The sequence below is a fragment of the Barbus barbus genome (genome assembly GCF_936440315.1).
Source record: "Barbus barbus genome assembly, chromosome: 37".
Lineage (NCBI taxonomy): Eukaryota > Metazoa > Chordata > Actinopteri > Cypriniformes > Cyprinidae > Barbus > Barbus barbus.
In genome coordinates, this window is record NC_136715.1 from 9,831,646 (window position 1) to 10,120,003 (window position 288,358).

The following is a 288,358-nucleotide window of genomic DNA, read 5'->3' on the forward strand; positions in this document are numbered from 1 at the left end:
GCATGGCAGTTTAACCAAGAAAACATTTAACAGATGTCAGATATTTGAAGCAAGATGTATGGAATACAAATAGTTCAAGATGTTACTGAAAATTAACTTCATTATGCATAGCACATTGAAATAGCGCTGAGACAACAGAATGAAAAAAAAAATGACGATGTAAATGTCAAAAATACTGTATTTGAACGTGTAACTTGAACATAAAAGTTTCAAATCCAGTCCTGTGAAAGACAGAGCTCATGTACTGTAGGTAGGTAAGGTAGAAGATTAGATAGACACAAAGTTCTGTTTTAATCAAACACCATATCAACACAAACACCTGTGAAATGTCTGTTTAAAGTGCACCATTGATAAACAATACTAATTAAAAAAAATATTCAAGGACACATTTCACTACAGTAATTCAAATGAAAATGCTCCGTCACTATCTTTGGGGAGCGGGGGGGGGGGGGGGGGGGGGGGGGGGGGGTATGGGGGTTAGTGAGAAACTTCAGCTGTTAAGCAAAGTGCCTGTCGTGATAAATCAATGTGAATGAATAAAAATGGAATACTCCGAAGCAACTCTATGAAGGATGATAAATTGACCTCAAAGTCATGATATATTGCTCTGTTTGCATTGGTATTCAAATGCCTGGAATTCTTAATATAGCTATTTTGCATATTTTATACCCATCTCATTTCAATCTATATTAATAGAATTTAACGAAACAGTGGATAAAATAAATCTAAAGCGAACACTGAAAGCCTGAATGAAAATGTGCTGCATTTCATAGGCGTCTCCCACCTGACAGATCAATAACTGCATTACGTCTTTGAATCCCTTTTACCAGGTCCCGAGGCAATGCTTTTATCTCTTCAAAAACATGCCGTTAAACTGATTAAAATAAACCCGCTATGTTAAAAGAATCATGCGCACGTGCAAAAGTCATGTCGGGATGGAGATACAGACTTAACTCTCACAACCTTGTAAGCCATCGCTTGTGCTACAGGCAAAGTCACACTTATTCACCAGCTGGTGGGGTTTAGATCACAGAGGGAGACACGGTGAGGCCCTGGGGGCCTGAGTTGAAATTCATTATTCACAGGAAATCCAGCTCTTCAGGGATCTGGGCTCTAATGAACTCCTGCTAAAAAAACAGCACTATCTGATCCCAATGTGTGAGGTTTTGAATGTCAAGCTCATGGGAAGGGGAGAAACACTGTAAAGTGAGACAAATAGCCATCATGGGACGTGGATTTAATGGTCTCGCATGAAAAGTAACACAGGACCTGGTTAGGAAGCATCAGTAGTTGCTGATATGCTGTTGTATGTTTTAAATAGTGATGATTCAGTAACCTGCAGTATGAGACAGTGTGGAATATAGACCTAGTCTGCACTGAGAATTCATACCAGAAAACAATGTTCGGTAAAGAGAGGAAAAGAATTCAGAAACAATAAGTACTTTTGTTACAACCATAAAATGCACTCTGTACATTGTAACTATTAACACACCAATAATTCATTAAATAATCTCCATGAAATATAGAATTATTACACATTAAATATTTATACATTCTCTTGTGTATAAACTAAAGCTCTTACAATTCCACAGATTTTTTTTTTTTTGTCCCCCATCCCTAAGTTTCCATATACAAATACATAGATTCATATCATCGTCAATAAGATATATTCAACAGAAAACTGAATCCAGATGTAATGAACAAGAATACAAATTCTATCAAATGTGGATGCTTTAAAAAACAAATCTGAGACATAACTATTGCCATCTTCTGGCCAGAAGTGGCATTGTGTACCACTGTATGAACAATAGCATTCCATAGGTAGCCAGGAAGGAAAAGGAGAAACCGAGTACACTAGTGGCTACTTTCCTCCTCTAAAGAGCCGTTTCTTTCAAATCGTTGAGGTTCGGCATTCTTGCACGGGCGGCTCTGTTAAAGCCGATACCGTTCTGCCCACCTTTGTTTGCCATTTGGTCTGGGTACGGTGCACCCTCGGCCCGATTCAGCGCGGAAACATGCCAGCTGGACTCGATCTGCCCTGGCAGAGGATAGTTGTGGGGTTTGCGGCTCTTGGTATTAGGGGTAACGCTACCTGGTGGGAGCCCTCTGGCCTCGTTCAGGTTTCCTTTGGAAGGGGGGTTAGGGAGGGGCTGAAAGCGCAGTTCTGCCGAGCGATCGGGAGGAGGGGGCTGATTGGATGTAGCAGGAGAGGAGAGGTGTAGGAGCTTCCGCAGGGACTTCAGAGGCTGGTTCTGCAACAGGAAAGCAAGATTAATAATGCAAGACTGTGTGCAATCATAAAATAAACAGGATGTTGTTTTTTTTAAAGGAAAAATTCAACCAGGCTGCACTGAATGCTAATAATGAAATAAATGCTGTTTCTCTTTCAGAAAATATCACATCATGGTTTCCACACATATTAGGCAGCACAACTGTTTTTAACACTGATAATAATAATAAATGTTTTTTTTTGAGCAGCAAATCAGCATATTACAATGATTTCTGAAGATCATGTGACACTGAAGACTGATGAAAATTAGGCTTTGCATCACAGGAATAAATTGCATTTTCAAATAGATTAAAATAGACATCAGTTATTTAAAATTGTAACAATATTTCACAATTAGATTTACTGCATTTTTGATCAAATAAAGGCAGCCTTGGTGAGCATAAAAGCCCATTCGCACCAAAGATGCTAACTATAGTGATACGTTAACTATAAAGTTTTAATCGTCTTGATCCTGTGAAAATTGGTCCAGAGGAGTCACTTTCAAAACTATTTTTTCCATCATTGACAGCCAATCAGAATCCATTCTGCCTTAAAGAGCTCTGTATTTAAAGCAGCCAACAACAAAACTGCAGCAAGTGGTTAGAATAAACAGAACAGGTTTATTTTGTTGGCATTTTTGCCTTTTTTTATTAGGATAGGACAGTATTTTAGACGGGAATTGAAGTGGGAGAGAAAGGGGGATGGGACTCGAACTCGGGACGTCCAAAGTGAAATGGCGCAATATGTCAGCGTGCTACCCACAAGGCTATTGGCACTGACATAAACAGAACATTTTTGTGGATGCTCATGTAGTTATATTTATCTTCATATTTCTTTCCTTGGTGTGAACATAAAATACCTTCAAAATTAGGAGTATCAGTTCATCTGAAGGCTTTTTTTTTTTTTTTTACCTGAGGCTGCACATCTGTCTGCTTTTCAGGCGGCCAAGTGTTGTCCCTGTCACGATCGCGATCCCTCTCGCGGTTTCGATCCCGGTCACGCTCCCTGTCCCTTTCCTGGTCACGATCTCGGTTGCGGTGTCGACTGCTGTGATGAGACGAGGATTTGACTGGTCTTTGTATCACTAGCTGGTCTTGCTGGGCCTCACTCGGAACCTGACACAGATCAAACCACAGCACTAGTGAAACCACCTGAATACTGGGATTTATGTACAATAAATCTCCTCTCCAAACAAAAGTTCACCCATAATCCCGTGCATTAGGCCAGTAGACTGGAAACGTGCTGAAATATTGCCCTTTTAAGGAGTTCATGGCATGCACTTGTTTAAGATGGAAACCATTTAAGAATTTAAAAAAGGATTTCATTCAAATGACCAGCTTTCGCAACTGTATCCGGAGAGGATGAATTATCGATGATAGATAAAGAGCCTAGTGTTTCGGGACGTGCCCAGTTTCTGACCTTTTGTACCAAAAAATGTGAGTGTTTGTGAACAAAAGACATTTGTACATTTGGACCACTTCTCCTACTCTTTCCCAGGTTCGGAGAATGGTAAATGAGAAAACGTGCATCCTCTTTGAGCAGGTGCTGCTAAAGACGGTTATGGGGTCCATGCATCTAACAGAACACATGCTGATGCTTTTGCGATGCTAGCAGTAAACTAAGCAATGATGGAAATCATAAATCACACAGAACCAGATCTGTTACATCAGTATATATAAAAATACCTAATCTTGACCTAACGTTTCTGTTGTCTGTTCTACCAGCTATTGAGGTCATAAATAAAATGTGGTGTATTTAAAGACCAGTTTAAGAAGAGTTTTACTTTGACTGTAAATTAAATTTAACATTAATTTACACATCAACCCAATTAATGATCTAATAATATTTTTGATGTATAAAATGATTCATGCATTTTTTTTTTAGCAAATACGACATAATATAAATAAAAAAATTATAAGAACTAAAATACATTATATTTAGAAATATATATTAGATATACTGCAATAATATATTGTATTTCTATATTTCTGAGCAAATTAAATTAATTAAATTAATTTGACAAAATAATTAGCATACTGATTTGATTAAAATCTTTAAACATGCATCTGGACCTGGTGTTTTATTCGTTAAAAATGGCTCTGGTAAAAAAAAAAAAAATATATAATAACACTAACAACAACTATATACAAATGACAAAAAGACATCCAGTCATAGAACACCTACACATTTAGCATGACATGCAATGGAGATGTGTTTATTTGGTAAAGCGGCGTGGTTTTATATGAGCAATACCATGGGCTGCGGGACAACAGGGAGCACTTTGACAGAAGAGTTATGCTTTAAGCTATTCTTTGAGTTAAAGAGGGGGAAAAGGCTTTTCTTGATGCTCGGGTTCCTTCCCGCGTTGACGTCCGTCTGCAATATAAGACGCACAAAACCCCAGTGGCTCATTCTATTAACACCAAACATCTTTTGTTGTTGAATACAGCAGATGAACATACGGTCCTCTGGCTCAATATTTGTGGACAGAGCACAGTAGAGGCAGATTCTGCCACACACATGCTGCTCGGGTCTGTAATGGTCTCCATATGGCTATTATGGGGAAATGCTACTGAAGGCACTGAACTGCACTGTTCAATTCTGTCAGGCACTAATCAGACAAAAGTACAAATGGACTCCTTTTTGGGATGATACGCCCACTTCACTTGTCTTTTTGCACTGGTCACCTACATGCTGATTGCGATGACTGAATGGACACCATGAGGTGAAAGCTCGCCTATCAATTTTAGTGAAAAAGAGAGATAGTATTCTTCTATCCTAGACTACTGCCTTGTGTATAAATATATAATTTAAGTTCAATGACTAGCAGACAGACATACAAGAACAACACAGCAGCTAAGCAACACATATACATGTCAAATAATAATTAAACACACACAAACAGAGAAAAGGTCTCCTGGCTAAGGCATTGCTATATTCTTACTGCATTTTGATACCATTTTTGAGAGTAACGGGGAATGTAATGAGTAAATGAATGAATAGTAATGAACAGGACATTCTTACCGGCTGTGACTTCTTCTTTTTCTTCTTTATGGCTCTAAAGAAACCTTGTTTTTCTTTTTGTTTAGGGACCTCTGGTGGGTTCATGACCATGGCCTCTGAATTATTCCTACAAATGTAATTATTATAAGTTGAGTCTCACAAAAAAGCATTTTGGTCATAAAATAAAAAGATTGTATTTTAGCACATTTGCTGACTAAATTCTCATTTCTGTAATGCAAATAAAAAAAATGTCATTGTAATATAGTAATAATAATTCAAACAATTTTTTAAATTAAAGGTCAATATACATTTTTGATTAAAAATATATATATATTTCACCATTTTATTTTATATTGTACACTATATGCACAAAAGCAGGGGTGCCGAAATGGGGGGGGGGTGGTTAGGACGATTCCAAGGACCCGGTGAGGGAGAGGGGACCCGAATATGATTTCTACTGAGGGAGGCCGAGTATGCTGTTAAGGAGGCCTAGAAACCAGTACCCCTGGACAAAAGAATTGGAACAGCTTTGCAATTTTCCAGTTTGTGAAATTTCATCCCTATAGATATAGATAAGTCACAGAGCGGCGACACCGAGTGCTGAGGAGGATGGTACATTAAAGTGGCCAACACTCTGCTAATTCCATTGCTGAAGAACTCCAAACTACCATTGGCATTAATATCAGCACAAAAACTGTGCAGCGGGAGTTTCATGGCCAAGCAGCTGCATGTAAGCCTCACATCCAGTACAAAGCCAAACACAGGCTGGAGTGGTGTAAAGCATGCTGCCACTGGACTCTGGAGCAGTGGAAACACATTCTGTAGAGTGACAAATCACACTTCTTTCTTTTTTTGGGCAGTCTGATGGGTTTGGATTTAGCGGATACATGAGAACTAGGGCTGCAAAATGATTAATTGCGATTAATCGCATTCAAAATAAAAGTTTGTTTACATACTTCATGTATACTGTGTATATTTATTATGCACATATAAATACTCACACATACATGTATATATTAAGGAAAAATATGTTAGATTTATATATAATATAAATTATATACAAATATATATATATATATATATATATATATATATATATATATATATATATATATATATATATATATATATATATATATATATATATACACAAATATATATTTTTAAATATATACATATATGTGTGTCTTTATATATACATAAATATACACAGTAAACAGTACACACACATATAAGCATGTAAACATGAACTTATTTTGAATGCAATTAATTGTGATGAATTGTTTTGCAGCCCTAACATCACCTGCCTGACTGTAAAATTTGGTGGACAAGGAATAAGGTTACGGGGCTGTTTTTCAGGGTTTGGTCTGGACCTCTTCAGCATACCAGGACATTATGGGCAATTCTATGATCATAAGATCTATACCTCTACCCCATCAAACACCTTTGGGATAAAGTAGAACAGGGATTGCGAGCCAGGCCTTTTCATCCAACATCAGTGTCTGACCTCACAAATGCTCAACTGAACAAATGGGAAAAAATTCACACATAAACACTCTGAAATCTTGTGAGAATCTATTATAGCAGCAAAGCGGGGGAACAACTCCATATTAATGTCTATGTATTTAGATTGCAATGTCACTGGATAAGTCCCTGTTGGCGTAATGGTCAGGTGTCCCAATACTTTTGTCCATATAGTGCATGTTTGTGAAATATGACAGAACCTTTATTAAGATTCACCTTATTACATTAAACATAAACAGCTATATTATCAGAGAACTGGCTAATGAAAACAAAATCAATCAATCAATCAATCAATCAAAAAATATATATATATTTCTGCCTATCACCAGTGAATTTAGAGAGAATGTAAAGTTGGCATGCTTTATTAGTTTCTGCTCCCTCTGTTACCAGACATCTCAAAACCGTTGAGGACACTATTTATTTTTACCTTGATGTTCTAGTTTTTCATTTGAAGCCAAGTATTTACTGTTGTAACTTCCAGCTTAAAGCATATCATCTTACAGCCAGAGTATACGCACAGAATAATTTGTCTAGATCGAGGGGCCTTAACAAGCGTGTTCTCTCACCAGGGGTCAAAATTGGTCTGACGTTTGGGGTGGTTTGTCATGGCTGTGGTTTCCACCGCCACCGCTGGCACTCTACTCTGTCCAGCACTCTCATGGAACGAGTTGTCAGGTCGAGGAGAGGGGACTGCACAAAAGGACAGAACAAAAAAAAAAAGCTAGAATATCAAAGCATGAGTCAAACATTATTACAACATAAATACGTACTGTATTTACATATACTAGCGTTTAAAGGTTTAAAAATTCTTCTATTCAGGAAAGACAGAATATCAAAAATAAAGACATTTATAATGTTACAAGTGGTTTCTAGTTCAAATAATTGCTCTTTATTTTGAACTTATACGTGATCATGGTTTCCACAAAAATATCAAATGATTTGAAAACATCAATAATAACAAGAAATATTTCTTGAGCAGCAAATCAGCATAATAGAATCATTTCTGATCATGGATCATGTTATACACTGAAAACTGGAGTAATGGTCGCTGTGGAAATTCAGTGTTCTGCCATCACAGGAATAAATTACATTTTAGAATGTATTAAATAGAAAGGAATTATTTGAAATAATATTTCACAATATGCCTAGTACATTTGTTGGGTACCTCTGTAAAAACTTCCCACTCTGCGAGGCATCGAGTCACTGTAGATCATTCTGTTTTCCTTGGATGAGGTTCCATCCTCCATATGAGTGTCATGGTACATCCCAGCCTGAGTTACAAGAGGATGGTCACACTACAGGATAGCATATAAAACAGCAGTTCCTACAACATATTGCACAAACTGTCTTACTATAACTGAATATTTGCTTGGGGAGAAAGGAATGATTAAGGAAGAGAAGAATCAGTGAGAAAGAGAGGTTAAACACATGAAATTAAATTTGTGTCATCACTTATTCACCCTCATATCATTCTAAACCTGTGTGACTTCCTTCCTCCAATAGAACACAAAAGAAAATACTTTTGACTATGGATTTTTGGTTTGTTCTGCTATTGTGGATCAAGTTTTGTCTCTATTTTGAAGTTCATCCCTACATTGTAATTGCACATAAAAAAAAAAAAAAAAAATTGAATTCACTTAAAAAAGAAAGCTGAATTTAGAACAACATGATGGTGTGTAAATAACAGAAATGTCATTTTTGGGTAAACTGTCTTTTTAACTAAGAACCTAGATATTTAATGCTAAAGACATGAGCTAGCAGTTAATGTAATGACATGAACATTTACAAAACATCCATATCGATGAAAGCTAAAAGTGAATCGCTTTTATGATCAATGCATTCAAAAAACAAAGATAAGACGTTGCATGAAAAACAGTAGCAACTAGTGAGTGTGGACGCGTGGGTTCTGAGGGTCCTGTTGAGACCTCGGACCTCGTTTTTTGGGCGTTGTGAGTGGAAGGAAGCTGTGTTGTCCCTCGTAGAATCTTTAATCGGGGGTCGAGAATGAGGCTTCTCTTTGGGAGACTGGTCATTCTGCAGACATAAACACACAGCAAAATAAGCAGACACTGGGAGACGCTGGGAGTGTGCATGTAATAATCAGAGAGAACAAAACAAAATGCATGAATGCAGGATGCAATAGAGCCATATCATAAGTTAGATCACATACACACATGCAAACACATCACAAATTGAATCTCCTGAAATTATTACACTGAACAAGCACTATTTGTAATTCTCCTGTTTATGAATAGTAGAGAAGACTAGCAATATTCAGACAAAGACAAACAGATGAATAAGAGGGCATCCTTGCTTGGATAGAAATATTCAAATGCTGATCAGGGGAACCAACGGAGATGAGCGAGATTGGCGCCTACTCTAATATGCTACAGGACACGGAGATAAAACGAGAGCAGGTCACTGACCCTGCTCAGATCTTGCGTGAGTTCTTCTCTAGAGGAACTGGTGTTGAGGCGTGGGAGTGTGCGATGCTGGAGCTGCGGCGAGAGGAGTTGTAGGCTGCTGGCACGTGTTGGCACTCCCTGCCCGACCACCAAATTCGCCTCCTGGCCGTGTGGCCGGTGTCGCTCTCTCCGCACGTACATGGAGTGGCGATGAGGTCGCTGCTGCGAGGAAAACGGGCTGGTGTAGCCGAGACCGTAAGGATAGGACTCATGAGGAGAGGGCAAGTTGTGAGCATGGCCGCCCCCTGCTCCCGCGGCCCTGCTTGGGTCCAGCGTGTCTGTAGCCTTCAGTTCATCCGGCGCCTTTTTCCGACCCGAAGAACGTCGCGAGTCCAGAGTGCCCCCCTCTAGACGTGCGTTCCCCCGACTGCTGGGGCTGTGACCCTGGCGCTCCGTCCCAGCGTGCCGTTCACCTCTGGGGCTCCCAGGAGCCGCGTTTAGATCCAGACAGCTGGAAGGGAAGTAGCGGGAGCCTGAGCCTGATCCCACCATGGGATCGTCTAGGTGGAGTCGTGTCTCGGCCAGATTGCTCACGGACTTGGCATCATTCAGAGCTCCGTGGCTCTTGGACAAGCTGAGGAAGGACGAGGAGCTTTTGGAGGAGGATGTTGAAGGCATGGATCCGTGCGAGGACTCCATGTAGTTATGGCGACTGTGTTTGTCCCCAGACTGCAGCGTGCTGGTCTTCCCTTCCAGGAAGGACGAGTGGCGGCCTTGTTTGGATGACTTGAGGTACTTGCCGGTAGAGGTGTCTCCTCCCACAGTGACACCTCCAGCTTTAGGCCCCAGGTTGAAATCAAACTCGGTCTTTCCCTTTGCATCTTTGGGGCTGAGGAGGTGGGGAAGGTTGTTGTTGACCAGGTCTTTGCTGCTAGAGGCCGAGCGGCTCAGGGTCTGGGCCTGGTAGCTCTTGGGGTGTAGCGTGGGACTCAGGGTGGATGAGGTTGGCATGTTGTTGCCGTTCAGGAAGCTGTCGGTGCTCCGGTGGAGGTCCTCATGGCGTGGTAGAGATGAGCAGTCCTTGCTGTTAGCGCGCCGGTGACCTGAACTTTTACTGGCGTGGCTCCTGCATGGATAAACACAAAATGGTTATATTCTGGACATTTTTGAACCAGCTTCAAGAGGTGCAACTTGGGGTGATTTTTAAAAAAGCACTGAAGGAGCTCCCATGTATGCTGGACCCAAGTTTAGTACTATTCCTTTAAATAACATTGTAAATTTTCATTTTGTACAAAAATTCATGCAACTTCTGATCATTTTGGTTCCCATGATTTATTGGTTCACTGTTGTTACTGTTAACTAAACTATTCATTAAAACAAATCATTTGAATATGTCTGAAAAAAATGTAAAGATTAGAAAAAAAAAAAAAATCAAGCTTATAAAACTTAAAATCAGACATGTTTCTCTCGCAACTAACCTAACCAGACTAACATAAGTTTAATAATGAATACTAAAATTACTTAAACTTACTAAAAATATAAATTAAAGTTAAATACAAATACTACAAAAAAGAAGAAAACAGCGCAGCACAAAATTTCTAAAATTTAAACTACAATTTAAATGAAAACTAAACATATTAAAACAATAGCTATTTCAAAATATTAATAAATACTATAATAGTATATGAATACTAAAGTACTAAAATAACACTGGGTGCTTTTCTAATTATCTAAGTGATTTTTCAGGAATGTTTCAAAAACATATGTTTCATTTAAAACAACCTTTAGCTTGAAAAGAACATGAGAAACAAATTAAGTCAATACTTTCGACTGTATCCACATATACCTCTTAAAACAAATACATTTTACAAAATGCCAGGTGTTCTATTTATGATTCACACTGAAATGTGAAGGGTACTTTTGTTATAATGTTATAACATACTTTCTCACATTTCAGTGGCAGCGTAGGTTATTCAGGACAGGTTGACTTCCTGAAAAAGATTTCCTGTGGCACTTTTAAAACATTGCTCAACATCTCAGCTTCTGGCTCAACCAGTGGACTATGTGTTTATTTGAACAATGCTTATCCAGGTGCGAAGCAAACATGCAGTAGTGATTAAGAAACATGTCATTTTGGCTTGGAAATCACACATTAACCTAGTTCATAGAAGCAGCTATTACTGACCGGCTGGGTATGGTGTTGTCTCCATGGTATGGTTTTCTCTTTGAGGAGCGAGGTGGGGTGGGCGACGGGGCAGCTGGCCGCTCTGGCCCTCTAAGGCCTTGAAACACTGGGTGGTTCAGACACTGTTCTGTCAGAAAGCGTTCGGTGGGGTTCAGGCACAGCAGGTTCTGATACAGTGAAAAGAGAATGAGGAGAGTCACGCCACTCTAGAGCAATAAAACTAATTCACATTCGGTCTTTAATAACACTTTGCACTTGGGGGTGATATGACATCTGAAGTTTATTTTAAAATAAATCAACAGGAAATATATCACAACTACAAGGATTCGAAAGGGAATACTGTTCTCTAAAGAATGTTGCAGACCGTTTTACCTTCATTAAATCCAACATGAGTCCATTGATGATGCCCAGGTACCTTCGATCAAGCGTTTGAGGATGACTTACAGAAGGAAACTGCAACACAACACGCATATAATTAAAGAAAGAGGCAGGACTAAAGAATAAAGCGGAACAATCTCATAATTCATAACAAATATGGAATACTTGTGATTGATTAATTGCATTAAGATGCGAAAGCATTACAATAGGCTAAAGCATTAGAATTATTAAATAGAAATATATAAAAACTGAAACTGAAATAAAAACTCAGGTAAACCTAACTAGTACTATTTGAAAAAATGACAAAGCAAATAAAAAAAATTCATAATGCATTGCTATGGGTTGCATCTTGCTTTGGACTTGACTGATAGACGGGCATCTTGGCATTCGCGAACTTCATGCTTTCTAACCTTATCTCAACTTTTTTCCCTTTATATTGCAATTAATCTGCTTAACGTACATATAAAATACAAGACCACACAGTCTGTTTACAATGTCTATCATTGTAACACGTTTACATCTTCCAATGTCTTTATACAGTGTGTGTATATATAGAGAGATAGTGTGTATCTTATTATATAGTATACGGTATATATAGTAATTGTTATATTGGATATTAGTGATGACAGATGTCCCTTTTTTACATTTGAGCCCCTGCCCCTGAGAAAGTCTCTGCACATCCCCATATACGCTGGACTGATTTTAATAACTTCAATGTACTTGAAACGTGCACCAAGCCCTACGAAAATACAAGTATCGGATCGGAACTCTGTATTCAATAACTCGGATCGGGGGCACAAAAAACCTGATAGGGACATCACTAAAAACAAAGTAGCATTTAAAATGTGACTTTAGTGTCCAAAAGTGTCCAAATACTTTTTTTGCTATGTATGTGTCAGTGTATGTGCATGTGTGTGAATATTATGTACTGTGATCAGCCCTGTCAAGGCAAAGCCAGTTGTGTTTCACACTGGCACATAGCGATACATGAGTCATAGACAGCCACTTATTCAGAATACTGGGATCCGTGCCATAGGAAAGAAGAGCAGAGAAGAGGCAAGGAGAGGAAAGCACAGAACATAACAGGACAGAGAAGACAGGTCCTTACTCTTAGTCCAGCGAAACGAGGATTGTTGTAAAACAACTTCATCTGCTCTGGTGGTAAGGGGCCCAACACCTTCTGAATGGTGAAGAGCTGGTCGATTTCACTCTCGCCCGGAAACAGGGGCTGCCCATCACTCAGTTCTCCCAAAATACACCCCACCGACCACATGTCCACCGCCTTCCCATATGGAGCTCTGCGAGAGCCAAGCAAAAGACAAATATAAGTCAAGAATTGACCTTCATCTGAGTTCTCCATTTCTATAAAGATAATTAGCATTTCAAATACATGACGTTAAATACATGTTAAATGTGCATGCAGTTAAATTATAAACAGCTCAGTAAAATAGTAAATCCATGTTCTATTTTTCATCTAGTGAGTCTCCACATTGGACAGAAATGGAATCTCACAATCTCACTTTACTTCTTCCCTCATACATGTATTCGGACACAGCAAAAAAAACTACGAAAACAAACTAAAAACCCAATTGTAAGACATATGTTAAAGGTATGGTATGATGTGCAAAATTACTTAAAAGACTTGCATCCATTATCTCAATATAGTCCGATATGGGGGAATCAGTTTTTTTGTACCAGGAAGAGCGGATGCAATGTTCAAATTGTGGGAATCGAAGGGACTTAAAATAATTCAAGATCTTTATTTGAGAGACTCTGATATTATGATGTCTTTTGAGGAGTTGAGGCTTAAATTAAGCCTTAATAGGAAACATTTTTTCAAATACCTACAGCTGAGAAGCTTCATTAAAGCAAATCTAGATAATGCTCTTAATAGACCTTCACATTCATCTTTAGAAAAAATTATGATAACGGATAATCTGAGGAAGGGTATCATATCTGAATTTTACGAGTTGCTGACAACGAACTCATCGGAGAATTCACAGTATAAGTTGAATGCATGGAAGGAAGATTTGCAATCTGAATTTTCGGATGAGGATTGGAAAGAAGCTTGTACTAAAGTTCACACTATGTCAATAAATACACGGCTTAAACTTATACAGTATAAATGGTTAATGCGGACGTATGTAACACCGGTGGAATTAAATAGATATAATAAAAACATACCAGACATATGCACAAAATGTATGGAAGCTAGAGGAACTTTGTTTCACTGTATTTGGCAATGCAGAAAGATTAAATTATTTTGGGAAGATGTAAGAATCATAATTGAAAAGATAATTTCAAAACAAATTTTACTGGACCCCAAGCTTTTTCTGTTGGGCTTATACCCAGAGAAACAAAATTATAGTAGAAGTGAACAAACATTTATAGACCTCAGCTTGCTTTATGCCAAAAAACGTATAGCGCTGATGTGGACAAAGACACATAGACCAAGTACTACTCAATGGATAAGACAGATGTTGTCAAGCCTTCCATTAGAAAAGATAACCTACATATTAAAGGCTAAACAGTATGTATTTGAAAACATATGGAGTCCTTTCATTACTTATATTAAATATTTGGATTTGACAGAAGAAGAAGTGGATGACTAATCTTTGCAGTTCCGACCTTGTAGATTGATAAATTGTTCAACAAATATTTGCTTCATTTTGTATTCCGTATGATTATAAAAGTCAATTTTGAGTAGATTACCATGGGCTAAAACAAGAGGAGCATTCTTGTTCAGTGTTGTTTTTTTTTTCTTTTTGTTTTTGTTTGTTATGTTAATTTACCTTTGTAAAGTAAATGCAGCAATCTTACGGATGTATGGAATTTGGGAAAATGTGTACGATTGTAAAAAGCTGTGTTTCAAAGTGTTTAAAAAATGAAAATAAAATAAAAATATTGTGAAAAAAAAAAAAAAAAAAAAAAAAAAAGTAAATCCTCAGGTCGTCCCAAACTAGGGATGGGCGCTCTGGCAAAAATATCATATCGTGATTTTTTTTTTTAAATATCACGATTCACGGTTTTATCACGATACTTTGTCATGTTGGTTTGACTATTTTGTAAGTTGTCTGAGCATTACAGCCAAACTAATTTCACTGTTATAAAGACAAAGCCTTTCAAGGTAACAAAATATATATATAAAAAAGAATGGTCAATATTTAGGCCAAAGTGGGCCTAAATCTGTGTCATTATTTTATCTTTGTTATTCAAAAATAAGAACAAAGATACACATTACAAATACACATAATATACAAATAAAACAAACAGTGCTTTGTTTTCAGGTACAGTTGGCAGGTGCATTCAAGAAACTGAATGAACAAGTCTAAAAATAAAACACTATATGGTTTGATTCCTATTAAAGCAACTGTATTAAAGTTTTTCAGTCAAGAGTAATGAGTGATTTTTCTTGTTGTATTTTGTTGTTTTATTAATTAAAAGAATAGTTCACTCATCTGTCTGCTAGGTCTGTCAGTGTTTTATGTTTATACCATCATTTACTCAAGTCGTTTTAAACCTGTGGAAAACAAATAGCCATAGTAAGCTATATTTTCCTACTATCAAAGTCAGTGGAGACCAACAACTGTTTAGTTACCCACATTCTTAAAAATATCCTCTATTGCAGTGGTTCCCAAACTTTTTTCACTAAGTACCACCTCAGAAAATATTTGGCTTTCCAAGTACCACCATTATGATCGACATTAAAATACAGTATAGCACTATGCACAGTTAAAAAACAAACAAAAAAACAAGTCAGTTTTATTAAATGAAAATATATTGTACCTAAAAGTGAAATAAAAACTGTACTGTACGTCAATGTTAAAAAACTGTACTTAAAGATTAAATGAAAATGTACCAATACGGTAAGTACGGTAACTTACAGTTTTTATTTAACTTTTAAATAAAAAAAGTACTTGATTAAAAAAAATTAAAATAACAGGCTGTATGTGTAGCTGCAAGTAACCACAATTAGGCCATGTGTCCACCAAAGCCATCTGAAAACGCCCAGCTGTGAGCGCTTGAGAGGGCAGCATATTTATTTATTTTTCTTTTTTTTCTTTCAGTTGAGACGCTGTGGTTGCTATGATATGGAATATCCGCTGAAGTAATATGGCAGACGCATCACAAATGAAATGTTTCTCCAAGCATTATTTTTCATAACAATATTATGGTACTCCGGCAATTCCATCTGGTAAAAACAAATACTCGGAGACAAGCATTATTAACTTGTCCATTGTTGTTCAGTTGTAGTACAAGCAGGGTGTGATGGTATTAGTCCCGCCCCTCCTCCACTGTGATTGGTTAGCTGTGATGAGCGCTAAGTTTTACCCAAAGACGAACATTCTTCAACTCTCGACGCTGAGAAAAAATTTGCTAGCCTCGGGAAAAAAGCTTTGGTGGACACGCGGCCTAATTTATATTTAATTCAGAGATTCCTCTGCGTACCACTAGAGAAAGCTCACGTACCACTAATGGTAAGCGTACCACACTTTGAGAACCACTGCTCTATTGTGTTCAGCACAAGAAAGAAATTAATACTGGTTTGGGACAACGTAAGTGAGTAAATAATGAAAAATTTTATTTTAGGGTGAACTATACCTTTAATGACAGTGGGCAGAATGTTTAGTCCTGTCCCTTTAAGAGCTGCATGCATCTAATATACAGGCACGCATCCGTTTTTCTCTCAACTGTTTACTTTCATTTTAGGCATAACCAACTTAGTCTATTTGAAAACATTGTGTTTTGACAGTTTTAGCGCAAAAGATAACTTATTCCAGTTTTAAGGCGCTGTTGACAGGCTTTTTAGTGTGTGTGCACTTCGGGTCAGAACAGCATGTGAATGAAATGTTTAACCGACAAGGCTTTAAAGCAAATGCAAATAATGTACTTTTGTGATTGCGAATAAGTGCAGTGTCCCCTGAGTGTAACTCTACTGATGTATGTCACATTGTACAGTATATTGATACGGTGGCGCCAAAACTGCAGCTGATAGAATGTGCGCTGTAGCACGATATTTCTTCAAAAGCAGATTGTGGAGACATTTTAATCATCCACGATCAAAAATCATCATATCGCACCCCTATTCCAAACCTGTATGAGTTTCATGATCAATTTTTTTTCTCCATACTATGAAAGTCAATGGCTACTGTCACCTGTTTGGTTACCAGCATTCTTCAAAATATAACTTTTGTGCTCAACAGATAAATTGATACAGGTTGGGTGAGCAAATGATGACAATTTTCATTTTTGGGTGAACTATCCCTGTAAAATAAAAAATAAAAAAAAAGTTCTATTTCCTAAATGAAAATGACCATGGTTATTAAAAAAATAGATAGAAAATGATTCCAAGTTAGGATGTTTCTGTAGCCCTTAGTTCCCTAAATATAGCCCCTTCAAAGTAAGTCAAAGGATTTGTTCACTTGTTTGTTTTTATCATCTGAAAGACAGAAATCACAAGTCTGTTTGCTTAGAAAAGTAATAGAAAGACTTTTCAAAGCACCGTGATTTGAAGCGTCATTCATGTCTGTAGCACAAACAGTGCAGGACGAGTGAAATGCTTAGGGTTAAGGTTTTGTTCAAATCGCAACTGAGAACAATAGCACAATAGGGATGAGGAGAAATGCATGCAGAGACAGAGGCAGACAGATAGACATAACGCTGAGACACAAATCTTTGCACTAACACACAGCGAGAGGGAGGGAGAGAATATTTGTGTGGGTGGAATTTAAATGGTGAGAGTTTCAAAAAATGTTCCACCGCATTCATCTACTCTAGTGGCACACACTAGAAAATAACTCTTCAATGGCGACAAGGACAAATAATCATGCACCGCGCTCCTGATGTCACATCTAATGGCTATATCAAATCAACATTTTTAAAAAGGATGTGCCCTCAATGAATATTAGTGCTTCTATTTGAGGGGAGTATGATTTTTCATGATTTTTGGTTTCAGTGAGGAAGAGATTTTTTTGTCATGTCTCTGTAAACAAAGTATACTATAAATCACTGTGAAAAACAAAACAGGAAGTACAGATATGAGGACTTACCCAAGGAGCAGTTCAGGTGAGCGGTACCACCTGGTCGCCACATATTCTGTGTAGTTAGCATCGCTGCCTTCAGAGAGATTGCGTGCAAAGCCTGTGGGGTTGAACAGCCGGGATAGAAAGATTGTAGGGAGAAGAGCAAAGAGAAAGGGTATCGGGGATGAGCAAACTGTACATAACATTCAGAGATCTTAATTAATCTTGACATATTCTTCCCTCTAAAAATAAAAGTCTAGAGAGAAGCCTGTGGAGTGAGTCATGCTCAATTTCCGTGGCATTCAGTGTGGAGGCAAAATTTAACCCTGAGTGAATATATACATTTTATCAGGAGCAGAACCTTGAAGCTGGGAAGCAGAATATGTGATTTATCAGGTACTGAGACGATACAGAGCCTGTGTTTTGACTGTATCTTCCCGAGTCATGTTACTACCAGCCAGCATTGGGGAAGCTACTTTGAAACTAATTGTCAAGCTACAAGCTACTCAAAATTGACATTACAGTCAAGTTATTCTTTTGAAGAAAGTTACTATATTTATACTACTGGTCAATTTATTGGGCAAGGTTATTTAAGGGGGTATTATTCCTTTTCTGTGATATTTCCCCAGTCTTTCATTTGAGTCTATGAAATCATATATCTGGAATGACACAAAATCAACTCAAAATTTGCATTCCAGAGAATAAGCGCTGTCACTCAAACCTTTGCGTACTGTGTGATTTGGACAAAAAACGTTTAATTCCCTTCCACTCAAATCCAATTTCAGATCATTTTTTTGTTTTCAGACGTCACTGCGGGACTCATGACGCCTGGAAAGGACACCAAGCAGCATTCAGTTAGCGAGATCAGTGTGAATATGGGGGTGGAGGGTCCTGAATCAGACGAGTGAAAGCCTTTGCTCACCAAAATCACACAGCTTCAGGATATCATTGGCGCTGATGAGGAGATTTTCAGGCTTGATATCTGCAGATTAGATAAAAAGGATGGATATTTTCTTAGTGAGCTCTATTCATGTTGAAGACTCCATTTTGTACACAAATCAATAAATAAGATGTTGAAAAATGGCATAAATATAGATAACATACATCACAGATCTCATCAAATTTGATTCCTAATGACCGTTAAATCACAACTTCCTTAAATACTATCATATTGAGTTTTAAAAAGTTACAGAATTCAACTCAAATACAAAAACAAACATTAAATTACATAAATGAAGGCAATCTATAAAGAACACAGAGACTGTCATACCCCTGTGAACGATCTCATTTTTGTGGCACCAGTGAATAGCTTTGATCAGCTGAAAGATGTAGCTCCGTACTTTATCAGGTGGTGCACCATTAGGCAATTCCTCCAACAACTCCAGCATGTTCTGAAATATTGATAGTGTCTCAGATAGTGTTTTGCTGCATATGTCATCTGAACTATAGTTCAGACCACTACAAGTGAATAAGAAAATAAAGGAAGCGTTTTGTGCTGACCTTCTCCACATATTCGAACACTAGATAGAGTTTTCCCCGTCGACGGAAAGCCTCTTTCAGTTCTACGATGTTGTCTTGCTTCAGCGTACGGAGCATCTTGAGCTCTCGTAACGTTGTCTCTTTAACTTCCTCATTCTCTGCGGGAACACACAGGGGGTTAGGAAAGACTGAAAAGGGTCTTGTGTTTTCTTGAGCAAAACAAATGTGCTATGGAGCTCTCAAAGTAAAATGACATTAATAAAAGGCACTTCTCACAAACAAGGTACACTTTGGTGTGCCATTACCTTTTTAAAGTATTATGGATGCAGTAAATTGAATGGATGTATAAAACAAGCATTTGGTTGTAGCAGTCTTTTACCTTCGCTGTCCTTGAACTTCTTAATGGCCACAAGCTCTTTTGTATCCTGCAAAACAGATATGTAAATCAGCTTGAGCTCTTTCTCAAACACAAGCTTTATTAGCAAGCCGTTAATGGACTCAAGATGTAAAATAAACAAATGAGAGTCGCACAAAAGAACTGAACCTAGAACAACCACTTTCCGGCTGTATCAATGGGGTATTTTTCATGACAAAGCCCCTGACTATGCTTCTGCTAAAATGGAACAATGTGCCTGTTTTCAAAGAATAGATCATTTTATATTCGGATGTCTAATTATTAGGCGTAAGCATTGCATGCACATATTTAGCTGTGGGTTCACAAGCCCTTGCGGTGGAGAAATGTTCACCCACTGTCAGTCACGCAGAGTCCCTGTCATCTGTGCTGTTGGACGAAGCCTCTTTTGCCTATCTTTGTCATTCAGAGCTCTCAATTTGCACTACAGCACCCTTCACAGTGAAAGCATTAGCAGTATGACCACGCTAGTTGCTAAAACCCATCCATTTATCACAATTCTACACAGTAAACACTCGCTCCGGACAAATTCTAGCCAGTATTATAGACTATAGTGCCCAGATAAATGGATATTAAAACAGTTTTCTTTTGGATTCTATAGCATGTGTATTTCAAAGGCCGTCAGAAGCAAACAAGATATAAAGGGAAAATAAATCTAAATTGAGAGAATTATCTGGCATAGTTGCTGATAGACTCACTTGTGAAAAAGGTTTTACTACATTTTTTGCACATGTATCAAGGTAATACAACAGTATTCGCTGAAGTACCTTAGTGAACCATGTAAATACCATGGTATATGAATAACGTATTCTTCTGGTATTAGAGGTTTAGCCCTGTTTTTTTTCACATTTACCATGGTAATACTATGTACCCTGGAGTAACATAAAATCCAATGTTAATTCTTTCAGTACTCTCTCTCTACATATCCATATCCATAGCCAGTGCCCTCCTAAAGTATTGGAACAGTAAAGACAAAATTGCTCTGTTGGCTGTGGAGTCAAGACATTTACAAATATGATTAAAAGATGAATCTGAGACAAAACTACAGAATGTCATATTTTATTATTAGCCATTTCAACACACATGTTTTACCAGCGAAGAAGTTCAGCACTTTTAGAGTTTCATCCGTCTATCTGATGTGAGCATAAGTATTGGAACAGTTGCCTCACAGGTCTTTCTAAGTGATCAGCTGTGTCCTGTTGCATTAATTCTTCAGATATTAAAAGCAGGGAATGTGTCGTATCAGTTATATCCATTACTTCTGTATTCTGAATCTTGCATTCGATGATGACACACAAACCGGGATGAAGATGAGGGAGCTGACTTTGAGAGAAAAGCAAGTAATTTGATTGCTAAAAGAAAAGAGGAAGTCAATTAGAGCTATAGCAAAAACAAAGGGCATGGAGAAATCGAGTTTGGAAACCACCAGCAACCAACAACTACCTGATCGGCTGAGAAGACAACAGTAGTTGATGACAGATAAATCATAAAAGCTGTGAAAATTAACCATAAAAGACGTGTCTGTAAAATCACCAACAACTTCCAGAAAGCTGGCGTGATGCTCTGACAATCTACTGTCCTCAGGAGACTTTGACACAGAATTACAGATGCTACACAGCAAGATGCAAACCTCTGACCAGCACCAAAAATAGAAAGGCAAGATTAGAGTTTGCAAAAAAGCACAAAGGTGAGCCAGAATAGTTTTGGAACTGTGTTTATGAACTGATGAGACAAAGATGAACCTTTATCTAAGTGATGGGAAAGCAAAAGTGTGGAGAAAAAAAGGGAACTGCAAATGATCCCAAGCATACAGCCTCATCTGTAAAGCATGGTGGAGGTGGTGTCATGGCATGGGCATGCATGGCTGCCTCTGGAACAGGCCCTCTCAACATTACTGATGACTTAATGTATGATGACAGTAGCAGAATGAATTTGGAAGGGTACAAAACCATCTTGCCTACCAATATAGGCAAGATGGGTATAGATGGGTAAAACCATCTTGCCTACCAATGGCAAGTCGTGGCCTAATGGTTAGAGTCGGACTCGTAATCCAAAGGTTGTGAGTTCGGGTCTCGGGCCGGCAGGAATTGTAGGTGGAGGGAGTGAATGTCCAGCGCTCTCTCCACCCTCAATACCACGACTGAGGTGCCCTTGAGCAAGGCACCGAACCCACAACTGCTCCCCGGGCGCCGCAGCACAGCTGCCCACTGCTCTGGGTGTGTGTTCACTGCTGTGTGTGTGCACTTTGAATGGGTAAAGAGCACAGATCCCGAGTATGGGTCACCATACTTGGCTGTATGTCACTTCACTTTCACTTTCAATATTCAAGAAAATGCCACCAGATTCATTGGGAAGTGCTTCATATTGCATCAGAACAATGACCCAAAACACCCTGCCAGTTCAGTCAAGGAATTTATAAGGGCAAATAAATGGAAAGTCTTAGATTGCCCAAGTCAATCTCCAGATTTAAATCTGATTGGACATGAATTTCACCAGCTGAAGAGGAGAGTAAAGGCAGAAACTCCCCAAAACAAGCAACAATTGGAATTGGCGGCATTAAAGGCTGGGAAAAGTATTTCAAAGGATGAGAGCAAGAGTCTGGTGATGTCTATGGGTCACAGACTCACTGCTCTGATTGTGCGCAAGCGATCTGCAACTAAATAATAGCTTTTAATCTTTTATATCTACTTTATGTTCAACTGTCCCAATACTTATGCTCACATCAATGAGTGGGATGAACTCTAAAAGTGCTGAACTTCTTAGCTGGTAAAACATGTATGTGTTGAAATGGCTAATAATAAAATGTGACATTCTGTAGTTTTGTCTCATATTCATCTTTTAATCATATTTGCAAAGGTCTTGACTCCACAGCCAACAGAGCAATTTTGTCTTTACTGTTCCAATACTTAAGGTGGAAGTCGTGGCCTAATGGTTAGAGAGTCGGACTCGTAATCCAAAGGTTGCAAGTTCAAGTCTTGGGCCGGCAGGGATTGTAGGTGGGGGGAGTGAATGTTCAGCGCTCTCTCCACCCTCAATACCACGACTGAGGTGCCCTTGAGCAAGGCACCGAACCCCCAAGTGCTCCCTGGGCGCCACAGCATAAATGGCTGCCCACTGCTCCGGGTGTGTGTGTGTTCACTGCTGTGTGTGTGCACTTTGGATGGGTTAAATGTAGAGCACGAATTCAGAGTATGGGTCACCATACTTGGCTGTATGTCACTTCACTTTCACTTATGGAGGGCACTGTATATTGGATAATATTAGTGTTCAAAAGATTGGGGGTTGGGGTCAGTACGATGTTTTTAAAGAAATTAACATTTAATTTCTTAACAAATTAACACTGTGACTGTCCTTTTAAGCTTTCTATTCACCAATAAACTATCTCATGGTTTCCACAAAATATATAACATGTATAATATTCAGCTGCACAGCTGTTTTCAACATTTATAATAAGAAATTGAGCACCAATTTCTGACTTTTCTTTCTTATTACTGAGCAGCAAATCAGCATATTGGAATGATTTCTGAAGGATCTTGTGACACTGAAGACTGGAGTAATGATGCTGAAAATTCAGCTTTAAGCAGAAATTAATGACATTTTAAAATATACGAAAACAGAAGGCAGTCATTTTAAAATGTAATAATATTTTACAATATTAAAGTTTGTATTGTATTTTTGATCAAATAAATGCAGTCTTTGTGAGCATAAGAGACTTCTTTCAGAACCAAAAACAAACCAAAAACAAACCCTTACCAACCCCAAACTTTTGAACGGTAGTGTAATATATTTCAAAGTACCACACAATTTCCAACACTGTACCACCTCAGTACTTTTTATGATGTCAAAAATAAAAAACAATGCACCTTTTATAGCTTTAATTTTCTGTTTTCCGAAAATTCTCCAACTAAAAGACATGTTTGTCATCTCTTGGACAAAATCCATAAAATGCCCAAACCCTGAAGATTTCAGCATGCCTCTGAGGCCAGAATTTGAACCAGTTGCAATTAGACTGAAAGAAAATCCCAACTGAAACTCCCTCAACAAGGCTGGATCCAGCCGCTAGCTCTACCTGACGCCTCCGGTGCAGTAGCAAGTGCCTTGAAGGCTTCCTCATACTTCTCCTCCGCAGTGGAACTACAAGTCATTTTCACTTTAAGCACAGCTTGTCATGAACAGATATGATTCTTGATCAGAAATTATTAAGAGGCACAGCATGCATGTGGGGCTGGATAAGAGTGTAGAATTTCCATATTGAGTTACTCAGACCCCTGCATGGGCTACTTGCAGAAAGTCCTGGCTGCTACACTGCAAGGTCAGGCTTTTCTAGACTTTTAGTATAAGACTAGACTAGTCAGACCGTCGTTATATTGTCCTTTGATGTTAAAATTACTTTTGTTAGCCTAGTACAACAGCAATATATTCTGATATAGGGTTATTTTTTAGGTTGGCCCTGAGCAGGAAGTCTCCTCAGAACAATTCTGCAGGGTTTTTTGTGTCTCTGCTAGAAAGTATGCAAAAAGCAGTACTGGCTAAATGAGCATCTGTTGACATTCTGAAATCTGCACCCCGGGGATGTTAAAGGTAACAATACACAGTTCAAATCAAACATGGTAGAAATTTCTTCCTCAAATTAAAGGAGTAAACTGCACCCAAAAATGAAAATTGTTATTATTTATTCACCCCCATGTCATTAAAAATCTTCTTTAGAACACATATTGGATATACAATGAATGTCAAGGGGTCTAAGGCAGTATTATTTTTAGTATTACTTATGTATTATAGTTTTTAATTTAAATAAAAATTTGAGTAATTTTAATCATGCCCCCCCCCCACCAAAACATTATTTCAGTTTCTTTTTTATTCCAGTTTTAATACTTATTTCAAGCAATTTTAGCTCTTCAACTTTCAGTTAGTTTACAGGTCATACATCATTTCAGTTTTTTAGGTTTAAGTTCTCTCTAATTTTACATCAAATATTTATATTTTATTTCAGCTTCATCTGAATTACCAAAACGGTTTAAAAGTTTTAGCTATCAATATTAACCCTAGTTCAATATCAATTGGACTGTTTTCAAAACATCTCCTTTTGTGTTTCACAGGAGAAAGAAATGCATACAAGTTTGAAAGAACACAAGGCTGAGTAAATGACAATTTTCATTTCTTTGTGAAAAACATGAATTTGGATGCAGCCTCTAACGTTCAAGGTAAAGAAAATGCATTATAATCTGTAAAGGTTTACTTTAGCATTGTGTAACAAACTGGGAAAAAAACTTGGACATCATTTAGGAATCACATATTTTTAGCTTCCTCACTTACTTGACGAACCTGTCTGTCTCTCAGAGTATATATATAGGGGCTGAATGAGTCATGGACATTGTAGAAAGCGGAATGGTTGGGGAGATCTGAAAGGTGTTTATGGAGAAGCTGAGACTTTCACAGCTTCGAAACCCACCACACACAGCGTCTGTGTCTCATATTTCTAATAACCATGGAGACCAAGCCATAATTGTATTTACAAAACTGCATATGCACTAAAAGTATGCCTTTACCTTCCAGACATAATTCATGTGATAATACAGAGTGACAACAATGACATATATCTGATATTTGGTGACAGGTAATCCGATCTTTAGCTTGTTGTTTCCGTTTTGGATTACAGCATGTTAATGTATAGGTCAGGTGTACTTGTGAAAGACAGGCTGTTGACTTTGGTTTGTTGATGGGAACATAAAGGGGCTGATGGGGGTCCAAAGCACTCAGACCACTCAATATATCATTACTGTCACTCACAAGGGGGTCCATGAGAGCCTGTGCGTCTATAAATCTAGCATGGGCAGATAGTAGGATTACAAGTGGCAAGCTTGTTGTTTTAATTCGTTAGCTTTGTAGCTTTCATCACAGCCATTGTTGTGTTCAGAGGGTAGGAGGTCGGATCATTCGAGAGGGTATTTCTCTCAACATGAGTGCAAAAAGTCAATAGTTTAACTTTACAGAGACCTGTGTATAGACATGTTCCTACTAAATGCATTATGGTAACTTGTTTAGGAATAATTAGATGCAATTTTACAGACAAATACATCAGAACATGTAGTTTTTTCAACTTTTAGTATCACTTACGTTAATAATGATGTTGGCATTCGTTCTAACATCTGTACAGTTGATATAACTACGCTGTTGAAAAACAGCACGGATCTAATTTCATATTGCCAACAAAGCTGGTACAACCTTAATTGTCCTTGCTGCTAAGACAGGAAACAAAACATCTCCCATGCCAAGCTGGGTTCTTGGGCTGGCAAGGTATCGTGAACTCAAACCCCATTTGCCTCCAGGAGAAACAGAGTAGTTTCACAGCTACATTTGATATCTTCTCCATTCATGGGCTCTCTATTAAAGAGTTATCTGTATTGAATCCTCTTACTTTGTCAGCGCTTCTTTAAGGGAACTATCAGAGGGAGGTTTTTTTCTACTTAAATGGAGAAAAAATGTTAAAAGTAAAAAGTAAAAAAAGTGAATATTTTAATTCGATACCATTCAAAAGATTTTGAAAATAGCATCTTATGGACTTAATTTACTTGAAATATTATTACGCTTTAAAATACCTGCTTTCTGGTTTGATATATTTTAAAATGTAAATTATTCTTGCGATAGAAAAGCTGAATTTTCAGCAGCCATTACTACAGTCTTCAGAAATCATTCTAATATGCTGTTTTGATGCTCAAGAAACATTTCTTATTATCCATGTTGAAAACGGTTGTGCTGCTTCATATTTTTCAATATAAATATCTTTTCTTACATTATATATCTTTAATGTCATGTTTAATCAATTTAATGCATCCTTAATAACTACAAGTATTGATTAAAAATACTTAACTTACTGACTTTTGAACAGTAGTCTATTTCAGATACACTAAAAACTAAAATTAGTCATGTTAGATGCTACAAGTTTAATTAAATTAGTTGTGTTTCTAAAGATTAACTTTAGTCAGTGTTGAGTGATGGCAAAGATAATCTAAATGTAAATAATGAGAAATGAAAAAAAATTGTGAAAGAAAATATAAGAAGAAATGTAAAAGAAAACATGCACTAATGAATTATGCACAATAAAAGCAGGACCATAAATAAGGCAAATTCTGATTTCATATTAATGTAACATATCTAAAAACTTTGACAATTTCAACATGAAATTCATAGGAAAACAGTCTCCAGGCATAAAAGTAAATCTCAATGCGTTAAAAATAACATTAATCCAAAAACAAGTTGTTGACCAACTAATTCAGCTTTTTCCATTCCCAAAAACCTAAATTCTCAGGCAGTCCATCAGGGTTGTCTGAGCTCGGAGCAGTAGAGTATAGATTGAGCATCGCATGCTGTCTTCCATTAGATCCATACAATGGAATTAGAGTGTCCCACATATTGCTTGTGTTCCATCGACTACATAGCCGTTGTTCTATTAATACCACAGACATGTTTACATTAGACACATGGTGGGGCAGCTTAGCCTTGAGAACCACACAATGACACAGGCACGTGTAAGTGCTAAATAATATCCTGTAAACGCTGATTAGAATCCATTTTAAGCCTTCACAATGTTTTCAATTTATTACCATGCTGGCTGCTGGATTTAAAGCACCATTCCTGTTCATAAAATAATGCTCGGGTGAAAGAAACAAACAACTATTTCATTTATAACGTAGGCTCACTTGATGGTTGTAGATTAAGCCCAGCCAGCCAGCCAGACACTAAAATTAATCGCTGCTCACAATTTAATTTGTGTCTGCAAACCTAGTGCTTTAATACCCATGGCCTTTTTTAGAATTTTGATCGACAGATGTCTGCTTTAGAATGATCTTAAAATTATACAAATTTAGAAGAAGCTTACAGGCGCCAAAATAGCACGCCTAAAATTAAAATGATCAACAAAACAAAGTTCTCTTTCACTCACCAAGGCTGCATTTATTTCACCAAAATACAGTAAAAACAGCAATACTATGAAATATTATTACAATTTCAAATAACAGTTTTATCTATTTTAATGGCAAAACTGAATTTTCAGCATCATTACTCCAGTCTTCAGTGTCACATGATCCTTCTAGAAATAATTCATGCTGATTTGGTGCTCAAGAAACAATTATTATTATCAATTTTTAAAACAGTTGTGCTTAATATTTTTGTGAAAGAGGTGATCTTTTTTTTCAAAATGATTCAAAAAACAGCATTTATTTGATATATAAATGAAAAATATAAATTTGACAAATTTCTTTTGGTCACTTATGGTTTAATGTAATGCATCCTTGATGAATAAAATAACATTTCTGACCCAAAACTTAAGAACAGTAATGTACGTTAAGTGATTCTGGTTAAAATGACTGCAGACCTTTAATATTTTAAAATAATTTTTTTTTAAAAAACAAGCAAAATGTTTGAAGAATATAAATACAGTTCTGCCTTGAAAGAACTAATACAACTTCAATTACTTTGATCTTTGGTCATTCAAGAACAATTAAAAAAAAAACATGACAAATAAAAGCAGCATGTTTGAACATAATACCTCTTTATCCAGCTTCACATCCAAAATGCTATCTTTCCTAACGAAACAATATCTCTCTATCTTAGCATTTCTGTCACACACAATGTTCATCCACGGTGCCTTGCACAGTCATCTCAACACAGCCCTCCACAACCAGTGTTCCCACTCAAGGTGACCTATTTAATGCTAATGCACACTCACGTCCCCTCTTCCTCCTCTGCCCTCAATTCGACTGATACGCTATAAAAATAAATATTCTTCTCCAAGGGAACAAGCTTTTAAATTCAGATGATCCCTGTCACTCACAGGACCCCACAGGCCTCGCACGTCTACACACGTTTGAAGAGAGCATATAAAGCACCCTTATTGAGCTTCACATCAACCGCAAAATCAAACAGTCATTTAATAGATCTTAAAACATGAGATGCTCAAATGCTAATCAGTGTGGGTGTGATTGCACACTGCTGACAAATAAATAAATTGCTGCCTAGCTGCATGCTTTTGATGTTTTTTCACTCATTTTAATGAAGCAAAGAACTCTCAGACTGACAGACAAATACACAAGAACATTAACTGCTTTTCTGTATTTTCAAATGCAAAAACTAAAAAAGTACACAAGAATATCTCAACCAAAGACAAGAACAAACAGCAGTTCTTGTTGTGTTTGGTCACGCACAAAGGGCCTTTCACGGCCCCTATTCGCTGGGATAACATCACTTGGGTAGACTTGAGAGAAACAATAGAGAAGCCAAAGCCAGTAGTCAGAAACAAGAGTGTTTTCAGTGAGGAGTGAAGCGCTGAGCTTTTAAAAGGTTTGCTTGTAAAGTCTGCACCTCAAAATGCACTTCTAGGAATGTATACCATAGTACAATGAATATGTATTGCTTTACACACATTAATGATAATGTATTTGTTCCTTTAATCATGTGTACATGTTTTCCCTTAATGCACTACAACTTTTGCCTCAATAAACTCCTAATTTTCTGCTTATTAATAGTTACTAAGGTAGTTGTTAAGTTTAGGTATTAGTTAGGATTAGCACTAATAAACAGCCAATATGTTAATAATAGCCATGCAAATAAGCAACTAGTTAATAGTGAGAATGGGTCCCTATACTAAAGCGTTACCAAAAATCGCATATGCTTACAAAAGCTGAACTTACTTCAAAATAATTTTCACTTAGAAAATGCCATTAAATTCACAAAAAATGACAAAGTAATGGCAAACAACAGAAGTTATTTGAAGTAGAAAGACATAATGAAAATAAAAAGAAATATAATCCAATAATTTATATTTACAATATTTTTTACAGTGTGCATTTATTTGATAAAAAATGGTAATATTGCTAAATATTATTAAAGTTTTAAAGAACTGTTTTCTATTATAATAGATGTTCAAATCTATTTCTGCGATGGCAAAACTGAATTTCCTGCATAATTACTCACATCATCCTTCAGAAATCATTATTCATCATTTTAAAGATTCTTTGATGAATAGAATGTTGAAGGAATAGTTCTCCCAAAAATAAAAATTCTGTCATTAATAATTACTCACCCTCATGTCATTCCAAATGCCCATTTTCCACAAGTTGATATGATTAGGGTCTAAATGAAAAGTCTATAACATGCTTTGGTTAAAATTTCTCAATGGTAGTGCAAAAAAACACCCCTTTTACCCTGTCAAAATCAGCTCTGTTTTGAGCAAGCCGTTTTAGTCCATTTTGCTTTATGCTAATGCTATATGCGTTATGCTATATGCTAATTAGCTATATGCTCATCCCGCCCCTATCTTCCGTGGGGTGATGAGCAGACTGTAAACGTCAGCCGAGAAACTGGCTAACTAACACATATTAGGAAAGGCGATTTGCAAAGATTCATAAAAACCCTTATACTCACTTATTCTGTAGATGAAGCTGAATCACGAATGATTCATGCAAACAAACACATTTAAGCAGATCGGGGATTGGCGCATTCCCTTCAAAAACGAAAATAACATTAATCCTCTTTGTCTTCAGCGGCTCAGATGTCGGGAGTAAATGACGATGGCTTTGTTCATTATTACATCCAACAACAGAACACCTCAATCGCTTAATCGGAGACATTTTATCTTGCCCTGCACCGGAGTCGACACAACGGCGGAAAGCTCTCAGCTCACTCAGGGCGGGTCTAAGGTAAGACGCCCTTGTCAATCAACTATCGTGTGAGCGGCCTGTGCAGAACTACATCATTCTGACAGGAATCTCAGAACAGCCTGATTTTAGAAAGGGGATTTTAAAATAGGGATTTAAAAAAAACACTGGATGGATTATCATTATAGGGTGGATGTGTACACACACGTTCAAACAACATGTAAAGTGAATTTTGCATTCGATAACCCCTTTAAGACCTTCGTTCATCTTTGGAACACAAATTAAGATATTCTGATGAAATCCGAGAGCTTTCTGACCCTCCCATAGACAGCAAGGGTCTTACCATGATCAAGGTCCAGAAGGGTACCAAGACCATCGACAAAATAGTCCATGTGACATTAGTGGTTCAACCGTAATTGTACTTTTTATGGGCAAAAAACCCTAAAATAACAACTTTATTCAACAATCACTCTAGTTCCATTTTGGAGAGTATCAAGATGCGTGTTTGCTTTGATTTGAACGTAAACAATGCATGCGCATGGTGCTGCTGACGTGGAACACGCATGTGCTGCGTCTTGTTTTTTAGCACAACAAAAAGTTCTCTCCTAGCTTAAAAAAATTACGGTTGAACCACTGATGTCACATGGACTATTTTGTCTATGTTCTTGGTACCTTTCTGGACCTTAACGTGGTAGGAGGACCCTTGCTACCTATAGAGGGTCAGAAAGCTTCATTTCTGTTCCGAAGATAAACAGTCTTACGTTTTGGAACGACACGAGGGTGAGTAATTAATGAATTTTTAATTTTGGGTGAACTATCCCTTTAAAGAGAACAACATTCATTTAATATAAAAATATTTTGTGACAAATGCTTTACCGTAAATGTAACAATTTGTTACTAAAAAACAAACAATGTGAAACAAACAATACAAATTTCCTGTGCTGTTATAAAAAGTATGCCACTCGGAATAAAGCTTGTCCAATCAAATTAAATTACCAGAACTCTATTCTATCTTATTCTATTCTATAACATAAATATCCAAAGGCAAGCAGGAGCTCTACACAACACCAAAAGCCAACCAATTTTAATCTAGTCTCCTAATGAGGTCGAACAGTCTTATTTTCACAGACTCAAATCTATTGTTCTTAAACAGGTGTGTAGATAGGTGTGCAGGTCTGTAAATAGATTGCAGGCAATTGTGCATTGGAGAAAAATGATAGGTGAAAGAAAAACAAGACCAAATGCAACCAAAAAGAAACAGTCACTCTTGATTTCAGCTGCAATTTTGAATGCATTTAATGAAGGAGGGAAAGCGCTGACTGACCAATTACTAAAAGCACAAGCCTAGTTTTCTGTTTTGGCACAGGCTGAGAAGTATACTCGCTGCTGAATTTATCAGCCTCATTATCATAACAATGATGCATGGGAACTTGGAGTGGAACAATGTAATTATGCATAGAAATACAATTGTTTTTTTTTTCCTTTCCATAATCAATTCTCTGCCATTCAAATCCATGCTGATTATTTGACATAACTTACGTCAAAATCAACAAATATACTGGAGATATAGGCAACTAGGTCTCTGATTTAGCGACAGCTCCGTATGCAAACATTTAAACAAGCAAACTTCATGTTGACCTTTAAACTGCTTTCGAAAAGATATATGTAACTATATGAATCTGTACAGGTAAGAGCATGAATATTGTGCACAGTATCAGTATTAACTCCAGGGTGTGTGCGTCGAGGTCAGTGAAATCTAAAGTGTAATGAGCCCTAACAATTCTGTTGCACTGTACTGTCATTCATCATCTAGCCAGGGATCCAGCCACACTGCTGCTGTCTGCCCAGGCGTGAAGACACATCCTGGGCATGCAACCATGACTCAAATACCAACAGCATCGAGGACACACAGAAAGGGACTATGAAAATAACCTTAACAGACAGGTAGTTTTGATAATAAAAAATGTGGTTTTTAGATATCATTTGCTTATTATTTATTCAAAACTGAAAGACTCTGACACTACATCTGATATATGTATTTCAAACTCTGTGTCACTGGTTCAGTTCAGATGCAAGCTATTTTGTATACTGAACAACCACATTAATAGCAGTGTCATAGGCTAAATAGTATGCACTGAGCACCTAAAGCTTTAAAATGTGCAGAAATCACTGCATAATGGATACAAAAATGTCCCGCACCTCCCAACCGCACAGCAGCAATTTCAATAAAAGCAGTTCGTACTGGTTGAAAATATGCTTATATTTACCTTATTGTGAGTTAGTCCAGCAATGTTCGAATGTCTGAAAATGCCTCCCAAAAAATGAAGCAAATCTGCCAACTAGGCCACAAGCAATGCATTTGGAGAAGCCCACAATTTTAAAAGAACCAGTTGCTAGGGAACCATGCCATATTACAATTGAAAATATATTTCTAAAAGAAATCTCTCAACAAATGTACCATTTAAGGAGTTTAAATGTGTTGTGCAACTCTTCTGGGAAAGTTACAGTCACAAGGCCCATAAAGGTTAACTCTGTTAGGCAGTTTTATCTTAAGGGTAAAATGAGAAACTAGCATCACCTCTACAAATTACATTAACAAGGCGTGTGTGTGTGTGTGTGTGTTTTCTTTTTTTGCATAAGCAGTATAGGTCTATAAGTGATTGCTCGTATTGTTCAGGTGGTTATAAACTACATTACATTTTAAAACAGAATCAAAAATGCCCAAGTTTCCAGAATATATCTAATTTTCATGGATCAAATTCACTGTACAATATGGAGTTTCTGCAGTTCTACTTAGCATGCTGACCAGCAGGTTCCTGCATAAACATGTCTTACCTTGTGTCTGCATTTCAGGACCACCCCATAGGCTCCTTTGCAAAGAAAGAAAAATCATCATAAGCTTGATTTATACCAATTATGGCTTATATGCACAAACAGCTGTTTTATAAGCACTAAAATTAATGCTTTTTTCTCTTTATCGGACGATATTAAAAAAAGATGCACTCACCCTCTCCTACAATCCCAAGGACCTCAAATTTATTCATCACATTACCGATGTCAGGAATCTTCATAAAGTCAAAAGATGTCGAGGTGGTGCATGTCTGGGCTGTGAGGAGCGGAAGGCCAGAGGACGGGACAGAAATCGGTGCTTGAATGGGTCATTGCAGCAAAAATCTGCTCCCGGCTGGTCACAATGCTCTTCTCATAATCCACACACACCGACACACATTCCTGCAAACTAACACACTACGCATGCACACACACACTTACTCACCTGAAGAGAAAGAGTACAGAGGTTTTGCATAGAAGGGGTCAAACAGACTTATTCATGCATACTGTATCTTTATATTTCACATGCATCAAATCAGAGGTATATCCAATGTTTACACCTAATGCATATTTCACATGCATGAAATGACATTGATTGCAGTTCATATTCTCTCTCATTTCACTCAGACAGGATGTGTGTAGGATTGTCATGATTCGGTTTGTCTGAGGTGACAATAAACAAGTGCCACAGTTCTTCAAGACAGATCATCATGAATTTTCCAGCAGTTTTGGCAATGGCTAAGCAACATAGCTCTGAATGAGAATTACAGGTGGGTGAACAAGGACAGTCTGAGAAGCCTCTCTGCCAAACCAGAAGTCAGTGATGTAATGTGCTGAAACCCAGATGGACATCATCTCAATCACCTCAGATGTGCGACAGGTATCATCTGCGCTCGATTTGAGGGCAGTACGCGTTGCATTTACACTTAAATGCGTTTTCAGATGCGTTTCGCAGGTCACACCTACAGCTCTTGTATGTTTGTGCATAAACGTGGCGCACGTCTGCATCTGATGTGTTGTGCGGTATGCGCGCGCGCGTGCGTGCCTAAGTGTGTGTGCGCGCGCTGGAAATATTCGTAGGTGGATGAAAGTTCTATCATTATTTTAAGCATCTTATCCACCTGACAGTATAAAAAAAAATGACTGACAGCCCACACCACTCCCACCCATTCTTAAACGAACAGTAAAAAATACGGTGCGGTAAAAAAAAAAAATCACAACGATTAATAACAAGGTGTCCAGCCAACATAAAGATCATTTACATAACCAATACTGTCTTAAACGCGTGACATAATTGATAACAGGTGACTTCGGTCTCCTGGAGTGTGTGGGCAGGAGGTGCGCGTTTGCGTGAAACACCAACGATGTACCAGCCACAAACATCTAACATCCAGCGTAAAAAGCAAGCGCACTGTCAACATTGTACATATATGAAAAAAGCTCCGACCAGAATACTCACTTATGTCCAAGACAACGATGCGCACGCTGTCCCCTCGCGTCGCCAAGAAACGATGTTTTCATTTTCACCTGCAGTGGTAACCCATCATCACAGCTGCAACAGTATCCACCTTCATTCTGAGCCATTGACAACCTAACAATGCCAAATTACGGATCGCAGTATGACGAAGGCTCGCTTCATGAATATTAAGCACGCCGCGCTGACGTTCCCCGGGAACCTTGCGAGTGCGTCCGGTCACGTAATCTAAATAATAGTAATGAGCCAGGCCTTCGCTGTAGTAGGGTAAATTGGCGTTCAGGCGAAGCGGCACCAAACTGAGTGAGTGGCGGACTGCTCACACCAATAGCGTCCGAACAGAACCCGTCTGTGGCCAATCACAATGAAGGAAAGCTCAGAATGGTCCAGAAGCGATGGCTGGGTTCGGTTGAGCAATGATAATATGCATTCCTGCTCGGATGTGTTACATTTCATACATGCATACATCCAAATTGATGTGCTTTTTTGGCGAGGCAGTGCTTGGTGTGAGTGGGTTGAGCTGGAAGATCAATTTAGCAGACAGCTCTCTGCTGAGAAGAGGAAGAACAAGCCTTTATAAAAAAGAGCCCTTTGTAGTCCTAAATTATGACAGAAATATTATGAATTATTATTATTATATTATGTAAATCTATCTATCTATCTATCTATCTATCTATCTATCTATCTATCTATCTATCTATCTATCTATCTATCTATCTATCTATCTATCTATCTATCTATCTATCTATCTATCTATCTATCTATCTATCTATCTATCTATCTATCTATCCTTTTTGACGCTCTATTTAATCTCTGAACTATGCAATTATTATGTTTAATATTGCGATCGATCTTCAGTTTTGTAGCTTGATTTTTTTTAAATTTGTATTATTATCGTTATTATTATTATTTATTATTATTATTATTATTATTATTAGTGAGTATTATAGCATGTCAGATCGTAATAAACCTATTTTACATGCAAAAACGCCTATCCCCCCCCCCCCCCCCCCCCCCCCCCCCCCCCCCCGGTAGAAATCATTAAAAATAATTTAATTTTTCAAGAATTAATTTCCAATAGCTTATTGGAAAACTCAGGACATGCATGAAGTGATTCTTCGGGAAAAGCACATGGTGCCATCTAGCGATTATCCTGATTTAAAACACATGAAACTTACAAATAAATTAATAAATAATATTCCAACAAGACTAGACAACAGAAATATTATTGTCTATTATGGTTCTAACAGAAATATTATGGTTTTGTTGATAGCCTACGTGTTATTTACAGCAGCACACTCTTATATTTAATGTCATACTATTTCTATAAACAAAACCCCCTTTTTAAGTTGTCAATATATAATTTAAATAATTAAAAAATGATACGTGATGATAAATTTGCGATTTCAAACCAGATAATGGACAATGGATGCCCATAGTTATTATGAATGCTTAATTGCATTTTTGTTTAAACAACTTCCCATTTCTCGTATAGCTTAAATGTTTTTTTTTTCAACCCAATAACAATCTGTAAGCAATACATAGCACACATCCACTTGAATTTCATTCTACCGCTACTTTTAGATTCAATTCAGTTCAGATGGTTTCCGCTTTTAGCTAAACGTGCAATTGTAAAGGAATATTGGACGTTTGAAAATGACCTTCACCAATACAAAACGATCTGTAGTTCTTCAATGTTCCATTGATATAAATGTGAAGGCGCAGATGCTGCTGGACATGCGCGGAAGTGCGAAACATGGCGGTCTATTGACCCGATGGAAAGTAAAGCAGAACAGTAGCTATCCGACCTTACACGGTGAGCAAACATTAGTGCCATTTTTTTTCATATTTATTATAGTTAATCAATTGTGCTGTCATGTATTGTGCATCTAATGCGTTTGTTAAATTGCACAGTAATTCCACTGATGCGGAAGTTGAATGCGCGTTTATGAAGATGTTGTGTAACGCGTCCTGAACTAAAACAGCTCCCTGCTTCTCTCTAATTGGTAGGCTACACTGGTGCTGAGTGCACGCGGAAAACTATTTTCAGTGCATCGGAAAGTATGTCTGATATGTGTGTGTTATGTAGCCTATTACATGCATATATTTGCTTAATAAAACAATGAAAATAATTCTAGTAGTTTTTAAAACAGCCGTTTCAGACAGAAGCATCTGTTACATCACTGATAGAAGGACAATTGTCTGTTTAGCCGTGACACTCATTGTTTCAGTTGATTTGTCTTAGAAAAAGTTAATATAATTTACTCGTACGTCTTTTTTTTCATTTTAACATGCTCAACTTAATAGAATATTTCATTCAATTGAAGGATATTTTCAATGCATCATTCATTTGTTATTTTAGTAGGCTATCATTGAGATTGGTTTTTTATTAATATTTTGAAATAGATTTGATTTTATATTTATAAACACATTTATATATACTGTATATTGAGAATGAGAAATGTTGCCTTGGCAGATTTATTTTCTTTTCTTTTCTTTTAGATTGTATTTTATTTTATTTCAAGTAATAAACTTTTTTTAATGGTCTTAGTTGTAGTTACAGTTAACTAATTCAGATAAGTATTTTTACACATGAAATAGCATGCAAATTAATAAAAAAAAACATTAATGCTAATCCTGTAGCAATATAGAACTCTGCATAGCAATGTTTTTAAATGATAATCTGAGGGTTTTGCATTTATAATTTTAATGCTTTTTTGTTTGTTTTTAACCAGCACTGTCTGATGAAACCAGAACTTTTTAAAAGAATAAACAACCCATCACATCAATGCATGAGATTAATTACATCTAGGCATCTCTTGACATTCATTTCATCTGTGAATTCATAATATCCATTTTCACCCCCTCCCTGATTTAAAGCAACCATGTCTAAAGAGAAAGCTTCCTGTCTGGGGTTGTGGTGCAAGGGCCTTGAAAAGACAGACGGACAGAGAGAGAGAGAGAGAGAGAGAGAGAGAGAGCACAAAATGTAGACATCATCTGTTAATGGGAGGTGTTGGAATCCTTTTCATGTACTGCTGCAGACTCCCACAAATGCACACTGGCTAATGACCTTTTTTATGGTGGTTTGGAATCTTTATGACCACTCTCTGAATGGGATTCACAGCTTTGGGGAAGTCGTGGCCTAATGGTTAGAGAGTCGGACTTGTAATCCGAAGGTTGTGGGTTCGAGTCTCCGGCCGGCAGGAATTGTAGGTGGGGGGAGTGAATGTTCAGCGCTCTCTCCACCCTCAATACCACGACTGAGGTGCCCTTGAGCAAGACACCGAACCCCCAACTGCTCCCCGGGCGCCGCAGCATAAATGGCTGCCCACTGCTCCGGGTGTGTGTTCACGGTGTGTGTGTGCACGTTGGATGGGTTAAATGCAGAGCACGAATTCCGAGTATGGGTCACCATACTTGGCTGAATGTCACTTCACTTCACTTCACTTCACTTAAGACGGAAGAATGAGGTGGAGAAGAGGGGGAGAGAGAGATAGAGAGAGGTTGTTTGCTATCTAGACACAAGTGGCTAGTAGTTTCAGAGCAGAAACACTGGTGTGACATTGAAAGGACTGTATCTCTTTTTCCTTGCAAAAACGACTTGTATTTTGGGAATTTTTGATTTTAATGTCATCTGGAGTTTTCCCTGAATCTTTTGGCTGGATAAACAAGTAAGAAAAAAGTAGAAATGCATGTTTTTTTATCGCACATCTCTTGAAAAAACTTTTTTTTAAATGTACCTTGTAGTTCCGATATACTTATAATTGCCTTTATATTTCTAGCGATTTTTATTTTTAAATGTTTTATGGCAATATATTTTTAAATAATATATCTAAATTATCTGATAAAAAAAAAAAACAATTATGAAGTTATAAATATTATTGGAGTATATTTAACAAGAAAATGCTGTCTGGCTTTTTTTTTTCATAATTTCACATTTAATTCTTTGTAATTATTTGTGAAATTTATTAGCAATTTGTTTTTCAGTCACCATATTTTTCAGTGTGTAGTTGGACCTTAATAACCACCTGATATTTACATAGTCTTAAATGAATATTTATGGATGAAAGACGTAATAACAAAACTCATAAAAGACATACAAACACTTAATTGTACAAATTAGAGCAGATTAGATATACATCTTATCAGTTTACAAATATGAAATACTGAAGGCTCTATTATATTTGTTAATAATTTCACTTTTGCAAACTACAAAAAAAAGAGTATTTTCAAAAGATTAATTTTCTTGTTGATAGGACTAAAATGGTAGCCAAGACCCAGTTTTTCAGTCTGTATTTGTTTTTAATTGAACTTTGCTGAAGATCCCATTGAGAAACAGTAAGTGGACTAACAGAGGAATAAAAAGGAAGTTCCTCATCCTACTGTCAGTTCACACAGGACGTCAGCTGCAGCCAATTTTCTCCAAACTGAGATGTGACTTATCACTTGTTGAGCGAGCCGGGGCTTTGATCAGCGAGCACAGGGTCCCTCAGAAGCTGCAGTTACTTATTATGATGTCAAATAGAAGAAAAGCTTTTCTTAGTCGTGCTTTGATTCTCTAAAGGTATTTGTGATTTAGTGATGATCTTTTTTTTTTTCTTTGGACAGTGCAATGTTGGTGGAATAAATTGCTCTCAGATGCCAGTAGAGGGTATAAAGTATAATCCCTGTCTTCCATAATGCTGTAATATGGTTTCCGCAGTGGGTTCATGAACTCCAAAGCTGATCTCTCTTGTGATAAAAGAGATGATCTACTAAAACTGATTTGAAGTTTATATAGATTTTGTTGTTTTTAACAGAATTATGAAATGTTTGGACTTTATGAATAGTTTGATCTTTTTGTATGTGTATGAATATATTGTATTTATATTTACAATATACTGTTTAGTAGTTTGATGGGTTTTTTTTATGCTTTTGAAAGAGGAATCTTATGGATGCATTTGTTTGATTAAAAATACAGTAAAAACATTAATATTTTTAAATGTTATGAAACTTAAAATAATTGTTTCAAAAATTTCAAAATGTAATTTATACCTGTAATGGTTAAGCTGAATTTTCTCCAGTCTTCAGTGTCTTCTTCTGAAATCTTTCTGATTTGCTGATTTGGTGCTGAAGAAACATTTCTTATTATTATCAATCTGGAAAACTGACACTCTTTTTGTAACATTATAAATGTCTTACTGCTATTTTTTTAGCAGTAAGACATGCTAAATAAATTATTCCTTTCTTTCCAAATAAAAATGTGGGATGAAAAATAAATAAAAAAGAATTAAAGAAAAATAAAATGGAATGTTATTTTGTATTGATACAGTATTAATAAAACTTTCTTTCTTTCTTTCTTTCTTTCTTTCTTTCTTTCTTTCTTTCTTTCTTTCTTTCTTTCTTTCTTTCTTTCTTTCTTTCTTTCTTTCTTTCTTTCTTTCTTTCTGTTTAAGGTCTGTGCTGCTGTCCAGTTTCTGTCCACTTCATGTGGTGCTTCAGTTCACCATGGGCAAAACCCACCAGAAAGGTAAAAGCGCTACTTTGACATAAAAAAAAAAAACATATTTTTTCTTTTCATAATCAAGTAACTTTCTTGTTATTATTCTCAGAACTGTTTTGACATTTTTAATTGCAGACAAAAAATACAGTAATAGGGAGAAATCAGGGAGGAATAATGAGTATTCACGTCCTTCACAAAAGCTCATCGGTACCGCCTTCTCTTTCTTTATGACCCTGTAAAGAAACAAATACGTATACTGTGTACTTTATCTCATTCTTCCTGATGAACATTTCACTCCCTTGCTCATTCCTCAGAGCCGTTCAGCTGGGAAATGTACTTGAGAGAGACTTCATCCTGTCCTGCTTCCCCCAGCTGTTTCAGACAGGTAGAGCTCTTCAGTCTATTAATGACGCTGCTGCCTTTCTGCCCAAATAAAGGCTCATCCATAGTTGGTTGCGGCTTAATTTGTTTTAACCAATATATTTGTTATTCTTGGAACTCCTTCGGAGATGAAAAAGTCTGGAGATTAACAGTTGCAGTCAAAAGTAACAGTAACAAATTTACATTGTTACAAACGATGATAATAACCAATTTTTCTTGAGCCTATTGAAATGATCATGTGACTCTGACTGACTCCACAGACCCCAAAATAATGTGTGTAAAAATTTTTTTTTGGTTTTCCTAATTTAAATTACTCTCATGAATTGAAATTGTGGATAGTAGACTTAAGTTTTCCAACCTATGTCATTATTGCTATAATCTTCACACTATTTGATGTTTTTTCTTTCTCTCTCCAGTCCAGAGTCCCTCCCAGTAATGATTTTAAAGTGGGAATGAAAGTGGAGGCTTGTGACCCGAGGAATTCCACCTCAATTTGTATCGCCACAGTGATGGGATTATTGGGTGTGCGTCTGCGGCTCAGACTGGATGGCAGTGACAGCACCAATGATTTCTGGCGACTGGTTGACTCCTCTGACATTCAGCCTATCGGCACGTGTGAGAAGAGTGGAGACATGTTACAGCCACCACTGGGTAAAGTAGTTTTTCACAAAATTAATCAAATAAACTTCAAAGAAGGATTCAAACTAAAGGTCTAAATAAGTTTTTTTTTTTGTCATGTTAAAGTGATTTGCAAAGATCCCAAATAATGTTCATGTGGGTAGTTGTATCATTGTTAGAATAGCATCTAGCATTTGTTTTCCCTAAATGCAGCATAATAAGTGACCCCCCCCCCCCCGGCTATACATTTTTATAGCGATATACTTTTTTTCTTTTTGTTCATTAAACATTTGCTGTTGAATACAGTTGAAGTCAAAAGTTTACATACACCTTGCAGAATCTGCAAAATGTTAATTATTTTACCAAAATAAGAGGAGAACCAAAATAATTTGTGGGTCCTGAGGGATGTTTCTGAAGATCAGCAGGCAGTTTAACTGTTCAGGACAAACAAGGGACTCAAGAACAACTATCACTAAACAAACAAACAAACAAAAAACACAGCTGTGGATCATTCAGGTAACAACACAGTATTAAGAATTAAGGGGATGCAAACTTTTGAACAGGGACATTTTTATAAATTCAAATATTATTTTCTCTTCTGGACTATATGTAAACACCTTTTATGTGAATTACGTCTTATTCGGGTCAGTACCAAATAAACAATAACATGCATTTTGTATGATCCCTCTTATTTTGGTCAAATAATTAACATTTTGCACATTCTGCAAGGGTTATGTTAACTTTTGACTGTATTTATTTCCCATCATTAGGGTTCAGGATGAATGCCTCTTCATGGCCCATGTTCTTATTAAAAACATTAAGTGGGGCAGAGATGGCTCCATCTTCAGCCTTTAAAAAGGTAATTGTAACAATGTAATGACATGACAAAATACTAAATTCACAAAACTCTGTATGTATGTATACATGTATGTATATGTATGTATATATTTCTGTCATGACAATTCTCGGAGGGATTGGCGTGGTAATGTACATGACAATGATAATGTATTTGGTTGTGGCGGAATAGATTTGCTACGCTGCTGCTGTGGCAGAGCAAGTACCGAGACTTGCTACAGCCAATACATCCACAACATGCTGCTGTGAGCATGTAAGAAATACTGCTGCTGCGAATATAACATACATGAAATAACCCCCTATAGCATACATGAATCACCTCGTAGCAGATCTATACAGGTGGAGCTGGGGAAGGTGGAGGGTTTCTGCGAACTTCTACAACAAACACTAGTCATATATTTGAATGTTGAGCAGAGAGCTCACTGGCTACCGATACAGGAGAGAACCAAACAGCTGTGCCGTGTGATGATGTCATTAGGTCAGATTGAGTTAGACCTGTCAGACTGCAGCATCTAGAGTTTCATATACATATATTTATGTTTTTAAGATAAGTCTCTTATGCATACCAAGACTGCATTTATTTGATCGAAAACACAGTAAAACAGTAATATTGTGAAATAGTAATATTATTTAAAATAACTATAATAATTGTTTTCTATTATAATATATTTTGAAAATGAAATGTAATTTATTCCTGTGATGGCAAAGCTGATTTTTCTGAAATAATTGGAATGTGCTGATTTTGTGCTCAATTTTTATTAATTATTATTGGTACTCAATTATGAGATGGTTTGTTCCCTGTAAATGTCTCAGGAGCCGACTAAACCTACTCAGAACTTCTTTAAACCTGGTATGAAACTGGAAGCGGTGGACCGAAAGAATCCTTACCTCATCTGTCCCGCAACCATTGGAGAGGTGAGAGGGGACAAGATATTCATCATGTTTGATGGCTGGAGAGGAGCGTTCGATTACTGGTGTCAGTATGACTCCAGGGACATCTTCCCCGTGGGCTGGTGTCAACTGACCAACCACAATCTGCAGCCTCCCGGCAACTGCTGTGAGTACAGTCTCTGACCACTAGAGGTCACTACAGTTTTGTTTTTTCCTCAGTGTGTATAGTGAAAACCTTTGTTTGGGAACAGTTAAGAGTTGACCTGATTTATCGAGAGAGAGAGCAACTTTTATTTTCTCAGTAATTAGCATAAATCAGCTTTAATTAAGTCTGTACTCAAATATTTAGTGTCTTCAACTCCAAGTGAACAGTGACTTTGACTGGTCCAATTGCCACAATTCAGTTTCTTGCTTACTAGCATTCTCTATTCTTTTCGACTTTCCTTTTTATTTATTAAAAATAATTGACTCTCTACACTAGTGTTCTCTAGTCTTTTTCTATTCTTTTCGACTTTTCTTTATATATATATATATATATATATATATATATATATATATATATATATATATATATATATATATATATATAAATCCTGCTGAAAAAACAAAAAAAACAATAAACACCATCACAACATTTGTAATGGTTTTAATAGTTATAATGGGATTTGTATTGGTTTTAATGGAAACCGTAATGGACCCTGTGGGTCTCCTGGTAATTGGTCGCCTTCTATTAGTGGCTTGTTATAATCACTAAATCCTAATAGAATATGTCCTAAAACACACTACAGAAAAACATTTTTAATGGTTTTAATGATTAAAAGTTGATGGTTTGTAATATTTGTAATGGTATTTGTATAGCTGACTCTAAACTTTTGAGCTCTAAACTAGCGTTCTCTACATATGTTCTCTGCTTTTTAAAAGTGTCTGCTAAATGAATAATGTAAATGAAATCAGGTCTGATAATATCCATGATTTTAAAATCTGAGAACATGTTTTCCAAGGTAAAATCATTGTATTTTATTATTTAATTATTTTTTTTCATTGCAAGTTAATATTTTGTAAAAAGACTGTTAGTGTTACAATTATTTTAATATAAGACCATTGATGTCAAATATATTAGAACATTTGAAATATATGCAATAGATTTTTTTAATGAATTTTAAAGTTCTAGAATATATTAAGAATTTTAACACAATCATCTGTCATAACGTTTCCCTTCATAAATACTGACATTGCTGTTGTCTCTGCTACATAAAAAAAAACCTTATTACTCTTCATATTATGGAATGTGGCTTTGATTGACACTCTCTTTTGCATATTTATTGTTTCTTTTTTCATTTCAAAATCTCATTGTAAAATGTCCTAATTGTGCATGCAATTTTTGTTACATTGCTTTACCAATAGATTTTAATTATATTTTCAGTTTATTCATTTCAATGAAGTAAAATTGACCTAATTAATAGAGAATGCTTGTTTAGTTCATTCCTAAATCTGATATCATCTATACTCAAAAAATAATAATAATAATAATTAAATCAATACTATATTGCTCTTTATTTTAAATTAGTATCTCTCTCTTTTTTTCTAAGTGTGAGCAACACGCAGACACTGCAGACACTTATAATTTCTACTTGGCAGCTAAGTTTACTTTGCAGGACTACACATATCATTTCCTGATGTGCCGTAAATCTAGGATGTGAGGGTTTATCGCTGTCTGTTGGTGCTGTTCAAATGTTTAACCCATGGCTCTGGCAGAATAATTGATGTGAAGTGAATGAAAACTGAGTTCTTGATGGATGATGGTAGTTATGTGTATCCTATCAGTTCTTCCTCCTCTGAATACTTTCAAGGCATGTTTACTGCTCTCTTCCTGCTTTTACCAGAGCGGACACGACCAGACAGAAAGGATACTGTTGGGAGATGTTTACCATTTATCCTAGTCAGACACCAGGGCCTTCAAGTATGAAGCGTCAATGAGTACATATTAGCAATTAATTGCTCTATTATGGCATTAATGTTTGTTTGCTTGTTTGTTTGAAATGTATTTGGAAATAAAGAAGTGGCCAAAATGAAATGATTATGTCTTTGAGATTTAGAATTTTTTCGATTTTCTCCCGACCATCAGAGTTGGCTTCTCATTTGGAATCACTCTAAATTATTTACAGACTGATCACACTGCCCCGGTTTTAGTGAAAACACTTGGATCAATCCATGACTCAGCACTAGTTTATAGGCTGTATTGTTTAGAAGAGCTTTATTCAACAAATAACTCTATTGGGCTTTCAAATTGCTCATCTTTGACTGCACCAAATATTCTGAATTGATTTATATTATTCCTTTGAATATATGCTTTTTCAACACTTAATGCAGTTAATTTAAGTACTAAATTTAGTAAGGCCATAGGCACATTTAATATATAAACATGAAATACAAATGGTTCAAATAAATTCTGATGGTGTTTTAGTGAGCTTTGAATGGAGGCATGAGAGCAGGAACTGTGCATTTATCCCTTCCTTTGTGTGTGATTTGTCTTCATTTGCCTTGCATAGTAGTTTTAACTGATCATTAGTGAGTACCACCTTTCTAATGAGTGATGAAAAAAAATGTCCCTGTGGGTGTTTGAAGGATGTCTTTGTTTTTTCTGTTTTTCTAGCTGGCATAGAGCACATTGTGCACATGTGTATTAATAATGTAGCAAAGAACAACAGTAATGAGTGCTTAGGACAATAGAAAGGCAAGCTGTGGACACAAGACAAAGGATGAACATGTGGTTCAGCTCTTCAGTTGGCTTTTTTCTTTTTAATTAAAATATGTTTTCTCCTAAAAAGAAAAGTGTTTAGATTTCCTGTAATCTGGAGTTGTGTTGGTTTGTGTTAGAATATATTTCTTCTGAGAGTTTGTTTTTATTCAGATCAACTAATGTATGTTTCTCATGTGCTTATAAGAAAGAGCTTTAAGAGTCATTCTGCATACAGTAGGAAGCACATGTGTAACAGCATTTCCGGGAGAGTTAAAGCAAAAAAAAATGTTCCTTCCCATCTCAGATGAGAAATTGATACAATATTGTTTTAATTTTATTTTTTGATAGGCATTTTATGATTTTCTTTGGATCGAATAATTAATTTAATTTCATTATAAAGTCGTGACGTATTGTCAAGTATGGTGACCCATACTCAAAATTGGTGCTCTGCGTTTAACCCATCCAAGTGCACACACACAGCAGTGAGTAGTGAACAAATGCACACACACACACACACGCACACACACACACACACACACACAGAGGACTCGAACCCGCAACCTTTCGATTACGAGTCCGACTCTCTAACCATTAGGCCACGACTTCCCCAAGGGGAAGGGGGAAAGGGACGTTCTCTGCATTTAACCCATCCAGGTACACCTGGAGCAGCGGGCAGCCATCAATGCGGCGCCCGGGGAGCAGTTGAGGGGTTCGGTGCCTTGCTCAAGGGTCTCACCTCAGTCGTGGTATTGAGGGTGGAGAGAGTGTTGGTTATTCACTCCAACCACCTACAATCCCTGCCGGACCTGAGACTCGAACCCACGACCTTCGGGTTACAAGTCCAACTCTCTATCCATTAGGCCACGACTGCCCCCTAATGTTTCTTAATGATAATCATAAAATGCTTTTGTTTAGAGTCTAAAACAGTAATCCATAATGTGGTATGCTTTGCCTAAATGGTCTTCCTCATGCCTCATCTTGTTATTTTTAGAGCTGTTTATTAGCCCTAGGTAGGCTACGCTTATTAGTTCACCTCTGCTCCTGTTCTCACACCTAAAGTGAGAACAACAAGTTTTCTTGATAAGTGTTGGCGCTTTCACACATCTCACACACACTTAGGTGGCTTAAGGCATTTAGAATAAATGTGTGAGACAAAGCAGGCAAAACCAATTTGGCTGTCGCCTGTTTGTGTATTTGTAATAATCTTTGCTATACATTTGCATAATTTCACAGCAAATATCAAAGACTTGAGTTAGGGTTTTATTTGATTTTAGCAGGGAATTCTGAATGGGGTTTGGGATTACGACTAGTACCAGACTGAGGTGTGTGTAAGTGAATATACCCGCCGGGTGTGTAAGAAAGCACATAAATACCTTCAGCAGGAGCGTTATTCATGCCTCTCTGTACTCGTTTGCTTCAAACTGGGTGCTCTGACGCTGATCTCCATTAACCTTTTACCCCCTTCAGCCATAAAAGTCTGGGAGGAGCTTTGAAATGGCAAGAGACTTGAATTTTGTCAAATGTGAAAGTTTGTCAGTTACTAATAAAACTATAATAAATAAAATCAATTAATTAATCTAAATAATATTTTATAAAAATGTTCAAAGTGTTGTTCAAAGTTTACAAATGTCTTGTTTTTATTAATAAGTTATTTATTATTATGCATAATAATAATAATTTATATTTAATATTTAGATTTTCAAGGCAAAGTACATTTTAATTTAACATTCATAAATATTATTATTATTATCAATGAAATGTTATTATTCATAAATAATAATTAATAACTAAATTATACAGGACAGCGGCACTCCAGGACCGACGTTGCCTACCCCTTTTATGCCAAAAATCATTAAGATATTAAGTCAGGGGTGCCCAACCCTGTTCCTGGCGATGGACTGTCCTGCAAAGTTTAGCTCCAACTCTAATCAAACACACCTGCCTTTAATTTTCACGCGATCCTGAGGATCGTGTTTGATTAGAGCTGGAGCTAAACTTTGCAGGACACTCGATCGCCAGGAACAGGGCTGGGCACCCCTTTATTAAGTAAAGATCATGTTCCATGATACATACTGTATATATATTTTTTTTCCAAGAATATATTTTGTAAATTTCCTAAATATATCAAAACCTCATTTTTGATTAGTTATGTGAATGGCTAAGGACTTCATTTGGACAACTTTAAAGGCGATTTCCTCAATATTTAGATTTTTTTTGCACCCTCAAATTACAGACTAATGTTTCAAAAAATGGACCCTGATGACTGGTTTTGTGGTCCAGGGTTACATAATTATTATTTGTGAATGATAGGCTACATCACATGTAGACTAAATAATGATAAAAAAAAACCGTCATCTTAAAGATAAATGATATTTTTCTTTAGGATACAAATACATTTTTCTGTAATAAAAGATTTCATTGTATTTTAATATTGATCACATTTTATATTCAGCGCCTATTTAAGGACTAATCTGGTTGATAACATGAATACGACCCCCGATCTCCCTCCTCCTCCCCCGCCTCCATATTAATCAGATATTGCCCGATCAGGGCTCCACCGGCACGGGCTTTGTCATGCGCTTCTGCTGCTGTTCAAACCGGGCGCGAAAGTGAGCGCGAGCTCCAGTTGTTCTGTTGCTTTAAAAACAGTCATTCTCCACCGAGAGATAGATTTACAACGGATTCGTTAGAGCATAACGCGGATATAGTTGAAAGTTGGCGTTTTGGTGAGTTTCTCTAGTGTATTTCCGAGGCTTTTGTCTCTGCTGTCTGTTGCTTTGTTTTAGTGGCTCGTGCATTGAGGTCACATGAGTTTAATTTGAGTTTTTTTTTGTAAAGGGTTCATTTCTGTTGCTTTTATTTGCTTCGTGTTGTAGTGCATTAACACTCCACTTTTATTTCTCTATTTGTGAAAATCATTCATTGAGCTGAAAGACTATGGCAAGCCATTTTAATATTTATTCTTTTAAATCAATTCGTATCTGTATTTGTTACTAGTTGTTGTGCATTAGTGACTAATGTCTTTTTTTAATCACCAGTAATTGTTCATTGGATACTAGCACTTATTCCAGTAGCAATTAGTATCTATTTAATAGTCATTAGTATTTATTCTTTGCCTGCTATAATGCAGTGCTTGCACTACTTTATTTTTTTTAGTATGCAGTGACTAGTCAGAATGGCTAATGCGTGGTTCAGTTAAATATTATTGAATTACCAGCAACAATTGGAATACACACTATTCAGTTAATATCTGAACCACAGATCACCATTGAATTCAACAGAAATAAATGGAAGTGTTTTATATTAACAAAGGAATTGTTATTTTCACTATACCAGCAAGGGAATAAATGTTGGTGCTAAGCATCTATTTAACTGGTCACTAATACTTATTCACTGCATATTAAAATGTTAGTCACTCTTCCAAGTAATCGAAAATATAATAGTAGTAACAAAAATATATAGTATTAATTGTAAACATAGCTTGCCACATAAAGAGTCCTTAAAGTAAATTAGTAATTTTTATATATGGTCAGTCATAAAGTTATGTATTGTAAAAATTTTTTTTAAAAGTGCTATGCTGTATTCACTTCCGAAGTTTGTTTTAGCAAGAAAATAAATATGCATCAGGTACAGTAACTGATTTCAAGCTTTAACTCATTTCCATCTGAATGGAAAAATCTTGCTGATTAAAGTAAATGCTCATATTAATCTTTTTGTACAAAAGCCATGGAAATATTAAAAGCTTTTGTTGAACCGCTGTAGCTGTTTTGACTTTGACTCTTTAACAGATTGCATTGTTTCATTAAATTGCCTAGGGCTCAGGGAACCCTATATCCCCTTTTACCACACAAACGAATATGCATGGACACAGACACACACACACACTCGTTTTCGGCGTTACTCCCCCACAACATGTGGTTCTAGTTCCTGCTGAGTTGAAGATGCAGTCAGCCGTAGACAGATTGCCCTGGCGTTCGGGTCTGGTGTGGGGTGAAATGTAAATATTGTGGAAGGGATGAAGTAATTAGACTGGTTTTGCCCGGACACCTTCATTGCACATTGGCCGCAACCTCTCTCGTGACCAAACGCCCCTCAGGTCCTGCACTAAGCTGAAGGGTGTGTGTCTGTGCACTGGGAGTCAATCTAGGGGTCACCGGGTCACTGGATTGAGCCAGTGAGAAACTGCATAGAAATACGCTTCACCTTGCACACGGAGCGATTAGGGTGGATAAAGCTTGCTTGTACATTGTCCGTGACAGAGCTTCTGAAAATCTTTGCTTCTGTTTTGCATGCCCATTATGCCTATATGTGTGCTTGATTTCCAACGCGCCTGCTTGTATTCATTATTAGATATTTGAATGAGAATCAGCCACTCTTAAATGAAAGAAAACACTTGTCCATTCCTTGCGCGCTCTTTCTCCTCTCCTCATTAAACGTATGCATGTCAAGTGTAATATCTCTTGCCGTTCCCCTCTCAAGGCCAGGAGAGCAGCTGCATGTAGGACTCTGTGAAAGCTCCCAGATGTACTTAACAAAGCCTACTTCTGCTGACCGCCCGTCAGCCACCCTGCAATATGAGAAGTTTATCTGATCTTAGAGATGGCCTATGCAGAGGAAATAATAGGAGAATTTGGTGCTATTGGTCTGAAGGAGGTGTATGTGGATTGGAGGTTTCACATCATTGTTTGATACTCAGGATTATTGACTTGTGCTATTTCACACCTTCATTGATGGATTTGTTGATGCTGAACTGCAGATAATTGATATTGTAGGTTTTCAAGGAGAGGAAAGGGAAAAGGATTTGTGAATATTAAAAATATTTGTTTTGCAAAGCACATTGGAGATTTTTTTTTTTTTTATTTTTTTTTTATTAGCAAACTCGTATGGATGCATTTGATGAATTTACAATGACCTTATTAACTCAAAGCACTGTCTGTTGTCTATTTTTTTTTTTTTTTTCTTTATTTTTATTTTTTTTGCAGAGCTGTTTCTTGTACATCTGCTTGGTAAATCACAACCGCAAGGTGCTCTTTCAAATGAGACCATAAAGCAGGCACTGCATTTTGAACAGCAACAAAATGAATAATACATTAACTTGCCAGCTCAGTAATATTCACAGAAAATTGTTTGTCGTTCTGTGCATGATAAAATGATTTTGAAATAAACTGCGGAGATGCACTTCTAGCTGCAAACTCTCTTCATAGCTCTTATAATACCCATCACATCTTGTTCCACAGCTTGATAACACACTTATCTAAGTGGGGAAGGGGGTTAGTCTTTCTTCCTAATGAGGATTACCTGTTGGCCCCAGAAAAGAAGCCTTTGACCAGAGAGCCATTGGGGGGAGGTCTGCAAAACAGTAGGGTGCTGAAAAGCACATGCCTCCTGTGGGGCACAATGGCCAGCTGAAACAGTCTCGCCTCAGAGGATTTTGAAGAGGATCCCTAGATAACTCAATTTTTGCGCTGCCCATTTTTAAACCGCACTTTCAGGTTATGCTTCTAATATGCAAAACCTAAAATGGCCTTAGAGGAAGAGAGTTCAGCAGTATGAAGAGCCTTTGAGTGGTCAAATTCAAAGGGTAAAATATTAAAGTTTGTGGCTCGACTCTGTTTAATTCACTCATTCCACTCAACATAAGAACCAATTTGATCCAAACTGAAAGTGTCTTTTTGTTCTTTTACAATGTATACAAGTCACACGTGTGTGTTTTTTTTTTTTTTTTTAAATGTATAATTTTTTGTTATTGTTAGTTATTTAAATATGCATGGCTATTTGTGTTGAGTGGTGGGGGTTTATGTGATGTGCCAATGCGATTTGGTGTTTTGCAAGACCCAGATCTTGTAAGTTCTAATATATTGTAGTAGTAACAACTAGTGATGAATCACCAGTTGATTTAATATTATGAAACCAGACCCGTGTTCAAATGCTTTCTCCTCCAAAAATAGAAAAAGAATGCTGGGGCTATGGTGCAGTAATGGAATCCTAGTACTTTAATACAGTGGTGGCCAAAATTATTAGAACACTAGTATTTTCACCAGCTAAAAATAGTTTTAAGTCAGTTATTTCTATCTTTTGCTGTAGTGTGTCAGTAGGAAATATCAGTTTACATTTCCAAGCATTCATTTTGCCATTAATTGTAATAATCCAGTGAGATTTTTGTTTGCAAAAGGCAATAGTGTTTCTTGAAGCATCTTGGAGACGTTGCCACAGTTCTTCTGGATTTAGTCTGTCTCAGTTTCTTCGTGTCATTACAGACAGACTGGATGATGGTGAGATCAGATCTCTGAATGGAGCACTGGCTGCTGGCAGGCAAAAATCTCACTGGATTATTACAATTAATGGCAAAATTTTGACCACCACTGTATATACCATAGACCAGTATATCATATTCAAATACATTGATATTCACGTTATGCTCAAAAGCATTTCAATGGAACTACCATAATATATGCAGTAATACTATGGAACTTTTGTTTGTCATCAAGTGATTTATATAATTTTTACAGTTAAATAAGCTTAACATTTTTGTATACATAAAACATTTTAATGAATCTTTTTATTTTTTTTCAGTCACGTTTTCAAAGACTGTTACTCCGGCACTGGGCCAGTCCAGTCAGTCTTGCCACTCCATGCAGTCCCCGTACCGCCTGCCGCACCCCCTGCCCCCCCTGCCAGTGCGCAAGGGTGTACGAGGGAGGAGACCCAAGAGCCAGACCATCGCCATGCTAAAAGCAGCAGCCGAGGCGGCAGCAGCAGCTGCAGCCGGCACGTCACCGAATGGCCAAGCGCAGACCAGTGCAGCCAAGAATCCCATGAGCTCACCACTCGCACCCAAACCATATAAAAAGAGAGGACCAAAACCTGGCAGCAAGGTACATCTGCGTTTTTGTGGATGAATGGATCAGTTGAAAGGTTTTAATTTATTGTGATATTTACAGTTACGGTCTTCAAAGGATAGTTCAGCCAAAAATGTCGTCATTAACCAGTGTTGTTGTTGTTGTTTTTTTTGTTGTTGTTTAAGAGTAATTTTTTTTGGCATTTTTGCCTTTATTTGATAGGACAGTAGTTAGACAGGAAGCAAAGCTAGAGAGAGGAGGGACAGGATCGGGAAAGGTCCGCAAGCTGGGACTCGAACATGGGACACCCGAAGCGCAACGGCGCTACATTTAGACGTTCCATGAATATTGGATGATTAAAAAATGAAATGAAAATGTTGCCTCCGGAAGTAACTGAAATAATACAATTATTTAAAGTAGTAAAATTACCTTTACTATTACTAAAAGAAAAATAAATTAAAGCTAAATATAAATTAGTTTTAAAAGTGCATTACAAAATTATTACAATTCAAATAAAAGCTGCAAGTATAAATATAAAACCTTAAAAAATATTAATAAATACTATAATAGTGAGTAAATGGTACTATAATATCTGCCATGAACTCACACGCATGTCGTTTCAAACCTGTACGGTTTTCTCTTTTCTGAGCAACACAAAATAAGAAATTTTGACATTTATTTTTTACGTTTTTGATGTAATTTAATGTAATTGGTAGCCAACATAATGGGATTTTCTTTATGGTATAAAGAAATAAAGGGGTGGGGGGGTGTTGCCTCGGCAACTGATCATTATGCAGCTTTTGTTAGAATTTGGGCCGTATGTCATGAGCAATTATTCATATTAAACATTAACACTTCTAGTATAATTCTTCCCCATGAATGGGACAATAAACATGCTGTATTCACCTCGTTAGTCGGTCGCAATCAAGATAAGGCATTTGTAGTCTTCTACCATATTTTTGAGAAAAATAGTGGGGTTGTTTTGTGAGAGTGAGTATTGGTGTTTTATCTTTCGCTCTGTCTTCCACCTTTACAGAGGAAACAAAAGGTTCCTCATTCACTTTCAAGCCCCACGTTGTCATCCTCGGTGTCAGATGGGAGACTGTCTAGTCTGCAGACAACAAGAGAATCAGGAGTTGTGTCCACAGGTAGGCTTTTATCTTCCTGCCTTTTTCTTCTATACATAGGCCATGTACTCCTCAATATTCTGATGGCTTTGTAGTGTTGTATGCTTCACCTGACGATCCACTCCCTCCTCTTGTAGTTTGTGTGTATGTGAATAAACATGGAGACCCAGGGCCACACCTGGACCGTAAACAGTTATTGCAGCTGCCTGATCATTTCGGGCCGGGTCCCGTGAACACGGTCCTTCAGCATGCGGTCCAAGCCTGCGTGGACTGTGCGTTTCAGCCCAAAGCTCTGTTCAGCTTCCTGCAGTCTCAGTCTGATGGAGGGGAAATCATCCGAGGTTTGTTTGGACCCGCTTCAGAGTTTGATCTACTTTAGATTTGGGTTTGATTTAAGAGCAATTCTTTGATTAGGAGAACATTTCTGCCAGGAATGAAGAATGCTTAAAAAAAAAAAAATCATATTATATTATACATTGTATTATGTATTTATGCATTTTTTATTTATTGTTTTTTTTTTTACTTTTACTATTTTTGAGTTCTGTCATATACATGAGTGAGTGTGTGTGTGTGTGTGTGTGTGTATATATATATACCATTTTCTAAACTGTAGCAAATAAACTGTGATAATGTGAAACATGTTGAAGGTGTCTGAATACATTTTGGTTTGACTGTGTATATATAGGTAAGAGAAAAGAAGAAACAAAATTCAAAATATGGTTGTTAATTTTTTGCTCGTTAACTTGTTAGTTACTTTTGGATTCTCTGAAAACTTGAAAATGTAATGCAATTACTATCACTATATAATTACACGTGTGTGTGTGTGTGTGTATATATATATATATATATATATATATCCTCATCACACATTATATTACCAAAATGTACTTTAAGGTTGATCAAGGCCATGACATGGGATGCGTGTTTTGACAAATATGAAGCATTGTTTGAAGAAGTTCAGGGAGTCAAAAGTGCTTCTAAAGGAAGAATGATCCATAATCTAAAGTGTTTTGAGAGCTGAATGGCGTATTGCTGTAAGACTTGAGCTCCATTTGAATTAGTGTATTGGTATGTTATTTTAAGGCTGTCAGCATGTGTGTGCTTTGCAATAAAGGGAGAAATGAGAGCATGGGTGTGTGGTTGACCTGAAAAGAGAAGGGTGTGTATGTTTAAAGAGAAGCTTGTGTGTGCACAGCTAATGTCATCAGACTGCGAGTAATAAGGGATGACATCTGTGTGTAACCTGGTTTGGAGCATTTGATTGGGGTGTCCTCAGGGGAAGTGTGCTTATTTGTGTGTGTGCAGGGGGTGGGGCCCACGCTAGGACTGTGGGGCCATCTGCCGCAACGCTATGGCCCCTTAATCGGCACCCATTTAGTGCCAACAACACACCCCCCCCCCCCCCCCCAACAAACACACACAATATAAGTATTTTGAATGTTGGGACTTTTTTTTATTTTTTGTCATATATTCATGAAAATCATATTAAATTATACACTCATCCCAGTGTATAATTCCATGTGATGTTTAGGAGTAACCATTTATGTTTAATTTTGCTTTCATGCAGTTCGCTCAGAAGGAGGAATACACTATGTCAAGCTCCCCACTGCCTCCAGTGCGTCGTTCGTTCTGCGCTTTCTAGAAACTCTTTGTCACCACCTGCATTGTGATAACCTGTTCAGCAGCCAGCCGTTCAGTCCACTAACCACTAACACACACAAGCCATATGAAAGGAGTAAATCTGGTATGTGTGCATTTGTGTCAGTGTTGTTATTGTTAGCAGGAAATAAAACTTTTTTTGCAGTAATTAAAATACAATTTTATGAAAAATGTAAAAAAGTTTAAATTAGAAATGCAACTAAATGAATTTTTTTTAATCAGCTGAAGTGCTAAAATTACAGAAATTTAAAATATAAATAAATACTACACTAGAAGTTATTTATGGTTTGTTAGAGCTGCATACTTAAAATAATACTTAAAAAAAAAAATGTTTACTATTAAATGTGTAATAATTCAAATGTTGTTGTTATTCTTATAATACCAAAGTGCAATAGTAAATTAATTGAACTCTTTCATTCATTAAAGGAACACTCCACTTTTTTTTGGAAATAGGCTCATTTTACAATCCCCCTAGAGTTCAACAGTTGAGTTTTTGAATCCATTCAGCCGATCTCCGGGTCTGGCGGTAGCACTTTTAGCTTAGCTTAGCATAGATCATTGAATCGGATTAGACCATTAGCATTTGGTCATCAAAAAGGACCAAAGAGTTTTGATAATTTTCCTATTTAAAGCTTGACTCTTCTGTAGTTACATCATGTACTAAGACCGACGAAAAATGAAAAGTTGTGATTTTCTAGGCCAATATTCCAGAAGTGATCTATATCTGCTTTTTTTCTGCTGTTGCAGTGAAAGAGGAGACGTCAGAAGCTTTGTCTGTAGCACGAGGTACAAGACGTTTCAACAGAGATTCAGCAGCTTACACCACTGCCCTGTCACCAAAACTACAGAGAACAGAAGCTCTGCCCTCAGACGGTACGATCCGTTCAGATGCTCTGACTGTTTTTGCTTGATCGTGTTTGAGAGTGAATGATAGCGACGCCACAATAACTGCAGCAGATCCAAGCCTGTTCTGATTGGTCACACTGAAGGTGAATGGAGGACGGGGTTTTCTTTAGGTGGAGTTAGACGACTCTGTTCATTCTCTCATTAACTGCACATAATACAACTCTTACTGCAGCCAGACCCCTAATTAAATTGTATACATTGTAACTAATTGTCTTATTTTTATTAGGTTATGAATGACCTGCCAATTTGGGTAATTTTTCTACTGGTGTTATTTGTCAGACATGGGTGTTGTGCGTTTAGCTCTCATTAAATGTTTCATAGATCAAGCTCACAAATTGAAGAAACACAAGACTGTTATATTCATGTATATTGGAAACCAACTATAAACTGAGACATGTTGCTAATTGTTACATCAGATTTAGATTCATTCAGAACACAGGAATGCTCTCCTTCATTATTTTAGTGGGAGTTTGTGTTGAATACTATAGGTGTATAAGTTTAGTTTCTAGCATGTAAGTAAAACCTTCTTTAAACGTGTATTTAATTTTTTTTTTTTTATACACAACTAGACATTCTTTTTACTATTATTTTACACAATTTAAAGTCAGCAAAATTGTAAAGCATTGGTCTCAAACTCAGTTCCTGGGGGGCCGCAGCTCTGCACAGTTTAGCTCCAACCAGCTCAAAATCACACCTGCTTGGAAGTTTGTAGTGATCCTGAAGACCTCCTGTGGCCCTCCAGGAATTGAATTTGAGACCAATGCTGTAAAATAACACACATGGGAGTATAGGATTAATGTAGTGACCAAACACGTGCAACTATCTTCTATTTTAGCTTTTTGAAAAGGTGAGAAGTAGCCACGGCTTCATTAGATGTATCCTGGGATGCTGTTTAAACTGTATATTCATCCTTTTTATGATGTAAAGGAAATCATGTAGCCACAATTTATATTTGTCAAAGATATGTATTAAAATTATCAAAAGTGAAAGTGACAAGACTTTTACATTGTTCCAAAAGATTTCTAGTTCAAATAAAAGTTTGAACTATCTATTCATCAAAGAATCCTAATAAAAATGTATCATGGTTCCCATAAAAATATTAAACGGCACAACTGTTTTCAATATTGATAACTATATGAGCAAAGTTTGAGAACAAACTTTGAAGTTGGCATGAGAAAGCCTAGCCTGAAAGTTGGAAGCAGATGTAAAAGCTTGAAGTTTGAAAGTTTAGATGGATGGAGAAATGTTGCTAACATGTTGCTAGCAAACTTTTAAATTGTACGTGTATATACATTAAGTATGAACTAAAACATTTCACTTCACGCTTCTTTGTAACAGAAACCATCGCCCATGCTGAAAATGGTGCTACCACGGACCAGCAGTTTTCAGAGTCAATAGACTCGGCCGCCAATTCCATTGCCCCCCGACCCCCCGCACTAAGGAGCACATCTGAGTATCACACCCCAGCTGGAAGCAGCCCACACTACCCCTCTCACCCCCCACCCCTCCGCAGACTCTCCTCCAACCCTTCAGAGCTGAGACCTGCACGCGCACACAGACGAGTGGAAGGTAGGCTATGTAAGAACGCTTTGTTTGGACACCTTCACACACACTATTAATAACATGTAAAATTACTTGTCCCGCTTTTCTGCCCCGTTACGACGCCCCTGTTTGTAGATGACCAGACTTAAATCAACACTCCGATTTATAGCTAACACTTTGTAATAGCTGTCATTCAAAATATAAAAAAATATTGTATGTTAACTAATGAAGTTGAGAAATGAAATCCTTGTTGTACAGTGTTACTGGAATGTCATGAAGTTTTGAACTACTGATCTGTATGTAAGCTGAAGCATTATGATAAAGTTGACTAGACTTAACTTTATTAATTTTGAATAGACCTACTGCACTCACATTTATTAGTAACACTTAATTTTATTTTGGAAGCAATTTAATCGCAATTGACGATTTTACAGCTCTGTTAAACCTTTATATCATTTCATGTGCCATTTAGAAATGTCTTTAAACTTTCAATAAGGGGTCACCATATAAGCTGAAGTGTTTTTTTTTTAATGATTTAATAATAATAAAGTTACTCATTCATGGAATCTTATTGAAATCAGTGAGCTTTTAGTGTCTGTGCTTGTAGACATTACACTTGTGTTTGAGCCCTGAAAACAGAGCAGTTTTATTGTTCACCTCCCTCAGAAGCAGCTTGACTTACACGATCGGCGCTGCTCTTCGGAGACTGAGATCTATTTCTATCGTGGGATAAACACCCATATCAGTTCCGCACAGAGTGCTTGTGTGAGGACCAGATGTATTTTCTCTAATCAAATGTCAAGTGGCACAATAGGCTTTGATATGGATTAAAGCCTGTTAGCGGCTCTGGGGGCCATGTTTATTATTATGGCATCTTGGAGTTGGAGTGATGTTTGGGGTTCGGTTTTATTTTCCATTTTAGAGAGACCAGAAGGGACTGATCCTGGACCAGCACTCCCATTCAGAAAAGCTCATGATCAGTTTCCCAAAAAATACATACGCCAGTTGAGGCGGGCTGAAAAAAGGATAAACATAGATTTAATTACTTTGTGACTATAAAACGCATAATGCTTCATTACTGTGTGATGACATGTAATTGACAACATTTTGTGGGTTTTTGACATCTAGCATCTACTACTTTCAGCTGTAGGCTGTATTTGATGCTATCATACTATTCTTTTTGTTTCTGTAATATGTGGTACATATATTGTGCACAAAATGAAAATGTTCTGGCTAATGTGTGGAATGAATACTGCCCTCCCACAAATAAAAAAGCATATTTAAAGGGATAGTTCACCCAAAAATTAAAATTTGATGTTTATCTGCTTACCCCCCGGGAATCCAAGATGTAGGTGACTTTGTTTCTTCAGTAGAACACAAAGATTTTTAGCTCAAACCATTGCAGTCTGTCAGTCATATAATGACAGTCAATGGAACCCACGGTTTTGAGGGTGAAACAGACAAAACCTAATTAAACCCTGCGGCTTGTGACGATACATTGAGGTCTTAAGACACGAAACAATCGGTCTGTGCAAGAAACTGAACAGTATTTATATGCCAGAGCACGTCGATGCGTCACAATAGTTTACATAGTTTTAAGATGATACCTATAGTTTCTCACTAAAATTCTATTTTCCATTTTTGATTTGAATTTTGTTTGAAAAAGACCAACTTTCTACATTTAGTAAGAATAATTACTACTGCCTACCACAATAAATTTGATATAATATATAAACTAATATTAAATCCTTGTGAGTGATAAGTGACCTGATCATCCTGTTGTTCTATGCATACACACAAAAATGTACATGCTGTGCGCACAGTATACATACTGCAGAAAGAAGTATGTTCGAATGCTGCTTTGAACAGAGCCTTTTTGTAATGCATATATATTACAGTGCCCCCTAGTTGCATACATTTTAATAAATTCATCTGAATGTGTAAATAAGCTTTTTGTAGTTTCCAAATTTATTAGCTATAACTACATTCAGTTTTATTTTTCTGTTAGTGTGGTATTGTTGATATCTTATGAATAATTGTAATCTTAATTTGGGTCGTTTTCTAGCTGCTAGCTCAACCACTGGGCCTGATCATCAAGCAGCAGAGAAGGATCCGACCAAAACGTCTAGTAAAAGTCCATCATCCTGGAGTATAGAGGAAGTGATGCAGTTTGTGCGTGATGCTGATCCACAAGCACTGGGCCCACACGCAGAGCTCTTCAGGAAACACGTGAGATTTTCTGGATTTCAGTTGTTTTTTGCACTTTTTCAGAAGATATTACAGTACATTTTATAATAGATTAATTGTTTTGCTTTTTCACAGGAGATTGATGGCAAGGCCTTGATGCTTTTACGGAGTGACATGATCATGAAGTACATGGGGCTAAAACTGGGTCCTGCTCTTAAACTTTGTCATCATATTGAGAGACTCAAACAGGCAAAATAGTAGCTGGCTCCACTAGAGGGCAACAGAGGAAAATACAGGTTCTCTACATTTCAGAGTCAAACCACAGACTTCACTCAAGATACATGGATATTTATTACCTGTGACATTGATGGTCAAAGGTCCAATATGTTGAGCTATTTCAGCTGTACACATTCCTGCTGGTTCAAACGGTGGAGGGAAAAAAACTGACCAGCCAAATATTTTAATTTTTGTGGCAAAAACAAATGCAAAAATTGACATCAGCAGATTGACTTTTCAAAACTGCCTAACTTTGGATGGACATTGTGTACAACCATTCTGCACAAGAATGTTCACCGTCTCACATCTAGAAAAAAAAAAAAAATCAGTGTAAGACTGCAGCTACAGACCTCAGTACCTCAGCGATACAATGCTCTGCGTTTACAGACCATGGTAGAGAAGGCTGAATCCCAAAGGATTTCACAGTGTTGTTTATGTCTTGTTTCTGGTGCTGTCTACATGCACAGACAGCTTGACAAATGTTCACTTTCCACTGTATTTCACACTTTGTCTAATGAAGATGTATTTGTAATACACTTTGTACATTGACTGACTGTGAAGGGTTTTGGTGCCGGTTAATCAAATTTCACAATTTGGCATAGTGTTTATTTAAATTAGTTATTTTCAGTTTTTTTTTTTTTTCCTGTGACATGAATGGGAATACACAATCATATTTCAAAATGTTATGCGGTTTCATATAGTAACAGAGAAAAAAAAAAAGATATTTAATTTAAGTGATATAAACCAAAAATGGCTTTATGTTCTATAAAAGGCACCAATTTTAAAAGCACAATTTTACTTCTGACTGTTCATCAAACTGAATTACTATTGATGTTTAACTCAAGATAATTACTCAGGACACTTGTACAATACGTTTTCATTTATTCATATTTTGTTAACTTCATATTGTCTTTTTCCTCTAAAAACGGACTATATTGATGTCCACACCAGCACTTCAGGTGACACCCATGAAGTGGACATAATTTCACATGGTCCTGAGAGGTTTATCTGCATGCTGAATGATGTACAGAGCATGCAGCAATCCCAGATATGTATGTGGTTCTTTTTATGTGTATCATACAAATGTGCATCTAGTTCAGTATTCTGTCCTTCAGTGTATTTTTTTTATTTTTTATTTAATAGGTAGAAACTATCACCTTTTTTGAGTGCATTGTGTCAGTTTATATCATTGGTAATAGATTTTTTGACTTGTGGGATGGAGCTTTTTGTTATGATACACATTTATATAAATTTTTAGCTCCTTTTAGATGCACTGTATTTACTTTGCTCTTATACTCAGGTTGAAATATTTTGTATTTCCTTATTTGAACACTTTTCTACCATTTGAATAAATAATTGCATTTATAAAGTTGTCATTTTCACCATATTTTCAGTGGAAAGGTGCATTACCTCATTAAATATGCTTTACTTTAAAAAAAAAAAATGACCATTTCATTTGGGTTTAAATTTGTATGTGCGTGTGATATATATGATGATAGGGTGGTCGTAGCCTAATGGATCGAGAGTTCGACTTGTAACCTGAAGGTCATGAGTTCAAGTCTCAGGTCTAGCAGGGATTGTAGGTGGGGGAAGTGAATAACCAGCACTCTCTCCACCCTCAATACCATGACTGAGGTGAGACCCTTGAGCAAGGCACCGAACCCCTACTGCTCCCCTGGTGCTGCAGTCCGGGTGTGTGCACACTTGGATGGGTTAAATGCAGAGAACAAATTCCGAGTATGGGTCACCATACTTGGCCACACACCACTTCCCTTTATCCCTTTTATTTATTTGGGGTACAGTGACATCTGCTGGTGTTGGTCCATTGTGTTTTATCAAGTCCAAAGTCAAAGCAGGCATCTACCAGGAGATTTTGGAGCAATTTATGCTTCCATCTGCTGACAAGCTTTATGGAGATGCTGATTTCCTTTTCCAGCAGGACTTTAGCACCTGCCCACAGTGCCAAAACCACTTCCACATGGTTTGCTGACCATGATATTATTGTGCTGGATTGGCCAGCCAACATGCCTGACCTGAACCCCATATGGAACCTATGGGATATTTTCAAGAGAAAGATGAGAAACAGTCGATCCAACAATCCAGACGAGCTGAAGGATCAGTAGTGCCTCAGTAGAGCCACAGGCTGATCGCTTCCATGCCATTCCTCACTGATGCTGGAGTTTGTGCTAAACGAGCCCCGACCAAGTGTTGAGTGCATTAATGAACATATTTTAAAGAACATGAACTTTTCTGTTTGGCAAATCCTTTTTCTGGAAATATTCTAATATTCTGAGATACTGGATTTTTGACTTTCATGAGCTGTAAGCTCTAATCATAAATTTTTTTTTAAAAAAACACTTTTTACGTTAAATTAAAAACGTTTTACTTTACATTTAATGAATCTAGAATATATGAAAGTTTCACTTTTTGAAATGTTACAACAAAAAAAAAACTTTCACGATATTCAAATTGACACCTGTATATATATATATATATATATATATATATATATAAAATTTATATTGTATTTATGTTATTAATGAAATATATCATTATTGCATTTTAGCTACAGATTTTAGTTTAACTTTAACTTAATTGAACTTTTGTATATTCTAACAGAATGTACATTCATTTATAATAATCAATATTATGACTAAAGATTAATAAAACTGGGCTACCTTGCCAAATAATAAAATAAATAAAATATCTGCAATATCACAAAAACTAATACTACATATAGCATATGCTAAATTTTGACTATTTTCAGGGCAGAAAATAAGCTAGATGCTATTTTTTTAATGGAGGAGTGTCTTCATGCATGTTTTTTGACCCGTCCCTTTTGAAATATACATTTTTGTTGTTTAAGATCTGTCTCTGTGGTTCACTACAAGGAGGGTGAGCTGTGGACAGTTTCCTAGAGCTGTCCTGTGGCACAGTATCCTGGTTTCATGGGTGAGTTTATTATGTAGTCCCATGAGAAACCTCTTCGTTTGTCGCATAAAGGGGCAGGAGCGGTCTCTGTGGGTGACACAATGACTTTGACTGTTTGAGTTGGGCACACAGTCTTGCCATTGTAGTCATACTTTGAGCATGTGATGTTGCTTCCATTGCCTTCATGTACTGTCCATGTGTTTCGTCCATTCTGAAGTCTACTATTCGAGCGTACCACAGACAGATCCAGTGCTGAGTTTAGTGAAGCAGATAAAACATGTTCCCGCTTAGTTTGGGTTGCCTTAATTGAGAGGTCAAGCACCTCTTCCTGAGAGACTGACGGTGTATGTGGAAATACAGGGCAGGCCGTGCTTCTGGTACAGCAAGAGATGGTAGGCGAGGTCATTGTGCTTTTCTCAATCATAGAACCACTTTTGGAGGTTTTAAAAAAAGTTTTTGAGTTTAAACTCCATTTTGGATAGGGATTGGGATTGGTATGGGTAATGGTACAGGTAACGGGACCACAAATGGATAAGGGACCAACAAGGTTGCTGAGGTCATTGGTGTGCTAGTGGGCTGAATTTTGAAGAAGTTTGAAGGTAAAGAGATTGGTTAATTAATTATAGCGTGGCTCAGTTGCTTTTTAAAAGTTAATCACCGGAAACAGAAGAAACAGCACAGTCTTGCAGAACACTCAGTTCAAACTGTGCTGCTTTGTCATCTGAATCATCTCTTGTAGATGAAGGTCTATGGAGTTATTTTTGTGCCTTTTTTATTCAATCAGACATACAGTTTGAGAGCAAAACTAATATTGCAATTGAAAAATAAAAGATTGCAAATAAAAATTCTTGCTAGGGTTTTTGCTAGGGTTTTGTTTACAAAAATAAAGTAATTGATAACTAAATTCTTTACATTGCAAATAAATATTCTATGCAGTTTTCAGTATGCACTCATTTATTTTGCTCTCTGTTCTGTTCATTATGCACCTTTGAACATGGCTTAGAAAGGATGCTCCGAAATGACTTGGCTCATTCAACTATATGTTGAACTATAAGTTGAATGTCCATTGAAATTGTTACAGTGAAAATTATCGAAATATAGATTACATTTGGACATTAGACTGTGTATTAAGCCCCTGTATTAAAACGCACCATCTCCAGGACCGTGCAGTGGGTCTGGCCAAACTATTGCACCAAGCGTGAGAGTGAACAATAGAAACACGTCTTTCATTCTGGTGCATACAGTAGTTACCACTTACTGAGATGCAGCTCACTCACAAGCAAAATAAATGGGTGCATAATGAAAAGTGCAGGACTGCATAGAATATTTGCAATGCAATGTTTTGTTATCAATTACTTTGTTTGTAATTAATAATAAAAAAATCCTAGCAAGAATTTTTATTTGCAATCTTTTATTTTTTAATTACAATATAATTAGTTTTGCTCTCAAACACAATATGTTTGATTGAATAAAAAAAGACACAAAAGTAACTCCATATTGTGTCAGAAGTGATGGTGGTCTGTTGCCTCATGTCATCTCTGGTCTCCTGCTTCTAAAAGATCCCACATTCAGCCTCAAAGACTGCCATGACCTTCAACAATGCTGTGCACTACCCTCTGGGGCCAAAGGGTCCACCTCTGAATAACACCCTCCAGCCATATCTTGTCTAGCGCTTAATCACTTATCAATGGCTCCTGTCTAATCTCTTATGGAAAGTTTAAAAAGCCTCACGGATCATGGGAGCTTTGTTCACTTTGTCACAGTGACATCTCACTCAGTAAGAGTACGCTTTTTAAGTAATCAGCAAATTCCAAACAGAAGTGAGCATCCCTATGCTCTACTTTCTTTGAAGGGAAAGAAAGTCCTTTCTTTTTTTTTAACTAGAGTCTGCGCAGTAGTGATTCATTCGGAGCCTGAGTCTTTGCAGTCGTGATGTGAGGTGGAGCTATGGTATCAAAATCCGACCCAAACTCCCACAGACCCAATCGTAAACTAACAATCATGATGCCATTCCCAGTTTTTATAGCATAATTAGTCTATAAAATCTAACTTATTAGAAACATGAACACTTTGATATACATCAGTGTGATAAGTACTACAAAAAGTGACAGAAAAAATTATTTGAAGTGTAATTTGATTATTTAATTAGTTAATTATTTAATAAGTCTCACTTTCCATTAGATTACGTGGAGAGGGCGGGGTTTATGACCTATACTAGGTCCAGCCACCTGGAAGTGATTGAAACGTTTTGGGTTCACTTTTCTGGACTCGTGGCAATACTGTGTACAAGCGTTTGGAACTTCCTTGGAGAAGGCCAGGAATGACTGACAAAATGTTAACTTGACAACTCTGCGTGTGCGTGCAGTTTTCAGCACTCCATCAGTCTTATTGGAAATAAATATTTCTTACTATATTATTATTATTTGATTCAAATATTGCCTAATTGTTTACTATTAAACTTTTTTAAAACTAAATTTGCTTAAACTTGCTTATACACTACCTCTTAAATCATACTTCCATCACTCAAAATATTACATTAAAATAAAAACAAATTCACTTGTTTTGTTCTACATGTTAAGTCAAACTCAATCCCAACTTTCCTTAAAGCTGCAGTCCGTAACTTCTTTTTGGTTAAAAATTATCCAAAATCAATATTTGAGAAAGTACATAACCAGCCAGTGTTCAAAACTATCACCTTACCTTATCACCATTTTGATGGCGGATTGTAATCCAGAAAGTATTATGTGTTTATGAAACACATGTGAATGAAATTAAATTATATTCCAGTTGTAAATGTGCTTCTGATTACAGATAGCCTGGGATTACACAAGATTTGTATTTTAAAGAAAACCAGTTCGAAGGGAGCATAGTTTGCTTTTGGGGTTAAAAGAATTGCTTAATATGAAATTTGTATGACAGTTAGAAATGAAACTGTACAGAAATTGAAATTTACACATTGATACACACTATACTCATAGTCATGCAATGCTGATGTTGTTAACATTAATAATTTGAGAACAAAGTATAACAATGATAATACTTTTCACAGTTAGATGTGATATGAGCTAACCGAGCTTTAGATTAAATCACCATTGGTAGCGTGATTTATTGTAATGCTCAGTTGGGCAGAACAAACATGGCAGACTTGTTACTTGTTCAGATGGCAATATATGGTGAAAATTCTTATTTGGGCCATATATTCCAAGACATAGGCTAAAATCTGTGATTGCGAAGTACAGTAAATATCCACACCGGTGCGGTGGCTGACAGCTACATGTGAATGCATCAAAACATTAGATTCATCCGCGCTGGATCCATGCCGGAAAACCGGATCACAAGCCCACGCACGGAAGATAATTCAGCAAGAAACTGCAATTCTAGGTTTTCAAACAGAGATGGCGACAAAGAGGCAAAAGTTACGGACTGTAGCTTTAAATATAGCAATAACTCCTAATCCAACATCACACGATCTCAAACGAAAATCACTTCCTTTAAGTGACCATTGCATGTTCCCCTCACTAAAGGACTTCTGGAAGGGCCCTTTGTTAAGTGTCATCACTTTGGTTTGGAACGTCCCAACAAATTGCCTTCCCTACACCGAAGTGACTTTTAAGGGTGCAAAAAAGCTGTTTGGAATACTATCAGTGTTTAGGCCTAACTGATATATTTCATGCATGCTAATTAATAATTAAAGGTTGTTAATCGAAGATTTGCGGGCGAAATCCGGACATATTTCGCCCTCTAGGCTACCTGACTGAAAGCGCTACAAGGGGAGGCTCCATGAAATCGCTTCACCCTTCTGCCAAAGCCGCTTAACCTTCTTTGTAAATCTCATCCTGGTCTACCTGAAGCTTCACTGTGCAGCTGGAGAAACAAAAATCGTTAAAAAGACAGACACAAGATGTTAAACTTAACGTTCAATGATTCTATGTATGAACGAAAATGCATAGGCCTACTTGAGACATTTCTGTGAGAATTATGTTTCATGGAGAAACAGTCTCCTCTTGTGGCGTTCTCCAAAATGCTTACAGTAAATATGTAAATCATACTTCAGGCATCCAGTTATTTTTCAATGCAGTCACATTTATTGGTTTTCTCTATGCACAGTTACTAAGCAGTCACTTGAGCTGGCAAGAAATGGTTCAAATTTACAATGAAATTCCCACAATGTTTACTAAAAAATAAATACAGGAATGAGAGAGTCGCACATCTCAAAAATATACAAAGCCTTGGAATTAATGTAAACTTTTAAAACATTTTACAAAATGAAACGGTGTCTTTTCTCCTTTTCACTTTAAAAAGATCATTTGTACATGTTTATACAAAAATACAAAATGGATTCAAATCTCTTGAAGTGAAGCTTGTACGCAGAATGAGATTTGCTTCCTGCTTATTGTAACTGAATGAGATGCATCTTATTGTTAGACATTTTCACTTTAACCCTCATTTTTTTATTTTGTCAATTAATTAATTATAATTTGTTATTTGTTTCACACCAATACACATTTGAAACCCTTTGGTAAACAAATAAACAAACAAAAAAGTCTGTGCTTCTCCATTAATGCAGAGAAATTCGGCAAAAGGTGTCTAGAAAAATGAAAAGATGGATTATGATGATAAAAGAAAACCAATAAAATAATTGTGTAGTGTCTTTTTGTTTCCTGTTACACTTTTGTTCTTTATTGATATGATAATTTTTGTATAGTAACTTGTGCCGGTTTAAAACAGTCCAAAGCTGTATTTGAGGTAAAATAACTATGATACAGATAACATTTTTTTTCTTTAATATTTAGCAAATAAGGCCTAAACTGACTGGTTAGCTTCACTACAGTACAGTTAACTAGGTTGATACTTCAAATGTGGCTACTGTTGTGAAAATAGAAAAAGACAATCGTTGCTACATATCTGAATTTTTGAGTCGTCACGAGTGTTGTTTTCATGACTGCAATTGCATCACAAGCACTGAGAGAAAAGTATGAAAAGAAAGCTGATGATATCGATGACACCCCCCCATGGCAACAATGACAGAATATGGCCTGGGTATAGAATTCAAAGCACCAAAACATTTAATTACAGTCGTTTAACATAGAATAGCTTATTTGTTGAGAATGCAAGTTTACAGCTAATTAGAAATGTTTACAAGTTCGGTATCTTCATCATTGGCCGATACACCCCTGATATGAAATATTTTTTCTTATTTTATTTAAATAAAGCTTTATAATTATTCTTTTCCAAATTTATTAACAAAATAATTCTCTGGATAAAATATCCCATAATTAAAAATACTTTTTTTTATATTAAATGTTGCAATCTAAAAGAAGATTTCATAGATTTAGTTCTAGTACATGGACACAAAGGAGAAAAAAGTAGTCTGTACTTCCAAAATTGTAGGTATAAAGCAAAGCTAATTGCGACAACCATCAGACAGAGTTGTATTAAAGGAGAAATAAGACGTGGCACATTGCAGATCCTATTTAATGACAAAATATCTGTTAGTTCTGTTAGTGTCTCAGAATATCCGGGAAGGTTTCTCGGTATAAAACAAAAATAAATCAATTCTCAAACCTCTTGAGCATGACAGTACACAACAAATCAATGACAGTTCAGAATAAAGGCTGAAATATTATGTCAATCATCTATAAATATACAGATGAGCAATGAACCACTCCTGCCTTCTTGCAGTCATTTTCATTTCCATCTCAGAGATTGAGATATCAATCAGTACTGACATTACATTAATCCCTAAATAAAATTATATCATCATTTCAACAAAATGGACCCATATTTATGCCTCAGTCTGTTCTTTCAAAACTCAGCTGTACACAAATAGTGCTTCATTAGATTAGATTGTCCAGTTCCTCCACTTAAGGGAAAAAACTCTAACTGTGTATACAGTGATGTAAAACTGCAAATTTCAACAAATCTCACACATTTTGTACATTTACTGAACAGAGCACAAACTCAACAAATTCAAGTGAAGGTGGAAATACATTTTATGTGGAGATGTGACATGTTCTTGTGTTTTATTGCATGCTGTACAAAGGATGAAGAAACTGAATTACGACCACAGTGAAAGAGCGTTCATCAGAGACGGATGACCAAAAATCAATCTTTTCACAGCATGTCACCTTCCCTTCAGTGGCACAGTGTAGGCTTGACAAATCTAGCTAATTCCTATGAGTTTTGAACTCTGAGAAGACCTCCAACTCTGAAGAGTTTCACTTTAAAAGTGAATCCATTCTCCTCCAAATGAACAGTACGCTTGATTTTAAGGGTATTCACAGAATACATTGAGATTGAGGTCCTCACTTCTTCTGCAGTCACAAAAATCTTCCATGTTGGTTGGTTAAGTAAATATACATGATGACACCTGAAAATTGTGACAAAAATACACAACCCAATTTGGGTCTTTGAAGAAAAGGTAAATTAAACAACAGTTGTTGGAATGCTGTTTGACAGTTTGAGATTCAGACAGCATGAAGATTCTGACATGTATTGTACGTTCCATTACATTTCACTAAACTAAAACTGGATTGCTTTGTCTGCTTGCCTTGTTATTTAGCAGTATATTTCAAGTTGTTGTATATTTCAAGGTATAATTAACCAAATTAAGTGCAAAAGAACTGATGGTTTTGCAAACCAGTCTACTATTAGAACCATGTTCATAACAGTTCTAGCTTTCTTTTTCTCAGAAATCTTTCCCCTTGCACACCCTGCTAAGAAAGGCCATGGTGCAATTATCATTAGTAGAGCATCCGCATCCACATATGCATGTAATTGTGATGGATGATGGAAATATAATTTTCTATATTAAAATGTTATCTTTCAATATCTTGTTAAAGAACTAATTTAACCTCATTTTGTGAGCATAAAAGCGTGGGATTATGATGAAAATCATAGCTCTCAATGAGAAATGGTAATGCGAAAAATTCAAGTTCTTCTTCTTATAGAATACAAAAGGAGCTTAAAGAAATCAATGTTTTTTTTTTTTTTTCAAACCACAAACATCAGGGGAGAAAACTAAGGTAGATCATAATATGTATACAGCACTCTCATACAGTTCAAATAGAATGTTTTTGTATTATAAAAGATTTATAATTTTTCTAAGTGGTTAAAGAAATGATTATACCACTAAGAGGAGCGATCATCATGTGGACTTCCATCTGAGTTCTCAGTCTCTCCCTCTGATATGGCCTGCATTGGGGCAGTATACAGCCGACTTCGCGTGCTATAGCGACTGCTGTTTGCTGCAGGTGGAATTCTGGAACGTCCCTGTCTGGAGGCAGCTGAGATGGTAAGTGTTTTTGGGGAGAATCCTTCACCGTTGGTCTTAGGGAACTGGCTTGGAAGTGGATCTCCACTGATAGTGGAATCCTGGAGAGGTAAGGGGGGCTCCTCTGTTTGCATTGCAGCCTCTAGTAGCAGCTCTCCTTGAGTCTTGGGTGCGATGGGGCTCTTGAGGATCTCCGTAGCAGACATGCGGTAACTTGAGTCTGAGCGACTACCCTTCTTTAGCAACAGGAGTTTGAACTCCTCACTGGATGTACTGGACTTTTTGGCACTCCTGTAGATGGGTCCTGAGGCTCGCTGAGAGCTGTTTGAAGGGACTGAGGCAGCAGGGGTGACCGGGCATACAGTAGGATTGCTGACAGGAGCGGTTGCGGTTGCAGGTGCTACACCAGGCCGACTTTTTCCACTCATCTCCCCCGAGTCTTTACGTCCCAGCACTTTCCTTTTAGATCTGCAGTCATTTGGTTGAAAGTGTATTTCGGTCACATAAAAGTTTTAATGATCGCATGAAATATCAACCAATGTCACATCGTAAGACATATGGAACATAAGATGGAGACACAAAATAGGGCACTTGAATGTGAAACAATCATGCTTACCTGTGTATCATAGCAAACAGATCTTCAGTTGTGCGTAGTTTGTTGGGGGATGGGAAAACATCATCATCAGGTTTAGAGTCATCAGTCAAAGGAGAGGTTGAATTGTCACTGGGAGTTGAATCTGTCAACATACAAAGCATTTATACGTCAAGCTCAATTAGCTTTTGAAATAAAGTTATGCATTCAACAGCTTGAATGTGAAATCAGTCTAGTAAAAAAATCATGTTGAGACTGACCAATATATCAATATAGCTTTATGGACAGATCTGGTCCTATAGTTCCTATAGTATAGTTTGAATATCGCCCGTTAGAGGTGAAATGAAAACAATCACCAACTTGGAGTTGCATGGAGTTTGTTGTGTCATGTGACTATATTATGCACAGGATTGGGGAGTAATGAATACATGTAATGTCATTACATATTTAAAACAAAATATGAGTAACTGTATTATGTTATAGTTACATTTTAAGTGATTACTTTGAATTTAAATAGCATTTATTTAATTTAATATTAAAATAAAATGTGTGACAAAAAAAGATATTTTGAAGAACCAAACAGCTGTTAACCCCCATTGACATCCATAGAAGGGAAAGAAATACTATGGAAGTCAATGGGGACCATCAAGTGTTTGATTACCGTCATTCTTCAAAATATCTTCTTTTACATTATGTTCAAAGAAACTCACACAGGTTCGGAATGATATGAGGGTGAGTAAATGATGACAACATTTTCAGTTTTGGGGGAACTATCCCTTTAAGCAATATCAGTTGAAGAAGAAGAGTCCTGCTTTCCTGAATATTAGCACAATTCCAAAACGTCATACTGATTATATGCAATTCAAAAACAATAAGTTAATATTAAGTGACATACATTAATAGCCCTCCTTGTTGGCAGAAACAATTTAGAGTAGCTACACCCACCAATGTCTGGACATTACAAAAGATGGCTGTTGAAGAAGTGTTTATTGAGTACAGTGGTAGGGTTAGGTGTAGGGAGAGAACAAAGTAAGGCAGAATCCATTAATACATTTAATTGTAATTTGCATTTAAAATGCATACTGTTTTATTATGTACTACAACAATATCTGCCACTATTTGTAGTAAGTATAAATAAAGCATCTAATTACTATTACACTTATTGCAAAGAAAATACTACCTTTTTACATTTTTTTACTACCTTTTTAAGTGTAAATATAATTATGGATATTTGCACTTGGTGTAAGTTACATAGCGGCAGATGCTATTTACACTTAGTAAGTACCATCTAATGCTATTTGCACTTAATGAAAATAACTACTGCCTTTGAGATAAATACACAGAAGACTTGCATGTCTGAGAGCAACCTAGTGCTGATTGGTTCTTGAATGAATCCACATTTCAAACGAACTGGCTGAGCGAATGATTCAATTACATTCATAAATCACTTGTTCAGTTCCTTAATGAATTGGTCCTTTTGAACAAATAGAATGATTCCATGACTCATTCATTAAGAATGTAATATTTGCCACCACCTACTGGTGGTTTTAGTTTCATATTTATATTCATATTTATGTTTCATAAAACATAATTTATTTCCCTCCCCATCATTTTATATTTCATTGTTCAAAATGTTATATTTAAAAAAAGAATTGCATAATATTATTTATGCATTTAGAATTTATTAAGTTATTAAACTTGTGAAATCTAACAAAATATGTTACAAAATATGTCATAAAGCATGTATTTTGTAATCTGTAGTGAAATACATTTGAAAAGTAACCTTCCCAACCCTGGAATATGCGCTTGAGAAGCTGATTTAAAACACTAACAGAAAAAAACGAGCCATGTTGACAGTACTTGTTATTATTAGCTACAGTCATGGTAAAATAAATCACATTTGTTAAGTAAAAGTTTTTTTTTTCAGGACAATTACCCTTGCTGAAGTAGTCCTCTGTGTCCGGGGTCGAGCCTTCTTCCCTTATGTCCTGTGAGGCACTTCTGGTTGCGACACCTGATGTCTCATAATCCTCTTCTTGGCCTTGTACATCGCTGATTGTGTAAGTGTGCGATGCCTCTTGAGTTGAAACAGGCACTTTGTCAGGGCTGTTGTACAGTACAAAATTGCTCCTCTGTATTTCACTGTAAGCGGGGGGCGGCATTGTGCTGGCCGAACACATGGGCTGTGCTGAAGGGTCTGTCCATGATAGCTGATTTAGATCTTGTTTTAGTCTCTCTGGTGACAATGTCAGTTGCACATCTGGGTACTTTCTGCGGTCTTGTTCTTGCTCAGGACCTTGAGATGACTTTGTCGAAGAGTCTTCTTTTTCAGGAGTAGGGTCTACAGGAGTTCTAAAAGCAGTCATTGCCCAGTAAGTACCAGGACCAAGCCTCTCCTGTCTCACTTTCACTTCCTCCTGGGGAAGAACAATGTTTTCCACCGGTGGAACCTGTGAATCACAGAGCTGTGCCGCAGGGGGTTTGTAGGCTGGTGGTTTCCTGTTGTGCCTGTTGCTAGAGGATGGGACATCAGTTATTACTGTGGGACACTTGGGACGAGTTACTGGATTTGCACTGACCAGATCATAACCTTGGTTCCCTTCAGCTAATATACAAATAGATCGCAGTTGGACTGATCTAAGAACAGTTGGAGTGATGGCCAAATGGGCTGAGCTGGGTACTGTGCTTGTTGCACTCTCTGAAGTAGAAGCTGCAGTGCGAGCCTCTGCAGCAGCAGCAGCGGCTGCAGTGCGAGCTTCTGCAGCCGCAGCCGCAGCAATGGCAGCTTTCTGCTTATTCTGGTGGATAATGTGCATCTGATTTCTGTGAGAAAAGTGCTTGCTGTGAAGAGCACTTAGATCAAGATGACTGGGGGGTACGGCATGGAAGTCAGTTTCCCTCCTAGAGGAAATGCCTGGGTCTCGGACTGAAAGCTGTGGCTGTTGTAGGGAACAAAGTGAGGACTTCCTTTCAGGGACTTTGGGTTTCCTTTTGCCACTTGTTGGAGACAGGGGTCCTGGGAAGAAAGCTGAGGGGAAGGATGATGTAGGTGTTTCTGACTGACTAGAATATCCACTGGAAGGGGATGCCAAGCCCATCAACTTTTCAGGGGAAGCCAGCTTGAAGTGACCTTCAGGTGGAGGAAGAGTTGGAGAAGTAGGTCTGGACCTGGGTTGACAGGCTTGCATTTCTGCACATTCTGGTGGTTTGATGCATTCAATAACAGTTGTACCCGTAGCAGTGCTAGAGTTGGACAGAGACCGGTAAGGGTCATTTGATTTCAAGTCATTGTGGAGCCAGAGGTCTGCATAGTCTGCTTGCACAGCACCTTCATCCTTGAATGAATGTGTGTCTGAGGAACTGAATGGAGAGGAGCAGTCAAGCATGTCCCTGACATTCTCCACTCCCCATGCGCCAAGTGACTCAAGACCTGCAGTGTCAAGGTGCCCTGCAGAATCAGCCAAGACCAGATGCAGTTTCATCTGCCTGGAAGACAAGGGCAGCGGCAACTCGCAAGTAATCTTTGGTTCGTCCTGCTCTAGAGTGTTCACACCACTGCTTGTTTCCTTTAATGAAGAGCTACGTTTTGGTGGGGGTGGCTTGGCCTTTGGTTTTTTTAAGGAGAGACATGGTCTGCCCAGTGTACTGGTGGCTCTATACTCTGACTGAGTGTATTCACCCATGCCAGGTGCTATATTTCCACTTGGGCCACAGTCAGGGTCAATGGCTGCATAGTTGTAGTAGCTTCTGCTACCCTTAAGACCACAGTCAAAGTGCATGGAGGAATAAAATCCTTCAGTGTCAACGGTGTAGGGCATCTCAGATTTCCTAACGGATGCTTGGTCACTGAAACTCTCGTAAGTTTCCCCACTTGAATAACTGGGGCAGCTGACACCACTCTCATCCTCTCTGGAATGCTTTGGGCTGAAGTCTTGGGGGCAGGGCTGATCCTGCTGGTCCTGGGTGCAGTTCCACTCACCATCACTAGCAGTGCTGACCCCTGCATCATCCATCTGATCAGTAGCCGATGAGGTAAAAGAATTGGAACGCTGCCCCTGTCCTTGTGGCTTGTCAATGTAGTAGGGATCAATTATGAAGCCAGTGGTGTCATCAATGACATGGGATCCAGTATTGAGGGAGAGTTCTGAATCACAGTGTGAGGATCCAGTCAGGGGAGGCGAGGCAGCAGGCGGAAGAGTTTCAGATGTCTGCGATGGGCAAGTGGAGCTGCTTCCACTCCAGTTACCGCTTGAGGACTGGTGATCCTCTTTATGGTCCATCTGGCTGCCTAGCACTCCTGTAGTGGAGGCAGAGTGGATGGGGCTGCTGAAAGTATCAGAGCTGGAGGAAATCTCACAGCTCCCCATGTCAACTTTGCGTGGGAGTCTAGATCTGCCTCTCTCAATCCATGTGTGGTCAGGGCTCTCCGAATGCTGCATGTGCTTGAGGCTTCCAAACTGGAGCTCTGGCATGGCCTGGTCATCAGTGCTCTCCTCCTCATCCTTCGGAATTCTCTGTCCTGGACCTGGTAGGAAGTCCTCAGCTTCATACGGAGAGAGTTCTTCATCTTCCTCTTCGTCATCTTCATCATCATCATCATCATCATCATCATCACTGTCATCTTGGTCCTCATCCAGAAGCCGGCCACCCTCACGTGGTAGACTTCTAGAACGGACACGAGTGGATGATGTTGCAGTATACACAGTATCAGAGTGATCTGGCAGAGAGGTGATGTTTCCAGTGGAGTGTGAGAGAGAGGCTGGAATTCCCTGACCCCTCTGGGCACGGATACGCCTCCGGGATGGAGCAGCAATCAAGAAGTCATCTGTCTGACAGCCAGAGTCCTTGGTGAGCAGTACTCGGCCACTCAAGGAGAGCTCCTCATGCCACAATGACTTGTTGGGGTTGGCATGGATGATCACTGTTCTCTCTCTAGCCACAGGTGATTCGTCAGAATCTACAGGGAAATCAGAAAACCAATACTTAAACTAGATCTATATGAAGATAAAATTGAAGAAAATGTGACCTGTGGGTGTTAAATTAAAATAATAATTGCTTTGATGAACTTGGACTTTAGATGCAAAGCATCATTTGGCCATACCCATGTCTTGTTGAACTCGTTTGGGGATGCCAGTGATCGTTTTTCTTCTCCTGAGTTTCCGGCGTCTCTGTAGAACCGACTGTGAGTGAACAAGAGAGCAGCGAGCACTTGCTTCTCTGTCAAATCCAACACCTGTGAAGAAAAATAACAGTCTCAGAAGTAGTTAAGCTCAGAAGTAGTTAAGAGTAGGTGAAATATTCCACACTATTAAATTCTTTTTGAATTAATTTTACATATATGTGACCCTGGACCACAAAAGCAGTCTTAAGTTGCTGTGGTATATTTGTAGCAACAGCCAAATATACATTGTATTGGTCAAAATTATTGATTTTTTATTTTATGCCAAAAATCATTATCCTAAAAATCTTTTCCTACAGTAAATATATCAAAACTTAATTTTTGATTAATAATATGCATTGCTAAGAACTTAATTTGGACAACTTTAAAGGTGATTTTCTCAATATTTAGATTTTTTTTTGCACCCTCAGATTTCAGATTTTCAAATAGTTGTATCTTGGCCAAATAGTGTCCTATCCTAACAAACACATAAGTGGAAAGCTTATTTATCCAGCTTTCAGATGATGTATAGATCTCAATTGGAAATCAGAAAATTGACCTTTATGACTGGTTTTGTGGTCCACACATATTGTTGGTGTTTTTAGGTTGTACTGAATCTGAAGTAATGTTGCTTACCAGAAACATTTATTGGAATGATACAGGATGAAATCACTTGAGAGTCATTCTTTATTCTCTCTTCTGGAGTGGGGAGAGGCAGGGCTTTGGACCAGTTGTTCTTTTTGTCCAAGGTGGTAGGTACATTGGGAACAGGACATTTAGGCCTATGGCTCATCACTGGCAATTCGCCATCTGTTTCTGTATTGGTTCCAGCCTAATACGGGATGATTTTAGAACTGTTAAACTGTACTCAGAACAAGATTGACAATTTATAATACAATTCACATACTGTAAACACACAGATAAATGTAAAGACAAAATTGTATCTACAGGATCATAAGTTTTATACAGTGGCCCCAAAAACCTTCAGACACTTTTGGAGTCACACTTAATGTATGGATTTCACTGCATTAGAAATATCCAAAAAATATCCAAAATAACAAACCAAGTGGCAACGGATGCCTAAAGGGACCAGCAACTTTTTGGTTACCTAAGTCCTTCAAAATATCTTCTTTTACATTCAAAACAAGAAAGAAATTCTAAGTCAAAGGCAAGTGAGTGATTTCATTCTTGGGTGAACTAACCCTTTATTTTTTTCTCAAAACAAACTTTGTTTTTTCAATGCAGACATTCATGCATAAATGAGGCTTAAGGGTCCAAATAGTTTTTGGGACCAGATGTATTAAGTTGACATCTACATACATACATGTATTGCCAAATTCCCATTTTTCTGTGTTGATAAGAAATGCAGCTTTGATTATGAGGCAGAAGACACACACACACAGAGAGAAGAAGAATAGATGAAACGGCAAAGAGACAGTATGATTTTTTTTTCTATGGATGCATGCAAATGTATAAAATAATGTCTTTCATGAAGGCCAGGTTGCACCCTAGGGAGTAAATAATTCAGAAAGGAAATCCAAGGTTTTATTCACACAAAAAGCAGTGGAATAGAAGGAATGATCTTACCATATCAGAACCCTCTGTAATACTCCAAATGCAATATAGCATCAAATATTTCAATATATCTCAATATAATGTAACAAATGATACTGAGCTGTCCCACTTAACATGGTGCTATTTAACAAATCACATAAACCGTCATTTATACAATAGCATATTCTTTAACTGATTCTGCTTATACAGTAAATGCAAACACATCCTTATGAAGTAATTTACTTCATGATCATTAGGATTTACTGCACTGTAAAAAAAAAAAAAACTTTGAGCCAACTTAAAATTTCAAGGCAACCAGCTTCAGCAGATTTTTGAGTTCTATCAACTTTTTTTATCAGCAATCCTAAATACATATTTTCGCAGATCCTGCTAGCTGATACTGCTAACTGGCTGAATGGCCATGAACAGACATGAAGCATTTTCATCTCAAGGAAGTCTTGTTCGACCCTAATCACGTTAAAACAAAGAAGAAAAATAAATTATTAGGAGCAAGAGGTAATAAGTAGTCTTTAATGGGGCAAAATACCTTTCTAATCCAGGGAATGTAGTAACAACACTGTAAAGGGGAGGAGGAACGGGAACGCTGAAACTAAAATTAAAAGATGGAAAACAGAACTTAACAAATGACAAAAAGTTGTGCTTGATAAAAAAAAGTCTGATATGATGTTTCTGAGAAGTCCATGGTGAGCACATGTTGTGCGGAATGTGACATATACACACACAAAACAACACAGACATGTTCTCTTTTGGAACTGTTTTTTTGTGAACAACCTTGAACACTGAGATGTTTGGGGTTCAAGTCTGCAACATACATGCTGAAATGAAAGGCTGTAATCTGATGAAGAAGGAATTTGCTAAATTGAATTGTTATGGAAGGACTTGAATCAATCTGGCACCCATCCGATTATCTTGGCAAAACCTGTACTTTAGTTAAAAATAAAAAAACAAAAACACAGATAGAGGTCAGGAGCCCTGTTGTCAAATAAAAAATGTAAAAAAATTATGTAATTTACCTTTCTGAGGACGGGTTTGAATTCAGCCTCTTTGGCTGGTCTCTCCTGCAGCAGTTAAATGCAATAAACAAAACAGATAAAGATCCCAAGATCCAAGATCCCTTTGACAATCTTTAAAATCACATGCAGCAGCCCATTTTACTCTTGTGCATGTTACCTTATGAAAATATGTAAAACATTTAAAGATGTAAAACACAGTACATTATAAATAACATAAATTATAAATAACGTCATTCCAAATACCTAGTACACTGGACATTTTTTAAGTGTTTCTACACAACTCATAGTTAATATTGATTGGTCATATATAGAAAGAGTTTGAGGCTCAGCTTATGAATAAAATCAGCATGTCGGAAAGAAACTCAACTCAACTTTGATATTTGTCATGTTCATTATTATGGAGTGTTATGATGACAAGGAAGATACTTTTTCTCATTCAAGAATTTCCAGTATGCTGAACGTTCTGACATAAGTTACACTTTGCACTTATGCACTGAAACGTTAAATGTAAAAATGCATTATAGGGCATGCATTATTAATAATTGCACAATTATTGACAATTATTGTGGCCTTTTATTGTGGCCAGCCTAAGGCACACCTGTGCAATAATCATGCTGTCTAATCAGCATCTTGATATGCCACACTTGTGAGGTGGATGGATTATCTCTGCAAAGGAGAAGCGCTCACCAACACAGATTTAGACAGATTTGTGAACAATATTTGAGAGAAATAGGCCTTTTGTGTACATAGAAAAAGTCGTAGATCTTCGAGTTCAGCTCATGAAAAATGGGGGCAAAAACAAAAGTGTTGCATTTATAATTTTGTTCAGTGTATATATATATATATATATAATAAATATACACAGTACACACACATATATTATGTAAACAAAAACTTTTATTCTGAATGTGATTAATCGTGATTAATTGCTTGACAGCACTACATATATATATATACATAACACACACACACACACACACACACATATGTATATATATATATATATATATATATATAAACAGAATTCATGTAATTTGCCATTTAATATTGGTTTATTAGCATTTCTATAATTACATGTTTCGTAATATTTCCTGTTCCAGGACTGAGGAAGTTAAAACAATATAAATAAAAACCCTGAAACATGGCAAAATACATTTCAATGGGATGGTATCACAGAGAATGTGCACACAATATAAACAAAGAGAAAGTCTTTACCTTCCTCTGGATGTTTTGCACATCACTCTCTCTAACGCTCCTCTCCTGGTGTGCATGGCAGAAGAGAGCGTGCCAAAGTTTAGGCCAAAAATATTTAGTTGGTCTTATAACAGTTCTTGTTTTAAGATAATCAATACTGGGTTAGATCACCACTTTACATTTGACACAAAATCTGGGTTCTGAAGCAAAACCAGCTGAGAACCACTGATTTTTTAACCTCTTCTACATGAGTGGAGATTAAATGTTGTGTTCTTACCAGGCGTGAATGCCGGCCCCTCTGCTCCCGCCTTCTGAGTTTGTGAGTTGAAGGGAAGGTTGGCATAGGTGGGGCCACAGATATTGATATGGTGACCCGACCACGCTCTCTGCTGGTTGAACGCTGACGCTGGTCTGTAAAGTACATGCGCACGCACACACACACACACACACACACACACACACACACACACACACATGTTGGTTTTTGTGGTTTATAGGGACTCTCCATAGGCGTAATGGTTTTTATACTGAACAAACTGTGTGTGCTATTGCCCTACACCAACCCTACACCTAAACTTAGCCCTCACAGGAGACTTTGTGCATTTGTAGATAAAAAAAAAAAAAAATACCATTTAGTATGTTTATTAAGCCTTTTGAATTACGGGGACATAGGCAGTGTCCTCATAAACCACCTTCATATTGTAATACCTCTGTCATACCCATGTCATTATACAAATTTGTGTCCTCATAAACCACATAAACACACACACACACACAAACACACACTCTTCAGATGGCTGAGCTATTTTACTCTAAACTAAAGTATGAATTACAACAATTTCTGTTTTATAGAATTTACGAACTGCCAACTGCTAACTAAATTGTTAATGTGTAGTAGGCCTCTAATGGATTTGTTGCATACTGTCAATGTACAATCAATGTTCTGGTCACATTTTATGTGTAACTGATGGAAGTAAAATTGATTCTAGGGGAAAATATAAATTATGCTATGATGATTCACATTGAACTTGAGGCAATGGCAAATTATTTCATCAAACACAAGGTGGCAGTATGAATCAGATTTTCACCAACATAAGGCATTTTAAGGTGATGTGTGATATTTTTTCTTTTTTCTCATATACCAGCTTAATATAGTTTCATATATCTACAACTTCAAACTCACTAATTTAGAACAGAATTTAATAAGGTATCTTACGGTTTGCCTTCAATACTGAAAACTAAATACTGTAGATCTCAAAGCAAGATACAAAGGGGAGATAAAATATGGTGATGCAATAGTTTGACCTGCTCTCATTAAGGTTTGAGCGGTTTCAACAGATTCAGGACTACATGGAAACACTTTATTGATCCCTGAGGGGAACTCCAGGATCATAATTCTCATCTATCCTGATCTGTCACTTCTCTACACTGATCTATCACCATTGTGGCCCTGAGCAGACCACTGAACCACAGGGGGAATTTGGTTACAACTGTTGTGATATAAGATATGTTTGGATGAAAAGAATCATAAAAATGAAACGGCACTGTTGTTTGGAACCAAAAAAATGAAACTCATTACCTCTGTGTAGTGCCCGCAGGTTGAGCTTGGCATGTCGGTGTAACTCTTCCAAACATGGTGGCCGTGTACAAGTGTGGAACAGGTTGTGTTGTTGATGCCATGGAGCCTGATAGTGTGATGTCAGTTTACTCTCAATGTCCAGATCTGATACCGCTAGAGAGAAAGACAAAGAAGTTACAAGGTCAGAAATCTGGAATATGCACATGATTTTTATTAAAACTTCTATCAAATAAGAATCTGCTAAGAACAGGATTAGATCCTACTGGACAGAGTGAAAATCCTACATGATTTTTGCAATGCTTATTTGATTCTATTGAATGCACTTTCTACAGGAGATTTTTTAATTTCTTTGTGATGTTCTACAAAGGGAACATTAATTTGTATTATGTCAGAATCCTGTCAGTACTTTCCCATGAGAAACTTTCATAATAAATTCCAAATGATGTAAATCCAAAAAAGGAATACCTTATAGTGAATAGGATATACACTACCGTTTAAAAGTTTTAAAGAAATAAGTACTTTTATTGAACAAGGATGCATTACATTTTATACAACAAAATAGAAATAAAAAATATATGAGTTTATAGCACAAAATCAGATTAGAATGATGTCTGAAGAATCACGTGACACTGGAGGCTGGAGTAATTGCTACTGAAAATTCAGCTTTGCCATTACAGGAATAAATTTACATTTTAACATATTAAATTAAATTGTAATAATATTTTTTTGTAGTTTAGTTTAGTTTATTTTGCACAAGGGTAAATATATACAATAAAAACACAATAAACAAACAAACCAAAAATATATAATACAATCCATATACTGTGCAGGGAGAGGCAGAAAACCTAAAGGGCTTATTTAGAGCCTCCACCTAAACAATGAAAAACAAATAAACTCATGAATCTAAATAAAGAGCTAGATTACAATAACAAGTATATTGATACAAATTAATTACAACATATCTCGAGAAAAAAAAAAAAAAAACAGAATATACTCAAAATAAACCATATATGGTACATAAAATACAACATAAATTATTACAAAGCAGCATTTAAATGATCTTTTATTCTTCTTTTATAACATATTAAAGGGGAATTTTTTTTTGCTAGATGAGATAAATAATTCCATAATTTAACACCCCTAAATCATATCAAGTATTGACCTCTACAAGTGAGAACGTTAGGAAAATGATAAATAATTATGAACCTGTGAATTTACTTTAAAATACATTTTATATATATATATACATAAATTGCTCTGGAATGCAACCCTCACTTGAATATATCTTATACATAAAAACACATATTTGAAGAATATTAATATCATAAACGGTAAGAACCTGAAGTTTATGAAATAAAGAAGCAGATGAAGTATATTTGTTTGATTGGGTTGCAATCCTAACAAAATGCTTCTGAAGAACAAAAATTCTTCGAAGAGTAGTAGGAAGAGTACTCGCCCAAACAATATTACAATATGAAAGATACGGATAAATTAAACTATAATAAAGCATAAGAAGACACTCTGTAGTAACAAGATGCCTAACCCTCCTTATTATACCAGTAGATTTATGTATTTTCCTGCTCACGTAATCCGCTTGTTCTTTCCAACTCAAAGTCTCATCAATAAATACTCCCAAAAATGTTGTAGTTGACACTTGAGGCACCTTAATAGACTCCATAATAATTTTTGATAAATCCTTTGGGTATATTTTTTACCACTAAAAATGATAAAACTTGATTTTATTATATTTAACGATAATTTGTTTAAATTAAACCAATTTGCACAAGCATGTAAACCATTATTTGCATTCTTAATTAAAATATGAGTGAGAGAGAACTAAGGTTGTATCATCAGCAAACATTACTGGAGTAAGAATATTTGAAACATTTGACAGGTCATTTATATAAATAAGAAATAGTAATGGTCCAAGTATGGACCCCTGAGGAACCCCACAGAGTAGACTTGCTTTGCTAGAATAGCAACCCTTATAACAAACAAACTGTCTTCTATTAAAAACATATTTCATCAACCATTTATATGTAAAATTATGAAAACCATATTTATACAATTTATCCAATAAAATGTAATGATTAACTGTATCAAAAGCTTTTGACAAGTCTAAAAAAATACTACAAGCAAATTCTTGATTTTCCAGTGCAAGGGTAACCTTATCAATCAGGTGAAGCAAAGCCATATAAGTAGAGTGGTTTTCGGAATCCATATTGATGCTTATAAAGAATAGAATTTGAGTCTAAGTGAGAAAGAATCCGCTTATATACTATATAAACATAACAACTATAGACCTATATCTATTTTGGCAAAACATTGTGGATCATCTGCTTTAAACAGAGGAATAATTGAGCTATTTTTAAATCCTCTGGTACAATGCCCGTTTTCAAAGAAAGAGAAAAAATGTGAACAAGTGGCTGCAATATTGAACATTTCACCTGTTTGACAAGAAATACACAAATATTATCATGACCAGCTGAAGATAATTTTAATTCATCAATAATTTCACTTATTTCCTGAATTTCAGGTGGCTTAAAAATAGAGATAATAGGAAAGTTTCCTGATATATAGTCCAGGGGTACACCATTACCAATAGGGATATTATTATCTAATTTATGACCAACATTAACAAAAAATTCATAAAATTTTTGAGCTATGTCAAATGGATCATTAAAATAATTTTTTGCCATCCACAAAGTCTGAAGGTAATTCTCTTTGCAGCAACTGATTTATTACATTCCATGTGGATTTAATATCATTTGAACATTTCTTACATTTTTCACCAAAGTATGTCTTTTTTGCTGATCTAATAGAACGGTTATATTTATTTCTGTAAGATTTATAAACACTATAGGTGAGAGGAGTGGGATTTAAAATATATTTTCTATAGAGTTTGTTCTTTGTCTTCAACATTTTCCGTAAACTAACTGTAAACCAAGACTTATTAAGCTCCTTTGCAGAACTACTGACTGGAAAACATTTATTAAAACTAGAACTAATAACAGTCAGAAATGGTTGATATGCTCTATCAGCATCATATTCCTTATACAGATCATCCCAAGAACTACTATAAATCAGAAATAAATTAGAAATAAATTTAGAAATATTTAACTTACTCATAATTCTCTTTTGCTGAATTTCTTTTGATAGTTGAACCCGGTTAACCCTAATTTCAGAATGGTGAAATATAGGAAAATGATCAGACAAGTCTGAACATAACACACCAGATTTAATTCATTGACTTAGAGAATTTGTTAAAATGTTTTCAATTAAAGTTGCTGAATTTTCTTTAACTCTTGTAGGTTTATGAATAAGAGGAACATAATAACTAGAGTAAAGAATATTTAGGAAATCTGCTGTAGGGGTATCAAATTTCTTTTTTAGGAGATTTATGTTAAAATCACCCAAAATATAACAATATTTATGCTCATTGTTTATCAAATCAAGTAAGTTGGCAAAAGTATCATTAAAATATTGAATATTGGAATCAGGTGCTCGGTAAATAACACCACCAATAATATTTCTTCCTCCATGACCAATTGAGAGCTCAACAAATAAATGTTCCACATTAATTCTATCTGAATTTAAGACAAGATCATCCCTAATTTTAAATTTATAATCTTCATGAATAAACAAAGATACTCCACCTCCCAACCTGTTCTTTCTAACATAATGAACACAGTTATATTTAGATAATTTAAACAGTTCTCTAGAGTTTTCATTTAACAATGTTTCAGATAAAGCAATAATAGAAAACTGATGTTTAAGTAAAGATAAATAATGAATACAATTATCATAATTCCTAGATAAATTTCTTATATTCAAATGAAAAGTAGAAAAAACATTAGAAGGCAAAGATCTACATAAATCATTAAACTGATTTTCAGTATAAAAACTACAAGAGTTTGAAGCATTCAATGATGAAAAATAATTTAAATCTGGGTCAACATCCAAGTTATAAGAATCAACTGTAGAAAGATCAAATGGCTTAAAGGTCTCAGTTTCAAAAACAAATTTGTTGGAATCAATAATGTATATAAAGAAATATACAATAGATGTGATTAACTTATCAAAATACAACAAATAACTAATAATAAATCTATTGAACCAAACTCTGAACACTTGCCTTCCTTTGTTTTGGTGGATTTTGGATAGGTGGATGAACAATAAGTTTGTCGTATTTCAGATATGCAATGTCACCTCATTCTCGGGCTGCCTTCATTGCTGGAAGTAATTCTCTCCTTCTTTGCCGGATGGTTTGAGGGAAGTCCTCGTTAATAAAAATGCCAGAGCCCTTTAAGTTCTTTATTCAAAACTGCAAGTTTATCCTTCAATCAGAAAAATCTGACCACAATAGGTCGGGGCTTCGCTGATGATACCACTGACTTCCCAACTCTATGAGCCCAATCCAACTTTATTTTCCGGCTGTAATTTTTCACTGAAGAGTTTTCTCACTTTTTCTTCAGATTCAGACACCTTTTCTCTTACAGACTCCTTAATGCCTTCCACAACAATATTTTGGTGTCTTGCTTGGCCTTGCAGATTGTGTCCAGATCTGTCCTGGTTTCATTACAATTTGAAAACCATGTCTTACATGAGATTTTAAGATCATCAAGTTCTTATTGAGTCATTTCTAGACTCACCTTAAAATCATGAACTTGCTTTGACAGGTCATCAATCCTTCTGTTTGAGGAGTCAACAATGATTTGTACACAAGTTTTGAAACTTCTTTCTTGTTGTTCGAGCAAGGTTCTATAGAAGTCTTTTTGCTGTTCCAACAGTTCACGCACTTGCACCATGGTGACATATATTCCTCGGTGCTGTTGCTTGTAGCCTTAGGTGGCATGGTTTGATCAACAAGGCCTATTAGGCCCAAAAATCTCCTAAAGCCAAAAACCTCCACAAAGTACCAATAAAATCCACAATTTTGCAATTTAACGTAGATTAGACTCTTCTTAACACAATCTTCAAAATAAAATTTTTACTTTAGGCAGGATTCTTCAGATTCCAGTTTGATTGGAAACCTTACACAAGTTCAGAAAAACACAGCGGCAGCCATCTTGTCCTAGTCATGTATTTCTGAATATTATTGAATTTTTTTACCAAATGATTTTTCATCAAAGAATGCAGCCTGGATTTCAAAAACATTTCAAAACTCTTGTCAAACCCCAAATTTTCCATATTCATTCACAATATTACGCATTACAACACATAAAATGTCATTCTAGGGAGACGAAGGTGAAAGACAGCTTCATTAGTATTTCTCCCTCTATCTTTTTCTCTTTTGCCCAGCTTCCTGTCTCCTCCTTTCCTCTATAAAGGAGCATCTGCCCATCAGTATTCAATGTGCAGTGGTCCCCTTGAACTAGAGTCATCTGTATCCAAGCAACCTTTCATATCTAATTTACAATGAATTAGCAGATTCTTATCAGGCCGTGATCAGCAGAATAATACCAGAAATGCATTTCCTGTCTTAGAAGACCTCAGAGAAAAGGGTGGAGGGTTGATGATGATGGATGCTTGGAAAAACGCTGGATTTTATAGCAACAAATTCTTTGTTGTATGCAATTGGAACAAAAGCCATAGGACATACAGTATTACTCGAAAGGGTAATACAAAACAGAAGTGGCTCCTCAAGAAAGAGTCTGGGAATATTCTTTTCTTAGTCTCTGGTACAGTAAGTTTTCTGAGAGGAGACCGCAAAGGGGTCTTACATTTCTGAAATGTAATTCTGGCTAAATATGAAGCAGACAATTCAGACTGACAGTCAGAAAGGAAACATTTTAGTGCTTTTTAACCACGAGGTAAACCATGACAATAGCCAAGTCTATTGGTTTGACAGAAATTTATACATACAAGGCCTCTCTCGCTCTTGCCACACACACACACACACACACACACACACACACACACACACACACACACACACACACACACACACACACACACACACACACATCTGCTAATCTGATACAAGCCACTTATATAACCTTAAACCTGACCACAGCCAGAGAACCATTAAAATGAACAATGTTTTGAGTGGTTTTACTCAAGTATGATAATCTGATACCCGCTTTTTGGACTGTTAAATGTCCTTCTATGTTCAGTGTTAACTTGCACTGATGAATGAGACAGCTGGGGACTAAATGGTAGGAATAAGCACAAGTATTCATAAATTTGCACAGTGGACATCTTGTATTTACAAGTATACACTTAAAATACACTTAACTTAACTGCATGAGATGTCAAAGCTCACATGAAACTACTTTGCATCTGTAAACAAATGATGAAAAACTAACTTTTTTAATATTCTAGACATTTTTACATTGACTTTAAACCAAATTCTAATCAACAGTGTGAGGAATTTAAATCTGGATGAAGTGCTTTCATGCTTCAATAAAAATTAAGAGCTAGTAAGTCTAGACTAATGCTTTCAGGTCTCTGGGAGTGGGCCAGTTTTTGTTTTTACTTCAGCTACTTAAATTTCATTAGTGATTTTAAGCAAAACGGGAAATCCTCTGACTTTAAACCAGTATATTTACAGATAAAAGCCCAAATTAGCACTATGTAATATAACATGTGCAGACCGATAAACATAATATAGGTGATATTGTTCAAAAGTTTGAGGTTGGTGAAAATATTTAGTTTTTGTCTCTTATGCTCACCAAGGCTGAATTTATTTGATCACAAAATACAGTAAAAATAGAAATATTGTGAAATATTATTACAATTTAAAATACACGTTTTCTACTTTGATTCATTTTAAAATCTAATTTATTCCTTAGTTACTTTACTCCAGTTTTCTCTGTCACATAAATCATTCTTATATGTCAGTGCTCAAAAATAATTTATTATTATCATAAAAACAGTCAGCTGAATAAAAGTAATAATTTCTAAAATAAAAGTAATAATAAACTCACTGGCCCCAAACTTTTGAACGAATATAATATACTATGATATAATATAATATAATATAAAAACAGTATAATCTAAAATAAGATTTGAGTAAATGTCTAAAATAATACTCACTATCAGTAACAATGTTACTATGAAAATTATGCTACTATTAAAGCATCAGCAGTAGCCTTCAAAAAGAAAGCAATCCCAGAATGCACTGTAACAAAGTTACTGAAAAAAAAAAAATAATCCAAGAATGAGAACAAGGTGAGAGAAACACTGATGACAATAAACGTATATATCATTAAACATCTGCTTTGGAAATAACTGAGTTAGTGATTTAATGAAAGCCCTACCCTCATCTGCACTCCCTCCATTTGGACTTGTGCTGTAAAGAATGTGCGAATGCGGTGAACAGACTCTATTACTCAGCACCGCTCTGCTGTTTTTTTGGTTTTTGCCCAGCATTAACAAGTACTGATCCTCATGCGGCACATATAGGTGATCTCTACATACATGCGCCTTAATCAGTCCCTCTGCACTTGGAAATTTCGGTCATTTACTGCAAATTAATTCAGCCAAAGAAAAAGTAAGCTTTGTATGTAGAGTTAACATATAATCTGAGACTCTTATTATGTAATGAGTCACAGTTAATCTTATGCACACAGAAACATTTTAAAAAAATTTGTATTTCATGCATTTCTTCAATGTACATTTCAAAATTTAATCACAGAAACATCAAAAGTCTCAATGTTCTGTCCAGTGGCATTGAAAACCGCAGTTACAGGAGGGTTTGATTCACGTAAAGAGGTCAATGCTTAGTAAGACAGCAGTACACTGAAGTATAATTGCACCAGAATGTACTGTAAATGAATTAAAACATTCAAATAATGGTCATCTGTATTCTCGTTCATTGACTACTGCATTCATCTCTGCAGGGAATCTAGATCACTATCCTTGTTTGAAATCTAGTCATCTTACCTGTTGTGCCTGCTCTCTGGCCTGCGTTTTTACTAACCCTCTTTGTTCTTCTCCTCTTTTTCAAGCCACAGCCAGCTATCTTTCTTTGAGAGTTTCCCATCTTTCCCTGGACTGCTCACACAAAATGAAGGAATGAAGGATTGAACTAGCATTACAGCAAGACACAGAACTGCTCTCGCTCTCTCTTTTTCTTTCTTTCTGTCTCCAGCAGGTGCACAGTCAGCAGTGTGAGTCAGGACTCAGCCAACAGCAAGGCAAAGAAAAGTACTGACAAATTTCTAATTAGTGGTACACAAGGGCAATAAAGAAAGAAAAAAAAATTCTAATTAATATAATGAAACTACCGAAATATACAGTATACCGAGACTTGCTACAGCCAATACATCCACAAAATGCTGCTGTGAGCATGTAAGAAATACTGCTGCTGCAAATATAACATACATGAAATAACCCCCTATAGCATACATGAATCACTACGCTGCAAAATGCTACAATAAACACTAGTCATATATTTGAATGTTGAGCAGAGAGCTCATTGGCTACCGATACAGGATAGAACCAATCAGCTGTGCCATGTGATAATAATGTCATTAGGTCAGATTAAGTTAGACCTATCGGACTGCAGCATCTAGAGTTTCATGCCAGAACTCTGTATGTATATATATATATATATATATATATATATATATATATATAAATAATGACCCTATAATTTGAATAAATAAATTATACATGCCTATTACATTCAAAGGACAACTATGCAAAGTAAAGGAAAAATAAATATTCACTTCTATTGAGGATAAACTGAGAAATCAAAATGGCAAAATTAAGGGACAATTACGAACCACACGCTCAAACTATAAAGGCAATGCAATCCAGTTTGAGGAGTTTTTCATTCCATTCACAAATATCCGAAGCAAAAGTACACATTTTCACGGTACACAAATCATCAGTTGCAGTTCTTCTTTTAATAAAACAGATGCTCTAGTCATTAACAGTCACAGAGCTGCATAGTTGAATCTAGGTCAAGCTTGCCTAGCAGAGCTCAGAGAGACACATTGCTGGGGAAAATCAAATAGTGGATTTATCTATTGGTAGACTTGATATTAAAGCACTAAACAGCATAAAAAAAAAAAAAAAAAAAAACATAAGACGCCCTCATGCACTGACTGATCAATGATAAAATCATTTATTCCCTAAAAGGAGACTGTTAGCTGCAGCTGTACGGATAGAGATTGACTGTCTCTCTGATGGGGGCTGGGGACACTGTGTCTCACAGCTGGTCCCTCTGCAGGAGTGCTTAATACCCACTGATACTTCACAGCACTAACAACTCTATGGACTATAGATATCAATATAACTTGTCCTCTTTGAGGAGCATTTTCCTTCCGTTTACAGCAGGGGATGCCTATCTTTATAGCACTAGAACTTCTTGTGGCCTGGATTGCTTTTAAGTACCCGCTGAGATTACATGAAACTTTCATTAAATTCAGAGAATAATAAGTATATTTTTAATCACTAATTTTGTATATATAATTAGCACACAATGTTCTATTATTTAACACATTTCATTTCTATCTCATGAACGTTATGTCAAGACCTCACATGATAACAAGGTATGTATATAAATATGTATATTTTTATATATTTTTTTTGTTAAATAAATTGATAATCAAATGTGATTATAAATAAAAAAATTATAGTAAAGACTTTTACATTGTTACAAAAAAAATCTATTTGAAATATAACCCCCAAAAAAGACTTACTAAAAACCACACTTCACACACTGCAATCTTAACAACCTGCGCACTTTGCCTATGTCTACTAATACACTACTTTCTTTTTCCATTGGTCTCTGGAATTGTCAGTCTGCAGTCAACAAAGCTGATGAAACCTTGGAGTTGTGATTGATGATAAGCTGAATTTCTCAGACCACATTGCTAAAACTGCAGATTTGCTTTATACAATATTAGGAAGATCAGGCCCTTTCTTTTCGGAACATGCAACACAATCCTTGGTCAAGCTCTTGTTCTGTCCAGGCTGGACTATTGCAATGCTCTCTTGGCAGGTCTTCCAGCCAGTTCCATCAAACCTCTACAATTAATCCAAAATGCCGCTGCAAGATTAATCTTTAATGAGCCGAAAAGAACGCACGTCACACCTCTGTTCATCAATTTGCACTGGCTACCAATAGCTGCTCGCATAAAATTCAAGGCATTAATGTTTGCCTACAAAACCACCACTGGCTCTGCACCCCTTTACCTAAATTCAGTACTTCAGACCTATGTGTCACGCTCACTCTGGGAGCAGGGAAAGGCAAGGAACTTCTCTTTAACACTGACTTTAATGAAGCAATAACCACAGGCATCACAGGGAATGTGGCAACATCAAGCGTACACCAGGGAATGACGATCAGACTGGACACAGAGGCAGGGAAACACAGGGTTTAAGAACACTAGGAAAACAAGGAACAGGTGTGGACTAATCAAACACAGGGCTAGGGACTAATTAAACTAATGAAGACAAATGAGGACAGGAACAGGAAGGCCAAATATGGGCACGGGAGGAGGGGAAACACAAGACAAGGACTGACACTATGTGCCCTCTAGAAGCTTGCGTTCTGCAAGTGAACGACACATTATTGTACCATCCCAAAGAGTCACAAAATCACTTTCATAGACTTTTTCATTAGCTGTTTCCTCCTGGTGGAATGACCTGCCCAACTCAATCCTAGCAGCTGAGTCCTTAGCCATCTTCAAGAAATGGCTAAAAACACATCTCTTCCATCTTTATTTGACCCTCTAACTCTAGCACTCTCTATTCTAATTCTATTTTATCTATCTGTCTTCTTTGTATCTATTAGTCTTCTTTGTATCTATCTGACTCTCTAACACTAGCTTTCCTTTTTTTCTATTCTATCTGTTTTCTTTCATAACAAGACTTGTCATAGCGCTTGCACGTTGTTGCTCTTTTGTTGGTTTTGATTGCTTCTATTGTCCTCATTTGTAAGTCGTTTTGGATAAAAGCGTCTATTTTTTTAAGGCAGCGGCTATTTGCACTAAGTGTAAATAGCGATAAAGGCTATTTACACTAAGTGCAAATAGCAATGGATTCTATGTACACTATGTTAAAATAACAGGATTTTCTGCTATTTATACTACTTATTGCAAATAGTGGCAATTATCTGCACCTCAGTATTGTAGTACATTATAAAACAGTACGCAATAATAACGTACTGAGTGTAATTATTTGGATGCCGTCTTATTGGGACAAAAAAGGCCCTCCCTACATCTACCCTAACCCTCCCTGACACTTTATTTTCATTTTTATTGAAAATAAATGCCTTTCTGATGTGATATGAGATTTAAACAGGGAGAAAAAAAAGTTTGTCAAAACTCTGATTCGAACTCGGGTCGATCACATCAAAAAGACTACAACATGCACTTTACCATCTACACCACCGAAGCTGTTATTTGTAGTGTTGACTAGCTCAATCCCATGTTGGTGGGTGGAGTTAGTTTAAATAGCCTCTGCCAACAAGGCGGGCTGTTTGCAATTAGTGTAAATAGACACTCCGTTTTTGTAATCACCAAAGAACCACCGTTTCCACAAAAATATTACAAAGTACAACTGTTATCAATGTTGATAATAATAACTGTTTCTTGAGCACCAAATCAGCATATTCAGCATATTCTTTACCATAAAACTGATTTAAAAATATTTTTACATTTCTAGAATACTAACAGTTGTATCAGGCCCAATAAAATGCAAAAATTATTAACATGGATTAACATTTAGCTACTTTTTAAGTGACAGGCAACATAAATAAAAGAAAGGTTTCCTACTGTATGTGCTTTTATGGAATTTCCAACTAATATGATTGCTATAAATCATGGAACTGCTGGTGAAAAATATACATATCCCTAAGTATTATTTTTCTAATATATAAAATGTATATAAACCAAGATCACGGCAGAGGAATGCTAAACACCAACACACAGTTAACAACATGCTCACTCATATCAACAAATTATATTTTATCTATAAACCAAAGGTGAACACTGAGCTATTTATGCACAAAATCCAAAGCAGTTCATCCTGTAAGCATATCACCATCCTTCATTTAAAGGGGGTCTGTGATAAGACAAGTCTGAGCTGAGGGCACCATGGCTGGCTGGAGGGTGAAGAACAAGGGGCCGTGTTGAGACTTGACTTATAGACCTTTACAAATGAGTCACAGCAGAATCACTGAAGCATGAAGACTGACCGCTGCCTGTAGTGCTGACCACTACATTGCTCCGACACACACACACACACACACACACACTGCTTTTAATAAACGCTACTTTATGCCATTGTGTCAGAGTTTAATAATTCAGATTTTCTTAAAGGGACAGTACACCCAAAAAACTGTTTTGTTATAATGCATTTTGTCATTCCAAACCATATGCAGCTATCGTTTTCCATGTTTAATCTGATTTTTGAAGATTCTTCACATTTATTTTCCATAAAATGACAGTTGATAGTTCATGGATGACATAAGGCACCATAAAAGCACCACAAAAGTAGTCCATTTGACTTTATGCACTACATTCTAAATCATCTGAGACATACAGTAGCCATATGGACTACTTTGTGTATTTTGTCCTTTTTGGAACATAATAACCAGTGTTTCTAAAAACTGTTACCATATGGTTACAAGCTGTGTGGATATATATTTTAAAAAGTGAATAAAACATTATTGCATTTACAAGAAAATACCATTTCCCCCGATTTACAAGTTTATTGTTATGTAATGACGTCAAATCACAACCCCGCTTCCCACACCACACATACATGTGTAAACTATGGAAATGACAATGGTGCACAGACCTCCAAATTCATATCTGCAGATGTTTGGATACAATATATATGGAATAAAGCCATCAGAAAGACGGGAAAAAACATTGTAATTCAGCAAAGCAACAACACGGCACTTTACAGTTTAACCAACTGCATGCTCCAACATGTCAGACCAAACATGGACAGACAGTTTGTGTGACAGAGACATCATCACTATGGCAGGCTTAGCTTTCCTAGTACAAATCAAAGATGATCTCAGATAGGGAAATAACCAAGGCGGATGGATTATGTACGCTATAAAAAAAAGTAAATTGTAAACAAAAATAATTTACAAGAAAATACTACCTTAGTCTTTCTACTAGAAAAACAAGAAGATGCAAATGCCTTTCAGTTGTATTAAATACAGTTTGGAATATCAAAATAGACCAGAAACTGATCTAAATGAGCTGCATCATTTCATAAATATTAAAATGAATAGCAATTTAAATCACAACAAGTGAAAGAACAGCATTATCTGATTGGACGCATTGGAAAGGAATGCACTGAAGGACGTACCTCTCGATCTGACAGGAACACAGCAGGCAAAAGCCATTGTCTGGGAAGGACAGCTACGTCCAACTGCTTTTTAGCCAGATCAGCTGTCCTTCAACACTCATTCTGTTCGTCTTCATGCATGCAGATACAGGCGAGTGCACAAGCTCACCTGCTGCGGTTTGCAGCCACGCAGCCACATAAACAGACTAACCCTAACACCAAAGTAAGCACATCTGCAGCATTTGCACTTACACTGCTCCATTTCCACCTAGAGTCCCCCCTGTTTCTAGGAGCATATTGCAGGTGGTACAGTCTAGTCTGTACTCCGTTTGCCCTTAATCTTCTAATGGGTCAGAGTAAGAACTGGTCCAAAGAGGGTTATTAAACAGGAATACAAAAAGAATGGTGCTTTGATATGATTATTCCTTCAAAATCATACAACAACTTTTAATAGACTGGTATAAATACCTCCCAAAAAATGTCAGTCCCTTAAATTAGCTAGAAATCCATCCAGTTAGAAGATCAAGGAGTTATTTTAGTACTGCCAAACGATTAATTGCGATTAATCGCATCCAAAATAAAAGTTTTTGTTTACATAATATATGTGTGTGTATTGTGTATATTTAATATGTATATATAAATACACACATTAATCTGTTGCATTAATTCTTCAAATATTAAAAGCAGGGAATGTGTTGTATCAGTTATATCCATTACTTCTGTATTCTGAATCTTGCATTCGATGATGACACACACAAACCAGGATGAAGATGAGGGAGCTGACTTTGAGAGAAAAGCAAGCAATTTGGGTGCTAAACGAAAAGAGGAAATCAATTAGAGCTCTAGCAAAAATAAAGGGCATGGAGAAATCAAAAGTTTGGAAACCACCAGCAACCAACAACTACCTGATCGGCTGAGAAAACGACAATTTGTGTGTCAAGTTGATGACACACAAATCATAAAAGCTGTGAAAATTAACCATAAAAGACGTGTCTGTAAAATCATCAACAACTTCTAGAAAGCTTGGGTGATGCTCTGACAATCTACTGTCCTCAGGAGACTTTGACACAGAATTACAGATGCTACACAGCAAGATGCAAACCTCTGACCAGCACCAAAAATAGAAAGGCAAGATTAGAGTTTGCAAAAAAGCACAAAGGTGAGCCAGAAGAGTTTTGGAACTGTGTTTATGGACCAATGAGACAAAGATGAACCTTTATCTAAGTGATGGGAAAGCAAAAGTGTGGAGAAAAAAGGGAACTGCAAATAATCCCAAGCATACAGCCTCATCTGTAAAGCATGGTGGAGGTGGTGTCATGGCATGGGCATGTATGGCTGAAAAATCCAACTTTTATTTTGGATGCGATTAATCGTTTGACACCACTAATTAATTAATTAATTTATGTATGTATGTATTTATTTATTTATTTATTATCATTTGCTAGTAAATGTAATAATTACAGCATACAAACTGTACAAAATACCACACCAATTTGTATTTTTTTTTGTTTATCACAGAGAAAAAAACTATATCTTGAAGCATAAACGAGTTGTATTATTTCACAACATTAATATGAAAAGCATTCAGGAATACATAAAGAAAGGTGCTGATGTGACTTTTTCTGCAAAATCGTATATTGATTTTATATAGACTGGCACAAAATGCTGAACAAAGACAGTTTCCTGTCCATAAATAATATGTATATATGCATCCAGTTAGGATAATTCATTAAAATAATTCTCATTCATAATTTCAATCTCAATAAAATACATTATCATTCATACATAAAAGTCCTTTTAGTGCAATTTAACTGATACAAATACTCAAAATATTGTATTATTGTTATTATTATTATTAAATCATAATAATAGCTTATTGCTCTGTGTAGACATCAAAGTGAATGAGAGCCCCCATATATACATATTTGAGAAGTCCTCATGTGCATGTGTGAGCATGCATTTGAGCGTGTGTGTGAGCGGTACACACAGCAGTCTCCCTGCCTGAAATAATACAGACCTCCCTGCTAATCCATGTTAATCTGGTCATCCTGTGACCTTGGCGTCAAATGGTCTGACAGTAGGTGAGTGTTTAGTACAGACAGAATCACGTTGGCAAACAGAGAAACACAGGTCTGGCCACTTCGGTCGGCAGCTTGTGACTCTGCAATGCCCATTAACAGCACATATTCACATGCCTGGACTTGGGGAGAAGCCAATATGGCTAATGCAATGGCAGGTGTCAAAGGCAAAATTGCACCTATGTGTGATTTTGGGGCAGATTCAAACAGAACAATATGTAAAACAGGGAAGATATTGTCATGAAATAATTGATGACAATGAAAGAGATCAGTCTGCATTATTGTCTGTCAGCAGTGTGATGCCCAAAAGCACACACTTTATCATTTGCTGACTTTCAAAAGTCACAAGCCATGAAACGGCCCGCATGGAGCACACCTGTTCTATTCTTTCCTCACCCTCTTGGGTCACACCCTTCTTCTGCCTTTTATTGTGGATTTCCTTAATATTACCTTTTTTTGTGTGCAGATGGACCAGAATCAAGTCTGGCATGCACTATAGTTTCCATCTTTTTCACTATTTTTCTTTCTGAAATGTATCACTTTCTAAAAGCTAAAAATCCTTACCATTGCATAGAAAGTCTTGAATGTCCCTGGTTTGTTCATAGTTTTTTTCTTCTAACAGCTGTTGGCTCTCTCTTTCCGGATCACTCTTCTTTTATCTGTTTCCCATCTGTATGTCTGTCCACACACAAACAAACTTGGTGTATTTCTGAAAAAAATGTGGGTATGTGGGTTCATGTAAGAATCTTTCAGACAGGAACAGGATAGCCTGTTTCACTGCATTGATTTGTCTGGGGCTGATCCTGATGCCAAGATGCCTGAATAACTTATACTGTATGTAAAAAAATAAGATTAATGTACACTGCACCTGTACACCTTTTAAAAAAAAGCTTATCAACAATTTTAAAGCTGAAAAAAGGTTTGCATATTTAATGTTACTCACTGTTGCTTTAATTAGTTGTGAAGGTTGTGTACTAGCAGTTTCTGAATTTTATGCAATTGTTATGTATTATGTGGGGGGTTTATGAAGATATATAGCATACATAATGTATATAGGTATGAATATTACATGAGTGAGTCTTTTGCCTGTCAATCAGTTTTTATTTCCACAAGAAACCCAATATTTTCTCAACACTGGCCTCTAGTGCTGGAAAGGAGATAAGGTTGCATTTAATAATGGTTGCAGCTTAAAACTCCATATTTTCACAAACAATATTTGAGAGAATGCTTGCTGTATTCATAAACAAAAATATAAAATGTTAAGATAAACATTTGTAAAAATGTAAGTAAATACAATCTTTCATTATTTAACATACAATAAATATAATCTAATATTTGCTCTTTGAAATTATATCATCAATATACAGTAGATGTCACAAAACAAAATTGTCTGAGGGAGAGAGCGTTATCAGTGTTTGTGATCAGTGTCACAGACACTTCTGGGGTAAATGGGACACCTCAGCTTCTCCTTCTCTGCCATCACAGAGACTCACCTGAGTTCGCAGCAGGATGTGGCTATCTATAATTACACTAATCATGTAACTACATCCAGACATGACCCTTTAGGTGATGATCTCTGCAAGTGTGCACATGCAGTATTTGAAGTGACAGAGTGAGCAAATTGTGTGCGAAATATGAGAGTAGAGATAAAACTAATTGTCTAATGTCTAAATGTCTAAAACTAATATTAATGTAATATGAACAGCCAACAGATTTCCTAAACATTACACTGAAATAAATGCTAATGGATAGCTTTCTCTAGGTTTAGGCCGAGTCAATTCCATAGTAGCCGCGTTTCCATTGTAGGGCCAAAAGCAAGCGTGCATTTCCACTGGCACTTCCAGGGCTTCCTCTGGGTTTTTTTTTTTTAACTATTTAATGCATTCTTTCTAAATAAAAGAATTGATTTCTTTCAAAATTCGGCTTTAACATCTGATCCAATCATGGCACTTATGTACTCAAAATCTATTCAAACACCCCCAATGCAGACTCTATCCAGCCACTTAATAACTAATGCTGCATATTAATACAGTTTCAGCCCTATCCTTACACACTATACATAAACTACCAAAACCCACCCATAAGCTGCACACATGGTTGACACACAGAACCACGCAAATCAGAGACAAAAGATGGTCCACCACATGTGTGTGACTAGCTGGCTCAGCATAAACGTGCACTCAAACAGGAAGTTAGAGACACAAACTGCTCTGACTTTCTAAATGATACATTCTTTGAGGGCACACATATTGATACGCCGTGCTAAAATATACAACGTTATAAGTGATGTGCTTCAGAACACTGTCCAGAATACATATACAATATGACGTCATTTATTCTTACATGTGGTTTACGGCAACCACAGAATAACAGAGAACAGGAAGGAACAGATGCATGAAGTTCTTTACAAGAGTCTTTGTTGAAACGGCTTCCATTTCAGTCGGCCACAATGGAATCCAGTAATGTTACACACACAAACACACCTGCGTAATTCAACATTCATCTTCTGTTTAAAGGTCCAGTAAGGTCATGTATACATGCGGTCATACAAAAACGTTTGGGGTTGGTAATATGTTTTAATGTGCTTGAAATACATCTCTTATGCTTTTAATTGATCAAAAATACAGTAATATTGTGAAATATTATTATAATTTAAAATAACTGTTTTCTATTTGAATATATTTTAAAAAGTAATTTATTCCTTCAATGACAAATCTGAATTTTCAGAATCATTACTGCAGTTTTCAGTGTCACATGATCCTTTAGAAATCATTCTAATACAGTATGCCGATTTGGTGCTCAAGAAACATTTCTTATTATTACAAATGATGAAAACAGTTGTGCTGCATAAATTGTTTTTAGAAACTATGACACATTTTGGTCAGGATTTTTAGATGAATAAAAAGCTCAAAAGAACAGAATTTATTTAAAACAGAAAGCTTTCCAAATTTTTGATCAGTTGAATGCATCCTTGCTGAATAACAGTATTCATTTCTTTTGAAAACCCCAAATGTTTAACTATTTAAAATGATTTCGAATTTTCAATATTAATTAAGGCTCGTTCATTATTTAATAACCAATGTTTATTTATACAACTTGAAATACAAAAATCTCCAAAATCTCCATGCACCTGACATTTTTTCTACAACTGTCATAAATTTACGAATTAATCAAATCTTCTTTCTGTGCCCCTAAAAAGCTGACAAAAATAGAAAAGCAAAATAAAACGAATTAGTCGTCTTCTTAGACATCTCTGTCTGAAGCATTGACTATTCTTCTAAAGGAAAGGATGCTCAAGGGATTAAATTTAGGTTAATGAAGTTGCTATGTCTTCCAGTGAACTGCTCATGGGACGGCATCTCTCTGTCTGACTTCTTCTTTTACATCAAGAGATCGCTGGGACGTGCAAATTAGAGATGTGTGCCATGCTTTAGGTTGTATCGTTTAGAGCAGGGCTGCTGTTTGCAGTTGGAAATGGGTTAATGTGGGTAAAGGGAGCTTATCATGCACACGCGTGTGTGTTTAAGAATGGCACTGCAGCAGGGTGGGGTGCAGCCTCGTCGTGCAGCAGCACTGCAGAGCCCATGGGGCAAGCAGAGCGTGTGTGAGAGTGTGTGTGCACCAAAATGAGAGTGAGATAAAAGTCCAGCATTCACCGTTATCGCCATCAGTAATGTCACTCCCATCTCATCACCGAGAGGGATGGGATCTCCGTGGGTGTCTATATGCGTGTGTGACATTTTGTGTCAGACGTGTTGGTGAATGGTACAATAAAGCCGTCGCCCATGTTATTTTTAACTCTCTGTCTCCATGGAAACCAGCACATATGCTGGGAGCGATGCACCCTGCTGAGTGAGTGTGTGTGTGTGGAGATGCAGCAGTTCATCCTGCTTCATCTGGAGGAAGCACACACACGTTGTGCATGCCTGCTGCAGTGTGTGTGCATGTGTGAGCGTGTGTCTTATGAGGTCAGATCAAATCACAAAATCACATTTGATTAACCACACAGAGTATAAGCAATTTGGTAAGTCATACTCCACAAAATGAGGTGGAACAATACACAAACCAGTAACTGGATCACACAGGCAGGATTTAGATTTAACATTATTAGTTAATCACATGACAGGCAGTGCCAGTTCACACTCAGGCCTGTGTCTGACTAATATATCACAGTTAATAAGCACTAGTAGTTACCCAAAGAGTTCATAACAGTTACGTAAGGTTCATAAAGACTCGCCATAGGTTATGTTATGTAACTATATTAAATGCAATAAGGAGAGGGAAAAGCGAAAGATAATTAAAGAAAAGCAAAATCTAGGCATATTATCTATTCTAGACCTGCTTCAGATCACATATCTTTATATCACAAATAAAAAATATATATAAAATAGAAATAAATAAATATATCCAGAAAATTATCATGATATTTATCAAATAAAATAAAATAAAATCATACCTACTTTAAAATATAAATATATAAGCATGTAGCCTTAAAAGGTAAAGTTTCAACGCAGCTTTTACGTATTCCATTAGATTACTACATGCAACATTGACAACATCATTTGTTAACATTTTGTCTAATAAATTTGGACAAAACAGACCAAAGCGAATTTTGAAGTGGAATAAATGAACTTACCTATGTAACACAGAAGGGGATGTTGAAGGAGTGTGAAGCCGAAAGCAGGGTGAAGAAACGAAAACATGAAACAGCAGCCAAAAGAGAAAGACGAAAAAAAAAGAAAGAATAGAATTAGTTTATGGACATGGTTTTATGAACTCGCTCTCTTCTCTCTATGAACTCAGAATCTTTTACAGTTTTTTCAACTGCTTACACACATTTTCAAAACTTTGCCTCTTTTTTGTTTTCAAAACTTTACTCACAAATCCAATAATTGCACACACAAAATGCAAAATGCCTCACATCTCTTGCAAAATGAAGCACTGCCATTAAAATATCACAAACTCATCTCAAAAGCAAACATTTGTCTCACGTTGCAAACACCTTTGCCATAATATTATATTTTTGGATATATAATTTAGCCTACACATAGTTATTCAAAACCTAAAGCTCTTCTTTCTTGAGCTCCTATGTACATTTCTGTACAAGAAAGTAATTACTGTAAATGCCATGAAAACAAGCCTCTACTCTTGTATTTTATTTCAAGAAATCATTTCAAAAATCTTTTTTTACGCTTCGGTTACTTGATCCAAATCCAATTCTTACAGTTGCCCAATATTGTACAACACAATGAAATCTCCACAACACAATGCATTTGCTGCTTGTTTCCATTGTGTCAGTGCTTGTTTTCCATTGCGTTGTGCTAATTTCATTGTGTTGACGCTTGTTTTCCATCATGTTGTGCTAATTTCATTGGGTTGTGGCTTGTTTTTCATTGTGTTGTGCTAATTTAATTGGGTTGTGGCTTGTTTTCCATTGTGTTGTGCTAATTTCATTGGGTTGTGGCTTGTTTCCATTGTTTTGTGCTAATTTCGTTATGTTGTGGAGATTTCATTGTTTTGTGGCTTGTTTCTGTTTTGTTGAGGAGACTTCATTTTGCGGCTTGTTTTCGTTGGGTTGTGGAGATTTCATTGTTTTGTGTCTTGTTCCCTTTGTGTTGTGGAGATTTTGTTGTGTTGCAGCTTGTTTCCGTTGTATTGTGCTAATTTCATTGGGTTATGGCTTGTTTCCATTGTGTTGTGCTAATTTCGTTATGTTGTGGAGATTTCATTGTATTGCGGCTTGTTTCTGTTTTGTTGAGGATATTTCATTGTTTTGTGGCTTGCTTTCGTTGTGTTGTGGAGATTTCACTGTTTTGTGTCTTGTTCCCTTTGTGTTGTGGAGATTTTGTTGTGTTGCAGCTTGTTTCCGTTGTATTGTGCTAATTTTGTTGTGTTGTGGAGATTCCGTTATGTTGTGCGCTACTGGGCCACCGTAAATTCTCAGCCCTGAATCTGAAAACTTCTTAAGTTCAGAGATGATACAAGGAAGCTGACCTCAGTCTAGTACTATTTGTAGAAGTAGTGCTGTGCTCATCAGTAAGGTTGCCAAGCAGACAACCATTCATTCCCACCTGCATTTCTATGTTACTATGACAGCTTAAAGATTAGTGAATTAGTTACAGCACCATGCACAGTGAACTCTCCTTGATATAAGAGTGCTTTGCACCTTCATCTTTTCATTTTTCTTCCTTCTCAGTTGTTCTGGATGTTTTCATCTTTGAATCGACTAAAAATGCAGTCTTAAAAATATAGTGACAAAAACAGACGCTAACACGTGGTTGGTCCACGAAAACTGGATTCGATATAATGCAAACGGGATCCAACAGCGAACAGCCAATGGAACGGCAGCAACAACAACACGTTCTGGGTGACGATGTGATTGAGGCAGTTTTATGCTAACAACCAGAGCTTGGTGAATGTAGGTCATGTGGAAGAAAGACACATATACACGCCCTACTACACTAGCTTCCAGAAGGGCAGTGCGCTTGGAAATTGAGAGTGAATCATTTATTGTGACCTGAACCCACCTCCACCTGCCATGTCATACACAAAATCTACCTGTATTTGTACAACATATTAAGACACATTCACAAATATCATATGACAGGAATAAGATTTAATCGAACAAACAATGACAGTATATGATTGTTAACTTTGGTTACATCAATGCTTTGAATGTTTAATTCACAAAAACGCAAGAGAGACATAAATAACCCTCATTAGATTGTTGCAACTGTCGTCGATGACAGGGAGGTTTGTTTCTACGGTGGCCCTGAGGGACAGGTTTCCCTTTAAATGGGACTGTGAGGGCAAAGGCAACGCATCTCACGTCAGGCTGCTAGCCAATACCAACACTCCATGGAGAATCATTTATGTGCAGGTGTGTGCAAATGTGTGAGAGTGCGTGTGTTTTCTGTCTCCCTGAGCAGTGATCGCACAGTGACCTATATATCTTCCTTTCCGCTCCGGCAATGCACTCAACCTCAATTATTAATAACGTACACAAACATTTCAGAACAAAGAAGAATCTCACGGAAGAAATCAGACCATTATGTATAGCATTTGTGATAAAATAAAGCAGTTACAATGAAGATATCTCATTAATAGGAATAACATGAAATAAAAAAATAAAAAAGAATGAATATTTTATTAATATTAACATTTTATATATAATTTTTAATTTAAGAAATTTATAAATCTATAATCTAATCTATAATTTTTGGTGTTTCCTCCAAGGAGGCAAGGGAGGCAGTGTCTCCTCAAAATACTGGATTGAGAAACAAAAAAATTCGTAGCACAAAAATACAACACCCGTATTACAAAATATGACTTTAAAATATGACTTTTTTTCTTCACTCGTTTTTCTAAAAGAAACATTGTCCAACAGCAACACCAGCAGGTAAAGTTACAGTGGGTGTCTTTCGCCTCCCCTGAGCCCATTGAGTTTTAACAGACCCCCTAAAGTGTGCGGTGAGTTTTTGGGGGTATTTGAGAATGAATGGGGGGAAAGTCATGTGAGAGTGAAATGATTGGATATGACTGGTTATATTCGTCTGTGTCACGGTGCACACACGAGGGAGGAACCAGGAACACGCAGACGAGGATACAAACTCAAATAACATACTTTACTGAAGAACATCAAGGCAGGGCAAGACAAGGCAGGACCAAAACACAGACAGGAACACCGGGGAGTAACGAGTAGACCAGACAGCACGAAACTCAACAGGCAGGAACTTAAATACACACGCTAATGAGACGAACACGGCTAGACAAGAATTAACTGATGATTACATATGACAAGGACAGGAAACAAACCAAATATGGGCACAAGGGGCAGGAACACATGACAGACACACAACAGTTCCCTGACATAACTCCCCCCTCCCGAAAGGCTCGTCCCGAGCCTTAACAGTTCCATCAGGGAGGGGGGGTGGGCGCTCTGGAGGCCTCTCAGGACAGACACGGACCACAAGACGGGGACCTCCAGAGCGGAACAGACAGACAGGACCCATGGCGGAGCAGGGAGCTCAGGAGGTCATGGCAGGTGGTAACTGTGGCCATGGCATCCTTCTTCGGCCCACCCACTCCACCCAGAGCTCTACTACCCCCCCCCAAAATTTCCATGGGGAATCCAGGGGGTATCAGGAGCCCTCCGGGGCTAGACAGACAAAACAGTACAAGACACGACAGAAACCCTCCAGGGTCAGACAAACACGACAGGACATCCCACAGGAACCTTGAGTCAGCGGCAATCCGGTGGGCTTGAGTCAGCGGCAATCCGGTGGGCTTGAGTCAGCGGCAATCCGGTGGGCTTGAGTCAGCGGCGGACCGGCGGGCATTGAGTCAGAGGCGGACCGGCGGGCATTGAGTCAGAGGCGGACCGGCGGCGTGCACAGGGGAGCCGCGGACGGCGGCGTGAACAGGGGGAGCCGCCGACGGCGGGTTGGCTTTCCCCGCGGACGGCAGCGTTGATCTCCCGCGAACGGCGGGCTCGGTGAAGCCGCCGACGGTGGGTTGGCTTTCCCCACGGACGGCGGACTTGGGTGAACCGCAGATAGCGGCGTGATCTCCCGCGAACGGCGGGCTCGGTGTGCCGCGGACGGCGGCGTGAACTCCCGCGAACGGCGGGCTCGGTGTGCCGCGGACGGCGGCGTGAACTCCCGCGAACGGCGGGCTCGGTGTGAGCGGCGAGGTTGGGATAGCCGCGGGCAGCGGCGGATATCTCCCGCGATCGGCGGGCTTGACTCAGCGGCGATCCCGCGGGCTTGACTTGAGGGCTCGCGGCCAGCGGACTCGCGGCACTCGCGGTGATCCCACCAAACTCCCACGCCCACTTGACGCGGGCTAAGGCAGGATGACAAGCGGCGACTTCCATGCCGCGAGGGACAGACGAAACAGGAACAAACAAAAAGACTTTTAAAAAACGGAAAACAAAAACGAGGTGAAGGGGCGCCGCTTACTGTTTTGGTCTGGTCTTCTGTCACGGTGCACACACGAGGGAGGAACCAGGAACACGCAGACGAGGATACAAACTCAAATAACATACTTTACTGAAGAACATCAAGGCAGGGCAAGACAAGGCAGGACCAAAACACAGACAGGAACACCGGGGAGTAACGAGTAGACCAGACAGCACGAAACTCAACAGGCAGGAACTTAAATACACACGCTAATGAGACGAACACGGCTAGACAAGAATTAACTGATGATTACATATGACAAGGACAGGAAACAAACCAAATATGGGCACAAGGGGCAGGAACACATGACAGACACACAACAGTTCCCTGACAGTCTGTGATTGGTTCATGCAATAAATTCTGCCTCGTGTTTGTGCGAGTTGGCGAATCAGTCTGAATTAACAATATAATGGTGTTAATGGGAAAACTAATTTTAAAAAGCAAGTAAACAACTCACACACTTAGTTATAACCACTTTGTTACATCAAAATAAGACTTGAAATGGCCTGAAAACATGATCTGTGGGAGTTTTAAGTGAGCTTGGTGAAATTTAAAGTAAATCTGAGACCTATATTTACTGAGCTTTAATGACTGATGATTGGAAAATGGTTAAAAGTTAATGATTAAAAATAGCAGCTAAACAAGAGTTCACAAATAAAATATTTTGTTAAAATTATACTGCCTTCAGTTATTTTAATAAATGTAAAATGCTTAAAAACACTACCTTGATGAGATTCATACATGGCTTTAATAAATAGAATACAATGATTACATTGTTAATGTAAAAGTATAAAATAGACATTGACAGACATTGAGTATTCAGATCATTGATCAATCAATGTGTTTTACAATAACTGATTCTCTCCATTGCATTCCTAAAATATGTGGTTACATTCAAGTATTTACAAGCAGTCAAAACAAACCTCCATTCATACATGCTCTGTCTACCATGTGATAAACATTTTCTCTCGACCAATCAAGCTTTTGGAAGGATTTTCCATCTAAACTGCCTGCCAGACCAACCTGCTGTCCAGCAAGGCTTACACAGCAGGCCTGCATATGGTCAATCCAATCCACAAACCCTTTAATTCCTTCCCGTGGTTTGCACATAGCTCTCCATACCACAATGCATAGTGATAACAGGTAACAATATAAAGAAGTTGGGGTTTATTCAAATCAGCCACACATTTACACTCAACTCTTATGATATTAATGCAAACTGAGTTACTAAAGAAAGGTTGATATATATATATATATATATATATATATATATATATATATGTATATATATATATATATATATATGTATGTATAATATATATATATATATATATATATATATATATATATATATATATATATATATATATATATATATATACATGCAGTCATGGCCAAAAATATCGGCACCCTTGGTAAATACGATCTTTTATTTACAGAATCTAACTTTCCATTCGGATATTAAGAATTTAAAATGGGGGGAAATATCATTACGAAATAAATGTTTTTCTCAAATACTCGTTGGACACAATTATTGGCACCCCTAGAAATTCTTATGAGTAAAATATCTCTGAAGTATATTCCCATTCATATTCACAATTTCGAGCACTCCAGGGTGATTATGAACATGAAATTATCCAGCCATTTGCTTCCTGTTTCACAGAAATATAAATAGGAGGGAAAACAAAGCCCAAATTCCCTTAATCATTCATCACAATGAGAAAAAACATAATAGGCCTATATTTCTGTGCAGCAAAAGATAATTGAGCTTCACAAATGAGTGAAGTGGCTTTAAGAAAAGAGCTAGGGCAGTGAAAATTCCCATTTCCACCATCAGGGCAATAATTAAGAATTTCCAATCAACAGAAAATGTTACGAAACTGCCTGGAAGAGGATGTGTGTCTGTATTGTCCTAATGAGAAGGAGAGTTTGAGTGGCTAAAGACTCTCCAAGGACCACAGCAGGAGAATTGCAGAAAATAGTTGGGTCTCGGGGTCAGAAAACCTTTAAAAAAATTGTCAAACAGCACCTACATCACCACATGTTGTTTGGGAGGGCTTCAAGAAAAATTCTCCTAACTCATCCAAAAACAAACTGCAGCATATTCAGTTATCACGACACGAGTTCCAGACACGACTGGAACTTCAAATGGGACTGGCTTCTATGGTCAGATGAAACTAAAAAATTAGCTTTTTAGCAGCAAACACTCAAGATGGGTTTGGTGAACACAGGGATTAAAAGTACCCCATGTGTACAATGAAATATACTGTTGTATTTTTGATGTTGTGGGCCTATATTTCTGCTGGAGGTCCTGGACATCTTGTTTAGACACATGGCATCATGGATTCTATTAAATACCAACAGATAAAAAAAAAAAAAGTGACTGAATCTGTTAGAAATCTTATAATGGGCCATGTTTAGATCTTCCAACCGTACAATAATCCAAACACAAACCTCAAAAACAACACAAAAATGGGTCACTGAGCACAAAACCAAGCTTCTGCTGGCCATTCCAGTCCTCTGACCTGAACCCTGTAGAAAATGAGTGAGGTGAACTGAAGAGAAGAAGCACCGTCATGGAGCTGTGAATCTGAAGGATCTGGAGTGATTCTGGATGAAGGAATGGTCTCTGATCTCTTGTCAGGTGTTCTCTAACCTCATCAGGCATTATAGGAGCAAATTTAGAGCTGTTAAACTGGGAAATGGAGGTTTCAAAAAGTATCGAATAAAAGGGTGCCGTTAATTGTGGCCAATGTGTATTAGAGAAAAACATTTATTTCATAATGATATTTCCCCCCCATTTTAAATTATTATTATCCAATGAAAGGTTAGATTTTTGTGAATTTTTTAAATAAAATATCAAAATGATTAACAATGCAGATTAATTTTCACAGCCTTCTTTGATCATATTTACCAAGGGTGCCGATATTTTTGGCCACGACTGTATAGAAGGTAATATACAAGATATTTTCATAACATGCAATAATATTTTGGTACATTTAATAAATCAATTTACTCTAAAAATTATAAATATTTTCACCTTCACAATAAAAGTGGTTGACAGGAAGAGGGTGGGGTAATTTAAGAGCAGCTAGGGTAGATTATGAGTGTATTTTTGCTTTTCTGCACAATGTTTTGTTTCAGTAGTACATGGCTAAAATCACAACCACAAATGCTGGATATAGAGTATGGCAGGGTCACTGCAAGAGAGAGAAACCAAGAAAAAAAAAAAAAAAGACACTGGAGGAGAAAGGGGAGTGGTGTGTGGCCAAGTATGGTGACCCATACTCTGCATTTAACCCATCCAAGTGTACACACAGTAGTGAACATACACACGGAACAGTGGGCAGCCAATGCTGCGGCGCCCGGGGAGCAATTGGGGGTTTGGTGCCTTGCTCAAGGATCTCACCTCAGTCGTGGTATTGAGGGTGGAGAGAGTGTTGTCTATTCACTCCCCCCACCTACAATCCCTGCCAGACCTGAGACTCGAACCCACCACCTTTGGGTTACAAGTCCGACTCTCTATCCATTAGGCCACGACTGCCCCTATGAAATATTATGCTAGTAAGTGGTAAAGAAAGACTGAGAAGGCAGAGTCTGCCTTTCCTCTGCAGTGAATGGGTGCCATCAGAATGAGAGTCCAAACATTACAATAACCCATAAGTTGTCTACATGATTCCAGTCCATCAATTAACAAAGATGTCTCATCTGAGTCAGGAGAGAAATATACACAGATCAAGCAATGTTTACAAGCAAAAACAGTCCAAAACAGTTCTAAACAAAAATGTCAGTGGATTATGATAAGAGAGAACAGCAGGGGATGGACTTTTTCACTAGAGGAAACATTATTATGAATTATGGACTCATATTTTGGCCAGGCGCAATAATTTGAATTTAAAAGATCTTAATGATGCATTTTTTTTTCATACAAACACAATGTATTTTTTTTTCTTACACACAAAACCTTTGACTTCACAAGATGCTAATTGATGGACTAGAGTTACTTGTGGATTATCGTGATGTTTTTATCATCTTTTTGAGTGGTCATTCTGACGGCACCCATTCACTACAACGGATCCATTGGTGAACACGTGATGTAATGCTGCACTTCTCCATATTTGTTCCGATGAAGAAACAAACTCATCTACATCTTGGATCAACTGAGAGTGAGTACATTTTCAGCAAATTATCATTTTTGGGTGAACTATTTTTTTGATAAATTCTAGCCTATGGTTTTATGTAGACTGCATGCATGACAAACTTTATACAATATGTAATCTGCAAAACATCAAATGCTAATTAACATTTTCCAATATACGCCATGTCCGAGAATGCAAACAAATTTCCAACTGTGTAGACAGTTGCTGGACATTAAAAGCTGGTGGTATGTGAGGGTACAGAAATAATCTAGCCAGGATTCTGCTCACTGTCTAGAAATTTTTGTGTGGGCTAGAGATACAAACACAGATTTGAAAAAGCAGAGAAGGATTGCATGAAGGCTGTAATCCCTTTAGATAGAGCAGATCTGAGCGGAGAGTGGGAACCAAGTGAGATTGCGGGCTGCTTCTTATTTTTCACTATATATTTTTACACCACACATGTCCAACTGAATAGGCAAAAAAATATTCAGTGCTGTCTTTTAAATTTGAATACATCATAATGACTCTCCTTATCTCAGCCACAGATTGTAACTACATCAACAAAGTTTGCCATTAGGGCCATAATGGTCAAATGAAAGGAGAGAGATGAGTAAAGGGCAAAAGAAGGTTATAAAGGGCAGAACCGAGCACTGCTTCACTGTCATCTAGTGGGTACACTTATTTGTTTCTATGGAAGCAGGGGAATCTCCTGTCCGTCGGTTTGGGTTTCCCTGCAGATCACAAACACAGTACAAGTGTTTACATTCTCAGACAATAAATGCTTTGTCTAAAATGTTTAAAATAAAACTGTGGATCTAGCTTGATTAAAATGAATTAAAATACTAATAATTATGAATTAAAATACTAATTGCTAATTAAAATAATATTAATAAAAATTCTATTTGTTTGTGTATCATTAAAAAGTATTTTTTTTTTCAATAAATAAATAAATAAATACTGTTCCTCTCATGGTGATCCATAATAGAATTCTCTAGATTCAAATTTCAAATCTTTTTGTCCACTTGCTCTTCTCAAATCTTTCTCAACTATTTTAAATGAGACAGCATGTATGAATAAAATGGATGCAAAAATATATATTTATATAATTATAAAAATATGTGTATATAAATAAAATGTAAATATATTCATTTTCACTATCACAGTTTGAGAGGATTCAGAATATCCTTATTTTTAATATGAATGTGTGAGGCTTCTAGTGTCATTTGCTCCGAGTTATTTTAGCTGTACAAAAATGTCTGTTATGCTGATTGATGTTATATTATTTTAATTTCTTATATCATAAACACCCAGGATTGTAGCGCAAATATCACACTATTCTAGCTACACATCGGCTAATAAATTGTAAGTCTTGTATATTCACTGGAATTCAGTGCTGTTTTTGTTCTTTTTGGAGATAATCACATGCAAAAGAGCACCATGAAATTTCTTCAGAAATCATTTCGTTTTCCACAGGACAAACAAACAGCTTAAGGTTGGAAATGACATGACGGTGAGTAAATGATTGGTGAATTGTTAGCTCTACATGCTAATGCTAACGCCAATCGGTTCCACACAAAAAAAAGCAAATAAATTCAACGGTACTTTCGTCACAGGCAGAGATTAGACCGATCTGTAGCTGTATTTTTAGCACTTAAGTATTAACCTACAATTAATACTTTAGTGGTTTTGGTTTCCCCAAGTCACCTTGGGAGTCTTTTGCTCATACTTAAGAATGCTAAGCCAAGGCATTACAGCTTTGATGAACACACTATTGGACCAGCCTTCCAGCTTCTGAAGCTTAAAAGGAAAGCTACACAAACAGACGACTATCAGGGCTCTGCTGACTGATTGCAGGTGATTGGTTAATTAGCTGCGGTTGTTACTGCGCTGACCCTGTGACAGACCACAGCGCAGATGCCACCGAGCTCCATTTACAAGTTGAGACTGTGCATGTGTGCTTGTGTACGCGTTTGTTTCTCAGAAGCGCAAACTCACGTTTGTCTCACTCTTCCCCCCCGCAAGCCTCTTTTCTCATCATTCAAAACGTTGACAGCATTTCTAAAGATCCCAGGGACTTTACCAGCCCTCCCCTGTCCCCTTCAGTCCCCCGTGACGCCCCCCAACAACACTAGCCATGTGTAAGGCCGCTGAAAGACAGGGAGACAGAACAGTCCCCAGAGGACATGGCAACAAACACACTGAAAACCTGGCTCCCAGTCTCCGCAGCCTCAATTCCAGGTGTCAGAGACACACGTTGTTCAGACAGAGTACAGAATGATGAATGAAAACCCTGGAGAAAAGCAAACCACAATTAAAATCACAAGCTTCAGTGGAGCCCAAAACATCTTTGTTACACTGATGCACAATCTCTGCAGATGATCATGCACATAGAACTACAATACAAGTCAAATCACTAACATTCCTGTCAGTTGCAGGGTTAATTTGTATACTGTTTAGATTTTTTGCTCACACATTTCACACTTTTAGGTCAACAAAAATGTGTCTCAAACTCTAACAGACCAAACTTTAGTCAAATATTCATATTTGGATTTTTTTTTAAATGTATAACTTTAGCATATATTTAACAAAAATAATTGTGTGAAAATTTTAGTTGATGCTAATGTGGAAAATCACAAGTGTGTCATCTGTTAGTCAAATTTTCACATTACACAATAAATACATAACATATTTCAACATTTGTTCAATATAAATAAACACAATGTGTAAAAACCTCCTGAAATGAAATATAGAACACATTTCTGTCAGTTTATTGCAATGTTGACTTTAACACAGTTTTCTGTTTTAGTTTTTGGCCTTTGATTAAAATTTCTCTTTAAAAGTAGTTAATATTTTGTCATATTCATTCATTTTTGTTACAACCCGAATTCCGGAAATGTTGGAACATTTTAGAATAAAATGAAAACTAAAAGAGTTTCAAATAACATGAGCCAATATTTTATTCACAATAGAACATAGATAACATAACAAATGTTTAAACTGAGCAATTTTAAAATTTTATACACAAAATGAGCTCATTTCAAATTTGGTTCCTGCTATAGGTCTCAGAATAGTTGGGACAGGGGCATATTTACCATGGCATAGCATCTCCTCTTCTTTTCAAAACAGGTTGAAGAAGTCTGGTCATCGAGGTTATGAGTTTCTGGAGTTTCTAGAGTTTTGGTGTTGGGATTTGGTCCCATTCTTGGCTGATATAGGTTTCCAGCTGCTGAAGAGTTCGTAGTCGTCTTTGACGCATTTTTCGTTTAATGATGAACCAAATGTTCTCTATAGGTGAAAGATCTGGACTGCAGGCAGGCCAATTCCACACCCGGACTCTTCTACTATGAAGCCATGGCGTTGTAATAGCTGCAGTATGTGGTTTTGCATTGTCCTTCTGAAATAGACATCATCCGGAGGGGAGCATATGTTGCTCTAAAACCTTTATATACCTTTCAGCATTCATAGTGCCTTCTAAAACATGCAAGCTGCCAATACCGTATGCACTTATACACCCCTGTACCATCAGAGGTGCTAGCTTTTGAACTGAACGCTGATGACACGCTGGAAGGTCTCCCTCCTCTTTAGCTCGGAGGACACGGCAATGTCAAATTTGGACTCGTCTGACCATAGAACACTTTTCCACTGTGAAACAGTCCATTTTAAATGAGCCTTGGTCCACAGGACACGACGGCGCTTCTGGACCATGTTCACATATGGCTTCCTTTTTGCATAATAGCGCTTTAGTTGGCATCTGCAGATGGCACGGCGGATTGTGTTTACCGACAGTGCTTTCTGGAAGTATTCCTGGGCCCATCTAGTAATGTCAATGACAGAATCATGCCGATGAGTGATGCAGTGTTGTCTGAGGGCCCAAAGACCACAAGCATCCAACAAAGGTCTTCAGCCTTGTCTTTTGATGTTAAACACTGTAGATGATGAGATTTGCAAAGCCTTTGCAATTTGACGTTGAGGAACGTTGTTTTTAAAATATTCCACATTATTTTTACACACTCTTTTATAAATTGGAGAGCCTCTGCCCATATCTACTTCTAAGAGACTCTGCCTCTCTAAGACATCCCTCTTATAGCTAGTCATGTTACAGACGTGATGTCAATTAACTTAATTAGTTGCTAGATGTTCTCCCAGGTGAATCTTTTCAAAATTTCTTGCTTTTTCAGCCCTTTGTTGCCCCTGTGCCAACTTTTTTGAGCCCTGTAGCATGCATCAATTTTGAAATGAAAAATTGATATTTAGTGGATAAAAGTGTAAAATTTCTCCGTTTAAACATTTGTAATGTTCTCTATGTTCTATTGTGAATAAAATATTGGATCATGTGATTTGAAAGTCTTTTGTTTTCATTTTATTCAAATTTAAAAAACGTCCCAACATTTCTGGAATTTGGGTTGTAATTTTACATGCACATATTTCCGGCATTTTCATTTAAATGACATTTTAGTACATCAAACTGGATTAGACTAAACTTTTAATCAGATGTTTACACATTTGGATTTTTTAAAAATTAATTTAACCACATTAAATGTATAAAATATTACAACTTGTTTTATATAAACAAATACAATGTGTGAAAGAGCTCCTGAAATTAAATATAGTATTTACACATTCCTATCCGCTGACAGAATTTAGTTTAGTTTAAATCATTTTTACAGTTTTATATTTTTGTTATGTTTCATCTTTTGTCTTTTGATGAAAATGTCCTTCAAATGTAGTCAATATTTTAAGGCATATTCATAAATTTTTGTCAATTTTACACACATTTCAGGCATTTTAATTTAAATAATAAATCAAATTTTCACACATTTGGATTTATTTATTAATTTAATCGTATCAAACCTAAAGATCTCCTGATCTGATCTTCATCACAGTATGCTTTAAGTAAAACATATTAATTATCATGTTTAATTATCATTTTGATATGCATTTTAGCCTTTGTTAATTTTGTCAAAAAAAAAACAAACAAACAAAACCTTTAAACAACATTTTCTTCTGTAATTCCATTGACAAGATTAACACAGGTTCACTGATTTATGGCTGAACCATTTTAGCAAGCAATGGAGAACAAAATCCACTCCATCCTTTCAACATTACTGAGTTTTACACTCTAATCCCAAACTTCTTTACACATTATTGATGTTAGAGAAGCTTTCAGCGTGTACTTCTCATAGCAAATGACAATGCTTCCTTATCAATTCGGTAAATCTAAATGGAACAAAGCGTTCCAAGGATCATTCTATATGCAAAGCCTGCTCACATGAGCTACAGATAATTAGATTGTGACAAGGCCCAATCCAATGCCATAGACCCTGAAGAATAATCTGATCGGAACGCTCAATCGCCTCCGTCTAATCTGGAGATTTGTGTGGCTCGGATCAAGCCCATGTTGGTAACTGGCTTAGCACCAGCACATCTAATGAGAGGTCAGCACAGAAAGTCAGAGCGAACCCTAAAGCCCTTCAACTCTGTCAGATGAGCCAGTTATTATATTAAAATCACAAGCAAAAGAGACCCAAAGGCCTCATGCTAATGAAGATCTGCTAAACAAGCACAAAAAAAAAAAAAATCAACTTTACCCTAAAAATTCTGCTTTTTTATTTCTGTACAAAACAACTGCAAGTAGCCTATACTACATAATGTACAGAGAGAAGGCATTCATTATAATGGCCACAATGAGGTCAAAGCAAACTGGCAAAATAATTAGCCATTGCAAAAACTAGAAATGTTTATTTATTTTTTCTCTTTACAAAAGTAGCTGAATTCCAGATGGACCTATAACTGCTGGGCCTTTCCTCATTATGTTCAATATGAAATCTATAGCCTGAATTCTCTCGCATATACAGGCCAAAGTAATAGTTGTTGTAGCGACTTTCATGATGCAGCACCAAAATGCTACCATAGTGACATTCTCCCCACAAACCTCTGCACACTTTGGCTATTACCATGTTTTTGAACAGAAGTGACAAAGAAAAAACGACAAGAATAGTCCATACTTGCACACTATATTTCAAGTCTCTAAATTTGGATTTGGAAATAAGTCTCTTATGCAGGCTGCATTTATCTGATCAAAAATACAATAAGATATTATATTATATTATAATATTATGAAATGTTATTACAATTTAAAATCAGCCTTTTCAATTTTAATATATTTAAAATGTAATTTATTCCTGTGACGGCAAAGCTGAATTTTCATATACTGATTTAGTGCTCAAGAAACTATTTTTGTGGAAACCTTCATAAAAATGTTGTACCCCAGGATTCTTTGATGAAGAAAATTTTAAATGAACAGCATCAATAGTAACATTACAAGAGTCTGTAATGATCAATTTAAGGCATCCTTTATGAATTAAAGTATTAATTTCTTCCAAAAAAATGGTATTGTACATTTTCAAATGACCCAAATGAGATTTAAGAGCTATGTCAGAGGGGAAGATTGTTTTAAAGAGAATAATTATGATTTTTTTTTTGTCTGTTTATGACACAATGAATATGGCTTCAGAACATAATTCATATGAGATTACTGTTATTGTACATTTATTTTACTTTTATTGCCATTTATTGGTCACCACTCACTTGCACTGTATGGAAAAGAGCAGTGTGTGTACATTCAGCCAAACATCTCTTTTTACGTCAAACTGTAGTAGCTGTTCTGGAAATACATGACTGTGAATAAATGAAGACTTTTAACCCTAATAGTTTGACCTTGGGTAAATCAATATGGTACCAGAATGATCCTTTAATGTCACTTTAATACAGTGCAACAGTGACATTTTGGTGAAGGACGATAGCTTCCATGTAATAATTCTCCTGCCAGTCAGACTGTGCTTTAAAATCTGTAGATTCAGGATAAACAAACGAGCAAAAGCAACAGCAGATGGTGCCACAGATTGAGAAATATAATGACCTTAGTTAGTTTCAGGATCACCGCCTTGATCTATTAAAACCATATGGCAGATCTGCACTTCACGCCCAGGGAGAGTAACGCAGCCCTTCCTCACGCAAAATGACGCGTCCTAAATACAACATACATTCCCACGAACATGCGCACACAATGACACACACCACTGAGTGAAGTGTGTCTGTGTGTGTGTGTGTGTGTGTGGGGGGGGGGGGGGGGTACCCAGTGGAAATTACAAGGCAAGTTAATTGCAGTTTGACATGTAATTATTCAACTGAGTAAAAATAGTCACTTTCAATTACTTGAACATAGAGTGGATGTAGATCTGGTTCTATCAGACAAATGAAGCTTCTGTACATTCATGCTCTAATTTATAATAGTATGATCTAGGTGGTATATTTCATTCAGTATCTCTTTTTTTGGCTCTTCATCCTCATGTATAAGGTGCAGCGTGAGTGTGTTTCCAGCATGCAGTGTTTTAACACTGTCTAGTGGAGCAGCTGCACTAGCCCGCAGCCCTGCAGCACGCCACTACTGCTGTCAGCACACGACATATCAGCCCACTCAGCAGACCACGCAAAAATAAACTCATACAGACTGATCTAGGGCCTGTTGTCTCCCACCAAATCCTTTCCTAAAGAATTATCAGACGAAAAGCTAATCTAATCACTGAACAGTGACAAAAGGTCACTCAAGTCTTTCCACGATCGTTCCATGATGCCAAATTCAGACAAGCTGAAGACCTTTTGGGCTGGGAACTGAAAGACTATAGACTATAAGTGTTTAAAACCCCTAAAGAACGATTTGTGAACTTTCACTATTGTGTCCTCGAGTGAGATACTTAAATGGGGGTCTAGGATTATGTATATATACACAGATCTCTGGAATAGGATGTTCTTGGATAAATATTTTAGAATTTTGGCTGAAATTAAAATGTACAAAATAACTGTGCTAGTTTAACGTCTTTCATGTTACTGCACGGTCTCTTTCTTAAAATACAAAATAATAAAAAATAAAATAATATAGTGTACTTTTCAAAATAAAATAAGGGGGTCCTGAAGATTTTATTTTGTGATAATGACCAATAATCACTCACATACACTACTTTTCACAAGTTTGGGATCAGTAAGATTTTTTTTTTTTAAATGTTTGCATTTATTTGATCAAAAACACAGTAAAAACAGTAATATTGTGAAATGGTATTACAATTAAAATTTCCCATTTTCTATTCAAATATATTTGTTAATTATTATTTATTACATTTTAATAAATGATTTAAATGTATAAAATGTACTGCTGGGCAACGATTACATTTTTTTATCGTGATTAATCGCATGATTTTTCTGCAATTAATAGCGATTCATCTCATTGTTATGCGCAAAATTCAATAATGAATGCAAACGTAGAGTATTGCACACTTTTTTTAATTTAAAGGTCCTGCTATATGAACAAAAGTGCAATGACATTTGGTTTGCAAACACGTTAAACAACTAAGGTGTTTTTTACAGCAGTATTCATTTTACATAGCAGTAGCAGTTAAAATATTTTTATTGGCAAAAGTGATAGATCTGTAAAGCAATTTAATGTGAGAGTTAAAAATAACAGAAATGTGAATGTTTGTGAATGTTGATGTTCATAATAATAATAAAAATTGCGTTAATGCACGATAAAATAATTGTCAGCGTTAATTAATGCGTTAATGCGATAATAACGCCTTAACTTCACTAGCCCTAATAAAATAAAATAAAAAAATAACAATTATTCCTGTAATGGGAATATTATATTAGCCATTACTCCAGTCTTCAGTGTCCCATAACCCTAAAAGTATTGATTTAATATATATATATAATAAATATATATGCATTTCTGACCCAAAACTTTTAAACAATACTATAAATGTAATATAAATTTATAATGCATCAACAACCATACTGTATCCTGCTTGCTCTGACATGGAAAAAACAAAACAAAAACATGTTACCTCTTCTCTGGTGAAGCATTTGACGAAACCTCAAATTGAGGACAAGTCAAAAAAGACAATCCATACTGACTCGTGGGCAGGGGATGTTTGGACAGCACACTTCAACGTCCTGGCTGGAGATTGCTTTAATTTGCGCCCCAGTAATGGAGTAATAGCAGTTAATTCCTGAACTAATGAGCTCGGATTTGCGCTTTGCTTTCAGTGTCTGTTCTACTTAAGCCGCTCTTGATCTGTTCATGCTGATATCCCTATATCTGTCCAGATATAATAAGAGCATCATGTGACCTCCAGGATGTCTCTTTCAGGAACAGAATGGGCATCTGTCCTTCAGACTAGGTAAACAAGACTGTAAGATGCTTACTAAAGGCGATCTGTTGACAGAATGGTCTGGTTTAAGACCACACACACACACACACAAACCACACAAACCACACATATATACGTACACCTATAATCTACAGATGGGGGTCTACTGTCTTTGCTACAGAAAGAGAGTCTAATGCTATCATCAACATTTGACAAACAACTTACCTATACAGATTTTTCTCCTGAAACCTGAGCAGCGAGGAAAAAAAAACAAGGGATTTGTTATAAATCCAGTAAACAGCCAGTCCATTCATGTTTAAAAGGTATGTGGAAAAAAACAATTGCAATGCCACAGGTCAGCACGAATGTTCCTGAAATCTCTTTAAAAAGATGACGTATTTTGGTACAATATGTCTTTAGTCACAACCTATAATGCTTTACAGTGCAATGGTTTTTGGACATGGTCTTGCAGAGATTTATTTCCTAAGGCTTTTAAAGTCCCACAAAAGACAGAACTCAGTTTAGAACTATTACATAAGACGGAGTTGTTTTTCTGGCTCACTTTCCATTCTCAAAGTGGCATGTGTTTTTTGTTAAGAGATAAAAATAGCGAACGAAAGCTTGCCCAAGCCCAAAGAAAAAATGTTTTTCCAGTGGACAGTTATTCACTATGCAATATGATTTTTATATCGTATTATTTTATACACCCTTTTATCATCATATAATATAATTTATAATTTAAGACAGCATTAAAAATCATCACACTAAAATATGAATTTTTTCATTAAATAAGCCATCAGCTGTCCATACAATCTATTGTAAATGAATGGCACTTTAAATATTAATATTTCATTTTCAACACAGCTTACATATTTGATTTGATTCGATTTTGAGCCAGCATTAGTGTCATTAAAAGTTAGTGTCATTTAAAATAAAACTAAATATTTATTTCTAAATTTTTAAATACATTTCTAAAGTTTTTTTAGACACAGCTTGAATGTATTTATAAAATGTTTTATTATTTTTATATTTAATTTAATTTAAGAAAGCATTAAATTGTCCTTAAAAAGTTAAATCTGCCATATGGTTTTAATAGATCAAGGCGGGTGATCCTGAAACTTACTAAGGTCATTATATTTCTACACAAAGTAAGAGATGAGTTGCCATAGAGTCCATATTAGTATTTTATTTCAGACAAGACTGTCATCTGTTTGTTTAGCATATCACCTGGACTCTTTTATTAGAAGTTACAATATCAAAACATTAATAGTCATAATATTAAAAGTCATAAGAATCAAAATATTTTAATGTAATGATTTAAAGATTTTATTAAAAACTTCTTTCAAAATAAAATTCAGATTCAAATTAAAGTTGTCCATACAATGCAATAGAATTACTGCACACTGACTCCCACTGATTCAATCAGTGTAGATTAAAGACAGCTCAAATACAACAGCCCTGTTTACTGTTGCAGCTTTGATACACTGTCATCATCACAACCCTCTCTCATTTCTCTCCCGCTGTCTGTCTGTCTTAATTATGGCTATTCCCTCTGTTGTGACTCAATCAGCCAAGTTTTTCCTCTCTGTTTTCCCTCACTCTCTCTCTCAGAGACCAACCGCTCTTTTGCAGCACAAGCAGCCAAATAAACACTCCTCCTTCTGGTCCTCTGTCACAGAAAAGATTTCCTTCAGTCACTGAGAAAGTGAGGATTCCCACTGATTTTTGCAAAAAGTAATTGTTATCTAACAGGTTTCCCACACACTTTTACTAGGTTTCCTGCTGACCTCTCAGTCTTCCATTGTGCAGACAAACTAGTCAAGTCTGGGCAGATTGCCAGCTCGAGTCGAACTGCAGTTTAACCCATTCATACATCCAGTGCATCGAGGGAGGTGGTTAATGATTTCCCAAGGTGTCCTTTTGAGGTATAAAAATTACCCAAATTCTTGAGCATTGCTATATGCCATAAAAATTAATTTATTGAGAATGGTGTCAGACATTCCAGAATAATCTGACAGAACATCATCAAAGAGCGAATATAAGGGCATATAAACATAATACTGTCTCTCTCCAGCTGTGTATCTACAAGGAGAGAGGGAGAAAAAGAAATGACTGAAGCATAGCTGACATGACATGTATGAATTCCACTTGTTTCATCATCGTAGCGGTGTGATCAAAGGTATCACAGGCAGAAGACTTGATTATAGTCTGAATGTATACAGGCAAGAAAAACCCAAGTGTGCCAGAAGCTTCCCCTCTGTCTGAACTAACAAGATATCTTATCATGGAGTTCATTGTGAAGATCATGGTGTTTTGAAATCCAGAGGTACATATATACTTCAGTGAGATTCACTCATATGCCAAAAAAAGGCCTAATACGCATTGTCACCATAGACATTAACAGCAGAATTGCAAAGTGCATGCTATGAATTCATAAACTGGTTTTGTATAAATTGCATTTTTATTTGAATCCTTCACAAGTGACACAGGCAGGTGTTGCACATAATCAATTGCTTTTTCATCGATGTCAGATGATAGAATGCATTTGTAGGTTTGGTTTTAACTGACTGTAGGTAAATATCCTACTGGTCTTTTTGTTGTCTGTTTTCTGTTTACTGAGTGGGAAACACTCCAAACGATTCTGAGACTGAAATGAGAATCCATTCAGATTTCTTGAACACGTTTGGCTGATTCATTGTAAAGAACTGACTCCAAATAGTGCTTCGATAGAGGGTATGCATTGACGTCACTTTCCCGCCGGCACACGCCCCCTCAGCCGGATTGAGTGGCAAAAGAGCCTGCTGCATGAATGGATGTAATAGGGAAACTGCGCAAACGTGAGTAAAACAAATGGTTATCAGTTTAAACTAAAGGTTGTTGAACTCGATATAATGTTCTTTACAACTTACCAAATATCCAGTGGTCCATTGATATTGATATGCAGCCAGGAATCATGTTTCCTGACATTTATATGTGCCTGATTTTGACGCCGGGGAAATACAGTACATAAAGCAAATTTGCCTGTGAATGCTTTATTTAAATACAAAATAGGTTGGTCTAAATCTGGAGGAGAATATATAAGCCCTCTGCTGTACTCGATGTACACATATGATTGTGTTGCCACCTCAGACTCCACTCATCATCAAGTTTGCTGACGATAATGATGATAATGATGAGAAAGCTTATCTGCAGGAGATTAAAAGACTGGAGAACTGGTGGAGCAAGACAAAGGAGCTGATAGTGGATTTCAGCACAAAACAGGTGAGGAGCCACCAACCCACTATGATCAATGGGGCTTAAGTGGAGAGAGAAGATAGCTTTTGCTACCTTGGAGTCCACATCTCACACAACCTGTCATGGACAGATCATATTACTACCTTGGTGAAGAAAGCCTGTCAACGTCTTTACCACCTTTAGGTGCTTAAAAGACTTTAAGCTGCCCATCAAAGGGCTAAAAAAACTTCTACACATGCACCATTGAGAATATCCTGACAGGAAAGATCATAGCCTGCTTCGGAAACAGCACAAAGCAGGACAGATGGGCCCTGCAGAGGGTGGTGCGATCAGATGAGTGCATCATTCGCATTGAACTCCCTGACCTGGAATCCATCTACAGCAAACGATGCTGTACCAAAACCAGGAAGATCATGAAGGACCTTAGCCATCCTAATAATGGTCTTTTTTTCTCTGTTGAGGTCAGGGAAACGCTTTCAAATGCTACTTAGCACAGCTAAGAATGTCCTGAACCAGGACAATGTCAAAAAGGTTTAGGGCACTATACAACACCATATTAACACTATACTTTTTTACATTATTGTAGACAAGCACTGAAAGCAACATGAAACTGACACAAACAGTCTTAAAGTTGAGCTATGGTGACAATTCCCAACTGAGAATAGGTTCTGTCCATTTATATTTAATCACAGGGCACATTTCTTTCACCAAGACTAAAAGCATTTAGGCCGAGGAATGAACCTCACATGGAATAATTTGGGGAAACTGTATGATAATTGCTCACTGTGCCAAACATCCCTATATACGTATTACTAGGGATCTTCAGACATGGTGACTGGTGCAACTTGGTGTACTGAACCCAAAAATAATAACAGTGTTGCAGAAATTACAGATTTAGATTATGTCTGATTATGTTCATTTTAATTTACAGTACATAACTATAAACCAACAATAATTTGTTTTCTCAATAAAATCTGCCTCTCTCTTTCAGTCTAAACAAAATGGTGACTGTTTTGGTCCATATAGCTCACAATATACTTCCAGTTTGACTGTTTCTCAGCTCAACCTTTACTTGAGGCTTTGTCTTAAGAGGATGCGGATTTCTTCTCCAGAGAGCCTTGTGAAAATCAAAGTGCATTAAACATTAAAAGTACTGTCAAACGCAGAAGTAGACCAACTCTAAGGGAAAAAGTAGAGCACTGAGAAGGCTAGAAGGCAGAAAGTAAAAAATGTTGACTTTATGATCCTTACATACTGTAAATTTTAATTGCTTTTTTTCATACAGAGAAATAAAAATGAAACCTATAAGTCTATTTGAAAACCCAGAGAATGAAATCCTAGATATCTATCATGGCAGAGAAATGTTGATTATAAATATATTTCATTCATTCATTAATGAAAAAATATTTTTGACTCTACTATCTGTCCTTTACTATGTTCATTTGATTTTAATGAAATGCAAACAAAACATTAGTCAAGCTTGGCTTGAACAGTGATGCTTGGCTGAGGGTCAACCAGTCATGTTCCTTGGCAGAGAGACGCAGCACCTCTAACCCACATACACAGGTGTTCTCTGACTTCATTATGCGTCTGTGCTCGGTATGCTCTTCCTTTTAGGATGGGGGTACTGTAGAATGTAGGAAAGGGGCTTCCACTCAGAACAAGTCGGAACAGAGTGTGGATGCCATTCTATTTCCCTCCAAGTATACACTTAGTTTATGAATTTTTAATGCAAATGAAAGAAACAATAATTCACGCCAGACCTGCTGCTCTTACAAATTATTCATGAGGTCAGGATTTAAACTCTGCCATTAACCAGCTGTCTGAACGAGTGACAGCACAGGGTGCCACCTATACAATATATATATTGAATTATGTCTTATGCTGACCAAGGGTGTGTTTATTTGATCAAAAATATCAGTAAAAACATCAATATTCTGAAATATTATCACAATTTCAAATAAGTGTTTTCTTGTTTAAAATATTTCAAATTTTTTATCAGCCATTACTAACTCTTAAGTGTTACATGGTCCTTCAGAAATAATTGTAATATGCACATGTGGTGCTTAAGAAGCATGTTCAAAACATAATTTTGATTCAACTATTCTAAAATGAGTTTTGATTCAACTATTCTAGGTCAGCATAAATACTCCTGCCACTAACCCAAATCACCCAATAGACCATAACAATACCTAATACTTCATTTTGAGCTTATATTTGAAGTAAATTATGACCTGAGAGTGTCACTTGCCCTTTGTCTGGACTCTATTAGAAATTACCTGAAAGGAAGCGGTATAACCACCTTTCCATTCATTGTGTAAACCTCTGTGTTATGGACAGCCCAGCCCCAAGGCTAAGAGAACTAGAGAACAACTCAAATTACACCATGCATTAGTAAAAAATGTTATATTACGTGAGAAAATCAGGAATTCTGGTTTAGGGTTGTAACATGCAGTAGATAAATCAATGAATAACTGTTTAGAAATTCTCTCTATTGAAAACAAAAACTCTATAAAAACCATGGAAGTTGTTCAAAAAAGGTAATTGTGACTTTTTATCTTACAATTGTTTTTCAGAGAAAATAAAAATCTAAATTGTGAGATGTACACATAGAATGGCAAAATATGAACATGCAGAATTCTGAGTTTGGTAACAGTTTACTTAAAACCTTTATGTATTATGCAAGGGTTATTAAAGGGTATAATGCATTATAATTATTCATAATGTGCGTTGTAATTAGGGCTGTCAACGTTAACGCGTTAACGCATGCGATTAATCTAAAATTTTTAACGCCTTAATATTTTTTAACGCAAATTAATCGTTTGATAAGGTTTGAACTTCTTGCTGTCATTGCAGCGCTGAAGGTAATCTATCATTGCCTGCGTCCCAATGTGCACACTATCCATCCTAAATTCTATGTGATATTAGTCATTTTCAATACTATTTAGGGCAGATAGGGTGGATAGTATGCACATTGGGAGAGAGAGAGAGAGAGATAGCTGTATAAGGGTACAGCGAACCAGTGTTGCCAGGGTTGTGGTTTACCCGCACAATTGGGCTATTTTGAAAATACAATTGTGGGAAAAATTACAGAGCCGTGGGTTGCGGGTTTTTTTTGGGCTACTTTTATAATGTACCGCGGCCTCCCATGTGATCGCAAAAGTAAGTTATTACAAACACTCGATGGTGGTTTAAAGTGAGTTCTGAGTAAAAGTGTACTATTAATCGCATAAATTGTCTTATGTAGCATGATGCTAATATTAGCTCTAATGCACCTGCAGAACAGGTCCAATTCTTCTTCATAATGCATTTTGTCCTAATACTTCATGTAAGGTCGCAATAAATGTTTTTATTGTATTTATTTAGAAATACTTTTGATAATAGTTGGGTAAATGTATACTGGGATTGAAGCAATGTGGATTTGGTAAATGTTTTATTGCCAGTATGGCTGATAATGGCTGAATAAAAACAAAATAATAATAAGGATTATGTCTCATTCCTGGCGGAGATGTGAAAGGTTCTGTTTCCTTAAACTAGTTTGTCATATATTTCTTTATTTCAACACATTTACAGGTAAATCCTAGTATTTTAAATTTGTGATATCCAAGATACATTTTTTAATCGATTGAGAGCACTAGTTGTAATACATTATGTCTTATTGTAAATAATTCTAACCAAATTTAAAATGCACAGTGTTATAATGTATTAACTGTGGTTACAATTATTCATGAGATTGTACAGGCATTATAAGGCATAATTAATGAATTAAAACTACTTTTATAATGCATTATACATAAAAGCTTTAAGTAAAGTGTCACCCTGACTTTATTTCTTACAATTTCAAATTTACATCTCATAATTCTGACTTGTTTCCTATGAATTCTAAGTTTACATCTCAATATTTGGACTTTTCTTCTGGTAATTGCAAGTTTATATCAGAATTGTGGGATATAAACTCATATTTCAGAGACAAACTGAGAATTGAGAGATAAAAAAAAATTGCAATTACACTATTTATTTAATTTTTTTTATTCCATTGTGGAAACATTAAAAGTAAATGTAAATAGATTTTTTTCTTGACACATTATAAGTAAAATGGGTTATTTATTTTTATTCCATTGTGGAAACATTAAAAGTAAATGTAAATAGATTTTTTTCTTGACACATTATAAGTAAAATGGGTTATTTATTTTAATTAAAGTGTAAGCTATGTTTTCCATGACTTTCTCAGGCCAAATTTCCCACATTCCACAAAGCATCTAAATGTTCCATGATATACTGCATTTGGAATTCTAACATGAACATTATTTATTCAGTGAACCTTAGTTAAAAAAGTATAATAATGCAAGTGGCCTCTTTACTAACATATTGCTTTTAGATCAAACATCAGCTTCATACCATAAAAACATCAAAAGTAATAGCATATACTTCTATTGACTGGAGGCGATGTACAAGTGCTCACGGTAGACTTGTTCTCTAAGACTGTGTGTGCTAATGGTGGGCAAACTCTGAGTATTTAAACCATGGGCTGCAGTGCTTTCTGAATCTGTCCAATCAGATCTAAGCACACAGTGGCCTGGAGCTGAGAGGATGATGTGCCGTTCATAGCTACTTTAATTCCAGGCCACTGAGACTCATTTATGTATGATACTTATCAAAATGAAACAAGCAAGAGAGCCTTTGACGTATTATAAGACAAAGAGAGAATGGAAGATGGAGCACACATTTTCTGGGGTGCTCTGTCTTTTAGATGCATACTTACATTTGCATGTATGTTTATCAGTACAATCAAAAATCTTTTTCTGTTGACGGTGAAAATGTGCACTGGTGTATGTGGGTAGGGGGCCTATGGGTATGTCTGTGTGTGGTGATGGGCTATTAAAGCTTTAGGACAATGAATTTGGCTCCAGGGGCTCTTAGAGTAAAAAGAGTGGGTGCTGCAGTGGGCTTTGTTAAAAGGTTAGAACCTCTCTCCTTCAGGCCAGGTTACTATTCTGCCTTTGTGTGCTGGTATGAAAAAAATAAAAATAAATAAATAAATTAAAATAAGTAAATAAATAATTTTATGTGCTGTTACATTGCACAAATGTAATACAAATTATGCATAAAATATTTTATTGATATTTTTATCTAAATACTTTAAATTAGAGCACCTAATAATTAATCGCATCCAAAATAAAAGTTTTTATGTAATGTGTGTATATTTATTATGTTAAAATGTATAAATACACACACATACAGTATATATTTTGAAAATATTTACATGTATTCATATGTATATTGATATAATTTATATTATATATATTTAAAATACCAATATAACATATTTTCTTAAATATATTCATGCATGTGTGTGTATTTACATATACATAATAAATAAGCACAGTACACACACTGTATATATTTATGTAACAAAACTTTTATTTTGAATGTGATTAATCGCAAATGGTTAATGGTTTGACAGCACTAGTATTTTCATAACGCTACATGTAGCCTATGTTTTCACCGAGTTCTTTTATGCAAGAATTATGAATAAAAACAACTCAACATCAGTGGTTTCCACATGTCTTACAGATGCAGTTTTCAACAGTATGAAGTTGAGACTGTTTCAATCTCAAACCCTTTGGCATGGGTGTTAAATGTAACAACACAGCAAAAACCATGGGTTATTTTTTTTAACCCAACCGATGGGTTACACGTATTGGGTCACAAGTTTAGAGATGTATTACCCAACGTTAATAATGTGTAACGTAGAATGTATAACGTTAAGCCTGAGTTAGGCCTACTACTTATACACTTACTGAAATCACTATCTACCATAACGCCAGGTTTAAATTATTTTACAGTTAATGGAGGGCTGCAGACCTGTTCTGACTACAGTTTGTTTGGTCGCACTAGTGATTATCACATTTATATATGGGAAACGGCAAATGCAGTGGTGTTCACTTGAACCGTGCCGCATGGACCATTTAACTTGTCGATCCAGTATATAACGTTAGCGCAGCAGCAGCTCAGACCAGCTTAGTCCAGAGAGAAGCGCTCAAATTCGGTGAATTCTCTGTTAGAAAAGTCTAAAAATAGTCCAATTCTCCCATAAGAAAGACGTGATGGGAGAAACTAAGCTTTTCGAAGTTTCGAATCAATTAAACCAATTGCTTCTCAAAATAATTCACTGCTTACAAGCGTTCGTGACACAACAGTGACGCCTGCTGGTCAAAACAGGACCAGTGTCAAGTGTTTGGAAAGCTACCAGCACTAATAACACTAAAAGTGTTTTTATGGTTTATTCATATGATATTGAATATTGTTATGTATCTATTAGAACAGCCTCTAATTACAGCCATTTCTCATATGAAGCTATGAGAGATTGGCATGTTTTTGTTCAATGTGTTGTACTAAATGTGTTTATACTTATGTTTTAATTTAGACAATGGATTCTTCCGTGAAGCAAAAACGGCAACAGTGGAATCTCTGCCAGTTAATTGAAACATTTCAAAGTAAGAAAACTATTTGAATTAGTGATACATGTACACTACCAGTCAAAAGTTTTTGGACAGTAAGGTTTTTAATGTTTTTTAATGTCTCTTCTTCTCACCAAGCCTGCATTTATTTGATCCAAAATACAGTAAAAGCAGCAATATTGTGAAATATTTTGACTATTTAAAATAACTGCTTTCTATTTTTTAGTGTCATGTGATCTTTCAGAAACCATTCTAAAATGCTTATATGCTGTTCAAGAAACATTTTGTTTGGGGGGGGGGGGGGGGGGGGGGTTAATACTTTTCGTTAGCAAGAATGCATTAAATTGATAAAAAAAATAACAACGATAAAGACAATTATAATGTTACAAAAGATTTATATTTCAGATAAATGCTGTTCTTCTGAACTTTCTATTACTCAAAAACCTGAAATAATTCTAATTAAAATAACCCATAGATGGGAAGGTGCTACACCAACCCACAGTTGGGTTATTTTTAACCCAATATGTTTTAGTGAGAAGTCAAAAGTGTTTCTCATCGACTTTCCTCAGTCTGGTGTTTTCCCTTCATTAGTAAAACCTGCAAATGCCTGTATGCTCTGGGAGAGATCTTGTCTAATTAAACAGGTCCGGGGGCAGGCAAGGTAATCTCTACCCATCCTCGCTGGGGAGGCCAGATCACAGGCCTTCTTATTTCTAGGACAGAAAGAGAAAACGGTCCCAGAATGGATTAGATTCAAGACTAGACACAATGTTGTGTGAGGTACTGTAGCTGTTCCTGTTCTGTGCTGTTATGCAATGGGATGCACTTATCATCACTTTTAATGCACTGCTTAAAGGTTTCAGGAATGAATATCCCTTATTAAAAGAACAGGGCAGGACCAAGACTAAGGAGCATTTATGCAAATACCTCAAAACTTACGGAGGATCAGGTGGTAAGAACCATCAGCAACACTTTCTGACAGCTTACACACGACACAGCATGGACCCTTTTCCCATGTATTTCATATACATTGCATCATATGTAGCTCTAGACACCTTAACAATCCACCTCACTCAACCTATTTTAAAACTCACAATAATAATAATAACAATTCTCAAAACTGTCATTGTTACAGGATGTTGCACTAGTCGTTTTATGCTGACTTTGTCTATTGTTTGTATATATATAGACTGTTTATTGTCCCTTATGTCTATTTATTGTATCACTGAGTTACTGTGCTGTACATAGCGTGCTTCTAAAGGCTGATGTTTGCAACAAGGTTTCCTTGGGAAAACCTTTTCTAATAAGTTGTGTGTCTATGTAGTCTATTTTTAGATTTAGTAAAATAACCCTGCTCTGGAGTGAATCTAAAGAGGCAAGTTAGCAAAGGTCACAAATAAAGTTGTATGAGGGACCTGCCTACAGGCCAACTGTCCATTCAAATTCAGGAGGGTGTCGTTCCTGGCACCACATGCCATCACTGGAATAACAAGACAATACACTGCAAATATGGAATAAGGATCATTTAAACTAATTGAGCCATAAAGGGATATGACACACGCCTCAACCACACAACGAGACAGTTAGAGACTCCCATCAAAACTGTTTACAACCAATGTTTTCCAATCAAACACAATTTCACATTTCTTAATCCACCTTTTCTCACTGATTCGTCATAATTCATTTTCAAACATAAAATACAGCTTCCTACATTTTAGTGAAAGAGTCAAACTTGAAGCTCGAAATTTTTCTGTCTGTTAAAGAATGCAAAAATTACAGGCTAGCATAAGTTTGTGCTCCTCAAAGCTTAAGACCGAAAACCCCTTGCTTTTAATCTTTTTATTTTGACTGCAAAGTCAGACACAGCAACCGGCTTTAGCATAACACTGTTCTCCTTTCATCACGAGACATACAAACACACACATAGTCCATACTCCATCATTTTTGGCAATTAGTTGCTTTTATCTACATTAACCAGACTACAGGATAACACCAGGGATGAACCGTACCTTTTTGATGTTAAACAGGCTTTTGGAGATCTCAGGATGTTGGGCTCAACTCAAAAATCCACACTACAGTATACATAAAGCTCTGACCATCTTTAGGTGGTGTTTGATGTTTGGGGAACTCAAGCCTTTTGGAGGGTAAAGTGAATATAATCATCACCATAATGTTGATTTAATATAGAAATGTAGGGAATCATAAACTCATGAAACAAGAACCAGAAGAAAAACGAATGCTTAAATAGTTCAAGCAATTGTACGTCCTTTTTTAAACCTTGAAATATCAGTTTCAAGATCACTCTGAAGGTACACTGACTTCTAATAAGGCTTCTGTTTCTTTCTCACGCTTATTCATATATGGCTGTTCTTTCTGGGAGTATATAAGATTGGTAAGCGGGTACGAAATTCCACAAAAAGGGCGGATTGCTTTACGGCAGCAACACATGCACATGCAGCTATCTTTATTTTTAAATGATTTTAATTATAAAGGCTTTTACCAACAGTGAGTCTGAATTAGAGCTTGTGGTCAATACAATGACTATTATTTTCATCAATGATCAAATTAAGTTTGGTGCTCTTATAAACTGTGGACTATGATAGCATATTAAACAGGAACATCTTTGTCATCTAATGTTAAGTGCATCAATCAATCAAAGCAAAACTCATATGTCAAATGCCCTTTAATTTCTGCCAAGAAGAAAACACTGACTTATTCTGATGGGGATGATGTCAGTCTAGCAAGGTACGCCAATAAATCCTGACACACTGCCAGTTTCACCTTATTCTGCCAAGCTACAAGGCCATGGCATGAACCCCTTAACATGACAAATAGGACACATAGTCCTCAAAAATGACACACTGCTGCACACTGATTCTGTAAGGAGCAGAGCTGTAGGGGTGAAGTAGTTTTGGTCCGATGGTAATAATCATTCTGGGAGAAAGAGATTATTTCAGCAGGTCCTAGCTTGACCTACATGGCTTAATCTGTTTTTGGGTCAAATCAGTTTATTCCTGGACGTGGCCGGGTTCAAAACACGTCATGTGGCATCGAAATGAAAATACTATTTGAACTAATTGCATGTGTCTGTACATGTGCTTGTTTTTCTTTTGCCTTAGTGGAGGGGGAAATCTCCATCTTGTCAGTGCTGTATCTATGCACTGGACTTATGCCCATGCAATGCAGCTTAACATCCTCTTATAATTAAAGCTATACAGTAGCACCCAGCTCTGAGGCTATGATCCACATGAGGCTATGATCTCCTCAGAGGCTTGACAAGGGCGCTGAGGCTGTAGCATTTTATTTCAAAGCAGGGGCCTGGATTCATCGGCCCATGCAGTTGAAATGAAGCAGAAGGAGGGTTTTTTTAAATCACATATGTTATGGATACCACTTTTTCACTGGACATTAGACATTTCATCATGGATATGAGGTGGATGTTGCTTTGCATTTAGTGCTGAATCGAAGCAACTGGCATATTTATTTTCTCTCCACACCCAACCTGGAATTTTCATGTAAAATGCCTAGTTTTCTCATAAAATTTTTATTTGAGTGCGAAAAAGATATCATGTCTCATTGTGTTTAAATGTCACATCACCTATAACCTTTAGGTTAGATTTATCCTTTATCTTGCATTTAATTCTGTTGGAGCAGCTGGGTGGGCGCTAGTTTAATATGACATAAGGACAAAATGTTTTATTTTATGTTACTTACACCGTCTTGATAATGGGATGTGCAAAAATAAGCATAATAATAATAAAAAAATAGCGCAGTCGAATGTGATTATGCAATTACCGCGTTTTAAAGACACTATAGATTCCTTATTACTATGCTCGAAAAAAAAAATGAAATGAAAATCATGTTATATATCAGTTCAGAGATAGCTGTTGCGTTTATCCATTTTAATAAGCAGTGGTATTGAAATAGCTATGGCTCATACACGCCCTCTCTCCAAACACCGTCTCCGACCCAGACTGTCTCCTAACGTCTTAAAATCTTACCGATAACACATTTAGACTAACAAAAAAAAAACAAAAAAAAACAACATGCAGCGGCTGGTTACTGTGTGGCAAGACGTTTTTCGGTTCGGAGCGAAAAGCGCAACCGGTCATGGTGCAGGTGTTGGTTACGCATACAGGCGTGTGACACATTATAATTTGCCCGGCAAAGCTTCGAGGCAGTGTCTACATGTGACCTGATACATATAACCACCATATTCATTCATTCTTTTCCAATAATTTGCAAAACATCACACTTTCGTGTATACAATCTCTAAACCATAATTTACGCGTAATGGTCTACTTACGCACAGCCTCCAGTTTTGGATCCAGCGCACTGGAGGTTTTCTGGATTTTGCCGATTTTGTTCTGCAAAGCCCAAACCCGTTGGTTTGTGGAGATTATTTCGTTCTCAAGATCCTGGAATAAGGAGCAGGCGTGTTTGGACAGGTCGGAGAGCTGCCGCAGGGTCTGGGATAGAGCCACATTGGTGATGGAGCACAGATCCTCGAACAGCAACCCTTCATCATTAGGGATGGGATGTCTGCACAGCAGCTGGGGCTCAACGATCCGTTTGGCAAAAGGCATTTTTCAGTAGGTAAATGCAAATCCCCCATAAATAAACCAATCAACTAATCCAACTGAAGATTCTGGTGCCTGTCAAGCAAAAATCCACGAATCCTCCGCGCAACCCGCCATCACTTGAGTTCTCCCGTTAGAGGAGATCACACAGGGATGGAGGTTTCTCAGTGAAATTCTCTGCTCCTCCTCTGCTCCTGAATGCCTTTTGGTAGGCTAGTGGGTTTTTTGAGGGTTTTGAGGCTGAAGTTAGATAGAGATAGGCTTTGCGAAAACACGGACTGGTCTACTTGCGCCAGGAGCGGAGAGAAACTACGCATTCTACTACGGCGAAGGCATATGTCTTAAATATTAATTATAGCACGATGACGTCGCCTTACAAGCGTCCAGTCAGGAGCCTCATTAATATGCATGAGCAAAGCCTTAACCGTATTAGGTTTTAAAAGGGGAACGGATGAAGATTTATATAGCTTTGATTAATTCATCTAGAAAAATAATGTGTTAGACAATTCGTTTTAACAGATTTAACCCTTTTTATTAATGGGTAAATTTATTGAGGTAATCAAACACACTGTTCAAAATAATTATTAGCCTATAAACAATAGCCTATTATTTTGTATAATAATACAACGTATGCTGTTACCTCGGGAAGTTGTTGGTGGTGTATGATAGTGAGTATGTTTTTTAATTGGTTACAACTCACCCTGCGTTACAATAAAACACGGTCTGCTCTCTATACACAGCTATAGGCAGTTTAAGTCCTTTCAGTCAGCTGAAATGAATAAATTCATTCACAACCACTGACAACGTCATTAATGCTCCATTGTGATTGCTACAATGGTGACGGCGTAAAGTAGCCTATCTGTGCACCGTTTTGGAACAGCAAAGGCTGCAGTTACATCATTGCAGCGGTTTTCCGGTTAGGGGTAGCGTTTGGATAAACTTTATCCACTCTTTTGTCGAGGACTTAGGGATGCTTGGGCTTAACAACACAAAAGCTGAGCTGAATGCTTGGCATTGTAGTATAGATAGACCTGAGACGTGAAAGCTGTTGTGATAGCCAAGGAGTAACTCTTGAGTTTTTCAGTATTTAGTATTTAAATGACAAAGATTTTACCATCAAGAGAGCCGCACCATATATGTTGGCGAGCAGCCTCTCGTGGTGGAAATGGAATCTGTACAGCAACTAAAAAGCGTATAAAGAAATATCACCACCTGGTGCTCACTTTGCAACTATCACTGAATTGTCTCTGTGAAATATAGCGAGAAAATGCATTATTTTATGATTATGAACATAAAATAAATATATAACCTGGTTAACAGAGCCTCAGTCTCTCTTGTACTGCTATACTCTATACATATACATACATAAACACACACACACACACACACACACACACATATATATATATATATATATATATATATATATATATATATATATGTGTGTGTGTGTGTGTGTGTGTGTATACTTGGGAGTAACTAAAAAATTAATTAAGAGAGAAAGAAAGATGGTTTTCACTGGTAAACATTTAGTCACGTTTTATTAGGGGCAACAAAGATAACCTTACCTTAACCCAACCATAAAACAAAACAAGAGATAAAAGCACATCAATGATTCATGAATGAACTAAAATAAACAGATAAGACAGCTATTAAACAATCTGAAATTTGAAACTGAAAACTGAACGTTTGTCTGGACATTGTGTTTAGCCATTGTAAATGTGATGGTGGGGTTAAAAACTGTGTAATGCCTCTAAATTATAGTGAGACTGTTTTTAAATGTTCCCAACTATTCCATTTTAATGATTCATGGAATTATTCCAAATGCAATTTCAAATAGTTATCTATGTTTTCTATGAAACTCTCTGAGTCATCAGCTTATCTTGATAAAGATCTACTTTAGCCATCACAGGCACTGTTATTTATGATTTTATAGGCCTAGATTATGTTTTCACAATGAACTTACCGCTCAAAGTAAAGATCATAGGTCTGCTCTTCGCAAAAATCAGTGTTTTGGTGTATTTTGCTTTAGCTTTCAGTAATGAACAAACCAGATACAGCCAGTATATGAAGCACACATTCATTTAAAAATGAATAGTAATGAAAAAATAAAATGGTAAATTGTAGTTTACCAATTTGCTTCATACCATTTGTGAAGAGGTGTGATTTTACTTTAATATTAATAATATGCCCATTTAATAATAAAAATGCTCACTTTAGCAGAAAATGTGTTATGCAACATTCAGTGAGACCATCCCACCTGCATTCAAGCACAATGTTGGTCAAAGGGCAAAGCAATTGAGCGTCTTCGATAAAACCACGCATGGGGAAAACAACAGTGTCAGTGTCGGTGGGACAAGCGCTGTCGCGATGTTTGCTCGCTGGCTCCTTCTTTTGGCCATGGCCTCTGTGGCCTGCTCTCAGACCGTGGAGGAAAACGCAAGGGAATTCTTAAAGAAATTTGATGAGGAGGCAACCAGTCTCATGTACCAGTATTCCCTTGCATCCTGGGCCTACAACACAGATATCTCCCAGGAAAATGCCGATAAAGAGGTAAGTGTGATAGTGTGACCCTATTTGTAACTCTTTAAACTACTGAAATGACAAAATATCTCATTTGGGGGCAAAACATTTCTGCACATATGGGTGTTCATGATGAGCATCAATTTGAGCATTTTGCTTTCTTCTGTGATAATTGTTAAACTGCTGACATCATGAAATAGCTAATGTTGAGAGAAAATATTAATTGAACAACACCAGTAGTAACTGGACATGGGTGTTCATGATGACTTGAGCATCTTTGCACATCTTCTGCAGACAGTTTTTAACTTGTTCAAATATTGAAATAACAAAATATCTACTTTTTGGAGAAAACACTGGTGACTGGATATGGATGTTCTGTCTTTAGGCTGAAGCATATGCAATCTGGAGTGAGTACTACAGTAAGATGTCCGAGGAGTCCAGTGTCTACCCCACTGATCAAATCTCTGATCCGCTGATTAAAATTCAGCTCCAAAAGCTCCAAGATAAAGGATCAGGGGCACTTTCACCGGACAAGGCTAGTGAAGTAAGTATGACATTGATGTTTTACAATAATGTCACCCAGATGCTGAAATTGTCTTTCGTACTAGTGTTTCACTTTTCTTGTGGTAATGTGGCAAACATGATGAAACTAACATGGCCTGAATGCCTTGTGTATCACAGCTGAGGAATATCATGTCAGAGATGAGCACTATTTACAACACAGCAACTGTGTGCAAAACTGACGATCCCACTGACTGTCAAACTTTGGAGCCAGGTAATGTTAGCTGTACATACACCGCCATCCTAATGATAAAGTAAAATCTCAGGTTCATAAACCAGGTGCCTTGTTTCCACATTTACAATAATAAAAGAGTCTGTGTGTAAGGTTTCTATTACCTATTTTATTCATAAACGTATAAAAAAAGAAAAAAAAGGAAACTGTAAGTTTCTATTCTCAGGTTCATTTTTAAAAGACGTGAGAAAATGGATGTTTATTTGAAAAAGAGGACATGACATCTGAAATATAAGGTGAAGTAAAAGTAAAATTGGCCAGACACATGTGGTGTTATATTCCTTTACGATTCAATAAAAATCTAAATTCATTCATTAAAAAATTTGGGGTCAGTAAGATTTTTTTTTTTTTGGAAAGAAATGGTTTCATGGTTTCCATAAAGATATTAAGCAGCACAAATGTTTTCAATATTGATAATAATAGGAAATGTACCTTGAGCAGTAAATCAGCATATTAGAATGATTTCTGAAGAGTAATGGCTGCTGATCTTTACAATATTTCTATTTTTACTGTATTTTTAAGCAAATTAATGCAGCGTTGCTGAGCATAAGAAACTTATTATTATTTTTTAAAATTACTAACCCCAAACTTTTGAACAGTAGTGTATGTTCTCAAATTTGAATGACTAACGACACTTGACCAAACTGTGTATCATATGTAGTGTTTTTAGATCTCACTGCTAGCAATGTGAAGTTCCCAGGTAACACATACAGTAAAGGCATTTGCCACATGTAACCTGCCACAGTTTACCTGACTTCAATACATTTTTCATTCACCAGGCCTAGAGAGTATCATGGCAAACAGCAGGGACTATGACGAGCGTCTACATGCGTGGGAGGGATGGAGAGTGGCCGCAGGGATGAAGATGAGACCCCTTTATGAGAAATATGTGGACCTGAAGAATGAAGCCGCCAAACTCAACAGTATGAGCTCCGTTCTTAACTTTATGACATGGTCTTTTAATAACCTGATATTACCTGATAATAAATGATTTTATGCCTTTGCTTTTACTGCTTTGATCTTATGGATAACTGATGTTGTGGTTGACAAAGTTCAAGATTTTTCTTGTCATTTTATTTAAGATTATGAAGACCATGGAGATTACTGGAGGGGGGATTATGAAACCATCGATGAACCCGAATACAGTTATTCCCGAGACCAAGTTATGGAAGACGCCAGGCGCATTTACCAGGAGGTTGGTGAAAAAAAGTCAAAACAAGTCACGCACTCTTAAAAATAAAGGTTCCAAAAGGTGTTTTATGCAATGATGCTATAGATTTTTGGTTCCCCAAAGAACCTTTCAGTAAACAGTTTTTAATAGAACCATTTTTATTAGATTTATAAATCTAAAGAACCTACCATTTTCCATTATCATGAACCTTTTGTGCAAAGGTTCCATGGATGTTCTTCATTGAACCATCAATGGCAATAAAGAACCTTCATATTTAACAGTTTTTCATGGGTTTTTATTCAGAAAACTCACTCTTATTATGATGTTCCAGATCTTGCCTTTGTACAAAGAGCTTCATGCTTATGTGAGAGCAAAACTGCAAGATGTCTATCCTGGTCACATCGCCTCTGACGCTTGCCTTCCAGCACACCTGCTTGGTAATATATGGAACATTACTTTTTGGACATTTGCATTGTCCAAATAGTGATATTAAATTACATATACAAGAATAAATGTATGCTATTAGGATATAATGTTGTTTAAGATTAAATGGTGACATTTTATGACTTTGCACATTTAGGTGATATGTGGGGAAGGTTTTGGACCAACTTGTATCCTCTCATGATTCCGTATCCAGAAAAGCCTGATATCGACGTGAGCTCTGAAATGATGGCCCAGGTAATACATGTGACTGTTTTCATTTCTATTCTTAACCTTTTTGGTCTAAGATAAGCGTCTTTTTATCTCCAAGGTTTTATCTTTTATCTTCATATATGTTTAAAGTCCAGACTAAAGGTCTGTTCGCATTTTATTTGATCAAAGATTACATGCAATCTATGCTATTAATCATTTTGTTCTTTAGCAGGAGCAATAAAAAATATGGAGTTGTAAATAGTCATGCTCTTTTTTAATTTCCTACTTATTTGCTACCATTTCAGAGCTGGGATGAAATCCGCCTGTTTAAAGAGGCAGAAAAATTCTTTATGTCTGTAAACATGTCTGCGATGTTTGACAACTTCTGGACAAACTCAATGTTTATTAAGCCTGAAGGAAGAGACGTGGTGTGCCATCCTACCGCATGGGACATGGGAAACAGGGAGGACTTCAGGTGGGGTGATAATGTTGTTACATTCGGTCAAAATGCTTGGTAATGATTAACAAGTAGATAAGATACAATTTTAAACAACTGAATTCTGTTTAATTATTTAAAATAATATTTCCTTTTGATGCTTTTCTGAAAAGAACTCATTGTTTCTGATATGCTAGATATTACATTCTTTACCTCACTAAGGCTGCAATTATTTGATCAGAAATACAGAAAAAAGTTGTAATATTGTGAAATTTGAACTGTTTTTCAGGATTCTAAAACAAAGCAGTCAGAATAGAATAGCAATTATTAATTTTAGCTTCTGTTCTCATTCTGTGCAAGAATTAGCAAACTTAATTAGAGTTTTTTTGTTATTTTTTACAGAATCAAAATGTGCACTAAAGTGAACATGGATGATTTCTTAACTGTTCACCATGAGATGGGTCATAACCAGTACCAAATGGCGTACCGCCACCACTCATATCTGCTGAGAGATGGTGCTAATGAAGGCTTCCATGAGGCTGTGGGAGAGATCATGTCCCTGTCTGCTGCCACTCCTTCTCACCTGCAGTCACTGGGGCTTCTACCTCCTGACTTCAAACAGGACTATGGTAAAGTGTAATTGCATACCTGCCTGACTTCATCTGAATAACCTGAAACTGAATTCAGCATACAAACAATCTTCACCAAAACTGATAAACATTCATATTATCATTTGTATTTACAGAGACAGATATTAACTTCCTTCTGAAGCAGGCCCTCACCATCGTGGCAACTATGCCTTTCACCTACATGCTGGAGGAATGGAGGTGGCAAGTCTTAAAAGAGACCATCCCCAAAGATGAGTGGATGCTCCGCTGGTGGCAAATGAAGTGAGTGACAGAAAACATACATTAAAAATCATCAGAATCCAAACATAATGAACTCTTATTCGGTTGCACTTTGACTCTATGGCTCATCACAACATTTGTTACCGCAGGAGAGAACTAGTTGGAGTGGCTGAGGCTGTGCCCAGAGATGAGGCTTATTGTGACCCACCTGCACTTTTTCATGTGTCTGGGGATTATTCTTTTATCAGGTAATGTCACCTGTAGAATTAATAAAGCATTGCATTTAACAAAGTGATGAGGGTCATTGCCACTTCAGAATTTGCTATTCTTAAATCCTCAATATCGATTTTTTAACGAACCCATTTGTACAGCACGACTCATTCTGCAGACTTACTGTAACTGCATCTTACATTCAGCAACGTTCCCACACTGTAGGATCTTCAAAATGTGAAGCAATACAAAGTAAACCACTAAATAATGACAAGAATCATCTTTATATTGAGCTGTTCTCACGGTCTGCATGGATGAACAAACATTTAACGCGACCAATGAGGTTCAATTCATAAACAAATATGAGCTGGTTCTTTTTACTGATTTAAAACATATTAGGGTAGCCAGATTCATGATACTAATAACTCTTTTGAGTTGGTTCTTTTTAGAGAATCAAAACAGATTCAAAACAAAACAAAGCTGTGATTAGGACTTGGCTTTCTGCAGACCTGTTGAGTTGTTCCACACTGACTGAATCAATCATGTATTTTTGAACCTTGCCTTATACACAGATGCATTGTCGTGTTAGAATAGACAATTACATAGAATAACATCATATGTTTAAACATTAAGATTTGTACTCATGAAAATTACAAACCTGTTCATTAGAAGGTGTCCCAATACTTTTGTCCATATAGTGTATCTTTCTCCCATTCATTGACTAATACACACACACACACTAATATGCAATGGAGAGGTTGCCAGATGTTTTGGCCAACAGCTTATTATTACAGGTTAACCTGAGAGTGTTCTTTGCACTGTGTGAGAAATGGATGTGTGGCATAGAGCACGAGGACAGTGTCAGAGTTGGCAGCCCTGCTAAGATACAGTGTGAATCAAATTGAGAGCATGCTATTTTGAAATGAATGGGCAATTCTGTATAAAAAATGTGTATAGCCCTAATTTTTACCAAATCTTTTTTTGTGCAATGCAATATTTATATTAAATACATTTAAAACGGCAAGAAATAATGTCATATAGGCTAATAGCCATATGAATAGCCATGTCTTGTTTCTCTAATAGGTACTTTACTAGAACCGTATATCAGTTCCAGTTTCAAGAGGCCTTATGTGAGGCAGCTGGCCACACCGGTCCCCTTTACAAATGTGACATTACAAACTCAACCAAAGCTGGTAACAAACTCAGGTATGCACAAAGATGTATGTCCTATATTCTTTCAATTTAGGATAAACATAACTGCTATAAACAAACAAATATTTTGGTCCGCAGGCATATGCTTGAGTTAGGCAGATCCATGTCATGGACTCGTGCTCTGGAAGATGTGGCAGGAACCACGAAGATGGACTCTCAGCCACTGCTACATTACTTCAGCACCCTCATGGACTGGCTAAAGGAGGAGAACCAGAAGAACAACAGAGTGCCTGGCTGGGATGTCAATATTAACCCATGTTAGCATTTCATTTGAACATAAACATTACATTTCTTTAAATTCTTATAATAAATTCAGCTATTGGTTAAGTTTTATTATTTTCATCCATCAGTGCATGTATTGATATGACCACATAGATGTTGGAAAAATATATTAATTGGGTGTATTTACTTATTCACAGCATCCTCTGTAAATAAAGATGATCCAAATGCATTCAAAGTTAGAATAAGCCTAAAATCTGCCATGGGAGATGATGCAGTAAGCCTCTTTTTTAACAAAAAACGATTTACAGATAGAAATGTAATTTGCCTTTGCTAATTACTGTCATTTTTAATCTTCAGTACTCTTGGAATACAAATCAAATGTATCTCTTTAAGTCCACTATGGCCTTTGCAATGCGCCAGTACTACTCGGAAGAGAAGGGAATAGAAATGAATTTCATGTAAGTATTATCTCTTCTTATCCTTCACTAATTACACATTTCAGAGTGTGATTGAATCATTTTCATTGTGAAATTGTGACATTGCACAACATATTTGTTGCACACAGGCCAGAGAATATCAACACATACAGTGAAACGGCCAGAATCTCTTTTTATTTTGTTGTGATGGATCCAACCAAACCAGACACAGTCATTCCCAAGGCAGATGTAGAGGCAGCTATCTGGTATTTCTTGAAACCATACCATCTACTATTTTTTTTTATATATTTTATAATATTTTTAAACTAATAACAGTGTATGAATATTGGGTGGCATGACATTATTAAGGAGAATTTGAGCAGCTCCACTGAATTTCCCTTTTTAACTCTTCACAGGCTGTCCAGAGAACGCATCAACGGTGCATTTTTACTCAGTGATGAAACACTGGAATTTGTTGGGCTGCAGGCAACATTAGCTCCACCCAAAGAGGAAAAAGTCACAGTTTGGCTGGTGGTATTTGGAGTCGTAATGGGCGTAACTACGTTTGGGGGGATCTACCTCATTACCACAGGGATATTAAACAGGAAGAAGTAAGTACTGTCGGTGAAACACCTCAAGAACGATGAGGTGAAGATGATCCCATTCTTGTCCATATTAAACATTGACATGTTTTGTAGAACTGCATGATCATAACAGCTATATGCATTGTGGACAATAATTAAAAATTACACAAACAATGGTATAATGCAATATACATTTAGTAATGCAATGTTACACATTATAATAATTCAGTTTCTATAGAAATAGGAAAATACAAGCTTTAAAAAAAAAAAAAATTCATATGAATCAAATCCATACAAGGTTTTACCACAACTGGTGTGGTATTTAATAGCTTACATTACTGCAAAACTTTTTTTCTTTTCAGGAAAGCTAAGAAGGCTGATGAGACTGTGAACCCATATGAGAATTCAGATGATGGACAAGTGAACAAAGCCTTTGAAGAAGACATTGAACAAACAGGACTATAAAGAAATAGGTGCTTTCAAAAATTACATCAGAAGTGAGAGCGATGAAAAAAGCATCTACAACATTGCCTGCTTTGGGAAACATTCCAATAGAATTTTTTTTTTTTTTTCTTGCAAATGTTTATTGAAATGCTTGATGTTGAATACATGGACACATTATAATGTGATAAATTATAAATTTCAAATTTCTAGTAGCTTATACATGCAAATGTATATAAAGGTTAATATTATAAATATATTGATAAAGTACTCATAATGTATTTTAAAAATACTATGAACATTTTGAATAAAATCCTTAATTTAATAAGAGGTTTTAATATTTAGTGGGTTTTGTGGTCTCACACTCACTCTAAGACAAAGCAACTGCTGGATGTTCTATTGCCTTGTTTCATATTCACAACCTCATCATTTAGAGTGTGAATGAACCATCCTATGTGGAGCGCTGACTGAAAATCCCGGAGACCATCACGCTTTTGAGACATGTAGAAAATAAAGGATAATTTTTCTGGATCATCTGCAGAAATTTGTATCTTTTTTCTGTCATAAATAAACGTCTGAAATAAACATGAAAAAAGCTGGTTTGCAGTTGAAGTTGAACAAGAAGACCATGTCATACTATATTTGGGCACAATAAACATATTTTTCTAACTTGCAGAGCAATGCACTACTGTGCAACCCTTGCAAAATCAAGAAACACATCTTATTGAAATCTTACTTTAATGATTAATATCTTTTCCTCTCCTTGGTCGGTGCAGCAGAGGAAGTTGTCTGTGCCTGTGAAGTTCAGCACAACAGGAACACCTACATTTCTGTTGCCGGTGACCACGCCAAGGAAGGTCCCATGAAAGATGGTGATTTTTGCTGAAAAAAAAAAGAAATTTGTGAAACATGTCATTTTAAAATAACAGAAAAAATAGCACTGTTACAAGGGAATAATAAAAATATTATTGTCATTATTTGATGCAAACCTGTCATGGTTTTCTCCAAACATATCTCGTTCTGTTTTGATGCAATGTACTTGCATCCTTTAAGTGTCTTCAGGAATAAATTGTTTTGTTCTTTAATTACTTTCCAAATTTGTGCAGAAACTGAAAAAGACAGCAGAACGTTACAACCAGAACTGAATTTTCTTATGAACAAGAAACATTAGATACTTCAAAATGAATAAAATTACTATAAGCAAAATCAGCTGTCTCTGGCATGATCTCCCTTTCATCAGGTTGCTGATCACAGTCGCAGGAAGGGTTGTCAGCATCAGAGTCTTGATCAACTATCACTTTCAAGGTCATGTTTGCCAGGGAACGAAGCACATCGTCATCAATGAAACAGTCGTCCTCAATGTCCTTCTCTTTCTCCTCTGCTTGTGGATTTGATGGTTCCTGAAGTGCACCCAACTCGGTATCTTCTATCGACAGGCTGAATCTCATGAATTTCAACATATTTATTTTGCATCGGGTGGCCTCCGGTTGACACGCTTCTGTTTTTTCAGTGCTCGGATGACATACAGTCTACGAGAGGAGATTATTTGCTTTAGTGGAGTCAAAGATAATGCATTTGTTTCAAATGCCAAATACAACGTGGTCACATGTGTCATTGAGTTTCCTGACTAGGCGGAAAGGTTGAGGTAAACATTTCAATTTCATTTCTCTTTCTCGTAACATCATACAGGTTAAACAAACAGAGAAGTGAAAGAGCGTATTAAGTAAAAGTGAACTAGGAAATACAAAAATCAGAGTTTATCGCCCTTATTGAAAAATTTGAGACTAATTCACTAATATAGGCATTGAGCAATTGCTATTTATTTTTAAAATGATTTTCCTGAATATGCATTTATATTTAAATCAGCTGCAAAATAACAAATTGCTACACACCTCTGCTTCCATGTTGATCTCAGCGCTGATAAAAAAGTTGTGTGAGCCCTGCCTTCGAAGCACTGCTTTTTCAATGTCAAAGCCCTCCTGCTGTAGGAAGAGGAAGTTATGAGACATATTACACCAAAGCGTGGGGTTTGGCTGGAAAAACTGTATGGTGTGTTGGTGGGGAAAACACAAACGTACAATTCGAAGGGGTTGGATCAAGTGTCTCTTTGCACCAAAACAAACTCAGCAGTAATTTCAATCGTTCACTTGTAAGGCTATCCCTATCAAAGGCATGAGGTAATAACACATAACCTGTTTTGTTAAGGTGTGAAAGTTTTTAAGCTTTATACCAACCTAAGTCAAAGTGGTTAATGGAGGCAGAAAAGGTCACAGTTTGTAATGAGACTTGGGGATCTTCCTACTGCTGGGGCATTTGACATGAAGTAATTATTGAAAGGGGAAGCACATCAGAAATGAATCATTGTTTTGTGGTAAATATAAATATGTGTTGGTTCATAACCAGTTTAGCGACGAAGATGACATTTCTTGCCAATAGCACGTTTTATATTGGAATTGAATCATAGGGCACTTTAGGGCACTGACAGTTATGATCTACAAACCAATTTTATTCATAGTCTTAATCAAAATCTTTAATAAAAACAACTAAATAAAGCTATTTCCTGATTAAAATTAGAGAACACTTTGAGATCCCTCCTAGTTATTGGTGTTAATCTGGCACCTCCTGCTAATTTCTTTAATTATCTGACAAATCTGACCAATTTTCAATGACTTTGCAAAATGGTGAGCCATTCTAAAGTGACTGAAACCCTCCGACACCAGGTTGCCCAGATGAAGGTGAATACCAGCCATAGCAAGAGAAATTGGTTGTTCCAAATCTGTGTTTTCTAGAATATTGCATCTTTACAATCTCATTAAAGTCCCCCCCCAAAAGGTTGGTTGTCCATGAAAGACAAATGCAGAAGAAAACAGAATAATGCGGAGAATCTCAATGGGGAATCGGTTCAACACTGCAGCTGGAATTGCTCACCAGTTCAGCACTGAACAGGGTCTGGATCTGTCTCGGCATACAGTGTCTTGACATTTAACAGAATTTGAACTGAAAGTGCACTCTGCAGTGAACAAACCTTTCATCAGCGGGTGGTGATGGCGCAGTGGATAAGACACATGCCTTTGGTGTGAGAGACCCGGGTTCGAATCCACTGTGAGACACCAATGTGTCCCTGAGCAAGACACTTAACCCCTAGTTGCTCCAGAGGCGTGCGACCTCTGACATATAGCAATTGTAAGTCGCTTTGGATAAAAGCGTCAGCTAAATGAATAAATGTAAATGTATATGTAATGTATATCAGCAGAAAGAATCAAAAGGCTAGACTAGAGGAGCATGTTGTGTGGACAGAGGAAAACTGTTCCAGAGTTCACTTCAGTGATGAAAGCAAGTTTAATTTATTTGGGTCCAATGGGAAACATTATGTTCATCATCAACCTGGGGAAAGACTGAACCCAAAGTGTATAAAGAAGTCAGTGAAAGGTGGAGGAGGAATTGTTATGGTTTGGGGATGTTTTCTGCAGCAGGAGTTGGGCCTCATAAGGGGCTTTCTCTCCAGAGGAACCTTTTTCATAGTTCCCAGAACCATTGGTGGAAGTACCCTCTTTTTGGTGTGTTTGCACTGCAGGAACTAGGAATAGTTTTAGTTCTAGGAACATCAGTTGGGGGAACTATAGAGTAGGGTCTTAAACAGTTCTATAGGAGCTATCAGGGACGTAAGTGTACTCTGATTGGCCAAATGCATACGAAGCACTGGCTACTCAGCATTTTGAAAAAAAGAAAAAACATCCAAATATGGCCCCACATTCTACATTTATATGGGTGCTTAATTGCCAGTGGTTGTGCCCCCACTGTCAGATGCTAAGCAGAATTGACTATCTGTTCTCTCCATCGGACTTCAAACACATTTCAAGAGAACTAAATGACCCTCGGTACCAGGCCTGGCTGACCAGTGGAATACCTCCACGAGTACAACACACACACAACACACACGCATAGAGATATTTCCTTTACTTAGACCATAATTATTCAGTTACAAAGGTATCTGGTATAGGCAGGTGTTGTTTGTGTGTTTCCTTATTATATTAGCCTAGTGACCACTCATTATTTGTATTAGTAAGCTCTAAATACTCATATTCAGGTGTATGAATGTATCTCTGGTTTAATATCTGCTAGATGTCTCTTTCTTGATATCAGAATGATCTGCTCTTTATTTCTCAAACAATGGTGTACACTATGTGAACGTGAAATACATCATAAGATTTTTACTGTACTGTGGGAAGAATTACACCGATTGAGCGGAACAGTCATAAAACATGCAAATGAGGTGTAAGTGAGACAAAGAAACACTTTCCCGCTGAAACTATGTGCCTTGCTATTGGTCAAACTGACCAAAAGTGGGGGTTACTGGATCCAGATAAAACTTCTCCCACACCCCACCTTTCGGGGGGAGTCCGAGCTTCTGGCAGTTTTAAGTTCAGTAACTTTGGCGATTTAACTTCGGACCCATCAACCCATGGCTGAAATAACGAAGCTTTCACTCCTAAAGGAATTCATCAAGAATTAAGAGACGCATTATACATGCAGCAGGACACTTTACTCAGCACCAACAAACCAGTACAAGTAACCACTTGTTAACTATTTAGATGCGCTTCTAGGCTTCGACCCCTTTTGATTAAGGTGATGTAATTCTTTGATGGTTCTAACAGGTTGTGTTTAGCTGATGTGCAAATCCTGCTATTATGCTCTCTCTCTCTCTCTCTCTCTCTCCATGCCTTCCGTGCGTTGGCATCTATGTTTAATGTGTGTATGTTTGTGTTTAGTTCAATGTTACATGTTCCCCTTGTAGTGTAGTTTAATAAACATCCATATGTATTCACACTTGGTTGTCTGTGTCTGCAGCTCACAGAAATGAGGTCACTTTAACGTTCCGGGTTTGTTACATGCTAATGAGCAATGTACTAATAAGGCAATGATTTTTCGTGACCAGAGAAATAATTTTCCTTAGAGTCAATAGACGATTGAAACTGTCCGTACTGCGGACAAACAAATCATTTTATTGTACTATTAATGCTATAATTCCTGAAGATGAATACATAATTGATAACAACCCGTTATGATAAATTATGTTCATCTCACTTTGAGCTAATTTGCTACAAAGGCATCAGTTAATAAGTGACATAAGAAACATCAGACTATGAAGTATAGCCATAACTACAGTACCACTGGAACTGTGTTGTAGGATGAATCTAAAACAATTACTGAAGCACTGAACTTGATTCATAACTTTTTTTGTTTTGCGATTTTATAGAAGAAACATAATACGTAAACACACGTTAATACGGTAAATGATACAATTATGCAGCAAAAGTTGTTAGTAGCGTTTATCTTATACTAACAAATGTTAATAACTGATGATATAAATAGAGGAATTACACACATTGTGTTTAAAAAAGATTTCAAAATGTTGGCAAAATTATAATGTTTCAGCACAAAAAGTAACTATGAGCAGTTAGCAATAAAATAAATATGAATCACATATGTTGGTTTACAAACATCAGTTTAAAAGTAGCTGAATATAAAAATATGACCAAACCAAACAAAACAAAACAAAACATTATGATACACATCTACTCACTACTGCGATGGCAGTAAAATACACAATTCTTTGGAAGAGGCTGCTTCCTCTAAGACAACCTTAACAATTAAGCTTGTCCAAAACATACACTTCTAAACAGTCTCCAGCACATTCTCTTAACAAACTAATCTGACCAATTTGTTTCTTTCCAAGATGCCAGTCCAAAGAATTTATTGACATTTTGAATGAAGCACTAGATGTTAGGGTTGGGCTTGAATCATCAGTATTTTGAACATTAAGTTAATTTGAGAACAATTCTCAGTTATAAAATGTCATAAATGTGATAAAACTGATACTTAAAATAGTTTTTAATAACTTCTAACGTAATAAATGATAATTTACCACAACTATACAAAGTCTTCACAATGCTGTGATGTCCATATCAAGACCTCATGACCCATTCTCACTCAGAATTATGATTGAGAAGGCACTGCCTTGTTTATTGTCAAACTGATCTTCTTTATGCATGTCCACTTCTCTATTATCTACACTTTGTGTGTAGATAAACCATCCTCTGTTAAGAGCTGACTCAAAACGCCGGAGATTGTCTCGCCCACAAGACATGTAAAATACAAGGGACCATTTTTCTTGGTCATCAGGACAGATTCTTTTCAGGTCCTTTTTATTATGGCTCTGCAAACAAACAAATCAAGTCTAGTTTCAGCTTAAAGGAACAGTTCACCCATAAGAATATAATGCATAAATCATACTTGTATTAAAAAAAATATTTAAAATTAAAATTGTCTACTTTTGAATCTACTTTCCAAACAATGTTGGACCTCACTAATTTTCACTTGACTTGAAAATAATAATAATAATAATAAAAACAACAACATAAAAAGACATTTAAAAAAGTATAAAAAGTACATTCCTTTAAATTTAGGTGATAAGATGCATAAAAAACATGTAATACATCCTAATAATAACAAAAAACAAATAAATAAAATAATATAAAAATAAACTTACCGTGACTGTCAAAATCTTCTTATCTTCACCTTGCTTGGTGGTACAGCAGAAGAAGTTTTCTGTGCCACTGAAGTTCAGTACAACAGGAATGCCACCACAGTCCATGGAGATAGGATAATAATAGTAGAGGGTGATTTTTGCTGAAACAAAAAGTATTGCAAAATATATTTCAAAATATACTTGAATCAAATCAAAATAAAGAATGATAGTTCAGTTATTTATTTTACTTCTAAACAAACTTTTAATTTATTTGCAAAAAGTATTTACAAAATTATATAATATACATACATATAAACTTTGTTAGATTTTATATTTATTACCAACCTGACATGGTGTCTTTCAAAAACATATGCTGCTTCTCGGGGGTGACATATTTTTCCATCAAGAAACTCTTAATGAACACATTATTTTGCTCTCTAAACTGCATAAAAATCCTTGAAGAATCTGACAAAACAGAGGAAAAATACGTTTTATAGACAGTTATAACATTTAAGAACTTGAATTGTATTGTCAACGAACGCAACATTTGTTCCTTACTAAAGGTCATCTCAGCTGTTGCAGGCAGGACAACAACTTCATTAAACTGGCAATTCATCCCTCCACAGCTGTTGCAAGGGCTGCAAGGATCACAGCCCCGAGCAACGACCACACTGAAGCTCGTCTCAGCCATGGAGACAAGCAGAAGATTGTTTTCACTGAAACAGTCATCCTCAATGTCCTTGTCTCCCCACTCTGGCGATGGCTGAACATCAGTGGCTTCCAGTTCTTCTTCTCTTACCATCATCATGCTGAATCTCATGACTGTCGGCTCCTTTTTATGCACATTGATTTCCTCAGATTCACACTGTTCGATTTTCCTTTTGGGCGAATGATGTATGGTCTAAGAGAGGAGATTTAAAACCACAGCACAGCTGATGTAAATCAAATAACACTAGCTCAAACAAGTGTTTTACTCCTCAAGCTGTTAATCAAAAATAATCCATGATCATGTAATCTCTGGAATTTAATGTTTTAAACCCCCACATACGTCCATGTGATCAATCAAAGTTTCCTGACTAGGAAAAAAAAACCCTGAGAAAACTTCAGTTTCACTTCTCTCTTTCATTTCAATGAACTGAGAAAGTTCATATAGGACTGCATTAGTGTGTGTCAATCAATACAAAACTCACAAGTAAGGGGGACCCTTCAACCAGCAGCTCAGCAAATGCGTGTGGAGTCAAATTCTCCACATCTGTGTTGTTTATCATTATAACTTTATCTCCCTTGCTGAAAAAAAAACAAGATATAGATGAATGAACAGACAGCCAGATAGCTACACATTTGATGATAGACAGACAGAGAGAGAGAGAGAGAGAGAGATGATAGATAGATAGATAGATAGATAGATAGATAGATAGATAGATAGATAGATAGATAGATAGATAGATAGATAGATAGATAGATAGATAGATAGATAGATAGATAGATAGATAGATAGATAGATAGATAGATAGATAGTCTCACCTTGCGAATTTTCCTTTGTTATAGTTAAAATAGCCATTCACTTCATACGAGTGTTTCCCTTCACGTTTATTGTGGAGCAACATAACACCACCACAAACAGGATTTCCCTAGAAGACATCACATAACATTTTTTCAACTGGATACATTTATCAATTAACATAGATGTTGAGCTACTACAGATTTGCATACAACGAAACACTGCATACCTCAGCTGCCATGATGATCTCAGTGCCGATTATGAGGATGTGTGTGTCCAGAATCTAAAACACTGCCTTTTGAAAGTCAGTAGACCTGATGATTGGTTGGAAAAAGAGAAGTATAGAGTTGTAGGGGAAGGACATAAAAGTGTAATCACAGAGATGGGAAAAGATAGTAAAATATTTCAGCAAATAATTGTAAACTGATAGCTCTCTGTGAGATTATCTGTGCCACATACTATGACTACACTGCACATGCTGCTCATCCCTCTTGAGGCTGAAAAGCAAACCATTGTCTGCAAACTGGGGCACAAAGCTGACCTTTTAATGTATACCTATTTAAGGGTGTTTCACATATAGTTTGATTTAAAAGAACCAAACACAGTTCTTGTGAACCAGAGAGCAAACCAGCTGAAAGTGACCTGAGTTATTTTTGGTGGATCTCTTTGGTCCTCTTCAGCATGGAAGTGATCTCAGACTCAGACCCTTTCTTGTTCACACCACACATTCATAAGAACTTTCTGTGCAGCATTTGAATGCTGGAGTCTGATCTGCTGGAAAAACTTGAAAGATGAAGTGGACAGGGAAGGAGGTGTTTGCAGAGTGACACAGATGCAATTTAAATAAGAGATTCATTGTGTAGTGTACAGAAGTAATTATAAAGGGAGCGCTCTTTGCACCATAGCAACGGATGTATTTTGACAAAATATATGTCAAAATATATTAGCATTAAGGTTAGAGCTCTCACTATTTTCAGAAGTGATTTGATTCTGTAACCAGACCTGCCTCACTGTAATAATATAACCTACAGTAGCTTTCTATTATAAACTGGGGGGATTTTTAACTTATAATAATTTAACTTCTAATTACATCATGTAATTTGTATGCACTTAATTTATGAGAGTGGCATATTTGATCTAAATGTGTAAATATAAAGCATTCTGTTTACTTCATCGCTGTCACACAGTAGAGTGCGTGCGGTCCAGAGTGTGTGATGATGCACACATAATTACGTCATTTACTGTTTATGAATTCTGATATGTTCATGACAAGGTTTATAGATCAGGCCTGTCTAACTGCCGCAAATGTGTTTTGTGTTACATGAATGAATTAAATTATAAAGATGGGTTGGAGATGCTTTTACTTTGCATTATAAGCCTTCTGCATGTTATATTTTTTCATCGACTTTCAAAAAGCGGTGAGGACAGAATCGACTTTGGAAAAAAGTGGTGGAGACATGTCTCACCCGAAAATTATTCCTCTGTCTGAACTGAGAGCGTTTGGAGGGCTCAAACGAACTAGGTGTGCAAACACCAGCCTTTTTGTAAGAATCACCACAAAGTTTTATTGTTTCTTTCCACCGGGCAGGCCTCAAAACCTATTTTACAGAAAACTGAAAGTGACCTAAATAGACATAATTAATACTTTGAGGAAATAAGAAAATGAGGTTACTCATGCAGAACAGCACGTTTACACTCCAGAACCATGATCGTATATAGTACTTCCTCATAAGGTAATATTAACAAAAGAAGAGGAAACTGGCTGCAGGGGAAGAAGAGTGTACAACTGTAAATTTATTGTATTTTTTTGACTTTGTCAATAGCAAGGCATTCATAAACACATCCATTCATCCACCCACACACAAACAGTATATAGACATACATATCCAAGGAAAAAGTACTTTTATTTAATATGGTATTTAACCTCCTAACACAAAGCTAAGGTGTATGGTTTAGTTTTATATGCTGCTTTTTCCCTTTTTTCCACTGTCCATGTATGAAAAAAAGAGCTGTATAAAGATTCCTCAATATTCTCCTTTTGTGTTCCATAGAAAATAATTAATTCTTTGGGTTTGGAACAACATGAGGGTAAACATTTAAACAGGATTTCTCAGCTACTCCTGTAAATGACACATTTTATTTTACAATGATGGCTTTAGTAGCAAGGTTCGTACATATGCTATTTTGATAGCGTTGTTTCCTGCCAACAAGTCACCACACAGTTTTATGCCATTCTACACACCCACATACATGATTATCAAAATTATGCCAGATGGCTTGCATGGCCCTTTACACTTAAACCAGAGTGTAAAATGTTTATATCCTCAGCACCTTTAGACATATTTGCACAAACACGACACATCTAACACATTCTACTGCCACATTTGAGGTTAACACTTGTAGAGAAACTTACTCTGTTTGACACACCGAAACAGAGAGTGCTCTCTGACGTCTCAGACCACATCTATACCAAACAAACATATCCATCTTCAGGTGCAGACTCTTTCAGCAATTCTGAGAGACATCATGGCACTCAACAATAAAACAACAAGTGTTGACTTCATGTACTGAGTTATTTTATAAGCAATGTTTCTATATGATAGGCTATTTTATTAACTGCATGCTTATCTAATGACAACTCCAAGCTATTTTTTTTAGTTGCACTGAATGAGAAAACAATCAATGAGCTTCCATCACCCTGATTTGTACAAAACATTTCCTGCTTGTCCTTCTACAAAGCTACGAGCATCCTGTCGAGCTGCCCACTGCTGAACTATTTATGCAGAGGCAAAAAAGACATCAAATACACAATTTAAATGTACATATATAATACAATAAAAATATTTTAGTTTATAAGCACTGTATACAATTGGCATGTCCTCATATGAGCAAACCTTTTAATAAAGAGGTCAAAGTCACCCACAGAATGACATCAGCTCTATGAATTCCCTGAAGTTACATCATAAAAGTGATATGGCACTCACAGAATGAGTATCACCCAGCAGATTTTACTTTTATTTTTTTTACAAAAACACAAGTGTTTTTATAATGGTTGAATGCAATGAATTACTAATTTCTATTACTAAAAGCATCAGTATGTGCGTTTGAAATAGTGTGCAGGTATTTCTGAGTGTGAGTTAAAACAATAAAGAATATTACTATGAAACATATGAAGGAGTAAACCAACTTACCACAAAGCGCCTTTCTGTCAGGGTTCACAGTTCTGAGGTTTTACTATGCTCTCTCCTTCAGTCTCAGAATTAATCATCATCATGTTTTTGGGGCGAGCAGGAAGGTTATGTAATGTGATGTATGTGTGCTCAACCCCAAATCAAGAAAAGAAAAAAATCCCAACAGTGGGAGGAATAGTTCACCACAAAAATGATAATTTGGTGAAATATTTACTCACAGGTTTTCCCAAATGTAGACTGCTTCTTCATCGGAACAGAATTAGAGAAATGTACCATTAAATCACTTGCTCATCAATGAATCCTCTGCAGTGAATGGGTGCTGCCAGAATGAAAGTCCAAACAGCTGATAACAACATCACAATAATCCACAAGTAATCTACATGACTACAGTCCAGCAATTAATGTCTTGTGAAATCCATCGTTTTTTTTTTTTTTTTTTTACTTTTAACAAGTTCATTATATTACTCTCTTCAGGGAAAAAGCCATATCATCTGAATATGCACAGATCAATTACCATTTACATACAAAAACAAGGACATCAATTTTACATATACCTAAACATGATGCTGAGCGAGGCTACATTTTCTGTAACATGGAGCTCATCCTCAGGCTAAAAAGTAACAGAATAAAAAAAAGGCATATTCTTTTTATATTAATGAATGGTGGGAGAAAGAAGGTAGTTTCAAAATTTGAACAGAAAGAGGTAAGAAGTGGTTAGCAGGTAAATATTTAATGAGAATGTAGAAATACAATAAAACAAAAATAAAAAATAGCACAACAAAAATAAAATAACAACAGACTGGCCTAACAACCCCCAACACATAGTGACAAATAAGTTGGACACAACAGGTCCATGTCTGCCTCTAGTGGACATTTTTGAAGAATTTTTCTTCAGCTATTTTCCATACAAGGACAGTTCAATGTGGCAGCGCACTGGAGAGGAATACTAGGAATACTATTTTTGAAAGAAATATTTCATTTTACACTGACAGCTTTGCTAACATGGTTCATACATATGATATTTTGATTTCTGTGGACTGTGGTTTCCTGCCAACAAGTCACCAGACAGTTTTACGCCATTCCACCAGCACACACACCAATCAATACATATATGATATGGTGCTCTGATTCAACCCACAATGTAAAATGTTCATAAACATCCTCAAAACCTTCAGAAAAACCTTAAGAGCTACATTTTTTAGGCTGACACGTATACAAACATACTCACTCAAGCAGTTTGACTCATCAAAATAGAGGTTCCTCCCTGAATCAATCATGTAGCTCTTACAACAGACCACATCTGTACAAAACAAACAAATATGACCATATCTGGCATTGTTCTGGATCATTTATTTAATGTTTGCTAGTAATTAATAATAACAACTCTGATTTCTAGTCATATAGCAAACAACAAACACATAGCATCAAATATCCTTCAGAGTTCTTGTAATATTAATAAATGTATCTGTATATTGACAATCTAGAATATCCAATCCAACAATATTTTATGTTAAATAGTATTTTTATAGTTTGGAGATTTAAAGTTCTTTCTTGTAGATAACATGATGAGTGTGAGCTAAAATTAAGCCTCTCTGCTCTAGAACAAAGCTATTCTGAGACCGAAACTCAGTCAGACAGCCAATCATGTGCCAAAGTATCTATAGACTCAGAGTGGGCAGCGTAACACGTGCCACACTATCCCCAAACCAAAAACTGTTTGTCCAACAGGTTACTTTGTCAACCAGCGAATCTTCACCTTGAGGAAACAGACCTCATAAGAAAGTACAAGATTATTCTATTTTTGTAACTTTAGTAAGAGTAAGATCATTCAACTAGAGGCGACATGCACAAATGTGTTCTCCTTTGCTATTTTCATTAGCTCTTCCCTCCATCTCTCTCTCTCTTTAGGGATGTTGGATGTTTTAATAATTGGAGGAGGTCCTCATGCTTTAACCCTTGCTACTCTGCTCTCAAACCCTCTCTGCCAATCTAGCACTGACGTCCTTCAGGGAATTCAGCTGAGCAAAACTAAAGCTAAAAGTGTACGCTACAAAAGCAAAAAGAGACAAGCCATCAGCGAGTCAAGCAGTTTGTGAAAAGAACAACAGATTGGTTATGGTTTGGTTCACACCGATCCATTTAACAAGGTAACTTAGCACCGGAGAGCATGTGTTGACGTCTGCATCTCCATTTGGATAACGTGTGCTTTTGAAATACTCTACTCTTCGAAAAAGTTCAAGCGTGATTTCCAAACTGAGGGTTCGCAAGTTTATGAGAAGCTAAATAATTTGATTAGAAAAGGAAAAATAAACTAAATAAATAATTTAAATGAAAAACAATTCAAATAAAACATTTACTAAAATGCTCAAATATTTAGTTTGTTTACCTAAACATAATTTGACAATTATGACAATTAACTAACATCAGAGAACCGTGAACAGCGTGTTATTCAACTATTGAAATGTTAACTTAAAATCTTAAAAGGAAAAAGAAAACTTGAAGTAAATATTTTAGGTCGAAGGGCTTCGGCTGACAAAAAAAGTTTGGGAATCCCTGATTTAAAGCATAACAAATGTTAGTACTCTGTTGTAAGAAAATACAACAGATGAACAGATGGTCAGATGCGAACAATGTACACACAATAATGCAAACCAAGAAATAAACATTACAATGATGTTGTCTATCAAAAGGACTAATAGTTTGTGCATCTGTGTACAATCTCAGAAGGCCTTGCAGGACTTTGTGCTGGAGCAAACTCGAGAGGATGAGCTGCACTGTTTACCTGAGAAAATTTATATTCAGGACGAGAATGCATTTTTTAACGACAATCGCCTGGGGAAAGAAGCACAAAAAGCTTCTTAGCACAACAAACGGCCTACAGAAAAACCTGTATTTCAGTCTTCCAGGAACACAGCTCAGTATAGACTTCTTCCAGGAGCAGTTCTGAGCATCACGCAACAGAATGCCTGACTAACAATTAATAAACCGACTGTGAAATGCTTGGTTTTAAAGCAACTAAATGTAATGCTGGGTACACACTAAAAGATTTTTAAAATCTTATAAGATCTGCAAAATGTGAGAAACCACAAACATGAGGACAAAAAAATCCTAGATTTAACCGTTCTGCTCGTATAGTGTGTGGTGTGCCGCGATGTGACAAAGACAGTACAGCACACACCAATAGATTTTCAACCAGAGTCCCAACTGTGAACACCTGAAATCTCACAAAATGTTGTCTAACATGTTGAATATTTACGATTCGCGATCGTGGCGCCTCCGACATTCTTTCGAGCAGATTCAGCCACTCTTAACACACCTCACACCACAGGAAAATCTGATGAGATAATCTTTAGAACCACCAAGATAATCGGCACACCTAGGATTGTCTGAAGGGGATTAATAGGCCCAAAATCAGCCCAATTATCTTGTGGTGTGTACCCAGCATAAGTGTTTTTTTTTTAAGTATAATCAATCAAACTGGAAGTCATTCTGATGGTACATTAACTTCTAATAAGGCGAATGGCTTCGTTTGGCTTCTTTCTCACGCTCCCTCACCAACAGCTGTTCTTGTATGGCCAAGATTGGTGGGCGGGTACGAAATTCCGCGAAAAGGGTGGATTGCTTCACGGCAGCAACAAATGCACACACTTAACTGTAGGGGGCACTAAAGTCGCAAAAATACACAAAACTACAGTTGCTTTAACAGCACTACTGGTATTAACCCTAAAACAGGCAAGAGTGGAAAATGATCTGCAAAAAATCATTTCATGACACTTTTTATATAATCTAAATATTGAGAAAATCACCTTTAAAGTTGTCCAAATTAAGTTCTTAGCAATGCATATTACTAATCAAAAATTAAGTTTTGATATATTTACAGTAGGAAATTTACTAAATATCTTAATGGAACATGATCTTTACTTAATGTCCTAATGATTTTTGGCATAAAAGTAAAATCAATAATTTTGACCCATACAATGTATTTTTGGCTATTGCTACAAATATACCCCAGCAACTTAAGACTGGTTTTGTGGTCCAGGGTCACATATGCCTACTCATTACATTTTCTGAATGTCCAGCCCCATGGGAGGACATGTTGGCTTTAGGTCAAACTGACAAAACAAGCACTGAAAATTCCATGACACGTGACCCCCATACTCCAAACAACCTCAGATGGGATATTGACAACAGTTTTGGATGAAAAATTCTTCCTTGTGCCTAAAGAATTTGTATCCTGTGGTGCACGTTGCCTGTTTAAGGATTAAGAAAACCTGTTCTGCATGATGCTCAGAGCATTATGGGAAACTGAGTTTCAGCTATAACATGATAAAACGTCTCATTTAGAATGTTAAGTGCAATGTATTTTAATACTAAACTGACTCTAAATGTTGAATTATAAATGCACTATGAAATAATAATAGATTATGGGTTACATAATCAGAGCCACAGTGGACAGAATCATCCCAGTCTTAACTGAGGATGAGAGCAAGGTTAAGTTTTTCAAGGTGATGCTACACACTGGGGAAACTATAGAGGCAAAAACAGTTATCATGGTGACTGCACCTTCCAGGGCATAGATGGCAAACATCACATGTTGGGTGCAGGCAATCCAGGAGAGTTACCCGGAGGAAAGTCTACAACACACAGTGCAGCTCATGCATTACTTCTGTACATATGAAAAGATGAGTGAATCCTTCTCAGGTGAGTTTCTAAATGTTAGCATGTTCTAAATGTTTTCTTTTTCCCTCCATATGATGTGTTTATGTGTGATGTTCTGTCTTTGTTTTTAGGGTGACCTTTTAACATTCTATCAAGGGTCTACAGATGAAAAATCGCCTTTTGGACTAATTCTGGCACATTTACAGTTATGTTCATTAATGTGCACTGCCCCTATAAATAAATAAACTAAACTAGCAATTCCTGATTAGCCATATATAAAGGAAAAAATTACTAAATGCATACTATATTTGAATAATGTGAGACGACGAATATGCTCTTTTTCTCAGGTTCTCCTCCTGTGTGTCAGATGGGTCAGAGAGTAATGGTGGTTGGTGGAGGTCTGACCAGCGCCCATATTTTCTCAACTGCACTGAAGCAGGGTGCATGCCATGTGACTTGGGTCTTACGTAAACAGTTACAGGTAAATCGAGTGTAAACATAGCTACATAAAGGAAAATGTAAACTCAACTGATCATAACTGCCAAATAATCCCTAACAATACAAAGTTTAGGGGTTGTGTATCACCCTGAAGGGGTTTATTTTGAGATTAGCAACCTGGTACCTGCCAAATAAATTATGGACATGGACATGGAATGTTTAGGTGCTCTAGGTGATGTTGCCCATTGTAGAAATTATGTCAGATATATGAAGAATCAAATGAATCCTGCCAACCCTCTTTCTTCAAGCTCGAAGAAGCAAAAAATCAGCACCTCTACTTAATTAATTAATTATTTTAAAATAACAAACTTTACTCTCTCTCAGCTTAAGCAGTTTGACGTCGGGGATATAGAGAGTCTGATTGGACGATATTCCCACATTGAGCATGGGATCAAGATGGATGGCCTAGCCTACTTAAGGCAGTTCTATAATGAAAGAAGTCTTCACAAAAGGCTAGCGATGATCAAACAAGCCAGGAAAGGAGGAGCAGTGACCAGAGTTCATTCAGAGTGGCCAGCTCCTGATCAGAGCTCATTGCCAGGTGTGCCAGGAACTTTTGGGTATATTGTGAGGCAGCTATGCTCAAGTGGTATGTGGTAGTGGTAGTGTCATGAGTCATTGACAGCTGAGCACAAAGTGCAAAAAATATCTAAGTTCAAAGAGTCTACAGCAGTGCAAACCAAGTTACTGGATTTCTGATTGGGGTAAATGTCTTTACCCCGAGGTGGCTGAAGCTAAATGGTGTTATCAATCACAGCGTTGGAGGGTTTCCTTGTACAGTGGCGAACAATGGGGTGGAGAAAAGATTTGGCTGGCGACAGGCTGCAAACTGGATGCTACCCAGGACCCTTTACTCTCTGACGTCATGACAAAATTCCCCATTCAAGTGAGCAAGTGGACATTTCAAGTTTGTACTTAACCAACATTTTAAAACAGGGGTTCAACATAACACAAATATAAATGCATTATTACACTGTATACATGGTAATATAGACCAGACGTTTAACCCTTTTTGTTGAATATCATATTTGATACATCAGACATTTGTGGCTCATAAATCCTTAGTTTCGTAATCAAAGCTTTGTAGTTTTCATTTAATGAAATGCATTACATGATACACAAACAAATGGTCTTTAAAAGCCTGATGTTTCATATTTGATAGTCACATTGTAACATTTTCAAAAAAATAATGTATAGGTAATTAAGTATACCTAAGTTGATTCATCTTGAAATATTACTAACAATATAAAGAATTCATAGTAAAAAAGAAAGGCGTACCACAACCTAAAAGCCTTTAACTTGCTACAAAAGTATGAACTATCAATAGATGACAGAAGGCATGTAGTAGATTGTGTACAACAGGTTTTTCAATACATTTTTGATCATGATGATAATTTAGAAGCTTAAGAAAGGTGTATCAAATACGATACTGTAGGTTTTTAAAATACTGTTGGCCTACAAAAGTTAAGCATTTCCTGCTTGACAGGTTCTGGAGTGCTGGCCATGCATAACAGACTTTATTATGTATTGTATGTATTATGAAAACATGGTATGGTATGAGTATGAGGTGAAAACATGTGAGGGAGTCATCAACTATGAGTCATTTCTAGATAACACCTGCACACTAACTATGATTTAGGCTGCAGATAACATTCCCATCAGCACAGGTAATAAATATTTGAAATATCCACAGGTTGGGCCTCATACAGTGAACCTTGCAGGGGTCAAGCTGCGAGTATACGCATTTTCAAAGACATCATGTCTCAACACAGTGGATTGGATGAGAGTACATCAGAAAGGATGGAGAAGACCTGCACTGAAGAGTACATATCACATATGCACGGCCTCATGTGGTTGTAACATCTAAATACAAACACCTGCAAAGAGAGAGGGAACCAGATCAGCAGTCTCAGGTGTCAAACTGACTGTACAAGAGAATCATTTACAGGGAGAGATGCTGAGAACAGCTGTGAAATGACATTTTAAGATGCTACACTGTATATGAAGCTGACAAATAAATAAATGACCTAACTTTTGTTTTGGGGCTCATTTAAACTAACAGTGATAATAAATACATAGTCACTCTTTGTGGCTCAAAATATTGCATTGTCACTGTGACTTGCACTGCGCCTTTAAATAATCATATTCTAGTGGGACTGTGACCTGTGTAGGAAGCCATGGCAAACCCAAAACGCCAACATATAAAACACACACCTGTCACAGGTGAATCCAGATTTACTATGAGAGCGAATAACACTGCAGTGCCGAGTTGTGTATAAATAAATGTTTCGTTTCGATTTCTGGTGCACTTGGGAGTTTACAAACTGAGAACTGAAGCAAAATATTGGGATTATAAGGAGATATCAAGGTGTTTATCATGATTAGAAGAGTTGCTGAGGTCGTTTTGAGTGTGGAGCAGTCTGAAGGCGTCGGGGCTCGAGTTCGCCGGAGTATTGGACGGAAAGAAGCAAGTTTTCATTGCTGCTTTTAGCATTTTTGTATTACGCATGAAACTCGTTTTTTGTTTATTTTGAAATGCACGGTGACACATTGCATGAAACACACTGTTTTATTACAGCTGAAGAATCTCGACCCTTTCTTGATGCTGGATGAATTCTGTATTGCCAAACCAGCGGGTTTTCCTGATCATCCTCATCGTGGATTTGAAACGGTAAACGTTATTTTCCAGCAGTCAAGAGTCAACTATGAATTATTACAGTAATGGAAAGGGCTACACTTGTTAAATCCATGAATTGTTGCAGTCAGGTGAAATGAATTGAAGTGAATGGCGGTGTACTTCTTGTTGGGTCTAAACAGAGTCTTCCGCCAGGAGGCGCGTGGCGGCTCAAAAAGACACATATCGTATTGAGATGTCTTCCAATTTCAGCACTTGTATTGTTGTTTAACGAAATAATTTGTACACTTAAATGCGTAGTTCTATTAAATACATAAGCATTTTATGACAAACAAATGGAAATCTGTTTTCTGTGAAACTAGAACTCTTATCCTGCAATAACAGGCGGCTGTGATTAGTCCACCCAAAACATCGCTGAGAAAAGTAGCAAGTACAACGTGACAACATTGCACTTTTATCTACAGTTATAATCCGAGTACTTAGTACTCATATAAATAATTAAGGCAGGCTATTAATTTTTTTTTTCAACTAAATAATGACACTGAGAATCGTTAACATTCACTTTATTTAAATTAAAAACACACTTTGAAAGGAGTTAAAACAGGAGAAGGTGGACCCATTGCAATAATAGATTGGACACGTCTTTGACCACTAGAGGGACTCACAGGTTTTTAGCACTACAGTCACCCAAACAGGCTTTAGTTCACACTACAGTCACCCAAACAGGCTTTAGTTCACACTACAGTCACCCAAACAGGCTTTAGTTCACACTACAGTCACCCAAACAGGCTTTAGTTCACACTATAGTCACCCAAACTGGCTTTAGTTCATTTTCGCTTTGAGGTCTTCTGTACTGTATGTATACAAAACATTGACAAAATACACTTTTAGCACATAGCCTACACTTTTAAAAATGTGCAGTCTTTTGTAACACTTTAGAATACTGTTCCATCATTAATGAATAACTACACAAGAACACATGAGTAACGCAATATTAGCACTCTAGTAACTACTAGTAACTAACAAGAAACGCTGATTAATGAATTAGTAAGTGATAAAGCTTAGTCGCATGTGGTAGTTCATTATTAACTAATCAGCAAATATTATTTTTCATACCTCCCTAATAACTACTAAGAACTACTGTATGCAGGTTCATAATTGAAATGAATAATACATAATGTATCATTAATTCTAAAGTAAAGTTCATGGTAACCTAGTAATGACTCAAGTATTACCAAAGATTTTGTATTGTAAGCTTTTGAGAGTTTTCTTCAGAAGGATGTAGTTACACATCAGTCATTACTATCCAAAACCTTACATATATTCAAACGCTTACAATGACGTCAGTCAATATTAGGGAGTTATGATGCTTTTCACTTTAGAATACTGATCCAAGTAATTAGTAGTTCCTTTAGAAGGATTTGATAGTGCTTGAGTCATTACTAGTGGATACCATGATCTTCATTTCAGAAATAATTATACATTATGCATAATTCACATTAATTATGAACCTGTATACAGTAGTTCTTGGTAGTTAGTGTATATATATATATATATATATATATATATATATATACAGTGCCCTTCAAAAGTATTGGAACAGTAAAGACAAAATTGCTCTGTTGGCTGTGGAGTCAAGACATTTGCAAATATGATTAAAAGATGAATATGAGTCAAAACTACAGAATGTCACATTTTATTATTAGCCGAAAGTTGTTGGTGATTTTACAGACACATCTTTTAGGGTTCATTTTCACAGCTTTTATGATTTGTCTGTCATCAACTACTGTTGTTTTCTCAGCCGATCAGGTAGTTGTTAGTTGCTGGTGTCGCTGGTGGTTTCCAAACTCTTGATTTCTCCATGCCCTTTGTTTTTGCTAGAGCTCTAATTGACTTCCTCTTTTCTTTTAGCATCCAAATTCCTTGCTTTTCTCTTAAAGTCAGCTCCCTCATCTTCATCCTGGTTTGTGTGTCATCATTGAATGTACGATTCAGAATGCAGAAGTAATGGATATAACTGATACAACACATTCCCTGCCTTTAATATCTGAAGAATTAATGCAACAGGACACAGCTGATCACTTAGAAAGACCTGAGAGGCAACTGTTCCAATACTTATGCTCACATCAGATAGAGGGATGAAACTCTAAAAGTGCTGAACATATTAGCTGGTAAAACATCTATGTTGAATCACCCAATAATAAAATGTGACATTCTGTAATTTTGTCTCATATTCATCTGTAAATCATATTTGCAAATGTCTTGACTCCACAGCCAACAGAGCAATTTTGTCTTTACTGTTCCAATACTTTTGGAGGGCACTGTATGTGTGTGTGTGTGTGTGTGTGTGTATATATATATATATATAAAATAGTAGTTATTGATTAGTTAATAGTGAACTACCAGTTTCAACTGAGCGCTATTACTTACTAAATCATTAATCATAATTTCTAAATAATTTTCTGTCCAAACAGAAAAAAGGCAATTTTAACAAAGCTGTCGAGCATACAAAGATTGTTCAGTAAACCACTCCCATCGTTTTTTGGCAGTTTAAGTACTCAAAAACTGTTCACTCAATTGTGAGAGAATGTATTGTCATTAAAAACGCTTCCTTTAAAATATCAGTATTTTGGCCAGAACTGGTCCTGAGAGTATTTTCTGAAACTTGACTAAAGAAAAGCTGACCTACCCACTCAGCCTTCTTGTCTCCTTATTTATTTACAACATCCGATGTACTCATTTGTTTACTTACAGTTTGACAATGTGTCTGGCATAAACTGTTCCTATGGAAAGTGGGTCTGTGCGGCTGTGGAAATCATTTAGACTTGTTTCCTTAAACAGCTTGGTGTCATCTATTGCCATCTGCACAGATATACGCTCATCTCATTCACTATAGAGAATGAGTCTGACTATGTGTCACCTTCCTTCATGAATGGATTTTTCTTGTAATATTTGTATTTCGAGATTTGCTGGAAAGTGACTCATTATGAGAGCACTCCAAAGCCAAATTCTGGCTAAATATTTATTCCCTCTAGAGTGGTTATTTGTTCTGCAGGCACACAGTATATAACACAGACAAACAATATACAATGGACTTTAGTCAGGGTAGATGCAAATTAAAACAAGACTGTGAAGGATAAATGTCCAATCTGCTCGTCGAGTTTAGGCTCTCATTGTAAGTTCTAGAGGTTTAATTTTTCTATGAGCATTTTTAGTTGAATTGGACCTCTGTTGCCTGAAACATGCAAACATGCTCGCAAACAGTCACCTGACCGTCAGATCACAGCTGTGCTTGCAGATCACAGGCTGCCTGCGGCCACGGGTCAAGCAAGCCTCCGAGGGGTCAGATGTTGACCTCTTACCCTGCCTCCCGTATCCTGTTGAGAGCAGCATAGTCTGTGTGGGAGATGGCATGCAATCCATCGACGCTGTATGTCGGACCACCTCAGCTGACCATGTACATTAATTTTTGCTTTTTCAGTGTACAAATCGGAAACGGCTGCAGGCAGATTTTGTTAACTGAAAAGATGTTTATTTATTATATGCAAATTTTGATTATGACACATTAGCATCTAGCCTCTAGCTCTGTTTTGGCCTGGAAGGACTGTTTTTATGGTGCATAAAGACCTTTCCTAGACATTCGAAAAATATGTGTATTCGTAATTGTGTCAGAAATATTTACAGATAAAATGTTCATTAGATTATCACCCGCTAACACTTTTTATTTTCCATGTCACAGACTAGGATGTATCTGCTTATGGCATTTAGCTTTATAGTCCATCAGGGCTTTACCAAAATCCCTCAATCATAAACGTTTTGCATCTACTCTGCAAACATAGCCCTTGAAATATGTTTCACCTTTCACCTGTATGATTTTTGACATGTATATTTTCCTCTTAATTAACGTCAAGTTGATTACTTTTCCATACTGTCTTTTGTGTGAATATTTCCCCAAGAAATGGCTTCGTTTTCAATCAGAAACCTACAATCTTAAATCTCATCCCTGTGTTTCAAATGGCTTCACATGTTCTTTCATTATGCTGTATGTGGTTTAATAGGTTTTCGCTTTTTGCACAGGTAACATACTTGTTGAGTGGAGTAACAGCCCATGAAGACTCCTGTGGTCACAGCGGGAAGTTAGAACCTGGGGATCTTCAGGTAGAACACCTTGTAGTAATTTAATCAACACTGAACTTTTTTTCATGTGAAATTTTGCCATTGGAAAAGAACTGTTTGTTAAACATGTCTATTACATGTCTAATATCATTTTAAAACGACTTTTGGTCCCACTTTATATTAGGTGGCCTTAACTATAAAAAAATAAGTACAATGTACTTATTGTGTACATATTGTATTGCAAAACACTTTTGCTGTTATTGAGGTGATACAGGTAAGGTTTGGGACAGGTTTGGTGGCATAGGATTAAGGGTGGGCTAATGTGTAAGGGATTGGAAACATTGTAATTATAAATGTAATTACAGAAGTTAATTACAGATGTAACTACATGCAGGTATTTTTAAAATATAAGTACAATGTAAAAACATGTACCCAATAAGTGCATTGAATCAAATGATTAATTTAAATGTAAGTACATAGTAGTTAAGGGCATCTAACATAAAGTGGGACACCTTTTACTTAAAAGTAACACATCAGAAATATGTACACTTATGCAAGTCTATTATAGATGGAATGAAAGCCACCATTTTATTGTTTTATATACTAACTGTAAAAATGGCTGCAAATTAAAATAATTTAAAATTAAGCTTTAATAAAATGTATTTACATTTAATAGGATGTTGTATCCACGCATACACACACTCATCAAATGGACTAAGAGCTTTTACACCCGTAGGGCACTTCCTGTGTTTTTATGACACATAAAGCTGTCTCAATTTCTCCCGGGTCAGTGAGGGAATGTTTTAATGGGCCTTTAATATGTCTGTAGGCCTCACTCCTTTAACTACAGCTCGCACCTAACCTCCAGCTACCGGGGCTACTGCCTCACCATCAAACACTCAGGGACTCCCTGATAATACCAGTAGCGCATAGAAGGAAAAAGCTGCCGATTGTTTCACTCCATAACTCAAACCACCTAGTACCCAGTGTCTCCCTGAGAGGGGCTTCTAAACCTCAGAACGAATGGAAATTTCCACTAAGAGAAAGCGAAAAAGGAAGAGGTGAAAGAAAAGTGCTCCATTAGGCTTATTAAGCTGTTGTTGTAAAACTGGAGCGGTTCATTTTTACGTTGAAAAAGCTCATAAAGATCTCTCATGCTCCACATGTAGATGACATTAACCAGTGCGCAAAGACCCTGAACCAATTGGTTAGTCTGTTTATTGGCAATTACTACCAGATAGGTCTACCATGAGGAATAGAATGGAATAAAACTTTAGTATTTGTTCTCACTTCATGTTCTTTGTTTTCTGTTATGTTAGTGGATGACGGCAGGTCGTGGGGTAATTCATGCTGAGATGCCTGTGTCGGACGGACGCATTCATGGCCTTCAGCTTTGGGTGAACTTGAAAAGTGCAGATAAGATGGTAGAGCCTCAGTACCAGGAGATGAAGAGCAAAGAGATTCCCAAACCCAGCAAAGATGGAGTCATTGTGAACGTCATCTCAGGGGAAGCTCTTGGAGTAAAGGTAGGTGTTATAACACAAGCTACTGATCTGAGAGAAGTTTTGTATATATATATATATATATATATATATATATATATATATATATATATATATATATATATATTGGGATTGTTGAGGGAAGTCTATTATGCTCACCGGTAAAAGGTAGTACTGTGAGGTATTATTACAATTTGCTATGATACAATTTAAAATAACTTTAAATAAATTTAAATATGTTCTTATATATTCTTCGATTTTAATGTATTGTAATTTATTCCAACAGTCTTCAATCCACATGATTCTTCAGAAATCATTCTAATACGCAAATGATTCAGTTATTATCAATTATTGATGTTATTTTATATTAATAATAAAACTGTTCAAACTTGGAGTAAGGTCATTTCTAGCCTAACGTAGTTCGCACAAGTGCTTCACAGAGCAAAGGTGCTTGTTTGGGAGCCCAGTTTCTCCTTCTTTTCCTCATAGTTTATATTCATATCCCTTTTTTCAGTAAGCATGCCAAAACCTTCAAAAACGATTTAAAAAGGTTATTGGATTTAAAATGTCTCTTAGTAGTTTTAAGCATTAATATGAAATATGGATGATTTTACCAGTCAGAAGGCCTTCATGTTTATCAGGTGATAGAAAACATGCTCCTCATAATTATTCTAAACTCTTTGAAGCAAACTATTGAGTGAAAAAAGTAGTCAGTACGCCTCCGTTTGCCTGACACTTGCATCTGATTATCATTTCGCAAACATGTTCATTTGCGCATCCATTTATCAACACATTACGACTATTACCCACGCTTCTGTCTGTCTCTGTCCCATCTATGATTTACGGGAAATACAAAATACAAGATCCTTGAGTCGTGGTGAGCAGCTATAATCGAATGTTTGATCCAAACGGCCGACTTCTTTGTAAATGTTCCATCCAATCAGAACGTCCGATTTACAATCCGATACTGGAGTCCATCAGGCTAATTGCTGCTGCAAGGACATCCTCTGCCCTCTCTCTCAGACAACAGCAGGAAATTCAGAGCAGGCTTCATTGGAAGGGGTTTTTGTAAAATGTTTTAAATGTAAAATGTGGTTCCGGAGGGTTTCTCTAGGGCAGAGGGGTGGATGCAGCGTTAAAGTTAAATGTGGGTCAGCCAAATACTTGGGCTTACTGGAACTAGATATGCACTGGAACTCACACACAATGTTTTTACATCTGTTTGAGCTCATAATTTAAACAATATTGAACAATTTCTCTTGCTTTTTGTCTTGTAGCAATAACACAATCTAGTAAAAATGGATATGAATAAAGAACATAAAATCTTGTCACAGTAGTCTTCTGCTGTTAACCATAACTTTTTCAAGATATTATGTTGTGGTACTTACTTGCCTTTTCTGTTTTCAGTCAAAGATTTACACGAGAACTCCAACCATGTATCTTGACTTTGTGCTGAAAGAAGGTGCAAAGCATGTGCAGCCTATTCCTAAAGGTAAAAAATGATTATCAGATGTCTTGCTGATTATTTAATTATTATTATTTTCCACTAATCCCAAAGTTAATTACAAACATTATAAACATGGTTTATGTGGCATTTTTCTCCTGTGTTTTTTTCCTCATAAAATGCATGATGGTGAAGCTTCATACCTTACACAAAATTCTGGGAAAAGACAGTACTGTGTTATTTTAACTCCAGTAGGAATTAAGTCATAGTTTGAGTCACTACAACATTGTCTCTTCTTTTGGCTCATCTTGAGAGGTTTCAAAATATGAGATATTTAAAAAAACAAGTTGAGTGCCCATGAAATGTGCTTGTATAAATGGTATAGAGTTTTAAAATGCTCTTAAAGGTATAGTGAAGCCTTTTGGCATGAGTATTAAGCTTTTTGTGAATCAATATCAGAAACTGACCGCAGATTAGAGCAGCTGAGTCAGGCTTTTTGGTCCTGGTTCTGTGTCCAAATACAGCCTCAGAACGGCCAATACAATCACATCGAGATAAGAACATGTTTGATTGGTTATCATTTCAATCACAGTGAGGTTGCAGTATGACTTCCTGAAATCTCTTGTTTATTTCATTATTTAAAACGAATGCAGTATATTATTATATTATATGTCTAATGTTCTGTAATTGAGTGTAATTGAGTATTATCTTTTTTTTTTTTTTTTTTTGCTTAAAAAAATCTAAAGCTTACATCTTCCAGTTTTATTAAAGGTGTAAATGGGTGTTTAAATGACATGTTTTAAGAGTGGTCTCAGACTTTTGGTTCCATCGTACATAAAGGGTCAATTCATGTAAAATGAGTCATTCGAATGAGGGCCAATTTAGCTGCATTAACCCTACAATTATTATTATTTTATAATTATGGTTCCAATGTTTTAATAGTAGTATTCCTTTCTCAGGTTGGACAGCTTTCATCTACACCCTCGCAGGTTCTTTACGCACTGGTGAGTTCAAATGAAGACTGAATAAAAAGAAACTTTGTCTTCCTGCAGGCAAATCCACCAGCAGCTTTCTGTCCTTGAAATACGAGCAGGTGCTTTACGATTATTATTCACTTCCTCTCTCTCTCTCTTGGACATCTGACAGACATTTAAACTATTCCTATGATCTTGTGCCAATGGTAACTCTTAACTCTCACATTGAGAAATGAGTTTTCCAAAGCAGTGTTTGATAAGTTGATTTATCAGGTTGATTTTGATGATTTCCAGGTTGTAGGAAATTAAACACACATTCATTAACAGTAAATATTCTACTTGTGTCTTCAAAGGAGTTTCTAAATTAATCATATATTGCTGTTGTTCTTTGGAATATGTTTAGTATAAATTGAGCAACTGTTGAGAACCAGACTTTTTTGGGGAATTATTCCAAAATTGGGTGGAATAATATGTGGGACCATCTTTGCCTCACAAAACATATCTCTTGCCGACATTTTCCCTAATTTAATCTGGTTTGTGGGGTATCTGGTCTTGAACAACCTTGAATCAGCCTTGGGTTATTGGCCAGGTCTAGTTATGTAAAATGATCAATGGTGTGTCTACATTTATAACATAATTTGTATAGGATTGTGAAATTCTGGCTATTTGAATTTCCCTCAGGCCCAGACGATGATCTGCGAACAATTGAGCCACACCACACAGTGGTTTTGGAAGATGGTGAATGCATCAGAATGGAAAACAAGGTTTTTTCCCCCCTCTTACCACTACTCTGGTAGTTTTTGTATGAAGTCAGATTTACTATAAATTCAGTCTCTTTATTCCCTTCATTATTATTTCTAGGCAGCTGAAAAGTCTCACTTTGTGTTAATTGCTGGTGAACCCATTAATGAACCTGTGGTTCAGCATGGTAAGTTACAATGGTATAGGTAATATAAAAAAAAAATTGAACAAGTATTTATGAATTAAGGGTATGATTACATGACTTGACTATTCATTAGTCAAAATAAATGTATTGCATATATAAATATTTGCGGAGAAAATGCATCTAATTGTTGTGTCAAATATGATTGACATATAGATAAAGGAGCAATATTTTGATATTTTGTAGTCTTTATAGTTATTTGCACTGAATTAACGTGTTAAATTGACAGTGCTAATTTAAATATTTAAATATTGCATATTAATATATTTATATTTGTTATATTATAAACATTCTGTATTCCCACGTTGTCAAAAAAAAAAAAAACACACACACACATATATATATATATATATATATATATATATATATATATATATATATATATATATATATATATATTTTTTTTTTTTTTTTTTTTTTTTTTTAAACCAGAGAATTGTTTTTTTTCAGGGCCTTTTGTCATGAACACACAAGAAGAGATTGATCAAACCATCTCAGACTACAGATCAGCCACTAATGGATTTGAGAGGGCAAAAGTTTGGCGATCAAAGATCGGTCAAAAATTCTAAATTTTTCCTGAAGATCCCTCTGTATGGGAATTTATGTGCTTTGTTTATTTTTTGTGCCTTTAACTTAATATTCAGTACGACAGTTTACAGAGATTATGGTTTATAACGTTTTAAATATGGATATTTTTCTTACACAAATGCATCGATTTGCTTCAGAAGGCCTGTATTCACCCCTGGAGCTACGTGGAGCACTTTGTATGATGGATGGATGTACTTTATTGGACTTCAAAATCCATTCTCTGCTGTTATAAAGCTTGGAAGAGCTAGGACATTTTTAATAGAACTCTGATTATATTTCTTTCGTTTGAAATAAAAAGTCGTAATACATATGTTAGTACAACTGTGTGAACTTGAGGAAAACTGACTTTATACATCCACTAAAAATCACCTTGGGATCAGTTGTTAAAAGTAAATACAAAAACAGCTCAGAAAAGTGAAGTTAAAGAAAAGCTCTAACATCATTTGTTTGCAGATACCGGTGTGATAATTTCATGTAATACACTGACATTCATTTTTTTTAAGTGTAACTTAAGGGTACAAATATTTTTGGGGCCACTATGCAAAATGTTACTCCAGTTATTTCTGATATATTTCTGATTGTTACAAAGTCATATATTACTTTTAATGTATTTCTTGTAATGTTTTTAAATAGTAACCTTTTATTTGAATCTATTTATTTCTGTTTTTATTGGTTACACTTTATTTTGATAGTCCACTTTAGACATTCTATTAACTATAAGTAACTTTGCAACTACATGTCAACGAATTCTCTTAATAGACTGTTAGGGTAGGTTTAGGGTTAGTAGAATAAGTTGACATAAGCAGTATGTTGTGGACCCATCAAAATAAAGTGTTAGAAGATATTAAGCAGACAGTCTACTAATACTCTAATGACTGCTAGTCGACATGTAGTTGCAAAATTACTTACTGTTAGTAGAATGTCTAAAGTGGACTATCGAAATAAATTGTTACTTTTTATTTTTGTATTTGGCTCTGGCTGTTCACATTGTATCCGATCACAACATGTTTTCCTTTATTCAACATCTGTGTCTTTTTAGATCTACATTTGACCACACAATTTATCAACATTTGATTAAAGTGATGTTGAGAATCTACACAAACAATCTGGTAATAGATTCCTTGGACCACTGATAATAGATTCTTTTGAAGCTTTTAAAGTAAAAGCATTCAGATGATCCGATAGAGCTCGTAGAGTGTGGGTGCAGAGAACGGTACTCGCAGCCCATTACGCTGCAGTAAAGCTCCCTCTTATTCCCGACTCGTTTTACAAACTCATTGTTGGGTCTGCCTGAGAGTGACGCACACACATACATAACAAGAGAAAGGGCATGTCGGCTTAGCTCCACTCGTTTTTCATCCTGCCACTTTGCTGCATTTAAGTGGGATATTGGCTGGATTCAGTCTCTCTTCTCCACGCACTCTCTCTCTCTCCTCCCTTCATGCCTCCGTTCCCCCCTTCCCTCCTCCTCTTCCTCCTCCTCCCCCTCTTTCACTCCTTGCCCTCTGTAGAGGTCTGGATCACATTTAAAACCACATGTTCCTGTGTGCAAGCAACTGAGCCTGGAAGTCGGCAAGCAGGAAACGTGGTGACAGCAGAGTGGGACTGGAGCGCACAGAGACGGGACAGACATGCACACCTCTCAGACGGCATTGCATACACTGGTGGCTGTAGAAGACTGGATGTGAGCCTGTGGCGGATTTTGCAAACATATAGTTTGACACATCTGGATCTGTGGAGACACTGGGCCAAATCTTGCCGATCCAAGACGGATGACAGCATCAAGGGGTTGTCCTGATCAAAGAAAATCGCAGAAAAAAGGAAAAACTACTAAGTCCTAGACCAGCACTGATTGATGTTTCATTCTCTCTCTTTTTTTTTTTTTTTAAAGAGGAGAGCCCATTTGGCTCCGAAAAGCTCATTGTGACAGGTCTCTATTGGTGCGCCTGTGTGGTCCAGTGTGAGAAACCTGCTTTGTGATTTGTGAGTGTATACGGATACTGGCCTCCCTTGCTGCTCAGTCGCTGGACAGTATCCTGGAGAGTAAGTAGCAGGATGAAGACACAGAAATGTGCTGGACTTCACATGTTGTTACTCCTGTATGTCAGACTGATGCTGGCCGTGGACGCCTACAGACCCCAGAGAGTAAGTATGGCATCCCTCAGCTACAGACATGTAGAACACCAAGTGCAGCCAAAACCTCAGGACATTTTGTTTGTTCTCAGTCAAATTTGAATGATTCTGAGGTTTAGTTGAAAATAGTTTTCATTTTTATAGGTTTTCAATTGTTAGACATATTGTGAGGTCTTTAAAATGCAGAGTGTCCATTTACACTTGGGTTGCAAAATAAGAATTTGTGGAGCATTTAAAAATTGTAAAGAACATTTATCCACTGTGAAGAACCTTTTGTGGAATGGGAATGTTAAAGGTTCTTCATGGAACCATGGATGCAATAAAGAACCTTTATTTTTAAGAGCGCACTCATGACCTTCAGTCTTGTAAGGAAGACAAAAAAATAATATTTCTAAAGAATGTCCATAAAACAGCATGAGACCTCACTGACATTTTTCAAGAGGGGGGGCTGTTCCAAGAGGATGGGGCCTCCTGCTGTAGCAAACTCGATAATTTTCCTGTAGGTTACTGTGTGAAGCAAGGCTTGAATCAGTAAATGACAATGTTCAGAATTGCAGTCTTCAAAGTAAGATAGATGGTTCCTCTGGACTCACACTTGGGAACTCAGTGGCTACTAGTGAGAATTTCCAAAGAGCTGCTGAGGCCATTCATCTGTTTTTCTGTGTGCGTATATCAATGGTAGGTTGTGTAAGAAAGGTTATGGGCTCCAAGCAGTGGCGCAATAGCATAATATCCTATTAGTTTTTACAGATACACTCTATAAAGAGGCTGTGTTAGCATATGTGTGTGAGTGTGTGGCATGTAGCCTGGTATCCAAGTGCAGCCTGAGGCATTGTAGGGCCTTTATATGTTTAAGCTCTCAATGTTCTCATCCGTCTCATTTCTTCTTCCTTGTAGGGGCCTCCACCTCATTAATTTTAAACAGTTGTAACTCATATTCTTACTTCCTTTTAAACCCCTCCTCATACTCTCGCTCTTTCTTGCTGTTTGTTGTTGCATTGTTTGCATGGGTAAGTGAATGCAGATGGCTCCACCCTAACATATTGAAGAGATCATAGAAGATCATGCCACTACACGACAGCAGGATGCGAGACTTCTCTAGTGATGACTTCCATATCGCGTGCCAGCCCTCTCCATCCCAGCCGCAACTGTTTTACTTTCCACCCGCTTTGTGGCTTTCCCATCTCATAAAAGCATTATTGGAAATCCTTCGGCCCCTAGTGCCATTTTTTATTCACCCTTTTTGTGGGACACACCCGGTGTGTAGAACAAAACTGCTGGTTTTTGCCTGCATAGCTCAATATTCTCAATACTGAATGAGAGGTGGTAGACATCATGGTTTGTTTGTGCAGTCCTTCCTGTGTGTGTGATCTACTCCGTAAACTCTTGCTCTTCATGAATGAAGAGTAAACTTGGGTGACCAATGTATTGACCAGGGGTGTGTTTCCCAAAAGTAACCATGGTCTTAAGTTCAGCAGAACTCGCAACCATAGTTGGCTAACAAAGTTTTGGGAAATGCACCCCAGGCTGACCAAAAAGTACCCATTTAGCCAAATAATATCAGCTGGTTAATGAAATAAGTACTGATATAGTTTGGGTTTAGTTTTAAGCAAATATTGTGTAAAGTAAATGCTCATTTAATACTTTGTTTACAAGATTTATGCACATATGCTATCATTCAATACTTTTTCTGCTTCTGTTAAAGGGATAGTTCACCCAAAAATGAAAATTCTGTCATTAATTACTCACCCTCATGTCGTTCCAAACCTGTAAGTCCTTCGTTCATCTTCAGAAAACACATTTAAGATATTTTTAATGAATTCTGAAAGACCTCTAACTCTCCCATAGACCGCAAGTATCCTACATTTACATTACATTTACATTTATTCTTTTAGCTGACGCTTTTATCCAAAGCGACTTACAATTGCTATATATGTCAGAGGTCGCACGCCTCTGGAGCAACTAGGGGTTAAGTGTCTTGCTCAGGGACACATTGGTGTCTCACAGTGGATTCGAACCCGGGTCTCTCACACCAAAGGCATGTGTCTTATCCACTGCGCCATCATCCTAACATGATCAAGGCTCAGAAACGTAGCAAGGACATCGTTAAAATAATCCACGTGACATCAGTGGTTCAACCGTAATTTTAGGAAGCTACAAGAAAACTTTTTGTGTGCAAAGAAAACAAAAATAACGACTTTATTTAACAATTTGTGTCCTCCGCCTCACCCAATAGCGCCATTTTGGAGAGTATCACATACGTAAACAGCGTAAGCTGTTCTGTGTCAGCAGCATCGTAGGCGGATATGCTGTTTATGTTGTATACACTTTGATCTGAACATAAACAATATATCTGCATACATACATTTACATTATTTACATATGTGATACTCTCCAAAATGACACTATAGGGTGACGCGGAGGAGACGAGTTGTTGAATAAAGTCATTATTTTTGTTTTCTTTGTGCACAAAAAGTATTCTCATAGCGTCGTAAAATTGAACCCCTGATGTCACATGGATTATTTTACCGATCTTCTTGCTACGTTTCTGAGCCTTGATCGTGCAAGGATGCTTGCTGTCTATGGAGGGTCAGAGAACTCTCGGAATGCATCAAAAATACCTTAATTTGTGTTCTGAAGATGAACGAAGGTCTTACGGATTTAAAACGACACGAGGGTAAGTAATTAATGACAGAATTTTCATGTTTGGGTGAACTATCCCTTTAAGAAAAAAAAGCATTGCACAGCATAAAATCTACCTAGCAGCAAGAAAAAAACATATTACTAACAATATTGACATTCTCCTTCAATACAATCAAGATGAGTCACAAGACAGTGCCCATTGTGTTTGTATGAAACAAGAGCATGGATTCGCATTGTTACACAAGAGATACTAAAAAGTAGCCAGATGAGCACACAGCGAAAATATTAGGAAACATCAGACTATGACCAGAAACCATGTAATGTACATCATATTGGCATTATACTGCACGCCATTTACCCTACTCTCTAGTTATCAATATCGCCACTGGCCAATGGCCACTGAAAGTGTGACCACTTGTGACTTTGTCAAGGTTATTCTGCAGCTGTCACTAGGTACTTAGTAGTTATTCAATCCATGTTTTGCGAAACAGCCATGATGTTCTGTTCATATTGGTGGCACACGTCCCAAACTCCAATCCCTGGGATCTGTGTCTTCACTGAGCTTCTAAACAGGTGGTCCATACTGAGCTAATAGAGCGTATGTTCCAGTTGTTTAGAGTGGGCCTCTGCCAGAGGGTGTTCCGTGTGTTTGGCTACACAAGCGGGTTTGAGAGAATTTTTTTTAACTTTATGGCCTGACAACAAGCCTAGACTGAGCACGAAGCTCTAGATAAATTTTAGAGATTAAGAAATCTAGAGAAATTCAGCACTTAGGTCTAAAAAAAATCAGTGTGCAATTGTCCAGTCAGCAGAACTACTTATGATGAGTGAAGGCTCCATTTACCCATTCTGAAGGTTGCACAGTCATGTCAATGTTTAATATATATATCTTCAACAAGTTGTAAGGGAATACACTGTGGATCATATTGGGGTTGATCTGTTCTGTCTGATGCAACACTGCATATTCATTGGTGGCAGAACTACATGAGGAACAGCTGCATCCTTTCCCTTGTGTAACACTGATTCTTTACACAGCCAAAAACTGCTGAGAAATCCAAATTTTGTTTATCACTACTGACCTCTAGTGGATAGAAAGAAAACTATCCTTTTAATGTGCATTGATTGCATTGCCTTTTTTTTTTCTTTTTAGCCTACCGATAAAGAATTTAGTAGCTGTGTGCTATCCATCTAGTAATGTGTTGTTGGTTATATCCCACTGGTTAGCCTTTTATCATGCAAGGCAAGACTTCACATACCTCACAGACAGCAGGAAGTTTGTATGATGCAAGTCTTTGTAGAAAGTTGTAAAGTTGAAAAAGAAGGTGTTTCTAATTTGTGGGCATTCTTTTTTAATCCTTCTATTTCCTGCTGTGCTGTTTCATACTTTTGGCTGAATTTTGCTCAGCAAGCCTCATATTCTTATAAAATGTTGCACATCCATATTACAATCAGCAGCCCTCATTCTTTCACATTCAAGATTGAATTTCTCCATAGGACATAAACCAGGAGAGGTGGGAACAGGAATTAAGGGAAGCTGGGAGTTTGGATGAGCTTCTGATGTTGACCGAGTACCCGGACTGGAAGCTGTGGAGATGCAGGCTCAAGCTGAAGCACTTTGAATACACCACTCCACCTGAGAACCGCAGGTCAACTCGCTATGCGGCTGCATCGTTCAGCCCAGAGATGCTAAAAGGTTGAGACCCTCATGCAAACATAATTGCGAACATGTGATGTCTAAGTACTGTACATAGATTTGTGTACCTAAAAAGTACCTTTTTTCAGATATTGATGACGAATGGAAGAAAACACAGTGTATACCCAGAGAGACGTGTGTAGATGTGGCAAAAGAGCTGGGCACCAATACGGCTGTGTTCTTTAAGCCCCCGTGCGTCTCTGTCTTCAGGTGTGGCGGCTGCTGCAACAAAGAGGGAGTTACCTGCCGTAATACAAGTGTGACTTATGTCAATAAAACTGTGAGCACTACTCATTGCATTGCGTGGGTATTACATACAAATTAATGTCCAATACAATTTGTTTGTACTTGTTCATTTATATGGAAATTATGTGCAGTTCATTCAATATACAATCAAAACACAGTCTTAAAGGGACAGTTCAACCAGAAAAAAAAATCTGTAATTTACTTTATTTACCCTCATATTGGCCCCTTTTATGGTGCGTTTGTGTCCTCTTTGACGTTTTAAAGCCTTGGTACCCGTCGATTATAAATGAATGGAAACAAGTGACCGGAATCATTCTTCAAAATTTCTCCTTTTGGAACTACATGAGGGAGAACAACCATTTTTGGCTGAACTATCTCCTTAAATGTGTTAATGTGTACATTCTGTTCCACTTACTGTTTGTAAAAGACATCCTCTTCCTCACAGATTTTGAGTGTGAGTCTGGCTCCGTATAAAACTGGACCAGAGCCCGTGCTGGTGAAAATAGCCAATCACACTGAGTGTATGTGCCAGGAACATTCGCTGATCCGAAGACATGTTCATGAGAAGCACAAGAAGAGGTTAGTAAATTAATAGGTTTGTGTGAAACTGGGGGTAACCTTGACATGATATATTAGGTATGCAGTGTAATATTCAATAATAGCTAATATGTTTCTTCAGTTAATAGTTTTAGAAAATGTAAGACTGATTACAAACAGGCAGAGTTGGATGAAGTTATCAATGAGGCAATCAGCATTCCCCTGCACTTACACTGAGTGCAATGAATTTTTACTGAAATTGGCTGGGTCTCTCTTGTGTAACATCAAACTCCTTGAAATGTTGGCCCCAACCATTATTTTTCCAGTGCCATGCTGTTAGTGTCAGGGAAAAACACGGATTCAATTGCAGGTTCAACTCAAATATTTATTAAAGTTTCAGAACACAAAACTCAGCCAGGACAGTAGGCCGGGAGACGTAAATCAGGGCAAAAAAAAAATGGAGACAGGAAGAGGGAATCAGTCCAATCAAGCCTCCAGTCACTCCACGAGGCAGAGAGGGCAAGGCGTAGAGAAGGGACAGAAGAGAAATAAAACTGAATACCCCCTGAATGTTTGTCACTTTAAACGTATGGTTCACCCAAAAATGAAAATTCTGTCATAATTTACCCAGGTTGTTCAAAATCTACAAGTTCTTTCTTCTATTGAACACAAAAGAATACTTTGAAGAATGTGGGTAACTAAACAGCTGCTGGTCCTCAGTAACTTCAAAAAATACTATCAGAGTCATTTGGGACCAGAAACTGTTTGGTTACCCACATACTTCAAAGTATTTTCTTTTATGTTCAACAAAAGAAAGGAATTATTACATATTTGGAACAGCTTGTGGGAGTGTAAACGATGACAAAATTTTCATTTTTGAGTGAACTATCCCCTTAAGTCAGACCACCGCAAATGCTTCTCCGCAAACTGCGCGCTGTACTGATCGGTATTAGTTACAGGACGACGCATTGATAACTTTCACGTTCAGCTCTACATCATGAGAGTCTTGTGTTCAAAGGGCGGACGTGAGCTCCTCGATGTTTTAAAGGGTGCAAGTTTAGTGCATGCTGGAGACTCCATCATCGCCAACAATGTTGCTCTTGGAGAAATTACAGATTGAGCCTGCAGCTTGTTGGCATAATAATATACGTGTGTGTGGGTGTGTGTGTGTAAATGCAGTTGCTCTCCTACACGTAAACCAGAAGACAAGAGGCTATGCAACAAAGGTTTAATATGGGACTGGATGGCAGAGAGGTGTGTGACATACCCCTCCAGTAAACAAGGTCAGTGAGTAATTGATTTCAACTCACGTATTGCCACTTCCTTTTCTGGCCTAACGAAAGAATGCCTCGGTGACTTTTTATTACACGTTAGTTGCTATATTGCAGGAACTTTTATTCTATGTAAACACTTCAAGGCACACACAACCACAATAATTTTTACATTTATTACATCTGCGATAACACATTTTATTTATACTTTTTATTTTTTTTTATACCAGAGCCTCCGTCTACTGTCAGTGAGGAGGACTGTGAGATTGACGTAGAGCGATGTGAATGTATTCCAAAAGTATGGACACACAGATTACACCATACGTGACACGATTCAACAAATCTTCTTAAGGTAGAACGATTTTCAAAAATATTGGATATTAAAACGCATATAAGGCCTTAAGTTTGAATGAAAAGTGAAGTACTTGAATTACAGTTTCGTTGAGTGTTTTTTCTGTCCCTGAACATATTCTTTATTAATATTAATATTATTTAATGTTATTTATTAATTTTTTGTCACTAAGGATCATTCTGATTGGTCAGTCACACCAAATGTAAACTGGTGCCATCTTGCATCTCATTTATCAATTGTATTTAAAATAACCTCAGAGGACTTTGGGAATAATTTCACTGTACTTTTTGTTTGGGTCTTTGTTTTTTGCTTAAGGTAATATACAGATAAAATTTTAAAACAATTTCAGAGCAAATATTTAATGTCCATGTATTTATTTGGTAAACAGCCATGTAATATGCCAGTCCACATCGGAATCTGATCACCCTGTCGAGATTTATTTTGTGATAATGCCCAACTCCCTCGCGATCAAAGTAAAGTGCTTGTCATTCAGTTATAAGCATAGAATGTTTTTAAGATTCGTGGCAAATATTAAACTATGGAGGGATGTTTGGGCTATTTCATACCATTTCATTAATGATACTCCGTTTCATTCATATTTTGTTTTACAGCTGCAAGAGAGAAAACAACCATGAACACAACGCCCTGACAATCTGCAAGTGCCAAGTGCAGAGACTGCAAAACACCATTTAATTTATTTATCTCTCTATTTATATCAAATAGAAATACTTTTATTAACATTTTATTCACACATCTCATCAGTAACATGGCAGCGATAGCTTTCTAAATATAAAAACAATGCTGCTTTTCTGTTTGAACACATGAAAAAGGATAGCTGAGGCAAATGTCTCCTTTGCACTGAAGACAATGTTTCATCCTAAAGAATGTTTGTGGAATTTCTTAGATATAATTTATATCTAAAATAATTATATTTAAGTATAAATTATAATTTTTCAAAATGTTCCCTGGTGGGCTAATACGGTCTGTGTGGGTTCACGTCATGGCGCAAGAGGACTACATGCGAGATGGTGTACATACAGAAGTACTTCATTACTCCACATGCATTGAGGAATTGGCCAGGCCTCTGTTTAAGTTGATGTGTTCATAACTGAGCATGCTGCCAACAATAAAACAAATTATGTACTGGAGATGAAAGCTGTTCAAATAAAAAATGGCAAATTGAATAAATAGGCCTATGACTGAGATGTTTTCAAGGACCACTGAAACTATTTTAATGTAGTGTTTGAAAGCATGAAGCATTTTCAAAGAGGAAAATATGAGTCATTGACATAAAATCATAGCATCGTAGCTTTAGTATAACCTGAAATCCATATTAATCCAACAGTGAATGGTTCATTTCAATAGTAACTGATTAAATAAAGACAGGGGCTAATTGTCACAAACACCATGGGCCTCATTTATAAAGTGTGCATACGCACAGATTTGATCTTAGAGTGTGTGTGCGCCAACGTTCATATTGTGCATCTAACACATGTGTTCCATTGTTCGTTTTTGTGGTAAGTTTGATTTTAGCTAGTAATTTGATGCTATAAAAACCGAGCGTGTCGTTACGGTTGATTGGGTCTGCAGGAGATTGGGCAGGAGTTTGGTTCCGCGGCTCCACCCCACGACTCTACTGCGCAGACTCGGGCTCCAAACGAATCTCTACTGCGCAGACTTAGGCTCCAAATGACGTCATTTACACAAGATGGCAGCAGCCATACTGAGATGTATTCGCTTCACTTTTGTATAATGGAAGGAAGCGGAGACGCGTCGTCCATCTTTTTTTACAGTCTATGGTTTGAACGCAGAACTCTCTGACGGCACTCGCTGCTGCTGCAGGACTCTAAACACTGTTGAGCCACTCTTGACAGTCGCGGCACGATTTTTTTTATCACTAATTGATGGATGTCTAAAATATAAAAATAAGGAGAAGCCTAAAACAGGCCCGAGGCCCGGCCCGCGTCTGAACTATGACTTAAAAATTGGCCCGAAATGCATCATTGGGCTGAAATGCAGGGCTCTAGCGTTCCCCTCGGTGGAAATCATGCTTCCCCCTCGGGGGGCCCCCCCCATCGTCGGGCACTTAGAATCGTCCTAAGTTCCCCCACCCTTACGCCGTCCCTGTGCATGAGCTAATGAAACTTTGACTCAACCGATTTGTTCAAAACACTGAATCATTCAGCAATGAATGGGATGGTTGCTTTGAGATGCGCTGTGATTAAAAATCTAAGTGACCTAATATTATTGTATTTGCTCATTGAACTGTTTACATTGAGTGATGTTGCCTAACTAACTGTATTTTAAATTTTAAAACTTTCCATTTTGAATTTTTACCTCAGCATGCTGAGTTTCTTAGTGTTGCAGGTTTTGATTTCTCCTGGAGAGGCTGTGCGTGAACCTCACCTCAGCAGCGCAACCTCTGTCAATAGATGCATTATATAGCTATATCCACTATTCACCACTTATTCTAAATGTAGTAAAATCCGAATAATACTTGCGTTTTGGTGTTTACATAGTTATTTTTAGTTATGAATGTTTTAATCATATTACTTAAGTAATTGTCTGACGTTAATGAAGCGTTAAAAGCAGGGTAAGCGATTTTTCAAAAACGTTTTAGAAAACTGAGTCGGGGCTGAGTACCAAAACAAACTTGTAGCCAATCAGCAGTAAGGGGCATGTCTACTCATGATATGGAGGAGAGAGCCTTCAGTGAACGACAGAAATGAGATGGCGGATAAAAAACAAAAGAGGAAAACATCTGCGGAACGATAAGGCAAGAAGTAGGACCTGTGTAAATATCGGATCAGCTTTCCAGCGCTAGAGAGAACTCAAGGAGCGGAAGGCCTGCGATCAGATGCCGATCGTTGCTTTGTTTCTTCTTGATAGGTGAGTAACACCGTGTCTACACCGGACACGCCGCGACTCAACAGCTAAAGTCTGCCTACACTGGATGCGTGTATTTTAGGCGAGAATGTAGTTGTTTAAAACTCAAATCTGCGGTTTATTTATAAAAACAGTGCCTATTTGAAAATGTGCTTCACCGATTTCAGAGACATGAGCTCCACACAATCACCGGGCGCTCAGTGCTCATGTATCCCGAAGAGAGGAGCATAACCTCGGCTAGTCCTTCTGACATCTGCCACTGGCCTTGATGTCTCTGTAGTGGTTAAACATAAGATATAATTTGTTTTGGGTAAATCTAACAGGTAATCTTTGGTCTTTATTCTATTGTTCTATTAATATGTTAAAATGAAAATGAAAACAGGCAATGTTTGATATAATATTTTGCTTCATTGTAATGTATGTACGTTCCCTGAACTACATTTCTGCAGCTATTAATGTTTAAATGAAAGCGAAAGAGGCAGTGGTGTTTGGTTTCGTCTGTAAATACAGTGAGGAAGATTGCAGCAGTCAAGGCAAGCTGATTGACATTATCAAGTACGCTGCTCTTTGCAGAATTGCCTGACTTGCGTCGCTCCGTCCGCGGGAGTTCACACTCCCAAGTCTAACTCGTGAAGTCCGAATTACCGAGGATGCAAGTCCGAAATTTGCATACTTGGTATTGAGGAACACGCGCAGACCTAAAGTCAAGTCACCAGACTATTTGCCTAATCTCGGTAGTTTAGACCGCGATGGAAATGCAGACAGCAACAGGACATATTGTTCCAGGTAATTTCAGTGGAAAAGCGGCTTATGTTTTACAGAACTAATCGTTGCCTAGGTTGCGTAGGCTATGTATATGTGGGGCGGATCTATCAAAATAGGGGCGAGTCCCTTTTGAGGTATAGCAACATTGTATCAACATTGGCTTCCAGAAATCACTTACCCTGCCTTTAATGTCGAGCCCTGGAGTCTATGTGCTGGGGCTCAGCCCTGGATGGCCCCGGCTCAATTTAAACCCTGACTTCTTCTGTTCCTGTTTATAGGCTACACACAAAGTATTTCTAATTTCCTGGCGAGTTTTCTTTATGTAGCCAGTAATGCCCGGCTAATCTTCTCAAACAAGGAGCTAGTGTCCATTGTGGTTGTGATGTATTCTTCCTCTGGTGAGATTTCCATGGAAACACTCACAGAGTAGGCTACCATATAGCCATGACATTAATGAGAGGTCTAAGCAGCTTGGGGGCAAACTTGAATAAATAATTAATTAACACTTAACTTTTTTAAAAGCACCATGACTCGTGTTCTGATGTGTTACCCTGTCTGATGATAACAGGAATAACAGATGTCAAAGCTGACTCCAAACAAACTAAAATAACATGTAGTTGGCTCGCACATGCAAGGACAGTTTTGCGACAGTAGCCAACTCAGCTGTTCTCAAAAACTAGCTGATCCGTTTTTTTACGATGAGTAGAGATTTAACATGACAAACCGCTTAAACGCTATTCTCTGCAACACTTTATTGCAACAGCAGCCTCATCATAACTAACACGATTCTCTAAACTCACTCTGGCGCAGATGAAGCATTGAAAGATCTAATTCATTTTAGTGAATCGGATCATTTAAATGCTTAATTTAAATGAACCGATTCACAAAACGACTCACCGATTCAGACGGTGCGTAGATTTTTTATTTTTTTTTGTAGCAATATTCAAAATAATATGATGACATTAAACATTTATTAAATTAATATATGCATAACAGTGAAATTTAATTACATGTTGCTGTTTGTCATGTTTTTTTGACTCTTGCTTGCAAGTCTGAGTTGAAATGCTGTGAAATTCTTTCAAAATACAGGGCTGTGACAGCAGTGGTTGTAGTACATGGGTGAACAAATCAGTATTTTTGTACTGAATGCCGCTTATTTCCTGAAATGAACTACTTTCCACATATATTCCACGGAAAAGACAACCTGCCACTCCTGACATTTTCACTCAGGCACCTATTCATCTCCTTAAGCTCATCCTTGACAGTTCGGACATCCTCTTCCTCCAGGTTGTGACTTCCCCACACGCTCTCAGTCCATTACTGTTGAAGGTCACACAATTGTTGAGTGTTAAATGCCTGGGAGTTGTCCAAGACATCTTGACCTTTACGGATCACTTTGTGCCAAATGCACACTCCAGCCTCTTCGCGTCCCTAAACTTCCAGCACTCACCGCAACCCCACTGCCCTCAGCCTCTTGTTCTGTTCATCTCTTCACTTAGGGACTGTAAATCATTCTTTTCTGTGTGACCACTGGAAAACATCCATCAGTAGGCCCCCTTATGCAATCATGGGAAATTCTCACGTTGTGTCTCTACTCTTGTGTCTCTGGTGACTCCCCACCATGCTGCCAAAATGAATATTCAAGTAATTTTTCAGGTCACAGTGCAGGCAACAGATGGTCTATCAAGCATGATCTAAGCATGTGCATCTAATCTCTCTTCACATGAAAGGCACTTCAAAGGTGTTACATCACACTTCTTTATTATTTAAATTTTCCCTGAGGTCCGCTCATATATTTAAGCAAATATTTGTGTGCATAATTTTGTTTATTACAATTTTCTCTGGCAATGTCTTGTTGTTGTGCCTTTAAGACTTCATGCACCCTAATCGACTTTTCTACTGAGTACGACATTGTTTCTAACTGTGCCATCATTCATAAACAGATTCATAATAATGCATGCTGAAATGTGCCGCACAAACTGACTGGAATTAGCAAATTAAATATTTCATGGAGTTCACCTGAAAGTTTTGAAAGTATTATATAATTTTAAAATAGGTGTCTCTTTCAATCTGTACCTAAATTTTGGTAAATAACTCTAAATGATCGTTTTAGCTTGATCCTTATTTTGAAAGGGTAAAATCAAACAAGACAATGGGAATATTAAGCTAATTTATTTGATAAACCTTTTGCTGTTTTCGTAACACAATTTAAATTCATATAATCAGGTTTGTTTGTTACAACTGGAATGATTCAGAATTGCTGCAGTAAACTCTTTTGTTTGTCTTCTGCTTTTAATCAAGTGTTTGACTCAAAATCAATTCCATTTATGCTCAAGCTGTCAAAAGGAACTGATTAATTTAGGCTATTAGCTACTTCAAGTTAGCAAAGTGTATTGGATTTGAGAACAATTTTAGGATACAAGAGCCAAGAAACCTCCAACTGTTTAGTATAAAACAGTTTTGACAGTAGACCGAGCTCTTTCTTTTTCTGGTGGTCTTTGAGATCAGTTTCATATTACAGTTCTAAAGGTCCAGTGCCGACATGTCTACGCAACATTCTCACACAGATACTCATTCAGGTTAGCCTGCCACAATGAGACAATGATCATTGGCATGCGAAAGGGCAGCATTTGTCCTCATAGCTACATGAAAGGGTTCCAGGGCATAGAAGAAGTGCAAGACCAAATAAAACATGAAAAATTAGAAAATTAGAACGTCTCGTGGCTGTTTATGTCTGTGTTCCTCACACTGAAATATTAGTGCCCTGAACCTGCCTGAACTCTAGGTGCTTTTCAAGTTATAAGATTATGACTTTTATAATAAGCTCTGATCTTGTTTAGATATTTCTGTCTGGCTCTTATGTAATTTTAATACTGGCCCTAGAGGGGAGTTCAAAATGGTACAGTCTAGTGCAGCTCATAAGGATAAGGAGACTTTTAATTTTGGTGACTTTCCCCCAGTTTCACAGACAAGGCTTAAGCCTAGTCCTAGACTAAAATGTAAGCCTGAGTTGTTTCAACTGAAAGAAAATTACACTGATTGATCTTAAAAAATATCAAAGTCTTTGTTTTGTCTCAATATGGACACCAGTATTTTTTTTTTCTAAGGCCCAATTATACAAATTACTTAAATGTCCTAATTGAACTATGGCCTAATCCGGGCGTAGTCTAAGCCCTGTCTGTGAAACCAGACCTAAATGTTTTAAATTGCCTTAAACAGTTCTTTGTGAATATTGTTGACATTATCTTTAACACTTATGTGTGTTCTGTGTACTTTATGTTTTTAGTGTATCAGCTTTTTAATAAATGAAATCCTTGCAGAACAAATCTACACAAATCAATTTTTTTTTTCTTCCCTGGCCTCCATTTATTTCTTTAATATATACAATTAAGGAAAATTATATATTGCATCAAGTAATGTTTTTTTGTGTGACTAATTACCACATAGTTGCTGATGCATGTAGGTGGACAACAGAGGATGCTATTTCTGTAATCTATATTGTGTTGTTGAGCACAAAGGCAATTAATGGAATGATCCCATTTTCATAATTTCCTTTGCATAGAAAGCCACTGTAGATTTCTTGTATGGCTGTTTTAGTAGGAACAAAGAATTTAGAAATGCACTTACAATTTTTCTTTCTGTGCTGGTGTCTCAAAAGAATAGTTCACCCAAAAATGAAAACTGAAAATTCAAAAAAAGTTTAAACTTACCTACCTGAAAGTAAATTAAAATACTTTCTCTGTTCCACAGAACACAAAAATTGAATACCCTGGCAGGTCTATTTTTATCCAATGAAAGTTGAATGTGAACCAGGGTTGTCAAGCTCCACAACTGCCAAACAACACCATCAAATTTTCATAAAAGTGGTCTATATTCTGCATTCCAAGTATATTATACTTGCTCTGTATCCCCGTTCAATCAACAGCCAACACACAAAGCAGTGAACAGTTTTCCAAACTTGCTGATATCTTTTCGACCACTTTCCTGTCATTTTTTTGAAGGCTTTCTGATTGAAAACATGGGCAGTCAATTCAAGCCTTTCATTTGAGATGATGTGGTGTCAAGAGCCACAACAACTATATATTTCAGAGTTGCCGGTCATTCATAAAGGAAAGACAAATCAAATTGGGCAACTCAAAATTTCTAGCTGCCTCATCCTGACACTTCTACATTTAATCCATGTCACTTCACAGACCTTCTCAAACCACTGTCACTGTCCCATATATAAATGATTTTTTTAAGCATGGTCAAATCTAAAAGAAGAGAATGTCAAAATGAATATCACCTTTCCGTATTCTTCATAAGATTCATTCATGATTTAGTGTACATTACAGCACATGCTTTGAAAACAGTTCTGCTGGGGGAAAAATAAACTTTCTATTGCAATTTGGATGTAGATTATTGCATTCAGCTATTGAGTTCTTTGATTTCTCTCAGAATAACAATATCAGTTTGGCATCATTTTACTGGGATGCCCAGTCCCGTGACAGTTGTAATGAAACTGAAATGTAATAAACTCCTCCTCGTCATGTGTCTATCCACTTTTTCATGAGTAACTGTTGAATGCTGGCATGATGGATTCTAACTTCAATTTAGAAGTTATCGTTTTCCAGTCTCCACACAAATCCATATTTATTTCTAAATTAATTGTGTAGTAATCCAGACAATGTACAGTCCACTGTCATTATCTGACAGTACATTATCACTTACAAAAAAAAAGGAAATAAAATAAAAGAAATTGAAGTTTTTTGAGAATCATTAAGTGAAGTCGACAGTGACTTTGTGCATCTGTCTAATATTTCCTCAGGCTAAATTAATATTTCATGAGAAATCATGCATAGCCTGTCAGAGAAACAGTAACATCTTTACAACTCCTAACAAAAGGAGCACAGGGCACCCCAAATAATTCCCATTGTTTCCCAGTTCAGTAGCTTCGAATGGGGAAGAAGTCTCCAAATGCAGGAGAGTTGACATAAATACTGCAAAGCTTTCTTTTTCATCTGAAGTAGCCAGAAATAGGCATGGAGGAAGTGAATAACATATCTGCAGTAAGAAATATGGGTCCAATCACAATAACATAAGAATGATGTTCTTTTAATGGACTCTGTACTCAGTAAAATACCAGGAATTTTAATGCACTTCCTGTCATTTTATTAAGTATACAATGCTTGGTACACACTTTCTTTTACCCTTTTGCCGGCTAAATTAGCCTAATAACTCACTTTTTACACTATTTATCCAAATCATGAGGACATGAATAAAATATATATATTAGTGCTGTCAAATGATTCATCGCGATTAATCACATCCAAAATAAAAGTTTTTGTTTACATAATATAAAGTCAAAAAAAGTCGTGACGGATTGTCAAGTATAGTGACCCATACTCGAAATTGGTGCTCTGCGTTTAACCCATCCAAGTGCACACACGCAGCAGTGAGTAGTGAACAAATGCATGCATGCACACGCGCGCACGCGCGCACGCACGCACGCACGCACACGCACGCGCACGCACGCACACACACGCACACACACACACACACACACACACACACACACACACACACACACACACACACACACACACACACACACACACACACACACACACACACACACACGGAGCAGTGGGCAGCCATTTATGCTGCGGCGCCCGGGGAGCAGTTGGGGGTTCGGTGCCTTGCTCAAGGGCACCTCAGTCGTGGTATTGAGGGTGGAGAGAGCGCTGGACATTCACTCCCCCCACCTACAATCCCTGCCTGCCGGGGACTCGAACCCGCAACCTTTCGACCACGAGTCCAATTCTCTAACCATTAGGCCACGACTTCCCCTATATATGACTTCCCCTATATATGACTTTGAGAGTACACGACTTCCCCTATATATGAGTATTTACTGAGTTTATTTATTATGTATATATAAATACACACACATACAGTATAACATGTATTTACATGTTAATATTTTTATAAATATTATAAATATATACATGCATGTGTTTGTATTTATATATGCATAATAAACTCAGTAAACACTCATATGTTATGTGAACAAAAACTTTTATTTTGGATTAATCGATTAATCATTTTACAGCACTAATATATATATATATATATATATATATATATATATATATATATATATATATATATATATATATATATATATATATATATATATATATATATATATATATATATATATATATATATATATATATATATATATATATATATATATATATATATATATATATTTACATTTTAAAGAGAATATGCATTTATTTCTGTTTTTAAACTTCTGTAGTTTATCAAGATTTTTCTCTTTCTGCATGATATGGCTTTTTATGCAATAAGCACATTTTGTTTCTAAAGCAAAACAGTTGTCAAGGGTTATGTACAGTCCAGTAGCTCAGGAAGCGTTTTCAGTGGTTTTACTTAATTAAAGCGATAGCATCAGAGGACAGAAGCTTTTAAAAATATCTGATAAAAGATCAAAGGCTATAGCTTGTTTTTGCAAAGTCTTAGCCAAGAAACTGACAGATTACCAAAACAACATAATAATTAAATTAATGATCTGGAGCCTCGTACAACATGATGCAACACAATTGTATATGCAGAAAGGTACACAATTTATTTTCAGAAATACTAAATATGTATATATATATATATATATATATATATATATATTTTTTTTTTATATATAAATACTAACATGTCGTTATGTAGAGTCATGCCCACATGCTTGTGTACCACATACTCCCAATGGTGACCCATATTCGGAATTTGTGCTCTGCATTTAACCCATCCAAGTGTACACACAGTAGTGAACATACACACAGAGCAGTGGGCAGCCATTTCTGCAGCACCCGGGGAGCAGTTGGGGGTTCGGTGCCTTGCTCAAGGGTCTCACCTCAGTCGTGGTATTGAGGGTGGAGAGAGTGTTGGTTATTGAATTAGTTTTAGTAATTTTTCTATAGTTACAAGTCTATAGCTTTTATTCATTTTTATTTCAGTTATAGTTTTAGTACATCAAGTTCAGCTCATTTAAAATAATAAATGTTGCCTTGACAACTAGCACAAATAAAATAGGTTTCTTTTTTATATTTTATTTCATTGAACATGTATTATGATTTAAATAACATTTACCATTACCATAACAATAACATTTTGTTATGGTTTTAGTTTTTGCTATAAAAAGTGATAAGTTGACTTAACTTAAAAAAATTGAGGAAACCCATTGCCTTAAAATGTTTTAAGTAAATAATAATTAAAAAAAATAAGTTAAGTGAACTTGACAATTCACTTAACTTATTTTTTTAAATGATTATTTACTTGATAATTTTAAGGCAACGGGTTTCCAAATTTTTTTTAAGTTAAGTCAACTTATCACTTTTTACAGTATAACTACAAAAACAGGAAATTTACAGGAAAAAAGGTCTTAAAACAAAGCAAAAACAGTAATGGGTGAGTGTAGGCAAACAAATAAAGTCTTTTTAACATTAAGAACAGATTGATTATTTGACAACAGAGAAAATAAAACGGTGGGAAAACAACTGATATTTTCCAGTACAAGCATTCTTAAAAGGTCCGACTGACCTCGACACCACGTTCTGCTTCCCATACATAGATTTTTACTCAGTCTAATCTCCTCAGATTTCTCTAAGGGACAGACATGGCTCTGTTATATATCTCTAAAGAGGGGTTGGTGAGAAAATACTTGGTGAGATAATACTGATTTACAAAATTAAAGAAAAAAATAATAATCCACCTAAATATTCTGTGTTCATAACATCAATATCTGATCTGGCCAAAATTGAGGACCTCCAAATGAGTTTTGATCCCACATGGTTTATTAAAAGGTCATATACTGTATGGTCATCCAACATGATGCATTTAAATGTCATTGCTTTTATCTTTCTTAGAATCAGTCAGACTAATAATTGTGCACCGGTTGCTCAGCTCATCCAAGAGGTCAAGGTTAAGCATGGTCCAGTTTGCCCCTTCTGGTAAGTGTTGTAACTACACCACTCTGATGGGACAAAATGCATCTTTATCCTTCATCCTCCCCTATTTGCTATAGTATTATCTCTCCATTAGTAATAGTTGACTGCCTTTTTCTTTTGTTTTGTTGTCTTTTCAAAATTGCTTGTAGATTATTGTACTATTCATACACACCAATCTTTCAAAAATGGACAATCCCATGTAATATGCAGCTATTTTAGCAGGTAAATGCACCATTTTATTCACAATTTCAAATACACTTGAGTTTCTTCATGTGAAACAAGATCACAAGTCCACAACAACAACAACATGATTGCACATTAACTTCATTACAGGTAAAATAGTTTTCTTTTCGTCTTATAGTGTCCTTTTTAGAGCAGTGTACGACATGTACAAAATGAAAAGCTTCATTAGTTTGCTACCATGCTCTTTGGCAAATACAATAAAAAAGCAGCACGAAGGACTGAGCCACAAAACAGCAATGCAGAAAACATTTTCTATTTCTTGGAAATACAAAGAATTATCTCTTAAAGGCACCACGAAAGCATGCGTCCTTCAGCAAATGCGACCCGTTTCTTACCAGGGTTCACCTTGTACACAATACTGATGAAGTAATACAGCAAGAACATTAGCCAATGATCTTTTTTTCTTTACTTTTATCATGTAAAGCAGACAAGGATGCACATTTTTTTCACATTGGAAAGAAGTACTTTTTCTGAATCAACCTCTATAAACTTAACAGCAAAAATCTCCATGAAAAGACATCCAATTATTCAGAATAATCACAGTCCCGGTTACCTCTATAAATTTATTAGAACTGCAAGACACCATAAAAATATCTATCCAAAAACTGCAAATAAAACAAACTAATAATAATCTTTGTTCATTGGTTTACACTGAAAATGTTTGCCTCTTCAGTGGCACCTGTGGCTGTACATACTATGATACACGGTGGTCGGTTCTTTCTTTTCAGTAAAATGGCCAAACCTTTGGGTTTGCAAATCATTTATAGCGGATTCACAGTAAGTAAAACACGATACCTAAGAATGTAGGGAACAAACAGCATGAACTCAATATCATTAGATCATGAGAAAATACAATTAAGATCATATTCATATAATACAAAATGTAAAATTGCGAAATTCACCTTGCTCATGTTTTTCAGTTGTTTTCCTATTTGAACATACATTAGATGGATGTCTTTGACCATTTCATTACTTTTTGGTTATTTTCATGTTTTAAAATGTATAAAACATGTCTAGAGACACCTTCGTTCTGATCAGGTCTACTGTTGTTTGGTCTGAAGAATCTCGTAAGTCTTGTACAAGTCCGTGAGAGTTTTTGAATTTTTAATATTAGCATGTAATATATATTTTTTGTATTTATTTATTTTGTTATTTTACTTTACCAGAAAGGTCCTGTTGAGAGACAGTGTCTCTTTTACCAGGGAGTCCTTGTTCCAGGTTTGAACTTTTAGTTTAAGTTTTCCAACCAAAATAAAAATAAATAAATAAATAAAACTCCTCTCTGTGCGTACCCTCAGATGAATTCCTTCAGGCCCCATGTGCCTCTCAGTATAAGCAAATTTATTCCAGGCAAGCATAGACATTTATATTTAAATATCTTTAAAAATTTGCATTAACTAACAGTTCATTAACAACATTAATTACCAACATTCATTCCAATCAGTGGCGTTTCAATAAACAAACAGACAAACAAAAAAAAACATAGGGAAACGCCACTGATTGCAACGGAGTTAGAATTCAGATACAGATAACCGAAAGTCTCACAGTCCAAAACATTTTCCATTGTCCTCATTTGATTGTATTTTCATTTGTGCTTTCAGATAAGAAATAACCAATAATAACCAGCAGGCACAAAACCTTCCTAATTTTATGTGGTTTCAACAACTAATGTTTTTTTATTTTATTTTATTTTCAATTATTTTAAAAGGAACAGTTCCTAAAACTGGAAATTCTGTCACCAAACCTGTATGCTGTTGCAAATGTAAAATTTTAAACAATGCATACATTTTCATTTTTGGGTAGAATTAGTAATTGATGTTTAACTCTAATGACAGACAACGTTGCCGTTGACAAGGCTGAAGCTGGCCACAGAGTGGTTCTGGGTGCTTTTGATTGAACTCAGTCGTGTATTGTTACACCTAGTGCTTTGTGAATGCATCAAGATGGATGGGCAGCAGCAGCAAAGCTGTTTGTTGAATTGCTTTCTAAAGGATTTGCTGAGCAGGTAGAGAGCAAAGGGATTCACACAAGAGTTGGTGAAGGCAAGGATACGTGCGCACACGCTGGAGATGAAATGGGTCATTGAGGTGTCCACTTCTGTATAATGGTAGGACCGGTAGAGGTAAATCACATGGTTTGGGAGCCAGCAGATGGCAAAGAGACCCACAAACACCAGCACCGTCTTGGCAAGCCGCATCCGTGACTCAGTCTATGGTTTACAAAGCACAGAGGTAAATATCACATGTGCAGAAAAGTCAAAATCACAGTCTGTCCTCAGATCATCTAATGATATTATTTTTTAGTTTAAGTGTGCAATTTTTCAATTAAAAATGCTATTAAAAATACTATTCCAGCTGTTTCAAGTTCCTGACCAGCCTGACACAGCAACACAAACTCAACCAATGGCGTGATTTTGGGGTGGGGCTAATTGTTTGTTTGACAAATGTGACCCTGGACCACAAAAGCAGTCTTAAGTCGCTGGGGTGTATTTGTAGCAATAGCCAAAAAATACATTGTATGGGTCAAAATTATAGATTTTTCTTTTATGCCAAAAATCATTAGGATATTTAGTAAAGATCATGTTCCATGAAGATATTTTGTAAATTTCCTACTGTAAATATATCAAAACTTAATTTTTGATTAGTAATATGCATTGCTAAGGACTTTATTTGGACAACTTTATAGGCGAATCCGAATCACCATTCAAGAACAATTGGGACAAACAAAGAGGTTCACTTTAACATTATAGATGCTGTCTCATGGACTCTGGCTAATGGAAATGCTGGCACACTCCGTAATGGAAAGGCAAGTTCTATATATATGATCCATATAAAATAAAATATATATGTGTTTGGAAAAACTCATTCTTTGAAAAAAAACGATAATTAAATTGAATTATTGAATTTGTAGATTAACACAGAAAAGGCTAAATTCAAAATACAAACAAATCAATATTTTTTAAATTACATTGTGCTTGTCATAAACACATCTCTTGAAGTCGGAATGTTAAAAACCATTCTAAACTCAACAAAAGCACTACTTCTCACCTGCCTCCGAATGTGTGCATTTCCCTCCACAGGCATGTTAATCGTGCTCTGAATCAGACTCCTGGCAATAAAGATGTAGTACACAGAAATAATGAAGAGAGGAATGATGTACAAAATAAGGAAGGAAGCCATGGAATGGATTTTGGGGTGCAGGTCTCCAGCGTGAGGGTATGGGGCACATGCTTTAAAAGTCTCATTGGTTTCTGGAATGTAGAAGGTGTGTAGATCGGAGAACACCACCTCAGGAATGGCCAGGATCATGGAAAGCAGCCAGATTGATGCAGCCCTAAGGCAGACTTTTAGCGAGGCTTTAGACGCCTGGATATCCATTGGCTTGACAATGGCCTTGTATCTAAGAGACAGAAAAGGACCCGGGAACAGAAGGAGCCATTTTAATTAATAATCTAACCTTAAGAACGAACACACATAAAAAGAAAATGATGACTGTTTGGTTGAACAGACATGACTAATTAACTCATGGCATAGGGCAGGATAAATAAAGGGAACTCTCATGCAACTGAGGTCTGTTAACTGCATTTTTATCTCTATGGGCTGCTGTTCAGTCCAGTTGTATGTAACCTAATGTTCCCAACCCCCTAGTAGCATTACCATCAAAATGGCACTAGCTGCATTTGTATGAAATAATACAGCTTGATTCATAAAGGTTTCTAAGCAGTCATGAAACAGCATTCCTATATGGATGATAAAGAATATTAGGAACTAAAACACAAAAGTCAGATTCCGTAAGCAAACATCCCAATTATATTCTCCATGGGAATTATTATTTTTTTTTACACAGTAGCTTAAATTGCTAAATGACAGACCTACTGTGAGTTATGAGGTTGCTAATAGATTATATCACATTTCACATTATTTAATCTTTGCATTAACTACACTACCCATGAAAAACTACACTACTCATGATTCTTCAAATAAATCAGAGAACTGAAAAAAGCAAATCACACCAAAAAGAGCTTTTTAGTGACCACCCACTCCCATGAAGCACTGCGAATGATGCAATTAAGTTGACATATTTACAGATTTTGCAATAGATGTAAAAATATATTGTTTCTACCTACATAATCATAATCTTTAGTAGTTGTTTATTTCTCTGTCACTGTTATTTAATTGTCATTTGCAGTGCTTCATGGGATTTTAGTCTTTCCATAATTAGTCTGGTCTTTTTGTTCCATTTTCAAATATTTCTTGCTTCAAATTAAAGTTTGTAGTGTTGTGACACCTTATACATGGTTGGTTTGGTTCATGACGTATAATGCTTTAAGGAATACTTTTAAAAAATCCCTATGGGAAAAATGAATAGAAAGAACTAAGGCCGCTGAAAAGGTTTATCAGAAAATATCAGACCACTAGAAGGTGGTTCTAAAGCCCTGAACGCAGACCACAGGAAAAGATCCTCCCACATACGAGTGCCATCTGTTCGTGACTGTTCACCTACATATGAAGTTCATAAAAACACCAATCATGTCACCACAGAATGTCACCAATGTTTCTCATTTAATAGTACAGCTTAACCCTCAGTTGATCCATTGCTCTCCAGGTCCACGTGTTACTCTTCAGTGCTCTAGCATCAACACTAACAGACAGAGGAAGCAGTTCATTTTTCTACATCATTAGGCATGTTATTTTTCATTTCCCCTCATCTGCTACTATTACACACCAAGTCACACACTTCCCCAGGAGAACAGACAGACCATGAAGGGTGTGTGTGTGTGTGTGTTGCTAAAACATCTTAAATATAAAAACTTATGTGATCATGACAGATGTATATGAACACAGGCACTGCTTTTCTCCTGAATTGTTTTGACAAGTGGGACAGATCATCAGCAGAAGTGGGACAGTGACTTTAAGTTTATAGTTTACATGTTGTATTGAATTTTCCAGTAACATTTTACAATAAGGTACCATTAGGTGTCCTAATGCATCAGTTAACTTTAACTACAATGAGCAATACATTTGTTACAGTATTTATCAATCTTAGATAACATTAGTTAATAAAAATACTATTCATTTTTAGTTCATGTTAGGGTAATCCATTAAATAATATTAACATATAGAACTTTTGATGTTAATAATGAGTTGGTAAATGTTGAAATTAACATTAACTAAGAATGCATTAGAAATATTTTTCATTGTTAGTTCATATTGACATTAATAAATGGAACCTTATTTGTGTTGTTATTGGCATAGGCTACCTTAAGTGTTACCATTCCTACTGAAAAATCATGTCATATCATCATATATGGTAATGAAGGAATATCACATAATTTGTTACTGGTCTATCAGCCCTGTAACTAATCAAGGTATGCCAGTCCAGTTCCACCGCTACCTGTTAGTCACACTGTACTAGCTAATGACTAAACAAACCCAGGCTACTCAAAACAGACCCTTGCAAATAATTCAATATGATTTTGCAACATCTTCTATCTCCATTTTAACCAATTTTTTTTTGTAGCTTATTTGTATTTTTGTAGAAGAGCATTCCCATTCTCACTCTCAATCACATATGACTCTGGAGGAGGTAATTAATGACTTTCATATTTTAATTGCTTCCTGATATTTAAGAGGCAATCAATCATGAAACGTAATGTCCCGTTTTACACGATTTCCTGCTTTTGCTGAAATAGACCTAGGCTAATCATGATTTGAAGAATGTGGGGAGAAAAAAAGCTGTTTATCTTACTGTGAATAGTGGGTTTAAACAGAAATAGCAGCCTTGTAAAATGTTGCCATCAATTAAAGTTTTTGCTCTCTAAACCACACTGAGGCAAATCAAGAACAGGCTATATAGCTATATTTTGCTACCTGTCCGCTGCCAGCGCTGTGAGCGTAAACACCGAGACTCCAACCGATGTCAGCTGGATGAACGGGATGAGTTTACAGCCCATCCGCCCGAAAAGCCACTCATCCGCTAGAAACTTGCTGGCATCCACGGGCGCGCAGGTGACCAGCAGCAGCACGTCTCCCAGAGCAAGACTCGACATGAACAGATTGGGGACATTGCGCATGGATTTCACGATGCAAAACGTCTTAATGAGCGTTACATTACCGATTAGTCCAGCAGTAATGAGGAGCGCGTAAACGGTGGCGATAATGATGCCTGATCGCAAGTGCGGATGCTCCGGAGCGGCGCTGATGTTGATGCGCTCCGCAGTGTCGTCCAGGAACTTTACTTCGTCAGTCGGTGTTAATGTTATGTCAGACATGTTATCAGATCAGCTAGTGTTCATTTTTAATCTCAAGTGTCCAGTACACAGGAATATTACCATGAACACGGTTTGTTCCGGTGATATTCCTCTCCAGCGCATCCTGTGCGCAAATGAAGAGTCCATGTGAGGTTTGGCTCCTATATGCCAAATTGATGCGCCTGCGCTCTCAAGTGCAGAGGATCACACACACACACACACACACACGTTGGGTTTCCATGTTTTATGGGGACATCCCATAGGCGTAATGGTTTTTATACTGTACAATCTGTATGTGCTATTGCCCTACACCAGCCCTACACCTAAACTTAGCCCTCACAGGAAACATGCTGCATTTTTAGATTTTCAAAAAACTTTATGCTGTATGATTTATAAGCTTGTTTCCTCATGGGGACCAAAAAATGTCCCCACAAGATTAAGATTTACTGGTATTACTATCCTTGTGGGGACATTTGGTCCCCAGGACGTGATGAATACCAGGTGCACACACACACACACACACACACACACACACACACAAATTGTTCATTGAAAGATGCATTGAACGATTAACAACTGTTGAATGTGTCATGAAATGCATTAATGAAATAACCTATTGTGCAGTTACTTTACAGGCTATCTCTAGAATACTTCATAAAGGCTCTCTGTAAACGTACTAAACCGCGTATCTAGACAGCATTACTATGATGATAATTCATAATCCAATTTGCATTCTGTATTTAAAAAAAATGGAATGTTGAATGAAATGTTAAAATGGGATTATTATGAAATGTAATGTGAACTTTACATTTACATTTTTAAATAAATTTTTGCAAGAAGTGGATTTTCAAAGCATTATTAAGAGTTTATTTACTTTTCTGAATACAAAAATTATAAATTCTATTTCCATATATATGTTATTATTAATAATAATATTATTATGTAAAATTAGCCTATAATAAGTTTACAACAGATAGATAGAGAGAGAGAGAGAGAGAGAGAGAGAGATTCAACAAAACAATTCAATACAATATGTGCTTTATTGGCATGACGATTGTTACAATGTATTACCAAAGCATAGTGTTTACACTGAATCTAGAACAAATGTGTATTTAAAATAAATAAACAAATTTAAAATTCAGAGTGGTATGTGTGTGTGTGCGTGTGTGTGTGTGTGTGTGGGAATCACTGATTTGTTGACTAGCTGCTAGCAAGATACAATCTCTTTTTTCCCCTAATAAATATTGAAGTTGTGTTTTATTGTTTAACATTGTGAAGTTAGGGCAAAGTATTTCAGATTATGGATACCATTTTTTCTAATGTCTTGATAGTTAGGGCAGCTATGAGGAAGTGTTGACTTTTCCAGCTATGCAACTGGGCATGAAATGTCAGCTATAGATCCCCTGGCAACTGCAAATTATTATTACAGGCATATTTTAAAATTCTGCCTGCACAGAAAAGTCTTTCCTCAGCCTGTTCCGGGAAACATCAACATAACTTTTTTCTAATCAAACAAACCTGATTCAACTCATCAGCTTGTTGGAGACTTGGATGGGTCAGATAAGGTGCTATTGGTGTGGAACAAGGAAGCACACTGATAAATATGATGAGAAGAACACATTAATAGTCTTGAAAACACTTTCAGAATCCTTTTATTATATGTAGGCCTAATCCTCAATGACAAACCTGCACTCTGGCATAAACATAAATAGTGCTCGGCTTTGAAGCATGTTGGTATAGCCATCTACTCAATAGTCTGATACTACGGCAGAAGATATACATTTTCCACAGAAACAGACTTTGAATGTGATACCCAAGACAGGTTTATGACAAAATAGAGAAGCTGACACTTAACACAGTGTCAAGGTTTCAGTTTATTAGATGAAAATCATAAACACAGAGAAGATCAAATCTTACTTTCAAATTTGCAGTGCGTTAATGAGCTGAACCGAAACTGATTGGTATCAGGGATGCAACGTATCTGTTTGTCTTGAGCCATTACAGTTGCACAGTGAATCAATACCTTGAATGCCGATGTGCATCTATTAAACAACTACTACATAATACACAAGAGACACCAGCTATCAACACAAGGCATAGCTGTTCATGGAAACAGGCTTCATTGTACAGCCACATGATGAAAGATCTGTCTGTAGTGGAGAAAACCTCTTACAATGCCTTATAAACTAAGTCATATACACAACTTTCATCAACATTATGAGGTACCAGATTATAGTCAATGTGTGGGTCCTGCAGCTGCATGGGAGAATGGATGAAGTGTGTCTAGCGATAACAGAAATGTCCTAGCTTATCTTCACCAGTTGTGAATGAATAGGGCAAAGACTGAGCTCCCATTGTGTAGGCAAGATAATCCTGTATTACACGAAGAAAGGGGATGTTACACAAAAGACATTTTTTAGAATGCATTCACCAGGCCTGCCCCTTCCCAGACCACCCCACACCGTCCCTTTGATTTGCCGGTGAAATGGTCCACCTCAGTTTCACTCTGAAACATACTTTAAATCAAAAAGCAATATGCTTTTCTGCTCTTCTCCTCTGATAATACAATAACCTCACAAAACCCACTCAAGCACTTCAATCAAAAAAAAAAAAACTTTCTTGTCTGTGTTGTAAGACACTTTCTGCTTGTTTTAGGTTTTTTTTTACTTGCAGGTTCTGATGAAGTTGGCTGATGTGTTGAGGATAAATGGAGATTGCCCTCTGCATGCTGAGGTTCACTGGTAATCTTCTAAGTAATCAGTGGTTTTGATGGCAATATTTACAGCAACAGTTTATGCCTGACAATGAAATGCTGATGTTATTGATTTGACTGCACTGACACTATTGGATGAGAACAAAACTTGAACTGAATTGAGGTAAATAACACCACTATTGTCTTCTTTATAGCTTTATCTGCAGCTGAACTTTGCAACATCAACACTAGTATTAACCTGAACTGAATCAACAAATGAATTTGGGGTTGCACTTTATTTTACAAAACGTGTACTTACATGTACTTACGGTGTACCTAGAGTGTACTTACCTAAGAAAGTAATGGTAATATAAGGTAACTACATGGGTTAAGGTTAGGTTTAGGGGTATGTTCAGGGTTAGTATGTACATGAGAAACAGGACCGTAAAATAAAGTGCTACTGAATTCGGATTTGAAGTTTGCATAATTGATTCTGGTACTTTCCTGTTTAATACTGCGAAGCTGCTTTGAAACAATCTCTATTGTATAAAGCTCTATAAAAGTGAATCAACTTGGTTGTAAAATATAAGTGAATCAGGTTAAAACTATTATGACAAGTGTGATATCAATGTGAAGCTGTAAGCATAATCAAAATCAAGTCTGAACAATGACAGCAACAGGTGAATTGATATTAGTCCGTTTTTACAAGCATGACCAGCTTTGTGTTGACACCACCACCACCAAAAAAACCTAATTAGAATAAAAATAAAAAATAGTTAATGTATTTTGGGACTTGCAAGATATGTTTCCTAAAAGTGCTGCCAGAAAAATAAGAGACAGATCTGTTCTGATAGCAGACAGCACAAAAAAGGACAATCCTACATGCAAATAATACAGTACAACTAAATATATCTATGTGTAGTTAGGAAAAATAAACAGGCATATATCTTTTGTTCCTTACTTCAAAAAGCAGTGCACCAAATAAAGCTTCATATGATATTCTGATGCAAATTAATTTGTCAGACAACATGGACAGGATGTGTGACATGACCTCATCCTCAATGCATAATCAAAATTATAAAATTACAAAAACAAACAAACAAAAAAACGTATATTATATCGTGCACAAACAGACATCCGTCCCCTACTCTGCGTTTAGGGAGCAGTGAATACTTTATAGAGACCACGTGGATTGAAACGCATGCAGTCTTATTGATTAAATGTCCACTGCCAAATTAATCTGCTCTCTAACCTATCTGTTAATGAATGAGAGGATGAGGATCTCAAACCAGTATTTTATTTTAAAATATGCTATTATCTTTAAGCCATGTGAGATATGGGGTTTGAATTAAAATTCCATGATTAAAATAATGGAGGAAAATAAAGACATACGGAATGGCGGAGTAGGACATGACATAAAAATGAATTACAATATTAAATTTGACCCACTGAGTGCAGGGACACGTATTACAAGCTGAAAAGTCATGAATGAGAGTTATTTATGCAGATTCCTTGTGGGAATTTTGGGACATGAAGAATGGATTTTTAATCATAAAAATACAAAGGTCTTAAATAACTTCCAGTGGATTCAAAAGGAAAGTTTTTTAAGATGAAAGAAGACTTATAAAGTTATAAAGAGCTGGTATTGTGTGTAAAATACAACTCTTTCACCATAATGAAAAGAAAAGGTATGATAGGGTTTTTTTATATTATATTGATTCTTTCTATACAGCCTGTTCTAAATGGCTTCTAAATGTCTTTGTTTTTCTTCTGTAAAAATACAATTACACTTCAGTGAGGAAATTTAATTGATTTGCCTAAATGTCACATCAACTGAATGTCTCATATATAGGACACTATCTTGGCCACACCACTCCTTTCACATAAGCAGTCTGACAAAAAATAAAAACTCCCTACTGCAATTTTTCTGCAATTATTAAGTCGGAGCCAAAACCCTGATATGCTGATTAAATGTCATTCTTTATTGTGTTCCATAAGAAAACATTCAAAGAGCCTGACTTATGAATCCATAATAGCATTTCTGATATTCCTTGAAAATATCTGTCTCAAAGAATAACAAGAAAATTGTTTTCTTTTCTTCGCAATGAATGAATGTTGTTGGATAAATGAGAGGACACAAATATTTTCCAGAATATTCATATAAAGACCTATTCAACAACTTAAATTCTGGAGGGAATAAAAGACTAATCATGAACAATGAGCAAAGAAAACTCATGTCAAAGGTCACCAGCGAACTGCTGTAACCTTTTCAGCATGACTGGCGATGAAAAGCTTCCGTTGAGACCTTTGCTTCTAATCAACTATAGTGATAACTTCAGAATGACAATGCAGAGTTATCAAAGCTATTATAAACAGAGCACATGCCTGACAATGGCAACATGATCAAAAAGTTGCTGCTTCAATACATTTTTCTAGCAAATTATGGCAGTGTGCAGATTATTAGCCTCTCCTTTAATAATATATTTCATATTTCCTTGTCTTTCCATTTGCAATCATTCAGGTGTGCAAGGGGTTTTATCACTCTGTATACTGTTATCAAATCTTGTTCCCAATATTATATTTTTAATTACAGCGGGTAAAATAAGTATTGAACACGTCACCATTTTTCTCAGTAAATATATTTCTAAAGGTGCTGCTGACTTGGAATTTTCACCAGATGTCGGTAACAACCCAAGTAATCCATACATACAAAGAAACAAAACAAATAAGTTCAGAAATTAGGTTACAGTATGTGTAATAAATTGTAATGACACAGGGAAAAAGTATTGAACACATGAAGGAAGGGAGGTGCAAAGGTGCATGGAAAGCCAAGACACCAGCTGAAATCTATCAGTAATTAGAAAGCAATCCTGCCCCTTGTCAGTGGAAATTAATATTAGCTGGTACAGTCCCAACACCTACAGTACCAGGATGATGAAGATGAAACAAGGGTGGACATTTCAGCAAGACAATGATCCCAAATACACAGCCAAGGAAACTCTCCACTGGTTTCAGAGAAAGAAAATAAAGCTGCAAGAATGGCCCAGCTGACTTCAATTCAATAGAAAATAAGAACTAAAGATCAGAGTTCATATGAGGCCCACAGAACCTTTTTAAGATTTGAAGACTATTTGTGTGGAGGAATGGGCCAAAATCACACCTGAGCAATGCATGCGACTAGATTCTCCATACAGGAGGCGTCTTGAGGCTGGCATTACCAACAAAGGAATTTGTATGACGTATTAAATAAATTTCAGTAGTTCAATAGTTTTTTCCTGTGTCATTCCATTTTCTTACACATAACGTAGCTTTCTGAACTTATTTGTTTTGCTTTCTTTGTGGATTACTTGGGTAATGGGTTGTTACAGACATCTGGTAGAAATTTTCATGTCAACAACACCTTTAGAAATATATTTACTGAGAAAACTGGTGATGTGTTCAATACTTATTTTACCCGCTGTACACACACACACATGCACACACACACACGTATATATAAGGGATAATCAACGGCTAGCCGTGCATTAAATGATTTTAAATCCACGGTTGCATCAGGTGGTTGCCTCCGCGAAGTGCATTTAAAATCCTGTAATTATCCCACTTGTTCCATGGTCATTTGCCAAGTTATAGACAGGTTAAAACTAGTAGCTCTTTGCAGCACAATATTTGACCGAATGTGTAAAAAATCAGTTAATTATCGATCGAGATCATTGCTGGGATGTAGCTGTCACGAGTCTGCCTGTCCTTCCCTCTCTCCAATCCGGATACACGCCCTCACCTGGTCTCCCTCAGTCATTAATCACGCGCACCTGCACCTCGTCATCACCCTCATCATGGACACTACATAAGCACTCACCCCAGTCACAGAAACTGTCCGATCTCGTTGCTACTACATGGACTCTACGCCAGTGATCATCACGTTGATGAGTATACCCTCTGCTTACCTACCTCTTGTACTCACCTCTTGTTCTTCGTCCCGCTGTCTCCTCTGTCCTCAGACTCGCCTGTGTTGTGGTCGACATTCCTGGGCTCCGGTTCTCTTCATCAGTCTCACTCCTCTAACCTGTGAAGCAAAAGGACATTATCAGAACAGTTACCTGACTCACGATATCAGCACTACCTTTGAATAAAAGTCACTGTGTTTTCACTTACCCTTGTGTCCGGCTGCTTCTGTGACAGAAGATCGGACCTTTACACAGTTAAAAGGATGAATGCCACATTTGATCCGGAGTCAGCCCTACTCTCCATCGCTCAAGAAGATCGTCCCATAGTAGAGTATGTTGAGGAATTCCTCCAACTCGTGAATCAGGTGCGGTGGAACGAAGGGATGTTAAAGCTTATTTTCTGGACTGGCCTAAACGATCATCTGTATTTCCGAGCACAGGCTGTCACAACCCCTGCCTCGCTTGCACAATACATAGACCATGTGCTATTGCTAGCTGACTCTCCCTTCACCGTAGGTGATGTCGACGAGGATCGTGAAACCACTCCAATCTCCCAATCTACCCCAGTAGAGCGAACCACCATTTCCAAGTCCCACTCGAACCAGATCGTGACCAAGAGGGTACAGCCGCCGCGGTCCGCGGCATGCCCGAAAATGGGTGTCCAACAGCGCTGACCTGGGGGCTAAAGTTTCAGACCCAGGCTTAACATCTGTCCGGTCAGCGCTGAAATCAGCCCCACGTCTCTCAAACCCGCCGCCGATCGCAGCCAAGGCCAGCCCTCCTGAGTTCCCGCTGGTCCCGTCCAGCCCTCCTGAGTTCCCGCTGGTCCCGTCCAGCCCTCCTGAGTTCCCGCTGGTCCCGTCCAGCCCTCCTGAGTTCCCGCTGGTCCCGTCCAGCCCTCCTGAGTTCCCGCTGGTCCCGTCCAGCCCTCCTGAGTTCCCGCTGGTCCCGTCCAGCCCTCCTGAGTTCCCGCTGGTCCCGTCCAGCCCTCCTGAGTTCCCGCTGGTCCCGTCCAGCCCCGCGCCTCCCGTGCGCCCTCTAATGTCCGCGCCGCAAGAGCACCCTCACGAGTCCGCGCCGCAAGAGCGCCCTCCTGCGTCTCCGCTGGTCCCGCACAGCTCTCCTTCGTCTCCGCTGGTTCTATCCAGCTTCGCGCTTCCCGTGCGCCCCCAAGAGCCCGCTCCTCCAGAGCGCCCCCAAGAGCCCGCTCCTCCAGAGCGCCCCCAAGAGCCCGCTCCTCCAGAGCGCCCCCAAGAGCCCGCTCCTCCAGAGCGCCCCCAAGAGCCCGCTCCTCCAGAGCGCCCCCAAGCGTCCGCTCCTCCAGAGCGCCCTCATGCGCCCGCTCCTCCAATATGGCCGCCAGAGGGGAACTTTCCCAAAGAAATTTTGGGGGGGGGCCATATAGTCTCAGCCTGTGTGGCCAGGCCAAGGGCCAAGGCCACGAAGGACCCCGATCCGCCCAGGCCGCCCAAGGACCCCGATCCGCCCAGGCCTTCCAAACTCCCCGATCCGCCATGGCCGTCCGAGCTCCCAGCCCTGCCATGGCGTCCCGAATCCCCAGTTCCGCCATGGCCTCCCGAGTCTCCAGTCCTGCCATGGCCTCCCAAGGCCCCTGATCCGCCCTGGAGGCTTCCCTATTCTCCTCCTTGTCCTGGCCCTGCTCCGGCCTCCAGGACGCCCGCCCCCCCTCCCCGATGTCACTGTTACGGTGCGGGACGCACCTTCCGGGAGGGGGAGGTAATGTCACGAGTCTGCCTGTCCTTCCCTCTCTCCAATCCGGATACACGCCCTCACCTGGTCTCCCTCAGTCATTAATCACGCGCACCTGCACCTCGTCATCACCCTCATCATGGACACTACATAAGCACTCACCCCAGTCACAGAAACTGTCCGATCTCGTTGCTACTACATGGACTCTACGCCAGTGATCATCACGTTGATGAGTATACCCTCTGCTTACCTACCTCTTGTTCTTCGTCCCGCTGTCTCCTCTGTCCTCAGACTCGCCTGTGTTGTGGTCGACATTCCTGGGCTCCGGTTCTCTTCATCAGTCTCACTCCTCTAACCTGTGAAGCAAAAGGACATTATCAGAACAGTTACCTGACTCACGATATCAGCACTACCTTTGAATAAAAGTCACTGTGTTTTCACTTACCCTTGTGTCCGGCTGCTTCTGTGACAGTAGCGATCTTGTAGCTATTTTATTAATAGAAATCGAGGGGAAGTGTTGACAAGTTTATGTGTGTGTGCAGTGCAATCTGCGATCTTCGAACTCTCTTTCTTTTTCTCTCTCTCAATTCAAATGAGTTTTATTGGCATGACTGTGGAATAGCACAATGTTGCCAAAGCAATAAACAGCGAACAAGTTATACAGGAATATAGACAGTTTTAAAAAATTATTCATGGCCATAGTGTACATATATTATCACATAGCACACACACACGCAATAGCAAACACACAATAGTGAATATTTACAGAGAGCATTGATAAAGAAAAGAGGGGTTAGAATTTGTCCCTCATAATATGGCAGCAGGATACATACTGCGCTGCTGGGGATACGCTTGTCTTTCTATCCCAATGTATATCAGAGTTTGTCTGGCTCGCTTGCTGGAATTCAGAATTTAAGCTATTTGGGTAAAATTTGTGTCTCTAATGTGTTTATGTCGGCCCGTCTCCACACTCAGACTGTGCTCACTAAGAGAATACTTCGTCAGGAGCTTTCTCTGACCATAGTCTTTCATTTTGATCAAGTAAGGTGCAAATTAATAACCAGACTTTAATCTGTAGAAGTACTTCAATTTGTCCATTTGTGCTACTTTGATCTGCCAATCATGGATGTACTCTTCCTGTTTTATTTTTCCAATTTCTTTAACTTTTGCATGTCTTAACAGAATTGTTTATTTGAGTCAGTGTTTTTCCACTAAGCAGTGCATGGGGTCACTCTTTGGGTGTCCTGCCTTGTAAGTAAGAGTGCAGTGATGCTAATCATCTGCCAGTGCGTCTGATGGATGGAACCAGAACTTTGCTGTTCTCTTCTGGATTTCTGCTAGAAGGGGGAATCTGTCCAATTCTGCCCTGAAGCTGAGACTAGGGGCATGTCTGTGGAGTCCCAGGATGTTCTTGCAGAAATTGAGGTGAAAAATTTCAGTGGGGTTTTTATCCCAAGATTTATCCCCAGATTTCACAACCATATAAAAGAATGGGTTTGATGATGCTGTCAAAGATTTTCAGCCACAATTTAATAGGTGGGTTGAATTTGAACAAAGATTTTCTTATAGTGTAATAAGCCCAACGTGCCTTATCGGTCAGATGTATCTCTCTGTGTTTGTGTGTGTGAGTGATGCGTGTTGTTTAGTGTGCATCAATTAGCCTAAAGCTGCGCATTAATATAGAACAGTGATTGAACTGACTTGGAACTACCTGTGCATTAAACGGTTTTCAGAATCCAGTGTTCAGACAAACCATGGAGAATATATATATAGATATATGTTTTTTAAACAACAAGGGGAATAATTTTATTTAATTGATCAAACATTCAGGATCAGTAATTAACTGCAGGTAAATCTTTAACATCGCAGTCGTAGTCATGTCTCAAATGACATTACATAACATTAGTGGCTCTAATGGGGTGCAAATACAGAGTTATGCTGCTTATGAAACTCTATGAGATTTTCATTATGTGCATTAATAAATGCCATCTTTGCATTGACTGTTCAGCACAAATTAGATATGTCCTCAAAAATTAATTTATTTTTCTTATACAAACGCATGCCCACATGAACACTTACATGGGAAGAAAACCATAGCAACATCTCAATAATTGATTTGCTAATGCTGGCTGCTTGAGCTTTTTGCATGAAAATGATTTTTTTATTACTCAGAGTGCCTCATTTTGGCCTGACTCACGTTCAGAGATTAAGGAGAAACTGCAAATTGTGAATTATTCAAGATTAGTGGCAGTTAAATACTAGGAAAATTTATATTCTTACCTTTGACTGATGGCTCAGGGTGAGGTGATGGTTGATGGCAGGGCAGCAAACAACTTGAATTAAGCTTATAAGAGGGGAAAACTTCAAAGTAAACCATTGGGCTGTAATACATTTGAATAGCTGTATCTTAATTGTTCAAATGAAAATGATTAAATTTCTAAAATATTCTATTCATAGATTAATTGTGATATGTTAGCTCATTATTGCTTTCTAAGTGAACCACTTTAAATACATAAATGAAAAATACATACAGACAGACAGAGAGTGATTCATGACTAGATTTTACATGGAAAATTAACATTGTATTTTGACAAAACATGATTCCCTACAAACAACAAATACATAGCAAACATTTCATTACGGTACACTAGATATTTTTACCGTTTTTTTTCTCTGGAAAGCTCATGAAAGGTTTCTCTTGGTTTTAGAAACATCCTTGACACACACCCATAGAGTGTCTCTTTGCTTTACTGAACCTGCATATGTTAACCTGCAAATAATATGAAAATTTAAATAAAAAATTAATAGCAACAATTATGATGTCATTTTTATCCCTTTGCACACAACATGCAGGCCGTTAGCTGAATCCAAAGAAGTGAATAACAAATGAAAAAGCATTTTGAACACGATTGACAATTACATGAACCCATAAGTCCCTCACTGAGTGACACAGCTGAACTCTACGGGGTTTCCACTCACACAAATTTAATGATGCAGACGGCTCTATTCACTGTCAAATCTAACAGCTATGGAAGAGGACCTCCTTTCCACCCTGTTCCATCCAGGGCCCAATCTTAGCAGAAAATCACACACTGATTAGTTCTGACAGCATTTCATTCTCTTAAGTACTTCTGTAGACTATTAAACTCCAACTGGATTACCGCTGGGATTTATTACACACTGGTCAAGATAATCAGAGATGGGCACAAATACATCGAAATGCATTTAAAATAAAAATACTGTGTGGAAAAATATATTTAAATACAAATACAAAATACTGTGTGAGAAAATGTATTTAAAATACAAATACAGTATTTTGTATTTTGAAAATACACAAAATGCATACTCTATCGCTCTGATGTGTCAATAACTCCTGCCCACTATAAGCTCCACAAATATATTTGCACACCATAACAATATATAAGTGATATAGAAAAAGTTCAATTGATTTACACTTTATATCATCGTCAACATTTATAGTGTCATATTGCTATAGCAAGCATTAATGAACACATTTGACTAGCTCGTTGATATCACCAAAATCTGACAAAAAAACAAACAAAAAAACACTATCAAGACTGACTAGTGCTAATGCTATGTTCCCCTTGCTAGTGCTCTTTTTATCCTTCATGCTATTGCTAACTAAATGCTAATCTGAATGGTGTTCCATTTTAATCTTAACCAACAAGTACAAATGACCATGACAGCCTCACCTTATCTTATGCTGCCTTCACAGGCCATCCAATTTTTTTTTTGTTTGTTTGTTTTTGTTTGATTTTTGTATATGACTTTTCTCGTTCGAAATTGGACATGAATGCTGTTGTCATATTTTCTACTTTCTACTATAATTTTTATACCCAAGTTTCTGAGTTGTGCAGGCCATAAACTTTAAACATGGTGGAGGGGAAAACAGTTGCTGCTGGTACAAGTACGCTGTGTTTCCTTGTGAAAGTGAATGTAGCCTTCCAAAAGAGGACACAACTAGAAATCAGTGGTTAAGTTGTTTTTGCAAGTTGAGATTTTTATTAAGGTTATTCAATCTGGACAAAGTAACATTAGTTATTTGCTTGCTTAAAATCGACAGTGAATAAACACCAAATTTCCACTTTTCCCATTTTTGTGCGCTTTTAAAGGAAGAGTTCACTCCAAAATAAATATTTTCGGAAAATGTACTTACTGTTAGACCATCCAAGATGAAGAGGAGTTTGTTTCTTCATCAAAACAGATTTGGAGAATTTTTTCACTGCAGAAAGTGTTATAATGGAAAGAGGACTTTGGATTGAAACTTCAGTTTCAAGTTAAAGTCATCTTAGTGATGGATTTGTTTATTACAAACATTCATCTTTTCACCTCACAATATGCTAACTGATGGACAGAAGCTGTGTGATTTACTTGTGGATTATTGTGATAAACTGTTTGGACTCTCATTCTGACGGCACCCATTACTGCAGAGGAACCATTGATGAGAAAGTGATGTAATGTTAAATTTCTCCAGTTATGTTCTGATGAAGAAGCAAACTCATCTACATCCTGGATGGCCTAGGTGTGAGTAAATATGTGGCAAATTTTTATTTTTTGTAGAATTGTTCCGTGAAAATATTCTTCATTGAAACAATGTAGTCCTAGAAATCCAAAATTTCTACCTGACAACTGATGCCTCTTTGACAGGGTTTCAGATTAAAAATTAAATTGCTAATTGTTTTATGCTGTTTGTGTCTGGCGCATGAATGAAAATAACAGTGTTTGTAGAAATAGATAGTATCTCCAGATCACAACCCAAAAGCATCTGTCTGTCCTTCTTACACCTCTCTAACCCTTCGCTTACTTCCTCTCTTGCTTGTGAAGCTGTGTTTCTGTTTGATGGTCTATGAGATCATATCCAATTTATCTTGCATTCTCTTGAGTCAGCCCCAATACTAATCCCGTTCGGAGAGCCCGGAGGAATGTAACGGAGCAAAGTGGATGGGGGTCCACAATCATTGCAGAAATCAGTTCCTGAAAAGCTGTCAAATTGCACAGAAATGGGATCCTACATTGCATTTTATAGATTGGCCCACAAATACACACACAGAAACACACACAAACAGAGCACGGTAAATCGATAAGGTTATGGGAATCTATATCTAAAGCATTAAATGGACACACACTGTGGACTGCAATTACTCTTATTCTTATCGGTGGTTTCAGGATTAAATTTCCCTATTCTACAGTGAATGGTGAGGCAGACAATGCATATAAAAAAAATTATTTGATCCCCTGCTGATTTTGTACGTTTGCCCACTGACAAAGAAATGATCAGTCAATGATAGGTTTATTTGAACAGTAAGATTCTGATCTTACTGAAGAAGGTGCAGTTATTTTGTTTCTAGACTTCTATAAGGCATTCATGGCCGTAGCCAGCTTTTAGTGAGGTCCGGGGATGGGGGGAGGTGTTAAAGAATTGGGCTATAATAACCCTACAAATACAACTCATTATGTACACTATAAACACTTTAAAAAAGACGGTGATGGTCATTTTTAAATCATACCCTATTGCATCAAAATGTGTTAATACTTTACTATAGTTAGGGGTGGATAATTTTATCAGCTATTTATTATTCATGCAACAATACATATTACTGTTATATTTTTTTATTAATAACCATTGCTATATAACACTGTCTAATGCTCTCATGAATATTTTTAGCATGATATGTGAAAATTGAACTAGCCTAGCCTACTGAATGACATAGCATAGACTTCTTCATGGCTAGTGTTTGTGTATTTCATTTCATTTTTTCTTTTTTGCGTTTGCCTTACCGACTGCAAAAACCTGTTTTTGATTACTGTCAGTTTAAGTGCCGGCGATCAGTGTTGCCAGATATTGCGATTAAACAAACAAAACTAAATAAAAATATAAAAAATATATAAAAATAAACCGAAATTATTTAGAATATTTTACAATTAAGATAAGATAAAGATATCGTTGCGTCTAAACTGCAACATCCTACTTTATTAACTTTTTGAAGTGTCAAATTAAGTGGAAAAGACAAGTCCAAAAAACGCTTATAATAGCTGGATCTGGCAACACGGATGCTGTTCACGCGCCCTCACTTTATTTCAGAAATATAAAAAATATATAACCTCAAGTAAGTGTATTTTTCCTTACCTCTCAGGTAGAGTAAGGTAGGCGGTAGTATGTTTCCAATACATTCTTGTTCTCTCTCAACAATGCTCTAACATAACATGCATAGGCTACTACCCCTTCTAACCTAAAAATTGCCCTGTGTATCATCATCTTTACTGTATTTTTGCTGAGCAGGTTTTTGAGTGGCTCACCAAAGTAATAGATTTCTCTAATATAAATAATTAAGTATGCTTGACCAAAAGTTTTTGGGGAGAAGAATTTATTGAAGATGGTAGTGTAGCAGTTCTTCAATAGCGATGTTAAGGTCTCTGCACACTGAGTCCGAAATTTTCGCATGCGTTTTTTCGCATTCGCAATCTTAAAAATTCGTCACGCACAGAGACCTTGCACACTGAGTCCGATGCGTTTTAATTAATCCGTTGCGAAAAAATTCGCAAAACTATACAAAATATCTTTAAGTAGTGAGGATGATTTTGTTGTCCTCTCTCTTTTTAAAAAAAGAGAAAGGAAATATTGGGTCCATCCAATCCTTAGATTGCGCAGAGAGGTTCCACCAGAGCTGCGGGATTATCTCGAGAGATTCAAAGTTTATTTCAGGATGTCAATGCCTCAGTTTGATACTTTGCTAGCGATACTGAATCCACATAATAAAAAGAAGACCACCAATTGCCGTGAACCAATTTATCCTGAACAGAGACTGTCTGAGGTATGGACACACACACACACACACCGAACTGCGGCATCGGAAAGGTGCGCGCCAGGCATAAAAAATAGGCTACAGCAGTTCTTTATATTCTGTATTCCGCAATTTGTTTGTCATAAAGTGCGCTGTGCTGCAAGACGAAGTGTATTAATTTGTCTGACACTATTTTGGATTTTGGCTTTCACTTGTACGGTGGCTCTGAATGGTCAAAACACCTTCTCAAAGCATCTCAAAAGTCAAAATGCTTTATACGGATGCGAAAAACGCAAAAAATCGAAACCGATCCGAATTTTTTTTTGACGGACGAAAATTTCGGAGGCAGTGTGCAAACGTGATTGACAAAACGTGAGGTCGTATTTATTTTTCAACGTGCGAAAATTAGCATGTCTTCCATGCTTTTGACTCTGTGAATCATCAGATTATCCTGTCTCCCATCACTGGATCTGCACTCCACTGGTTTGAATATTATCTCACAGGTAGGACTTTCAGGGTTTCCTGGGGAGGAGAGCTGTCCAAAGAACATCACCTGCAGCTCAACCTGGCAAACACTGAGCTTCTCGTTTTCCCTGCCACTCCGACTCTACAGCATGATTTCATCATCCTGCTAGGTTCATCATAAATTATTCTTTGGTGACCAACTGACCTTCAAGGACCATATTGTAAAGACAGCTCGATCATGCATGTTTGCATTGCACAACATGATGAGGAGCAGCCCCTTCCAAACAGAGCATGCTGCACAACTTCTTGCCCAGGCCCTTGTCATTTCTAGGTTGGACTATTGCAATGCTCTTCTAGCTGGACTTCAATCATTTATAAACAAACAAAGATCATAGGTTTCAGAATGCAGTGGCATGACTGGTCTCCCATGAACCCAAAAGGGCCCACTTCACACCTCTCTTTATCTCTCTGCACTGGCTACCTGTTGTGGCTCGCATCAAGTTCAAGACGTTGATGTTTGAGTACAGAATAGCCACAGGTTCAGCACCCTCCTACTTCCTCCTCACTCTTACGAATCTACATCCCCTCCATAAGCCTGAGATCTGTAAGTAAGCGATGCCTTGTGGTAACATCACAGAGAGGCATTTTCGTTCACCTTTCCTTTTTGGTGAAATGATCATCCAACACCTGCAGTAATTAACAGAACACCCGACACGTTATCTGACAGCAACACTAATTTCATCCTATACCCGACCCATTTGACATAAAAACTGCAATCCGAACCACACCTGCATTAAATCTCCTACACGAGGTAGAAAAAACGAATTTATTAAAACTTTTATTCAAATTGTGAAGAGATTAAATACAGAAAGCAAGCAAAGAGCACCCCCTTTAATATGATCACTACAGCTGTCAATCAGTGGCAGTGTGATTGGCTACATTGCTCAGCGTGCACTGGACCGAGTCGAAATGGTCTTGGTTATCGGACCCGCAACCTGCCCATGCTTGTCACCGTCCAGCCTGCACCCGCACCACACCCCACACATAAATATTATTCCACTGGTTTCATCAAATATTAGCGTTTCACCTGCGTGTACCCGCTCGCATTCAGGACTCTGGCTTCCCCCTTGTGGACAACATAATAGACAACTCTGGTCCCAGAGAGTGATTGTAAATTAAACTTACATGATATTTGTTTGAAATTTCATTCTGCATCTTCTGAGATTTCATTGTAATCCATTGTCACTAAATTAACCTGATTGTGATGCCGTCTGCGTGTGATGTTAGATCGTTGTTGAGAGAGAACAGGAATGTATTGGAAATACACTTACCTGAGATGATTTATATATATATATATATATATATATATATATATATATATATGATAGTATTCTTGAAAAAAAAATCTTTTAATGTATTATTGAATAAAATATTAGTTAATTATCAAAGAAAGAAAAAATTAATAGCCATAATATGGACTTTGGTAAATGCTGTGATACTGTGTTGCTCATTGCTGATTTCACCATTAACTCTTCACTTGAACAGTTTATGTTGTTGTATATGGTACCATTGTAATCCTTGACCATCAAAACATAGGGGTAGACATCACCTTTTCTGTGTAATCATATTTGGTTCAGGAGATATGACACAAAATACATAATTTGGTTATGGTGGAAAGCGAAATGGTCGCCATGAGGAACCACGAGGTGTTTTTGCAATGGCTCCATTTCTGTTTGAATGTTTAGGACCGCCAACTATACAAGTCTACCAAATTTCATGCTTTTATGAAAAAGTTAAAAAATTTCACACATCACCTGGCCTAAAAGGGCTGGAACTTTTTTTGACACTGCTCTCAAAGGCGGAAAGGATTTCAAGAATGGTTTACCCTGCCTTATCCACCTTATTCTTCACGTGAAAATGGGCATGACCATTTGTACATTTTATGGGTCTTGCTTCAGGCCTCATTTGCTTCCACTCCTTTTGCATCTTGATACTGCAAATTGGTGTGTCTTACCATATTATTTTAGTGCATAATTAATATTACTTGTATAGATTTTCAGGATAATTAATGGCATATTGCCTAAACTTCTACAGCTAATTAAATCACACTTGTACTCTACTTTTAAGCAAGAAAGTCCCCATTTAATGATAGGTGGAATTGATTTGTCCACAGTGCAACAGAACAAAAACAAGATGAATAAAAAAATAGAACAACTGTCAGTTGATTTGGTTCAAAATAAGTCAGACTAGCTGAAATGAACCAGGCTTATTTGGTAAACTTGTTTTATGAAACAGGCTCCAGGTAGAACGTGGCTACATCTCACTGCGCCCTCTACCGGTTAGCGACCGCTATTCGCCGCGGAGATCAGCTGTGAATCTGCTGCTGCTGCTGCTGCTGGTTGATACGTCCACTGTAACTTCAAAATGCAGGCTCACGAGATCCAAGAACAGAAAACCAACATGGTTGAGTGAGGATGAGACTCCCTATCTCTGTCCTTGTGTCGGTGTCTTTGTTTACGGCCGAGACGACGGCTGCTCTGTATCTGAGCAGCACTTACCGCTCCGCTGGTGATCAGATTTGGCAGTGCTTCACGCTCCTCTTCACGCTCGTGCCATCCGTGCTGGTGCAGCTCACACTGATCTTTATTCACAGAGACCTGAGCAGAGACAGACCTCTAGTGCTGCTGCTTCATATACTACAACTAGGACCAATAATAAGGTGAGTGGCCAATTTGCAATTCTTCTTCGGTGTAACGTTATTTGGATGCATTTTTCCTTATTTCAAGCCTGTGGAAGGGAATTATCCATACGGATTGGACGAAAACACGCACATGAACCTGTGCTTTTCCTGTTACAAATATTATGAAAATGTGTCGTTTAATTCATAGTCCACAGTGCGCAGTCGTGTCAAAGTGTCATGGTTTCAGGGCTCAAGGCTTCATGTCCCCGGGGTTTTCCGTGAAATGCACACATTTCATTTCTGATAAGGTGCTTTTAAATAATTTTCTGTAAGCTGTTAACATTCTATTTGACAAACAATATAATTTATATTTGGATATGCCTATATGGCTTTTAATATAGTGACAGTGATAACATTTGCAGTTATTAGCTTTTTACTCAAGGCCATGACAACAGCATTTAATGCTTATAATATTGCCATGTCCATTTCTCATCAGTGAATTGTTTACTGTATAATACAAATATTATAATGCTAATAAAAATATGCTCTTCACATGAAGTATAGATGATGTTATGAAATGTTTTTTTCAAATTATAAAATTTAACGAGTACGTTCCCCTACCGTTAGCAAAAAATTTAATTTCTTTATTTATTAAATCTTATTTTAATATTTAAATTTATTTTCATGTTAAATTATGTTTTTGTATATAATAATAACCAATTATTAACATTATATTTATGTTCTTTGTTTTTGTACTGTCTTAAAAATTATGTTAGCTGTGATCTATATAACATAATAGAATATAAATAATACATCATATATATATATATGTATATATATATTTGTATGTACATGTATTTATATTACACAAGCTGCAATTTGTGGACAATTTGTGTCCTCAAATCATCTATTAGTATGTTATTGACAGTTTGCTTTCCATTCCAGTCCAGGCCTCACAGTGAACTGTTCCATCTCTATCAGTTTCTGTGTGTTTTTGCATTGACTGTGTGCATAATTGAAGCATTGATATCGCCTTTTCTAATGGTACAGTTTAGCAACATGACCTGGGCCAGTTCTTTCAGATAAAGCCCAGCAATGTTTCAGACCTTTGTGATTTATGTGTAATTCAGTTGTTTATTTAGCTGAATTAGTGTGAATGGGCTGTAAAGACTCCCTTGGCTGTCTCTTAACACACTGTCATCCGTCACATTAACATCAAGGTTGCCTGTACCCTATTATTGTAAAATAGCAAGGCTGTTGTCAAGGTTTGGGATAGGAAATACTCACTCAGTGGTTGGCAGCTACTACCTGTCCTGTGAGACCTTGCCTCTGCATTTTAAATGAGATGGACAGATCGCCCACTGAGGCCTTATAAAAGCTGTCCTCGGGTAAGCTAGAACATTGCTTGTGAGCTCTCACTGGATTGAGCGCAATTCTCTGAACTGTGACATGGTCTATTGTGACATGGAGGATGAATATAATTGGACTTCAACATTTATAGGACATTTGCAGCCAATCCAGTAACCCCCTAATATCATTATTTTTAATAATAAAATGACCAAATGCAATATTTTGTTATTTGTTTTTCAACGATAATTTAAAAAAAGTGTAGAACAATTTTTATTTTATTTTGTTTTATTGTATTTTATTTTACCCAAGGCAATATATGTGACCCTGGTCTTAAGCAGCATGGGTATATTTGTAGCAATTGGGAAAAAATACATTGTATGGGTCAAAATTATAGATTTTTCTTTTATGCCAAAAATCATTAGGATATTAAGTAAAAGATCATGTTCCATGAATATATTTTGTACATTTCCTACCATAAATATATCAAAACTTAATTTTTGATTAGTAATATGCATTGCTAAGGACTTAATTTGGACAAATTTAAAGGTGATTTTCTCAATATTTAGATTTTTTTGCACCCTCAAGTTCCAGATTTTCAAATAGTTGTATTTCAACCAAGTGTTGTCCAATCCTAACAAACCATACATCAATCGAAAGCTTATTTATTCAGCTTTCAGCAAATCTCAATTATTCAGTAAGTCTCAGTTCCACAAAATTGACCCTCATGACTGGTTTTGTGGTCCCGGGTCACATATGTTGTTTCTCAACTGGTATTTATAAAGATATAGGACAGTTTTTATTATTGTATTGTTTTTTAATAATAAAAATAACCAAAGGCAGTATAGTTGTGTCTTTTGATTATCATTTTAAAAGTAAAGAACTATTTTTTTTTTATAAAATGTAACCAATGGTGATATATGTTATTTTAACTAAAATAAAAATTGAGCAAATAATCCACATTTAGAAATATAAATTTGTTTTAGTATACACACACACACATATACATTATATATATATATATATATATATATATATATATATATATATATATATATATATATATATATATTGTTTTTTTTTTTGTTGTTTTTTTTTGTTGTTTGTTTGTTTTAAACCTTGGCCACTCGTTTATTCAAACAATAAAATTCGGTTTTATGCCTTTAGGTGCTTGGATGCCTTCTGTATCTATGGCAGTGCTGGAAAGGTGGAGGAGCCGTATGTCACCATCACCCGTAAGAAGCAGATGCCCCGGGAAGGGCAGACCGAGGAGGTGGAGCAGGAAGTGGGCCAGGCAGAGGGGAAGTTAATCACCCACAGGGCCGCTTTTGCCAGGACATCGGTCATACAGGCCTTCCTGGGCTCTGCACCCCAGCTCACACTGCAACTCTACATCTGTGTGCTGCAGAAAGGGGTGTCCATCGGTAGAGGTGAGAAGACACACACTATCAAGTGCATTCTGACACACCTAAAATAGAGCCCTGCAGGAGACAGACTAGGTTAATAAAGGCTTTTAGAGAAACTAAAAGCTTAGTGCCATTTTTCTTATTCCTGCTTTGTTTTCGTTCTGTTATTTGGCCTTCTGAAGTACAACTCCCAAAGTGGAGCATTGCAAGCTTATGAGCTTATGACTTTCATGGTTAATGAGTTTTGTCATTTCCCGCATTCTCCACCTCGTCTGTAAAGTGTAAAATGTCAGGGAGAGCAGTTGGTTTTTATAAAATTTCTGCCCAACCAATGTGGTCTCTTTTGCACATTCTCAAAGTTTCCTCTTTAGAATAATCTCTCTGTAAGTCCTGTAAACATGGAACTGTTCTCCATGTCACCCAACTAAATTTGTCAGGCTCCCCTCAGTGACACATTCTACACACATGCTTGAGTTACACTGAATGCCTCTGAGATGACTTCTAGTTGTGCACTGAGATGACTTCTATCTGTTTCCTCTTGTTATCTCAAGGACGCACACTTTGTTTCTGAGAATATCAGCTAGAGCAGTGGTTAAGTGTGGTACGCATACCACTAGTGGTACTTGAGCTTCCTTTAGTGGAATCTCTGAATTAAATATAAATTAGGCCGCGTGTCCACCAAAGCATTTTTTTTTTTGCCCGAGGCTAACACATTTTTAAAAATTGTTTTAAATGGGAGTGTCTTTTTCATGCTGAGCACTCGGGCGTTCTTTTCTCAGCGCCGAGAGTTGAAGAATGTTTGGGTAAAAACTTAGCGCTCATTAATGTCACTTTTTAGTCAGCTAACCAATCACAGTGGAGGAGGGGCGGGACACCCTCACATGGGTCACACCCTCCAGAGTACCATAATATTGTTATGAAAAATAATGTTTGGAGAAACATTCATTCGCGATGCGTCTGCCATATTACCTTAGCGGATATTCCATATCATAGCAACCACAGCATCTCAACTGAAAAAAACAAACAAAAAAAACAAATACGCTGCCCTCTCAAGCTGGATTTATACTTTCGCCTGTCTCCGCTTCGCGAGCCTCCCCTGACTGCGCACGCACCTTCCCAAACGGACGAGGCTTTTATACTTGTCGCATTCGCCGTTCAAGCGCTCAGAGCTGGGCGTATTCAGCTGGCTTTTGCGGCCTGATTGTCGTTACTTGCAGCTACACTTACAGCCTGTTGTAAAGTGAAATAAAAACTATACTGTACTTAAAGATTAAATGAAAATGTATTGTAGCTACTTAAAAGTTGAATAAAAACTGTAAGTTACTGTACTTAAATGTTAAGTAAGGTACATTTTCATTTAATCTTTAAGTACGTTTTTTTAACATTTAAGTACAGTAAAGTTTTTATTTCACTTTTAGGTACAATATATTTTAATTTAATTAAGTTTTTTATTTACTTGGAAGTAAACACAGTGCAGTGTTAATGTTCAAACTGTGTATTTACAATGTTTTAAGAGGCTGACAATAATAAATATTCTTATTAGGAATAAAACGGATTGGTTTTGTTGTTGTTGTTTTTAACTGTGCATAGTGGTACTGCATTTTAATGTTGGTCATAATGGTGGTACTTGGAAAACCAAATATTTTTCTGAGGTGGTACTTGGTGTAAAAGTTTGAGAACCACTGAGCTAGAAGATAGCATGGTTTCAGACAGTATGTGCAGCCCTCAACAGACAGAAATTATTTATAAACTAGACCACAGATAAATTCATTTTGAAATACCCAGAAGCGCTGAACAGTCACTGAAAATAACCAATAAATAACATACGTTGCCAGTAGGCTGAGACTATGATATATTTAAAAACTTTTGTATTTATTCAAACCTGGATTATTTTTTTATTATTATTTTAATTTATTATTATTATTATTATTATTGTAAACCTGGGATTTTGCATAAAAAGACCAATAAACAACATTTACTGCAACATATACAGTGTTTTTTTTTTCATCATCATTATTTTTGTTAACCTGGAACAAAATAAAGTCATAGGATTTCTTGTGAAAATAACTAATAAACAACATATAATGGCAATATTCTTACAAAATTCATGTGCATTTATTTAGACATTTCATCTAGATTGTTATGCTAATAATAATAATAATGAAAATGTAAAATGTGTATTTTATTACAAATGCAAGGAAAATGGTCTCTTTTGGACTGTTGGACTCCACTGTATATTGTATACGGCTTAGGCATTTGCAAGCTTTTACTCTCCACCCATCAACTCTCACTTCACATTGAATATTAGGAATTATAGACCTGACTCTGCCTCGCAGATATGTAGTCATCTGCGCTGCATGAGGAATGTGTTGACAGCCTTGCGGTCTATCCTTGAAGGCAGTACTGCAGATCATAAAGGATAGTGAATCAGTCTGACCCCTTAACTCATGAGGCATAGAGTAATGAAACGGTGTCTGACTTTAGATTAGATGGAAGGCTGATGGAGGCCATATGTTTGCACTGCTGGTGGATTTGGGCCTTCAGGGTATCTGCTTTTGTTATCTTTTATTACTTAACAACAATAGTAAACAGTAGTAGTAAATAGTAAAATATAGCTGCGAGCAGCGATGACGGGCCCAAGCCGTCAGCATACGCCATCCCGGTGGCATCGATAAAACGGTGCCCAGCGAGCACACACATTACAGTAACCCTCTGGCAGTTTGGTTTTAAGGGATACGGCAATTAAAGGGTTATTCCAAACCATCAACTCTGTGAAACACACACACACAGAACAACATATAAAACTTTAAATTCTGTGAAAATATATTTTTCATTGGTAGTTGATGTTAGTTAATGCATTTACTAATGCTAACAAATGAGAAATTATTATAGTTACCAAAGGTTTTAATGATTTATAAGCATTTTTTAATGATTTATTTTTCCATTAACTAACATGAATAATTTATTCTAACACAAATGAATAAAGTAAAACATATATTGTTAATATTTAATGTTATTTGTGAATTAACCAATGTTAAAAACAACATTATTTAACTGTTGTTAATTTACATCATTAATAAATATATACCATTTAATGTTTATCAAAATCAATTCCAAAATGTGTTAATATATTATTACATTTTAAAGTTTTATCTTTTGAACATGACTATTTTTCTAATATTAAAAATATTTTGTTCATTGTTAGTTCATTGTAAGTTCATACTATCAATGAAGAATTAACATGCTGTAAAAAATATATTTTTCATTGTTAGTTCATGTTAATTAATGCATTCCCTACTGTTAACAAAAGAGACTTAATTATAAAGTGTTATCAAAACTTTTAATGCTTTATAAGCATTTTTTAAGGATTTTATTGAGAAGTTTAAACAGACCCTCTCTCTCTCTCTCTCTCTCTCTCTCTCCCCCTCCACACTCACTGAACTCACACAGTCAGTCACCCACCCAGTCACCCACCGCACACATTAGAAGCACAGAGACAGGAGAACTCTGATAGTTTTAATTTTCTGCTCTCCATAGTGTATTGTAAATTCATGAAATTAATCACATATCTCAGACTGTCTTGTTCTGTGTATGTAATTTTTTATGAAGTGTTTGGAAGCTGCTCTTTAAAGATAAAAAAAAAAAGTGTTCTTTTTTACTGTAACTTTAATAAATTGCCATTAAATCACCGTTCAAGATATCCTAAATCAGTCCGCAATGTAGCATCTTCAGTATCTTGGAAGCATGTGAAAAAATGTTTGGTGTGAATTTTTGGTTTCTGCTTGAAGGAGTATGAATTTGTTTACAGCCCGTTTAAAAAAAAAAAAAACACATAAAAAAAAAAAAATAGCCGATTTCCTGTTGGTCGTAGCTAATGACTGTAAATTAGAAAGTTGTCCGGATTAATAAGAACAATTTATGTACCGAGTTTGGTGTCTGTAGCTATCATTATATATATATATATATATATATATATATATATATAATCATTAATAATTATATACCATTTAATGTTGATCAATATTAATTCCAAAATGTGTTTATATATTATTACATTTTAAAGTTTATCTTTTGAACATGACTAATTTTCTAACATTAAAAAGATTAATAAATGCTTTAAAAAAATTGTTTTTTGTTAGTTCATACTATCATGGAAGAATTAACATGCTGTAAAAATATATTTTTCATTGTTAGTTCACGTTAATTAATGCATTTCCTAATGTTAAGAATTGAGACCTTATTATAAAGTGTTATCAAAATCTTTAATGATTTATAAGCATTTTTTAAAGATTTAAAAAAACAGACCCTCTCTCTCTCTTTCTCTCTCTCACCCACTGGCTCAATCCACGCAGTCACTCACACAGTCACTCACACCCCACCCCACCCCCACCCCTCACTCAGCTGCAGGCTGACAGGGATCTCTCACTCAGAAGCAGTCTAAGTCTAACTCTCTGATAGTTTTCAAATTTTCTCCTCTGCATAGTGTATTGTAAATTCATAAAATTAATCACATATCCTCAGACTGTATTGTTCTGTGTATGTAATTTTTTATGAAGTGTTTGGAAGCTGCTCTTAAAAGATAAAAAAAAAAAAGAAATGATCTTTTTTACTGTAACTTTAATAAATTGCCATTAAATCATCGTTCAAGATATCCTAAATCCGTCCGCAATTTAGCATCTTCAGTATTTTGGCATCATGATAAAAAATGTTTGGTGTGATTTCCGTGTTTCTGCTTGGAGGAGTATTAATTTGTTTACAGCCCGTTTTTAAAAAAAACCCACATTAAAATAAATATAGCCGACTTCCTGTTGGTCGTAGCTAATGACTGTAAATTAGAAAGTTGTCCGGATTAATTAGAACAATTTATGTACCGAGTTTGGGGTCTGTAGCTAAAACTAACCCCCTCATTTTTGACAAAAGGTGGCGCTATAGAGTGCCTCTTCCACGCCCGTTTATGAGCTTTTTCCAGTGTCTAACTATCATTAATACTCATATGTGTGTTGAGTTTCATGACATTCTAAACATGTTATCTGCCTCAAAATCACCAGAAACGAATTTTCAACTTTGACACGTTGCCATGGCAACATAATTTTAGATATCAATCTTCCCTTCACAGTTTTACATCGGCCGTGTTTTGACATTATTCTGGTGAAGTTTGAAGCAAATCGAGTAAAAATAAGATGCTGAATTCAAAGCATTTTGAAAACGACACACTTCCTGCAGCCAGTTGGTGGCGCTATAACTTTCAGTCATAATAGTCACATCTATCCGATCGGCATCATACAAAGAACAAATCACTGAAGTTTGATCTACATCATACAATGTATGTGGACGTTATTAGGCATTTCCTGGGTCTCATTTTTCGCCATAACTTCATCGCCTCGCCACGGGCAAACCGTTCGACATATCAAAAATATCTTCGCAATTTAGCGTCCCCAATGTCCTGAGATCATGTTCACCGAGTTTGGTGGCAATCGTATGGAAATCCTCAGAGGAGTATATCAAATTCCAGAGCATGCGCTTTTTAAACAGCCCTGAATAGCCGACTTCCTGTTGGGCGGAGCCTAAGACATGCTGCGTGAAAGTTGTTCAGCTCAATGAGTTCTATATGTGTACCGAGTTTCATATGAATACGTGCAAGTATGTGTGAGCTATACATCAAGTTTTCTGACAATTTTCCAGGGGGCGCCGTAGAGCCCCTGTGCCACGCCCGGGTCCCAGCCTCAGCGGCGTCCTAATGGCCGCAGGTTCCAATGTGCGTGCCAATTTTCGAGAGTTTTCGGGCACGTTAAGGCCCCCAAAAGTGCCCGGATGATTGAAATAAAAAAAAAAAAAAATAAAAAAAAAAATAATAATCCTTAGAAGAACAATAGGGCCCTGCGCCTTACTGGCTTGGGCCCTAATTATGCAGCCGAATGGCAACATATTCTGTGCCACAGTTATAAAGGCCCAAAACCAAATAAAAATAAACAGAGAAATAAATGATTTGATAAAACAAATATAGTTAATTTTTCATTTAATTTTGTCCTGAATTTATTTTTGTATCGCTTTTTTGTGTTATTTTCTGTATTTTTATTTTATTTTTTGCTTTTATTTATTTATTCATTCATTCATTCATTCATTCATTCTTTTCTGTTTGAAATATGGAAATGAAGAAAGTATCAAGTCGTTTATTTGTGTATTTATTTATACATGTGTTTATTATCTGCTACATGGAAATGTGTTGGGTATAAAGGTTTTTATTAATACTTTAGTTTTTTATTTGTATATTTTTCATGCATTTATTTATTTCCATATTTATTTATTTATTTTTAAATGTATTTATTTTTACTTTTCTATGTGCCACATGGGAATGGAGAAGGTCATATATAGTCATATATTTCTTTTCTTTTTTCTGTCTTTCCTTGTTTAATTGTTTATTTATAATTTCTGCATATTTGGGCCTCTATACACACTGGAGTGGTTTATTTATTCAATACCTACTTATCTAATGCAAATGTTTGTTCAGTTGCTCTTAACCACAAAGTATGTTTGGATTTAACGTGATCATGTTTCATTCTTTTTGCTCTTTGCCAGGTACACTGATGGTAATTTCCCTTCTCTCGATTGTATACGGAGCCCTACGCTGCAACATTCTGGCCATAAAGATACGCTACGATGATTACGAAGTCTCCGTGCGTCCTTTGGCATACCTGTGCGTGTTCCTGTGGCGAGGGTTCGAGATCGCCACACGCGTGGCAGTTTTGGTCCTCTTCAGCTCTGTGTTGAAGGTATGGGTGCTTCCGGTGGTGTCAGCCAACTTCGTCCTGTTCTTTCTGCACCCGTGGGTTCTCTTCTGGAGCAGCCGCTCTCCTTTCCCGGAGAACATTGAGAAGACGTTGACCCGTGTCGGGACCACTATTGTCCTTTGCATGTTGACCTTCTTGTACGCCGGCATCAACGTGTTCTGCTGGTCTGCCGTTCAGCTTAGATTGGACGACCCTGATCTGATCGATAAGGGTCAGGCGTGGAGGCGCCTCGCTGTGTATTATTCCCTTCGTTTTGTCGAGAACATGGGGCTGACTTTGATGTGGTACGTCCACCAGACTGAGTTCTACCAATGGGTGGACGCTCCTGTGTTAGAACTGTTGCTGTTGTTGGGTTATGCCACAGCTGTTTTCTTTATGTTGCTCTTTTACCAGTTTTGCCACCCTTGCCGACAACTCTTCTCATCCAGTCCAGCCCAAGGCTTTTGGGAATGCTGTGGATCCCTCTGCATGCTTCGTGGGACGATTTCCCAGCCGGGTTCCATGAGGACCAAACCACCAGGAAAAGACACTGGAGACGATCCACCCTGCGTTACCAAAGGGGACACTGGACAGAGTTTGTGCAGCACTGTGTGAGCAAAGCACATCTTAAAGAAATAGTTCAACTAAAAATGACAAGTCGGTCATCATTTGCTCAACTTCATGTCATGCCAAACCTATTGACTTTATTCTTCTCCAGAAGAAAGTTTTTTTTGATGGTATAAAGTCATTCGGAACCATTTGGAACACGAGAGTGAGTAAATAATGACAGAATTTTCTTTTGTAAGTGAACTATCCCTATAAAAAGACTGTATGAAGTGCCCTTTAAGGATCAAAAGGGAGAAATAAAATGAAAATGTTGGATTCCTGTCTTAATGGTGGAATGTAAAAGTCAACGTTTGTTGTACTTTGAGATGAATATACTTTTTCTTGTTTGGTGTACAAGGCAAACGAGCCAGCATGTTCCACTGAAGTGCATGTGAAATTCCCTACCGAGATGAAACCGCTGCTTTTGTCATGTGATGTGGGAGCGCTTTGTCCCTCGTACGGTGTTGGTTTGATTAATGTTATAGCTGTCTCTGTGTATGGATTGTTTAAAGCAGATTTATTTAGACGATTGTATTTAAGCTGTTGATTTTTTATCATCACCTTGGGGGCATTGCTTTCTGAAAAATGTTTACTTTCTTCTAGTTTATCTTATTGCTCTACTCATACTGTGTGTAAGACTGTGAAATTAGCCCTGATTGGTCATATGACAGTGTCCTATCATATGATAACATATGGCCTAAATTTAAGCAATTGCCTGAAATTTAAGGACTAGTGGATAGAGAGAATGCCATTTGGGTTGCCAGGACCTTCATAATCCTGCAAAGAATGATTTAATCGATTGCTTTTTCTTTCCTTTGTTTACACTCCTATTTTGCACTTGTCTCATCTGGAGGCCTCTTTTGCACATTATTCTGATTTTTATTACAAAAAGTAAAAAAATGTCTTTATTTTCTTTGAAGGCAGTAGAAGATTGTATCCGAACTTTACTGCCCTCTTGTGGGGAGTTGAATTGCTTGAGTTTACTCATTTTGCAAGACTTTGTGATTGGGTTACATCTGGAAACTCAAAATATGTCCTTCAGCACACTGTATATAGAGCACACCACTGCTTTTGATATGTGCAACTGTCAGCTAAACCCATATTTTAAAATAAATAAAGGAGAATGTTATTTTGTCCATGGTGGTACACAGTTTATTGAACTTATATTGTTATTTATTTATTTAGAAACATTATCATTGTGTTTACTGTATGTTTTCTATGTGTGAGGTCAGTGTTTTTCTGATAACTTAAATTAAAGCCAAATTACAATTTTTTTAAATTATTATTTAAATCATATAACCATAAAAGTTCTGATGCTGCAACAACTAAAAATGAATGACAGGCTTGACTATAAATCAGAAAGAGAACTGAGAATCATCTGACCATCCCCTTTAGGTTGAGGAACTTTGCTTGATGGTTTCTCATGGTCTCACAGTTGTGACAGTATTTCCTGATTTGCTTCTCTGCTATATATACCAAATCCCCTTTTGTCTTGTGGCTTTCTTCAAAATCGTTCATCCACACTTCTCTTGATTTACTCTTTCTACACAGCTCAACATCATGGGAAACTTTGCTGCTAATGAAGGACTATCCATTTTTGTTATTGTAAGCTATTGGAGTTATAAATTTGAACTTTCTCATTCTTTATTATCTTTGGATTTTAAAGTTTGCATTTGTGTATGTGTGTGTCTGTTTGGTGCATTATTTTTTAATTCTTAAACATACTGAAGAACAGAGATACTCCCCTTGCTTTATACCTTATACTAGATTTACTTAATCAGTCTGCAAATCTTCTCAGACGCTCTCCATTGTGTTTTTCAGCTGGTATGGCTCGGCATCAATGTGTTTCTCTTTGTGCATTTTTATATGGCGTTTTTGGTTGATAGATACTACTATACTAGAGTCATCCTTGGGGTAAGTGTTGAATAATTTATGCATTTTAAACGTTTAATTTATTCAATGATGTATGAATATGATTACTGTATTATTGTTGTATTTGTTTATGATTGTAAATAATTGTATTGATGTCATTATGTCATTCGTAACTGTAATAATCCAGTGTTAATTATGTTAAATTATATTGTTAATCTAATTTCATATCTGTATATTTTACTAAGATAGTGGATTGTTCTCAGAATTTAGAAAAGTACAATTCTCATATGTAGGCCTATATATTGTTACATTTTATCTGTAAGTACAGTTTTTAATGCAACAGAGAAAATGTTGTTCAGAGCTTAAAATAGGAAATGAAACTTTCCCCTGTCTCTAAGGCTCATTTTCTCTCTCTCTCACACACTCTCACGCAGCATGCTCTCTCATGGGCCAGAGCTCCAGCTGCATGTCTGAATTTTAACTGCATGTTGATCTTGCTGCCCGTCTGCAGAAATCTGCTCTCGTTCCTACGCGGATCCATACAGGTCAGGAAAAGAGCAACAGAGCGAAAGTGAAAGGCTTATCCACTTCAGGTAATGAAAGTGAAAAAGCCTGAATCTCCTCATTAATGGTGTGAGTGTGTGTGTGTGTGTGTGTGTGTGTGTGTGTTTGCAGTACTGTAGCCGCACTGCAGCCCGTCAGCTAGACAGAAACCTCACTTTCCACAAACTAGTGGCCTACATGATTGCCCTGCACACAGGTACAACAAGAAAGACTATTCACTTACCTTCAAATCTTTCCTCAAACCCTAAAATCTAAACTCAACGAAAAAGGTACAAAAATGTACCTTTAAGACAGTCTGTACTGTTTTTCTGGGAGTGTATATTATATTTTATGGATGAAATTCTATAAACCTTGCTGATGATATCTTGTATATTCTCCCAGCCATTCACATCATAGCTCACTTGTTCAACTTTGAAAGATTCATGGATTCCCAGCTTATGATCGACAGCAGTCACCTGCCTTACGTGCTTTCTCAGATTGGCAACAATGACAACAGATCCTACCTGAACCCTATCAGAACCAATGAGACGGTGAGGTTTTTACTCGTTTCACCGTTACACAGTCTCATTGTTAACAGAAATCCCCATTAAAACTCTGCATCTCGTTCATTACACAAGGAACCTCCAACTGATCTCACTTCAGTTCCACCTCCCACTTCCACCCACGGTTACATCACATAACCATCATGCTGCTGCCGTTGTTGTGATCACATCATTTTAAAAATTCTGTTGCCATGGTTTTGCTATGATGACCTGTGGACAGTAGCCAGAAATAGAACATTGAGAGGATGAGAAGTCCATGATCATAACAAAAGCATTAATAGTGCCATGTTGAAACACAATCAACACACACATCCTGTGACTGATATGAAACGATCTACTGTTTTTGTAGCTGCTATCGAGAGTATCTATATCAGATTTGAACGATTTTGTGGGTTTACAAAAAAAATCAAATGTTTTACCTCTACACACTATCTCTGTATACACTACCATTTGGGATCGGGAAGATATTTGAAATGTTTCGGAAAGAAGTCATATGCTCACTAAGTCTGCATTTATTTGATCAAGAATACAGTAAAAACAGTAATACTATGAAATATTATTATTTCAGTGTCACATGATCCTTCAGAAATCAATGAAAACAAATGTGAAAACAGTTGTGCTCCTTAATATTTTTGAGGAAACTGATTTTTTTTTCTTTTAGGATTCAGTTTAAAAGTTTAAAATAACAGCATTTATTTTAACATTATAAATGGTTACTTTTGATTAATTTAATATATCATTGTTGAATACTGACCCCAAACGTTTCTACGGTAGTGTATATGAGACTTTAGATTTTTGCAGTCTACTTCATCTTTGTTTTTTTTTTAATTTAATGTTGCTTTTATTTTATGTTGTATTTTGAGTAATGTTTTATGTTGTCATTTTTGTGTTTTTGATTTCCCAGAACCCAACTATAGTGATGTTTACTACAATAGCAGGACTGACGGGGGTGGTCATCACCCTCGCCCTGATCCTCATCATCACTTCCTCTATGGAGGTCATCAGAAGGTCATATTTCGAGGTGTTCTGGTTCACCCATCACCTGTTCATCATCTTTTTCATCGGTTTGGTGGCTCATGGAATTGGGTGAGGGTTTAGTTCAATTAATATTTGTATTTTTTGTTAATCGAAACCAAAACTACACGTGTAGATCACAATATGACCCATACTCGGAATTTGTGCTCTGCATTTAACCCATCCAAGTGCACGTGCACATGCACGCACACACAGTTGCTCAAGGGTCCCATCTTAGTCGTGGTATTGAGGTGGAGAGAGCGTTGGTTATTCACTCCCCCCACCTACAATCCCTGTCAGACCTGAGACTCGAACCCGCAACCTTCGGGTTACATGTCCAACTCCCTAGCCATTAGGCCACGACACGACAATATGATTTTTCTATACTTTCATTCAGGAACAATGCATTAAAAATGACAACAGAGTTGTGTTGGGTCCAATTTGAAGTTGATTTGAGATTTTTATTTTAAATAAACGCAGTTCCTTTGAACTTTCTATTTATCAAAGAATCTTTTATCAAAATGTAATGCAAATGTTTCCACACAAATATTAAGCAGCATAACTGTTAATAGGAAATATTTAATGAGCACCATATTAGTATGTTAATTTCTGAAGGATCATGTGAAACCAAACCTTTGTAGTTTGGTAGCGTATATCCGTTATATCAACTTTTGTTGTATACTCTTTTGTTAACCTATAGCTACAGCCTAGCCAGCATGAAACTGCATTTGAATTAAATATAGTAATATGCAAAATGGAATGTTTTTGACAGGTGTCACTCACAGTGATTGGATACTTTTCTTTTTCTTTTCATTTGTACTGTTTAAAGTTTAGCAATTCTCAACTTTGTTGCGCTCTCTGCTTTCTCAACTCCACTGTCAATACCACATTCCTCTTGCACATATTCTGCTCAGCACTAATAAGGGATGATTTCAAAACACAACCACCCACTCATTTCTGCTCATTCATGCCAGTGAGCACATGGCTAGACATAGTTTTAAGCTAATAAAAGGCAGGTTTTCTAGCAGCCTTTAATGAAGCATTATAACACATCTCAGTCATAAGACATGTTGACAGGCACATAATGCTAGCAAGAGAATTGCCATGCATTATTTATTCAATAACAGTGCGTGTGTGTCTGTGTAGGCGTATCGTGCGAGGCCAGACTGTGGAAAGTGTAATGGTTCACAACCCAATTAAATGTCACAGCAAGTTCGAGACTTGGGGTCAAAATGGCACCGCCTGCCCAGAACCTGTCTTTGCTGGAAATCCCCCGATGGTATATCCCAACATATTCTCAAATACATCTAGCATTTCATTCATCATTTTGATGGCATCTCAACATGTACATCCTCTTACAGACATGGAAGTGGGTGGTTGGCCCCATGTTTCTCTATTTATGTGAGAGACTGGTGCGTTTCTATCGCTCGCAGCAGAAAGTGGTTGTCACCAAGGTTAGTCAGTCAAGCTGTTTGATTAGCCGCCAATAGATTTCTTTCTCTCTTACTGTATTGCGTCACTTTACAGGTGGTGATGCACCCATCCAAGACCCTTGAGCTGCAGATGAAGAAGAAGGGCTTTAAGATGGAGGTCGGTCAGTATGTTTTCATGCAGTGCCCGTCCATCTCTCAGTTAGAATGGCATCCCTTCACCTTGACCTCTGCCCCGGAGGAAGACCACTTTAGTGTGCATATCCGAATTGTAGGAGACTGGACACAAGCCCTTTATACAGCCTGTGGAGGTGACAAAACCGTGGTGCTGGATGCTTGGACACTACCAAAGTAAGATTAAAATTGATAAATGATTCTGTCAGCATTTACTCACCTTTATATTCTTTAAAGGAGCCATATTATGCCCCTTTTTACAATATGCAATATAAGTCTCAGGTGTCCCCAGAATGTGTCTGTGAAGTTTCAGCTCAAAATACCCCACAGATCATTTATTATATCATTTTGCAAATGAGCTGCTACTCCCTGCCCCTTTTTCAGATACTCTGCAAAAAACATCTGTTTAGTTTTGATTATCATGTCTATTGCGCTGAAATGATGTGTTTGAAAGCTATATCTTCTAATACTTCTAATATACTGTTTTCTGAGTGCATACATCCAAAACACGTGCATAGAAAGCGGTTGTCACATGGCATGTGAGTGCTAAGTTCTCTTTCATGCCTTATTGCGCTTAAACTTATTTGTAAGTTTGAATGTCGAATGTTTATGTTAAAACACACACATGAGGTACAAAAACAGTGGGTTATGTCTGTGAAGGTAAACAGCTGGGAAATAAATCACGTTTATATTAGATCGGTGTGGCAGCAGTGTAATATACAGTAAATAAATCAATAAATCCTCTGCTCTCTTGTCTTCTGTGAGGCTGGGCTTCTAAATAGTGTTCTGTGCTCGTCAGTGCAGCCAAAGACAGAACAGTTAGCCTTAGAACTGGTACACTGCTGTCGCTTGCAAAAACTAAATGATGTGGTTTGAAACTTGCAGATTAACAGATTGTCCAAAAGTCTCGTCTGAAATTTTTGCACGTTAAAAAATGAATAGGACCTTACACTGTGTCAATTACGTTTACACACTGCCTCCAAAACTCAGGTTCAGACCAGAAATTCAGACCAGATTCGATTTTCTGGGTTTTCACATCCTGTAGCAAGCATTTTGATAGGAAAGGATGACGTAAATGATAATTTTTTTTGTCTTTTTAATGTCAGGTGTAGATATCTTGAATAACACAGATGTAGTTCTTTTAATAGTACTAGTAAGTCTCACTTGTAAAATGGGAAAATACATGCGTTAAAAGGGGATGTGGGCGTACAATCACAGTTGAGAAAAAGAGAAGTGTTGGGAGACCAGGTTTCTGTTTGAGAAGATGGAAGGCAATATGTTTATTTCAACATGATGAATTTTTCTTGCTATTTCTCCTTATGTGTTTCCTAATTTCTTCCTCCTACAGTAGAGAACTAAAAGAATACAACACGATGCTCAGTCATTAGTAAAACTGAATGTCTGTTTTTCTCTGTGCAGGGTGGCTGTGGATGGGCCGTTTGGGACGGCCAGTGAGGATGTCTTTCGTTATGAAGCTGTGATGCTTGTGGGCGCCGGTATTGGTGTGACACCTTTCGCTTCCGTTCTGAAGTCTGTGTGGTACAAACATGTCCAGGAGAACAAAAACGTCTTCACCAAAAAGGTGATAAATGGCACTAAGTTTAGCGATTAAGGCTTTGAATGAGAGAACGACATCTTTGTTTATTTTTCAGTCTTATTCAAAGTCAGATATTGAAATTCAAAATCGACAAAAATGTAACGTTCTGACCCCTTGACCTCTGCAGATCTATTTCTATTGGCTGTGTCCAGAGACGCAGGCTTTCGAATGGTTTGCAGACCTGCTGCAGAGTTTGGAAAGGCAGATGATGGAAAAAGACATGAGGGATTTCCTAAGTTACAACATCTATCTAACGCGCTGGAAAGATGCTGAGGTGGGCAAAAAGATAAGACGCTTAACTATTTTGAACTTCTTGAAATACAAAAATACTTTGACACTCATTATTTCGGTTACTGTTTAAAGGCGGCCCATCTTAGAGTTCAATATGAAGCAGAGAACGATCCCATCACTGGGCTTAAGCAGAAGACTCGGTATGGTAAACCCAACTGGGACAATGAGTTCAGTGCCATTGCTACTCAACACCCAGGGTACGTAGAGTGTGGTAAATAACAGCAGGTTAAAGGCTTTCTCCACTTAATGTGCATTAATAAATAATATTTCTTCCTCTTCCTTCTTTCAGTTCAAAAGTAGGCGTTTTTCTATGTGGTCCTACGGCTTTGGCCACAGCTCTGGGGAAGCAGTGTATTTCACACACTGAATCTGGAACAGAGTTTATATTCAACAAAGAAAACTTCTGATGTGCTTCACGAAGTGTGTAAATGCTACAAAAATTTAAGTCTTTTGAATTGTTTTCCAATGAAAAATATTGAAAAATCCTTAAACTGCAACATAAGATATTCAGACTTGTTTTCAAAGATTATATCTTGTAAATAGATTTTGTTTCACTGCACTGGCAGATTTTGTTCAAAAGTTTTTATTTTCGGTTCCAAATGTATAATTGGTCTAGATATATCATGGCTGTGCATGATGCACAGTTTATTTTTATGTACTATAAAGAGTTTTTTACTGTGCTGTATTTTACTGTGAAACTATTCTGCTTTCCAAACCCGCTTCCTCTTTCTTAAGTGGAAGTTAAATAACCTTACACAATCTTCAAGTTTAGCAATGAGGGGTTGATCAATTAAATCATAACGTTACAATACAATCCATGCCTCTATAAAACAAAGTCAGATATTGAATTGAATATGGTGTTATAGTGGGTAATTCTATGTGGGCTGTATAGATAGACTTCAGTTTTGTTTATAATTTTTTTTGTTAGCAAATTTATTGGGGGATTTCAAATTTTAAGGAAGGAGAGAGATTTACATTGTTCGCAAAAATAAAGTTTAACAGATATTATGGCAAAAAGTGACATCCTTGCATTGTTTGTAAATCCCCCCTCATAGTTTGTATTTGGTTGAGAGTTTAAATACATTTTCAGATATGAAAAATGGCTCATTTAGTCCGAAGACAAAAAAAAAAAAAAACCCATCCTGATATTTATTTTGGATTGATAAACCCAAATCCGACAACTTTAATAATTAAGCATCAACATATTTGCATTTCATCCTATACAGAGCAAAGGTGCACATTACCTTTGCAAGTCCAAAACCCCCCCCCCCAAAAAACAATTTAAACAAAAATGGCAAATAAACATACAATGTGGTAGACAGGCATTTGCACACAGTTTAAAGTTTATAGACTGGGCAAAACATGACAAGTTGAACATGGTTTTAAGCCAGTATTGAAGCAGAGGATGTGATGGTTAGAGTGAAGGTGTTTTTATGCTTCTGTGTCCGTGTCTGTCTCAGCCCTGATTCCTGTTCATAGCGCAATAGCCACTGCAAACACACCGACGACGCAGTACATGGTGCGGTTCTCCCACCTGACTGTACAGCTTCCTGCAAAAACAGACACACACATATTAGAATCAAATCAAATGCACACAGTGCGTCATCTCATTTAGTTTGAAAAATTGTGACACTTAAAAACACAGATTTTTTAATATATATTTTATTATAAAGATCTAATGTTTATTACAAAAGCAATAAATGAAATAGAACACGTTTAGATAGCGGACATGAAATTTTAAGCAGTTTTAGTGGTGAACTATACCTTTTTAAAAATTATTTGACAAAATTATCAAACACTTTGAAAAACAAACAGAACTGAGATATTTTTGAGAAATAAAAGTCCAAATACTGAGATATAAACACAGAACTGCAGGAAAATATTCTAAATTGTGAGATTTGTAACTGCATATTCATATAAGCAAAATTATACATGTTCCACGTACAACTAGTATGGAATGCATCTATTAAACTTTATTGAGAAAAATATCAATTAAATTAGAAGACCAATGTGCCAGTGTGACTGTGAAAGCACAAAGCAGCTATATAGAACTAGAAGCTTTACCATCAGTGGTAGTGTCCCAGTAACAAGAGTTGGCTGTGTGAAGACCTGCGCCGCTTTTCTGCATCACAGCGCAGTTGACTGAAATTGATACACAATATATACAATCAACAACAGCACTTTTGGCCTTGTGAAAACATGACATAGAGCCCTATAAATACAGTGCCCTCCATAAGTATTGGAACAGTGAAGACAAAATTGCACTGTTGGCTGTGGAGTCAAGACATTCGCAAATATGATTAAAAGATGAATATGAGACAAAACTACAGAATGTCACATTTTATTATTAGCCGTTTCAACACATACATGTTTTACCAAATAAAAAGAACAGCACTTTTAGAGTTCATCCCACTCATTGATGTGAGCATAAGTATTGGGACAGTTGAACATAAGGCAGATATAAAAGATTAAAAGCTATTATTTAGTTGCAGATCCCTTGCGCACAATCACAGCAGTGAGTCTGTGACCCATAGACATCACCAGACTCTTGGTCTCATCCTTTGAAATGATTTTCCCAGCCTTTAATGCAGCCAATTCCAATTGTTGCTTGTTTTGGGGAGTTTCTGCCTTTACTCTCCTCTCCAGCTGGTGAAATTCATGTTCAATCAGATTTAAATCTGGAGATTGACTTGGGCAACCTAAGACTTTCCATTTCTTTGCCCTTATAAATTCCTTGACTGAACTGGCAGGGTGTTTTGGGTCATTCTGATGCAATATGAAGCACTTCCCAATGAATCTGGCGGCATTTTCTTGAATATTGGTAGGCAAGATGGTTTTGTACCCTTCCAAATTCATTCTGCTACTGTCATCATACATAAAGTCATCAGTAAAGTTGAGAGGGCCTGTTCCAGAGGCAGCCATGCATACCCATGCCATGACACCACCTCCACCATGCTTTACAGATGAGGCTGTATGCTTAGGATCATTGCAGTTCCCTTTTTTTCTCCACATTTTTGCTTTCCCATCACTTAGATAAAGGTTCATCTTTGTCTCATCGGTCCATAAACACAATTCCAAAACTCTTCTGGCTCACCTTTGTGCTTTTTTGCAAACTCTAATCTTGCCTTTCTATTTTTGGTGCTGGTCAGAGGTTTGCATCTTGCTGTGTAGCATCTGTAATTCTGTGTCAAAGTCTCCTGAGGACAGTAGATTGTCAGAGCATCACGCCAGCTTTCTGGAAGTTGTTGGTGATTTTACAGACACGTCTTTTAGGGTTCATTTTCACAGCTTGTATGATTTATCTGTCATCAACTACTGTTGTCTTCTCAGCCGATCAGGTAGTTGTTGGTTGCTGGTGGTTTCCAAACTCTTGATTTCTCCATGCCCTTTATTTTTGCTATAGCTCTAATTGATTTCCTCTTTTCTTTTAGGTTTGTGTGTGTCATCATCGAATGCAAGATTCATAATGCAGAAGTAATGGATATAACTGATACAACACATTCCCTGCTTTTAATATCTGAAGAATTAATGCAACAGGACACAGCTGATCACACAGCTGAAGACCTGTGAGGCAACTGTTCCAATACTTATGCTCACATCAGATTGACGGATGAAACTCTAGAAGTGCTGAACATATTTGCTGGTAAAACATCTATGTGTTGAATCACCCAATAATAAAATGTGACATTCTGTAGTTTTGTCTCATATTCATCTTTTAATCATATTCGTAAATGTCTTGATTCCACAGCCAACAGAGCAATTTTGTCTTTACTGTTCCAATACTTTTGGAGGGCACTGTATATCATAAGATATATAACCTATTAGATATTTGCATACAAGATGAACTCAAATGGAAAAGCTCATACCAATGTACTTGAAGGGTTTCCCCTGTTTGACTAACTGAGTGAGAGTGTGTTCGACTATGCTGGCTGTCCACTGGTTGACTTTGTTCTGGCTGTAGTCCACGCCTCCAATAATACCCTCAATGCACTGACCGATAAACACACACAGACAGAGTTAATGGAGCAGACTTGCACTCAAATAAATAGGCTAGCATTAATCCTGCAGGCATGAGTTACACATGAGACTAACAACAAAGCAGTTCATTCAGTGAGACACACAACAGCTCATGTAGGGTTTGTAATGTTGTTATACGTGTGTGTGTGTGTGTGTGTGTGTTTTTATAGTGAATTTTACCTCCTTTACAACATTACTTGCATCATCTGGACTGAAAGACACCTGAAATGAAAGATTTTAAAAGATAAACAAGCTGTCAAATGGGTTTAATAATGCATAAACACCCGCATCCATTAGATCAAAATGTGTACACGCAAGTAAGCAAAACAAATCTCAAAATACTAATGAATAAAAGTTTATGAATGCAACAATGTTGTTTAAGTCATAGTTTGCTTTATGATTCAAGTTAACGTTATGATTTGGCCACACCCTGAATCATTTTATGTTAAAACGAACAACACAATAATGTAAAACATAAATCAAATTGAACTTTCAGTCATCTATATATATGTGTGTGTGTAAATGTTGTAAAGACTCGAAAATATGCACGATTATGGACGATCCTGATTATTATTATTTTGTTTCTGTCCGGATGAAGCGGTTAGCAAGCTAGCATTGAATGCCAATCTTCAGTTTACTAGTTTTAAAGAGTTTGACAGATAATAACCAATTATACCATATCAAGCCTTATATAACACTTACTTCTTCTCCAGAATGATACTCCTCCATCTTTTTAGCCTGAAAACGAAAAATCTGGACAACAAACTCAGCTTAGATGAGTGTAGCTGTTCTCTCACTGACAACTAAAGGCTGAGTGTCAATAGCAACACAATGACGATTGAGTGCTGCCACCTAGTGGCTCTCCTCCCACTCACTATTCATCCATCCATCCATCCATCTATCTATCTCTCCATCCATCTATCTATCTATCTATCTATAATAAAAAAGTAAAGAAAATGACAGTTTTGAGTTGTTTACTTGTATCAAGTCGAATTCAAAGGTTGTGAGATGATTCTTACAAAAATGCCATTGACAAAAATGTATTACGTTACCTTGAACAATACAAGATTTTTATAATATATAAAGTGCACAGGTGCTTTGACTCTTTCAACAAATTCAAATATATATATAAATACATACATAATTGTATTTCTAGATATACTGCACATATTGGTAAATTTACTCCCAATGAGAATGTATTTGCTAAGTTATATAAATCAGACACTGCAAACATATAAAGGGAAAAACATTATACAATGTATTACCAAAACAAAACCATTATGGCTCACAGCTATACTTAAATCAATCTCCCAAACTCAGTTTTCTGTTAAAGCTAGTTATTTTCTGAGGTCTGCTTTGCAGCACAAGGCACAGTACACAGTAACACCACCAACACCAACAGGATGACGCTTTGTTGAACTGCTGATTGTACTAATTCTGATCCCTTTTTCAAGTCAGAAGATGGTTTCAAACAAGGTGTCAAAGCAGATTGCAAGTGGCTGAATGTGATCGACTGGATGCTGTGGTCTGTGCTTCACTGCTAGAACTCTCTGGCTCTCGAGTCTCTGGGATTTGAGGGGGACCGTGAGTTGCTGGCTTGGCTGATGTGGTGATCTCTGCCTGATTGCCTTTGGTGGAAGCTCTCTTGAAAAGAGAAAGCTGAAAAAGCCAGGTAGGAAAGAAGCCAAACAATGGACGTTACGCACGATTATGGGTATATTATAAAGATTCAAATGTTTGAGTGGTTAAATACCCTGTTTCTGGAGCTAGAAAGAGTCTTTGGCTTGTCTTCTGTAGCACCATTCCTCTCTGACTGTGTTTCCTCTTTTATAAGAGTAGCAGGATCAGAATCTTCAAAAAAAAGAGAAAGACAGAAAAAGCTGTTTATATAAGCAATTTGCATTGCTATTATGCTCTTAGAAGATATATAGAATGTAATATAAAAAGGTTATTGCATGTTTTTATCTCACAATTTTTCTTGCAATTGTGAATTATAAACTAGCAATCCTCAACTGTTTTCTAACTGTTTTCTCAGAAAGGTCACAATTGTGAGATGTCAACTCTCAAATGTCAAATAAGCTTCCCTATATACAGTAGATGACCTCAAAACTAAAACTCATTTTGGTTTTCTGTATAGGAATAGTGAAAATGAAAAAAGGATGCTAAAAAGTAAAAAACACTAACCTTTTTTTGGTCCATCGAGGACAGATGCGTCTTTTATTATCTGCTTTTTCTGTAGGAGTAAGAAAATAACATCACACAAACGAATCGAAGCAATGCTGCAGTTGTTTACTGATGTGACGCTAAATCATTATGTTCATGCATAATTAGTCGAAATGGGATGAATGAAGGGTTTCAGGGAACCTGTATGTCTGGCTCTGTAATGCTTTGCTCCTCTTTTCTCTTCTCATCACACTTTTCACCCTCTTCTTCTTCCTCTAGATGCTCTTCCTCATCTTCTTCATCCTCCTCTTCTTCGTCATCATCCTCTTCTTCATCTAAATATTCTTCCTCCTCATCTTCTCCCTCTACCTTTCCATTCATCTCATCAGTCCAGAGCTGGAGAAATGGATGGTGGCCATGCAAAAAATGAAAAACAAACAAACAAAAAAAAAAAACGACACAATCAGTGACTAAACAGATGACTGTGAAATGCAAAAAGAGGGTTTAAGGCACTAGAGTGGCAGGAGAGGGTTCATGTGAGTTGATTGGTATTTGTAAAATTAAAACTAGCTAACAAACTACATGTATAAGCACACACACAAGTACAGTGAGTAGGCACATGAACTAGGGATCTATTTAGGAGGGGCACCTCTACAGACATAGTACATAAAGAGGGCAGCCTCACCTGTCCGATGAAGGATTTTCAGTACTCTGCCTGATTGCAAGGGCTTTGCAAGTTGGCGATATCTCAAATGGCTTTCTATATTTGCATATTTACAATTCAAATTAAAATTTGCTTTGTAAATATGTTATATTCTGAAATTCTCAGGTACTGCATGATAGCTTTCAATAAACAGTCATGTAATGTGTATTTTTCTTCATTTAATCCATACAGAATTTTGTCTTTATAAAGATATATAAAATAGCACATAGGTATTAATTTAAAAATGAATGCAAATAGTTGAAGTAAACGAAAACTTTAATTGGTTATTATACGTAACAAATAAAGTTCACAGAACAAGCACAAGTGCAAAATTCTAACTAAATGCTACCTACCTAATGACTAATCCTTGAGCTCAGTTTTTTCCAATTATTTTCTTCCAGTCATACAGATTACAAGCTGCCATTTTAATATGGTTAGGCATCTGACATAAAGGCAGAAGATTGGTCTATAATTTTGTATTTTTAAGAATTTAAAGTGGGGTGTTTCAAGGTTACTGACAAATCGAGCACATTTGTTAGTAAAAGAACATGGCTGTCCATTAGATAAATCCTAAGGCACATCATGAGTCCTTCACTATTGCCTGGGCATAGTGTAAACAGTTTGCAAAATAAATCTAATTAAATGAAAAATGTGAAGCAATACGTTTAGTAAGATTGTCATGGGCGAAATTGCAAGAATAATAATGGTGGGGGGAAAAACAACAAAAAACATGACAATAGCAAAAACCAAGAAAGAACACAAAAGGCAAACATGAAACAGCAAGCTCATTAACTCAGAGAAATAAAAATAGGGGTTGAGGCTGCTGAATTATTTTAGCTTGAGGTATTGAGGTAGAACATCATCCCAAAACTGCTTAGACTCATGGGACTCATCATCTGACTGATCGTTTTGCGCTCGGCCCCGTTTGGTTTTTGACTGCTGTTTTGATGTTTTCACACTTGACTTTGGTTTGGTGGATTCAGCCGCTTTGTCGCGTTTTCTCTTGACCTTCTCCTTTTCCTCTTCATCACTTTTCTCTTGCTCTTCTTCTTGTTTGTTCTCCTCTTCTCCCTCCTCATCCTCTGCCTCTTCTTTCTCCTCTCTTCCTTCAGACTCTTCCTCCTCTGCTTCCTCTTCTTCATGTTCTTCCTCATCATTACTTTCTTCTTCTTTCTCTTTACTCTCCTGTTCTTCTTCCTCTTCATTTTCATTCTCCTCTTCATCACTCTCACTCATTGCTTCATCTTTGTCACTTTCACCCTCCTCATTCTCCTCATCCTCCTCTTTATCTTCCTCATTCTCCTCACTTTCCTCATCCTCCTCTTTATCTTCCTCATTTTCCTCATCCTCCTTTTCATCTTCCTCACTTTCCTCCTCTGCTTCGTTTTCACTCTCCCCTTCATCTTCATCATCTTCAGTCTCACTCTCCCGCTTTTCTGAATCTTCCTCCTCTTCTTCACTAGTTTTTTCACCATCTTCATCCTCCTCTGCCTGACTGTCACCTTCCATTTCCTCATTCTCACTATCTTTCTCCTCTGACTCCTCATCCTCATCATCTTCATCTGACTCTTCCTCTGACCTGTCACTTCTGCTCTCTGTTTTTCCCTCCGATTCTTCTCCACTCTCCTCCTCTTCTTCCTCTTGACTTGTTTTGCTTTCACCCTCATCTTCTCCACTCTCCTCCTCTTCTTCCTCTTGACTTGTTTTGCTTTCACCCTCATCTTCTCCACTCTCCTCCTCTTCTTCCTCTTGACTTGTTTTGCTTTCACCCTCATCTTCTCCACTCTCCTCCTCTTCTTCCTCTTGACTTGTTTTGCTTTCAGCCTCATCTTCTCCACTTTCTTCTTCACGGTTTCTACTTATCTCACTCGTTTCCTCTTCCTCATCTTCTATTCCACGACTCTGCTCTTCCTCAGCTTCACTCTCAACATCCTCAGTTGCCTCACTTTTACTATTCTCCTCCTCTTCCTCACTTTCCTCATCCTCACTAGAAGCTTTGATCGTGGTATCATCATCATCATTTGCTAGGGTCTTGTTCTCACTTTCCTCTTCTCTGTCATCCACTTCTTCGCTCTCTTCGTTTTTGTTCAGCAATCCCTTGCTTTCTTCTTCTCTGTCATCTACTTCCTCACTCTCATCTCTTCTGTTCACCGATCCCTCGCTTTCTTCCTCTTCCGATTCCTCTCCTCCCTCCTCCTCAATTCTTCTATATGTTCCCACCTCAGAATGAGCCTCGGTTTTGGACTCGGTGCTGGTTCTTTCCAAGTCCCTGTCTGAAGTTTCTGGTTCTGCCTTAACATTGATGGTGACGGCCGTCTTCTTGGCCTCTCTTGTCTCCTCTTGTCCTGAAACCTCAAAAGACTCACTCAGGGACGAAACGTCAGACAGAGTTCTCTGTTTTGAAAGAGGTTTTGGCATTTTTTGGGGTGTAGACTGGGAAAGGAACTGACTGACTGCTGTATCTCCAAGTAAACGAGCAGAACCTCCCATTCCCACATCTTGGAGAAAAGATGTCACCTTGGTGAGAGGATTTTCCTTCATTTGCTCTGACTCGGATTCAGATTTGAAGGCAGCTTCTGAGATAATGGTAGAGCCCCTTTTTTTGCCCTCTGCTAGCAATTGGCTTTGTTCCGCTTTTGATTTTTTAGTCTTCTTTGTAGAAATTTCTTCTTGGCAAGAGGACTGTTGTGAAGTAGTGGAAAGCTCTTGCACTGTCTTTTTACTTTTTGAATCTAACTTTTTGCTCTGTGGGACAAAACCTTTGGTTTCTGTCTTAGCAGTGTTCATTTCACCTTTCATCTTCTGAGCTTTTGGTAAAATCTCTTTTGAGATCTTCTTACCTGTTGGGTCTTGGTCCTTATGTGTGGTCTGTTCAAGATATTGTTCAACAACTATTATGGGTTTCGTTTTTACTTCCCCCATAACCTTTTGAGACCGACTACTGACTTCCAATGGACGACCCTTGGGTTTTGTTTTACCTTCTTGGTTTGTTTTTATACTTTCTTTTGACTTGTGAACAACCTTCTCACTTTCAGCCTCTACCTTTGAATGTTCCTCAAGTATCTGTACTTTATTTCCAACGTCTTTTCCTGTAACTCTATCCCGTGACTTCATCAGCTGTTTGTGTTTGGGCTGAAAAGATTTGGATCCAGTTCTGCTTATGTCTGTCCCCATTCTTGTGTTACTTCCTTCAGTTTGGTGATGTGCAGGCTTTCTGTCCTCCAAAGCTATAAGTACATTTTCCTTATCTTGACCATGTCTCTTAGGGCTCTTGTGGGGGGTCCCTGACCCAAGACTGTCTCCGACTACTGAGCTACCACTTGAACTTTTAAGTAACTCAGTCGGAAGAGCTTTGCGAGCTAAAAGCTCTGCCCTCTTTCTATAAAGGGCGGGGTCACCTCTTGGCTTCCCCTTCTCCTTACCGTGCTCTTTCACAAGCTTAACATTCTTCTATCCCAGGAAGCAGAGGATAAAAAGAGGGAAAGTGTTAGAGAAATTAATGAACATGCAGAGCAGGCTGAACGAGAGCAGAATGAGCTTTAAAGCTGCAAAGTAAATGAGAAGAATAAGTCAATGAAACAAAAAGAGAGAAAACATAAGCAGAGGTCTAAAAGAGTGCAGCCCTTTGAAGAATAAACTTCTTATTTTTTTGCTCCTCGACCTCTGTTTGACCATCTAAATGGCAAATTTCTTGAACAGCCAGGTGAGCTCTTACCTTCTCCATAGGAGACAATGCTAGAGTCTTATGGCTAGGGTCCATCTTCATTACATGAGTCTGAAATCAAAGAAACTTTCACATTAGACTTGGAAGCTTTATGTCTTTTATATTAATGGTTCTCAGCAGGTTTTTCTACATAACTCTTGCATAGATCTTGCATAAAATGGCAACCCCAAACTATTAAATTAAGACCACAAAACCAGTCTTAAGTGTCAATTTTTCAAAACTGAAAAAGCTGAATAAATGAGCTTTCCATTGATGAATGGTTTGTTAGGATTGGACAATATTTGGCTGAGATACAACTATTTGAAAATCTGGAATCTGAGGGTGCAACATTTTTTTGAGAAAATCGCCTTTAAAATTGTCCAAATTACGTCCTTAGCAAACTATTAAATTAAGCCTGTATTTAATGTAGTCTGTGCCATTTACTTTTTCCGTTTGAAAGGCTATTTATTTTTCTCTCCTAATTATTCATCATTATACAGTTAGTTCTGTTTGCATTTAGTATTGTGTTTTCCTGTGACCTGTCCGATCGGTTGTAAACAGTTACTGTGCCACACTTTTTTACCTTATGTTTAAAACCAGCAGCAATTTCTCATGAAAAATTACAATAAACCAAATCAATAAAGGTCCAATTCTACTTATTTTTCTATATATATTGTATAAGCATGCATGCTTCTTTAATAAGTAATAGTATGCTTCTCCTACCAGGTTTAATAAGTCAGTGGTTTCTCCAAGGTCTTTTACACTCTCACTATCCTCCACACTGCTTCTGTCATCGAGAGACTTTTCTCTCTTTCCGGAAACTTGTTGAGAGAGAAGACATAAAACCTGAATAAGACTCAATAATGTACATTACCATTCCAAAATTTAGTAAAATAGTTTTTACTGTGACTTTAGAAATTGTATGTGTCCAGATGTGTGCTGAATGTGTGCTAAATAAAAAAAGAAATCATACCAACCCCAAACTTTTAAACAATAGTGTAAATTAACAAAATTACACATTCTTAATAAATGAAACCACAGATATGCCCATTTAATACAGTTTTTTTTTGTTTGTTTTGTTTTTTGTTACTTTTGAGACTGTTGTGAGGGACCTTTCCCGGTTGTTTACTATGAGCTTGATGGATCTGGCTGGGAACAGATAAAGATCCACCCAGGGCTGGAAGTGTTTGAAACATCTGTCCAAACTGATCTGGTGAACACTCCTGCAGAGGAAAAGCAACTCACCTTAGATTCCATATTTATCTCATTTATGTGATTATTATTCATCTTAAAATACACTGCCCCTAGTCCAATTTATAATCAGTTGCACTCATTTTGATCCATCAGGATCTACCCACCCGTTCTCTGCGTCTGACCCGAGCCGAGAGACTCCTGTGTAGGGTGGTCTGACTTTGTGTGTCCCCCAGTAATTCAGTATAGGATTTCTCAAAGTAGTCTTCTGTGACGTCATCCTCCTCCAGGATCAATTCCTCCGACCCTTCAGGCCTGGGCTTTGCCAACACAAGCATGTGACACCCACCACAAGTAACCTGAAAAACATACACAGTTTACAGATGCCGTGAAATCAAAATAGGAGTTGTGTGGCTTATATTGATCTGTATGTCACAACAAAACACATTTACATTAGCGTTCAAAAGTTTGGGGACAGTAAGATTTTTTAATATGTTTTTGAAAAAGGTCTCTTATGCTCACCAAGGCTGCATTTATTTGATCAGAGTACAAACTGTAATATTGTGAAATATTATAACAAATTAAAATATCAATGTAATATTTTAAAATATATTAAAATGTAATTTATTCCTGTGATGGCAAAGCTGAATTTTCCGCATTTTTACTCCAGTCCTCAGTGTCATATGATCCTTCAAAATCAAAATCAATCAAATATGCTGATTTGATGCTGACATAACATTTTTTATTATTATCGGCGTTAAAAATAGTTGTACTGGAAATGCAGTATTTTTGATTTTTTTTTGAAGTACAGAAAGTTCAAAAGAACAGCATTCATTTAAAAACAGAAATCGTTACTTTGTAACATTTTTGATGACATGAATGTGTCCTTGCTGAATAAAAGTATTAATTAAAATAATAATAATAATTTAAAAAACTTTTGAATATTTTTTTCAGTCTTTCTGAGAAATGAATGATAAATTCAATAAAAGAATTAAAGGGATAGTTCACCCATCTGATAGAAATAAAATGTATATTGTATTATAAAAGGTAGATAGGCAGTGATACGTACAGAATGTACATAATAGTCTAGGAATCTTGGACACAGGGTTGGTTTGAACTGGTTGGTGAAGTTCTCTTCTCCAAGCCCCAGCTTTCCATGTCGACCATCACCAAAGGTGTACAAAAGGCCGCTGTCTGCAACCAGCATGTCAGATTTTTATAAACAAACAGAACTGGCATATGTTTTAGAGAAAATTAAATCATATCAAATGTATTACAGTACATAAAGAATGTTATCAGGTGGTTTTCTGTGCATGTTTTACCAGTAATCAGCGCTGTATGGTTCTCTCCACACTCCACACGTTTAACTCTGCCCCTTCTGAAATGTTCAACCACTCTGGGTAAACGTGACTCAAATATGAAAGTGCCGTGACCGAGCTGTCCAAACTGACCCAGGCCAAACGAATACACCTCGTGCTCTGCGTTACCAGATGTGCATAACATTCAGTCTTCGCAAAAAAGAAAGACAAGACAACAAAGCAAAATATGTTCTCCTACCTGTAAGTGCTACTGTGTGTCCTCCTCCACAGGATACCTGTAGCACCTTATCAGAGATGCCGGTCACCTGTTGAGGCACTTTATGATTGGCCAGCTTCTCTGTGGACAAGCCCAGCTTCCCACTGTCCTTTTCTCCAAATGTGAACAAGGCCCCATCTACTGCAAGGAAGTAGGAAGGTCATAATGAATAGTCCAAAAAGTGGAGATTTAAAATGTTATGCAGGTATTACAACGAAACACAATTAAATACAGTTCTTAAATCACCCGGCTACATTTAAGAAGTATATCAAATATTACTCATAAAAGAATAATTCAATATTATGTCGTTAAATTTGTATTAAATATATTAATTTAATAAACTTTTTAATATTATGCTTTATTATAAATTAACACTATTTTATTTAATATTATTATTGTAACGAGTATTGTATATTATAATTCACTAAAATAAGAGATAACATATTAGAGTCAAATTTATTAAATTAAAATTTTTATATTATTATTTTAGAATTTGTATTTACTTACTTATTTAAAAATATTTTATTATATTTAAATTGAGCCCGCCAAAATTAAGATGTTAATTGTGTGATTTTTTTTTTGTTAAAAATATTTACAAATATTTACCGCAATGTATTTTTCAAAGCCTATTAAAAATAAAAATAGGCTTTAAATTATACTGTAATGTTAAATGGCTAAAATTAATGGCTAAAATTGAGGAAAAAAATGCCTTTAGACATCATCAACAGCATTGGTATCATTGATACTTAGTAAAAAGATGCCATTTATGTTGTTTCTCCATTATTTAGAGATTCAGTGCGAAATTATGACAATATAAATATATTAATATGTGATTAATCACAGAAAAATGTGATTATTTCATTTTTTTGATCAATTGAAACCACTAATTTAAATATAATAAAATATTCACGGCTAAATACAACTTGTGAATGTTAAGTATAATGAGGTAGCAGTGGGATACGTACCAGTAACAAAGGCAGAATGATAATATCCACAGGACACCCAGGACACTCGTTTCCCCACAGAAACCTCCCGAGGAGTCAGTGCATTACTCTCCTTCCCCAATCCAATCTGGCCCTCTGAGTTATCGCCCCACATATAGAGCCTGCCATCCTCTGAGATGACACCGAGATATTGTTACATTACTGTTAATATTTGCTGCTGCATCTTATGCATGTCATATTACCCCCACATGTTTTTGGCAATAGGCTCTGTTGCTGTAAGGCAGATGGAACAGAACTCTTACGCGTCAGGGCAGCAGATGTATTGGAACCAGCAGCGAGCATTTTGACTGGTCCATGTTTGCTGAAGAAGTCCACCAGGTGGAAGGAAGTTCTGTCATCACAGTCACCAAGACCGAGCTGCCCTTCATTATTCCCTCCAGAAGCATACAGGTTACCACGGGCTGCACAGTAAAGAAAACAACTATTTTAGGTAAGGATAAATCAATAAATGTGCAAGTATTTAGCACTTTAAAAAAAGAACAATTTGGTGTCAGAATTTTTTTTTTTGATCATATAATCATATTCTATTTTTATTCTCATATTCTATTTTTATCTCGTATCTATTTTTATTTTATTCTATTTTATTTCCATATATGTTTACTGTACTTATTTTCTATTTGTATTTTTGTAAACTTGAGGTTTTCTTAATTTTGTTGGGACAATTTGTTGGACAGTCGTACAATACATTTCACTACATGTCATACTATGTATGTATATGTATGTGACAAATAAAATTTGAATTTGAAATTAATAATTTTATTCAGCAAGGATGCATTAAATTGATCAAAAGTGACAAATATTTATAATGTTATAAAAAACGATTTCTATTGCAAATAAATGATGTTGTTTTAAACTTCTATTAATCAAATAATCTGTAAAAAATGTATCACTGTTTCTACAAAACCAAAAAAAAGGGGAGATACATGTTTTCAACACTGATAATAATATTAATTGTTTCTTTAGCACCAAATCAATATATTCGAATGATTTCTGAAGGATCATGTGACACTTGGGCTGCTGAAAATTCAACATGCCATCACAAGAATAAATTACATTTTAAAATATATTAAAATAGTAGTTTATATTATAATAATATATCAATAATATATTATAATAATAAATAAAAACATCCAGACTTTAAAATGGTAATATAGATTTAAAACTATTTTAAAAAATAATCCTAAACATACTATTTTTTTCTTTTTAAAAGTAATGTGTAATTTTTGTTTCTATATTAAAACCCATTTTCTTAAAACCGTCTCATTAATTCCCAGAGAGTTCCCTATGTTGCCCTGTGGCTCTTTTAAAACACTGCTCTGTTTACTTCTTACGTGTCAACTTCTGGCTCGACTAATGGAAAAATAAATGAGTAAATAAATGAGAAAATATGTACATAATTAAGATGAAAGAGAAAAAGACACTGACGTACTAGACTCAAAAGCAACTATTCTGTCATGTTTGCAGAAAACTTACATGTATAAACAAGTGTGTGAGTTCTTCCACAGGCTGCAAGCTTCACTCGCTCTGATTTTAGGGCTTTAAGAAAACAAATACAGTCTGAGCATGTCAGAAAAATGTTGAATGCAATTTATTCTTGCAAAAAAAGTAATATATGTATATATATATATATATTGTGTGTGTGTGTATGTATATATATATATATATACGTATATATATTTATTGTATACACACACAAACACAAACACACACACATGGTCATAATTGTTGGTACCCTTGGTAAATATGATCAAAGAAGGCTGTGAGAATTAATCTGCATTGTTAATCCCTTTAATCAATTATTTAAAAATTCACAAAAATCGAACCTTTCACTGGAGAAAAAGAATTTGAAATGGGGGAAATATAATTTTGAAATAAATGTTTTTCTCTAATACACATTGGCCACAATTAACGGCCCTTTTATTCAATACTTTTTGAAACCTCCATTTACCAAAATAGTACAGGAGTTTTTTCCTATAATGCCTGATGAGGTTAGAGAACACCTGACAAGAGATCAGAGACCATTCCTTCATCCAGAATCACTCCAGATCCTTCAGATTCACAGCTCCATGTTGGTGCTTGTTCTCTTCAGTTCACCTCACTCAATGGCCAAAGCAGAAGCTTGGTTTTGTGCCCAGTGACCCATTTTTGTGTTGTTTTTCAGGTTTGTGTTTGGATTATTGTACGGTTGGAAGATCTAAACCTGGCCCATTATAAGATTTCTAACAGAGTCAGTCACTTTTTGATTTTTTATCTGTTGGTATTTGATAGAATCCATGATGCCATGTGTCTAAACAAGATGTCCAGGACCTCCAGCAGAAATATAAGTCCACAACATTAAAAACACAGCAATATATTTCATTGTACACATGGGGTACTTTTAATCCCTGTGTTCACCAAACCCATCTTGAGTGTTTGCTGCTAAAAAAGTTTTTTTGGTTCATCTGACCATAGAAGCCAGTCCCATTTGAAGTTCCAGTCGTGTCTGATAACTGAATATGCTGGAGATAGTTTTTTGGTGAAAGCATTATTTTTTTTCTTGTATATTTCTTGAAGCCCTCCCAAACAAAATGTGGTGATGTAGGGGCTGTTTGAACATTTTTTTAAGGTTTTCTGACCCTGAGACTCAACTATTTTCTGCAAATCTCCAGCTGTGATCCTTGAATAGTCTTTGACCACTCAAACTCTTCTCCTCACCGTGCATTAGGGCGATATAGACACACGTCCTCTTCCAGGCAGATTCATAACATTTTCTGTTGATTGGAAATTCTTAATTATTGCCCTGATGGTGGAAATGGGAATTTGTTTAAAGCCACTTTCTAATTTCTGAAGCTCAGTTATCTTTTGCTGCACATCAGAAATATATTCATTGGTTTTTCTCATTGTGATGAATGATTAAGGGAATTTGGCCTTTGTTTTCCATCCTATTTATATTTCTGTGAAACAGGAAGCCATGGCTGAAAATTTCATGTTCATAATCACACTGGTGTGCTCAAAATTGTGAATATGAACAGGAATATATTTCAGATATATTTTACTCATAAGAATTTCTAGGGATACCAGTAATTGTGTCCAACATGTATTTGAGAAAAAACATATTTCATAATGATATTTCCCCCCATTTTAAATAATTTTTCTCCAATGAAAGCTTAGATTTTTGAGATTTAAATAAAAGATCAATAGGATTAACAATGCACATTTATTTTCACAGCCTTCTTTGATCATATTTACCAAGGACCCCAACAATTCTGCCCACGTGTGTACATACATACACACATACACACATATATATATATATCTTTGTTTGTTTGTTTGTTTATTTATTTATGTATTTAATTTGAACAATTTTGCTAAAATACTGAAAAATTGTACTTCTCTCTGCTTTCCAGATTAATGCAGATTATGGACCACTCCAGATTGGAATTAAGACAATCGATGGCTTTGTCTTGAAAAGATCTCATTTTGTTACAGCTACTTAGCAACATGTAATTTTGTGTATCAAACAATTTATTATTGCTGAATAATTCAAAATCACTCATCTTTATTACCTGACAAATATCATACCCAAACAGCTAAATGTGTGTGACAGCATGGGAAATGTGTCTGTGCAAGTGATTAATCAGATGTGGATGGCAGAAAACACTCAGTACTAGGGCTGCACGATTCTTGCTAAAATGTGAATCACGATTTTTCTCCATGGGAATTGAGATCACGATTCTCTTACACGATTCTCATTTTTTCAACCAAAATGTATTGCACTCAAGTACAACCCCCAAAAAAAACCCACAGGACATTCAGTATAATAAAGTGCTGGAGTAAAAAAACTTGTCTCTTTTCTTTATTTTAGACCCCTTAAAGTGAATAAATTTAAAGCTTTAAGTTGTTGAACATAAGAGAACATTAACAACATTTAACAATAATAAATAAAAATATTCACACGGGGTGTCGGCGTCAACGCCTCTCGTTTACTTTGAATGGAGTGACGTCAAGCGTTGCCAAACTGAATTGTGGGTCCCTCGCGTCGCTTCACTGGCATTGCACGCGGCAGAAGTTGAAAACTTTTCAACTTTTCAAGCGCCAACGCAGGCGTCAGCCAATCAGATCGTCTTATGCAAATACCCTAGCGCAGACGCTAGCCAATCCCATTCATGCAGCACCAGAAAAGTATGTGATTGGCTGTTATCACTATGACGGCGTGTCAGCACCATGGTCAGCACCAGAGCGGTTGATAAACAGAGTTGCGACACTCCCATAGGCTTCCATAGGAACTTAGGAATGCGGAAGTAAAGCGTGTCATGGAGCAGCCAATAGTTCCAAACAACCGATAGTTTCAGCATTGAAGCCCATTCATTTCCGTGCTTCTCAAGCACAGTCGCCAGAAAGTTGAGGAAATTACAGCATTTTTTTGACATTTTAACGCATTAGTTTATCTCTCGGAAATCTGACCAGTAGTTGTATTTTATGAAACGTTTTATAGTTAATGTTTATTTTTAGATAATAGGCAGTATATGCTATATTTGCAGTTAGATAACGTGAGAAACACCTTAATAGCGATCATAACCAGATGCTAGTTGTTTTACATCTTTCTGTAATCTTTCTCTCCCTGAAGGAAGTTGAATTAACCCCATTTATTTCAGTATCTTTGGAGCATTTTCACTGGTAAATTTATTAAATAACTGCTTTTTAAAATATTTTAACGCCTTAGCTGACCTATTCTTGAATAGTAATTAATAGTGGTATTTTCATGTCGTCAGGTTTAATAATGTTTATCGTTAGATAATAGCTAGTGAGACTATTAGATTTTTATTATATTATTATAGATACACTAGCTACAATAACTAAACTAGTTATCATAACTGTATTAAAATGTGAATAATAGATGACCATAGATGAAGAAATATATATTAATACAATAACACATTTTACATACTAATTAGATTTCTTATACTCTTTAAATAAGCATAATTTATTTCATCATTAGTCTGCACATCCACAGGAATAAGTGTAAAACAAAAACACACAAAGTCATGCCTCAAGTCTCCAATCTTTATTAAGCAGTTTACACTATTTATACTTTGCAAACAAAGAAATGTAACCGCCTTATCCTGTGTGTTGCATTGTACTATGTTTTTACTCCTCCATAGTTAAACCAGAAAACCCATTAATATTATTTCCATTAAACTCCACAGACAAACGTTGTTACTTTGTTGTTGTCTGACCCGATTAATCCCATTCAAACCTATGGACAGCGCGGAGCTGTTTGGAACTATTGAGAGCTCCATGAACCACGTGACCGCGCGGCGGCGAGATCAAAGCGTGTCGCAACTCAGTTTCTCAGAGGCTCTGGTCAGCAACAAGCCCTCCGTCAAGCGTTGATGCTGACGCCCCGTTGAAGCAGTGATCATTCTGCGAACTCGCCTATAGACTCCGTTTAGGCCTGCCGCCTTGTTACACGTCACGTGAGTGACAGCGGAACGTGGCCAACGAGGGAGAGGAGAAAAGTGATCGAGATTTATGATTGATTGGTGAATTAATAATGTTTTGTTACTGTGTGAGTGTGACCAATAACACATGAATGCAGTGTGATCTGAATGCAGGGAAATACACGGAAGTGAATCGCCGTCATTTAGAAATGAAATCGCATTTATGTATGAATCGAGATCGCGATTTTTTCCCGATTAATCGTGCAGCCCTAGTCAGTACTGCTCTCTCTTTGACTGACAGCCTGTCCTACCTTTTACACAAGTGGGTTTATTCACAGTGGTTTTTGTTCCGAGGCCCAGCTGTCCCCAGTTATTGCTGCCAAACATAAACAGCTTCCCATTTTCTAAACACAATAGCGACAGAATGAATGCACAAAATGATGGAATAAGACTGTACTTACCAATATCCACCACTAAAATCATAAATCATACCTGTCACCAGTGCTGTGTGCTCATCTCCACAGACAATTCTCAAAGGTACATCATTTTTTAACCAGAATTTACTGGGGGCATTATCTGCGAATTTACTCTTTCCAAACGTGAAGACGGCTCCGGATTCTAAAACAAAAACAGAACAATGCAGACAGATTTAATGTCGCCATCTTGGTGGTTTATCTTTATGTTGTTAACAAAAACAAGATGTGTTCGTTTTTATACAGTATTTCGCCATATTGCGTTGTAATTAACGTTATATGTAATGATTTTAGTGGAAGTTTCTGGTTATTTGTATATATATATATATATATATATATATATATATATACAGATATTGATATTGTTAAAATGAATTGTTTACTTCATAGAACAGAGAGAGAGAGAGGCGTGACCACGTGGCGTGGTTGCCTTGGCGACAGGTAGCCACAGGCGTCAATGAAAGAGCGGGACATAGTGTTCAGTGAATAAAATACAAAACAAGCAGCCATTTACTTTTATAAACCCTGATAAATATAGTATTAGCAGTGCATAAAAGCAGTTAAGGCATGTTTACATAGTACATCATTCTCTTCCACTATGAAACTTAGCACCGTTATATAGCCTGCAGGCTAATCATAAACTGCCAATAGAGTTAAAGAAACACACGTGTCGCAACTGAAAATAACAAAACAGTTTACACTAATGCAGCACATAATATTTTACCAGGGATCTCATCTTCTGTTTCTCCGGCCATCTCCCCCGACTAATCAGCTTATTTACGCTGGGCTCTATGACCAAGAAGTTTCTAATATGACAGAATGTCCGCTTTACATGTTCTTCCGCGTTGAGCTGTCACGTGTTACTCGCTTCTTGAACTGGTTACTTGAATTCGATAAACTTTAGGCGATATTTAATTGCTTCCTGTTCAAGTTTATTCGTAGAGTAAATATACTAAATATTGTATGTATACCTTTGATAAACATTAGATATATTATAGGCTGTATGTCTTAAATTGTCTTTTTAAATGTGTGTGTGTGTGTGTGTGTGGGTGTGCTTGTTTATGCTAAATTGTGGGGACCAAATGTCCCCACAGGGATAGTAAAACCTGACATTTTTTGACATTATGGGAACCGGCCTGCGGTAGTAATAATAATAATAATAATACGTAGTCATTCAAAAAGATAAAGTAACTCTAATTTTACAAAACACCATAATTTGCAAAAACATTTGACTTCTGTAATTATGTATGTAGTGCCTTCGAATAGCTTTCACCGTCGTTTCCATATTAGAGTGGAGTGGCTAGACAGCGTAGAATCTCTAAATAAACGCCTCTTCCGGTTCAGTCTGTAAACAGTGATCTCATCGCTAATCTTGCGCCGTCTTCCTTTAGCAGAAACTCCCAGCATGAGCGGCGCGCAGTCTCCACAGAAATGACCGTGAAAGCGAATGTTTATTTTTCATTGTCCCTACGATCCGCCCGTTCTTTTGACATAATCATGAGTAGCTGGGGATCTTTGAGTTAGCCTGGAGCATGCTAGCATGCTTCTTAGCCTGTAAAAGGGGCAAACAAGCAGCTGCCTGGTGCAAGCTGCTGTAAAGTGTTTTTCATTGGGGTTTCTGCTTGGAGAATAATGGAAGGCGTGCTTTACAAATGGACAAACTATATGACAGGTAAGAGTGAATAAGGACATATAGACAGACACTTGAGCTGCAGTCAGACAGCCCTGCAAGTAGCACAAGATCTGTCTCATGAGAGCTGCTGATGTGTGAAACTGTTGTATTGTTTCTTTTCTAAAATAATTTATGCTATCCGAACGTCCTTATTGAGTGAGAGTATTATAGCTCATTATGTCCTATGTCAAACTTCCCGTCGTGTCATGTGATGTTACATACTTTAGGTTCAGAAAGTGTAGAAGTTGCTTTTTGGATGCGTTTTGTCATCTGATAATACTTTGTTTTATGACAGGATGGCAGCCCAGGTGGTTTGTGCTGGACAATGGCATTATATCATACTATGATTCACAAGATGATGTGTGCAAAGGTAGCAAAGGCAGTATTAAGATGTCAGTATGTGAAATTAAAGGTGAGATTTGAGATCGTATATCTCATCTGCAAAATCTTCCTTCCATCCATATGACAAATTAAACTGGTTATTGTGTAATTTTTGACTCCCTCGTGTTTTGCTCCAGTTCACCCAACTGATAACACTCGCCTGGAGCTGATCATACCAGGAGAGCAGCATTTTTACGTGAAGGCAGTGAATGCAGCGGAGAGGCAGAAGTGGCTGGTGGCTCTGGGAAGCTCCAAAGCTGGGCTCATTGACACTAGAACCAAAAAAGAGAGGGGTGGGCTTTTATTTATTTTTTTTACTTTTTTTATTATGCTCTTTAGCCTTCTTGCCATAGCACACATTTCAGCAAGATTCAACAGACTTTAAACTATTTGGTTACACATTAAAATACTGATCATAATTGTTTTTGATCTACACAGATGTTCATAAACTAATATTAGTTATAATTATTAGTTGTAATTTTTATAAACTTATTTAAAAAAAAGTTTTATTTAGAATGTTATTTATTCCTTAATAATAACAACAATTATTGTATTTTATCATTTTAATTATAGTAATTAATAGAACAAGGTTTAAATAATAACAATATTATTATTATTGTTAACAATAATAATTTCTAACAAAATACAAATTTTTATTTAGTATTATTATTAAAATAGAAAAATTATATCTATATATTTATACAATGTCTCAAGCATTATCTTGTATTTATGTACACAAGTAAAAATAAAAAATAAAAATCATAATTTAATCAAAATGTAAAATGAAAAAAATAGATTTAAAGGGATAGTTCACCCAAAAATGAGACTTCTGTTATTATGTTCTCACCCTCATGTAATTTCAAACACGTAAGACCTTCGTTCATCTTCGGATCACAATTATTTACTTATTTTTTGGTGAAATCCGAGAGCTTTCTAACACCTCCATAGACAGCAATGCAACTGACACATTCAAGGCCCAGAAAGGTAGTAAAGTCATCTTTAAAATAGTCCATGTGACATCAGAGGATCAACCGTAATGTTATGAAGCTACAGAAATTTTGTGTGCAAAGAAAACAAAAATAAAGACTTAATTCAACAATTCTTGTCTTCCGTATCAGTCTTTGACATGCCAGCATTCTAACATAGAACTAGAGGAACATAAAGGAATGCACACGTATGTGTTGTGGTACTGTCATGAATGCATGTTGAATTCTGACATGGAGAAGAAATTCTTGAATAAAGTCGTTATTTTTGTTTTCATTGTGCACAAAAAGTATCTTCATAAAATTAAGATTGAACCAGTGACTATTGATGTCCTTACTACCTTTCTGGGCCTTGAACGTGGTAGTTGTGTTGCTGTCTATGCAGGCTCAGAAAGCTCTCGAATTTCATCAAAAATATCTTAATTTGAACATATGTCATTCCAAGCCCGTAAGTCATTAATGATGGAATTTTAATTTTTGGGTGAACTATTCCCTATTGTGCATCAGTAATCTTGACTGCTAAGCAATATCAAGGCCCATTAACAGTTGCATTTCCTCTCCTAACGGGTTTTTGCAGAGTTAACAGAAACCACAGAATCCCTTAAAACCAAGATGTCAGAGCTGCGCTTGTACTGTGACTTACTAATGCAGCAAGTGCACACTATTCAGGAGTCAGTGGAACAGGAAGGAGAGTTGACGGTGGCCAGCACTGAGGTTAGCTGTTTTTCATTCAAACCACAGTAATCATTGCAATTATTGCAGTTGGGTGGGTGTGATATAAAAAGATTATCATCAACTCTTTTAAACCGAATCATCGTATTTTCTGCTGTTTTTCCCAGACGAGGAACGAGGCGTCGTCATTACTGAGTGCCACCTGTGAAACCTTCATCAAAACACTGGAAGAATGTATGAAAATTACTAATTCCAAGTTTAAGACTGATATGTTGCAATCCAGTCCGTCTGATACCATAATGTCCCCTGTGTCCCCCTCTCCCGTCCAAATGTCTCGGGTAAAGACACAAGCATAAATCACATACAATTTTCTATTTTTATTAGTAGTTCCTATTTCTATTAGTTTGTATGGCATTTTTTATGGCAAGTTATTAGGGTGAATTTTACAGACATGCACAAGTCATGTTTGACCCCAAAATCAATGGAAAAGAAAGAAAAAATAAATAAAATTTAACATGAAGGATATGTAGCTTGTTTTTGACTCTTTAGATTGTGCATTATTTTCATGACAATTAAATTAATAAATCAAATGATTAAGTACATTTTCACCCCATATTGTGATTATCTCAAATATTGTTCACATTATTGTAATGAGAATATTTTTTTACATCACAGTAATGAGAACTGGAGGAAAATATCCCTATTTTCTTTGTATTTCTTTCTTTATTTTATGATTTTGAGGAGAAATATGACTTGGACATTATTCTTTGCTCACTTACTTGCTAGTAAAATGTGTGATATGTTATATATATATATATATTTAATAATATTATAGTATTTATCAATATTTTGAATAAGCTTTTAGTTTTATATTTTCAGTTTTCATTTTAGTTTTAGTAATTTTGGTACTTCACCATAAAATTTTCTTTCTCTCTTTTTTATTTATTTTTATTTTGCTTATTGTTTAGATGAAGCGCTCAATCAGCCATCCTGGCACCTACAATTATGAAAGGTACAAAATGTTTACACAACACAGACTTCTTGTTTTTGGTCCAGACAGCTTATGCTGTTATTTTCTGAGTGCCTATAAATACAGGTGCTGTTTTCCTTCAAGGTCGAGCTTGCCAAAAGAGAACATGGCGTTGCAGAAGTCCTCCCAGAGGCGGACGCGGACATGCTCCGATACAGAAGCTCACAGCGACAGAGGGGCCGAGGAGACGGACCGTAAGTCTCACAGACACACACACACATTAGTATCTGACACTGTGCCCACACACAGAACAAATTCAATTCCTGAGTCACCTAAGCCTTTAGTTTGCACCAGACGTTGTTGCTGGTGCAGTCACTGAATCTTGAAGCAACTAATACTGTTAATGGAGTCCAGCATAAAAAAAGTTATCCCTGTGCCTCTTATTTTTCACAGGCCTGATGTTCCACAGAGCCAACATTAACGGTGACTCAACTCCAAGTATCCCAGAAGAGGTTGGAACGAGCACAAAGTTCTTGTCGGAAACTGACACTCCGGAATCTGACCTTTCCCTCTGAACCACGTGAGACGGCTTATGAGATGGGGAATATAAGGAAAACTAGTACTGCTATGCAGTCAAAGATTGCAGCGTTATATACAGTAGATTTTACAAAGTATTGTTGTATTTCCTGATGAAGAAGAATTCGGTGGCACTTTATAAAAACAGATTATGAAGAAAACGGTAGTCTGATTTGAATGTTTATACTCTTCCTGGTATTTTAAGATATTTGTTTGCCTTGATGCTAAGATGTTTTTCATTTTTTGTCATAAATGATTATTGCTGTATCCCTTCAGTGAAGAGTTGAAGATGTTTGTACTGGATTTCTAACGTGTTGTGCAGTTGCCTTTGTTAAATGGGAACGTTGCTGTGCCAAGGGGTTGTGCATACGTGCTGACATTGACAGTTTGGTTTTTTTATTCACTCGGCATGCAATGTTATTCATTAGTTTATGCTGCAGAATACATTTATTTATTTTTGTATGTCTCTAGAATTTTCCCCCCAAAATTGTTTTTGCCTTAAATCTTCGCATGGAGGAATTTGATCCTTTAATTATTGTAATGTTTAAAAAAAAAAAATATTAAACAGCTGTAGCAAGATAATTATTTATTTTATCTCCAAAAATCTAAGTGGGTTTCATAAGTATGAGGGTGTTTTTAAAATGTTTAATCTCTGTAATCATGTTTTATCGAACACAGAGGCAAAGAGAGAATTAATAATACAAATGAAAAACTTTCATGCAGTCCATGATGACTTGACTTTTTTTTTTACTCACTTGGAAATCAGTGTTGTTTACGAATTTATGATGCAAAACACATTTACATAATTATTTTCATATGTAACTAACTTTTACTCCTGAAAGTTGTTTCTTCACTGAAATGTGATCTAGTAGTTTTCGTAAGTATTAGTTACACTTTTTTTTAATTAGATATCCACTGTAATCATGTGGTAGAGGTAAAGGGAGCATTAATAGTATTCTCATTTTTATTTGAGAGAAAAACAGATTGTGTGTTGTTGTTGGTCACAGTGAATAATTAGTTCCCATGTTACCTAACAGACAAAATTTGATCGTTATATAGCAAACATATGTTTATCTACCTCTGGTCATCTGTGTTTGCCATCTGATTTCCACATGAAAACAGTTCATAATAAGTGATTAATTTCTCTAGAGGGAGATTAGCTTTCTTCGGGGGTGGTTCTACTGCTGGCCATCACCAGCGGGCAACCAGCAGGTGCAAATGAGGCCGGGCCGCCCGAGGAGCACTGGGAATCGATGTAGAGACTTTCCTTTCCCAGATGACAAATTTGTGTCCACAAAGTAGAAATCCCCCACTGTTTCTTGGAGAGCTGGGAAAAACAGTCATTATACGCTGCACAGAGCACGTGGTACTGTGAGTTTTAGATTACGGCTGTTGATTTGTGTTACTGGCCCTTTGAATGGCAAGCTTGAAATTCAATCTTCTTAACATTGGGTTTAATTCGGTGATGTTGGGCTAAAGTATCGAGCAGAACTTGGTACTCATGCTGTCTGAATGAAGACCATTGTGTAGATCTTTGAAATCAGTGGGGCTTTCGTACGCTGGCGTTACATCGAACTGAATTAAATGATCAGGGGAGATTTTGCCTGGACAGAGAGATGGTAATGTTGTGTGATTTTTCTGGTTGTCAACTTCTTCCTCCTTTTTCTCTTCCCCTTTCTGCCCACCGTCTGTGTCTTCAGGACTTACTTCTGTGCAAATGATAGTTTCAACAAAATCATATGTGACTAAATATTAGGCAGTACAACTGATGTTAAGATTGATACTAATATAAAATGTTTCTTGAGCACCAAATCATCATATTAGTATGATTTCTCAAAGATTTTGTGACGCTAAGACTGGTGTAATAGCTGCTCAAATCACAGAAATAAATTACATTTCAAAATACTTTAAAATAGAAGACACAATACTACTGTATTTTTGATCAAATAAATGCAGCCTTGGTGAGCATAAAAGGCCAAACAAAGCTGTTACTAAGCAGAAAGAGTTTTCTCTCCGTTTTGGACATCCATCACATCCTCCGGGTCTTCCTGGTACACGCAGGTCAAACCATCAACCAATGATCTGTTCATCACTCTTTTGGAGGTTCTTCAGCAGGAAGTATGTTCGCATCAGGCCTTTGCCTTTCACCTCGATCTCACCCCTCTCAGCGATCTCAAAGATTCCTTTGTCCTTTTAACACACTGGAGTGGACAGGAAGCGATGAGTTCAGTTTAGTGCTTTTCTTAGAACTGGTTTTAGCTCAAGGATTTCAGTGACTTCACCCACAGAACTTATCAAGACCCCACAAGTCTCTTATGCTCACTCAGGCTGCATTTAATTGATCAAAAATACAGTAATACTGTAAAATGTGATTACAATTTAAAACATATATTTCTATCATAATAAACTGAATATGATTTATTCTTGTGATGGCAAAGCTGATTTTTCAGCATCATTCCTCCAGTCTTTAGTGTCACATGATTCTTCAGAAATCATTCTAATATGCTGATAGGATGCCTAAGAAGCATTTCTTATTATTATCAATCATTAGGAAATCATACATATAAAAACCATACATTTTTAGGATTCTTTAATGAATAAAATTTCACATTTATGTGAAATAGAAATCTTATATTTAGGCCACGTGACAAAACCATTTGAAAACTAGTGTTCACCTGTATGTGAAGGGGCTCAGGTGTATGTGATCAGGAACTCCGTGGCTCTCCATCCACGAGGCTGTATTGACCGTGTCTCCAAACAAGCAATAGCGTGGCATCTTCTCACCTACAACACCAGCCAAAACTGAACCGGTGTGCAGGCCTACTCTTATCTAGATTGACAATAAACCAATTCATTTGGCAAATCATATGATAAAAGAGCACACAGACAGAGCTTATATTTACATACAGTAGAGCCGACTGTATAAACACACACATACCTGAATGGGCTGTCCTGTGATAGGGTTGGTTAGTGATAACCAGGATTTCCCAAACTGGGCTTGATTCAAGAACTGCAGTGGGCTTTTGAGTTGATAAAAAGCTTGATTTGTGATTAATTAAATCATAAAATGTAAAAGAAATGATTTAAACATCTGAACACTAAAATAGAAATATTAAATTTGTTTACCTGAATTCAACCATTTAGTGCCATTAAACTGTAAACATGCAAATGTTGTGTTAAATAAGCTTCCTCAGAGATATTTCAAGTCGATATCTCATGTCAAAAGAGTTTTCTTTTTTCATTCAAATTTAGAAGCATGGTTTGTAAATTAATTTACATGACATTTACATGACCATTTTATACTGTGAATATAATGAAAGCTAAATGGTATGACAGAGTAAATTTTAGAGAGTAAAATAAAAAAAAGAAAAAAAAAAAGAATCAGGGTCAATCAATAAATTATGAATGATTTACTCCCATTGTGTGAATAATATGCAATCATGCCATCCATAAAAAGTAACTAATCTGAGTATGAGCATTATAAAATGTAATATATTCTAATTATGATTTTTGGAATCTGATTATGTAATCCAGATTACATGTAATCAGTTAATACCCAGCTCTGTATATACTTATATATTACATTCATATAATAAATTATATATATTTTAAATAAATATATAGTTTTTTATATTTAATAGATAGTTAGACAGATAACTATAGATAGATAGATAGATAGATAGATAGATAGATAGATAGATAGATAGATAGATAGATAGATAGATAGATAGATAGATAGATAGATAGATAGATAGATAGATAGATAGATAGATAGATAGATAGCACCATTTTACACACCTTATAGACACTGTGGATGTTTGTAAGTCGATCAAATCTGGAGTACATGGCGTTGAGCATGTTGACTATTTGAATAGGTTCACAGGCTGCGCAGATGTTAGTGAATGTGACTACATCACTAAAAAGAATGGTGCACACTTTGAACTCACCTGAAAGAATAACAGAAAGAGTGATCCATGTAAAGCATGAATAATGCCAAGTATAATAAAGTTCTGTTGGGAGTTCCTCTGGTTTCATCACCTGCCTCTACTCTTTTGCCCTCTTTAAGCTGGTTGGCAACGTGTGTCGGAAGCATGGCATAAAGAAGCTTTTCTGATTTCTGCTTTTCGATCTCTAAGTTGCGTGAGAGGATTCTCAACTCCTCCTTCTTCCTTTCTAGCTGATTGGAGAGCTCAGTCTCTGCCAACCTCTGCTGGTTGAGCAGGATCAGATCTCGTGTGGTGTCGTGCTGGGCGATGTCGGCCAGATGGAGACCCCTCTCCTCCAGTTCCTGGAGGCTTCGTAGCTTAGGAGAGCACAGATAGCTCATGCAGTTGAGTGACTCCATCCACATCATCTGTCCTAAAACACACACAAATTAATCATCAATATTCATATAAAAAAGCAAAGAGAAAGAAATATATTCCTTGAAATATTTCTTTCTGTCTGTTTTTTGTGAATATAATCAAAGCTGAATGGTATGATACACAGTAGCATTATCAGCAAGCAGTAAATTATCAATAAATAATTTACTGCCATTGTGTGAATAATATGTAAACTTGTGATCCATAAAAAAGTAACTGTAATCTGATTATGAGCATTTTAAAATGTAATATTACAAGTACTTAATTTTTGAAATCTGATAACGTAATCTAGATTACACGTTACTACCCAGCTCTGTATGTGTGTATGTATATATATATATATATATATATATATATATATGAATATCAAACACATCTACATAATTTTCTTGTAAATAATGTGCTATGTAGTGGCAAAGTCAAAGGCAAAAACAGCAGCTATGAATATCTGTCAAACCTTGGCCCAACATGACAATGCTCCTCACAAGCTCCCATGCAGATCGTTTCCTTGGACACAGCTGCAGGCTGGCATACCTGGCCTTCAGCCTCTTCATTGTCTCCTCCATGTCCTGTTGATATAGCAGTTGTCATGGTTACAAACTTTCTCACATGTTAGTTATAATTTCAAGAATACAAAGACGGCAGACAGTTGAGTGTCTAGACCTACTTAAACATTCATGATGTCTCTGATACAAAATGAAATTGACTGAAGCGTCTGATCTTTGTGCAGGTAAGACTAATTGAAATTGTGATATGTCTTTACTGTGATATACATGATGGTGCCATAGATTTCAAATACAATTTACTGAAACACATGGCAGTCCCTTATGCTCTGCAATGTCTTCCTGTCAGTGGGGACTTACACACCTCTTTCTCAGCCTGTATTTCCTCATTGCTGCCTTTCTGTCTTGGTTGGGCCTTTCTTTTGGTCACCTTTTCCTTCTGTACCATGTGGAAAACCACATGCTCCTTCTTTCCAGTGCGCTCATCCTCTTCTGACTGGTTTAGAATAGTCATCGTAACCTCACTGTCAAAGAAATCCTTTGCCACAGCCTCGATAATACCTGACCGTCAGTTATGAAAACAATACAGCAAATAGAGCACAGAGCTAAAATATGTGTTGTAAATATGTTGTAAACAGTGCAGCCTAAGGAAATGTTTTCAGACTGAAAGTAAATTTTAAATGTATGTGACCTTAAATTTAAAATGTATATCAAATATATATAATAATAATAATTTGTTACATTTATATAGCGCTTTTCTAGGCACTCAAAGCGCTTTACATAGTAAGGGGGGTATCTCCTCGTCCACCACCATATATTACACAGTGTAGGTTTATGTATATACTTTTGCATTTATATTAGCAAAATATTTTGGAAATTTTAAGTTTTGAAATGTTATGATTTTGTGATTACGTTGAAACTCTCACCTGGCACGATGTGATACAATCCTTTCCTATCTGAGTAATAGTGAAGGAGAATCCAGCCATCATCCATCCGCTCCACACGAAAGGACGGAGCATTCATAGCCTAAAAAAGGTGTCATGTTACAAACCACAATAAAGTTCCATATTTCATATGTACACTGCAAACAAAAAGATAAGCCAACACTAAGCCAAATGTCATTGTAAAATCAGTAATAAGTATAAAATCAAAAGTGTTAACTGCACTTGGACTAGGATTAATTTTTAGTATAACACCACTGTATGTGATGATTTTATCACGTATAGAATCAATCCACATTTCGTGTTCCACAGCACTGCATTTTTGTTGTTTTTCTATGTAAACATTTGCTTGATGGATGTCGTTAGGATTACAAAGAGACAATGTGACATTTTGAGGAGCATTAAAAGTATTCTGACCTCATAAGATAATGCCAAATAACTGTGTAGAGCATCAAGATTTTCAATGAATTCCACCAGGTTTCCACCGAGCGTTCGCAGCATAGTGTCATATCCGGACATCTTACAAAAGCTGAAAATGTACTCTCCAAAAAGCTTCAAAACCACCTCGGAGGAGATATCTAGAAGACACATAGAAGAACATATAAGTTTCAAAGCAGAAAAATTCAATTTAACGAGTAGCTAACCCCCCCCTCTACAGTGAATGGGTGCCGTCAGAATGAGCATCCTGATAAAACAGCTGATAAAACATCAAAATAAATACAGCAGATCAATTAACATTTTGCAAAGTGACATGTTTAATGTTTGTAAGAAATAAATCCATCAAGTCGTTTTAACTAAGAACCATTGCTTCTGGCCAAAATATGAGTCCACAATGTGTAATAAAGCCTCCTTCATTAAAAAAGTCCTATTGTGTTTTCACATCCAAAACCACCAACACATTTCTTGAGAACTGTATCACTTTCAAGTGCTGAAACTGTAAACGTGCATATTTCTCTCCTGATTCAGACAAGACAACTTTTGAAATGGAGAAAGCAATATTATGGATAAAGGACGAGTATTTTAGTAAGAAGCAACAATTTGAAGTTAAAAAATGTCTGATGGATTTGTTTATTATAAATCACACTTTTAGGTGTTCATTGATGGACTGGAGTCGTGAGGATTACTTGTGCATTATTGTGATGTTTTTATCAGCTGTTTGGACTGCAGACCCGTTCACTGCAGAGGATCCATCGGTGAGCAAGTGATATAATGCTACATTTCTCCAAATCTGTTCGAAATGAAGAAACATACTCATTTACATTTTGGACGACCTGATGCGAGTACTTTTTCTGCAAACTATTCCATTAAGACTGCAATTCAATTTCTCTTTCCAATTTTACTTGTGTCCAGGTTGTTTTGTGACCAGCTGAGTGGAGTTCAGGTGTGTGACCCACTCAGAGATTCACACCTGTCCTTGTCCACTCACTCTCAGGGACAGATTGGAGGACAGGTTAGGACATCAACCATCGTGATGCCCAGTGGACTATTCTCAGCAGGGACATTGTTAGCACTTTCTCAGATACTTTGATCAATGTCTGCAAGTCCCCAAGGACATTGTGAATACGAGATAACTTTGAGGCTATCACAGTCTACTCTCTCTGTCTTTTTTCCTCAAATGTTTCATACAATGACAGACATTCAAAAGTGGATCCTAACAAAAATAGGCCTTTTAAGGAAGTGAAACATTCTGATGATTTAAACAAAGTCCCTAACCAACCGTTAAAGGAAGTACACATGCAAACAGATATAAATCCAAGGACAAATAAATACATTCAGATCTAAAAATGTCTTTCAGATAAAGGGTACATTGGCATCCTGTGATTTGTACTACAGTGGGGAAAATTTTTTTTGATCCCTGACAAAGAAATGATCAGTCTACAATTTTAATGGTAGGTTTATTTGAACAGTGAGAGACAGAATAACAAATTAATTTTTTAACGAAAAACGCATTTCAAAAAAATTATAAATTGATTTGTATTTTAATGAGTGAAATAAGTATTTGATCCCCTATCAATCAGCAAGATTTCTTGCTCCCAGGTGTCTTTTATAAGGTAATGAACTGAGATTATGAGCACTCTTTTAAAGGGAGTGCTCCTAATCTCAGTTTGTTACCTGTATAAAAGACACCTGTCCACAGAAGCAATCAATCAATCAGATTCCAAACTCTCCACTATGGCCAAGACCAAAGAGCAGTCCAAGGATGTCAGGGACAAGATTGTAGACCTACACAAGGCTGGAATGGGCTACAAGACCATCGGCAAGCAGCTTGATGAGAAGGTGACAACAGTTGGTGCGATTATTCACAAATGGAAGAAACACAAAATAACAGTCAATCTCCCTCGGTCTGGGGCTCCATGCAAGATCTCACCTTGTGGAGTTTCAATGATCATGAGAAAGATGAGGAATCAGCCCAGAACTACACCGGAGGATTTTGCCAATGATCTCAAGGTAGCTGGGACCATAGTCACCAAGAAAACAATTGGTAACACACTACGCTGTGAAGGACTGAAATCCAGCAGCGTCCACAAGGTCCCCCTGCTCAAGAAAGCACATGTACAGGCCCGTCTGACTTTGCCAATGATTCAGAGGAGAACTGGGTGAAAGTGTTGTGGTCAGATGAGACCAAAATCCAGCTCTTTGGCATCAACTCAACTCACCGTGTTTGGAGGAGGAAGAATGCTGTCTATGACCCCAAGAACACCATCCCCACCGTCAAACATGGAGGTGGAAATGAGGGTTTATACTTTGGGGTTGTTTTTCTGCTAAGGGGACAGGACAACAGCATCGCATCAAAGGGACGATGGATGGGGCCATGTACCGTCAGGGCCAGGGCACTGAAAATGGGTCGTAGATTAGTATTCCAGCATGACAATGACCCAAAACACACGGCCAAGGCAACAAAGGAGTGGCTCAAGAAGAAGCACATTAAGGTTCTGAAGGTTCAAGTTAGCCTCGAAACCTTAAAGACTTGGAGAGGATCTGCACAGAGGAGTGGGACAAAATCCCTCCTGAGATGTGCGCAAACCTGGTGGCCAACTACAAGAAACGTCTGATCTCTGTGATTGCCAACAAGGGTTTTGCTACCAAGTACTAAGTCATGTTTTGCAAAGGGGTCAAATACTTATTTCACTCCTTAAAATACAAATCAATTTATAACTTTTTTAGATTTTTTTTCTGGATTTTTTTGTTGTTATTCTGTCTCACACTGTTCAAATAAACCTACCATTAAAATTATAGACTGATGATCATTTCTTTGTCAGTGGGTAAACGTACAAAATCAGCACGGGATCAAATACTTTTCCCCCACTGTACAAAGTACAAAATGATACTCACCCAGCATTTTACAAGCCTCTTGCACTAAACGAAGAGTGATGACATCGTCGTAGATTTCATAGGTCATAAATATCTCCTGGACCCCAGCCATTAATCTGGGAAATATTTTATTTAGTTGAAACAAACCACAAAACCATCCATGATTTCTTTAAACATTACATGTGTTATACACACCTCAATTTTTCCCATGTCTCTTCTCCAAACCTTTCAATGACCAGTGACTTCAGACACGTATTAATAAAGCCGTACATTGAGAAAAACAATGTTAGTTAGAAAGTGCTGAAATACATTGCTGTATACTAAAGAAAGCATTTACATTTAAATGTTTAATGATTTTTTTTAAGAAAGTAAAATAAAATTATGTAGGTAGGTATATAAACACATACACCCACAAAGTTTTGCAAATACCATTTCTCCAAACCAGCTGTTGTAATCCCAAAGTTATACTCTTTAAATTATCCACACTGAGCAGAAGATGCTCTTTAAATTGTGGTGTGTAGATTATGTAGTCTCATCCAGATCCACCAACATACACATACACTCCCACTCACCCATACTCTTTTACATACATTAATGCATGCACACACACATCCAAACATGAAGACCTCATTGCCCACTCAAGGGAAACAGGGATGCATTTTAATGTTAAAAGTTTGCAAATATGCAAACTTCATGTGCAATATATGTCCTCTTGGATCACCAAGTTCAGTCCTGGAGGGCCGGTGTCCCTGCAGAGTTTAGCTCCAACCCTAATCAAACACCTGAAGCAGCTAATCAAGGTCTTACTAGGTATACTTGAAACATCCAGGCAGGTGTGTTGAGGCAAGTTGAAGCTAAACTCTGCAGGACACCGGCCCTCCAGAATTAAGTTTGATGACCCCTGCTCTAACCCATTAAACCTGTTAAACAGACAGAGCATGAATTAAATGTTTTAGTCGATCTTTTGATGCTCTTTTTTTTTTCTGGAGAAAAATCACGACCTCTCTTAACCTTAGCCCTACAGTGTTGTTGTGTTTAAAATACTTTCTCTTTCACTTTATCCACTACCAACAGAATACTGTCTGTGATGGAAAGTACAGTGCATAACCAGTCTTATAAAACAAGATTGCAACAAAACACTTAAGACTAAATGAGAGCAATTCTGATTTATTTAATATCTATTTAGTACCGATGTCTTTGTGATATTTGTCATGCAACCGGGGTAACAGATTCACTGAGAACACAAAAATATATAAAAATGTGCTTTATATATTTCAAAATTGTATTTACATTTTGATATGAGGGAAAATACCACATTATTATCTATCTATGTTTGGAAATTTTAATTGTCTTAAACCTCTTCATTCCAAACATCATTGATTAATTTTTTTATTTATATATTAATTGCAACAATTTTGTTGTACTTATAACCCATTATTTGGGCACTGCTCTTTTTTTCTTTTGGCACAAATACTATCAGATTTAGTTTTACCATGTTTACCTGAAATGTCTTTGTTACATATATCTCTACTTATATAAGCCACAGTACATCTAAACATTTTATGTCAGAAAAATATTATTTCAAATGTTTAAGTGATTTTTTTGTTTGTTTGTTTGTTTTGTTCATCTTGGAAATGAGGAGGATAATAAAAAAAGAATCTGAAATATTTGGAAGTTCAGGGAAACTTCCGTGGAAACTCCTCGAGTAAGAACTGCAATAAAAGCCGCTGCAGTGCTTGAGTGTGTCAGTCATTGCTCTGGAGCAAGTTACGGCATATCATCGAGAAAGCATTTTAAGAAGACACGTTTAAGAGTTTACAGAAGACCTTTGGACTTTCTAGTCCACCTTTTTACGGATAATTGTGTTGGAAATCTACATACAGGTGCAGTAAAATCTCGTATAAAAGCTGCGTGTGCTAACGGCAGATAAACATTGACCGACGAGGCGAAATCAAGGTAAGATGTGGTTGTTTTTTCAAGCTTCTGTTCTTTTCCTTTTTATGCAAATAGCGAAGGCGTCCACTACCAAATGCAAAGCTCTTAAAAGTAGGTCAGTGGAAATTAGACAAAATCATTCGTTTTATGACCTATAGAGCCGCCTACTTGGTATTTTTGTTATTTCGCGATAGTCTTAAATCAATCGCTGATAGTCTGTTTCTGGTAAAAACCATAGATGTTATAATAAATTTGCCGTCATGGCCCTGAAACAGGTGTCTGAAGATGAGCTGTTTTTACCAGCTAAGCTGCTTTTTATAATTGATGTCTAAAACTGAACAAACGTAATTTTTCATGGTTTGTTTTCAATTCAGTGTCTATTAAAATGTGCCAGTCTTATTTAAATGTATTTTTTTAAAGCAAGGTGTTGTCACGTGACTTGTTACTATTCTGTGGCACAATCATTGTAGTCAGTTGCCAGTTGCTTGAATTAATAGACCTGTACAGTCGTAGCGCCACCTAGAGATAGGTTTAGTTTCAAAGAAATGACACCTTGCTACATGGTGGTTAAAAGAGTTACATATCTTGCACATACAGCAGTGCAATTAACTTTTTTTTTTTTTTTTTTTTTTTTTTTTTTTTTTTCTTAGATGTTTTGTGAATCTACTCTGTGGAGCATGGGATGTGACGAGCATCATCAGACAACCAAGGATCCCATATGCCTCGTGGAAATCTCATCAGGCAGATCTGTGTCCATGGAGGACATGAATGGAGAAGGATGGATATCTGAATACCAGATGCCATCCAAACAGGATCACAGGGTCATCCGTAAACCACAAATGACAGGCAGGAGCCGAATCTTCCATCCTACAAAGTTCTGGACCTTCCTCCAGTTCAAGACATCCACACAAGCATGATGGGACAAGTGACCCTCTGCTGTGTCAAAAAGACTTGCACGTTGAGTACACTAACTTATGTTAATATATCATTACGTGAATTATATTTATTAAGGAGAAATTACATGTTTGTTTTTTAGACACATTGTTCTGTATGTAAGGAAGACTTAAAAGGCAAAGGCTGTTGCTTTAAACTTCCACCAGAGGGCAGCGATAAGTCACTGCCATTGTAATGAAACATGTATGTGTTGACAAGGTTTTGTTTGACCATGCAGCTCTTTGTTGCATTTTACTGTAGGGTTCAGCTTGTCGGATCTGGGGTGCCTTTCCCAAATGCAACTATGGTCGCAAGTTCCATCATTACCAATAGAGTTCAATGGAATTAATGACCATAGTTCGCTAACAATGCTTTTGGGAAATGCACCCCTGGCTGACTATAATTTTTGTGAAGATTTACAAAACAAAAATTAAATTTTAAGTGACTGAGTTCAGCTGAAGGTTTAATTTCACCTCCCACTTCAAAAAGAATTAAAATGCACATGAGTACGCACAATTTTTCTGAAATGTCACTTTATGGTATATTAATAAATGGTTAAGCTAGGTTTAAAATGGTACAATTTTATACCATATGGAGAATGATTTTATTAGTTAAACTATGTATATGTTTACAGCTGAATTTGAAATGCCCTATAAAAGTGTGTCCGATATGTGTATTTGTATATAATGTACCCTATTTTATATTATAGTTTGTCTTTAATAAAATTTTCAAATTGTATCTTGCTTTCTCTGTTTGACAGACAGACGTAAAAAAAAAAAAAAAAAACTGTATGAACAAAGTAAAACCGGGCATGTTTAATACATGTTATTGATTAGAATTCGCACATCAAGGATGGCAGAAAAATATGGCAGATCATTAAAAAGGGATTGAGGATGCCAGATTCAATCCATAAGAGGTTTGTTTGTTCAGCCCAAGGACTCGGGATACAAAGTGCCCCCTCTAATCATTTGCATTGAGGCCTTGAAAGAGCTCTGATCCGCACACGCTCTGCCGTGATCTAATTAGTCTACATCCAAGACCTGTTTGTCACTTTTAACTTCTCATGTGGCCCTCATTAAATCAGATGATGGCAGAAAAATAATTGAATAATCACAAAGAAATAGCATTCACATGGAGGGCCTTTACATCTCTCCTCTGCCTTGCTGACCTGTCTCCGCATATTAAGAAAGGTGAAAGGGTTTATTTATCTTGAAGAAAAGTTTGAAATGATGACTTCAGCAAAAGTGCGATGAAAATATCCAAGGATGTGTTTAGAATGGAACATGAGGATAAGCCAGCTCGTAAACCACCAGTGAAATGTAATTTGTTGTTGTTTTATAGATAGACACTTGAGACCCTCACAGAAACCTCTCCTGCCTCATTCCTGTCAGAAACTGAGAAACAAAATAGTTGCAATCACCGTAAATAATGATGGCGCCATTAACATACAATTTCATGTTTTTTAACGACAATTAACAACATATACACATGTGGTCAGAATTGTTGGTACCCTTGGTAAATATGATCAAAGAAGGCTGTGAGAATTAATCTGCATTGTTAATCCTTTTGATCTATTATTTAAAAAATTCACAAAAATCTAACCTTTCACTGGAGAATAAGAATTTGAAATATCATTATGAAATGTTTTTCTCTAATACACATTGGCCACAATTAACGGCACCCTTTTATTCAATACTTTTTGAAACCTCCATTTACCAAACTAGTACAGGAGTTTTTTCCTATAATGCCTGATGAGGTTAGAGAACACCTGAAAAGAGATCAGAGACAATTCCTTCATCCAGAATCACTCCAGATCCTTCAGATTCACAGCTCCATGTTGGTGCTTGTTCTCTTCAGTTCACCTCACTCATTTTCTACAGGGTTCAGGTCAGAGGACTGGAATGGCCAACGCATGGTGGAAATTGGAATTTTCACTGCTCTAGCTCTTTTCTTAAAGCCACTTCACTAATTTGTGAAGCTCATTTATCTTTTGCTGCACATCAGAAATATATTCTATGGTTTTTCTCATTGTGATGGGTGATTAATTTGGAATTTGGCCTTTGTTTTCCCTCCTATTTATATTTCTGTGAAGCAGGAAGCCTTGGCTGGATAATTTTATGTTCATAATCACGCTGGTGTGCTCAAAATTGTGAATATGAATGGAAATTTTCAGATATATTTTACTCATAAGAATTTCTAGGGGTACCAGTGATTGTGTCCAACATGTATTGTACCTAGACAACTTTTAAATGCTGACAACTAAACACTATCTTAACTGTTTAGGCTAGTGAAGGACATAATAATGGGAGGTCCTATTCTTGATAATTGATAACTTACCTTTACAGTCATGAACACATTTTTCAAACACATATTTTAAAGCTTTATTATTCCTCAACTCTTCAACTGTGCAATGAAATTCACTTTTCATTCCTAAAAATGTGTCGGAAAACAAAGACTTTTAGAACGAAAATTACATGAAATTACCATTATAACCAGTAGATGGCAGCAGAGGATGACTCATTAGCTCGGTTGCCATTTCAACTCCCTAGTTTTTTTTTTTTTCACATCTTGCTCTTCCATCTTCCCTTACGACACTGAATAAAAGCACATTTTGATGCTATAGTTGTGAGTGGTTGTGATGGTTGTCTATGTGGTTGCTAAGGTTTTCTGAGTGATTTTTTTTAGCTTGTTGCTATGCGGTTGCTTGGGTGTTCTGAGTGGTTGTTTACTGGCCCAAGTTAAAACCCAAAGAATAAGTAATAATTGTAGTGTCTCCTAATTAAATGTTCTTGTATGAATATTTAATTGTAATTACAACTGAAGCAAGCAACACATCACATCACTCTAAATGAACATGCAACAAAACATGACAACAACAACGAACAACACATGACATGAGTGTAAGACTCACTGATGGCTTTTGAAGGTTGTATGTTAATTGGAGGCTGTAAATGTTCTTTGAGGATCCAGATACTGAAGCACAAAAGTCCAGCCTTGATCCCAAGGGGATACTTACAATTTCCTTTGAACTTCATTGGCAATCTAGTGAGACCACAAAGACCAGCAGCATGAAGGAAAGAAGGCTACTGAGAAAATAATTCAGAGCAGAAACATTTGAGCCTTCAACGTTGACCCAATAGACATATCTGGCAAAAAAACCCAAGTGTGTTTTATAGGTTCATGAAGTAATTTCCGAGACATAAGATGATATTAATGCAAAGGTGAGGAGAGCAGGGACTGAAGAAACTAAACAATAACATCCTGGCCAGAGGAGAACTGGCCCCCTGACTGAGCCTGGTTTCTCCCAAGGTTTTTTTCTCCATTCTGTCACAGAGGGAGTTTTGGCTCCTTGCCACTGTCATCTCTGGCTTGCTCAGTTGGGGACACTTGATTTCTAACGTTTATCATCAATTTGATTTCGCAGATACTGTTTAAACTAAACTGAGCTAGACAATGACATCACTGAATTCAGTACTTTGTGTGACAATCTGTATTGTTAAAAGCGCTATATAAATAAAGGTGACTTGACTTGAAGACCTTAAATTAAACCGAAGGACACCTTTTTCATTCTTCTCATTACAGCTGTGTTTTCTTTCTCTCCTCTGTCAAATCTAGCCTTTGACGCGCCTGAAAGGAGAAACAGACTCATTAAAAGTTTCCCTTAAACTGTCAGTTTTCAGTGTTTGCCGGGTCTGTCTACAATGCGTTTGTCCTAAAGGGGTATTAGTATATTCAAGGCTGCATGTATAGAAACACTTTCTTCAATGAGAATTTAATCAAATATCTCGCTGTATTTATTTCCATGCCTTCGTTTTTATGAGAGAGTGAAAGAGGGAGAATATGAATATAGAAAAAAGCCTTTAACTTTAACATCTTTAACATCAGCTAATCACGTTACTGTATGCGACAAAGCTCCCTCTCCGTGAGTGGCCAGCCTTGACCTAGTCCATCCTTATTCATATCCTCAGTTCAGCAAATGAGTTTTATTACAGGTGACAGCTCAGATTCATGTTTCCGAGATGCAGGCAGAGACAAAAGAGATAGACTATGTTTAGATGTCATGTTTGGGGCTGTGTTCCGTCGGAAGGCTCTGACAAGTCTGAGACGCGTGAAACAGATACTTTAAAATGGAAATGAAATCAATCATATTTAGTTTCTTAATACACAGTCCTGGTCTCATCATGCATGATCAGCCATTGAAATAAATGTGAATGGAAAGCTTCCTACAGTTATATGTTAAGAAAGATTTGCATTTTGTGTTTCATTCTGTAAAGAAATTGAAGATTAACAAAATGCTAAATAAATAAATCAGGTTTCCACAAATATATTAAGAAGCACAGCTTTTTTCAGCATTGATAATAATAAGAAAAAAGATGTTTCTTGAACATATTCAAATGATTTCTGAAGGGGCATGTGACACTGAAGACAGGAGTTATGGCTGCTGAAAATTCTAATTGTAATATTTTATGATCTTATTGTTTTTACATAAATTCATACATTATACATTTTAAGTAAATTAATACAAATTCACATCTTTAGACAAATGCAGCATTTCAAATACAAAATGTAAAGACAGTTTGTCTGTTTCTACAGTTTACATCCGTATTTCTGCAGCAGCCTTCAAGCACACTTTTATTTGTAATTACATCAGCAGAAGACACAGCAGAAAATGAAGGAAAAAAAATGGAGAAGAAACGGAAGTGTAGATTATCCTGCCAGCTGACATTGAGAAGTGCAAGAAAAAAGCACACACGTTCTCAGTCAATGAGGACTTCAAGGCTCTCTCCGCTACCACGTTTTTGACCTTCACTACATAAGGAGGCCTTGAGACAAAGGATTATCCAGATCTCAGTGTAAAAAAAACATCTAGATCTAACTCCAAAAAATGTCCCTGCATGCACTTTGGTGAAGTAGATGTCTAGCAGTCATTAGAGTATTAGCATTAGCATTAATCTGCTAACACTTTATTTTGATGGTCCTCTAACAAGCATTCTACCTTTCTGACTGTGAGTAACTTTGCAACTACACATCAACTTAAAGGTAACATATAATGAAAATCTCACTATAATCAGGTCCCCGGTGCATCTACCAACCCAGGGTTTGGTAACAGGGTTTTTCAAAGCCTTTTTCTGCAAACTCCCAACCCCCCCCCCCCCCCCCCCCCCCCCCCCCGTGCGTTGAAAGGGGACCTTATTACAATATTACAGCCCCTTAATCTAACCCTAACTCTAACTCAATAATAGGCATTTTCAAAATGATATAATAAATGATCTTTGGGGTATTTTGATCTGAAACTTCACACTAATATGTCTCCTTTTAACCCTAACCAAAACAGTCTACTATATGTAGTTGCAAATCGGTGAGAATTAGTCAACATAGTTACTTAGTTAGCCTAATGTCTAAAGCGGACTATCACTTAATAAACCCACTTTTATATATTAAATTGGTTATAATGAATGTTTTAAAAACTGAAAAATTGCTGCTATGGAAATTCAAATGACCACATGGTTCAAGCATGGTTCTCATCTGTCTGAGAATTATAATTTTTATCTATAATAAATCAACTATTGCTGGTGCTAAATTTCATACTGGGCAAACATTCACACATTAATAACATTTCATTTACACTGACTGGCCATCCTAACAAATACACCGGTAAAACAAATCATAGTGTTTACATACTTCATATAAATTCTATTGAATTATTTCTCCGCCCATAATCCTATCTTCTCTCCTCTCCACAGCAGCATATCTCCACCCATAATTTAGGCTTTTATGCAAACATGACCCTGTTTTACTCACCTGTGAAGGCAATGCATACATGCCCTGTTTAAACAAGCCTTACAAAAGGTGATGAAAGTGTCATAAATCATAGAGAGAGGGGCATTCATCTCTCTGCAAATAGTCCGCTCCCTCCTCCTCTCTCAATTACTACCCTACAGAACATAAATTAATATGTAAAATTGTTGGACCGTGGTGGCAGAGTTGCAGCAGCTAAGGTCACAGCTATCAATCTCCAGCAGGCGGAGCGACACCCACTGACAGATTTTCCACCCGTAGAGACGGCTCTGTGATTGAGAGGCACAGAGCCAGATGAACTGTGGGTAACCTGGCTCATCTACAGTATACCTGAGAACAAGGGAGCAAAAAGACAGAGAGGATACAGAATGGATTAAACACAGTGATGGAAAATATGGAATGAGATCTTTAAAGGGGTGGTTGATTGCGATTTCACAGCTAAGAGAAGTTATACATGAACTGTTATACATGGGCGCGCGTGCGGATGTCGTGCTGTATTAAAGCTTTAATCAGGATAAAACCATATATTAAAAGCTAACAGAAGCAGTAGCATTTACAAATAACAGCGTATCTAAAATGCTTGGACGTGCTTGGACGGGTTCACTGTGATCCTCTTCACTAATATCCTCTGGGTCTCAATCGGGCTCAAATTGCTAAGCAATATAAACGACGCCATTGTTTACAATACATTCGGAACACATTCTGAGCTGAGGGGCGGGATGTTCAGATGTGCACTAGATGTGGTTTAGCCAATCACAACACACTGGACCAGATAACCAGTCAGACCCCATTGCATATTTCTGAGGGAGGGGCTTCATAAAAGCCGGAAAATATCAGCGTGTTTAGAGGAGAGGCGACAGAGCGGTATGGAATAAAGGTAAATTATGTGAAAAATAATGTGTTTTTAAAAAAAAAAACGAAGGGTAATGCTTTAGATTACAGCCTATTTGTAACTATAGAGTACCTCCACAGTACCTACTCATAGGTATAAGGGAACAATAAGCAACGTTTGGGGAATAAGGGGATAATAACCTGCGGAATTATAAAGCATTTATACTTTAAGTATTTTATAACTAAAGGGTACTTATTCTGAAATTGCGTGTATGTAGAGACCGCAATTTTCCGCATCAGCATAACTTAAAGCTGAACGTATGTAGGTATGCGGAAACAATTGGGGAATAAGGGGATAATGACTTTGAAAATTAAAAGTATTTACTCTGTTAGTATTTCATAAGCAAGGTGTAACTATTCTAGGATTACGTGGTATTTATATCCTACTGTGTTAGGCAACAATATTATGATTCAGAACAATTTGCCTTATTGTAATAACACTAAATATACTTATTGTATTATAACAACATACATATCTTACATGACATTAATACAAATAGTAAACTGTAATATACTATAATTTTGTAGTATAATTTTGTAATTATAGTGAAATTAAAAACTACCATAGTCTTATAAGAATATAAGCTATATTACTTACTATTGTTATTTGTGTGGGGTCATGGAGATTACTGAACAACTCATCTGAAAGTATGGGGTAATTATGTGATGAGCTTCTGATATGATTTGGTTTAGAAATTCCCATTTGCAAATTTACCTGATGAAAGAGTATTGCTTATGGTCATCTCAGCAGCGAGTCAGGTCACCAGCATTGTACTGTCGAGGTGCAATACAGTGGAAAAGTAGATTACCTGTTTCCAGCTCCTCCCAGGATAAATAACAGCATAATACACAACACGTATAATTACTGTATAATTTATGTTTTTTGATGCAATTTGGGCTTCCGTATGTGGGTTGAGGCAAGTAGAATAAAATGTACTACAACCTTTTTCTTAACTACTGTGCAAACATACGCTCTTGTTACGTGTAGTTATTGTGTAATTGTAACATCTGCGGCTGTAATCTAAAGTGAAGCCTTGTTATCCTCTTGTTACGTGTAGTTACTGTGTAAGTGTAATAACTGCGGGCTGTAATCTAAAGTGAAGCCTTGTTACCCTCTTGTTATATGTAGTTACTGTGTAAGTGTAACATCCGCGGGCTGTACTCTAAAGTGATGCCTTGTTACCCTCTTGTTACGTGTTGTTACCATGTAATTGTAACATCTGCGGGCTGTAATCTAAAGTGAAGCCTTGTTACCCTCTTGTTACGTGTAGTTACTGTGTAAGTGTAACATGCGTGGGCTGTATTCTAAAGTGATGCCTTGTTACCCTCTTGTTACGTGTTGTTACCATGTAATTGTAACATCTGCGGGCTGTAATCTAAAGTGAAGCCTTGTTACCCTCTTGTTACGTGTAGTTACTGTGTAAGTGTAACATCTGCGGGGTGTAATCTAAAGTGATGCCTTGTTACCCTCTTGTTACGTGTAGTTACTGTGTAAGTGTAACAACTGCGGGCTGTAACAAAGAAATATTTGTATTATTTAACAATTTTAACACATTTTCCATGAACAGACTGCAGAAAAAAACTAATTTGCAACCACTTATACAAAATACAAAGAACTGCAAAACATACACACACACACATACACACACACACACAAATACTGTTAATACATGCTAAGCTTGCATAATGTAACGAAATGTTGCACAAAGCTTTTTATATATTTTATATATTTAACCAAATATATAAAATAAGGACTTCTGTGAGGACGCAATGAAAATCTGTAAGAGTTGCCAACACTGTGATACAGTAAAGCAATAAATAATAAATTAACGAGGGACTACAAAAGTACACAGGTAACTGGAAAATAAACAAGAACTTAATAGTATAACAAAATTGTAACATGTCTGTGTCTTCCCTTGTGACCTAGTTTTCCCCGTGTTGTCTAATGATTGTGTTCACCTGTCGGTCCTCATTATCTGCCCCTTTATAAGTTCCTGCGTTTGAATGTTAATTGGTCGGTTATTATTTGAAGTTCTCGTGGTTGTGCTGTTGGCTCCTTGTATCTGTTCCTGGATTGTGTATTAAAAGACTGTTTAATCGTTTCTGCTCTTCGTCGTGTGCTCCTTCTCCATCACTACACGTAATAGAATAGCCGACCGAAACAGAAGTTTAGCAGCGTGTTTTTACCCCGTTTTGTTTCCCTTTTTTTGCCAGTTTTTTCTTTTTTCTTTATGCTTGATCCTGCCGTCCTCGTCCTCCTGCTGGAGCAGGGGGACCGCTCTCTCGAGGATCACACCGAGGATTTCCTGGTGAATTGTATGAGCTACCCGGACAGCTGCCTCTACTCGTTTTATCTAACTGGACTGAACACCTCCACACGAGTGTAGATGTCCGGGGACGGTCCTCGAGAGAGCCTCGCCGCATTCATCGAGTGGGTGCTGGTGTCTTGCAAGTCGAAACTCACCGCGGACGTCGCAGATAATGACACCAGCCCCACTCGAGACCCAGTGCCCAGTTCTCTACCACCCCGCAGCACGGAGCTGCCCGAGCCCACCTCAGACGTAGAGCCAGAGCTTGCCGCGGTTGTTGAGCCATTGCCATCAGGAGCGACAGAGCTGCCGATCGTCCCGGAGCCCGAGCCCCAAGTGTCTGACCAGGTGCGAGAGCCGGCAGTTCAAGCGACGGTGGATACAGCTGTGGAGATCGTGGGGGCTATGGAACACCCCGCCCACGGCACCACCGCTGGGGGTGAGCATGAACTGGACCTGGGAGATCTCATTGACTTTCACCCTGACACACTCATCCTTAAGCCATCTCCTGAGTTATATTCCTGGGAATATATCCCACCCAACCTCCCTCTCCTACCTCCTCTCATTGATCTGGTTCCTATTCCAACACCTCCATCACCGGAGCTCGTCAGCCCCTCTGCTCACCCTCAGCTCACCATCTGTGGCGTGGGCTCGCCGCTGGTCTGCCTATCTCCAGCACCATTGGCGTTGAGTCTGGAGGATCCCTCGTCTCCGCTCTACACCTACCCTACCCGATACTTTTATTTTCAACTTGGTTTTTTTTGTTGTTTTTTTTCATTTTTATTGAAAAATGCTTTTCAGATGTGATTTGAAAAGGGAGAAAAAAAGTTAACCAAAATTTGTATTCGAACCTGGGTTGTTCACGTCAAAATGAACACAAGTTTTACTATCTGCGTCACTAGAGCTGACGACTCTCAACTGTCTTTTGTAATGTTGACTAACCTAATCACATGTTGGTGGGCGGAGTTAGTGTAAATAGCCTTATAGACATTCCGTAAAAACCCACATAGACATTCCGTTTTTTTAATCCCCATAAATCATAAGCAGTGTCTGAGAACTAGCCGTTTGCAGAATCTTTACATTGTGACGTCACTTTGCACAGGCCCTGAACACGACTGTGAGCATTCTGAGATTTGAGAAGTGGTCTGCATCTCCTGCGATGCATCAGAGCCACCTCTGTAAAAACTCACTGTTCAAATGAATGCACGACTCAGACAAACAGTTTTTTTTTACACTGAGAAAATGAGAATGAATTATTCACATGGCCTTGGTGATGTTTTTTGTTTGTGTGTCGTCTAGCACTTACTAATTAGGGTTCATTGGAGCCAGAAAATATGAAGAAAGCAAGGACCTTACTGTTACGAATGCTGTGTTTTCATATGGAGGCATCGTTTTTAAATTTTTATTTCTGTGAATATTTCAATTAATTACCATTAACTTTTTCTTTTAATAATTCAGTACTCAGACAAAAACGTAAACCCTTTTTTTTTTTTTTTTATTATAAAAGTGACTATGTAAGTGATATTCACTAAATGAAATGACTAATTGCAGCATTCTGTTTATTTTCTGGACTGTACATATACAAATTGAAATTGAACATATTTTTTAAGGAATATAAGTGTTTACAATTTATTAGACAACTATGCATATTCATCTTTCATTACAATTTATTTTTTGAATCAGAATCAAATACCCTTTTAACATACAAACTATTTAATTCACTGAAAAATGAAAAATCTGTCTTTATCCTCAACAACTCACCCTCATGTGGTTCCAAGCCCACATGCTGCATTTTTTTTCTTTTTTGTAGAGTGTAAAAGAATAAATTTGAAAAATCTTAACACAGCTCTCTTCCCTTCATGTTGACTATTAAGCACCAAACCAAAATGCATTATAAAAGCATAAAAGCAATTTGATATGCAAATTGAAAACATATTGTTGTCTTTTTTTAGCACCACTTTAGTCAGTTTAACTTTTTGCTGTGAAATGTTTACAGATTTTTATGAGGTAAACATAAGAATAATTCTTTATTGCTAGTCATTTTTAAGATGACCACTTAGTGGATTGAAGCAACAGGCTTTCTCTCTCTCTCTCTCTCTCTCTCTCTCTACACAAAAGCACAAAAACACAAACACACACACACACACACACACACACACGTGTTGGTTTTTGTGGTTTATGGGGACTCTCCATAGGCGTAATGGTTTTTATACTGAACAAACTGTGTGTGCTATTGCCCTACACCTAAACTTAGCCCTCACAGGAGACTTTGTGCATTTTTAGATTTTCAAAAAACATAATTTAGTATGTTTTTTAAACCTTTTGAATTACGGGGGACATAGGCAGTGTACTCATAAACCAATTTCATATTGTAATACCTCTGTCATACCCATGTCATTATACAAATTTGTGTCCTCATAAACCACATAAACGTGCACACACACACACACACAAACACATGTATTTTAACATGATTTTTCTATATGTATATATATATATATATATATATATATATATACTATGTATATATATACACACACACACAAATACACGTGTGTGTGTGTGTATTTGTGTGTGTGTATATATAGTATATATACAGTATATATATATATATATATATATATATATATATATATTTAGAGAAATCATGTTAAAATGTATCAGATACATCAGGCCTTTGAGGAATAATTATTTGTACATCTCTCAATCCTCATTGTATTGTATTGCATTGCTTTATATGTTTCCCCCACAACGATAAAACAGTGATCATAAGCATTTGATCATAATCATTTAAATATCTTACTAAAATATATTATTGTGAGATATAGAGGACTATTGATATATGTATGTATTTTATGTAAGTAGTCTGCTACACAGTTAAATATCCCATTGATTTATATTATAACAGATCAGAATTTCATCTCACTTTTGACCATATAAATACAAATACCAGTAAATGCACCAAATGTTGCATTATATAAATTTTTTTGGTCTAAATACCATTTGCCCTTGCCTGAAGGTGACGTGAAGCAAGTTTTTCTACTTTCAGTTCATCAAGTGAATTATGTTTCCATTGTTGCATCTTCAGTTTGAAAGACAATGCCAAGGCCAAGCTTTCAATTCCTTATAGCGAGACCTAGAGCAGCAGAAAAAGGCTCCAATAATATTTTTTACAAAAAGCCACACAAAAGCCAGAAGAAGGGCAATGTGCACTTGACGAGGCCTCCGGGTTGTGCAAAGGAAGAAAAGTTCCATTTGCTCAACTTTGAATTGACAGTTCCTTCTCGTGTACACACTCACATACAAACACAACACATCACTCAACCCGTGCGGTCCCTGCGCTAACCCTGATAGTCCATTAAAGGACGGAAGCCATCAGGCCAGGTCGTTAAGCCAGTGGACGTGTGGGTGCCGGCAGAAGTGTGTTAGTGGTTGAGGGAGGGACCTGTGTGTTTGGCATCTGTTCCTTTATGTACTGTGAACAGAGCGGCCTTGTGTTTGTATGCCTGTGTTCTGACCTTGAGCTAGACTGAAACAGCAGACACTGCTGCTTCTGAACGACCCTGAAAACCAGTGTGTGCATAAGTGAGCGTGTGTATATGAGAAAGAGAGAGAGAGTACTGAGAGAAATATCAGAGCAGCTTTCAAGCTCCTAGCTGTCATAGAAACATTTTCTATGTCTCAGGGTTGCACAATCAACAATCACACTATAAGTAAACCTGTTCGCATCTTTATCACACTGCAACATTTATAACATTACACTATATATTAGTAGTGGTTCTCAACTGGTGAATCACACCCAAAATTGGGTCACTGGTCTGTTCTGATGGGGGGCCATGAATGACAGGATAAAAAATCAGCATAATTAGGATAGCAAAATAAATAGGCTTGTCAGCTTCTAAAAGGAGGAAGATATTTTTGATGCCAATCATTTCATAAATTTTTAGGCTTGTGCAGTTCATGGTAAAATGGCACTTTTTTGTCCTATGTATTCAGTTATTTACGTTAAAATGCAATTCATATGTATATGTGTGTGTGAATTTAAAAATGCATAAAAAATGTTAGGATGCAGTCCTGCACTGTAAATAAATAAATGCAGATGACTGGAGCATGTTTTACTAGAAAATACTATTTCAGTAATTCTGTTGTTTTTTAATCCTGTTTAATTGAATGTGTTTCTTATCATTTCTTTCTAATTATTTTCGAATGAGTAAATCCTAGTACTGTGAACCTATCCTACACCATTTTTTTCTTTTCAGTATGATATCATGGGGAAAAAAAATGTATTATGTACTTTGACATCATCAATATTTTAACAAAACTGCTTTACTAATTTATTAATATTTGAAAAACTTTTGAAATTTGTTAAAAAATAAAAAAATAAAAAAATAACCTTTCTTAAAAATGTATTTCTCACATTTATTCAAGGTGTGAAGAAAATATATTGAAAATCTGCCTGTTTTCTTATAAATGTTTTATTTAAAATGGTATAACAGCTTATAATTTTATAACAGTTTATGTAGGCAACAAAAATGTGATTTTTCATTCCTTTTCAAATGAACAAGATTTATCCTTCCTTTTCTTTACTGTGGACACTTTATACATCGTTGACCCAAAAAATATAAATAATAAAATATTCAAAAATAAATACATTTAAATTATTTGACATTTTTTGCTGTCGATAGCTGTCGTCCTTGTTCTGTGCACCAGGTTCCCTATCAATCTCTTTAAAATCTTACCCTGAACATCCCTGTGATCGTCTTATCTCTCCTCTACTCGCATTACTCATGTTGAGCTCGGAAGCACGGTGGCTGACAACACTGACCTCTTATTGGTGTAAAGAAGGAAGCGACCAAAGTGCTACTGGTCTTTTTCATGGTCACTGCCCTGTAGAATGACACTCTTTTTGCACAGCAACTGCACCTCGCAGACCAGCCAAGACAAACAAATGCTGTTTATTTATTTGTTGAGAATAATGACAGGCTAAAGCACGGAGGTCAACGCTTGATGTTTTTATCGTATTAATGAGGTTGTAGGCAGTTGTACCTCATGCAGTGAGAGAGGCATGAAAAAGAACCTGCATAGAACAGTACATCGATTTTATACAACAGTTGTATAAACAAGAACTTAATATCGAGTGACTAAAGCCCAGTTCAGAATACACAATTTGTTTGTTGGTTAGGACTCTCTGCGTTCCATTCGGAAGGGCTCATCTCTATGATTATGATTGAATATTACCTATATTGTCCTCACTTTAACATTATTCTGCAAACACTTTTTCTGTAAAATGGCGATTTAGAATAATTATGGCAAAAATAATGATATTAATTTATTATTATTAAATCATTAACGTTGATTAGCCCCAAAAACTATGTTTGTGGGTCATTTGTTTTGAGTCGATATATTCCTATAGTTCATTATATTCATTAACGGGTTAGTTCACCCAAAAATGAAAATTCAGTCATTAATTACTCACCCTCATCTCGTTCCAAATCCATAAGACCTTCGTTCATCTTCAAAACACAAATTAAGATATTTTTGATGCAATCCGAGAGCAAGACAGCAACACAACTGTAATGTTCCCAGAAACATAGCAAGGACATCAGTAAAATAGTCCATGTGACATCAGCGGTTCAGCCATAATTTTACGAAGCTATACAAGAATACTTTTTGTGCGTAAAGAAAACAAAAATATTGACTTTATTCAACAACTCTTCTCCTCCTCATCCCATCTGCTGTGGCATCCCCTATGACACACTACACGAGATGAAATGATTGAATCTTTTGTCACGACACCCATTGTCGTTTACGAATGCCCACGACACCTTACAATTCAGACTTTTTTCTGAATTGTTTTAAATGTCTGAATTGTTGGAAATTACCTTTTTAATTTATGCCATGGTGGAAACGAGCTTCTATACATGTGAGTGATACAAACAGTAAACAAATGAACTGAATATAAATATGAAAAATATAAATATAAAAAATCTAAACTGTGTACATAAAACATGCATACAGACTTAAATCAGAATGTGACATTTTAATATTTTGTAAAATTATGACTTTGAAATGGCCATGTATGCTACAGCATATCTGACATATACCCTTTGTAGACTGGCAAGGGTGTTCATTATTCCTGCAAACCTTATATACACTTCATTTACACGTATACTGCTAAGAAGCACCATCATATACAGTCCCTTTTTAGTAACCTTCACTGTATTCTTGCCTTTTAGCTTTGCTGTCTGCCAGACTCAGTTATCAACCCAAAGATAAGGCATGAGTAAATACATCATTATGTCATTAATTTAGCACATAACACTGAATGAGTCATCAATATTTTTAGTCTGTTTTCCTGTAAGAGAACAACTTAACTTTAAAATGTATGTACTGTATATGCTAAAAGTACATTTTGTTTTGGAAATGAGTGAGTTCTGTCGCTGGTTGTTTGTCAGATATAGTGGAAAGGCAGCTTGACATGTTTCTTGCTCACGACACGACAAGATTTAGAAGGATAAGTTTTATGGCCTCAAATTTGACACATATAACCTAAAAACCACAAAATTGACATTTTTAAATCATACATTTAAAATAAAATAAAATAACGTGATGTATGATTTATCAGACTCCAGGCTCACTAAGCACGTTGGATGAGTTTTGGCCCACTTTCTTTACAAATTGCTTAAATTCACTGATATTTGATGGCACTTGTCCATGCCACATATCAATGGGTTTGAGGTTTGGACTTTGACAAGGTCATTTGAAAACCTTCATTCAATTCTGTTCCAGCAGTTCAGTTAATGTGCTTGTTTACTTGGGGTCATTGTCTTGTTGCATGGCACAACTGCTTCAGGTGTAGATGATCTCACCTTTCTCTGTTTCAAGTTGAGGTCATGGTCCAGTTGATGACTGCAAGGTGACTGGTTTCTCTGGCTGCAAAACAAGCTGAAACTTTCACCCCTCTGCCAAAATGCTTGTTGGATGATATGAGATAATTGGGCTGATAGTGTATAGTTTTGCCAAACATGCTGTTTTGCACGTGGACCAAACATCCCCAAAGTCTTGATTTCCCAAAGACTAGAAATGTTGTGGCTTGTTCAAAACAAATTTCCAAGTATAAGCCATGCTGTATCGCATTATTGCCTTTGGTTTCAAATAATGACTATTATTCCGAAATATTTTGTTAGAATGAAGTATTCAAGAGATCTGCATGATAAAAATGAACACGTGGAAACTTAACAATTGCACTTCATTCACAATCATCTAATAAAGTTTGAGTATTTATGCCCAAATCATTTTGTAAACATAAACAAAGCAGCATGTCCCCAGCTAGTTTTGCCTAAAACATGCTCAACCCATTTGTAACTACTCGCTGGTCATTAAACAGACCACGCTTCCAAGATACTGATGTCCATATGTTTTATTTTCCTGATATGGAACACCGTGAAAACTACATGCAAACAAACACAAAGAAATAGTTTTACACACAACAATTCGAAGGTGT

General features: G+C 36.8%; 15 protein-coding genes and 1 pseudogene across 20 annotated transcripts; 8 read left to right on the top strand and 8 right to left on the bottom strand.

The window, feature by feature from the left end:
- Nucleotides 1–1,874: 1,874 nt before the first annotated feature.
- On the bottom strand, nt 1,875–34,739 carry LOC306857059 (cyclin-dependent kinase-like 5; the record flags this gene model as incomplete). Its single annotated transcript, XM_079396723.1, has 18 exons — nt 34,622–34,739; nt 33,341–33,607; nt 33,169–33,203; nt 19,646–19,691; nt 19,288–19,424; nt 19,058–19,178; nt 18,710–18,769; nt 17,815–17,905; nt 12,873–13,062; nt 11,759–11,839; nt 11,387–11,553; nt 9,223–10,327; nt 8,729–8,830; nt 7,962–8,067; nt 7,363–7,486; nt 5,294–5,399; nt 3,181–3,384; nt 1,875–2,252 (listed from the first exon to the last, which is right to left on the bottom strand). The coding sequence occupies exons 2-18, from the start codon at nt 33,402–33,404 to the stop codon at nt 1,875–1,877; spliced, it is 3,117 nt and encodes a 1,038-aa protein (XP_079252849.1). The 5' UTR covers nt 33,405–33,607; nt 34,622–34,739.
- A 1,648-nt stretch (nt 34,740–36,387) lies between these two features.
- Nucleotides 36,388–61,573, top strand: LOC306856880 (polycomb protein SCMH1-like; the record flags this gene model as incomplete). Of its 2 annotated transcripts, XM_079396417.1 has the most annotated exons (15): nt 36,388–36,452; nt 40,075–40,148; nt 40,257–40,328; nt 40,436–40,506; nt 40,919–41,153; nt 41,891–41,979; nt 42,789–43,032; nt 52,180–52,481; nt 53,482–53,593; nt 53,710–53,913; nt 55,140–55,316; nt 55,979–56,104; nt 57,476–57,706; nt 59,745–59,908; nt 60,002–61,573. In XM_079396417.1, 14 exons carry the CDS (start codon nt 40,127–40,129, stop codon nt 60,122–60,124), a joined length of 2,172 nt encoding a protein of 723 aa, XP_079252543.1. In that variant the 3' UTR covers nt 60,125–61,573. The 2 variants fall into 2 exon arrangements, with proteins under 2 accessions (XP_079252543.1, XP_079252542.1); XM_079396416.1 differs by lacking the exon at nt 36,388–36,452 and having other exon boundaries at nt 40,127–40,148; nt 57,476–57,715.
- A 5,576-nt stretch (nt 61,574–67,149) lies between these two features.
- Nucleotides 67,150–133,378, bottom strand: LOC306856653 (actin remodeling regulator NHS-like; the record flags this gene model as incomplete). The annotated part of the gene is made up of 10 exons (XM_079396016.1): nt 67,150–70,814; nt 70,963–71,083; nt 72,875–75,895; nt 76,040–76,171; nt 76,733–76,928; nt 78,685–78,729; nt 79,900–79,944; nt 80,156–80,289; nt 81,458–81,610; nt 133,099–133,378. The coding sequence occupies 10 exons, from the start codon at nt 133,376–133,378 to the stop codon at nt 70,205–70,207; spliced, it is 4,737 nt and encodes a 1,578-aa protein (XP_079252142.1). The 3' UTR covers nt 67,150–70,204.
- A 2,325-nt stretch (nt 133,379–135,703) lies between these two features.
- Nucleotides 135,704–143,439, top strand: LOC306856745 (angiotensin-converting enzyme 2-like). Its single transcript, XM_079396178.1, has 18 exons — nt 135,704–135,925; nt 136,281–136,439; nt 136,577–136,670; nt 137,468–137,611; nt 137,771–137,883; nt 138,191–138,296; nt 138,440–138,537; nt 138,798–138,967; nt 139,331–139,557; nt 139,674–139,818; nt 139,926–140,024; nt 141,070–141,192; nt 141,277–141,455; nt 141,618–141,694; nt 141,778–141,878; nt 141,986–142,102; nt 142,253–142,447; nt 142,783–143,439. Exons 1-18 carry the CDS (start codon nt 135,743–135,745, stop codon nt 142,883–142,885), a joined length of 2,433 nt encoding a protein of 810 aa, XP_079252304.1. The 5' UTR covers nt 135,704–135,742; the 3' UTR covers nt 142,886–143,439.
- Nucleotides 142,599–144,906, bottom strand: LOC306856746 (uncharacterized protein). Of its 2 annotated transcripts, XM_079396179.1 has the most exons (5): nt 144,754–144,791; nt 144,057–144,390; nt 143,851–143,970; nt 143,598–143,743; nt 142,599–143,436 (listed from the first exon to the last, which is right to left on the bottom strand). In XM_079396179.1, exons 1-5 carry the CDS (start codon nt 144,763–144,765, stop codon nt 143,227–143,229), a joined length of 822 nt encoding a protein of 273 aa, XP_079252305.1. In that variant the 5' UTR covers nt 144,766–144,791; the 3' UTR covers nt 142,599–143,226. The 2 variants fall into 2 exon arrangements, with proteins under 2 accessions (XP_079252305.1, XP_079252306.1); XM_079396180.1 differs by having other exon boundaries at nt 142,996–143,743; nt 144,754–144,906.
- Nucleotides 144,907–147,823: 2,917 nt separating this feature from the next.
- On the bottom strand, nt 147,824–151,159 carry LOC306856812 (uncharacterized protein). The gene is made up of 7 exons (XM_079396292.1): nt 151,121–151,159; nt 150,915–151,021; nt 150,581–150,677; nt 149,949–150,291; nt 149,736–149,855; nt 149,412–149,551; nt 147,824–149,078 (listed from the first exon to the last, which is right to left on the bottom strand). The coding sequence occupies exons 1-7, from the start codon at nt 151,130–151,132 to the stop codon at nt 148,836–148,838; spliced, it is 1,062 nt and encodes a 353-aa protein (XP_079252418.1). The 5' UTR covers nt 151,133–151,159; the 3' UTR covers nt 147,824–148,835.
- A 4,833-nt stretch (nt 151,160–155,992) lies between these two features.
- LOC306857179 lies at nt 155,993–161,273 on the top strand (annotated as a pseudogene). Its single transcript has 7 exons — nt 155,993–156,229; nt 156,807–157,023; nt 158,504–158,783; nt 159,089–159,222; nt 159,564–159,780; nt 159,964–160,125; nt 160,933–161,273. The product of its transcript is annotated as an uncharacterized misc_RNA (transcript).
- A 133-nt stretch (nt 161,274–161,406) lies between these two features.
- On the top strand, nt 161,407–172,540 carry LOC306856522 (pirin-like). Its single transcript, XM_079395864.1, has 9 exons — nt 161,407–161,706; nt 161,818–161,910; nt 165,952–166,032; nt 167,310–167,516; nt 168,900–168,984; nt 169,896–169,940; nt 170,592–170,674; nt 170,772–170,838; nt 171,304–172,540. Exons 1-9 carry the CDS (start codon nt 161,617–161,619, stop codon nt 171,420–171,422), a joined length of 870 nt encoding a protein of 289 aa, XP_079251990.1. The 5' UTR covers nt 161,407–161,616; the 3' UTR covers nt 171,423–172,540.
- An 895-nt stretch (nt 172,541–173,435) lies between these two features.
- Nucleotides 173,436–180,292, top strand: vegfd (vascular endothelial growth factor D; the record flags this gene model as incomplete). Its single annotated transcript, XM_079396915.1, has 6 exons — nt 173,436–173,586; nt 177,712–177,910; nt 178,000–178,190; nt 178,602–178,735; nt 179,873–179,976; nt 180,195–180,292. Exons 1-6 carry the CDS (start codon nt 173,497–173,499, stop codon nt 180,290–180,292), a joined length of 816 nt encoding a protein of 271 aa, XP_079253041.1. The 5' UTR covers nt 173,436–173,496.
- Nucleotides 180,293–192,188: 11,896 nt separating this feature from the next.
- LOC306856506 (gastrin-releasing peptide receptor-like) lies at nt 192,189–198,484 on the bottom strand (the record flags this gene model as incomplete). Its single annotated transcript, XM_079395845.1, has 3 exons — nt 192,189–194,422; nt 195,261–195,612; nt 198,084–198,484. 3 exons carry the CDS (start codon nt 198,482–198,484, stop codon nt 194,039–194,041), a joined length of 1,137 nt encoding a protein of 378 aa, XP_079251971.1. The 3' UTR covers nt 192,189–194,038.
- A 17,944-nt stretch (nt 198,485–216,428) lies between these two features.
- LOC306856467 (endoplasmic reticulum membrane adapter protein XK-like) lies at nt 216,429–228,019 on the top strand. Its single transcript, XM_079395770.1, has 3 exons — nt 216,429–216,796; nt 219,272–219,534; nt 226,087–228,019. Exons 1-3 carry the CDS (start codon nt 216,552–216,554, stop codon nt 226,890–226,892), a joined length of 1,314 nt encoding a protein of 437 aa, XP_079251896.1. The 5' UTR covers nt 216,429–216,551; the 3' UTR covers nt 226,893–228,019.
- Nucleotides 228,020–228,342: 323 nt separating this feature from the next.
- Nucleotides 228,343–238,060, top strand: LOC306856544 (NADPH oxidase 2-like). 2 transcript variants are annotated; one of them, XM_079395892.1, is made up of 14 exons: nt 228,357–228,488; nt 228,705–228,797; nt 229,190–229,300; nt 229,431–229,515; nt 229,701–229,849; nt 230,766–230,947; nt 232,022–232,154; nt 232,237–232,329; nt 232,403–232,656; nt 233,899–234,061; nt 234,204–234,350; nt 234,440–234,564; nt 234,657–234,787; nt 237,799–238,060. In XM_079395892.1, exons 1-13 carry the CDS (start codon nt 228,444–228,446, stop codon nt 234,772–234,774), a joined length of 1,698 nt encoding a protein of 565 aa, XP_079252018.1. In that variant the 5' UTR covers nt 228,357–228,443; the 3' UTR covers nt 234,775–234,787; nt 237,799–238,060. The 2 variants fall into 2 exon arrangements, with proteins under 2 accessions (XP_079252017.1, XP_079252018.1); XM_079395891.1 differs by lacking the exon at nt 237,799–238,060 and having other exon boundaries at nt 228,343–228,488; nt 234,657–235,482.
- LOC306856545 (dynein light chain Tctex-type 3-like) lies at nt 235,294–239,225 on the bottom strand. Its single transcript, XM_079395893.1, has 5 exons — nt 239,087–239,225; nt 238,565–238,606; nt 238,234–238,357; nt 236,432–236,509; nt 235,294–235,917 (listed from the first exon to the last, which is right to left on the bottom strand). The coding sequence occupies exons 1-5, from the start codon at nt 239,111–239,113 to the stop codon at nt 235,841–235,843; spliced, it is 348 nt and encodes a 115-aa protein (XP_079252019.1). The 5' UTR covers nt 239,114–239,225; the 3' UTR covers nt 235,294–235,840.
- Nucleotides 239,226–239,341: 116 nt separating this feature from the next.
- Nucleotides 239,342–255,429, bottom strand: LOC306857282 (X-linked retinitis pigmentosa GTPase regulator-like). 2 transcript variants are annotated; one of them, XM_079397147.1, is made up of 17 exons: nt 255,341–255,429; nt 254,636–254,761; nt 254,455–254,547; nt 250,197–250,259; nt 248,966–249,124; nt 248,685–248,834; nt 247,702–247,860; nt 247,467–247,622; nt 247,214–247,338; nt 246,312–246,503; nt 246,044–246,176; nt 245,677–245,774; nt 244,966–245,025; nt 240,749–240,943; nt 240,569–240,617; nt 240,138–240,235; nt 239,342–240,043 (listed from the first exon to the last, which is right to left on the bottom strand). In XM_079397147.1, exons 1-17 carry the CDS (start codon nt 255,369–255,371, stop codon nt 239,864–239,866), a joined length of 2,067 nt encoding a protein of 688 aa, XP_079253273.1. In that variant the 5' UTR covers nt 255,372–255,429; the 3' UTR covers nt 239,342–239,863. The 2 variants fall into 2 exon arrangements, with proteins under 2 accessions (XP_079253273.1, XP_079253274.1); XM_079397148.1 differs by having other exon boundaries at nt 247,702–247,857; nt 255,341–255,423.
- Nucleotides 255,430–255,944: 515 nt separating this feature from the next.
- LOC306857283 (pleckstrin homology domain-containing family A member 3-like) lies at nt 255,945–260,592 on the top strand. Its single transcript, XM_079397149.1, has 8 exons — nt 255,945–256,288; nt 256,584–256,700; nt 256,807–256,962; nt 258,230–258,366; nt 258,492–258,662; nt 259,293–259,336; nt 259,439–259,548; nt 259,748–260,592. The coding sequence occupies exons 1-8, from the start codon at nt 256,249–256,251 to the stop codon at nt 259,867–259,869; spliced, it is 897 nt and encodes a 298-aa protein (XP_079253275.1). The 5' UTR covers nt 255,945–256,248; the 3' UTR covers nt 259,870–260,592.
- Nucleotides 260,593–261,940: 1,348 nt separating this feature from the next.
- LOC306856613 (guanylate cyclase soluble subunit beta-2-like) lies at nt 261,941–269,259 on the bottom strand (the record flags this gene model as incomplete). Its single annotated transcript, XM_079395971.1, is given in 12 exon segments — nt 261,941–262,063; nt 262,065–262,071; nt 262,546–262,700; nt 262,809–262,880; nt 263,669–263,823; nt 263,909–264,229; nt 264,689–264,800; nt 265,099–265,295; nt 265,661–265,760; nt 266,093–266,253; nt 269,009–269,103; nt 269,183–269,259. Coding segments are annotated over 12 exon segments (1,575 nt in total).
- Nucleotides 269,260–288,358: the final 19,099 nt, after the last annotated feature.

Excerpts from the sequence above, each read along its gene's own strand:
- LOC306857283 (XM_079397149.1), top strand. The coding sequence starts at position 256,249 with ATGGAAGGCGTGCTTTACAAATGGACAAACTATATGACAG. Across the intron at positions 258,663-259,292 it reads CTCCCGTCCAAATGTCTCGG|ATGAAGCGCTCAATCAGCCA; the intron begins GTAAAGACACAA and ends CTTATTGTTTAG. Across the intron at positions 259,549-259,747 it reads AGGGGCCGAGGAGACGGACC|GCCTGATGTTCCACAGAGCC; the intron begins GTAAGTCTCACA and ends TATTTTTCACAG.
- LOC306856812 (XM_079396292.1), bottom strand. Across the intron at positions 150,292-150,580 it reads TTGAAGGGTCCCCCTTACTT|ACCATACATCATTCGCCCAA; the intron begins GTGAGTTTTGTA and ends CTCCTCTCTTAG. Across the intron at positions 149,079-149,411 it reads AGAAGATTTTGACAGTCACG|AGCCATAATAAAAAGGACCT; the intron begins GTAAGTTTATTT and ends GTTTGTTTGCAG.
- LOC306856544 (XM_079395891.1), top strand. The coding sequence starts at position 228,444 with ATGGGAAACTTTGCTGCTAATGAAGGACTATCCATTTTTGTTATT. Across the intron at positions 232,155-232,236 it reads TTGCTGGAAATCCCCCGATG|ACATGGAAGTGGGTGGTTGG; the intron begins GTATATCCCAAC and ends ATCCTCTTACAG. Across the intron at positions 232,657-233,898 it reads GATGCTTGGACACTACCAAA|GGTGGCTGTGGATGGGCCGT; the intron begins GTAAGATTAAAA and ends TTCTCTGTGCAG.
- LOC306856545 (XM_079395893.1), bottom strand. The coding sequence starts at position 239,113 with ATGGAGGAGTATCATTCTGGAGAAGAA. Across the intron at positions 238,358-238,564 it reads CAAGTAATGTTGTAAAGGAG|TGCATTGAGGGTATTATTGG; the intron begins GTAAAATTCACT and ends TTTATCGGTCAG. Across the intron at positions 235,918-236,431 it reads CTGGGACACTACCACTGATG|GAAGCTGTACAGTCAGGTGG; the intron begins GTAAAGCTTCTA and ends CTGTTTTTGCAG.
- LOC306856467 (XM_079395770.1), top strand. The coding sequence starts at position 216,552 with ATGAGACTCCCTATCTCTGTCCTTGTGTCGGTGTCTTTGTTTACGGCC. Across the intron at positions 216,797-219,271 it reads CAACTAGGACCAATAATAAG|GTGCTTGGATGCCTTCTGTA; the intron begins GTGAGTGGCCAA and ends TTATGCCTTTAG. Across the intron at positions 219,535-226,086 it reads AGGGGTGTCCATCGGTAGAG|GTACACTGATGGTAATTTCC; the intron begins GTGAGAAGACAC and ends GCTCTTTGCCAG.
- LOC306857282 (XM_079397147.1), bottom strand. The coding sequence starts at position 255,371 with ATGGCCGGAGAAACAGAAGATGAGATCCCTG. Across the intron at positions 254,762-255,340 it reads AACAGAAGATGAGATCCCTG|AATCCGGAGCCGTCTTCACG; the intron begins GTAAAATATTAT and ends TTTTTGTTTTAG. Across the intron at positions 247,339-247,466 it reads CCATACAGCGCTGATTACTG|ACAGCGGCCTTTTGTACACC; the intron begins GTAAAACATGCA and ends TGCTGGTTGCAG.
- LOC306856746 (XM_079396179.1), bottom strand. Across the intron at positions 143,971-144,056 it reads GACAGCTGATTTTGCTTATA|TTTCTGCACAAATTTGGAAA; the intron begins GTAATTTTATTC and ends TGTCTTTTTCAG. Across the intron at positions 143,437-143,597 it reads AAAAGATATTAATCATTAAA|ACGTTTATTTATGACAGAAA; the intron begins GTAAGATTTCAA and ends TGTTTATTTCAG.
- LOC306856522 (XM_079395864.1), top strand. The coding sequence starts at position 161,617 with ATGATTAGAAGAGTTGCTGAGGTCGTTTTGAGTGTGGAGCAGTCTGAA. Across the intron at positions 167,517-168,899 it reads GGGAAGCTCTTGGAGTAAAG|TCAAAGATTTACACGAGAAC; the intron begins GTAGGTGTTATA and ends TTCTGTTTTCAG. Across the intron at positions 169,941-170,591 it reads CGCAGGTTCTTTACGCACTG|GCCCAGACGATGATCTGCGA; the intron begins GTGAGTTCAAAT and ends AATTTCCCTCAG.
- LOC306856745 (XM_079396178.1), top strand. The coding sequence starts at position 135,743 with ATGTTTGCTCGCTGGCTCCTTCTTTTGGCCATGGCCTCTGTGGCCTGC. Across the intron at positions 141,695-141,777 it reads CTGCCATGGGAGATGATGCA|TACTCTTGGAATACAAATCA; the intron begins GTAAGCCTCTTT and ends TTTAATCTTCAG. Across the intron at positions 142,448-142,782 it reads GGGATATTAAACAGGAAGAA|GAAAGCTAAGAAGGCTGATG; the intron begins GTAAGTACTGTC and ends TTTTCTTTTCAG.